Consider the following 274,684-nt stretch of genomic DNA (forward strand, 5'->3'; position numbering starts at 1 on the left):
TTCTTCCAAAGGCCACTCATCAATCAACAATCAACAAAATTTCTTAGAGCATCTTCAACATCATTCTATATTTTACTCAAAAATAGAAAAAATAGAATAAAAAATGGAGTGATGAACAAAAAATAAAATCATTACTCTATAAATGGAATAATCCTTTTAATTTTTGTTCATTATTCCATTTTCTACTCAATTTTCTCAATTTTGGAGTAAAATATGGAATGATGCCCTTATTACACTAACTGCCTTTGGCTCCTATTACAAAAGTAAAGGGTCATTACTCAAAATTTAGTTAAAAGAAGAAGAAAAACAACAAAGGAAGATGGACATGCATGATCCAACAATTATTATTGAGGACAAGCAAAGATGTGATTATACTATTATGATCAAGAAGAAAGAAAACTATCAATATAAAGTCTTTAAATTTCCAGGTTTCATGATTTAACTCCAAGCCAAGGCGAAAACATCCAGCCTTGTGATACACGACCATGGTTAGGGTAAATCAGCTAATGAGTTTTGGTAGTTTTATGAATTAGGTATTCAATTTTCCTTTACATTATGTTGTCTTCTTTTGTTGTATAGTTTATGATTGCTTTATTTTTGTTTTATTAATTAGATATTCATATTTTCATTTTACATTAGTGTTTTTTTTTGCATTAGTTTGATGTAAAGATTTTTATTGATTAATAAAAAACAAATTTTCAAGAATTAACTTTAAGTTTTAAGAGATTAAGATTAAAAGAAAACTTAGCCTATATATTTTCTCTCTTTCTAATGTGAACAAAGGTTCAAATCATCTTGGTATATTGAAAAGGTGCACAAATTCATGCTTCAGTAACGTTACAAAGGACATGTAGGACCAAAGAGGACAGTTTAGAGTGTAAAGGGTAAATACCAAGTGTAGTTTATGAGCTTAGACCAAAAGGCCATACAAAGAGAGACAAAAATACATGAAGGCAAAAGCGTTTTGAAAAAGAAAAGAAAAGGAATCGAGATGGTTACTTCGGGCACACCCAATCGCAAACCCTTTTAGCCTTTAATCCAACCGATCAACTTTGTTTCCCTATCAAAAGCATTCATCCTCTATCACAAAAGGAAAAACACTTGCAGAGACCAATCCTTTAAAAGAAAAGTATATGACAGTTAGACGCGGATGCTTTAAACAGGCCAGCTCGCAGATGATTCTAGTCATTTACGAATTTTTTTTTTATTAAGTGGAAACTTAGAAAGAGTTTGGGTTAGGTCTCATTTTTTTCTGAAATCCAGGGCCAATCATTTTAATATCTGATGGCATGGCGTAAAGCATCGAACAAGGAACACAACAAAACTAACTCTTTCGACTAAATCACTAACTCAGAGCACCGGTCAAAAATATACTAAATAATTTTAAAATTTGATAAAATCGACCCTTTTTTCGAATCGGTCGAATCGACTTGCTAAATATTTTGTAAATATAGCTGTCATATTTTGAACAAGTGTTATGTAGAAAACTGAAAACCCCCACAATAACATGGCAAGAACCTGAAATCTTGGTAAAACTACTAGTCTACTACAACTTGCAAAATTTTTGCTTGTCCCATGTTAAGCTGAAACTGGTTCCAAATCTCTAAATAATTTTGTGTGTTTGTGCATGAAATTTCCGAGTGGTTGCTTTCAAATCAAACTCTTGTCCAGGAATTACATGGGAATGCAGGAAAGTTTGTACTGAGAAAACCCTCCCTATCAAAGTAAAGCACATATTTCATAAAAGTGAAACCACAGAAGAACAAAAAGAATAGTTTATGACATAATTTTCCATTAGACGACCAAACTTTTAAAAATAAAGATGTAAAAAGATAATTAAAGGAGGAATGGAGAAAAGTTGTCCTAATTTTGACATGACACTCTTCTAAATTTAAGAGCAAAGAAACGTAATCTGTGACTTGAGGAATCGCCGCAGAAAATGCTGAAGCGAAAACCCCTACTATCGTTAGAGACCGTCGAGGCGACGACCGTTTCTCTTTCCATAGGGCACAAACTCTTGTCCAGGATTTTTTTTTCTCAAAAAAAAAACATAATCGGATTCCATCCGGGCCGGGCTGGAACTCTAGAGCTGGACCCTGCCTAACTTAAAATAATAATGGGTTTTCTAATCCAAGTATCAGTGGCCTATATCCATTTGAAATATAACAAATGGGCTATTTATATTTCTGACGTCGGTTTTTCTTGTATATATATATATATATATATTTTTTTTTTGAATATCAAATGTTTGCTATCTTATATGAACATATTGTAAAGTAAATGTGCCAGCTATTTCTATAAGATCTACTGAGATAGGCAGAATATCAAAAATATTAGATCTGACCAAATCCTTTGACAATACTAATTTTAATACACGAGTTTTCGAATCTCAAATGTGAATAGTATAAGACATTGATTTGTCGAAGCTGGTTCAGGATCATGAATATTGATTTACAATTTGGATATCGAGAATTATGTCTATTTCATATACTTTTTTTCCAGTATGGTATTGTGTATAAATATGTGTGATCAACTTGTTATATATATAACTTAAACGATGGTTTAACGTTTAAACATAGGGGATCCAATTGAGAGCTTCTTTCTTTTATTTTATTTTATTAATTTGTCACGATTTTGAGTTAATTAATAGTGCCAATATTTCTATGAACAATTTTAGCTACAGGTAAGAAAACAAAAGATATTAGAGATTTGGTGACTAATAAGCAGAATGACCGATTCTTCAATCAAAGATATGGTTTAGTTATTCATTTATGATAAAAGTATCATAATAAGGAATTAACGGATCGAATCATGGCTTCTTCTAAGGTGGGTGGTACACTTGTTCAACACCGTGTGAGTAAAGTCAAATTGCAATCTCTGGATCACAATTTTATTAGTATAGTGATTTAAAGAAAAATCTTTAAAAGTAGAATTAAGGTTGTGAAAATGTTGTGATATATGGTCTCTCGGACTTGCTTGTGGACATGGTGGACCGATATTTTTATCTAAACTTTGTTACATATAAAAACAGGTACATTTTGGAACCTCGTGGAACTGTATATGGCTTTTCGGATGTTAAAGTCCTCACTGAACCAAAAAGGTATATTTAGATGAAAACAATAAAGTTGAATTAAAAGTATAAGAATATAAGAAACTGTGGATTAGTATAAGATTATAAACACTCGGTATATTGGCATCAGAGAGACCATTCTCTATTAAAGATTTTTCTTTAAATCACTATACTAATAAAATTGTGATCCAGAGATTGCAATTTGACTTTACTCACACGGTGTTGAACAAGTGTACCACCCGTATAAGATTATAAACACTCGGTATATTGGCATCAGAGAGACCATTCTCTATTAAAATCCTGATTAAAATAGTTTTATAGTTCAAATTATGTTGGTTTACGTATCTAAAATGGTAAAATTAACATGTTGACCCCATTCCCATCAACACTACATTTGTTTCACAAAAAAAAAATCAATATGTTTAATTATTTATTTGCATTGTCAAATAATTTATAGTTAAATTAAAAAAAATAGGATATTAAAAAGTGAGATTCAGTATTTTAAAATTTGTTTGAAAATCTATTTAATTAATCTATTAATAAGGAAATAAATTTAGTTAGAATACTATACTATGTAATTTCATAATTATTCTCTTACTGAGATCTTAATAAAATTACATATAAATAATGGCATTTTAATAATATAACATATGTCTATAGGTTGATTTCAAATAATGGTTTTGCTTTAATAGTACAGATATCTAAGATTTTTGTCTAACATATTTTCTATTCATATATGTATTGCCAATTTCTATATAGTTTTCTAAAATCTATAATTCTTGTAAATAGAAAAAAATCGGTAATTCTTTTCATATACGAATTTAGAAATATCAATAAAGATATAAATATTCTTATAAACTAATAAAAAATCATTATACTCATAACTAAAATTTGATAACATTTTGTTAATGTTGATTTTTTTTGTTCTTTTACCAACTGTTGATTTATATGTTTAAATACTCACCAGAAATTGTGAAATACTTCTAGTGAAAAGTACACAGCCGATTCAAAATTTGATGGAATGTTGCAATTCAATCCAATAATGTTCGAGATATGCTAATGCTATTTTATAGACTTGGTTCAGGTTTATTTTGTAAGCTAATTGTTGTTGAGCTTCAAAGTTATAATCTCTAATATAAATTTATTTCTTTTTGTTAATTAATACATTTAATCTCTCAACAACAACAACAACAAAAACAAAAACTATTGAAAAAGAAAAAGAAAAAAAGCTGTCAAAATCTACGGGATCCAATAATAAAATAAACTAACATATTTAAATGTATATATAGCCAGCCTATTACCTGGATCCTTAGCCAAACAAATCTGTATACTTCTTCCTCATATATCTATATATTATAAAGTTGAGAAAGTGACAACCAAAAAAAGATCAGGACAGAAAAGGACAGAAAGATAGAGCTAAAATGGAAGAGACAAAATCAAGATTCAGGAGGATCTGTGTCTTCTGCGGAAGCAGTTCCGGCAACAAGACCACTTATCACGACGCTGCTCTCCAACTCGCCCACCAACTGGTAACTCTCAACTTCCACATGTATTTAAATCTTAAACTTTGTGCTTTTTTAGTTGACAAACTAATTTAGAATTGTATTACGATAACAGATTTCGGTTTCTACTATATTTCTTTGAATGCTAAGTCTATTTTCTACTTCTGCAATAGCCAAAAAAAGACAAAAAAAACTTCAGCGATATACGAGTTCTAATTATACAGGTCATACGTTATCTTGACTGTAAATAGTCGTGAGTAATATGTGTATAGGAAATATAATCATATCATTGTTATATGAGCATGTCAAGTTTGAAATATACTTCCTCATCTAGCAAAACTTCACCATTCTTAGCTTTTTGTTAAAAAATTATAAGTTACTTTGAATTAGTCAAGTCATCTAAAAAAGACTGTTCTAAAAGTTCCTAATAAATTGTACTTGCTTAGGCATTAATAAGCAATAACAAAGATGTTAACGTAAATGTGAAAGGTGAAGAGAAAGATCGATTTGGTGTATGGAGGAGGAAGCGTGGGGCTAATGGGTCTCATATCTCAGGCTGTTCATGATGGTGGTCGTCATGTCCTTGGGTATCTATATCTGTCTCTCTCTCTACAAGTTTGGATTATTTATACATATTAAAAACAAACATTAGTTATTTATACATCATTCTTTTTTATTTTGTCTTCCCCGTGTTCTTATCCTGCCTTTCAAATGGGTAACATTATCATAAATAGCGTTTCGACTGCTCCAAGATAAATTCTAATAATTTTCTTGGAACATACTATTTGAAACTGGTATCAATTTTTATACTATATATCTTTAGGCAAAATCTAAGGCCAAAGGGGGAAAAGGCATATCCGCATATGCCTTTAGTTATATAGTTCTAGTTTAACTTATTAACTATGAATTGAACTTTCAAAGAAGTTGGAACCTTAAAACCGAAAGTGAATTTAAAAAATGATAGGAATCTTTAATTATTGCGAAAAGGTGACTAAAGTGAATGATTTGATATTTGTAATAAATATTGACATTATGTGTTGCATGTTATGCAGAATCATTCCGAAGTCTTTAGCACCAAGAGAGGTAGTTACAAATCTACTTGTACATTTACCAAACACTGTAAAATGTTGTGTATTTTGTGTTGGCCAAATTTTGAGTTTTTAGTAAAATGTATGTAAATTATTATGATGAAATGTGTTGGTTTATAGATCACCGGTGAATCAATTGGAGAGGTTATAACAGTATCGACTATGCACCAAAGGAAGGCTGAAATGGGTCGTCAAGCGGATGCCTTCGTCGCACTTCCTGGTTGGCTTTTTTTTTCTTGTAAAAGTTATGTATATGCATAGTATCCACAATTATGGAAGGTTAATAAATGTGTGGCCTTATTTGACAACCAAAAAAATATAGGTGGATACGGGACATTTGAAGAGTTGTTGGAAGTCATCACCTGGTCCCAGCTTGGGATCCACACTAAACCGGTAATTAATAATAAAAAGATTTAGTTATGAAATTGTAAGTACATCATTCAGGCCGGTAAATCCGGTTATCCGACAAAACATAGTTAAAGATGTTTGTTATGTCATACAAAAACGAAGATGTTTGTTATGTGTTGATGGACAGAGTAGAGATTTTGCTAAATTATATATTTTTTAAAACTAATTTCTTAATTGGCTATATATGTGTCATGTGTGGAAAGAGAATCTAAGCATATGGGTTCAAGTCATATTGTCACATGGAATAATGTCTCAACTAAAGAGTACCCTAAAATCATATTGTACGTAATAATTATGAATGGATATAAATATTGATAAACAAGACATATTCATACACTAAGAAACCATTATACAATGTCAAAGAAGGCAAAAACTTTAAATATTATACATAGAGTATACACATAATGTGAAGTTACAAAAATGCAGGTGGGACTACTGAATGTGGATGGATTTTACGATTCCCTATTAACGTTTATAGATAAGGCAGTGGACGAAGGCTTTGTCTCCTCCACGGCCCGCCGTATCATCGTCTCCGCCCCGACCGCTTCTCAGTTGCTCCAACTTCTCGAGGTTTATTTTTTCTTCATTTTTTTTCTTTCATTAACTTCAGTTCTGTTCTTATATATTAAATGCGTGAATCTCAGAAGAGGATATGATTAAACTAGTTAAGTTTATTTTTGTGGTTGCAGGAGTATGTTCCAAAGCACGATGATTTTGTGTCCAAAATGGTGTGGGACGATATTACGGACGCTCCCACATCTGAAGGCGATTCGTGTTAGATTTGCATTACATTAGTCCGCTGTTTCTCGAATCTCAATTTTTTTTGTCCATTACTATTCAAAAGATTGATTCCTTTATGTAATCGTATGTCATATTTGAATTCTAATTATTCAAACTAAAAATTTATTATATTAAGAAATTTTGTTGAATAGAATAATATCTGCCTTTCCTATTTGTTTGGTTCTATTTTTTTTAAAAAACTAATAAAATCAAATTAAAACAATAGTGAAGTGAAACCTTCAATATTGCCATTAGGCATAGCAAACACCCTGTTTTACAATTAACGGGGTTAGACTAGTGACGCTTAAGAAATAATCCCAATACAGCGAACCACAGTTCGATTCCTGGTCACTCGAACTGTCTTAAATGATAGAATACGTAGCTGATTCGGGTTTCGTGGAATTAGCCGAATCTCTACGGTTTTCTTTAAAAAAACACCCTGTTTTACAGTTTTAGGCGATTTTTAAAATAATTATTTTTATTATAAATTCATTATAAAAACTGTAATTCCGCAGGTAAACTTGAAAATTAGTGGCTAATCAAGAAAATTCCGTTTAGAAACGGGCCAGTGGGCCTAGCATAGCCCAAAAAAAATTCATATTTTGTCTAATTTCAATTGAAATAAACCGGTTAAGGACTGAACTGAACCGGATCGATTCAGATATGGTCTCCAAAACAAAATCCCCATCTTCAAATCACAGTTTGTTCATCCCCGTCTTATCCTCTTTTCATCGTTTTGTTCTCAGACAAAGAGAGAAACAGAGAGAACTCATGTCGTGAGTGATGTCTCTTGAACAATGCAACAAGAAGCTCTCTCTTTCCTCTCCTCCACTCTCCCTCCCCGTAACCACCACCATCTCTTTCCTCCGTTCTCTCGCCTCCGCCTCCACAACTTCCCCTCTCTCTCCTTCAAACCAAACTCATCGCCGTCATCAATCTTCTTCCCTCCCAACCCTCCAGACTCCCTCTCCTCCGCACCTTCCGCCGCCGGAGCCCTAGAATCCGACATCCACGAGAAGCTCCTCTACCTCGACACCCTCGGCATCGACTTCCTCACCCTCCTCAACCGCCACCCTCCCCTCCTCTCCTCCCCCCTCTCCGCCGTCAAATCCGTCGTCGACTACATGACCACTCCGCCGATCAACTTCTCCCTCCCGGACCTCCGCCGCCTCGTCTCCATGTGCCCGGAGCTTCTCACCTCCCCTCTCACCTCCCACACGATCCCCGTCATCACCTTCCTCCTCCGCGAAGTCGGCGTCGACTCCACCTTCGACCTCCGGCAAGCCCTCCGCCGCCGTCCCCGTCTCCTCGCCTGCAGCGTCGACCTCCAGCTGAGGCCCACGCTCTACTTCCTCCGCGGGATCGGAATCCTCGAGCCGCGGAGACACACTTACCTCCTCTCCTGCAGCGTCGAGGGCAAGCTCCTCCCGAGGATCGAGTTCTTCGAGAGGCTCGGGTTCTCGCGGCGGAGCGCCGCCGCGATGTTCAAGAGGTTCCCGCAGCTGTTTAACTACAGCATCGGTGAGAACTACGAGCCGAAGCTGAACTACTTGATGGGGGAGATGGGGAGGGACGTGAGGGAGGTTCTCGAGTTTCCTCAGTATTTTTCGTTCAGCTTAGAGAACCGGATTAAACCGAGACACGTGGCGTGCGCGGGGAGAAGGGTGAGGCTGCCGTTGGCGGTTATGTTGAAGACGAAGGAAGATGGGTTTCGGGATGCGTTGGAGGTATGTTGTGATTCTTCTCCGCCATTGAAGACCTCTCGACTTTGTTGTGTACAGAAAGATTCTTGATTTTTAGAGTTTTTGCAAAGTGGTGAGAAGTCTCTTTGTTCTGTTTGGTTTATAATGGTCTGGAGAAACTCTTTTTAATTGATGGGTTTGTTTTTTAATTTTAGGTACAGTTTGTGTTGAATGATTCCGAAGAACTCAAAAGAATGAAGAAACCGTTAGTCTCTGCCTACATTTTGAGAGAGAAAGGAAGGTAGTTTCTTGATAGGAGAAGGAATGTTCATTTACAATGTGGATTGTATTGGTAGTTCAGTGGAATGAAATGAAATGTTCAGCCAAGTGGATGCAACCACTTAAGAGTTCTAGAATTGGAGGCAGGAAGGTATGATTATGTACTGATTAACCGGACAATTGAGTTAAATCTTGATGATCTAGAGCTTTTTAAGTCCTTGAATCTTTGCCATTGGTCTAAATCTGAATCTCTGTTTTACATGTTTTCACTCTTCGTTGGGCCATTTGGTTTCTCTGATGTATGTTTGAGAGGTATACTCCAAATGGGCTTAAACATGTGCTAGTGACAACAAACACGAAACCAAGCGGTACCTAACACACTCCTATAAGTGGAATTGTAATGATATCTCTTCTCAGTCCTTCACATTGAATTGGGAAAGATTAGATTATAATTATCTTTTCAAGTAACAAAATAATCAACCCTTCTGTACTACGCTTCTGTAGCCAGTTTCCACTGCCATCCACAACAACAACAACCACTAATCAACAATTAAAAAAATTTCAAAACCAGTGGGAGGTTGCGTTTAATAAAATATTAATATATGCTCTAACGGAAACAGCAGCACATGTATTATAGAACACAAATCAAATCTCTTGCAGAAATCTGGTTACCGACTACCTTTGAATAATTCTCAAGATTCAAAAAAACGAAGTTCTTAGATCAAAATCAAAATCAAATATCAGCTTCATTCACCCTTCAACCAATAAAAAATAATAATTAAATTCCCGTTACAAAAAGAAAAGAAGTGGGGTCAATCAGAAACAAATATAAAAGTAAAGGGGCACAAATAGAAACAAAATTAATCTCGCTGTAGGCAGAGGCTTCTTCCCTCCACATCTATCCCAACATAAACTTCCCTCGTTTTCTGCTCTCTCTCACTTTTTCCTTCTTCTCCCTCCTCTTCTCTCACTAAAACCCTTCTCTCTCCTCCCTTCTCTAACCGTCCCTCTTCTCCCCGCCGAGATCTTCCCATCGAACTCCGATCCATGTCCGGCGGCGCACGATCCTCTCCGGGACCATCTCAGCCGCCGCCGCCGCACCATCCGCCGTCATCTCCCTCTCCGTCGTCGTCTCTTCCCGTCGTGCCACCAATACGTCGGAACTTAGCGTTCGCCTCAACGAAACCGCCGTTCAGTCCCTCGGATTACCACCGATTCGCCCCTTCGCACCTCACTGACAACGATAAAAGCCTCGTGAACGTCTGCGAGCTCGTAGATCGGGAAGATGACGACGTCGTGGTTCATAGATCTCCCGTGAGTCCCCCCCTCGGGCTCGAGCGATTGCTCGATCTTCGATTTTACCAATCGCAATTAGAAATTAAGCTCTCTGAAAATGATTCTCAGTCTGATTGAGATGCTCATCAGCGTCAGATTATTTTCGATTTTCGTCAGAATCGTAGCTTCGCGATGGTACATTAGGCGCACAAACTAATTGAACGCGAATCTTGAATTTGTGAAATTGAAACTCAATTGATGCTCTCCTTGAGTCTCCTTACCTCCATCGTACCGTCATCTCTTGCTTTGAGTCTCATATACTTATCTCGCATAGTGTTGTTTATCATAGGCTAATTAGTATCAAAGTAATGTATAATTGTTCAAGTTGATTGTGAAAAAAACTTTTATGTTGAAGAGTATAGAGAATTGTATGAGTAGATGCTTTGAAAACCTTATGAATAACAACATCTCTTCTATAAATAGCTGAAAATATATCATTCCTCTATTTTAGAGGAACACATTGGAGTTAAATCCCTCTAAAAATAGAGGTGCGTTGGAGATGCTCACATTCGCATAGTTAGCATAGGCTAATTAGTATCAAAGTGATGTTTCATGACGCTTGGCATGTATAATTGTTCAAGTAGTTCCCATTGTTGTAAGAATCTTTCTGTTAAATAGTATAGAGAATCCGAATTGTATATTTAGATGCTTTGAAAACCTTTTGGATGATATCTCTCTTTGCCTTGTTTTGGGGATGGACAAGTTAATAACAAGTAGAATATCTTGCAGTCACGGAAGAGAAAGACCACAACGGATGTGGTTGCTGCTCCATCTAATAGTAATGGACTCACGAGTTCTGGTTTCAGTACCATATCCAACAGTCCATGTAAGACTCCTGTTTCAGCTAAAGGAGGCAGAGTCAACACCAAGTCAAAGGCCAAAGGAAACCAGTCAGTTCCTCAAACACCCATCTCCAATGCTGGTAAGAAGAAAAAAACTCTTATCCTTTTGGCTTGCTCTATATATATATGTTTTTTTTTTCATGCCTAGAGCAACAAGCAGGTCAAAGAGCTGATTTTTTTTCCTGATAAAGTTGTAGGTTCTCCAGCCACACTAACTCCTTCTGGAAGTTGTCGCTATGACAGTTCTTTAGGTAATTAACAACTCTTTATATATGTCTGTAATGTTTAATACACGTCGTGGTGTATCTGAAGATGCTGACACAAACCTGTTCAGGTCTCCTTACAAGGAAGTTCGTGAATCTAATCAAACAAGCGAAAGATGGAATGCTGGACCTAAACAAAGCTGCAGAAACATTGGAGGTTCAGAAACGACGTATATATGATATTACAAACGTATTGGAGGGGATTGATCTCATTGAAAAGCCTTTCAAGAATCAAATACTTTGGAAGTGAGGAGGATTTAATGATATTAATATATATGCTTATGCAGTTCAAACCATGTGTTTCTTCATATCTGCTTCTTTGGGATACTCCTTGAACCACTTAAATACATGTTAACTCACTTGTGGATCAATGAACTTGACCAGGGGACTTGATACTTCAGGGCCTGGCGATGTGGATGCTGACGTATCTGTCTTACAGGTGCTGTGAAACACCATGCACTTAATAAAGTTATCGTGCTTGTAAACCTGAAATAGCATGCACTTAGAATCTGGTTTTGTATGATTAATGATCTTGTTTTCTCCTTGCAGGCAGAAATTGAAAACTTTTCTCTTGAGGAGCAGGCGCTAGACAACCAAATCAGGTTTCATAGCATTCATACGAGAGTTTTGGGGGTATTGTGATTCATCTACTCAATCAATGCTGACGTTTAATAATTGTTTTGCAGAGAAACGGAGGAAAGACTAAGAGAACTGAGCGAAAATGAAAAGAACCAGAAGTATAAATCTCAGTCTATCTATCACCTTCTAGTCTAGTTTTTCCTTGCAGTGAGATGGTGCTATTCTAATGATGGACACTTAACCAATCTATTCCCAATGTTCAGATGGCTTTTTGTAACTGAAGAGGACATCAAGAGTTTGCCGGGTTTCCAGGTCTGTCATTTAGTCCTTAGGAATTTTATCAATCGATTGAATGTATGTTATATGTCGATCTTAAGACTTTCTTGTTCACTTATATCTCAACTCTCACGTTCATCCACCCGCAGAATCAGACTCTGATAGCCGTCAAAGCTCCTCATGGCACAACCTTGGAAGTCCCTGATCCAGATGAGGTTAGTCTCTGCCAGCAACTTAGGAAGACATATCGCTAGATGCAAAAACGTTAAATGATAATATGTTTCTTATCTACACGACAGGCGGTTGACATCCCTCAAAGGCGATACAGGATCATTCTTAGAAGTACAATGGGACCTATTGACGTATACCTTGTCAGGTATTTATTCCTTGTATCTTTTACTTATGTACATATGTGAAAGAAATGTTATTAACATGAACTGAATGATAGAAGAAATGTCATAACATGTTTTACTTTGACATCTTGTTCAGTGAATTTGAGAAGAAGTTTGAAGACACAAATGGAACAGCTACACCACCACCACCAGCATGCTTGCCTATTGCTTCTTGCTCGGGATCTTCAGAAAACCATGAGATAGAAGCCTTAATTGTTGATAATAAAGGAACTGCCAATGAGCATCAGGCGTCTCAAGATCATGCACATGCTCAACCCGGCGATACCTCTGATCTTAATCATTTACAGGAGCAAGTAGGAGGAATGCTCAAGATTACTCCCTCTGACGTCGAAGTAAGCCGTCTTGGGATATACTCGCAAAAACTATATGAAGCTTTACCTTCTGATGATGTGGTCTAATGTTTTGCAGAATGATGATACGGATTACTGGCTTCTCTCCAATGCAGATATTAGCATGACGGATATTTGGAAAACAGACTGTATCCTTTGATATATCAAAACTCGTATAGCTCTCTTCAATGTGTTATATGCTAATCCTTAACTCATGCTAAAGCTGGTATCGATTGGGATTATGAAATAGCTGATGTGAGTACTCCACCACCGGTAATGGGTGAAATAGCTCCAACCGGTATTGACTCAACCCCGAGATGATGAAACACGCATTACAACAACACTCTTAGCTCCCCAAAATCAAAGCCAAAGAGGGGATCAAATACAGAACCAGTGGCAGGTGCGTAGTGTGTGTACCATTAAATTATGATCTCATTTATATCTAGAGTTGGTGTAGCGTGTGACAATGTAGAGGATTACTTGTTAAGAGAAACTAATGTAAGTTCAAGAGAGAGATATAATACTTCATCGGATGCACTTGTTCACTAGTTGAGTATAATCTTTTTTGACCATTTAAATGCATCGTTAAAACCAGCTCCTTATGGCAACATTAAAGCGAAAGCAAACACAAATATCATCCATGTATTAAAACTTCTGCTTAAATTTACAAAAAACACAAGAGCACAAACAAAAAATTCAATCTGTTTTGTCTTCTCAAACATTTCAAAGCTTGAAATTTTCTCTCACTATATACCTTTTAGAAAAGGTTCTCCACGTTTATGTACGTTACTATGCTGCGGCCTGAGACCTGGAGTTAGAGCGGCGAAGCTTAGCTCGAGCATCGGTAATGGGTGATCCCGGAAGTGTATCGGGAATGTTGACTCCATCTTCTCCGTTGAATGTTCCGGCTGAGTCTCGGCCTGGTGTTGGTGGTGGTGTCGGTGGTGGCCACTTCCTCCCCCTGCTCGTTTGCTTCTCTAGCGATCGCAACGCAGATAGTGATTTGTTCAAAGGCCTTGGACCAGGAGGTGTGTTCGTATCACTTTCAGTCTCCACCGGTGACCGCGTTTTCACGCTCGGCTCCATCGGCTGCACCAAGTACACAAAAGGTGAAAGGGTCAAAGAGTATTAAGTAGCACAAACATGTGAATTAAGAAACTTTTTTTTTTAAATAAACAGAGATCATTCAGGTTTCAATTGTTGCAAAATGTTTTGTGTTTGCAGTCAAATGAAAATAAGAGTTAAAAATGTAAATGAAACAAAAAAAATTGAATACCAAAACTTGAATCTAGATATATATGCAAGTGTAACATTATAGGCAGAAATAAAAGAGATGTGTTAGTACCGGTTGGTTAGCTGCGGCTGCTGCAGAGAACCGAACCGATTGGGCAAGTACGTATTGAAAAGCCTGGATAAAAGTGGATTGGCCAGCCTGTGCATAGATACTAATTTGTTATCGTTAATGTTATACAATTAAATCATTTTAAGTAATACAAAGTGTATTGGAAGAAAAAAACGAACCTGGGCAAAGTTATGGAAGTAGAAGATGAAAAAATCCCAAGCCCTAGCTCGCAACTCCATAATCTTTCTATCGATTTCTGTCTCATGTTGGGCTATGACTGGCTTCAACAATGTCTCGTACACAAGTCTCGTTCCCTTCGTTTTAGGCCACCAGAGATATACGAAGAAGACCACTTTCATTTCTCCGTACAACGGTAACCTGCAAATAATAATTGCATGTGCCAATTATTTAATAAAATTTAGATATTAAAGAAAACAGATGAATTAGGGCTTGAATAAGATATTTCTTACCATGAGATAAATATATCGCCAACCCTCTCGAACGATGAAATTAGCGCCAACAATATCCTAATTATTCAAACAGAAATGATTAGTAAATTAACATTGTTTCTCTCTCTTTCAAGCAGATATTGATATTATCATATTAAATCATACATTAAGACGTGCATACCGTATATTGAGATCTCAATCATATATCCTAATAAAATTGTAGGCATTGCTTCCCAAATTGCATATATAATAATCGTTCGCAACCAGATACATTTTTTAAAAATTGTTTAGGTATTTGATTTCAAACAACATTAAGCTTATATTTGTTTTGGTCTTTAGATTTTTTAAAGGTTAACATAAAATCAATTATATGAATGTTAAAGGATGATATTTGTAAATACCAGTATTGACACCAGAATCTGAGTTCCTCGATATCAACTTTGTTCTTCTCCACCGTTTTGTAGCATTCAAAAGCTGGGTATGTGTACCCTAATATCAATCTGCAATCATCACCACTTTTATTATAAGATACATACATACATTAACCTATTTAAAACAACAAAGTATGATGAATGAAATGGATAGCAAAAAACAAGTATGGTAGGGCAGGACATACACAAGGAGCCTGATGATGAAATCTCCCAACATCTTCGACCAAATCAAGAATTATATCCTGCTTATACAACATCGCAAACATGACAGAACTGGTTCAGCGTTCTTATATAAACCAGATGGATGATTCATTTTAGGACATAATAGATAAATGCTTACGAACCTGTTGAAGAAGATCAAAGACGTTAGGAAGATCTCGTCCTCGTATGGATTCTTGAACGTCTGAAGAAGAATGAATGGACTTGTTTTTTTTTTCCCCGAGGAACCCAGAAGGATCAAAGCTGCAAATGAGATCAAACTATGTTTTTTATATATATGAGATGCTTATGAAACGCGTGAGTTCTATAATTGGAATAAATCGTGGTTTGATTGTCTCAAAATTCGTTTAGAACAAATCAAAGAGAGAAAAAAAGTAAACGGTTTGTAGTTTCTTGCCACATACGCTACTCGAATCTTGGGGGTACGAGGAACGGGTTTACCGTTTGACCGTTATCTCTGATATTTGTTTACAAGGTTATTCTCGTAATTTAGATTGCCGAACAATATTTTTTTCAACGAATTTTAGCAACAGAGCTGTCACGTTAAAAGTTAGAGCGGTTAATATCTTTATTACCCTTAATAAATTTATATATAATTAACTATATAATCAAATACGAATTTTTGTTTATAATATTAATAATTTTTTTCAAAAAGATATGTGTTGTTATCTTAACACAATTTTTTCAGTTATAAAATTTAAAATAAGATATAAAATTATTTATAATAATTAAGAGATTAAAATCATTGTTACCCTTAATGAATTTTATATATAATAAATTATATAATTAAAAACGAATTTTTATTCATAATATTAAATTTTTAAAATATAAAAATTCTTATATATTGTGTTGTTATTTTCAAATTTATTTTTTAATTATAAAATTAGAAAATAACAAATAAAAAATTTATAATTAAATATTAATCAACTCACTAGACAAAGAAAAAGGTGAAATCCTAATTTTTAAGGATATCTTTAATCACATTTTATATTTTACTCTCTAAAATAGACTGGAATTTGGAAATGCTCCAACTATCTTAAAAACTGGAAGGTGTAAGAGGAACTATGGCCTTTGGGCTTAAATCGGACTGACTAGCAAATAAATGAGGTCATCTAAATGCTATTTATCAAGCTCGTAAAAGGCCTGGAACAAGTCCACTGAAACAAGTATTACCGAGAAGGTATTTTAGATCTAACTTTAATTGATAACTTCGTTTGTACTTTATAGACATGGTTTCGGAAAAAAGTGAAATTAACCTATTTAGCTGAAAGTCTGTGCCAGATTATTTGCACCTCTTTGATTTTGTTACTCAAATAGGAAGGTTATTAGTTTCCAAATTAATCGTTTTAGGAAACATGTTAGTGATTTTTCTGTTTCAATATTTTGACATTTTTCATCAAAATTGAGAAACAAGTTGAAATATTATATGTAGGCAGTATATGTTATATATCTTCTATGGACAAAAAATTCATAAGATGAATTGATTAAAGATAGATGAGCAACAAGCTACTCTTAATCAGCTACGCCTAACCGCTCACACGGCTTATCATCACCTACTTAAAAAGTGCATGTTAGCCAACCATAATTGAACTTTAGTTTTTAGACACATAATAAATTATCAAATGTTTGATACGATAAGAGTAAAGTTAACGCAAATAATTAACCAATTAATCGAATCTTCTTTTTATAGAATCAATTATCAGTAGATGTCTAACTAATGCAGTCATGAGTTATGCTGTCATGCATATATAGACATATAATTTATGTTGCAAAGATAATTAACCAATTAATGCACTCATGACTCATGCTGTCATGCATATACATACATATAACTGTGTTTTAAAACGTTCAAACGAGTCCAAAAGAAATAGTATCCAATTGTTTATGAAGATTAAATAAAACATTAATGCCAACTGCAAAGAGTTTACTTCTCATTACCGATCACAGTCCCCACATGCATCCTTAAATACCAGTCCCAAGTAGACTCACTCTAAAATCTATTTTACCTTTGCGGTCCGAGTCAGAGAGTGACAAAAGATACAACGATGGCGAGCAAAAGCAAGAAGAAGAAGATGGTTCCTAAGACAGTCTCTGTAGTAGACATCGGATGCGGCAACTGTAAGTTCCCAACCTTGTCATCTTTTTTCAACCGTTTCTCCAAAAAGCCCCGCCGCTACTCTTCTAACTACGGCCACTACCACTCTTCCACCACCACCACCGCCTCCTCCTCCGCTATTCCCTCCACCACCCATTGGTTCTCCGACAACACCTCTTCCTCCTCCGCTACACCCTCCCACGCAGCCGTCGCCGTCGAGAAAGACTCCGACGACCCTTACCTTGACTTCCGTCAGTCTATGCTCCAGATGATTCTCGAGAACGAGATTTACTCCAAAGACGACCTCAGAGAGCTTCTCAACTGCTTTCTCTCACTCAACGAGCCTTACTACCACGGCATCATCATCCGCGCTTTCTCCGAAATATGGGAAGGTGTTTTCTCCGCCGCCGTCAAACGCCGTGGCGCCGTCCAAGAATCTCCGCTCGTCCGTCATCATGGGACGTCACGTGCGTCACGTGGTTACCATAATCTCTACCACCGATCGATGTAAAATGTGTAACTCGGGTTTTTAGTAATAACTCTTTTAAATAAGTATCATACTACGTGACTAATAATGTATTGACACGTTGACTATCCATTTCACCCACTACGACGTGTCAGTATATTATTGGGTTTGTGCTTTTTTAACTAATTTTCTTAGCTTTGGGATTTTCTTGTTTGTCTTTGAACCAAGTGTAACAACAACAATGTAAGAATGTTATGTGAAATGATGTTTCGTTATTTAAATTATAAAATATTTATTCGGATATCACAACTCTTTATGTTCAATTATTAGAGATATATACGTATATTATGCATATTTGAATTAGTCAAATTATCTGACAATTTTTTCGTTTTGGGATAAATACTTATCGTTGATTAAAAGAGGGTTTTTAGTAATTAAACTCCTCAACTAAAGATGAATCGTAAAAAAAACCCTCAACTAAAAATCCTGTGAAATAAACCCTCAACTTTAGTTCCGTTAACATATGTTACCCTCCGTTTAAAAAACCGTGACGGATGGTGACATATGTTAACGGTTTATAAGTTGAGGGTTTATAATGTTGAAAACTTAGTTGAGAGTTTTTTTTACGATTCAAAAATAGTTGAGGGGTTTTATCACTAAAAGTCATTAAAGGGTTTTTAAGTTATTTATTATTCATTTATACATTGTTTTATATTGATTTGTAAGCCTTTAAAACTAATGTATATTATTAATACATTAATCTATTATAAAATTAATTTATACATTTTAAATTAATAATTTTCAACACGATTTACAACTTATTATAACTTCAAAATATTAAATTATTTGATATTTGGCAATAGTGATATAAAAAAAATTGTGTGTTTATATCGTCATTTTCAAATATCAAATAATTGAAAGTTTCTAAGTTATATTAAATCTTAAGTAATGTTGAGGATAATTCATCCATGAAGTCAATCTTTCTATTTGGAGTATGACGTACTTTTTCTTATTTTCATGATTTTCGTCATCAGACTCATACTTTTCTATTTTTCTATATTGTTCTTGATTTATTGTATTACTTTATGTTTCAAATATATTATTGATCAAGAAAATAAAAATATAATGTAGTTATTCAGAAATCAATGATAATAAAAATAATCATGCATTATTTTGGAGGGGGGAGAAGTATGAACCGGATGACAGAAATCATGAAAAAAAGAAAAAGTGCGTCATACTCTAAATAGAAAGATTGACTTCATGGATGAATTATCTCGACACTACTTAAGACTTAATATAACTTAGAAACTTTCAATTATTTCATATTTGACAATGACGATATAAACACACAAATTTTTTTATATCACTATTTTCAAATATCAAATAATTTAATATTTCAAAGTTATAATAAGTTGTAAGTAGTGTTAAAAATTATTAATTTAAGATGTATAAATTAATATACAAATATATTAATGTATTAAAATTTATAAATTAGTTTTAAAGGCTTATAAATCTTAAAACAATGTATAAATGATAATAAATAATTTAATAATATTTAATGACTTTTAGTGATAAAACCCCTCAACTAAAGATGAATCGTGAAAAAAACCCTCAACTAAAAATCCAGTGAAATAAACCCTCAACTTATAAACCGTTAACATATGTCACCCTCCGTTACGGTTTTTTAAACGGAGGGTAACATATGTTAACGGAACTAAAGTTGAGGGTTTATTTCACAGGATTTTTAGTTGAGGGTTTTTTTTACGATTCATCTTTAGTTGAGGGGTTTAATTACTAAAAATCCATTAAAAGAAAGAGGATAAATACTTATCGTAGAATATAATTGCTTGCAACATAAAGAAAAGTTGTGTATATATGTTAATTAATTAATATGCGATTCATATATTTTGAAACTTGTATACTTAACATATAAGACTTTGGTAATGATATTTTAAAAAGGTTGATAAAAAGGAATCAACAATTTTTTTCTTGTCTCAGTTTTTAATAGTCTATCAAGTGAGATATAGTGAACATATTCTGTCAAAAAGTTGGAAAAAATATCACTGAAAATGCGAAGTAAAAAGATCTGTACGTAGGTGTCTTTGGTCGTTTCCAAATTCACATATACACATAATGCATTTTAATTATATGCTTCGATACTTATATGACAGCAAATTTCCTGGAATAACCGATATACAGTTAATTATCATGGAATGAGAATTTATAAATTATAATATCAATATCATATTTAAAAAAAAAAGAATAATAGTATCATGTTTCTATGTTGATTTTTTAGTTGTAGTCGGCCAAAATCAAATAGAAATACAGTAGATATTTCAAAGATCGTGTGCCACTCTTGACTCTCTCATCACGATGATGACGTGAAGCTTCCGAAAACAAGTCCACGCGAAATCTTTTTGTTTATTTATCACTGAAGTACGGATGTGCGGGAAACACAAGATTGAGATTGTAGTGATAAAATTACAAAAAAAATACACACAATTTATCGCGTAACACTGTCAAAGAATGATGGATGTACGCAATGGGAAACTACCCCTTCAAAAATAATATATGGTCTTGTATTAATGCATTGCTTCATTTTTCTCAAATAGGCCGTTATGCATTGTTGGAGTAGCCAATATTCTTTTGTCTATAGGGAACTAGAAAGGGAACCCATTGGAATGGTAGTTTACGGAGGGACAGAGTATTATTAAGGACTAGAATCCAACATGTTAAATATATGTCTTCAGCTATGTGCATGTCTTGGAATCAGAACTCATTTTCTCATATTTTTCTTTTATTATGTTATACAAAGAAAATACACTACCACTCACTACTAGTCCATTACTAACAACTTATTCCAAATTTATTCTTTATTTACACCATTTTTCAATGATTTCGTGTATTTCTAAAATGAGTAGTTGAATATTATTTATAATTTTATTAATTAATGATTTAGAATATAACACACACATTAATAAAAAAATAGTTTTAATAGTCAAAAATATTATCACTTATTTATCTAAATACAACTAAATAATAATAATAAATTTAAAATATAAATGGTCATAAAGAAAAAAAACTGATAAAAGTGATATTAAAATAAGATTATCATATAATTTGAAACAAAAGAAATATTTTTTTAAGACTTTAAATAATAGAAAATGGAAGGAGTGTCATTTTCACAGAAAATGAGAGAACCTGTGCTTCTGGCGGTAAAAGAAATGCGTGAGCATTGAGATTTGATATTCGTGATAATCAGAAAGAGAGAATAAATAGTGAGACAGACATTTTAATATACGATTTTTATCTTACTAGCATTACTTGTATTGTATATGTGTATTTCTTCTATTCGTGATGACTTTTTTCTTATTGATCGAATATACATACTTTGAATGAACGCTTATTACATTTTCCGATATGATCCGTCCTTTTAAACATTTGTAATTAAAGATCCTAGTCCCACTCAATTCTTCAGACATTACAAGAAATTACATTTTTTCTTTCTTGAGATTTAAGATTGGTCCCCAAGTTATTTAAGTCTTCACTGTCCCCACTACTTTCTAGTTCATCATCACCTACAACTAAAAAATGTTAAGAACTTTAACTGCTGAAAACTTCTAACAAACTCACAAACTCAGCGAAAAACTAGGCAGTTTTTTGGTAAAAAGACTAGGCAATGTTTATAGAATCAAAATCAAACACTGAAAGAGTAAACTCTGTGAGTCACGAATTAAATATTGTTTAATCAAGTAAGCAGAATATGTAAAAAAATTTACATACTAATGTTATAGTTAGAATATATCTTTTTCCATGTTAAAATTTTTGTCTTAAGCTTTTATTTAATATTATATTTCAGATCTATTTTAAATTACGTTATGTCAACACGTAAATCTCAAATATAAAGAAAAATAGAAAATTTCAAATCTTTTGTGAAAAAATAATATTGCATCTCGCTATGCAGATAACCGTGTTTGCTTTTCATCTATGAAAGCTCGTAGATGAGACACTTGGTTAGTGTTTCAAAAAAAAAAAGAGACACTTGGTTAGTAATATAATTTGTTGTGTACGTGTATTCAAATCTTTAGATAAATAAGTATTTGACTACTTGTAATGAAGCTCTTTTCAAATTTACAAATTTTGAAAATAAAAATAAAAATTCAATGATTTCATATCAAACTTAAGATATTCCTAAACTTAATGCGTACAAAAAGAGTCTTTTGAATCATTTATTTTTATATTCACTCTTTTTTTCATTCTTTCAAAAGCCACTCTGTTTGTTTAAATCACCTGATGGGTACCACTACAAAATCCATTAGAAGTTTTTTTCGGGTATCATTTATCAACATTTGTGTAGGCCAAAGACATGCATATCAAGAAAAGAAAAAGAAAAAAAAAACAGACATGCATATCTGAGTATATTGATGTTCTATATATGTGTATGGGTGTCTGTTTAAGCAAATTTTATTTCTTGACCTATATTTATATCATCGGTTTCTGTATAATTTGGTTATACTATGTTTACGGATCACAACTTAAACCGACTAGCTATGTTTATGGTTTTTCTCTGCATCGTGGATATATTGATTTGTGGAGTTGGACCCAACCATATATTATTTAAAATTAGAATTAGACAGGTGGTTGGATTCAGTTTAGAAACACAGGTTCTTTAGCCAAGTCCAACACCAAGATCCCATAAACTGAACTACTCCTTCATCTTTTATATTTTAATAATGCATATTTTATTAACTAATTGTAAATTTAAAAAAATTAATTACACTAATTAAATTTTTATTGGCTTAAAATTATGAAAAAATACACAAAAAACTATGTAAATTTAATGTGTTTTATTAAGATGTGTAAAAAATCTAGAATATACTTCTTCCGTTCCTAAAAGATCTATGTTTTAGAATTTTCACATTTTTAATAAAACATATTAAAACTTAGCTATAAATACATAGTTTTTTGTAATTTTATATTTCCTATATTTTTAAACCAATAAAATTTTAAGAAAAGCAATTAATGTTCTTGAACTTCATAATTTCTTATTACTAGTTGACAAAAATTACATTAGAAATATAAAATATGTATTTTTTTGAAACAATTTTTTTTCTAGAATATAGATTTTTTAAAAACGGAGGAGGTATAACTTTAAGGATGGAGTACGTAATTCCATCTGCACACTGCACTTGATCCAATATATATATATATATATATTATGTGTATAATGTTTATGAGTATTAATACACCCACATTCATATTAATGCTGAACAAAATAATCAATGTGTGCTGCTATAAATATATGACCCAACTACCAAAAGTAAATATTGAAGTGAATTTCAGATTAGACTAACACGCAACTAGTAATAATTATAACCTCAGAATTTTGTAAATATAAAAGTGAAAACAATGAAAGGCGGAATAATGCTATGAGATTTCTCGTGCTCCTCCATTAATGGCCTCTGATGCCAAATTGCTCAAAAATTCTGACATCTTAATCTAGAAATCTAACTATAAGGACTACATCTTTGTTCATACTTTTTCACAAATGGGTTTATGTGTTTAAAGATTAATGTTACTATAGAGAGTGTGAAAAAATAGACTCTCTATTTTTAAATATGAGAGGTATTAGGAGTTTTATTGTCTCAAAATAAATGATATTTCATATTCTAGTTTTTTCATTTATAAAAGTATTTGATTTGTTGTATCGTATGTTATAATTTATTTTATGATATGTTATAAAGCAAATTAGAATCTGTAATTTGTTTTTAATAATCTTAAAATTTTAACTAAAACAATATATATTTTTGAAAAGATTGGGTTATTTGATAATACAGATGATCAATAACACGCAATATTTGTATATACCACTAAATTATATATGTTTCTCGTACACTGAGATAATTAATATAGATGTTGTCGTGCGTCTTTCGATCATAGATATTTATAAAAAAATGAGGAGTAGTATTTCGTCGGTGAGAGAGTCTCATACTTGTTTATGGGCTTGGAAACATCGGCCGGTACTTAAGCCCACGGGTCCAGAAAGATATACGAGAATGCATTTCTTAATTACCATTTAAATTAAGTAGATCGTCTAATGGTCTGATCTTGTTGTAGTCAAATCTTTTCCATTGGCCATTGGTAAGCTCAAAATTACTGGTATTTGATCATTTGGAGCTCAGACAAAGTAACAGACACACTGCAGGCTTTTACTTGTCCAAAACTTAGAGAAACCCAATACGTATTTTCTCACAAATCCATTGACTGTTTATCCATTTCCCTAGAAATTTAACTTATGTTAATGAATCCCGATTTATTTTTTGAATGAAGATGCAAGCTTATTGGTTCAGTAAATCGTTGTACGTTAGTAATTAATTGTCTCAAAGGGTAGAAAAATCCGACAACATAATTCTTCTTTTGTTTAATATGAGTGTCATTTTAGATTTTAAATTCTATTTCATCATAAATGTTGTTTTGCATTTTGAATGCATATATTAATTAATAAAATAAAACAAAAATTATTTTAAATAAGAAATACAAAACTAACAAAAATTTTAATCAGTATGTAAAAAATTTAAGCGATACTTACTATGAAACGAAAAGAATAATAGTTTAGAAAGGTCTCTGACCATTTAACAAAGTTCATTTAAAAATTTAGTAATGATTACTTAATCATTTGGTATGATTTCTTCATTTTATAATTATTGCATGTACTTATTACCATCATGATTTAGAGTATTTTTAACTCACTGTTATTTTAATACTCCTTTCTATTTATTCTTCTAAAATTAAAATAACTATTTTATATTTAGGAAAACATAGTAATTTTTATTTTTACTCTATTTTTAGAGTAATATTATTATGGGGATTGAAACAACGCGATTTTTATCATAGAGATTCTATATTTTGTAAGCAAAAATAGTAAAGTATATTTGAGATAATCATAGTTGGAAATTGTTCGCATGTATATACATAATGAGAAAATCCATGGGATCATTTGGTTAAAGAGCATAACATTGATATAAATATCATGAAAATTAAGGTTTAATAGTTTGCCTCTGTTGAAACCAATTTGTTTTACAGTTATCCGATAACTTACGACAAAACAAAAAGGGCCATATAGAAAATATGTAGCCGAAAAGCCTGAAATTATGTTTTCGTAAGTTCGGCCTAACGAACTACTTGCATTAGCTGAGAGTTAAAAGCATCTCCAACCCATAACACTATTTTAGTGTCAAAACCATACTATTTTAGTGTAATTTCAGCACTAAAAAAAGTTTTTCTCCAACCATAACATCAAACTTCACACTAAAAACTATTTTATAATATTATATGTATTTATGTATTTATTTATCATTTATTTAATTGTCTTTTTATTAATAAATTAAGTAAATAGTATTTTAGTAAGATGAATAATGTTTTAGTGTGGTGAATAGTGTCACATCAAATTTGGTGTGAAATTATAGTGTTGCACTAAAATGATATTATTTTTAGCGTTGGGTTGAAAAAAGTTTTTGTTTCAAAATCACACTAAAATACTGTTTTAGAATTGAGTTAGAAATGGCCTAAAAAGAAAAGAAGTACTCCTTTTGTTTCTTAAAGATAAATGTTTTAGTGTTTTCACATATATTAAGAAAACACATTAAGCATACATTGTTTTTAAAAATTATCAAATGCTTTTTAACCAATAGTTTTTCAATAAATTAAATTAATTTTATTGAAATTTACAATTTTTGTATAAAAAACATATAAAATCTATTTCTTTATTTTTTTTCTAAAATTTCTATCTTAATGAAACAGTGAGTATAAAAAAAGAAGCCACAGCACCAAGGAGTGTTGTTTGGTGATATGTCTAACTTGAGATTTGGTCTTTCTAATTAATGCCAACTTTTTATATTTCGAGAGAGCAAAACACGGCCTGAAATTTAGGACCCCATCAATTTATTACGCTCATAGTTTTATTACTTCCAGTATTCCTTCTTAATTAAAATGTTACTCCTTGTGGTGCCTAACCTTCGAGAATCATCTAATTAAACACTGTAATAGTATAATGCATGTGAAAAAAAAATGAAATTTGGTCTCTATCAACAGTCTAACAGATGCTAAGAAATGGTAACAAAAAGCCAAGAAAAGTGAAAGGTATATTAAAATGGAAGGCTGATATGAGGATCATTAGAAATATGTTCAGAATGGCTACTGATACAAAAGTTCGAAGCTTCGTTGAGATTTTAATAATCGTTACTGCGAAAAAACTAATCTCGAAAGTAGAGAGTTGATATTATTTTATTTCCACATCAATCCAATCGAATATAAACCCCAATCAAATGATTTGTCTTTATCTTACCGTTTGTTTTCGTTAACCCGTAAGTTGAAACTAATTAGAATGTACAGATTGTAACTATGTACATTTGATCGCTCTTTAACTCCTAAAAATTTCTTCATCCAACATATAATTTTCATCTGTCACACATCTTCATTCAAACCACTACTGTGTATATGATCTTTCAAAGTGAGTGAGGATTGATGAGTAGTGCCGGTCCAGAGCATAAGATAATGAACGGACCATTTAGGGCATCATAATTTTAAGTGATAATTTTAGTTGTAAATAGAGCATTATAAAACTATTACATGAGTAAGACCATCTCTAATGTATTTTTCTATTTTTTTTCTTTAAAATAGAGGATTTCTATAATAGAGATATATTTGTTTCCAATGTATTTTTCTATTTCTTCCTCTAAAAAAGAATATTCTTAATATATTCTTTTCTAATTTTACAAATAGTACATTTTACTTGTAAAAGTTGAAAACCAATCCAATTTAGTTTAACATTCATAAAATTATGATATTATTTACACTGAATATTTTTATAGAAACTATTATGTAAACAAAAAAGATGTTTTGTCAGATTGTTCGAAAAAAAAAGAAAGATGATTGTATATTTATATAAACAGTATATTTTCACTAAAAAATATTTATTTTGGTTATAATTGTTAAAGTAAAAAGTTAAATGATCATTTTGTGAATAAAAAAGTATGTCTCTATTAAACCATCTCCAATTGTTTACTCTATTTTTTCCTCTTAAATAAAGTAACTCTATAATAGAGTTGGATGTTGCTCTAATGGTACTCTATTTTAGAGTGAAAAATAGAATGATGAACAAAAAATAAAAAAAAATTAATCTATATATAGAGTAAAAAATAGGTTTACACTATTATAGAGTAGAAAATAAAGTATTATTGGAACATTTTTACTCTAAACTTTATTTTAGAAGGAAAAATAAAGTGAAGTTGGAGATACCCTTATAGAGGAATGCTATTTCTTGCTCTAAATATAAAGGTGAAAATAGCAATATCTATTTTAGAGGAAGAAATAGAGTAGGGCTGGAATGATTTTATCTCTAAATGCTATTAAGAAATGAGTGTAAGGCATTAAGAAAAAAAATTGAAAATGTTGGACTGGTATTGTTGATGAATTACCGTTAAAATCTCAACGGCAGCCAATAACACCATGTCACCACATCCCTTGCATTTTCCTCACTTAGAATTATCACTGCTCTTCATGTGTTATGGTGTTATACACATTATTATGGGAGGTAAATGAAACAGAACAAGAAGTTAAGATTATATTAAAAAAAAAAAGTTAAGATCATATATAGAATAACTTGTCGAAATATTGAGTCAGCAAAGAAAGTTATGTACAAGATCTTCCTATTATGTATGGCATATGCATTTCCACCCGAAAAGCCTTGGATTGCGGTAACTAGTCAAAGTGCCTTCACATTTGCATCATGTGTCAATAGTAAGCAATATATAGAAGCTCCATTAGTGGTAACTGCAGATGTCAACTTTAGCAAGTTACAAAATTATCTCTTTAGTTTAGTTATAAGATCCAGTGACTTACATATCCACTAAAAGCCGTAGGGTCGAGCCTTAAATTTTCAAATTGTTTTTATGCAAAAGAAAGTTTAGCAACTTAAACCTTGATATTTTCACTTATGAAACTGTTTTTTCGTGGATAAACGTCTTTAATGTGAGTCCACAGATATCTACAAGAATCAAGATGTGGTAAAAGTTAGATTTATTTTTATTTTAAAAAGAGCTTTTAAAACGAAGATAGGATGCCCTTTTTTCCATAAATTGAACTTCTGCTCCAGCTCATTTATGGTGTGTTGAATCATTTCTCGCTTTAGTTCGAGTTTAGTTTTATTTGCTTAAATTATGTTTATGTTTGAATTTTTTTTTCTTATAGATGGTATGTAGACGGAGTTGAAAAAGTTGGAGCAGGGACAAACGGTTAAAACTAATAAGGCAGACACAAATATAAAGTACCGATGAATTGATAGTTATCTAAACCATTACAACCTTTTCAATTCTATTTATATAGTAATTGTGTTACAAAAAAAAGTTATATAGTAATTAAACTATAACTACCTATCCGACTAGTGTCTTCGATGGGTTCTTAAAAGTTTTAGACATGCGTGGAAGATTTAAAACTAAAAAGAACCAGAGATGCGCAGGGCCATTTTTATAACGACAGATGCAGGTATATCTTACAGCATCTAATATTTTGTATTATTCTCCATTTCTGGGTAACTTTGCAGTCACAATTATTTTTGGATTTACTATGAACCAAGTCTCCTATAAAACAAAAAAATGCCCTGCCATATAAATAAACGACTGTACAATTCAAAACCAATGGCTCAGATAAGATCTATCAAAACATGATGTCAGAGATTAATTAAAGTGTAGCATCCCAACTATTATTATCATCATTATTTGTTATCACTATTTACGTGTGTATAAAATTACATTAGGGAGACAATCTCGTAGGATTGTGTCACAAGTTCACAGTCCCACATGTCTCATCTTAAAGGCCAACCTGCCGTTGAAGCGAAGATCTCTTCGCTGTTTTCGGTTCTTGCTTATCCAACGTTCAAACAAAGTTTTTTTTTTTTTTGCTAAAACGTTCAAACAAAGTTTTAAATTTTTATTATTATATCAAACTTTGTCTGATCTCATCCAAAAATTGCCAAAATCTCAGAGGAGAAAAATACTGTCTTAAGAAATTGGTTAAATACAACAACTATAGTTATTAACTAACAAAAACTAATACTACAGTTATTCACTCTAGGCTATAGTTATGATTACTTTTGTTGTCTTTTTCCTTATTGAAAATAAAGGCTACTGTTATAAATATGTTTGTTATGCACATTGTGTCAAAAAGTTATATCAACTACCGCTCAAGTGACTTGATTTTGTTTGAATCAAATAAAATGGTCCGATCCAACTATCATCATCCTCACATTAACAAACAAAAATCCACATAAATGAAAAACTATAACGTAAGAGCACATATACGAATAAAAAATATTAAGGGTAGTCAATGTTACGATCCTACACAAATTTTAATTATACAAAAAATAGAAATAAAGAAGAAAAGCATTCTAAACAAAAATGTCTTTAGGTTTCTCATCCATCTCTAACAAAGAAGACAGCGGCAAGAATCGTACGGACGTCGAGGAAGTCTCATCGGAGGAAGAAGAAGAAGAACACGACGTGAAGAGTGACAAAGGAGACAACGGAGACTCGCCAAGACTCACACTGTTACAACAAGAAGTGCTTGCTTCTCCGGCGGTGGCGCGTTCTACTTCTTCTTTTGAAATGTTGATATTGATGGGTTCATTCGTGTGCAGTGTTAAGTTCGAGAGGAGATCGACAAAAGCGGCGAAAATGTATCGATGGCTGGTCTTGGCGTTGACTTTCAAGAACTGTAAGAGAAGCTTCTCGAGGCTTTTCCAATCGTGGTGAAGCGCGTGTGCCGCAACCATCTCCTCCATGGATCCCTTGAAATCAGAGTAAGGGTCGTCTGATTCCAAGGACAAGAGCATGAAACTTTCCTCTTCTTCTTCTTGTTCTTCTTGCTTAGTCGTAGCTTCTTCGAGTATAGAATTGGATTCTCCTTTACTTTCGAAGATGAGTCTCTCTGATGATCTTAGCCCTTTTATCACACTCTCTATCGACTCAGTACCCTCAGGTGGGTCGAGCTCATCCTCGTGTTGGTCATGGATAGGGTTGGTGAAAGTGATGGTTGCTCTGAAAGATATGGTTTTAGGTTTTTGATGACAAGAAGGCCATGGCCATGAGGTGGTATTTGTTGATGATGAAACTGAGTTTGAATTTGAAGAACAAGAAAACGAAGAGTTGTTCTTGTTTAGAAATGGGAGCTTCATTTTTTTCTCTTTTTATGTTCTTTGATAAAAGAAAAATAGGACAAGAAAAAAAATTATTTCTTCCTTTGTATGTTTGGAGACTGGTTTCAAAGTAAGAAACTGAGAGAGTAAATGGGGTGAGGGAGGGAAGATTTTAAGGGTTTGAAGAGGGGAAGAGGCTTGGTGGGGTCTATTTCTTTACTTTAACGTCTATAAATTTATTTAATTTTCTTTCTTTTATTTGGTTGTATTAAATTAATGTCTTCAAAATTCAATGTTGTTTGGTTGGGGTTCATTCAATATAATTCAGTACCTTTCCCCGGTTAAGTTGTTTTCGTATTTATTATAATGAATGATACTACTTTCTTGTTTTCGTCTTCCTTTTTCAGAGCTTTCACTCTTTTAGACTTATTAAAAATATTTTAACTTTCTTTTTGGATATTTTAAACTTTGCTTTTTGAAAGGTTGCTACATGGTTGATTCTAGCATTTCAATTGTATTATGTACAAATTATTGGGTCTAAATCTTGATGTTGTAAATTTTTGCCAAACAACGTTTACCGTGCTAAATTATCGATGAATATACAGGCGAATATGGAAATAATAGTATTTTAACTATTTTGAAAGTTAGCTAAGTGTCAATGATCGTGGTTTCGAAAAGATTATCGAAGCTTTCCGTACACGGTAGGAGGCTACGAATGTATTATGTATACTATATTGCACGGGGCATGGAAACGTAATTGTATATCTATGGAAAGACAACATATTAGGTCACATTAAATTTTGGTCCATAAACAATTCAAATTTATAATTTTCTTCATATTGATCAATTCAAAAAATTTATCTACTTCCATACTGAATTTGTATAGCATTTCCATATATTTCTTCTTCAAAAGTGGAGATAAGTAAAATATTTATCAACTAACACTAGATTTTCTATGACATGCGACTCGTTTGTGATATGCAAAAAAAAAACAAAATTTGATCGCTGATTGTATTTGCCGCATCAAAACGAATATGGTCTAAACTACATTGATTGTTAGAATAGATAGTCTTTTCAGTGGTTTAATCCTTCCATAATAAAAGTATATTTGAATTAGTTTTTTTCTCTCTCTGTAGAATGCAGTAGCCAGTAGTTAACGTAAATAAAATTCATGACTAAAAATTAGGTATAGTCACAATAGATCGTTCGTCAGTGAAGTTGTATTATATAGAAGGCCGGGCCATGTGAGATTGTGAGCGTCTCCTAAAGTCCATTTTGAGCGTACCATTCACTCACATGCCTCTCACGCGTCGCTAGAAAGGAGATTGCTACACGGGAGGATACTCAGGATAGATATCTCTATCATGATCATATATGTATTTTACACTACAAGAAAACAATGCCAACTCCGACAAAAGTTTCTGAGAAAGTGAATTATCAGAAGATTTGCTTGGTCTTTGTGAGAAATTGCCGAGAAAATATCAATTGTATCAGAAAGTTCTCGGTAAATTCCGATGAACAGAACTTGTCGGAATTTTGTCAGTTCATATCGTCGGAATTTTGTGGGTATAAAAGAAAAAAGTTTCCGAGAACTTTCATCCCTCGGAGAATTGTTGATATCCTCTCGGAAATCACCGACGACAAGGAAGCCTCAAAAATTTGTCGGAGAAATTGACGGTAAACCATCGTAATAGTTTCCGAGACGAGATCGACGACAACCAATCCCACTAATTTCTCGGTATGTGATAGTTTTGTTGGTTTTCGAGTTCATTCATTTCTTAAATCTCCCTTCTCCAGTAAGTTTCTGTATGGAAACTGTTGTATTTTAGCTCAGGACCTGTTTGTATCTCTTCTCGTTCTTACTCTCGAACTCTCTTTTTCTCTGTTTTTGTTTCTCTGTTTTGTTGTTCTGACTTGTGTCTTCTTCTTCTTCTTCCACTTACAACTTTGATTATCTTCGTCTTATTTCGTTGTTCTTATTCTGACTGATTCATCTTCTTCACTTGCAGGACTTACTCAAGGAATCAACTCTCAACAGAAATATAAATTTGTTTGGCAGATCTGACGAGTTTGGGGATGTTTGTTGATGGAGGAAACCGGCGGCTCTGTTGTAGGAATGGGTTGGCTTGCAAAATTGTCTCCTCCACCACGAACTATTCTCCTAGCAGCGTTGATTCCGGCGGCGGCTAGAGCTTCACGGCGGCAGATCTGGTGGACGACGACATTTTCTTCTTCGGTGGCTAAGGTCTTGTAGGTATCCGGTTTTGTTTTGGTTTTTTGAATTCCAATTTTTGTAAACCGATTCTAATCTCCAATAAGGGTGGTATATATGTATAATGTATTATATATAGTTTGTATACACATGTTCTTTTTTTGAACATATATATAGTTATATACACATGTATATGCTGCCACAGTCATGGTTAGGAAACTAAACCGGGACTTTGGTGTGGTTTAGTTGAGCTAGGCTTCGGCTCGGCTCCGATATATTTTTTTTTTAATAATTTTTTTTTGGATTTGTCGGCAAGTTCTCGGAGATCACCGTCAACATTTTGACAACCCTGTTTGTCGATGATAACATAGTCGGAAACGCCTCGTCTCTTTCCGACAACCATTTCCGAGATTAATCCGAGAGAAGAATTTCATCGCTAAGTTTCCGACAAACTGACGATGAACGTCATTTTCCGACGCTCAAACTCCGACCAATTATTTATTGTCGGAAACGTCTCGGAAATCATGAACTCCGACGAATTTCCAATAAATTTTGCTGTCGGCATAGAGACTTTTTCTTGTAGTGTTAAAGTTTAAACCATCTAAACAGACGATTAATATTATAGAAGTAGAAACTTCGAAATAGTTATAGAATTATAATTGAGATATTAGACAAATCATGTGGATTCTTAAAACGAGGATAATGATGCGTAGCTGTTTGTCTTATAAATTATAATTATAACATAGGCTTCTTGGATGCTTCTCCTGGCTTTCATTTAACAAATCACACTTTCTTTAGATAACCCTTATTTCCCGTGCTTTAACTATATTATTTCGTTCTATTAATAAAGTTTTGTCATTAATTTTTTTAATTAAAATCTGTAATTTATTTACCAACAAATTCCTTTTTATCTATAAATTCTGGATTCAACAGTTTGTGAAGTACTTAAAGAAACAGTAACTATAAAACAAAGCTTCGAAGGCCAGTGGCGAATGTACATTTATGCTTGGGATTGAGTTCTGAATACTGTTATCTAAAAAAGTGCGATTTGTTAAATGAAATCCAGGAGAAGCATCATAAAGGCTAAAATTTTTAGAGCCAAGAGATTGAGTGCCAACGAAAGAAACTGTCTCCCCATCTCTTTCTTCTTCACCAGGAGCTAATTAGCTAAATGTTGGGATTGCATTTGAATCGTATAGGCTAAAAGAAGTACAATGGCAAAGTTTTAGGTGAATCTTTTGTTACCTTTTTTTTTGCTAAATACTTAATTTATTAGTGTTGTAATTGATAGAAAAATGTTTTCCATCGTATTTATTAAACTACACTTCTATAATATATTTGGATTGAAATGTTTTATACGCCTTCGAAAAGGATGAGATGTGCTTCTACGAAAGCTACCCTCTTTTTTCAAGAAGGATAGAATGATCGGATTAGTTTTGTTATCCTGAATGTCTTAGAAGATTTCTGTTTTGTCTTTTGGTAGAAAAGTTATCTAGTAAATGAGCTAAATTTGTGGCTACACTTTCGTATTTTTATTTCTCTTGTTAAGTTCTTCTTAATAATTATGGAAGATCTAGTAATAGTTATCTAGTAAACTGCAGAAGGCATGGAGAAAGCTCAAACAGCCCTGCAACTTTAATTAAAAGCATCGACAAAACAGTAAGAAATCGTATCTCCAGTTTGCGCCTTGTGGGAGTTTGCAAGTACACTAAAGCCATGGAAACATGGTTTTCAGTAAGATAAACTATGTCTGTCCTCTGTTTCAGTTTTTAAAAACTCTCGAATAATGTTGCATCCTCTGTAAAAAAGTTTTTTCTTGAATGAATTTAACATCAATTCAAAAAAAATAATAATAATAATTATGGAAGATAATGTGGCGGAAGATCATAGTTTCAAATTCCTAAAAGTGAAACTGATAAATCATGATTTGCAATAATTTTATTGTCCTAAAAATTGACTCGAGATAAATCATTTTGTTAGGTCCATAAGGTTGAAGGCAATAGAAAGAGAGAAAAAATCAATGCTCGGATTTGATTTATATTTTATTTTGTGAACTCATAACTGTTCCGACATACTTTTACAAAGAGTAAACAATTAAACCAACGTTGAGTTAGTCTAGGGGTAAAGGGGTTACGGCCGTAACTACCACCATATGAGTTGAATTTACGATGGAGAATCTATGTACAATGTTTGGGTTTTCGAAAAAAAGGTGAAACCATCTTTTTTGTACCAAAAAAAAAGAGAGTAAACAATTAAAATGTTTGGAAGTAGAAAATATTCGTTATGAAAGTTTGAGGGTGGTGGTAGACGAGCAGAAGAAATGGACCATTTGGTGGCATGCACCAGCTGAGAGAATGTGGTCCACTTCCTACGAAATCTATCATCCTTCTCTCTTCATCGCTATATCAAAATCATGATTCCTTTCTGATTCTACTAACTTACAAACCTATATAGTAATATTATTCTCAGCTTAGCTCACCAATTTTGGATATATTTGAAAAAAAAACCGTTTTCTAATACACTCCATAAAAATTACTACCTCGTTCCATCCTGTAACTTAAATTTAAATATTTTCCTCTATAAGTTAATTAACTAGTTTATTTCCAAATAATTCGAATTATATATTATGCTTACAAAAACCAGTGTTTCTAGTTTTGGTCTAGAAAAAAAAAACACGAGCTCGAAACCCGATGACTTCTCCATTATAACATGTAGACATATCTTTGGGATTTGAACGAGGTTTTAACATAAAAAGTTACCCTGAAACAAATCCATGACTAGAACACACATGTTGTAACAATAATTGAGATATCCTAAGACATTGTCTATAATGTTATTGTTTTTGGGTCCATGAAATTGCAGCGACGTGACTAAAGTGGGGAGGAGGGGACAGTGTGTTGGTGTCACGAATAGGAAAGATATAATATTTGTAGCTCAGAAGTTGGAGAATGTCATGTTTTTGATCTTCTAATATACAAGAATGATTAAATATTAAGATTATCGCTTTCAAGGGACCATTATCTAACTAATCCTTATTTCCTTGGGACATTATTGTCTCTCTTTAGTGCCCCTAATGGACATAGTTCACTCGTGAGAGTGTTCCATCCATGAAAATACCAAAATATAGAATGTTTTTTTTTAGAGATCTAAGATTAATATATGAAAGCAATCCCAAATGCTTTTGCCAAAATCACGAAGACATCTCATAACAACAAGTGTGCCCAGTGCCAGATCTGGGATTTCAGGGTTATAAATATTTCTTAAAAAAATTTAACATTTTTTAAAAATAATTTTGGAGTCTATTTTCATGTAAAAGAATTTCAAAAAATTTGGTGGCTAAGACTAATGTTTCACACGACTTTATCCGACCATGAGTATGCTTTATATGTGTTGTGGATCTTGCACCGTATAATATCAACAAAACTTGATCAAATCACTCACAATATGCCCTCTATAGCCGGAACTTGTTCGATTTGGGATATAAAACATAATAATGAGGTAACAAGAAACCGACGTTTTGATCAAGCGTCTCCTAACAATCTACTGAATCACACAACCAATCTAAGAAAATTAAATACATATAATGGACCTTTGTCTTTGTGGACAAAAATATTTTGGATCCTTTTTGGATACGATATCTTTTTATCTATGATATACGAAAACTGGACATGAGCCTCCGACCTACACACCTCTGCTCACATGATCTCAAAGAACAACACGATCTCCTAAAAGAAAAAGATGAAGCAAAATCGTAAATTTCGGAATCTCTTAATGTTTATCTAGTCGTAGAAGTCATTATATATATTTTATATTCTCTATTTTTATTTAAGTTGTTATTGATTATTAATATTTTATTTAAAAAATTGATAAACACTAAGGAAACTATTTTTAACTTTTATTTGCGGTAGATCTCAACAAATTTATGAAAACATTGATTATTTGATATTGTTAAATTAAATAAGATTATTTTTTGTATCTATCTAGCTTGATTATATGTCCGAACACCAAATTAAAAAATCATTTAATTATCTTTCAAAAGACAAAGAAATTTAAGTAATTAAGCAGAAAATCAAATTAACTAAAATAACTAAGCTGCTATCTAATTGAGCCACTGTTCCAGAGAAACCCCCCTGGTTTTAAACTCCAGTCCATTTGTTATGTTATGATTATACCCTAAGCTTTTAGCCATAATGATTCACGCTGTTCATTTCATAAATCTAAGCTGGGCATGATTTTTAATACCAATCAATGGTTTCTTGGAATAATTAATAACAAAACTTTGTGAGATACAATCTTCTCTCAGACCGATGATATCTAAGTGACGTCCTGAGTTTTTCATTAAAAACGTAGCAATATTAAAAACCTTTGAGTTAGCACAATTTGGGTTAGGTTGGATAATCCTTACTAATAAAAGGGATCTTTTGAGGCTCCATAGAGCGTCCACATCAGCGAAAAAAAATTCTCCCGAAAGATGACACGTGGCATAAAATATAGTTTTACATTTTAATATTACTAATTTTTAAAAATTATAAATAATATGAAACATAGAGCATAAAAAATGGAAAAACTACATTGAACATATGTAAAATTACTATTTTTCATTTTAAAAAAAAGACGGCTTAATTCCATAATGTAATATTACCATTTTACATTTTTATTTTTTAAAAAAATAATATGTAAACATACAACATAAAAATGGAAAAACTACATTAAACATATGTAAGATTACCATTTTCACTAAAAAAAGACGGTTTATCTCCATAATGTAACATTACTATTTTGTAAAAAAAACATTATATATAATTTCGAAAATAATAAATAATATGTAAACATACAACATAAAAAATGGAAATACTACATTAAACATATGTAAGATTACCATTTTACATTTAAAAATAGCAATAAAATGTAAACATACAACATAAAAAAATGGAAAAACTACATCCTTACTAATAAAAGGGATCTTTTGAGGCTCCATAGAGCGTCCACATCAGCGAAAAAAAATTCTCCCGAAAGATGACACGTGGCATAAAATATAGTTTTACATTTTAATATTACTAATTTTTAAAAATTATAAATAATATGAAACATAGAGCATAAAAAATGGAAAAACTACATTGAACATATGTAAAATTACTATTTTTCATTTTAAAAAAAAGACGGCTTAATTCCATAATGTAATATTACCATTTTACATTTTTATTTTTTTAAAAAATAATATGTAAACATACAACATAAAAATGGAAAAACTACATTAAACATATGTAAGATTACCATTTTCACTAAAAAAAGACGGTTTATCTCCATAATGTAACATTACTATTTTGTAAAAAAAACATTATATATAATTTCGAAAATAATAAATAATATGTAAACATACAACATAAAAAATGGAAATACTACATTAAACATATGTAAGATTACCATTTTACATTTAAAAATAGCAATAAAATGTAAACATACAACATAAAAAAATGGAAAAACTACATTAAACATATGTAAGATTACCATTTTTCACTAAAAAAAAAACGGCTTATCTCCATAATGTAAAATTTCTATTTTATATTAAAAAAAAACATAAATATAACTATTTGACTATTTGTCCAAGTTCTTCTATTAAACATTGCCGTTTTACATTAAAAATGGAAAAATACATTGAGATTTAAACATCTATCTTAAAATATAAAATATAGATATTAACTAAATATAAAGTATAAGAAAGAGAAATACTCAATATATTGAAAAATAAATAATAATTAAATATTATAAATATACGAATTATATATACAATAATAAGTAAATGCACATTTTTTAAAAAATGGAAAGAGTACATTAAATATTAAACATCTATCTTAAAATGTAAAATATAGATATTAAGTAAATAGAAAGTATAAGAAAAAGAAATACACAACTTAAAAACAATGGAAAAAGTATATTACGATTTAAACATCTATCATAAAATGTAAAATATAGATATTATGCAAATAGAAGGTATAAGAAAAGGAAATACACAATTTAAAAAAATAGAAAAAGTACATTAGTATTTAAACATCTATCTTAAAATGTAAATATATCTTAAAATATAAAATTATTAGTAAATAGAAAGTATAAGAAATAGAAATACACAATATAAAAAAAAAGTAAATATATAATATAAGTAAATACCCAATTTAAAAAATGGAAAATTACATTAAGATTAAAAAATATATCTTAAAATTTAAAATATAGATATTAAGTAAATAGAAAGTATAACAAATGGAAATATACAATTTAAAAAAAAAATTAAAAACGTACATTAAGATTTAAACATCTATCTTAAAATGTAAAATAGAAATATTAAGTAAATAAAAAGTACAAGAAATGGAAATACATATACAGGAAAATAAATAATAAGTAAATAATGTAAATATATAATATATGAATTATATATATAATAATAAGTAAATACACAATTTTTTTTTAAAAATGGAAAAACTTCATTAAGCATTAAACATCTATCTAAAAATGTAAAATATATAATATAAGTAAATACACAATTTTAAAAAATGGAAAAAGTACATTAAGATTTAAATATCTATTTTAAAATATAAAATATAGATATTACGTAAATTAAAATATAAGAAATGGAAATAAACATTTAAAAAAATGGAAAAAGTACATTAAGATTTAAACATCTATCTTAAACTGTACATCTATCTTAAAATGGTAGTAAATTATATAAAAATGGAAATACCACATTTGACAAAAAAAATGTATAGTTTTACATCAAGAAAGTCCCTATAAAACTCATTATTCCATCAATATCAACCTCACTCTATCAAGAAAAACTTCAAAGCACTCGAGCAAAAAAATGGTTCCACCATCAACTTTTGCCGTCCCAAAAACCTTTAATGACCTTGAATGAGATTTTTTATGACAACAAATTTTTTGTTAGGTGGATTCATTGTTGGGAAACCCGCAATTTCCAAAAGCCAAACTTATTCATGGGAATTGAATTGCTTTTCATAGACTCAAAGGTATTCTTACAACTGTTAATATTCATACTAACTCTTTCATGATCAAGCCATTACAGTTAATAATCATTCAAGCGTTTATCCTGAAACACTTCTTTCCTCGCCGAATCAGGTATTGGTTCATGTTGGTTTAATATTGTTTTTGGTTTATTAACCGGTTTAGGATAGTCCTATTGTAAATATAATTTAAGTTGGTTTTGCATATATTATGCTTAAAATTAAATAATAGTAATATTATGCTTAAAATATAATTTTAGAGAGTTTTCAAATATAGTTTAGAGAACATTATAGGTGATGAATTTAATTTATTAAATTCGTTTATTACTTAAAACTAAGTTTTTTTAAAAACATACTGAGTTATAAATATCAATGATGGATTGGTGAGTATAACATGAAGACAAAAATATAAATATTTTATTTTCAAGATAAGAAATTCAGTTACTCAATATATAATATCTTAAATTATTTTTTTTAAAATATACATAATTTATATATATAGATTAATCTTCCAAACTTAAACTATTATATTATATATGAATAATTTTTTTAAATAAAAACAATTTCTGATTAAAAAAAATAAATAAAAAAACAAATGGTTAAACATCAATATCATCTAGGTTAAGTATACGAACAACACAAATTCAAACATCACAAAAAATATTTACATAAACATTATAATACAATAATTTAATCAAAAAATACAATAAAAAAATAATATTCAAAAGAATAGTTATATACTTAAATTTGAAAATCAAAGATATTTTTGCTAAAATTGTAATTACCTCGCCAAGAAGATCGACCATCTTTTTTACGGATTGATCGATTGTTAAGCATGTGGTCGATCCGAAAATACTCTGCAGTTTAATTAAATATCTAAAACATTTATTCCAACACTCAACAGATAGTTTTCCTAAATATGATAACTAGATAGCCAATAAAATTACAAAAAATATTTAAATAGTAAAAAATATGTTAATTTAACGTGTTAAAATTTAAAAATAAATTTTAATTATGACATACATCTTAACATTTATATAAATATATATCATAACCTAAATATAAATAATTTAACAACTTAAATTAGAAAAATATAAAAATCCCGGGCGTAGCCCGGGTTAATCCCTAGTCTATATATATAAAGAAATGTTCGCCTCTCTCCCGTGAAGCCACGTCATCAATTCGTGCGTTCTGGGAGTGACACGTGTCCCATTTTATATTTAGAGCCAAAATAAATGAATGCAGTTAAGGGTAATTGAACCCAGCACCTCTAGCACTGGTAATTTCTCTTAGAACCACTAGGCTAAAGTCACTTTTTATAAATATGTGACCGCGAAAATACTTATTATCGTGTCAGCTGCAAGCCCATGCTTCTTCTGCTTGTGGCCAGGGCCGACACTGAACTGACGTCAAGATGAAGATCGTGAAATTAAAAATTTTGCTCCAAACAGTTTTGCAATGTTTCCAACCTATATAACTTGATGCATATAATATATATCAAAATACATTTGTTGTACACGCTTTTATTAGTTTTGCTTTTAAAAGAAGGTATTTACGGTTATAAATGTTTTGTGCCAGTGAAGTAATGGTTGAAAAATCTCTATACATATGTCATTTTAAAATAACACCCAACTTCTATATATAATCAATACATATGTCCATGTTATATTCTAGACTAAATATTTTCTCTTTTAAAAATATAGAAAACAATTTTTTTAGTCTACGAGCAAATATTGTAGAGTAAGTATGCATTATACAAAATAATATATATTTAAAATCCATACACAAAAATATAAAAGTTGTTATAGGCCTCTTTCTGACACATGCACACTCCACTACAAATAAAAATTAAAAAAAAAAACAGTATTGTCATCAAACTTTATCACAAATCCACATTTGTACATCTATAATTATGAGTTGGATAATTAGTTAATTTGATACATTACCAAAGCAAGAATAATCGACAAACAACTATACCACCGCATACTAATAAGTAAGATATAACATATAACCAAATTCTTGAATCTTAAAACAAATTTCAACTCGAGCATTTAGTGAATATCAAATTAACTAATATCCCGCCCGTAGGGCGGGCCGACCCTAGTTTTCTAATATAAAAATTATGTCAAAAAAAAAATTCTCAAAAAAATTGCAGTCTGTAGTACCCACTAATGTAGTCACTCGTAATTACTAATTGCTCTGTAGTAACCGTCCATGTAAATGAATACTCCAGCATATTCCTTTCTGAATATAACCTACATATTTTAAACGATACATATTACCAGAGCAAGAATCAAACAAAATTCGTCCGTACCTTCCGTTAAATGAAGAGCACATGGGTGCATGGCTTGGGGATGGACCCATCTGCGTCATGTATGTATGCATTCCTTGCATTATATTACACGTTTCCTTATAAATTAATAATTGATAATCATATATTATTGATTCATCGGTTGCTAATGATTTTATCAAATTTCTTTCTATATATGATATGACATGAGGTGGCGCGATTTATGAACCGTGTGGTTAGGTAACCCATCGAAAGTAGTTACAAGATTTTAACTAAGGTACTTGTGGTTCTAATCACTCATTATTGTGTTACATAGAAAGATGAATTATAACGTAATCTCGATTCTCTTTTGGTGTGTACAATCGTGAGAATTCTATTTGCTCAGTGAGTGACTCAACCGGAACAAACAATGACATGCAAAAAAAAAAAACTAAAATATGATCACTACATAGAAGATTATCTCAATTTGTAGTTCTACAAAATCAGGATGATTATGTAAAATAGTTTTCAAAACACTAAATTGTGTGTTTATTATAAATACGATGATCACTCATTTATCGCTACAACTCTTTAAATACATTATAACTAATATAGCATTTAAAAAGGAATGAAAAAATTGGCAAGAATATTTAAAAACTTTTTTGTCAAAAAACTAGATAATAGCTAAGCAAAATGTAAACAAAACAAAAGACAATATGTCCATGAGACCATGACCTTGTGGTAAACACACATTTCAAATTCGATCCATTTAACACGCCTATATGTTGAAATTTGAGACAAAATGAAAGATTCTTCAGTTCTCAGCTGTATAAAGTAATGAAAATACAATATATTCTATAAAACAGAATATTATTTGGTTTTCTTTTATATAAGAAAATATGATATATACGTAGTAATTTAACATAACGTTAAATATATAAAAATATTACAAAATATATTGGTTTTCAAATCTTTCGATTCATCCCATTTAGTTTTGTAAATTTGAGATATTAACTTCAAAAGTATATTAATATGTGTTTTGTATATCTAATAGTTTAACATGGCATAAAATATATAATATTGTAAACTAAAGTTGTTTAGTCCGGTTTTTGAAATCTGTTCAGTTAGTTGGTTTTTTTTTTGTAAATAATGGGCTTTGAAGGACATAATATATTTAAAGAGAATAGTGGGCTTGATGCAATTCTACGCCCACGAAGAAGTTATAAGAAGCCGTTGTAGAAGCAAAGGATTCTCGAACCTTTTAAAGATCTTTGAATCTTTCTAATTATTCTGTTGTAACCTCTATTATACCAGCAACAAGAACTATCACACAGCTGGATGTTGCGAACTATAAATTCGCCGAGATGTACCCATGAAAGATAGAGGAACTTGTAAATCGAGCGTTGTGCGAATGTGTTTAATTTGACTACTATTTAGTTTCTTTTTTTACATAATATTCTTATAAGAAAATTGATTTAGGTGTACTAATTTTTCTGTCGATCACTGACACTTCAGTCAATTAATTTAAGATAAATACAATCTTCAAATTTTAAAACCATGGTGTATTTTGCTACATCAATGATATTTTAGACTAGTTTTACCGAATTTCAAGATATATATGGATATAGTTTACTGATATTTGCCTCGATATAATTGGGAGTTAATATATAAAATATGATTTTGGAATATCCAGAACTTTGTACAATTGTTAACTAATAGAAAGAATCTAATACATAGAGAAAGACAAAAAGAAGAGAGTGAAAGCTGAGAAAGGTTAAACGAAGAATCAATACGATTTTGCTATAAGTAATACAAAATGAAGCTTAATTTATTGGATCAACATCTAAAACACAAGGACCAGATGTGAAGTATTTGTTCTATCCTTGTTGGCTACTCGTCTGGTGCACATCTCCTGTGAAACTTACGTCCTGCAAAATAACATTAAATCTTATTATATAAAAAAAACGCTTAATTGTATACGATTCCCTGCAAAAGTATCAAATATAATTTCCATTTTCTTGACTTTTGTTGTCAACTTAAAGATATGTCTTTATTATCGGGGCAACCACCTCATGCAGGATGGGTCCAATCCAAATATTTTCGTTGTCAAAGAGTAGATATATGGTAACGGTACTAAAACAATAATAGATGCGGTAACAAGACATATATGTCTATATGTTCATCAACTTACACACGAAAATTCGACACGTCAATTATGCTTGCTTATGTATAAATAAATATTCGGTTTGGAAGAAAAATTTGACGGAATTGTCAATTTTTATTTTTCAATTGTCAAAATTTTTATTTTGAAGACAAAGTATATGACAGAAATGTAAAACGTGCATGCCTAACAATAACAAACACTAATAACTATTACACTAATAGCAATAATAGTCATGATAATTATAACAATAGTGGACGGCACTTTTGTAGGATAAGTTTCTTTTCTTCGACCAATGGCTTATTAACTTTTTGTAGGATAAGTTTAGAACGACTACTCGGCGTGATATGTTAACAGTAAGTAGAAACTGTGTATACAGTTTGTTCTTTTCTTACTTTCAGTATAAAAAAACAAAAATTGATCTATTAATTTGATAAGGCCAACATAAATTAAAGGACGAGAGATAGAGTACCGTCATGGTAATTATAAATGGAAAAATGTCAAACCAACTCGAATAACTTTTATCTCAATATGAAAACGCGTGGACAAGAAACATAAAACGTCGGTTTGAGTGATTTGGACATTTACTTTTGATCTATAACTAGTTAACTACTCTACTCAGACTTTTAACAAAACGAAAATGTATGGAGTTATTTGTTTATTGTAAAATAATAATTGAAACGTACCATGTAGTACGGAGGAGGAAAGTGTTCAGGGTAGATAGGAAACTGGTCGTGATTGGTTGGACATGTGGTAAAACCGTCAGGTGTGGATGGCTCGGACCAGTCTGAGTCTATCTGGCACTCCATGTTCACTCCAAAAAGTCTCAATGTCTTGGAGTTACCTCTCTGGTTCTCCACCGCTTGAGCCCCTGCCATCCAGTTAATTAACATATCAATTAACGTAGAAAAATATATTTAGGTTTTTTTTTTTAAAGATTTAGGAATCTATAATATGGATAACTACATAGATTTTTTTCCAATTTTGTACTCAGATGACAAGCGTTACCACAATGACACGTCATGTTGATTTATACTCATCATACTTATATTTGTAGCTTAGATGGTTGTCACACATGTATATATATTTTCCAAATAAATGTATACTCTAGACTATTGTAATGATGGGTGTTGGACTTTGTGTCTTAGACAGAGTTTCAGTGAATGGTTATATTTGGAACATGTAGCGAGCGAGTGCATGCTGGTTTTGGTCCAAGATACCGTTCGAATGTATATATAACTCATATATATGAAAAATGAAAAATGAAAAATGAAAATGAATAAAGAGTAGGTGCAAGGATACGCAACAAATGTCACGCAGCGTTGATAATACGAATCCGATTCTGTTCCTATGGGTTTCCATGATTTCTTTATTTTTACTCCTCTTCTAAATTTCTAGTTACTTTAAGGAGCGCCTACCCTCACGCGCCCATCACAAACTCATCAAGATAAAAAAGAGTAGTTCAAATGTTCACGTAACTTCATATATTACATGAAAAATATTTTCACAATAGATTTTTTTGTTACTTTTAATTTGAATAAATAAAATATTACATGATTCGTTAAATATTATTGATTTCGTTATATAGCCAACCAATATGTGGTTTGATAATGCATCTATACGTTGACTAAAAAGGACTTTCTTAAATCTTACTAATATCTAGTGGGTTAACTATTTAACTATATGGTTCACTAATATTATCACTGTAGTTGGTATTGATTTTTTGTGTGATAAAATATCCTATTTTCACAGATTGTGGGGATAGACTGGAATTCGATCCAAAAGTCTACGTTATTTGTTACCAAAAAAAAGTCTACGTTATTAAAGGAAAAAAAAATTCATATCTATAGAACTAATGAAAAAGGGTACCTGCATGAGGATAATATTGGAGCGAGGAATTAGATTGAAGATTGCGATAAGAGTCGGAGGAGGAGGAAGAGTCGCCGCGTCTTCTCCAGCCAATGAAGAATCTTCCACCGTCAGCACGGTGGCGATGAAAGAGAACAACGTCGCCGGCGTCAAGTTGCTTCTCTTTAACATATCTGCTCCATCCTTTGGTCAAGACGTAACTCTGGCTACTATTCCAATAAGAGTATCTGAATCTCCATGGCTTACCTTCCTCGTCCTCGAAGCAGAGGAGTAATCCCTTCTCCACGGCGTCTACCGCGGCGGCGGCGAGAGGGAAGTATCTCTCGGCGTGCTGTTTAGGGATGACTAGGCGGTTTAGTTTTCCGACGTCACTTGGGGTTAAGGGTTTCTCGAAAAGAGCTTCTTTTTCCTCCACGACTTCGTTTTGATGGTGGTGTTGCTGCTGTTGTTGCCACATGAGAGAATGGTAGTAGAACTCGCTTGAATATTGATTTATTGACATTTGAATGAGAGACAAAAAAATGGAGAATAGTGATGAGAGAGAGAGAGATAGTTGGCATATATTTGTTTGAGATACCAATGCTGCGGTTACATGTATCTTATCTGCCTCTATTTATATGTGTCTATATATATGTCTTTTGAACAAATATGTGTCTGAATATGTTTCAAAGAAAAAAAAATTACCTATAATTCTATTATAAATCATATATATGTAAATGTGTAAGATATGCGTGTGTGTGTTTCTGGTGTAATATATGCATTGATATACTCCATATGGTGTATATAACTGGACCTATTTATGACATCCGTTGAAAATTATTTTAGTATTCCTGATATAAATGTAAAAAGTTCACCGTAATATAAACATACAAACTATATGAAAGGGGGGGGGGGTTGTTTTTTTCTTTTGGCCTATAAATCTAATATATAGGGATTGTTATTTCCTTGTAGTCTAGGGTGGTGTATAGATTCACATTTTGGTTCTTATAATATATGTAGGTACATATCTATATTTGCTTGCGAGATTTTCTTTGTCGGGATGATGCACATGTTAACGCATTATCCTTCATTTTCTAGCTTACTACTAACTTAACTTATCAAGCACGTGCATTCCATTCACCACCCAACAAATCATCCAATTACTTCATTCTTAAATATGTTAGATTTTGACATACCGACAATGGTATTACGGGTAGCATAACTACATACAGTTTTTTTTTTTTTGAACAGAGCAGTTTTCTTATATTTTTGGTTTTACATAAATTTATTAAATACTATTTATTTGATTTTCGTTGTAATTTGAATTTTGTGACCCTACGAATTTCATAGAGTAGGAAGAAATGTATAAATCCACAAATAGTAAGGTAGAAAACCATGGGAAAAAAAAAGAAAGGCAGATACATGCATGGACCAAAGCCTTGAAAAGATCTTTTGTCTCTTAACCAAGAAGATTTCTATGTACAGCCTTTCCTTATTTAGTTTTTCCATCACGTGCATGACACATCTCATTAATGTCAACGTATAGTTCACAAGATTTCGAAATTGTTTCTCTGGCTATTTATTTTACGTGAAATGATAAAATATGTTCAGGATAATAATTACTTTAAATAAAAGAACAGATAGCTTTGTGTTTCCGAAGAGAAGAGTCGTGGGAGGGATAGAGATAAGATCTGTCTTCAACTGTCTGCTCCTTCTCTCTTCAGTCGTGTTTCAATCCTCTCCTCACATTCTCCCCTTCACAAACAAACATAAAATAAATAAGAATATATTTCTTTTCTTTTTTGTCAATCAAAAATAAGAATACATATCATAAATGTATAATGTTACGTAAACCCAAAACAAACTATTTAATTTGTAGGCTCTGAAAAAACTTCTCTGATTTGTTACTTGCCTTTTGTTTTATGCATTTCCGACTAGTATGTCCTCTTTGTTTCCCTTTTCTGACATATTTATCACAATCTGTCATTTGTGGATTTTCTCATGAAATTTATCGTTATTATTAATGCTAAATTTGAATTCGTACATTTTTAAAATGAACTAAAATCTTAAACGTTATTTTAATATAGATCTAGTTCCACATTATTTTAATTATAGATTGAACGTTTTCGTTCATTTGATCACACATTTGGGGTTTGATTGGAAACATCAGAGCGTAAATAAGAGTAAAATTAAAAAAATAAAGTGGAAAGAATTAATTATCTAATGCGTTACGCTGGTTTACTCTTCATTATTCTAGAGTAAAAATGTGGTGGAAAATCAGTAATAACTGACCAAATATTTTGTTTTCTAGTGTAACTGAGTGGAAACTCTTTTCTACCTTTTTCAACCTGATTGGATGTATTTAAGTGAGATTGAAAGTAAAAATATTTACTCCAATTTTTATTACTCTAACAATACCATCCAATCATACTCTTGGGATTATAGGTTAGATATACTCAATATTAGAGGCTTGAATAAGAAATAATATCCTCAGCTTATTTCTGTAACCTTAATTAACAGCATTAGCAGTGATATTTTGAAAACAAAAAACTACAACAATCGAGTGAGTTTTACAATAAATGTATGTTTTTCTGGAAAGTTATGGTCATCTAGCATGATATGGGTAGCTCAATCGTCGATTTCTAGCTGTCAAACAATTTTTTTTGTTATCATGGAAATTTCAAATGCTCTGTAGGACAGACTCCCCAAGCCTTGCATATGGGTAAACATTATTCAAGTTAAAGTGCGGTTTGGTAGCAAAAGCAAATTGAATCTAAATAAAGGAAATTTCAGCTAGAACTCTACCAAAAAATATTACTTCCACTTCGTAAAAAGTATCACTTCACACCGACTAAGAAAATGATTGAAATATATTTATAATTTTATTGATTATATTTTATTGATATATATTATTTAAAATAAATAAAATTATTTATAAAATTAGTGTAATTTATAATTAATATTAACTAAAAATAGTTATAATTTACAATAAAATTTTTAAAATAATATTTTTGTGTAACGAGAAAAAATGTTAAAACTGACATTTTTCAAAAGACAGAGGGGATAATATTATATTTTTATTTTCAACACTGGTGACGGGTTGAAATTCAACATCCTGTACTACAACTTATATTGGTGATATAAAGCCAGTTACAAAAAGAAAAAACATAGGTTGGTGAAAAAGATAATGCAAACCACAACGTCGATAAATTGTTGGATCAAGTGTAATGATTAATGTGTAACAAAATACGTCATATATATTGTCAGACAGTTTTAAATCTAAAAAGGAAAAGTTAATTTCAAAAAGTTATGTTCACCAAAAGGTATTTCTGTACTTCAAATAATAAATCGGTTAAGTGATAATGGGGTACCTCATCCTCGATCGCCGCGAAATTTCATCAATTTCCAAGTAGATTCATCTATCAGGTAAACTATTTTTCTTCACTTCGACATTAGTGTGTCTCCACTATTACACTTTACCTTACATGTAATCGGTTTATAAGAGAAAAAAAAAAGATACCTCTTGAAAAATAAAACCAAGAGGAACATTTTCCCCTTGTGTTCAAAAAAAAAAAAAGAGGAACATTTTCCCCTCAAAATTTGTTGGGGTCGGTTTATCATCTATTCTTATAATTTACTAGGATTTGGCCCGCCCTACGGACGGGTTAGCATATAAAAATATTACATAAATATATTATTAATTTTAGTGAATATTTCAAAATTACAGTTATAATACGAAACTTACAATTATACATGTAGCCAAATACTAAAAATTACCATTAAATACTATACGTTATTTTTTTGTGGTTTTATATCATCTTTTATTTCTTCTAAGTTGAATTATGAGTCATTATTGAAATAAGTTACATCGTGACCTGGTTACGGGTGGTGGGGGGAGGTGAGATGAAGCCGGTTATGCTTCAATGTTGTGTAAAACTGTCATATATATCATCACTGACAGTTTGGTGTATGAACTTTTTTTTTTGTTGTATGAACTTTATGGCCAATAATGTTAATAGATTAAGGAGTAATAACCGAACATGGTCGAATTAGAAATAATTTGTAAATCCAATAACACTAATATTGACTCGTTGGTGGGACTGAACTTGTGAAAGCTGATGATGTGTCATTCTGTAAAAGGAATGATCAACTTTATTTATATAGAAATTATAATAAAGTTGACAAAAAGATATTATAATAACTATGTTATATGTTAATTTCTGATTTATCATTTTTAGGAAATGGTTACTTGAAATCAAAATTATTTTACTATATATAAATATATATTATTGTTTATATAATTTATTTCTTTAATTGATTACAACGTGAAGTCTTCCAAAAAATCTACCTTTAATCATTTTTGTGCTCCTATAATCACATAGGTATTCCGAATTCTTTTATTCGGAAGCAAAAAAAAAAATTTACTTATAACATTTAACTCTTTTTGATTAAAACTTTACTTATACTTTATGAAAACTTAGCGAGCTTTATGTATGGATTTATTAAGATACTGTTAAATATAGATTGTTGATTTATTTTTTTTTTCTTTTGTTAGTTACCACGTAAATTCTTCAAACCAACCCACTTTTATCAACCTTTTGTTCCTAATCAATCATATAGTTATTTTGAATTCTTTTTTCCGCATAACCAAAAAAGATACTTTTAATAACATTTTACTCTTTTTATTAAAACTTAGCAAGCTTATGTTAGAAAAATAGTTTTTATCTTTTCTTTGTTTAGTGTTGTAATCAAGATTGGTATAATGATCATAATATTTTGATAGCTAAATTGTAAGACTACAGAATAACAAATTAGACGCTAGAGGATTGCTCGAAAAATAGGAGAGTTAAGCTGGCAAGAGAGTTGAAAGAGCCGATTAAACCACTGGTGAAGGAGAACTCATCCCCTTTGTGAATTATGCATTCCTCTCCAAAGAGCAGTATGAAGCCATGCACACATCCATCAAAGAGGTAATTACTCTTAACACCATTACCTACAAAACATGGGCATAACAGAACGATCTGTTAACTTGCATATGATGCATTGTACATTTGGGACTTTGAGAGAAAACAGAAAGAAAAACAAATCTGTAGGTTATTCTACATGCGGTTCAAGTCAATGCTGATAGCAAAGAGCTTCCTGTTGAACGGTTATTTCATTTTCGGTGGGGGAAAAAACCTGGGAATGCTAATGGTAAGCTTTTTCATCCACCTATATGCATAGTTTGATGAAGAGACAAACTTGGGGTCTTTGCAGGTGATAGAAAAAGCTGTGGAAGTTGATGCCAAAGAAATAAAGTACAATTATGTGAGTCATAAAATGATTAAGATGTTGGGTTTTACTACAGATTTAGAATGAATCATCTTGGAGAGTCCATTGATTACCAAAAAAATATAAGAGGACTCGAGCTTCACAGAGGAAGGGAAAACCAATACCAAATTTGAGCAAAGTATTACAGCTTTGAAAATCTAAAAAAGGTGGAAAAAATGTTACTACATAATCAAGGTAAAAAGGTATGTCAACTCCCATTGCTTGCTTCATATAAGAAAGAAAGATATGTTATGAAACCATTTTTGCAATATGTGTGGGGTAATATCTGCTTGTCTTCCAAGAACATTTACCTCCTACAAACTTTGGATTGTTGCTGGTCGCTATCATCACTCTAGGCTGACAAACACCAGTTTTCAGTCTATTATAAAAGAGTTCGTTAAGGCTGTCAAAAACACATAAGCAGACAATCATTTTCCTGCTTAGAAAGTAAGTAGTTTATTTATAAATTAACAGGAGTGGTGATCAAAATACATGAAACAAAATATTTCTGCTGTGGAAAAATATTACTTATCAACCAATGATGTCTGAAAGAGAAGAGGTGGCTGGCATGAGATGTCTGAGTATTCAACTACTGAGAACAGAAGCTGCAAAATAGAAAAATGTACCTGCAACTGGACATTTGTATTTGTCAACACTATCACTTGCTCGAGCTTACTGAACTTGAATGGGATGGGATTAGCAACAGCAAGAAATTTAAACTCGTAGAGTCTGATCGCAACAACTGAAACTGAAAGCTTGAAATGGTTTTTGCTTCTGATCACATCAAACCCACTAAGCCCATACATAGCTCTCTCCCTAAGAAGTTGTCTGAATGTGTTTAGGTGATGGAGAAGCTTGGATGAGAGATGCATGTAGGCAAAAAGAGATTATGTGAAAATGAGACCCATAAAAGACAGAAACAAAGTAACAACAATAACAAAACAAAATCAGTAGAATACTAACTTATCATCCAAAAGCGGCATGTCATGTCCTTAAATTCACAATCTTTCTTCACTTTCATATCTTCCCAAAACGGAGAAGCGTGAGACAACGGTTCGACTGCAATGCACGGGCTTCTATTCGGAAAGTGGTATCTTGGAAGTCGCCATTGTTCTTCAAGGTTCGTCTCTGTATATCGAGTGGAAAATAAAGGAATCTGTGAAAACCATGGCGTCGGAGATGCCTTTTTGCGAAGAAGATGAAGAGGACGGTAATGATTGCGTCTTACATATCTGTAAATTGCCCAAATCATAAAGTTACCAACTTTACAAATCCAGAGACAGATCTGATCAAATCAAATCAAATCAACAATCTCTTTGATTACAATACTTGAGGTACACATAGCAATGCTCAAATCATAAAGGCTAGAACTTTACAAAACCCCCAAAGATAAATCTGATCAAATCAACAATCTCTTGGCAAAGAACCCATTCCCGAAACACTTGAAAGCAAAGGACTTTACATTACCTTAGGCTTTAGATTGGAATCAACATCAAAATTTCAATCACCATGGTAAGGAAAAGAAGGGGAAGAGCTTCGAGCTAGGTTTGAGCAGTCGGATGAAGATTGGTGAGCTTTCAGGGAGATTGATGAGACAGTCTCCATTCCGGGGAACACCTCGTGGTTGAGATCGGAGTTATCGTCAGGAACTGAGGTTGAGGAGATGACAGAAGCGGAGGCTGGATCGAAGAGGGGTTCAGAAGAGAAGACGAAGCGGAAACAATAACTTTTAGGAAGAGGGGTCGTCGATGGAAAAAGAAAGGATGTGTCATCTGATGTGTCAATTACCTATGTTTTGATTGGAGGATTTTATTGTCTGACGTGGACGTCCTCTCTGATCAATATATCCTCCTTTTAGTATAGGTTAGATGTGCCTTCAAATTTGACTACATATTTAAAATCTACTAGTTAATTAACGTTTTCCTGAAGTTTTGGTTTTATGTTAGATGATTTTTAAAAGTATTTTATTTTTCCAATTGAACATAGCAATTATTGACAAATTTTAATTTTCAGATTCAAAGTTACCGAGGCAATATACAAATCTGTATGGTTTTTACACAAAAAGCCAAATTATCAATTACAAACCAATAAATTACAACAAAATAGACAGTATTTAATTTGTGTTCGAAAATCATATTGATGATAAATCATGTATCATAGCAATATAGCATGCCAATATTACACTGCAGAGACTGCAGTTGTTTCTTAGTAAATGTTATCATATAAAAATTGAATAGATAAATACAGTAGTAGTGTAAGAAAAAAAAAACAATAATTTGAACAACAGAAAAAGAACATGGATTCTTTTCAAAGAAAATCGTCAATAAATATGGATAGATAAATTGGAGAGACAAACAAATTCCAAGAAATTGTAAAAGTTGAGGAGAGATTTTTGGATCCAGAAAAAAAGAAGATATGAGATTAGTGGCAAGGGAAGTGAGTGAAACTAATAAGCTTGACAATGCACGAAGGTCATATATGCTCTAAGCTTATGGGATTTTGCTTTGATGTACCCATTTTGATTCCATTTTTCTTAAAGCCTTTTCTCAAAAAAAAAATTATTTACTTATTATTTTTTCTGTTTAAAAGAAAAATATTTTATAGTTTTTGCGTATATTATTAAACTATTTAAATTTGATTATAAATATATTATTTTATAATTAGCTATTTTCACAATTTTAACCAATCAAAATTTAATAAAGACAAATAATTTTTTGAATTTTTTTTTATCATTTTAGTTACCTAATAAAAATATATTAATATATATATATATATATATATATATATATATATATTTTTTTTTTTTTTTTCAAAAACATAGAACAATTTGAAAAAGATAAAATAGTACTTTATATGTAAATAATTGTATATGTTACTAAATATCTATGATGCTCTTTATATTAAAAGGTATATCTATAAGGTTCAGATACACACGACGTATACAACTTACAATGTCATGTTTTTTTAACATAATAATGTCATGTTAAGCCGTGACGTAAACCTATACTCTTATGTATATAATATAAACTTACACTGCATAACATAAAAATTATTAAATTGAATCGTGCTGCGAGTAAACCATGGTTTGGATCAAAATTGGATTTAAGATTTTTAGAATTCAAAAAAAAATATTTTTAGAGTTATAAATATTTATTAATGATTTTTATAAAAAAGACTTCCAAAAATTTTAGAGGCCAAACTAGTGTTTCACAAAACTGTGCCTAATCCAGTATGGTTCGAATGAGCCATTATAAATGGTTCTGGTTCGGTTACAAAATTCAAGTCTCTTGGGTTACGTACGACAATTCAAAGCCGTATACACAGTTTTACTATTGAAAAGCAGTTAAAAGAATAAATAAATAATCATGTGTAAGAAAATCTAGAATCTTTGACCTAATCTTTTGGCTAGGCAAGCTGTGATGCAGTATCAATCAGTGCTCGTTTCATGGCTTTCTAGCATCGCATTAAAATGCAAGAAAGACGCTTCGTTTCTTTTTGAACTGAAGAAAGACACTTCGTTGATAAAAAAAATATCTCTTTTATTGTATGAATAATTTATCATTTGGAGTCAAATAAAATATGAATTTGTTCGCTATGTAATATCATCTCCAATGATTTATTTTAAAATAGAGTAATTCTATAATAAAGTTCGAGTTTACTCTAATTATACTCTATTTTAATTTTATAGTAAAAAATAAAGTGATGACAAAAAAAAAATTACACTATATTTAGAGTAGACATATTTTCTACTTCATTATAAAGTAAGAAATATAGTACTATTAAAACATTTATATTCTAAATTTTATTTTAGAGTGAAAATTAGAGTAGAGTTGGAGATTTCATAACTGATTAACAATCTAAGAAATTTTATTTTAATGATAGATTTTTTTTAAAAAAAAATTGTTTCAGAAAAATGTATTTTTTGTGTTTTCTATGAAAAATTATAAATTTTTTTAAAAAATTAACTTTATTAAATTACTATTAGTTAAAAATTATTGAAAATTGAAAATTATAAAAAATAATACATTTTTTTTTGCTGTAAAAAAAATAACGGAGAGAGTAATCAGCTAGTAATTAGCAGTTCAGCTCGTAAGTATCAATACTATTAAAACAGAAGCAATTTTTATCTACTTACAAATAGTCTAGGTTGGACCATTATATTTAATTATATTTCCTATTATTTCTATTTATATCTAATTTAATTGTTAAATATACATCATACCTAAAATTAAGGAACTAACTAACTAATCTATTATTTTTAAAACTAATGAATTTAATTTATATTAATTTGAAATTCAAATAACTAATCAGTTATATTTTAGTTATTAATGTAATAAATAATTATATATATATATATATATATATATCTATTCATTCATATATATACAACTATATATTAATCCAAATGCAAAAAAAAACAAATTGTTCAAAACCCTCACCAAATACATAAAAATATAATTCTTATAGTTATCAATACTATTAAAACAGAAGCAATTTTTATCTATTTACATATAGTCTAGGTTGGATCATTATATTTAATTATATTTCCTATTATTTCTATTCATATCTAATTTAATTGTTAAATATACATCATACCTAAAATTAAGGAACTAACTAACTAATCTATTATTTTTTAAACTAATGAATTTAATTTATATTAATTCAAAATTCAAATAACTAATCAATTATATTTTAGTTATTAATGTAATAAATAATTATATATATATATATATATATATATCTATTCATTCATATATATACAACTATATATTAATCCAAATGCAAAAAAAAAACAAATTGTTCAAAACCCTCACCAGATACATAAAAATATAATTCTTATAGTTAGAGTATTAAAATATATATAAATATATATTATAAAATAAATATTAATAGTAATTATACGATGAAACATGTTACTATTGATAGTTTAATGAATATATTTTTTACGGGTTACTCAAACAGACATGTAATATATATATCAAATATATACCAATTGAACAAATATATTAACACAAATATATCATAAAACATTACAATTAATATAAATTGAAGCTAGAGAGTAAGAGTCAATATTTTAATTTCTTAAAAAGATAATTATATATATAAATTATAAAAATTAAGAACTAAATATAATAAAAATATATATCAAAATTAAAATAATAAATATTTACATTTCTAATGCGAATAATGAAATTAAATTTTAAATTTTAAATAAGCCATAGACAAAACATCAAAAAGTATCTAATAATATGTGAATAACAAAAGTAAACTAACTAAATAAACAATTATTTTTTATTTGCAAACTTAAATTATTAATTCGTAATAGACGTATACATATTATTGATGCTCAAATCTATTTTATTTTTAGTATGCATCCACTCAAATATTAATCCATTAACAAGATGGAATTTTAGTTGGACTAAAATTGTATTAAAATTGGAATATCAATTTCATAATATATTCACTATTCATCTGAACATTCATGAATATATATTACAATACTCTAAATATAATAATAAATCAAACCGGATTACATATTGGGTCATCTATCAGTTTAACCGATAACCAGATCTCGGGTTTTAACAGTTGTTACGGGTTTTATAGAATTTTTAAATAACAGTTTTTTTTTTGAAAACTAAAATGGATTACATACGAACCACCGAATTTGGCAATTTAACTGCGGGTCGGGTCGGATTTCAAAATATTGAATATAATTTTTCATTTGTAATATCTAAGTGTAGATACAATTAAAATACAAATTTATATCAAATAAATTTGGAATGTTTCGAAAATAATCCCGCGCTTTGAAAGCGCGGATCAAAATCTAGTAATTAAATTAAAAACGATGATGTATAACTAAATACATAAAAACAAATATTGGCATCGAAAGTAAAACATATACTGACAAAACAAATATTATCATAGAAGTACCTCGAAGTGTACCCACGTGCCACTACGTACACCTACGTCTAGTATGTTGGCACTGTGCATATACTGATGTACACAAATGTACATATACACGTACGATATTCGTAGACTTTTGATATGAAAATTAATGTAGTATTCAGTAGTAGACAGAGAATCCAAGTTTGATTTAGTAGGTGTCTGCCACACCTGGATTAATACTTAAAAAGTACATTGTAAAATAGATATGCAAGTTCATTGCACTTAGATGTAATTAAGAACAAGTTAGCTTATAAATACAGAGAATTATGGCAAGAATAATGCAAGAGTACTGACACAAGTGATGAGATGTCTTCAACAAATGTTGTAGGCTTGTAGTTAAGTGTCTAATTAACTTGGTAGTCTACAAGTAATGGGTATATAAAGTTAGTAAGAATCCGCTTCATATGGAAATGAATATTGTTTAATTTATTTTATCTTTACGAATAATATGGTTAGGGTGTATTATAACATGGACAATAGTCATGATTTTTTTGAGACCCAGCTTTGATACTCTATGATCTGCTCGATACATGGACCTTAGCTTGGGCCGCTTTGAAAATATATTCGAAAAAATGAAGGAATATATATCCTCTACTTCTTTTTGGAAATATATGTGCATAGACCGGAGAATGAATCTGCAAAAAGGAAAAAAAAATTGATAGGAGCCCAATTAAGACCGGTCAAGCATATAAAACTGGAAGAACTTGATCCAGATTCAAACTTACTAATTGTTCTGTTTTCTGTTACATAAAATGCTAGTTTAAGATTATTCAAAGTCTTATTAATTTCGTATTGTAATAAAAAAAATGTAAGGTTCTACATTTGAACACATAAGTTTTTAATGTTTACTGTTGTGAACAAAGCTACATTAATTTTTTAATTGAAGAATCTCAATGGAAATGTATTTGATCAAAAAAAAAAAGAATCTCAATGGAAATGTAATTCTGATTTCTAGCATATTGTGGTAAATGTGGAAATAATTAAAAGAATTGATTTGGTAGTAGTCAATTAAGTTGATGCGGAAAAGAGAAGAGGTCTAAATGAGCCTTCAACATTTGAAATGGGGGCTTTAACCTGTATATCATACAAAAGTTTTAGGGGGCGACTGGTTTTCCCGCTACCACCCGCAAACGCAGCTTTTGCTGTTGGTAGCGGTTATCGGCGGTTTGCAACAATCACTCGAATCGCTCTAAACCGCTTCAAACTGCTCTGAATCTCACAAATTCAAAAGCTGGCTCCAGCTAACGTTTGCGGTTGCGGGCGGTTGCGGGAGGGTAAAATTTTTTTCTTTTTTTTAAAAACAATATATATACAAAAGTAAAAATATTTAATAAAAATTTTAAAACTGAAATTATGAAAATATTAAAATATATCTATTATATTTTAATTAATATTATAAAATTTTATAATAAAAACAATTTCAATAAATTTTTAAAAATTAAAATTATAACTTTCTAAATATAAATTTTATATTTATTATAATTTTATGATTTTTGATATTTTTATAATTTTTTTTTTTTTGACCTCGATATTTTTATAATTATATTAAATATAAATATTGTTAATTTATTATTTGACTGTTACCGCATTTGGTAGTTAACCAGTCATAAGTCACCCGCAAACGCACCAATTTTTAACCGCAGTACCAGTCGTACAAATCTCTTAAAACCGCTAGAAACCGCAACCATCCGCATCCACAAACTCCCGCAACCGCAACCGCAACCGCTGCGTTTGAACCAGTCAGGCCCTTAGTGTTGAGCGTTCTCTATGCACGGGATTGATATACCACCAATTTCTCTAACAAAACACAGAGAAAAATTATATAGTGATTGTATTGTTTATCATTCCGAGTGAGCGGCCGTGGGGTTCTCGACGGAAGTAGTCAACCTATTACATAAACTTTCAATGGAAGTGTGCATGTATCTATTGCATAGGAATCTGAAAGTTACTTTTCATGAAATGTAAATTTATTGATCTCAAAAAAGAATATATATATATATATATATATATATATATATATATATATATATATATCGAGAGTTTAAAAGAAAATATTAACTAGACAAAATCTCAAGTCAAGCGTCATGCGTTTAAAACCAACAATGCAGTAGTACTAGTCCATGCAGTTTTGGTTTCATGAAATATCTAGTGGACATGATACAGTTCTTTATATTTTCGTCAATTATGTTTACTAGCTGGGGCACCGATCTTTGAATATTATATACTGTGCCTCCTCTTATTACGTTCTCTCCAAAATGAAATAAACCGTAACTTGAAAAGCTAATCTCAGCAAGATGTAGAATAATGTATCTCAAGAGCCAATGACTAGCATGGCCGTTGTTGGATTGTATGGGTCGTTTTGTATTTGGTATAAGACATGGTTTATATTTCACTATCAACAAAAATATCTTAATTTTCTTTTACAAAAAGTATATCTTAATTTGATTAATACAAAAGAGTTGGCGACACTGATGTAATGCATTCGCTATTATTGACTATATAAGAAATACAATTCAAAATGTAACCGTATATATGCATGCAGTGGATATAGTCTGTCAAAAGAAGAAATTAGGTTGAGAGTAGGAACCGTAAACAAATAAACAAATATATGATACACACATGATGTCGTCGGCTTATTTATATTATATCACACAGATGAATATCATTAAGATAATGTTTGTTAGTTATAAACTTAAAACTAAATAATAATATAGCCACATTAATGTATATGTATTGTTTTAATGTCATTTAGAAAATTAAGGTGGGTTTTCACAAACCATATCTAATTACGTACCATGTATTCTAAACTAAGAAAATTGAATTTTTATTTTTTTTTTGAATTATACAGAAGTATCTTGCCACGTGTAGGTCCTCTGTCCCTGGCGATGCCGAAATGTTAATTCCCCAGTGGCCGAGATTCGAACCCTGGTGGCAGTACTCACAGCTGTAAGCCCTTTACCACTAGAGCTAGAAGCTCCGGTTTAAAAAAAAATTGAATTTTTAACCATTTAACTAGTCATTAAATATTTTTAATATGTAAGGAAATGTCAAGAGGATGTATTTTAATCAATTCCATTGTTCATCATGCTGATGTAAAACACTGTTGGCCTTTCCTTTTCTCGTTCTGCCTTTTCTTGTGGTTATTACTTACTAGTCAATTATTTAATCAACAAAAATGTTCTATAAACCTAATCGATGGTGATATTATATTAAATTCAAGGGAACCCTTAATCGGATGTAATAGGGTTTCCCATCCCCTGTTGTTTCTAAGATATGTATCAAGTAATCACACTGAAATCATTGTTAATTCTCTCTCTCCCCCTTTTTTGTTTATAGATTATTTTTCTTTTTATTAATTTCTCTTTTATTTTTAACAAGTTATAAGTTATGACCAAAGTCGTACGGTTCTAAACAAATAATTACAAAAGAGAAAGATACATATATAGATACCAGAAAATCGAATCAGAAATCCAATAAACATATATATTAGGAGTCGAATACATTTAGCGGTGTCCACCACAGTTTCCACGTCCGCAGTTTCCTAGTCCACCATTTGTGGATTACCAATACATCTCCTTAAACTTTGTTGATGGTTTAACCGGGTTTCTTTGAACGATTCGTTTATCTGAAGGTGTTACAAGATTCATTGAATCCGTCTCTGTCTGAATTCTTTTATAGATTGTTAACTTTCTCTTATTCATATAATAACTAAGGGCATTGCCTCTGCATAAGCGCGGGATTGTTAATTATTGTTTCATCTCAATGTTTGCTAGGATCATTGTAGTTGTGAATTTTGTGTTTTGGCTTGATCATTGTTTTTCAAGTTTTTATTGTTATAGTATTAGAGTTGTGATGATGAACTGTATATGGATTGTTCTCCACTTATAAATGACTAAACTGTATTAGTAATATAATTGATATTGTTTGTGGTGTTGCTTGCTGTGTCACTGAGACTTATTGTTTGTTTGTCTTTTTAATTTGTTTCTTCAATTGTTGAGATTACATAAATTATACTAAGATTGTTGAGAGTACATTTTATTTCTGGATATTTTTCTCCAGTTTAGTTGTGTATTAAATAATATTTTTTATTATCCTTATTATGTTTGTTATATGTTTTTTTAAAAAAATTTTAAACTTGTTCTTTTACCGGATTTTTAAAACAAATACATGAAAACTTGTAGAAATAACTATAAAATGAGTGACAATTCTGAGTATTTGAGTCTTAGTTGGTTTCAAACGAATTTATGTATTTCTCATAAGAAGACAATATCATTGACATGTTGACATTGAGCATGTAAGCTATTTTCATAAAATAAGAGGAGTGAGCAGGTGGAAATGTTGTTGCCGCCTTTGTGTATGTCAGAATTGTCTCTTGTATCTCATGGTGTGGATGTGTTTGTTTCTCTTTTATATGATGGGTAATATGTAAACAAAAATCATTCTTATTTGTATTTATCAGAGTTCGTAACTTACTCTTCTTTTTTTGTTTAGGTAATTTCATTGATCTTGGTTGTTGTCTTCGTTGTTCGTAAGCATTTGCGAAAGTAAGTTTGTAACTTGTTAAATAGCTGTCCGTGTAGTTTGTATTTGTTTAGCTGACTTGATGTATGTGTTGTTGAGTTTTATTTGAGGTGATTGGTTTGGTATATTTGTTGTGAAGTTTATTTGTAAGATTAGACAAAAAGAAATGATCATTTATGATTCGTCTTTTTTGAAATTCTAGTTTTTGGTGTTTTGATTGTTTGGTTTGTTGTGGTTTCTTTTAAACTGTAAAATAAAGTTTTGTGTAAAATTAGCTTTTTAAGTATGGAAGATAAATAAACGACCACGAATCTTGAATAGAAATTATTTTTGATTATTGATGTTAGCACCATTTTAGATTATTTTAGACTTATACTTTTTATTTATGTATTTTAAAACGCTTATATTTATTTTTTACTAGGTCATAGAATGATTAACTTAAAGATTTAAGAAGTACAGGAAAGTTTTAAAATCCAGAAGCATAAAATTGCATCAAAAGAAAAGAAAAAATGAACTTTAATCCAGGAAGTACAAATTAGCGGGTTCACAATGGTTTACAACAACGGTCAAACATAGACGGCAGAGTCCCAATAACTTCAATCCAACAATGTCTACAGTTCGCTGGAAGATGTTCTGAAGTGATCGAGAAAAGATTAAGGTGTCCAGCAGTCATGTTCCAACGCCCGAGAGCGAACCGCCACAAGCAAATCTCTCCAACGGTTTCAAGTAGCGGCTTGGAGACTCCTGGCTACATCATTAAAATAAGATTGGATGATCTGCATGACTAGATCTTTTTACCATTTTTTTCCTGGAGCTGTTAATTTCACATTTAAGGTACCTTTTCAATGAATTTGTCAATTTTTGAAATACATATTCATTATAATATATATATATATATATATATATTGTTTTTTATTTCTTAAATACCCATGTTGAAAACCTTATAATGTGATTTTCTAAAGTTTTAGATATGTGTTTATCTATATGATTTCAAGAAACATCTTGCAAAAATCAAACAACTCTAATTATTATTAAATATAGTTTGACAAACAATACCAGTTCTTGAATAATGTATTTGACAAAGGGCATATCTTGAATAGAATATACATAATTTCCCTTTCCCAGTGGATCAAGTTGTCCGGCAATCGAATGTCTGTGTGGTGATGCTTTGGCAGTATTATTTGCATGGACATTTCTTATTTCATACTTTTGTCACAAAATTTATTTAAGTCTCTTAAATCGTGTACAATTTAATTTCTAAAACAATCATGATAAATGAAAAGAAAAAGTTGACTAAATATTCTCTTAAATTGATAAACCAATATAGCTATAACATGAAGTAAATTAATCACCAAAATGTTATCACACTGATCTACTTTATAATATACTTTATTATCATGATCGACACTGAGATTTTGGGAGCATGTGACTAGACCTATGTAAAAAAATTTTTTTTTACAAATTTGAGGATTTAAAACAAATTTAAAAAATTATTTGTATGTAATTTTTTTCAAAAACGGCCTATTACAAATGTTTCACCTAGCATGCCACATAATCGGCCTACTTATTATATATGGTTATCTAAGAAGTTCATCTATTTAGTTCTTAATTTTGAGCTTAATAATACACTAAATGACTACATGAGATGTCACAATGAGACAATCATATTAATTTAATTTTTATCTAACTTTTCTAGGTCAGTTATCTTATTATATAGAGTATTAAACAAATGATGTAAGAAAATATCAAGTTACCCCCGTTGCACCAATGGTGTTCTCGTTAATAAATTTTAAAACATTGGTCTTTTTGTCATATCAGAGCTTCGACGCTCTTATATAAATCCCTTTCCTTGATTAATCAAATACCATTAACTAACTAATCACTCAGCAACTAGTAAATAATCACTTAACAACGTGAGTAACCACCTTGAAATGGCGGGCTGCTCCTCCTCTTCCACCGTAACGAACTTAATCTCCACCGTCCATCACGACATCATAGAATCTCACATCCTGACGCGTCTCGACGGCCCAACCCTAGCCTCCGTCTCCTGCGCCTCCTCACACCTCCACGAGCTCGCTTCAAACGAGATCCTCTGGTCCAAACTCCGCCGCTCCACGTGGCCTTCCACCGCCACCTTCTCCGACGATGATTCCCGCCTTTTTTTCTCCGACGCCTACTCTGTCCTCGACACCGCCGGTTCAGTTTCCGATCCCGACCGTCCGTTCCAGGAGCTGATCTCCGCCGTGGATGTACACTACAGAGGGAAACTGATTTTGACCAGAGTCGTGAAGACGGAGACGACGACGGCGTGGTTCCGTAGCTCGCCTCTGAGGATCGATCTCGTGGACGCGAAGGACACGGTGCCGACGCCGATCAAGCGAGGACGGTGGGCGGAAGACACGTGTCGTGATCTAGAGCAGGAGCTGACTTTGAGCTGGATCGTGATCGATCCCGTCGGAAAACGAGCGGCGAATCTGTCTAGTCACCGGGCGGTGTCGGTGCGGCGAAACTGGCTGAGCGGTGGAGTGGAGGCGAAGTTTGCGACGGTTGTGGGGTCGGTGGAGTGTGTGATCACGGTGGTCACGTGCGGGGAGGAGGAGATGCACGTGAAGGAGGTGAGTCTGAGGGTGGAGAAGATGGAGGGAACGCATTTGAACGGGAAGGATAGTTTGGTCATTTTGAGGAGTGTAATGGAGGGTAAAAGAGGAAATGGGAGAAGGAGAGAAGTGGAGTTGAAGAGGAGACACGAGGAGTTTATGGAGAAGAGGAGAGAGATGAAAGAGAAGAAGATGAGGGTAGAATCCGTATTTGACATTTTAACGGTAGCTGTCGGAATTTTAGGTTTTGTATCGCTTGTTGGGTTTTATCTTTGGTCTCGATGACTTTGATATAATCAATCAAGATTCAAGAACATATATATAGATAGAATTATAATGAACTTGGGATTTTGATCCAAACCGAACCAAAAAAGATTTTATTAAGTGCTGTTATGAATTCGGTTCAACTCAGATTTAAACCAAAATTCTGAATCAAACTAACCAAATTTCAAATTAAAATAACCGAGTCTGACCGAAATAAATTATAATAACCCAAAATTTTAACCAAAGTAGAAACCAAATTTTTTTATTAGTTTTCGTGGAATTTTCGTTAACTAATTAATTGAATGTTAACTGAACCAGTTTTTTTTGTTTGGTTCAATTCGGCAAAATGTTATGTGAACCAAACCAACCGAAACATCCGAACCAAATCCACATGCCTCTAAAAACCTTCACAAATTTCTTTAAAACATAAACAATTCTAGTTACATTTTTTCATACCATATAGAATACTATTGTACTTACATTTTCATGATACAACAAAGCACAAGCCACAAACAAACACAAGAAAAACACCTATGCCCATAAGGATCTTGACAAGTTGAAAATTATGAGATCAATGTCGTTTTAGAGCAATGGCTGAGATGACAATGAGAAGGAGGAAGAAGACAATTCCAAGAGAAGCGGCTACAACTGCACTACTAGTAGCCTGGCAGAAGTCTCCAAACTGCTGACAAATGGGGAGCCAGTTAGTGTTTGGATTGCCGTTATGTGCAAGGTAGACAATTGCTGCTGTCGCAGCCGTCGCTGATGTAGTAAGCGTCACCACCACCTTCACCATAACATAAAAGAAAATATATTAATATGAAATTAAAAAATATTTTTTTTGGAGAATAGGTTTATCAGTAAAATTAACGGTGTCGGAGATAAGGAGGATAAGCCGGGACAAGGCGGCAAGTGGATGGACAATAGTTACGATGGAGAAAGGAAGTGACAATACGAGATAGCTGGCGACAATGGCTATGGCTATCACAAAGAACCTTCAAAAACGATTTACATTTCTATATCATTAAGTCATTAACTAATGGCTGGACAAGTTGAACAAAGTAACTATAAGCATTTATTGTATAAAAACATGATGTAAAATTAATAAGCATATGTTAAGAAAATGAAATTTTTGACTCATTGAAATGTGGCAAAGTCATCGTAACCGGCTTGGAACTGTAAGAACTGAGTAAAGAAGGGAAGAGTCTCCTCGGCTGTGTACATTACAGAAATACAGAGGAAGCCGTGATAGTGGTTACTATGGCCGCCAAACGGAGGAGGAAATCGAATATGGCCAAACCTCTCTTGTAGCCGCCTCCTGCGGTGGCTGCCACAAAGCGCTTCTTCTTCTTCTCGTCAACCACGACATGGCTTCTACTTTTGGTCACGGTACTTGACTCGCCAATGTCAATGGTGGTAGACTCTTTCGCCATTCTCTCTTGCGTTGGGGTTAAAGAAATACAAAAGTGTATGTATTTTGTTTGTGTTGAAATGCTTTGTACTTGTGGTGGGAAACCAAAGGGAGATGGACAAGTGTTTATATAATGTATTAAGCAGTAATTGATTAGGAACAATTAGTAGCTAACTAACGACTAGTGTTTTAGTTTGATACTAAGGTTAGTTGATTTGTTAAGAGTCCAAGAAGAGGAGTTGTTGTTTCTTACTATTTTCCCGCTTGATTGGCTTTGAGCCAACAATTGAAGTGTAGTGAAGTTGGCATACATATGTAGGCAAATGAGCTTTAATTATTTTCATTTTATTACATGCCAATAAAACAACCAACCCGAACTTTGTTAATTGAATGACTCCATTCCATTGTTTTGAAGCAAAGCATCCTCGTATGGTTATTAACTTATTCATGCATAAACAATCAGTCACTTGCAATATATCTTGGGGTTTAAAAAAGAATTACAGTTTTGAAGCGTCTTCCAGAAAAAATAGAGATCACATGTTCTTTAACTGTAGCTTCTCTATCTAAAACATAGATAACCCCGCTGACATTACCGATTATTAACTCTTTTGATTAGTCAACTACTGAACTTTCAGGCTTTCTATTAAATTGTATATGCTTCTCCTTTTGTTGAGACAAGCCACGATATATAGGTTGTTGAGAGGACGGAAGGACAAGACTTTCCATCAAAACTAGAAAAAAATGGATCGAAATAATTAAATATAAAATGACTTATTTATTTTGAAAACTTAAAACCAATATTTATTTGTTTTAATTTATTAAAAGAACAGAATCTTCGTTCTAACATACGATTACTTTATCTAGATGCAAATACACTAAATGTTAGTTTGTTTGATAAATTTGGCAAGTGATTTCGGATGATGGTTCGAATGCAAAATCATTTGTATAAACATCCTCACAAATTTTCATTGTTTTCAAGCTGAACCAAGACAAATCTTCTTAAAATATATATATGAACTTACATTTTTAACACCATAATGATACCATATACTTATAACTCTCATGTTACACAAAGCACACGCTACACACATATACATGAAGACACTAGATCCATTTTCCATCTTGACAAGTGGAAAATATTAAATCAATGCCTTTTTAAGGCAATGGCTGAGATGACTATGAGAAGGACGAAGAAGACAACAGAGATAGAAGCGGCTACAACTGCAGTACTCGCGGTTTGGCAGAAGTCACCAAATTGCTGACAAATAGGGAGCCAATTGGTGTTCGCGTTGCCGTTATGTGCAAGGTAGACAATTGATGCTGCCGCAGCAGCAGCTGATGTGGTAAGTGTTAAGACCACCTTGAAATATACATAAAATTAAACAGAATGAATTAAATTAAATTAATAAATAAATAAATTGGATATAAAAAGTGGATATTACGGTGTCAGAGATGAGGAGGATGAGCCGGGGTACAACCGCAAGTGGACGTACAATAGTTACGATGGAGAAGGGAAGTGCTAGGACGAGATAGCTGGCTACGATGGCTATTGATATCACAAAGAACCTTCAAAAAGATTTACATGTATATATTTCATTAAGTCATTAGTTTGAAAAGTTTAAAATGGATAACTACACAACTTTGCTATATATAATCGGAACATGACTACTCACAATAACATGAATTTTAATATTTGATTTCAGTTAAAACTATAAGAGTAAATTATTAAAAAGTATATATAACCATAGTTAAAAATATACTAGTATATACATGTATTGTGTAAAACGTAATGTAAATTAGTAAGCATATATATTAAGAAAATGTAAATGGACTTACTGAAATGTCGGGAAGTCATCGTAACCGGCTTGGAACTGTAAGAACTGAGTAAAGAAAGGCAGTGTCTCCTCGGCGGTGAACATGACGGAGGAAGCCCCGATGGTGATTCCTATGGCCGCCAAACGGAGGAGGAAATCAAATATGGCCAAACCTCTCTTATGGCCTCCTCCTGCAGCTGCTGCCACAAAGCCCTTCTTCTTCTCATGGCTTGTACTTTTGGTCACGGTGCTCGGCTCGCCAACCTCAATGGTGGTGGACTCTTTCGCCATTCTCTCTTGCAATTGGGATTCAAAGAAAGAAGAAGTGTGTTGTTTGTGTATTGAAGTGTTTTCTACTTGTGGTGGGAGACTAATGGAAGGTGGACAAGTATTTATATAGTCCTGGTTTTAAGTAATGACTGGTTAGAAATAATTAGCAGCTAATCAGTGATGAGCCTGTAAGTGTTTAATATTTACTTTAGTTGATTTGTTAGAGTCCGGGAATAAGAGGAGTTGTTGCTTCTTACTTTCCCCACTTTACTGGGTCTCAGCTAATAATTCAAAATAAAAGAAAGCTAAAAATATCATATTTAAAATTATGAAGTTGGCATACGTAGGTATGCAAAAAAAAACATAATTTAATTCTGAATGTTATAAAGTAGTAGATGAAGTTCTGAATGTTACATGTTGAACAATAAATTTTTGCTCATTTTGGTTTGCCACTAGTCAAAGACATGATGACGCTTCTCTTGTAATCCGTCAAGCCAAGCTCGTTTTCTCATAACATACAAGTCCTTTTTGTGTAAAAAATTATCCCATATGTATGCAATACAAGTATTACAGAGCACATGTGAAAGACTAGTCAAGTAAATAGAATTCGAGGATGGCTAAAGAGAAATGATCCGATTTGTGACCTTCTTTGATACTCCTTCCAAAATGAGCCAGGTATGGTAAAGAACAACAAAAACATCCAAACAAAATAAAATAAAATGTTTTCAAATCAATTAAAACCTAGCTACAAGCCTAGAAGGGAGAAGAAAACACAAACAAGCATAAGCGCTTACAGATACATCAGGTTCTCAACATCATCTAATCCAATAACGTCCCAAATTTTAGTAAGATAGCGGTGAAATGTTTCTTTGATTTCAATTTTTTTCAAATGGTTGTTTTGTAGATTGTAAAGTGGTGGTATGGAGGTGATCAAGAGGCTCGGTAGTATCCAAACCGATAACACCGACAGGTAAAGTTTCTCTCTCTCTCTCTCTCTCTCTCTCTCTCTCTCTCTCTCTCTCTCTCTCTAAAGCAACTGAGAATTGATCCATGGGAAAACCAGACGATTTGATGAAAAAACTTTTCTGTTGTAAACTCTCAGGCCAATCCATGAAGTGAAGATTCTGAGGACCAAAGTGATTGATTAGTAAACCATGATGAAGAACCATAACTCTGTACTGATCCTTGTTACTACTATTGGACTTGTTTTTGACTCGAATTAGTCCCAAAAAAAAAAGTTACAAGGTTGATTTGATTTAATCTCTCTGTTCAACTTTAAATTGTTACATATAATGGAATATTTACTTACAAAACGGCCCCTTGAAATCAACGAATTCAGACAGAACACGTCATCAAGTCTTTTTCCGACAACGTGTCATCATGTTTCAACTCATATCCTCTAAAACTCTTATCTCTCACATCCTCTCGTCACCACCAAAATGTCTTACGCGGCACCAGCGGCTCTCTTCTTCCCGTCTACTGCGAGCGTCCGATCTCCGGCTAAGTTCCTTCTCCGTCCCTCCAACCCTCTTCGGCTTCTCGTTCCTCCGACAAATGGCGCAGCGAGCACCAAGAACGCCGCACGCAGGCAAATGAAGAGGACATTTGTAGTAGCGAATGCTTTGCCTGTGGAGGAAGACGGTGTTTCACTGGGTACCATGAAGCTTCCCATAGATACCGATATTGCAAGATTCGAAACTCTTCTCTTTCAGGTAAACTGTTGAAATGTAAAACATGCAAAGCTGGAATAGCTCAGTTGGTTAGAGCGTGTGGCTGTTAACCACAAGGTCGGAGGTTCGACCCCTCCTTCTAGCGATTTTTGCTTATATTATTTTTTGTTGTTGTTGCAACAGTGGGCGAACAGTCTTTGCCAAGGAGCCAACATACCTCTTCCTGTTCCTCTCAAGGTGATTTTCTATGGATCAATATCTATATGACGACAAGTTTTGGCTACTGATGATATGAATCAAACTAAGAGCAGGTGGATAGAATAAGTGGAGGAGCGAGGTTAGGATTCATAGTGATGGAAGATGAAGGCAAAACCGATGTTCCGGTTTACATAGACTGTTTGGTATACCAAAGCACAGAGAGTGGTTCAGGTTCAGGACCAGTGTTCCGAGCGACGCGTAATGGGAGGAAGAAAGATAAGGCACCTCCGGGAGAAGAAAGAATCATGAGAAGTCTCTTAGGAGCACTTAAAAGAGCTGTGGAACTTGCTCGTGTCTCATAGAAACTAAACTCTTCAATTCAATATTGTCGAGATCATGTCTTCTTCTGTTTAATGCGTGGTTGCATCATTATCATCTCTGTAAGAATCAGTCAGTTTATACAACATTGATATAGTCTTAATTTTATCTAGGGGTGGACATTTTATCTGATCCGAACTAAATTGAAAAGGAAAAAAATGAAAGCAGAACCTAATGAATCTTAATTTTATTTTCTCAACTGAACCAAATATTTACAAAACTGAATCAAACCAAATTAAATCAATTTTTTGCGTCTTCAAATTCATGAAACGACAGCGTACAAATGCATGAAACGACGACGTTGTGGAAGAGGCATCAACAAATTGCTAATATATATTGGGCCGAGCTAATAAACTAATGCTAGCCCAATAGTGAAGATCCAGCCCAAAGCGTATCTCGAAACCCTAATATAAAATCGATTTTGGTTCCTCAGTCTTCTTCTTGTTCTTGTCAAACACTTTGTCGGCGGAAACTACAGGAACAAGAGGCTCTTCCGTATCCTTTACTTGCCCTAAACCATGGTAAACCTTTGTCAAAAGTTTTCTCATTTCTATGATCATCTCACATTTGATTATAGTTTACATATGAAAGTTTTCGTATTTACTGAGAATGAGATTGATCGAGCTCGATCTGAGGTTGGGTTTATCGTAGAAAGTGTAATGAAAGATAGTGTTATGTTGTATATAGTCGAGGAGAAAGACAAGAGAGCCCAAGGAGGAGACAGTGACTCTTGGACCAGCTGTTCGTGATGGAGAGCAAGTCTTCGGTGTTGTCCACATCTTCGCTTCTTTCAACGACACTTTCATCGTAAGTTTTTTTTTCTAGAACAAAAAAGAGATTTCATTATCATTCATACAAGAAGCTTACATTGTTGTGTCTCTACTTGTGCAGCACGTTACTGATTTGTCTGGACGTGAAACCCTTGTCCGTATCACCGGTATAGTATCTATCTATTGATCGGTCTGAATGTTTCTTTGTTAGCCTTTTTAGTCTCTGAGTTTAAATTTTTGTGCTTTGTTTTTTATTAAAGGTGGAATGAAGGTGAAAGCTGACAGGGATGAGTCGTCTCCATACGCAGCTATGCTTGCTGCGCAAGACGTTGCTCAGAGATGCAAGGAGCTTGGAATCACAGCTATGCACGTGAAGCTCCGTGCAACTGGTGGAAACAAGACCAAGACACCTGGTCCTGGTGCTCAGTCTGCTCTCAGAGCTCTTGCCCGTTCCGGCATGAAAATTGGCCGTATTGGTAAGCTTAAGACTTAATAAAGACTTTGGGTTTAACATGTTTTGAGCATTGGATAACACTGTGCTTGTTGTTTGTTTGTTGCAGAGGATGTTACTCCAATCCCAACTGACAGTACCCGCCGAAAGGGTGGTAGAAGAGGAAGGAGGCTCTGAGTTTTTGGCTTGTTTCTTTTTTGTCTGAACAATGTTTTCTTGAGTTTTAGCTTGTTTCATTTTGTCAGAACAATGCTTTTGAACCACATTTTTCTACAATGATTAATCTATGACTTTTGGAAATTACTTAATAAGTTACTTTATAAGACTGCCATATTTCCTCAAATTCGTAATTACACAAAAAAATTAAGTATCAGATAACCAAGAAAGAGGTGAACAAAAAAAAACCAAGAGAAACTTTGCAATTTCCGCATTGAACAAATGTACATTCAATCCACACGAACTACAATTTAATATTTTCTTATCACATAATTTAAGATTCAAAACCATAAAACTTCAGATTATGCAGATTTTAATTGTTTGTAACTACTGCAATTTGCGTTAATTTTTTTTGAAAAATATTTTGCTTATTAAGGATTTTGCTTTCTGTATTTTTTTTTTCATTTTTCATTAATGGTAGATGAATTGTAATACTTCAAAATTATAGTTTTGAATTTTCTCCATTATTATTTATTGAACTTCTATGTCCAGAAGTTAGTGAGCTTTGGAATTGAAGGCCCATCCTAACATTCAACGCAAAAGCCTAGCAAATAACTTTTTTTCTTTACACTATCAACTCTGTTTTGAGACTTGCGGCGAAGGAGAAGGAGGAGGTAATTGATTTTGTCTTTTTAAAATTTTTGTTTTGCATTTCTTATAAATAACCGAATAAGAGTTGATTTCTATACATGGTGTATAGAAATAACTCTTATAGAGGATTAAGAGGTTTTATATATCGTTTGTTAGCAAACACAAGGAACCCACATTTGATTTGTGCCACTCTATTTTTAGTGGACCATTGCGGCAAACCTCTTTCTTACAGAGCTTAGAGAGACCAAGAAGAGAGCAAGAAGATCCGGCTGAGTTGGTAACAAAGCTCATTTATCTATGGTCTATTTTTGTGTTTCCATTGAAAGTTCATGTATTGTAGTCTTCATTGTAGTATCGAATAAATACTAATATCATAAACGAAAATGGCATTTAGGTGTAACCAAGCTAATAGATGGTTATCTTTTTGTTTAAAACAACATTTCCCAACTTAGATCCAAGTATCCAACGACAGATTCTTGTTGTTTATTGAGTTATCAGTAGAAAGGTACAGTACATATATTAAGTGCGGACATGCACTAATCATACTTGATAAAACAGAAAATCACAAAGTTTTTCTTTCTAATGACATCAAATTATCTCGCAATTACTTACCATCACTATAAGAAAGAAAAGGATAAAGGAGAGAGTTAATTAAAGTCTACATTAGAGAGCTCCATTATTCATCATCTGCAAAGGCTTCTCCATGCTCCATGCATCAAGACTCTCTATGTTTACAGTCTGTGTTCCATTGTTAAACACATACAAATGTGCATTCCCTTTCACTGCTTTCACTGGATACACTCTTGACGTTATTACTGTTTTCCCTAAAGCTCCAAAGCTCTCTACTACCGAGTGATCAATCTGTAAATTAAAAATTCCATTTCATGTCATATCACATCAACAAGCAAAGAAATAATAATATCAAACATTTTTACTATATACGTACCAAACTCCTTAGAGAGATCCTTCCATCAGATAGATCAACATCCACAAAGCCAGCAAACGATGGTTTATACATCCTATCTTGTTTGAGTGGACCCCTGTCTTGCTTCAACGATGAACTATAACGAAATGTTTCAATAATGTTAGAATCATTAAATAAAAAGCATAATATATAGAGGATATCAAGCATATTCATAGAGGGTTATGGAACGTACGGTCTAGCATCGGAGCACATGAGAACCTTAGGCTTATCTGTAGAAGTGTCTTTGAAGACTCTAAAGAAGACAGGAGTGTACTCTTCCAAATCAGGAGTGGCCAATGTGATCAAACCGAAAGGTCCAACACCACCTGTCACATTCGAGCCTTTTATTTTACACAAATCTAACGGTTTGAATGTGTAGCTCGGGTCGAATTCCTCAGCTTTATCTAGACATTGTCCGACGTTGAATGTCACTTCCACATCGGCCTGAGCAGGAGTGATTCCTTTGACTTCTAAGCGTTGACCCGTCTTGATGTTTTTGTTGTTCATTCGTACGTAGTTACTTCTTAATGACTCTATTTCTTCAATAGGCCAAAACACTAGTTGCTTCTTGTTTGCATCAAGAAGCACCGTTCTCGGAATCACCTAAACAAAAAATTAAATCACTATTAAGAAAAAAAATGAATTTTTATAAAACTATTAATATAGTTAAGATATATAACCTGAAGACCAGCCCAACCCTTGGAGATATCATCTTCAACGGTGTCCGATTCATTGGCCCAACCCCACAAGATTCTTCTATTCTTTTTGTAGTCAAAGAATGTCTTGGAAGCATAGAAGTTACCATAATCGAATCTCAAACCGTCCCAACCATCGGGTGTATCACCGTTTGGTACGTACTTCTCCTTCTTAGGATCGTACTTCCCCACCGTGTAATACTCAAAACGGGTTATGTCCAAGCTAACTTTCAACACGTGTTTTGTGTTCGAACCGGTGTAATCCAAGTCCAAACCGTTTTGGAAATCGGTTGTGGAAACCGGGAAGAAATCAGGACACTCCCACATACCGGTTGATTCTTTGGAGTGAACCGGGTGCTTACCTTTGACCCAATGCTTAAAATCTCGGCTTCTGTAGATATAAGCAATCCCTCTGTGCTTTCTTTTTGAACCAACCACGGTTCTCCAATGCCCGTCTTTGGAGAACCATGCCGTGGTCGGGTCACGGAAAGCTGAACCGTTCATGGTATAGTCTGGCATTACGAGCGGGTTATCATCTGGTTTAATCCATTTTTTTAGGTATGGGTCTGAGGGGTCCTTTGGGATTGCGTAGTTTTGGATTTGAGTTTCGTTTTGGTTAACACCTGTATAGAGGATAATCGGTCCTTTTCCCGGTACGATTGTTATTGAACCGGACCATGTACCTTTAATGTCAAACCATTTGGAGGGATAGAGGGCATGTTCTAAAGCCTCCCAATTTACTAAGTCTTTGGAGACCGAATGTGCCCACACGATGTTGCCCCAAACCGCACCCTTGGTGTTATATTGGTAGAAGAGATGGTAAAAACCTTTGTAGTATACTGGACCTGTTTTCAGAAAACTCAAGTTAGATCATCTAAAAATATTATTGAGAACTACACAAATGTATTTTCTGATAAACTCACCATTTGGATCTGTTGTGATTGTCAAGAATGCCACATGAAAACACACAAAACAAAGGAAAACGAGGTTAGATTATGCTGAATTCATCAAAATTAGATTTGGATTTTTAAATAAGATATGTTAAGAGGATACGCGATACAAAAGAATCACATGAATGAAATTATATGGTACAACAACTTGTAGATGAAATTAAGAAAACGTGAATAAAGGAGGATAAAGTGTAATTTATTACTCGATCACGATCGTTCTCTCCTCACCATAATTATATTTTATAATTGGTTCCCGATTGAATTATTGAAAGTTTTAAGATATTAATAATCTGTTATCTATATACAATAGGGTTTTATATATGTTATTGGATAATGAAAATAAAATAGTTTTTTTATATCAGATTAAAATGATTTGAGGTTTCACAAATATAAAACTTCTACATTCCACACAGATCTTCCCCATTGGCAACAAGATATATTTCTTGAAAGAGATATGGATACACATTCACAAAGAAAGATAAAAGCACAGTTTTTATATACAAAATAAGCATAGCTGCGTTCTCACGTGATATATATGATGTGCTTAATTTTCCCTTTCTATTGTTGAATTATGTACTAATTCGAAAAAGTGTATATAGCCTATGCTTTAGTCTACATATTATAGTTGCTGTGTTTCTAGACAAAACTCTTTTTTCTAATTCGCAATCACTTTAGATGAATAATGCATATATAATATATTTTATCTCCCTGTATATTTATCAATACGTATAATTAATAATTAGGAAATATACTGATCTGATTTTCTCCCTAAGAATACTGTAAGTTTATCTGTTTCGTTCATTGAAATGCTGGTTTTATCGTTTTATCACGCATACTATAACAAGCAAACATTGGATTTGAAGAAATGAAGACCTAACAGAAACTTAAAATCTAAGTATCAAAGCGATCATTATAAACCCTAATTAAGGAACCAAATGTTTCTAGGTAAACTATATACGAACAAATAGAGAGATCAGTGTACCGTTAATCCAATGCTTTGGAGGTTGAAAGTGAAAAGCGGTTCTGTGAAGATGATTCACTGACTCGACTGATTGAGATTGCAAATTTTCGTAAACATGATGAAAAGCTTCAACCCCTTTGATGTTATTACTGCTTAAACTGAGTAGTACAAGCAATAATAACACAGAAACAATATTTGAGATACCCATTGATCCAGAAACTCAGGATCTGAATGGTGTTTGATATTTGTGTGTGTGTAGAACTGGTGTATACTAAGAATGAGAGAATTTGATAGGTGAAAAATATAGTTTGTTGTATTGTTTATATAGGCTAAAATGAGGAGGAAGATAACAGAAAATAGATAAGTTTTAGGATAATGTTAATCCAGTGGAGTTTTTTACTCTTAACTATAATTAGAAAGATATACACATCTGAATGATTTAAAATACCCGGAAGCTGATTTTTTATCTTTTTAATATTTTTATAGTTCTATTCAAACTGAAAGTTAATGTTTTTGGTCGGCAGTTTAACTCCTCTTTTCTAGGGCTCTCTCAAATGTAATTATCCATAGTTTTAGTGAATATATTCTAGTTTACTAGCACTGCTGGATTATGTTTCATAACTTATTTTGAATTTTCTTATAACTGTTTCATAATTTATGTGACGGTTCTTTCCTCAAGTATATAATTCTTCTTATCTTATAATATAATCATTTACACCAGATGAGTGAAATCATGGCTGCTCTTGTTTAGTTGGCCAAGTGAGCACATTTTATATTAAGTTCGCACTTCAAATTCCTGTATACAAAATTCCTATATATCCGGTATTAGCATAATATATAAATTGAATTTACTGTCATAATATAATATAATTTTTTGGTAACTTTGATCACTTCACTACAAGAAAAGTGTATCCTTCAATGAAATATTAGGAGAAACCTTTTTGTCAGAAACTACAGAATTTTGTTGGAATCTCATCAAACAGTTCTGATACAAAAGGTTTGTTCGTAGTTTATTGGAACGTATTGTCGTAAATTTCTTGGAAAATTATATACCGACAAAAAATCTAGTCTCGGTAAATAATCAGAAAAGTATACAAGAATTCGACGGAAATTTCACGCTACACATCAACAGTGGCCACATATAGAATATTAATGTATGTCCTAAGTTCATTATGTGACACTAAAGAGAACTAAAAAAAATGTTTTCTTGATTGGAAGAGGTTATGGGTTTAAGAATTCCAAATTTTTAACTATAGTAATTATAAGATTAGTTAAAGATGTTTTGAGATTATATTTGTTGATTACCAAGCTCTTGTTATTTCCAGTTAAAAAAAAAAGGTGAGACACTTATGTTAAATAGAAATATTTCAACATTCATTTGCATGTATCGAACAGATAGATAAAAATCAAGAACCGGTTTAAACAAGACCAGTCATAGACAAAACACGAGACATAATAAACCTAATGTCCAAGTTATATTTGAGCCTTCACTAGAAAAGGCCATGACATAATAAAGCCGAAAAGTGAAGCAAAGATTCTTCTCACAGTTTCAAGTTAACACTTTCAGCACTGAACTTGCCTTCCATACAAAACCAAATTTTCAGGTATGCTTCAAACTCATATATTTTTCTTTTTTTTATATAAACCAGAAATACCTCCACAACTTTTTTTGATAGTTGTATAATGCTTCCATTGCTATAATTGTGAAACATCGCCCACATAGACAGTGCTTGCATCTTTTGTGCAAGTGAACCTTGCCCAAGTATCCCTAAATCTCGAGTTGACTCTACTTGAAGCTAACGCCTACCACAATATCTTTAACCAATTGTTACCATATATTTGATTGAAGAAATAAGAATAAAAAATGTATATAACTCCACTTTTATTGATGTTCCACTTTCTAAAATGAATGACCAAATACCAAAAGCTTGATATATTGATACAAGATTTGCCATCACCAATATCATAAACATGTTATTTTAAGCTTTATATACAAACACATAGTTGATGAGTTGTAAAGCATTTGAAAACTAGCACGAACTAAAAGATGTTCATAATTACACTCTGAAATGGTAAAAGAGGGTTCAATGGGAATCTCTCATGCTCATGATCTCTAGAAATTCTCATGGTATTGTGAGAAATGAATCTTTTGAGTGGCACAATGACTCTGATATAACATATGCTACTTGATTTTCCACTTAAAATGTTCATCGTTGGGATTTGAAAGCATCTTCATGGTTGAGTCATATATAGAAAGTGGTCAAGTAGTATATGCATGCACAGCATAAACAACACGAGCTAAAAGGGTCTAAGACTTGCATTGCGTTATGTTTTTGAACAAACCAGCTCTGAGATCATAGATTGCTGTCAAATATTCCACTATTGAAATAAGAAAACATACATTATACAATGTTGAATATTTCAATGTAGGTGAAAGAAGCTGAATCCCACAAGGGATTAGTTTTAAGGACTTATAAAACTCACAAGATGTGTCAGAAGCATCTAACTCTTCATTGATTTGATCCCATACTTTCACATATGTGTACACAGAGGTGGTTCCCTAGTTGACTTGTGAGAGAGGCGACCGTGTTAGCTGTTGGGGTTTAGATTCCTTGGCCGCAAAGGATTCATAAGAGTTGTTTTCACGGAAAACTTCAACCAATGTCTCCACTGGCATTGCTCGTAGTGATTCAATGGTGTCTTTAGTTGGGACATCTGGCTCACTCTTAGACGGAGTTGTCCCTGTGGGCTCATACTCCTACAATTCACCAAAAGATAGCTTAGTGATAAGATTCTTCTTAAGAGTGAAGAGAGTAATGTTATTATCATTCTGTGAGGAAACAACTTACCATATATCTTTGTTGAAAAGTTTCTTGAGCTTTATCCTCAATGCATCTAGCTTGGCAACAATGATCATGTTGGAAACTCTCAAGTGATTTTTCATGCGTCTTGACGTTTTCCAAGATTTGTGATACAAACACTTTTTCACCCTCTGACATGCCTGAAAGACCACAAGGATGTCAATTTAGAATTGTCATAATAATGATCATCCCAAAAGAAAGAGAGAACTTACCATCAATTTGCTGGATGATCTCATCGCTGTTCTTGGCTACATCCTTCTCAGCAGCAGTCCTTGCAGACTCCACTTCACCGTCGTGCTGCTCGTTGTTATCACAAGCAGACTTAACAAGCGAAGAGACATCTGCGACTTGCTTGCTGTTCATCTCCTTTAGAGACTCATGAGTTAGCTTGCAGTGTTTGAAAGCTGATTCCGCATGACCAACACTAACGCATAGAAAGATGAAAAGGTTAAAAAAACAATACTGAAAGATTGTATAACTCAAAAGTAGTTTGCTAATGGTCTTACGATTGCTGAAGCAGTAACTCCATTTGACAATGTTTCGCAGCAGAGAAATCAGCACCCTCTCTGGCATCATTCTCAGCTTGCATGGAAAACGTCTCCCATTTTCTTTTTGCGTCTTTAGCCAGAGTGTTTACGGTAGAGACGTGTTCATCCAAGAAAGTTTTGTTGGACGAGACTGCATCTTTAAAGTTACTGAGTCTTGAATCCACCTGCCAGGTAAAAAAAGACAATACAGTCTTTATGCTTCATGAAATGGAAGACAATCAGAAACAAATGAAAGAATAAGCAACGAACCAACTCGTGTTGGCGACGAACGTGACATGAGACTAGGTTAGTTAGATCCGCTATAAGTTTCTCTGTATCAGATTTTGACTGAGCCTGCACACAACACATGCTAGTTATAGATAGACTCAAGCAAGACTTGAAGAGATGTAGTAGTATTATGACCTCGTAAGTCTTCTGAAAATCGATGATGCTATTTATTTGATTATCATTAGCCTCCGCTGCACGATTCTCAGCGTTTTTAGACTCCTGCATAAGCTTCTGGAAGAACGTACTTGTGTATTCAGACATCTCTTGTGTTTGCTCCATAGTTGTGTGGAACTTCTGCTTATTAGGAAAAAAACAATCCAGTTAAATAGCTTTTGTTAATCTCTAAGACAATGTTATATATCTCAGTGCACTGACCTGTCTCAGTTCCCTCGCAAAGAGAGCCATTTCTCGCTGGTGGGACGTAAGAGCATTCTGAAGTTCATCAAATAACGAGGACGTTGTCTCCTCTCCTGAAGCAAGAAACTGTAATCCACAAGAGAGTTACTATTGGAGCCCACCAAAAGAAAAGGAAAGAGATTGACAAAGGGGTTACCTCATCAATGGAAGATGCACTTGAAGTTGTTAACGCTGAAACTTCTTCAAGACAAGCATTTGAGTTTGCCTTGTGCAAGCGGACTACGTTCTGCACTGCCTCCAAGTGAGAACTGTATAAATCCCTTGACGCTCCAACCTTCTTTTTCATTTCAAGAATGGCCTAAACAAACAAATTTGCAAATAGTATCAACATTTAGTGCTGCCCTTAAAATATAATTTAGACAAGAAACAAAACAGGTGATACCTTGTTATGTGCCTCTAACCGAGATTGGGACAGTTTGTTAACACCATGAAGCTGAGCATTTTGCTGGGACAGACATGAAGCAACCATACTGAACAGATTGGATATTTGTTCAGAAAGTTCTGCTTGATAATTGTCTACCACTTTCCTGTTATCCGCACTGAGCTTATTCTCTCTTCCTGCACAGCACCAAATGACCTTGTATTAACAACTTTTATGACATTGCTAATGAAAAAGACAGCCAGAATTGTCAAAACACTTACCAATTTTTTGGTGTAATGACTCATTTTCTTTAGTAGCTTTCTCCAAGTTCGATTGTAAAACACAAGCTTGTTGAACCAGTACATTTTCTGGCAAAATGCATAAGCATGTTAGAGACAACTTTTCAAACATTTGATCAAGGTAATGAGTTAGAAATTACCAGATTTTTTCTGCTCTGAAATAATGAAATCTTTCTCCTTCATGGCGTATTGAGATTTCTTCAGTTCCTCGTCTGTGGAAGCAAGCATTTTGCTGGTTTGGCTCAAGCTTTTCTAGATAGCACATTGAAAGTCTCAGAGCATAGTTATAAAGCATTAAAGCCCATCAAAAGGAATTAATCAATACCTCGGTGCTATCAAGCCTGCTGGTCAAATCAGAGCACTCCCGCACTTGACCAGTGTACTTGTCTTGCAATTCCTCAAGTTTCTGGTCAGAAAAAAATATGTAAATAATAGACTTCGAATATGTTTTGATCTATTGAGTAAGAAGAAACCAACCTTTTGATAATTCTCTATCTGACCACCCATCTGTTCAATCTGTTCGGCCATTGCCTACAAAAGGAGAAAAAAAGGGATGCGTAAGGAGATGATGAGGTTACCATGTCCTATGCCAAATGAACATTGTGTTCCTTCAACCTAAGAGAAAATCTGAATTGTGCTCAGAAACTCAATACCTTTCTTTCACTCTCCTCTTGATAGTATCTCTCTTTTGGCATATAAACACCATTTTTCTCACGGGAAGCATAGACCTCTAAAAGAAACAAATAAAAAAGGTCAGAGCACAAGACTCTGTAACGAGTACATTTATCACCCCTGCAAATTCTATCCACGGATACACTGAGATTGCTCTTACCCGCCTTAAGTCGTTCTATTTCACCATAGAGGTCCTTTATCAAAGTAGACTTCATCATTTTCTGGTTAACCTGCCAAAAATAAATATACAAGAGTACGAACATGAGTTGTCGTTTTTGAATGGTTGGCCTAAATGGAAACAAGAAAAATAAAATAGAGGCTTGAAATCGATGAATGGATAAAAAAAGACAGTACCTCTGGTTTGTTCCTAATATGCTTTGCCCTGTGTGCATAATCTAGAGTACTCAAGGTTTCCTCGAGACAGTGAACAGCAGGTGAAACTGTTGCTATGATACATGTCTTCGTTCTCCCACCAAGTGAATCACGTAGTAACCGGGTGAGCTTACTATCCCTAAATTTCAGTGCAACACATAGTTATAGATATCAGCATAGCTTGGAACACTACTGCTACATAATCACTAACATAAAGAAGAAGAAAACACACAGAAAACGAGTTTAAACCTGTAAGGAATGTGTCCAAGATGTTCTACCAAAGCACTGATCACTCGCCCTAATGTAAGAAGACTTTTGTTTATTTCACCAGCTTCTCGAGCGCGTCCCTACACAGAGAAAAAAAAACTAGAAATTGAGAAGAAAGACGCTCCAACTCAGTTGAAGAGTGAGAGACTACTTACATCCCTAGCACCAGAACGTGATATATTTTCTGATCCTGCTAAATCAACCAAGTTCAGCTTCCCACACTTGATTAATTCTTCACCTTCCGGAGTAGCTTCTTTGATATGTATCGTTATCGAGAACAGAGAATGCGACCGACTGAAAATAAAGAACTGCCGTTACGTAAGAGAGACTATAACAACATCAAACTGCTAAAGAACACAAAACATCAAAAAACATTACCTAGATTGTTTATTCAAGAACGTTTCTGCAGTTCGCCGTTTAGAGGAACCTCTCTCGAGCAAAGTGAAGATTTCATTAGCACTCGTCACGATCTCCTCTTCCAATCCTCTAACGAGAACGCCACCTTTGCCGTCCTCCATCAGAGGCAACGGCTTCTTCTGTTTATCTTCAGAAGCAACTCTGGAGATATCTTCAGGAGCAAGCAGATCGGTGATCTCTTCGTTGTAGAGTTCCAGAAACGTGACTTTGACACTGTACTCAGCTTCCTGGCCTTCGAGCGTATCAAAGATTTGTTTGACAGCTCTAGGTATAACACCTGCTTCTGCTGGAAGACCTCCACTAGGCCCGCCCTGTGTAAACAGCTTACATCAGGAAAAAACCTTATAAAGCAAACACACTTGCAAGAAAACACAGACCTTAGACCTGCGACATTCTCCTTCCATTGTATATGTTTTCCCTGTACCAGTCTGTCCATAAGCAAATATTGTACAGTTAAAACCTTCAAGTACTTCGTTCACGATTGGAACAACGGCCTGGTCATACAATTCCTTCTGTTTGGCTGATGGTCCAAACACCTGTGTTCAACATAACAACACACCTTCAGCATGTAGATAATCACTAAATTCCGTCAATGATCACATGATTAATCACATTCTACTGAACAAATGATCATTACACCTATCTCTACACGGCAAAGTTCCAGCTTAAAATACACCACAATACACTTTCCTCCTGACACACAGTGTAAAATACAAGCAGACACTTTGATTGACTAACTCGTTGTGATGAGGGAAATGAAGTTACTAAGCAAATCCTAGATACACTCAAACAAACTCCACTGAGCTAAACACTTCTTTAGCTTTAACTAATCCCCCTTATTCTCACCATAATATGAAGGCAAACAGCATCAAGTATCTGACTTTAAGTTGTAAACAGCACCCTAAGCTAAGCCACTTTGTGTTACCTTATCAAAGGTGAAAACCCTATCAGTGTGCTTCCCAGCGATGTTCTGAGAAACAGCAACTTCCCTTTGCAGATCATTACAAGTAAGAACCTGAGGAGCGTTGCTCCTCAACTCATCATCACTAAACGGCCTGTCAACAAAAACAAAAAACAAGTGTGAATCCAAACCCAAAAAGCTTCAATTTTGAGCATAAATACAAAGTGGGATTAGACTCAAAATCGAACCCAGAACCCTAATTTGAGAAAAAGGTAACCTGCATCGGAGAAGAACTTGAACATTCACGCCTTTCTCCTTGTCGTGGCGGCTGGACATTTTGTAATCCAGAGAGTGTAATTTCGAAATCTGATGCTACTACACTCTGGAAAGATCGAAGCTTTCTGAGTTTCGAAGTTCTCTCTCTCTCTCTCTTCCTTTTATCGCCGGCGACGGGATCTTTTTAGAGAGAGAGCGGGGTGAAATGTGAGATTTGAATATTTTTGAAGAGACGCTTCTCTCTCTCTTTCGAAATTAAAATTAATATTTGTTTACTAATATGATTTTAGCCCATTTGACACACTTAGCCATTCGATAAAGAAGGCCATTACTTACCGATCAGCCCATTTAGGCCCAATGGTCAAGTTTCAACCTTCTTTTCGACAAAAAAAAAAATCATTAATTATACACCAATTATGAAAAACTTTACATGAGATATAGTAGTAGAGTTTTGTGATTTTGACAAAGTATGTGTGGCTATGGATTTTTATTTTAGTTGTTAACGTAGAATTTTTTTATTGCAATATAATGCATGTGACCTAAAGAAAACTCAAATCATATCATTTTAAAAACATTAAATTGGAAAAGAAAATATTTTAAAACACTCATGCCCAAAAAATTAACAGTTTAAACTATGAAAGTAATTTTATCAACATAATAATTTACTTGTTAAACATGGCAGATACTATTTACTTGCAGAAAAATGTGATGACATTATATTTTTTTGTTGGACTAACAATTATTTTTATTTAAAAATTGTTACTATTTTAATCATAAAATAAGCCAAAAACCAATTAAATTAAGAGAATTTGTACTCCCTACACACCAAATATCCCCTATTTGCACTCTATACTCTAAATCCCTCCAATTTTCTTCCCCCCATCATTACCATTTTCCCCCATTTGCATGGTATCTCACCCTTTTAAGTATATTGAGCTAATTTACTCTTAAATTAAATAATAATTATGAAATATAAATAAATATAAACTATTAAAATAAATTAAATACATTGGTGATGATGATGACGATTTAAAATGTGATGTAATACAAATTCTACGAGAGAAAATATCCACACCACGCAACTAAGGGGTTCGTCACTATAACCTGTATTCATGTATTACAATCACAAATTTCACAATCAGTCCTATAAATGATTATATCTGTTGACAAAAAAAAGTGTTATATCTGTTAAAATGATCATTTATATTGACAAAAACTGATTATTATTATTTTACCCAAAAAAAACTTGTTATTATTTGTTGACAAAAAATGATTGTATCTTTTCCTAGATAGGCAAGCAATACAAAATTTATTTATCAAAACGAAAAGAAAATGATCAAGAAGAATTAGTTAAAATTCAAAGAAGCTCCTCAACAAAATCTCCGAGATCGAAATTACCACTACAAGACTCGATGGCATTAACGACGTCTTGAAAAGCCGAGAGGCTACAAGGGACGACCAACATAACTTTCTGGTCGGAACAGTGAAACTCGTCACGTGACTTGTCGAGGAGCATCCTAAAAATAAGGTGATTCAAGTAGCTCATCGGCACCACCTGCCTCACGCGCTCTTCTCCTACATACACCGGAAACGTTCCCGTAGATGTCTTCGTCGGAGAAATGTCGTCCCCCTCACCGAGCAGAACATACTCGGAGCCGCGTTCTCTAGTTTTGATCCTCTTCACTTTCTTGGCTAAGTTCTTGAATGAAGCAATTCTTTTTCCCATCATTTTGTTTTACATAAGATGATATTTTCCCCTCTGGAAACTCGTAAGATATATGTATGAATTAAGATTGTGAAGATGAAGAAATTAGAATAACAAGATGGTTGGTGATTATATACCAAAGATTAGATGTATAACAATGTAATAAAATATAAACATTTACACCCAAAAAACAATATAATAAAATGAGAACTCTTGAGCTTTTGACTTCATTTTTTTTTTGTTTTCGAATTTATTTTTGGCTGAGCTGACTTGCTTATAATAGTGGGCTGCATATTTGGCGGAGAGAATTGTATATCTCATAGCAAATCTTGGTTACAGTGATATGTCTTTCGATTTTGTAAATGCATAACTATGGCACCACTTATTATTACTTTTATACTTCAGTACATTAGGCAAGGCCGTACCTGGAATATTAGGTCTTATTCAAAATTAGCATGAATCATATTTTTAATATTATAGTTTTATATATTTAAGGAAAATAGTTTTTATTTAAAAATCTAAAGATAACTAAACTAAAAATAAAATTACATGAAAGTGAGTAAACATCTTAATTTTTATTATTAATTTTATTTAATATATAGGGGTATTATATGTACTACACATATATATATATAACTGAAACTTTTAGAATTGTGGAACCCTGCAACCAAACAGAAACCCTGTTGAACCGTTTCATGAAAATGTAATCAGGACCGAGCTGAGCAATAGGTTGTCACGGAGGTTGTATTCGACTTTTCGTACATACGGTCGTGACATTTAATTTCATCTATAAAATGTCTTAATGTCATGTGCCTCTTTATTTTATTTTAATTTTATTCATCTGGTGTTATTATTATTAGATAGAATTGAAGATTACATCACTGAGAATACAAAAGTGGCTATTTTGATTCTTTGAACTGTTATCTAAATCGGCTAAATACCATAATCAAGCGTCCAAAAGAGGTAGACAAAACCCTAGAAGAAGGAAAACCAACTATCAGCTAAATACTCAGTTACGGATCATGGTTATCCTGCCTTTCCTCCCTCCTCATTAATGTTTTTGTGAATGTTTGTTCACGTTTGGTTATTCATCTTTGTTGCTTTTTAGTTCCTAATGTGTAACCTTCGTTGTTGATGCTAGTGAGCTTGTATCGCTTTCTCGTCAAGCTTTTTTGGTGGAATTTGTTTAAGAGGATATTCCGGTGATTATGTTCTTTAGCTCAGTCTCGTCTCCCATTTCTCTGGTTCACCCGTGGTTATATTTTGGTGGATCTGTTTCAGCCATTATTTAGATTATGGCTAAAGGTTCATGTCATTCGAACTATTTGTTTTAGCATGTGCCTCCTTTTTTTGTCATCTGTTGGATTAAGATTAATTATAAACGTTGCTTACACAAAGTCGCCAAAGGTTACTCCCATAGACTAACTTATACGAAGAAGGAAAAGATTAACTAAAAACCATAGAGAAAACAACATTCAATTCAAAAGAGATGAAGCAAATCAGCCCTGGAAGCAAGATTGATCGAGAAAGCGAAGCATGCCTCATATTATTGGAGTTGAAAGCTGATCTCTACGGAAAGTTCCACCACGGAACCACGACCAAGCAAGCACACTTAGCATGTGCCTCCTTATTTAACTAGATAACTGCTTGTATCACAAAAATAAACCAATAGTTATTAATGATTTTTATGATAACTTTATTATGATGTATAAGTCTCGTTTACTAGTTTATATCAGTTATTAAGTTGAACTGATTAAGTGATACCTTTTTTTAGTATAAGTTAAGTGATACTTAAGCTAACCATATAAGCTTAATGTAACATATTTTTACAGTTAAACTGGAGATTAATAACAAGCTTTCTTTTCATCGTCTTCAACCTCTTTTTTATATATATATTGTATATCAAGAGTTTCGATTTTATAGTTTGATTCGAGTGTTAATAGTCACATTGGCAGAGCTACGTTAGTGAAGAGAGGGCAGCTGCCCCCAACAAAATTTAATATTTATCAAAATTGTTAGTTAAATCACCGAAATTTCATTAGATCAGCTGATGTTTCCACGTTGAAATTTTTTTCTGTCCCCAAGAATAAATATTTCTGGCTCCGCCAATTAATAATAGTGGCCAAATATTTAACTTTCGAATAAGAAGTTGGTGATCATCCAATACCCTATCTGATATAAAGTTATAAACATAACTATACGACGAATATTAATTAATTTATTGAAAGAAACAAAAAGTATGGAATCAAATAAGCAATATATAGGTAACTGGATATAAACAATAATTTTACTATTTTACCAAAGAAAACTGTAATTTTTAGTGTCATGTTTAATTCTTACATGTGTTGTGCATCCAACCATGTAAATATAGAATTTGGTTGTAGCTAAGAAGGCATAAGTAATGTCGTACTGTGTTGTATAAGATTTATATTCCCTCGCGAATATTGTACGTAGAACAAAATTACAATTCCGAAAATAACTCTAGTTTAATAATTTATAAGAGAAAAATTGTCTTTTATGAACAAGATGGATTTTATCGAAACAACAAAAATATGAACAAAATTGGTAAAACAAACTATAAAGCTGTAGTGAAAACACAAAATTATTATTTTGAAACAAATAAAATTTTCAAAACTAATATCGATCCACCGAAGATAATAAGCTTGAAAACATCTCATGAATAAAAAGGAAATCATTCCAAAAAATGTTTATATCTGTTGACAAAAAAAGGATTGTATCTTTTCCTAGAAAGATTTAAACAACACAAAAAAAATTTACAATCAAAACAGAAAGAAATAATCAATAATAAGGTAGAAAATCGTTAAAATATCAAAGAAACTCCTCAACAAAATCGCCGAAATCGAAGTTTCCATTACAAGACTCGATGGCGTTGACGACATCTTGAAACGCTGAGAGGCTACAAGGGACGACCAACATAACCTTCTGGTCGGAACAGTGAAGCTCGTCACGTGACTTGTCAAGGAGCATCCTAAACAGAGGATGCTTCAAATAGCTCGTAGGCACCAGCTGCTTCACGCGCTCTTCTCCAACGTAGACAGCAAACGTCCCCGTAGACTTCTTCGTCGGAGAAGTGTCGCCCCCCTCACCGATCAGAACATACTCGGAGCTGCCTTCTCTCATTTTGAAGCTCTTCGCTTTCTTGGCTAAGTTCTTGAATGAAGCTATTCTTTTCCCCATCATTTTGTTTTACATACGATGATATTTTCCACCTCCGGAAACTCTCGTCTAAGATATGTAGAAGAATTAAGATTGTAAAGATGAAGACAATAGAAAAGAAGATGATTGGTGATTTTATACCAAAGATTAGATGCATATAAATAAATATAAAAACTGGCAAGTTTTTGACTTTTATACATTTTGATTTTGTTTTTCGATTTTTTTTTTCCAGTGTTGACTTGGAATAGCGTGGTGCATTCCTTGGCGGAGAGAGAATAGTGAATTTTAAATATTAAATAATTAAAAAGGAATATTACAAAAAAATTCGACCAAAAAAAAAATTAAATAATTATGATAATAAATATAATAAATCTCGTCCCAAATCATGGTTACAACTACATGATGTCTTTGGAGTCTATAAATGACTAGATATGGCACCAGTTATTATTCCTTTTAAACCTTTGTACATTACGCAATCGAGATAGGTTATCACGGAGGTTCTTATTCAACTATTCGTACATATGGTCCGTGACATTTAATTTAATCTATTAAACGTCATGTTTGATTCATGAATACATATATACATATAGATGGCCCTTTATTCAACGATATGATTGATTGTATCACTAAAATAAACCAATAATAACTATTAATGATTTTTTGATTACCCAAATAATTAAGCTTCAGATAAGGAGTTGGTGATCATCCAATGCCTTAAGTAACCGAAAAAATCATCAAATGCCTTATCTGATATTAACATAACAATAAGACGAATATTGATTAATTTAATGAAGCAAAACAAAAGGTATGGAATCGGATAAGCAATAAACTCTAGTATTTTTAATGTCATGTACATATGCATCTAACCATGTCAATATGTCATATAGTATTTGGTAGTAGGTGAAATGTCATAATTTAGTCAGTGTATAAGATTTACACTCCTATTTTAATGATTTATAATAATATGTAAGTCGGAATCATCTAATAACATACTGACATGTATGCATGAATTTGTTGATTAGCTTGAAAACATCTCATAAATAAATAGCAAATCATTCAAAATTTTGATTAAAGTGGTTAGTTTGAGTGGTTGTATCGAACGAAAATTATTTCGTGACTATCTAATCTATTAAAAACAGAATGTAGTTTTTTTTTGGTCTAGGTCAAAAGTATATTGTGTTTAAAAATAAGAATTATGATTTGTAGGCATCGAATATATATATAGAAAACAACGTGTTTAGAAATAAGAAATCATGGTTTTTGTGGATTGTAAATATTTAGCATTACGTTACTCAGTTGGATTAAGTTTATGTTAATTATTTGGATTTTGAATTTTTCAATGTAAAAAAAGGTTATTTGGAAAGCCTCTTATATATATAAAAAAAAGAGGTTATTTGTAATCTAATTTATATCAGTTCAATTTAGTTTTATTTGTTTTGTTAGAGATCGACTAATATTATAAAAAAAATTGTATACTTTAATAGATATTTATATACGTAATTTAAATATATATTTTTATTAAATTTAGTTTTTATTTGATGAATACAATTTGAATTTTCTCCTTAATTGAACATAAATTTTGATTCATATTATAAAATAATTAGTTGGAAAATTTTTGCGAAGTCATAAGTCATAACCAAGTACAACGGAGAAAAAAAATGATTATCAAGACGGCTTACACAGCGAGAGATGACGGCTTATAGTGTTTTTTTTTCTGTAAAAGACTTCTAGTGTTACCATTCGTATATTAATTATTAACCATTTTAATAATCGTTTTCCTAGATTTTTGTTTTGTTTCGTATATATTATTCATCCTTGTAAGTTGTAACTTGTAACCATCATGGTCAGCATGAAGAGAAAATAAAATTGGTTAAATTATTTTTTGGTCAAACGAACTGGTTAAAAAAAAAATTTATAACGTCTTTCGAACTGGTTAAATTTTATATCCAACTTTTACAACGTAATATTCCATCGTTATAAAACTTTTTGTTTTTAGTTTGTTAATGATTGGATCCAAACTGCCAACACCAACTTCCTAGGCTCCTAGCCTAGGTTGAGAGCATAAAGTGGGTACGTGAAAAAAGGAATTTTAGAGAGATCATTTAATTCGGCTATCTTATTATACACATCACATATATAAAGCATTTCTCTTAGAAGAGTACTGTCATATACTATAAACTGTTTTTGTATTGATATAGGCATAGCTTTATCGATGATGAAAATGTAAAGAAAACTAACACCATAATATCTACTTGTTTTTTTTCTCATCGTAACTCAAAATATTAAGCTTTCAAAGTTTCATTTGAATATCTACTTGCGTTTACAATTTCTGAAAAAATGGTTGATAGATATAGTAAAATTTTATATATTTTATGCTAAAATAAGCGCTAGTATTTACCGTGCAAACATAGAAAAGAAGAAACCGGAAAGACAAGGCTTTAACTGTGTACATATACAAAAATGCAGTTAGCCTCATACGATAACTATACCATTTCTCTTTTATTCGACTATGGGGGGTGGGGGGTGGGGATGTAGGAGGGACAACAAAGGTTGAAGGATCGTCTGAAGCAGGAAAGTGCTGAAAATTAAACAAGTGGAAGAATCACTGGACCATACTGGGCCAGGACCACCACACTTTTGACTTTGTCGAAGGTTTAGAGCTTCTCGAAACTCTTCTAATGGCCCCATTAAACTCAAGTGATGTACTTAAAGAAACCTATGGACTACGGTTTTTTCCTTTAAATGAATCGAGCTTTAGATTATATTCCAACACGTATTGGCTACTTGTATGACTTTGACTCCAATTTTCTCTGCTTCCAATATGTTTGGTTTACTTTATAAATCTTTTAGTCCCGCCTCTTTCTTTGAATATGCCTTAGCCTCTCAGCTAATTCTTATTTTTATGTTTTTGGTTTCATATATGACCAATTGGTCTTTGAGTAAAACTAGATCAGAAATTTCCTGATATAAATGAAGTTACAACAACTATTACCAGTCGGTCTTCAAATGTTAAATAACTAAATAACCACATATTCAATCGGATAATATATATATATAATGCACATTTTCCACTCGCTTAATATCAGCTGTTATTCGATTATCTAGACTATATAAATGGTGAAACAAATATAGAGTTTATTAGTATGGTAGAAGTGATGTATTCAACATTCTTTCATGAGTTCAAAAGATATTGAGACTATTATGGTAGAACATATGTGTATTCTCATTAATTGGCCTTTTCTTCGATATGCCAACATGGCAACATATAAAGAGTCGACGACATTCACAGTGTGGAATGTGTTCTATTACGGTGATGCATGCAAAATAACGTCATTTCATAAAACCGTCACACGTTTTCCCCTTTTTCTCTAATATTTTCATCGATTACGAATGAAATTATCTATAGTTGATTGGATTCCGAAAGCAAATGTGTACCACCACATCAATGCATATTTTACAGGCCCGGCCCAGCAATAAAATTAAAATAAATTAGTTGATTGAAAAGTCACGAACGCTACTGTTTCTAGGTAGCTAATTCTGTTCATACAAAAGGAAAACTAATCCTCAAAGTTTGACCAATATTTCGGAGAATATGGGAAGAAAAACTAATTAAAGCTAACACGAGGATGGGAAACTATAAAAATATTGAAAACAGTTAGTATTTTTCTTTATATAAAAGTTCCACAAAGCCAATCAGATTAGTCTGTATTTTTGGATTTGCTTTGCATAATTGTACTATAATTTATCTCTTTATCAAATGATGCGATATAAAAAGAATATTAACACGTTATTTCGTTGAGGGGTATTTCGTTATACTAACAATGATGTTGAAGGTGTTCAAAAAAAAAAAAAAAAAAAAAAAAAAAAAAAAACAATGATGTTGAAGATCAATAAAGTCAATAAAGTTAAAGAGATAAGCTGATCATCTAGGAATCTATCGCACTAAACGATACAATTTTCAACGTAAAATTATTATTTTGTCTTAAACTAGATTATAATTCAGAGGAAGAAATGTCAAAGTAAGTCGAAGTGTATACAGTAGGACCCCTGAAGCGTGATATGTTGCATCAACTCAATTTTATGTATTAGCATTATTCTAAGTTGCATGTATTTTATCGAAGCCGAAAATACAGGATTCTCTTGGACACATAAAACAAATAGATACGTTGTATCTAGAAGATATACAAGTCGGTGTCCACTGTTTTCAAATCGTAAGATTAGCTAGTATCTTATAAATATCTTCATCCAGCCGGGAAAGTTTTATTTACAGTGAAAAGGGTTCACATATGATCAACATAGTGTAGGTCAATTGGTTAGGTTAGGAGTAATATTTATTGCATCTGAAAGTAAGGAATTGGTATAGAAGCTTCCAAATGATTTGGCGCCGTCTCAATTAATCTTGATGGAGGAAAATCAAGAAGGATTATCATATCATGAGTCATGAGCTTACTGGATCCAACCCCTCGTAAAGGACGAATCTTTATCATGCTGGATTATGCATATATTACACACATCTTTAAGCCAAAACTAATCATCAGATTATCTCATTAATTAATGAGAATATACATATGAAGGAGAAAAAATCTTATTAAAAACGTACAGCCGTGAATTATATATCCATTTAAAAACTTAACACTGACACTAATTTGACGCTGCTGTTAGATCGGTGTTAAAGAAATTATTCAATCAAAAACATTTAGAATATGCTCCATCTGTTTTATATCAAGCATCATTCTAACATTTTGTTTCTGTTACGTAAAAATATCACTTTAGAATTTTAATACAAATTTTATTTACTTTCAGCTTAAATTAATTATAAAATGCATTTATCTTAGAAATGATTTTATTTATCTTAAATATTATTGTAAAACATATATACCTAATAGAAAATTAATTATATTTCATTCACATTTTTATGTTTGAAAAATATCAAAATAATACTTATTTAGAAACTGAGGAAGTATACAATTATTTTTTCAATTAATGAATCTCCAGGTGTAATGGAATCTCTTAACTAAGACCATCATTAACCGTGAACTTTAGTGGGTTTCTTAGGGGAAAAAGTGATTAAAATTAAATCAGAAAAAAAGAAAATAGATATTACCGATCCTTAATTTGGGTGTTTGGTGATCGATTATTAATGGGGTTTTATACCCACGTGTCAGCGTCCTAGATGAAGGTTTTTTTTTCTTTCTTTTCTTCTCTCACTTCCTCGCTCTGTCTTCTCTTGTTCTCCGTTGGAAGGGAAATGGCAAAACCCATCGAAACCACCACCGCTCCTCCACACAGATCACCACCGATCGATCCTACACCGATCAAAACCACCACCGATCCTCCAAACCGCCACCGATCTTCCACCGATCCTTCTTCCATGACTATCTCCAGAGGTGGAACCCTCCCCTTATGCTTTGATCGAATCTGTTTGTTATGGTTTGTATAATCTGTTGTGAGTGAGATTCAGAAAGTTTTAATTTTTGTGTCTTTTTGTGGATCTTTTGTGGTTGAGATTCAGTATATAACAAGTAAACAGATCGAATTTGTTTGCTCGTTGAAAGCTGGTACTTATTTAATCATCTCTGGTTGAAAGCTTTGATCTTTTTGTGGCTCTGTTTACTTATTTCTTCTCTTCTTCTTCATGATATAGTTTCTGAAATTTGATTTGATGCTTTAAACAGGTTCAAGCGGAACGTGGTGTCTAGGGCGGCTGAGCTGAAGCAAGTGAAAGGCTGTTTAGTTTCTCAAGAACAATTCTTTATTAACAAAAGCCTTTCTAGAAAAGTAAGCCCCTTTTGTTTATTCTCTGATTGTCTTTTCCTTTGGATTATGTCTTTGTTATATGATTTGTTCTCTTTGGTTTATTTGTTTTTTTCTTTGGATTATGTCTTTGTGGAGTCAACTATTATTTTTGTTTTTGGTTTCTTAGGGTAAAGGCTTCATCTTTGGTTTTAATGTTTCAATGTGGCATGTTAAGTTTGTATGTTTCAATGTTCATGTTTTATGTTCAAGGTCGTGTGATCGTTTGTTGTATGTTTCATGTTGTTGTTCTGTTTTGGTAATGAAATGCTGTTTTTGTTTCATGTTCTTCTTCTGTAACGACAAGCTGTTTCTGTTTCATGTTATTGTGTTGTGTTACCATTGTGAAGATATACCAAAGATTATTTTCATTGTTGTTCTTGTGTTGTGTTGGTTTTGGTTTCAGAGTGGAGAATTGGGAGCACTGGGCGTGATGATCACGGAGCATCTGTGTGTTGTGTTGTCTTGTGCTGTATTCTTGTGGTGAAGTCATAAATCATTACTTGTCACATGTTTTATATTCTTGTAGAAGTGGTCTTGTGATCTAGTTTTATTGTGTCACGGAAGTGGAACAACGCTTGATTCATTGCAATGTTGATTTTAACAAGTTATTTTTTTGCTTTTTTAAGAACCCTTAATTAAGAAACTACCATTGAAATACAAAATCTAATAGTTTCTTAACTAGAGTTTTTAAATACAATTAATTATATAAATAATCATTAAGAAACTCAAATGGGGTTATAGGGTTAATCATGCTCTTAACATCATAAATCTGTAAAAGAAGATATATACAGTATAATATTTTCTATTCTGTACATGCAAAAATATGTTATATTAGATTTAAATATTAACCGAAACACAATAATTGTCAGTGTATTCTTCTAGCTAAAATCTAAAGAACCATTCGTTCCATGGTGATATTAAAAAGATTTTATATCTAGTCATCTAAATTCAATTGATAACTGACAATTACTATAGTAAATCAGATTTATCTAAATTCAATTGATAACTGACAATTACTATAGTAAATCAGATTTACCATTAGTTTATAGCTACTCAATCATGTTAATGATTATTGTATTTGTATCTATCCGTCGGCGCTCCGTCCCCAGGTTTCTCGAGCTAATAACAAGACAAAAAAAAATAATCTGAACAAGAGCCTTCTGTGTTTCTTCATTTCATATTATAAAAAGAAACACCAACTCTCATCTCTTGTCTCTTCACCTCTTATCTCTCTCTCTCTAGCTAGTCTCCACAAGCTCTATGCCTCAAGTCGATCATGAAGCCTTCGCCGATGACCCGAAAACTCGACCTTACAACTCCGCCGCGAGTCCGGCTGATTTTCCGCCGGAATCTTATTTCTTGTCCAAAGATGCTCAGCTCGAGTGGCTCACCGACAACGCCTTCTTCGACCGTAGAGAATCGCATAGAGGAAACTCAGTGAATAATATCAACTCGAACCCTAGCTCTCAACGGTACTCCAAAGCGTCCATCATCGGTTTGCCGAAGCCGCAGAACACGTGCTTAAACGAGGCCAAGCAGCGGAGAAACGTCGGCAAAACCGATAAAAACAAGAACCGTACGGGGTTCTTGAAACGGGTCGGGTCACGAACGAAGACGGATCTTTCGCTTCTTCGCGAGCCTTCTTCTCCTAATGTCTCGTGCATGGGTAGAGTGAGATCCAAAAGAGAACGTAGCCGCCGTATGCAACGTCAAAAATCGGTTCGACCGGAGAAGCCAAACCGGGTCAAGAAACCCGGGTTTATGGCGAGTTTCAGAGCTATCTTTCGTATAGGAGGCGGCTGCAAACACGCGCCATCCCGTGGGACGCACACACCGCCGAGTAGGGCACGTGGTGACATCAGGAGCCGGCTTCCACCGGAAAATGTTGAACCGGGAGCTTCCGGTTTGGGTGGGATGACCCGGTTCGCTTCCGGAAGAAGAGGGGATTTGTTAGGTGGGGTTGTTGACGTGTCGTGACAAGTGTAATGTTAGTGATTGGTTGGTTTTGGTGGGACCTGTTTTAACTGTTGTTGTGTTTGAAATATCGTTGGCGCTGACGCGGCAAAGTGGTTTAACGTTCTTCAGGAACACACGGCAACGCGATGGCGGTGATTCTTATCCACCAACCACACCTTGTACTGTTTATGTAGATTTTTTCACATTATAATCATTGATATTTCTTTTTTTTTATTATTGTAAATTGTTATAGAAATACATTTGTATTTATTAATCAGTCAAAGCATACTTCTACCACCACTAGACTAATGGTAATTTCAGTTATATTATTAGAACGAAGGAAGTCAAATTAGCAATCAAGCAGTTCATGGAAAATATTCGAACATCTTGTGAAGTTTTCGACTCTTTCACAAAGATTAATTTGAAAAGAAAATCTGCAACTTAATCTTTGTGAAAGAGTCAAAACCTTCACAAGATGTTGAATATTTCACAAGTTGTAGAAAGATTAATTAAGTTGTAGATTTTCTTTTTCTCTCTTTTCAAAAAAAAAAGAAAAAAGATTTTATTTTCTAGTTCCAATCATTGATGTACATTATTTTCTTGAGAAATAATTCAAATATTTAGTTGATTAACTATTGTGATTGACCACTAGACTAATATTATCCCTATGTTTGAATGGTTTATTTTTTATTTTCCAATAATGATATTAATACCATTTTCCTTTCTCACACATATTAAATATAAATGTAATTATTTTATTCAAATATTTTTCTGTAAAAACAAAATTAGATTAATTAAAGTATAAAATCTGAATTTTTTAAATACAAGAAAAAAAAATCTAAAACGTCAAAATAAAAACCAGTAATTTTTGAGGAATGTTCTTTGTTTGTGATGCCAAAGCGACAAAGTCTTTGTAAGGTAAATTTCCACCAAAAGTGTCCAAGGCACTTCCAACTGTTACATCATCCATCATCGTCACGCCTCCCCCATAAGTTTACTGGAATTTTTTTTTTTTTTTGAGAATTTTTTTACTGGAATATGTTGGGTCATCTAATTCTATGTCTCCATTTTGAAGCATAGCAAATACATTCAAATTGAATTCTGGTTTTACAAACATCAAAAGCAAAGCATCATCAATTTGCCCAAGCGAGTAGAGTACAGTTGATTTTTGAAAACGGGTGTGTTGCTCACCGGTGAGTAGTTGACATGTTTCATCTTCAAGTAGAGCACTGTTTTGTTTTGTAGTAGTATTGTCTCTGTACATTTTTCCCATTTCAATCATATAAGTGTATTCTTTTTTTTTTGAAACACATTATCATTTAAGTATATTCTTTTTCTTGTTTTCGTTGTAAATTGTTAACGAAGTCCGGTTTAGCTTACCAAATGAGACTTCTGTTTCTTCTCGTCACTTGTATCTATATATAAGCTTAGACCCAATCAATCTATCAAAACACATCTGATGTTGACGAATATGAGATATGATTGAAACCAAGTTAGGTTATTTTTTGTTATAACATTTTTTTTAATCTTCTTTCAATATTTAGATTGATGCAAGCAGATTTGTTTATATGCTTCACAAAAAAGAGCCACAGAGAGATAATTAAACAAGACAATGAAAGTTGTGTTTCTACATCTCATTCCATATAGCTGATGTACATAGGGAATGGAGTAAAAGCAGAAACCACATATTCATAAGTAAAAATCGACGTAAAGATCCATAATGAGCTGAAAAGGTTGATAAGTGTAAAAACAACAGATATAAACTACATCGTTGCATTAAACCAATAACATCCACCATGAATATTTAAAATAAAAGCAATCCGACACTAAAGAAGCTGGTCAAGACTCAGGACTGCAAATAGCTCTCACCCCCAGCAAAATCCACATTCACCAAACCATGAATCTGCAAAGCGAAAGACAAAGATAAGCTGTTAAAGCATTTTGCTATGACATTAGCTTAGATTAAAAAGACCATATCTGAACCATAAAGAGCCTCTCCTTTGCTCTCCCTAGCAGCATTCATACACCAATCTCGAGATTTCCTCCATACTCGGTAGAAACCCACAAAACATGAGTTATGTTGTGGCTTTTGGGGAGTGGTACTCAAAATATTAACTCATATTTTGAAGGCTTTTACCGAGTATGTAATCAATCATATTTTGTATGGAAGAGAAGAAAGGAAACCTTTGAAAAAGAGAGAGAAGCTAAGTTTAAAACGAGATCATAGAATGGACAAACCAAGAGGAAAGATTTGTGATGGCTCTCTCACTGTTGATTGGGACATTTATTCTGTTGTTGTCAAAGAGATAAGATGATATGTGTGGTAGAGAAAGAAGGAAACAAGATACGAGGAGAGTGTGTGTTACATTGGTAATACTCAAACTCATCACAAGGTCCCACCTTAAGTGTGTTAGGTGATATACAACCACCACTGATAATACGGATTTGCAGCTCATCGTTAAGAGATTTTTTTTGTCTTTATTTTAAAGTCATAGAGACATCACATAACCAATCATCATAACATCACATCTCTAAAACAAAAAACCTATTCAAGTCACAGCACAGCAGCTAGGCGTTCTACACACCCACCCACACAAATCTTGATCATACATCAAAACATCTTGCTGTATCGCAAAGACACAATGTTGCTCTGCAACGTGCAGGATAGTGATCATATATCTCAGACTTATTAGACTCTGGGATAACGAGAGCTGCCTTTCTTCTTCAAGAACTCTGGAATCTCCACCGAACCACCTTCTCTAAAGGAGGAAGAAGGTCTTCTTGTAGCTCCAGTTGAGGCTGTATCTGCTTGTGCCATCTGAGCCGCCCTTCCTTCTCCTTCCTCTTGTCGCTTAAAACCCGTTGCTATGAGAGTTATGCTCACCTTATACCAAAAAACAATCAATTTCTACATCTCAAGAGACCATATAAGTTAGTTAAAGACAAATCAAAAAGGACATACTTGACCGGTGAGGGATGGATCCACAACAGCTCCGAATATAAGATTAGCAGTTGGATCAACAAGATCATATATAACCTCCGCAGCTGCATTCACCTACAAAGGACACACCATAGTCTATGAGATACATGTAGAGACCAAATGAGATAAAGAAACACATATGAGGGAGAGAAAGACCTCGAACAAAGTCAAGTCGGTTCCACCAGTGATGTTCCAAACGATCCCAGTGGCTCTCTCAATGCCAATATCTAGCAAAGGTGACTGGATTGCGTTCAGTGCAGCATCTCTTGCCCTACTCTTCCCTGCTTGATTACCATTTACATTAGCACACAAGACTATATAGTGGTTATGATAAAACTATGCAGACCAAAGCTTTACCTGTTGCAGTTCCTATCCCCATCAGTGAAGAACCTGCATTCGCCATTATAGCTCTCACATCAGCAAAATCCACATTCACCAAACCAGGAATCTGAAAAAAAACAACCAAAAACAAACTATTAAATCATTCTCCTTACTCACACATAAAACAATCACATTAAAAAAAGCTATTACCGTGATGATATCAGAGATCCCACGAACTCCCTGACGAAGTATATCATCAGCCAGATTAAAAGCCTCCGTCACAGGAGTAGACTGAGACACAGCCGTAAGCAGCTTATCATTAGGAATAACAATGAGAGTGTCAACATTGTCTCTCAGCGAAGCAAGCCCTTCTTGAGCCTGCACCGCTCTTCTTCTCCCCTCAAACGAGAACGGCGTCGTGGCGATACCAACAGTCAGTATCCCCATGGCCTTAGCGATTCCAGCTATCACAGGAGCTGCTCCAGTACCAGTCCCACCTCCCATTCCAGCTGTGACAAAGACCATGTCCGAACCATAAAGAGCCTCTTCAATAGCTTCTTTACTCTCCTTAGCAGCGTTCATACCAATCTCCGGGTTCCCACCAGCGCCTAAACCTCTAGTCAGCTCCTTACCAATCTGCAACCTGTTCTCAGACAGAACAGGAGACATCCTCATTGCCTGAATATCAGTGTTCACAATCCAGAACTCTACTCCCATCATCTCGCTCTCTATCATACGGTTCACAGCGTTTGATCCACCGCCTCCCACGCCAATAACTTTAATCCTCGCCTCATTATAGCCACTAGGAGCAGAGGGCTCGTCGAAGTCCTCGGTGAGAGGAACCATAGAGCTAGCTTCCTTCCTGGGGTTGGAGACTGTGTTGGCTCCTCCTCCTCCTCCTCCTCCTCCTCCTTCGCCTCTGAGCAATGAGATCTCAGGGTGGAGGTTTAAGAAAGGGTCTTGGCTATGGGAATGCCTTGGAGAAGATTCGGGTCTCTGAGCAGCAGCAACAAAGAATCCGTTTTTCTTAGTCTCAGTCATCTTTAAGGAGTGTGCTCTGCCTAAAGGTGAGACATTCTTTCTAAGGACAGTGAGGAGACGAGTGTCGGAAGGAGTAAAACACGGTGAAACATAACTAGCCATCTTGTTTCCTTCTTACCTAACAAGAGACCTGTTAATTGAAAGAGTAAAAACAGTGAAACTGAGGGTTCTCAATTAAGCTGCAGCAATCAAAGAAGAATGACTACTATACACTACTCATCATTTCTTCGAGTAAAAGTATATAAAGGATGAAACTTTAGCTCTGAAAATCGAAATTGAAAGCGGGGGAGTTAGGGATTAGGAGAAATTCGAGATGGGTATTGAGGAATTTGCAGCATTACATGAAGAAACAAGTTGAGATACAATAAAGTTTTGATTTTTGGCTCGAAACTCAAATTGAAAAGCGATTGGTAAGCGGGTAAACGAAATGAGAAGAGTAAGGGAGAGAGAGAGACCTGAGAGGAACAGAAGAGTGTGGAGAATCGAAGGAGGAGAAGGAGCTTGAGGAATAGAAAACCCCGAGGACGGAGGGTTTTGGTGTTTTCTGCCTAAATATCTCCTCCTTTCACCAAAAAAATAAACCTCAATAAAAATTGAAAATGCTTTTCTTTTCTTATAATATCACGTTCAGAGTAAATTATGATGGGTTACAAAAATAGTATATTTAAAATTTATGTGTTTAGTAATACAATAATGTTGTTCCTTTTCTACTACTTAGTATGAATATAATTTTTCTTATCAAATGTTTGATTGTTTTTTATATTTTATGTGTATTATATGGTTTAAAATATATATTGATGATTTAGGCTTTTACATCTCAATTTTCATGCCATAGTAAAGGATGTTGTCAATTGAATTTTGTTTTTTTTTTTAAATTAACAATTAGAAATCAAGAATGAAAGGCTTAGATATATGTATGAACATAGTTGTACTCCTTGACCACAAAAGGTCTCATAGAGCTGGGATTATATGTTATCATCATCGCCGGTCAATTGAATTTTGTCTTTACCATGCAACATTATAATATGAAAGATTGTTATAACTTTCTTTTATATATTATCCATACTAAAATTATAGATATTTCTTAGTGCATTCATAGTGACCAATCATAATTTAAACCAGTTTTCGACTTTGAAGAGAAAATTCTCAATTTTAAGAAGATAATATATGTTAACTCATTCTGTACCATACTATCATTGATTTTTGGACCAAGAGTAGTGCTGTAGTGGTGGTCATAGTTTCAATACTCACCGAAATAAGATACAAACTGAAACAGATACTTGGGAAGGATTGTAACTAAAACTAGTAACATAACACTTGCTATATTCTCCAAAGATTCATAACGTTGAAACAGAGAATCACTTCCTTGTCGACAAGAACATAAGTGGAGAAGATCAGAATATGTTCCTTCTACCAACACGAAGAACATCAACGTACAAGATTTACATATCTCATGTCTCATGACAAAACAAACCAACCTAACAACACCATATAAAATCATCAGCTTTTCCTCTCTGTCTCTCACTGTTTTTTTTTTGTTCAGAGCGGACAACTCGGATTCCTCACCAATGTCCGCAACCTCCCGCTTGCTTTAGGTAACTTCGGTTGTGCTCTAGTCTTCAAACTCTCAAAATACTGCAACCATATAAACCAACAACAACTGTAATCTCACCAAGACACAACATATTTGTTTCAAAAAAATGCAAAAAATCATAATAAATAGCTTGTTGTATCAAAAGCATTTTTACCTGTTGCTTCCTTTTCCTCTCCAACTCTCCCTGATGTAAACAAAAAAGAAAATCTAATTGTTACAATCCTAACCATGATATAAAATAGAATCTTTAACCAAAATTAAGATAATTAATACCAAAGCATGTTTTAGCTGAGCGTTCTCTTCTTTCAACTGGTTCAGTTCTGCTTCCAACTCCACTGTATATGCCTTCACCGAGAAAATAACAACAAATATTAGCTATTCACTAAAATGAACATTCATAGTCATTTAAAAAACTAACCTGCTTTCTAGCTCTAGACCTAGCAGCAGACTCACGGTTCTTGATCATCCTCCTCTGCCTCCTCTCAACCACCTTCTCTACCGGACCATCCACTACTCTTTTCCTTCCCCTTATCCCTCCCATATCAACTCCATACTGACCTCCTATGTTATCCACTTGTCCATGTCCTAACCCCTCTGACGACACCGGACTTAACGGTCCCACCATCGCCATTTGCTGTCCACTCGCTCCAAACCCACCACCACCACCGCCGTAGCAAACACCTGGTTGAACCGGTGGTGCCTGCCCTGGTCCTTGAAACACACCGTAGAGCTGCTGCTGGTGCGTAGCTGCGGGGATAACACTAGACGGGGTCGGGTTAAGAATAGGTTTAGGGTTAGTGGGATGTTCTCTAACCACACCAGCCTTCACCAAGAAGTCCTCAAGCGTCATCTCCCCAAACGTTGGTTGCCTAGCCGCACTCTCATGACCACCGCCTTTATGACCATTGTTTTGACCATTACTACTAGTACCACGTCCATTGCTGTCTCCACCACCTCTATGTATCTCAGACCAAACCTCATCAACAGTCTTCCTACAAAGCGGAGATGGAAGTGTCAACGAGCCTTGTCGTGGAAGGCTCGGCTGCTTCGCTATCCCTTGCCTTTTATTATCCCTTTGGTTACCTGAAGAACCACCACCACCAAAGACTCCACTCTCACCTCCACCATTGTTGAAACCATTATGATTCGGTGGAACGGGATGAGAAGCTGCAGCTTGATGGTTGTTGTTGTTATTCTCCTCAGCGTTCCAAATAGAGACGAGAAACTCGTCCATGTTCATGGACCCGAAGTTTTTGCCGTTCTCGCAGAGAGCGTGTTGGAACTCGTCGAGGGTTAATGAGTAGATGGATGATTGTCTTCCCAACGAAGTAAACGGATGATTCTCTCCTCCTCCAGCTCCAGCTCCTCCATTATGTCTTGTCGATGACTCTACTTCTCGTCCAGACATCATCTTTGTCTCTCTAACTACCATTTACCAATTACCAGCTGCATATAAACAACATTAAAGATTATACACTAACCATGTTATCTGGATTATAATATAAATAAATGAATATTCATACTATATAATCACCGTCCCAAATTTTTAACATAAAACCATCTTATTATGCTTATATTAAAGCTCAACGAGCGAGATAATGTAATGAAAAAGCTATCTCGTGAACTGGTAACGTAATGGTGTGATTTACAGATGCGTAACATTGAAGTGTTACATGAAAATAGTATCAGATGGTGTCCAAGTCGGTCCACGTGAAAAAAGGAAGAACGGTCGACATCGTGATAGCGACAAGCGATACTAAATTTAGAAGCAAACAAACTAATAATTACTCATTTCAATAAAGGTTCCACTTCCAAAAGAGGAAAGTTTCATACCCCACTCGTTTTCCACTTAAAGCGAACTTATCAACAACACACATATATTTCGTGTTACAAAAAAAAAAAAAAAAAAAAACAACACACATATATTTGTTTGCCTCTCTTTTTTTATGAAAACGTTGTTATCTTCTGTGAACCTTAATCCAGCTGTACAAATATAATAAGAGCTTAATCTAGTTAAAGGAAGAAAAAAAATATTATTAAACTTCATCTTTATATCACTCTATTACAGAGTATGAGTGCCACTCCTTATCCAAATCATACACAGAATTAAATTAATTTGATATTGCATAGAAACAGACTGTGTCAAATTACATCGGAGAAAATATTCAGAAGATGAAATGAAAATAATTAAACAACAAAATTAATATATTAGAACAAAGCAACAAGACAAGTCAAATATATAAAAACACTACTATTAAATCAAACATATTCACCTAAACTTAGCTACAAATAGAGAAATAGTTTCCTCTCCCAATCCAAAGACATATTCCTTAAGATCTTGAAAATAAAATAAAATAACAAACTAGTAGAGGGACGAGAACCTGAAAATTAAATGTCTTCCAGAACCTGTGCTGTGTTCCTTCTCCTTCACATAGATTCAAAACCGCCCGGAGAAATTGAACTGAAACGTTTTGGACTTTTTGTTTTGTTTTGTTTGGTGTGAGAGAGCAAGATAAAATGTTAGGGAGAAGCAGTAAAAGAGAGTTGGATGTATTTATGTTCACAGTGAAGGTCAACATCTTTTGTCCAAAGTTATCTCTGTAACCAATGAGATTACAAAGACATGCAAACTTAGAGAAGTCCAGGTCCAGGCCCATGATCAGAGGCTAAGAATCGGCTCGGCTGTGTCTGACACGTGTTGTACACGTGTTTTCTTTCTGGTTCTCGGAGTGTCTTCTTTTCGGCTGGACACGTACGACTCTCTGCTACAAACTGTTTTTTTTTAAAATATCAAAGCTCCCTGGATTCTTTTGCAAGCAGCACGTGAGAAACATAAAAAATATTTGGAAAATAAAAAAATCCGACCTGCCGGAATCGAACCAGCGACCTAAAGATTACAGCAACTACTACAGTCTTCCGCTCTACCAACTGAGCTAAGGTCGGACGATAATAATGCGAGCTCTTGATATAGCTTATTGTTATCTTATTAGTGTTAATGAACTATCCATTATGGGCCTTACTAAGAAAATAAGGCCCAACTTGTATGACTTTTTCATCCCTTCTGTTTCCCCCGCCAGTGGCTATAAAACCATAGCTCTTCAAATTAAGAGTTCAGATATATATACAAGTAGTGCTCATCAAGAAATCAGACTAAAAATGTAAGAAACTATTTATGATGGATGCAGAAAAGTTTTACATAGCTACCAAAACTCTTACCGATCATTCGAAATATTTTACTAGTAATCCAAAGATCTATGATGAAGTTCGAGATAAATCATATCAATCATGTCACAAGACCAAGTAACTAGCCATCTTTCTAAGAGAGAAGCAGCTATCCCAACAGAGAACACAAAAAACAGCTTGTAGAGAGCACATGGTAAGTGGTAAACACGATTCAGACAAACAGAAAATGTTTCTCATGTCTCTGAAATGAATCTTGGCAAGAAACAATGATGTGAATAAGTGATGTCTCCCGAGACCAAATCAATTAAAATTTTTTTCATATCTATCACTAAATGCATTTTCTAATTGTCAACAAGATTCTTGAATTTTTGTCTAACTTCATGAAAACAAGAAACTAGAAATTTTAATAGAGAATTCAAAATAGATGAGGAAGAAAGATCAAAAACTGAGGAGCGGGAGCTTGTGGAATCTGTTGACCCAGTAGCCGTTCTTGCGAAGAGGAGAGAAGCAAAGAGAAGTAGGTGGAAAGCGAGAGAAGAGACAGGTTAGGTCTAATTAATCCAGGTTACTTGTAACTTTTTGGAAAAGTTGGTCGTTTCTTGTTTGTTTGGTTAATCCACTGTAATAGAAATGATTAATCCACGTAATCCGTTGATTAACAAAGCACCATTAGAGAAAAATAGTTACCAATACCATCATGCAACCAAATAACTTTGTAAATATAAAATTAGACCGGAAAGAAAAACATATTAAAGCACTAATGTTGTGTTTCTAAATACACTATAAAACATATCATTTGCTCCAAACATGTTCTGAAATTTCGAATTTTTTTCGAACCATTGTTAATTTATGACGGTTGGTCGGTTGCTCACTAAAATACATCTAATATATATAGCAACCGCTGCATGGTAAACATATAATATCTCCAAAGAGCTAAAAATTCCCAACAAAGATAGTTGTAGGTTCGTTGAGGACCGTTCCACTAACCCATCTTCTCGTCTAATCACCTTTATAAATACACATCAACCACATACTCAAATTCAAACCACAGCGCTTTCTAAACCGGGCATTAATTGGACTCAGACATGACAGGTCACGCTGGTTTAAGTAACATGGAAACTGAGGAAGAGAAACAAGAAGCAGACGTACCTAAACAAGGCGGTGGAGAGGAAGACTGCGAGGAGGATGACTTGTTCGAGATAAACCTTGAGGCCGTGAGTGATGCGAAGTCGTCTCGGCGGTATGAATGTCAGAGATTTCCAGCAAGGACGGGGAGCGTTTTACTAGCGAACTGTCTGTTACCAGCTGCGGACATCTCCGGTGCCGTGCCGGCGACGTCAAGGGCTTGGAATGATTTGGTTTGGTTTAAAAAGCTCCTCTATGTTGAAAATCTAGGGACTGAGAGTAAGAAGCTTAATTATTTTTGAAAACAAGGAATTACGTTTTTTTTTGTAATATATTCTACTTGTATCTGTAGTGTAATGTATTTACTTGTAACCATCTTTGTATATCTGAGTTGAAAGTCTTGATCACAACAAATGAGCTGAGATATGTTTGCTTTATCCAAATCATCAAACATCTAGCTGATTTGCTAAACGTGGAAAATGAGTAGATCAAGAACATTGCCGCTAAACCTATCTTGTTACAAAGATATGAAAATTGGGAAAAATTTGTAGGCCAAGCAAGCAGAGGTTTATTCCCAAGTCAATTTCAGCGCCTAAGTTAGAGTGCCAAGATTAGATTATGCCTTTTATAAAACACGCTCTCCCTCTTGTTCTGGCATTAAAAGTAGGAGACTATACTGAAACACCTAATCCAGATGCTAAACCAACTCATCTTCATAATCCAGATGCTAAACCAACTCCTTGCCTGCTAACAGTGTCAAGCATTGCTAGTTGGATCTAAATGGACAATCAAAACTAAAACACATCTCATAACTTCCTACCAAAAGCATAGGGCCAAAAGAAACACTTAACAAAAAAATATGCATATAAGCATTTTGTTATTCATTCGTTCACGGCATGATGAACATTCGGATACTATCCATTCGGATAAAAAGTATCAACGAATCGGAACTAATCAAAAGTACAGTCCAAGATAAAAGAGAACATCTTTGATGAATTTTGTCAATAAAATTTACCTCTGAAAAATCAAAGTGAAAGATACAAACTTTGAATCAAATTCTCATTTAACATATCTCCAAAGTCACCCAAAAAAAAAACAAGCCTTTACAACCTCGCTATATCATAAACAGAGCAAATCAAAACAGAACGAGAAGAGAGAAGAGACAATAGATCAAGAAACAAGCGTACGAGATCAACCCACGATGCTCCTCCCCTCCACCATCAGCCAAAGACACAACCAAACAAGCACAAGCCCTCGTGGCCCACAACACAAACACCCCCGCACCCACAAACCTAACCACCCCAGCTCCCTGCGGCACGAACAACAACGACACAGCAGATAAAACCACCACGGGAAGCAAACAGTACACAACCAAACTCGTACACGTGTGCAGATTCAAGTTCCCACTCCTCCCCGCAAGCATGTTAAAAACCGCGTAGAGAAAGATCGAGGAAACAACCATCTTTGGTGAGTGCAGCAGCTTTCTTGGTTGGTGTGGTTGGGTTCGTCACACTTCTCTTTCCTTTAACAAAGCCTCTCGTAAACAACGATAGAAGTTCTATGTCGTGGAATGGGTTCGTCACAGTTTTCACACGGACAACGTTGGTGTTGGCTACTTGGCTATTGTTTGTGGAATTAAAACTCTGCAATCACATGTAGAGTTTTATGTTTTCCAGCTTCCACTGCTCATGTCTTATTCGTGTTTTAACAGATGTTTGTGGTCCATAAGTTGTATTTAACAGATATTGTTAAAAAAAGTAAAATTAATGGAGATTAGTTTAGGTATGTTTGAGTACACACCTTTTCTTGTGTCCTCTTACATCATCGCCAATACTATCCACTTATAAATTTATTATCAATAGTAGTTAAGCATATAATTTCGCTTATTACCTTGAAAATAATACTAGCTGAGATCGTAAATCTCTTAACTAACATAACTATGACAGGAAATAAAACTATACTATTATAGAGTAGTAGATTTTTTTTTTCAAAACATAAACAAAGGAAAATGTAGAATAATAAAAGGGATATAGAAGCTATAAAGATAGTGGTTGTTTAAGAGAAGTGCAGAAGGTACAATGTAGTCCCAGAATCAACCAAATCCTAAAAAACCAAACTCCACATGAAAAGGCAAGAAAGAAAATATATTTAGCATGTAAATGGAAACAAAAGTAAAATATCCCTGAGAAGATAGACAGAGAGACACATTGCTTATGTCCTTTTTGTAGTTAAGAAATTAGAAGAACCCACAATTTTATAAACAAGATAAAACAACAAGAAAACTACTTGATAATTAATAATAATACTTTTGTCAAAGTGATAATACTACTACAACTACTACAACTACTAACCACTTCTCCAAATTCTTAACTATTTTCTTACATTAGACCACTACATCAAGAAAAAAAGAAGATAAAAAGATGGGTTCTTTTAAATAAGCAGGGTTATGATGATGTTTCATTCTCCAAATCCAAATATTGTCCTAAGAGATTTGTTGCATCATGATTGCCCAGAAGCAGAGCTTGATGTAGATAGGCTGTTGTTGCTTCCTTGATTGGATCCATTAGGGTTCTTGGTTTTGGAGAGCTTCTGTTTGAGTTCCAAGAGAAGTTGTTGATTCTCCTGGTTCAGAATCTGAGCTTTCTTCCTCAACCTTTCGTTCTCCTTGATTATATAACAGTTTTGCACGTACAGCTTCGAGTTCAGCTTCTCCATTTCGATAAATCTTGCCCTGTTTTATTTTTTAAAGATAAAAAGAAATTATGTTAAAGTAAAAGAAGAAGAAGAAGAAGGTTTGAGTTATTAAAGCTCTATGTTATGATTATAGTTGAAGTTAAATCATTGCAGCACCACATGGGCTGTGCAGCCTCACACGTTTAATGTGGAATTACATTAAGCAAAAATCATGAACGCATTTATTTCGTTTTCAACCAAAAATGTCAATTTTTTCTTTTAGAAGAAAACAATGATCGAACAGAAGAACAATCATGCTCTTTGTGGTTGCGAGAATAGAAAAGAGAGACACCACAACCACGTAAACAAAAAAAAAGTAATGATGATGCAGTAAGTATAAAAAAAAGGTATAATGATGAAGTTCCAAAACCAAAATACAGAACACATTTAGACAAGGGAAAAAAGAAGAAGAAACTGACCAAAACAAAGCAGGTACGAGTAAAAACAGAGCCAATGATCTTTATTGTAAAATATAAAAAAAGGAGGAAAAGAGAGTTTCGAAAATGAAAAACAACAACTAGAGTTTACTCGGTTGCCTTTGTCTGAAAGAAATGGCTAAACTTTAAGTTTTCCCATTTTAAGTTTGTTATAAAAACAAGAAAAAACAAAAAAAATAGTTCGTACTTGGGTGGTCATGTAAATGATACTCACGTTGCTTGTACGTGAGGGGAGATGTGTTTCTAACGAGCAAGAGATTACCTTTAGGTTAGAGTGTTGGAACCGAACGAAGCAGTGAAAGTGGGTTTATATGTTTTGTAGGGAGAGAGAATACTTGTATGGAAGTTGTAGGGACAAAGAGAACAAAATGAAGATAGTGTCTCTTATATAGAGCCACAAAAGCTAGGGAGAGAAAGAGAAGTGGGACATGCCCCTCTCTCCTGACACAACAATCATGCTTTTTGTTGTGTTTTTGCTTAGATGGCGGCCGAATTCGCAGCTCTCAATATTTTGTTTTTGTTTTGTTTCTTTTTTACATACTTTATATAATAACCTTGTGAAGGAAAAAAGTAGAGAAATTTTTTGTGTTGCGTCATGTGAATGATGATCGAAAGAGGAGAGTAGAGAAATAAAGAAAATTGCACAGGATTCCCAACTAGTTTGAGGTGCTTTTGTTATCAACAATAAGCTTGACATTTTTAGTGAAACTCAAAATTAAAATCTATACTATACTAAAAGGCAAATATAAGCCATGGAGAGGGTGTCCACGTAGGATAGAAAAATCAACCAATCAGAGAGCCCGAAATTACCACGTCATCTCATTTATTTTTTCGTAAAAAATGAAAAACAATACAAAGGAAAGGATCGAACCCGGGTTATTATGACATTAATATAAGACAGTTACCACTAAGCCATTGAAACTTTCTTGAACACATATACAAGAATCACTAAGTATGTAATCACAAACTCTTATGTACAATTACAATAATATGAATTCAACTTTCAAGACTCCGATACTTTGTTTTGTAAAAATAATAAGTAAATGACTAAGCTAATATATTCTTTGAAAGTGTGAGAACATTGAAAAATATGAAAAAGCATAGATTTTTGTTTTCGTGACAAAGTTAAGAATTTTGTAAAAGTAAGTTTAACATATAAATTTTCGTGACAAATATGAAAAATATAGATTTTTGTACAATTTTGACAAAACAACTCAAAACATAGTTCTCTAATGTCTTAATAAAATATTATTTAAGGATGCAATAATTAAATATATCAATTCAATAAATTTTGTAATTTATAGACAAAACAATAACACAACAAATTTTGAAACATTTGTTTAACCTATCGATTTCTTTTCATGAGAATCCAACTGAATAAGATAAAAAAACAATTAGATTTACAAATATTTAATTACCATTTTATTCAATTTTGATTAATTTCAAATTGTAATAATGTATCTTTTTGAAGTTACAAAAAATAATGTTCTTTCTTTATTACACTAGCATTATATATAGATTCTATATACACAAATAAATATAATATGACAACATAAGATTGCTTTCTCCGATTTATATGAAAACTTTTTAAGTTATCCACCAAAGCAAATTAATTAAATCAATCAAATTGTTAGAATACAACAAATTAATATATAATTTTATTTTAAATTAAATTATTTAAAGGTGTATTTTCATTAAAAACAAAATAATAAATAAGTAAAAATGATTTGATGGTAATTTTTATGACATATATATATATCAATTCAGTGAAAGAAATAGAAGCTTAATATGGAAAAAATTTTAAATACAAAAAAACTCTAAAAATTAATAAAAAAAAACTAACAAAAATTAAACTATGATATCACTTGAAAGCTTCTTAGACAATATTAATAAAATATTTTAGCGATAATTAGACAAATTTGAATTTTTTTTGCCAGCCAAAATTTTATTATTAATTAGCATCAATTATTTCAAGATGTTTAAGAAATGATGGACAAAAAAAAATAGGATGGACATAAATGATATATGAACTATGAATAGTACTTTGTAAAGCTGATTTAGATAACACATCTGCATATCCATTTCCAGTCATTTTTGATGCTTAAATTCAATTACTTTAGAGTAGTTATTCCACAAAGAGATCGTATGAGATATTGTTTTGATATTCAGATTTGTTTCTTGACTTTTAAGAAGATTGATAACTGTAAAAATGTCTTCTTCGAATATGATATGTCTATAACTGAATCCCCAACATGAGACAAGGTTGTTTAAAAAGTAAATAATTTTATTTTTCTTATATTATATAATAAATATATATTATTTATTGATAATAAAAATATAATTATTCATCTATCACATATATCTATGCAAATATGTGAATCAAATACAACAATCAAACAACATAATGATTTTCACAAAGAAAATTAAAAAATATATTTATGTTATGTAGTCTTATTTTATATTCTTTAAATAATATAATACAATATTATACATTATTTTTTTAGAATTGAGAAATACATATAATATCTTATCCGCGCGTAGCGCGGTTAAAAACTTTAGTGTTAGTAAAACAACAAGAACGGTTCTTTCTACCCGCCTAAAGTGACATTTAATATGTAGACCGGCTTGGTTTTAATACTAATATAGGAGAATGGGTAAATTTGTAGTGAGTATAAAGTAAATAAAGAAGGGCTGAAACGAGTTATTGAATGACAATGATGATGAAGAGGAGCGCTATAGGCCCTCGTCGTCCCTCAAAGATTCGCAATGATGGTTGGGGATAGGTTCGAAGCATCATCACTCGTTATTCAATTTTCAGTTTGGACCATTTTCATTACTCTCTTTACTTCTTTCATTTCCCGGTTTGGTCAATATTGGTTTACTCTCTCAGTTATGAGTGTGTCACAACGTGAAATATCTATCATATAGTAGTTTACAAGGTGGATTTGTTTTTACGTTTACGGGCTCTTTCTTCATTTCATGGTACAATTTTTCTAAAAACATCTCCAACTCATTGCTATTTCTACTTCTAAATGATATTCTCTCCGTTTCACAATATATGATGTTATTCCTTAGTGTACAAAGATTCAAAAAATTACTTTTCTTTAAAAAATAGTTTTAAAATATAATTTAAAAATCATCCAACCAATTACAAAAATTACTATAATATGTCGAGACACAAAGATTTTGAAGGATGTATTGTTTCTGCGATTTTTGCAAGAACAATGAAAGAATAAGGATGTTTTTATGTTTGTTTAGGCTCTGATACCATGTCAAATAGTATGTTTAAAATAAAACTCTTGAATTGTATTGATGATCTAGGTGAGTTTATATACTCACCAAAGAGGGAAAAAGTCTAAAGCTAAACATGAATAGGAGAATCTAACATAATCTTTATCTAAACGTAAAATAGAAACCTTATCCTAAGATATAGAGGAGTTATCTCCAATACAAATATCAAAATATCATCTATTTTGAAACAACAAAAATCTTCTAAAATATCATCTATTATGAAACAGAGGGAGTATAATAGAGGAAAAAATGCTCCAACCCATCTTTATTTCTTCCTCTAAAATAGAGACTGCTATTTTCTATTATAGAGTCATACTTTTTTTATTTACAAAACAGTCTTTTAACTTTTAAACTTTTACAATTATAACCAAAATAACTATTTTTATAAAAATACAGTTTTTATAAACATTGAATCACACTTTTTATTTATATAATAATCTTGTAAAGAAACTTTACTTTAAACTAAGTTATACTTTTATGAAAATCTTGTAAAAATTAAAAGTACATTGGGTTAATTATCAACTTTCATAAATAAAAAGTGTTAGTTGTAAAATTTAAATAGAATCTTTTGAGAATATTCTTTTTAGAGGCAAAAATAGAAAAATACATTGGAGAGAAATACATCTTTATTTTAGAGTTGCTCTATTTTAAAGATAAAAATAGGAGGATACATTGGAGATGGTCTAATAGCATCTTCAACGCACCTCTATATTTATCTCTATTATAGCATTTAGAGGTAAAATCACTTCAACCATACTCTATTTATTCCTCTAAAATAGAAATTGCTATTTTTACCTTTATATTTAGAAGAAAAAATAACATTCCTCTATAATAGAGGTATACTTTTTTATTCACGAAATGATCCCTTAACTTTCTACTTTAACAATTATAACCAAAATAAATATTTTTAGTGAAAATGTATTGTTTATATAAATATATAATCATACTTTTATTTACATAATAGTTTGTATAAAAATATTCAATGTAAATAATATCATAATTTTATGAATGTTAAATTAAACTGGATTGGTTTTTTAACTTTCACAAATAAAAGATACTATTTGTAAAATTAGAAAAGAATATATTAAGAATATTCCTTTTTAGAAGAATACACTGGAGACAAATCCATCTCTATTATAGAGTTTTTCTATTTTGGAGAAAAAAATAGGAAAATACAATCTTGTGATTTTTGTTATTCTATTCATGGAATAAATTTGGAAATCATATTTGATTAATGCATGTTTTATGAACTGTATGTGTTGTCCTTTATTTTTCCTTTTGTGCTAAGCTTTCCAAATTGGCAATGGTTTTATAATTTCAAAACACAAGGTAAAACCTATACAAATAAATTGGTGGTAAAAATAATAATTAGTGGTTGCACTTCTTGCTTACATCAAATGCAGTGATCATTAATAAGTTGAGAGCAGAGCCAGTCCTGGGTCCAAGCGAAAGAAGCATGGATTTCGACTGCCAAATAATATCAATTTAACCGGCCACAATTTTCCAAAAACGTGTCATTAGCGTAGTAGTTTAATAGCCAAAGTTCATTTAATCCAAATCCGAGTTTGAACCCTCCTTCCTACAACATTTTATTTTTTGGCCATTTTTTTCTTTTGGGCTTCTAGCCTTATAAATTCTAGGCCCGGCTCTGGTTGAGAGGTGCGTGGGAGTCAACCATGTTTTGTTAGGGAATTTGAAATGACATAGGTAAACAGTGTATAAACTAGTACACTTGTATATTAGTTCTATAAATGTTATACGTATAGGCTGTATGTGCAGAACATCAAGAATAAGGTCTATAGTTTGTTAACTAAAAGGGAAATATCTTCGTTTCTAAAATCGTGTGAGTATGAAACTATTTTTCTTTTCGGTTTATTCCGATTCACGCGTTTTAATTTCGGTTCTGATTTTTTTTTCCGGCTGTTATTGTAGTTTCAGAAAGAAAATGAACACCCTTTGGAAAAAAATAGTATGAAACTATTTTTCACTTTTAATCATTGTAATTTGTCATCATTTCGTTCCTTTAGAACTTTTTTCCTTTTATGTTTTGGGTCTCCATAAGGTATAAAGTGCGTCCATATTGCACTGCATGGAAACAATATCATAACATCTTCTGATTTTAAAACATAAAACAAATGTTTAATAAAGATTTTGTGGGGTGGAGCACAAATGATATACATGGGTCTGAAGCATATTAATTAAGAGATAAATGTCACTCTATTGCAGCTGCGACATATCTTTTTTTTTTTCTTTTGTAAAGGCATTACATCTGAGACAAATTACAGAGATGAAAATATGATATAAATACTCAGCGGATGGAGCGCTACAACACAAATGGATAAGATATTGCGATACGGTTTAACTGCAATTTATATACTATTGCGGAAAAACTGCTGTTTGTCTAAAATAAACGGTTCAAAATAATATATGAATGGTGACAAAATGTAACTGCATGATACATATATTTTTTGAACTAACATTAATATAATTTATACTTATGAATGTATATATGTTATTTTATATTTAATAATTTAAGATAAATAAATATTTACTATTTTATTTGCTACAGTTATCTAACCACATTTTCTACCTTTCTTTTTGTTTTCAACTGCGGTCATGTAACAATGTTGTCCCAGCACTCCTTTTTTATTTCAATTTATATTTATTTTATTTACAGAAATGACAGCAACAAAGTATCTTGAATGGTGACATATATTGATCCCGCACATCATTTCTTTTGTCCCGCTCGTACCATTCGTAACCAAATGCTGTAGCTTGATATTTACTTTTCAGACACTGACCTCCCGCGTAACTATCTAGCCCAACTTCAATTGCTGAGAGGTAAAATAAATCCCAATAAGTTATGCATGTTTTTTTTTTTTGAAAAAATAAGTTATGCATGTTTTTGCATTGCATTGTGGACTTTATATAATATATATTCAACATTTTTAATTCAAAATATTTTTTTTGATAAGTTGAAAATTAGTAACCCTAGTCTATAATTTCCCCCGATCCGTCTTTACTGATATTGGCTAAGCATTAGTTACCTCAAATTTCTTAATGCTCAGCCAAATAAGCTACCTACGTTCGTAGTTACTCATAAAATTAGAATTTATTTAGTTCAAAATTTTTAATGCATTCCGCTTTCATCCTGCATTTTGGGGTTACTTCGTTTTGTTTTTGTCTACGCTATTTTCTGTTATTGATATTTAATATCACAAAGGCAAACAAAAAGTTATACAAATGAGTTTAAAATAGGAAAAGAAATAAAACAAAGAGGGAGCACCGTGTTAGCTTTGCTCTCTGGGTGTTACACTATCGTGCAAAACTGTATCTTTATGCACATGCGCTACTTTATATTAGTTTGTAATCCAATAGGCGTAACTAATTTAACTTTAGTTCCGTATTGTGTGGGTTCATAACCTTTCGTGAATTTGTCCCACGATGAATATTTTTTTCGATTTAAACTCGCTTAGCAAACGTCATATTAACTTTAAATGCATATGAACATTAACATCAAACAAGTCGCTCAATGCTGATGTAAGATAACCAAAAGCATATGTGATCAAGTAGTTTCTTTGAGTGCGCAAGAGAATCGTCATGGGCAGGAGCAGAAGAGTGCATTCAGAGGAAGGTCAACTGACCCCATAAAACATTAAAAAGTAGTTCAGTTTTTCATTAAAAATGTATCCCAACCCAAAAATATACTGACATATCTATCAAATTTCATTCAAGTTCAATTCAATAAATATATTATATACTAAAAGAAATAAAGTTCAATAATACTGAAAACTTCTTACAGTATCTCCAATATACACCTCTATAATTTTCTTTAAAATAGAAATCTCTATTATAAAAGTAAAAATGCTCCAATGTATGTTTCTATAATAAAATTCTTCTATTTTAGATGAAAATATAGAGGAAAGTTACTTTTTATCTCTATATTTAGAGGTAAAAATAACATATCTCTATATTTTCCCCTATAAATAGAGAAACTATATTATAGAGACATACATTGGAGCATCTTCACCTCTATAGTAAATATTTTCTATTTTAGGAAAAAATATAGAAATAGAAATAGAGGTGGGTTGGAGATGTTTTTAGACTCGAGAAGGGCTTCAATCTAGTTATTATTCATCGAAGCGAGTAGTACTCCCTTCGTTTTATAACAGATAATTTTTTGAAGATTTTTTTTGTTTCAAAATAGATGATGTTTTGATATTTTATTTTATTTTATAACTTTATTGAAAATTGTGTAACTAATTAGACGTTGTAGTCATTTCTGTAACTGGTTAAATAATTTTTAAATAATATTTTTAAAACTACCTTTTAAAGAAAGGTAATTTTTTTTTAATTTTTGTGTACTAAATCAAAACATTATGTATTGCGAAACGGATGGAGTAATAAATAGAAGCCTAGGAAAAAAGAGACAAAATGGGTCTTAGGGTAATCACGAAGTCGAAGTATGAGCAGCTGCCAGTCCCTTAATAAACCCTCTGTTTCTGTAGCATCCAATGATGACCAAACCCCCCTCTCTCTCTCTCTCTCTCTTTACTGCTTTTTTTTGAACATTTTTTTACTACTGTAATTATCCATTTTTCTTATAAAATTTACTTTTACACCGTATCTTAAAAACCGTTTACTAGAAATTAGTACTAATAAGGGGAAAAAGAAAAAGAAAACCTGACCTCATGATTTAAGGAAGTTATTGAGTCATGGACGACAAAGACAAAAGATAGCTTACTCTGGGCATCCGAAGTGGGAAGCTCTTTATAAGTTTCTCAACCAATAAAAAGAGAAAAATGAAGAGAGAGAGTATACATGTAGAGGAAAGAGACACAAAACGATTCTTTAAGAAGGTATTTTCTCAAAGATTTTGAGAGATTGCTCAATACTTGTCATATGTTTAGTGGTTTAGCTATTTTCTAGATATTTTATAATTCAGTTATTATTTTCTTTTTTCTCTAAGAAACTTTGGTAATTTCTCACCACTAAAGATGCTCTCAGCTCATTAAAAGGCCAACAAGAACAAAATTATTCGATTTGACTTTTAATATTACATCAGCGACATAATACAATCCAATTGTAATGTTTATTTAGTCCAGCTATATCAATTTTGCTCTAAATTGTTCGGTTAAATACTAGTACCAGTTTGCACACCTCTATTCATGTGACAAATCATGATCCATCAAGGGGCAACTTCATCATGATGATGATCAGCAAACCATTTTGCATGTAGATATAATTATGCTTATAACCATGTCATTGAATCCTCCCTTCCTTACTCTATACCCAATTTCACATATTTTTTCCACACTTTCATTTCCATCAATATACAAAAATATGAAAACCTTATAGAAAAATTCTCTAAAATAACACTTTTTAAGTTTTGTCACAAAAATAGCTCTCAATGAAGAAATGATCAAAATAAGTTTTATTAAATGATAAAAAGTAATTTTTACCCTAAGGTTAACTAATATAGAATTAGGGTTTAGAGTTAAGGGATGAATTTTGGGGATAAGGTTTCGAATTAAAAAAATATTAAAATTTTCAAAAAAAAAAATATTTTGATCATTTTTTTCTTGAGAACAATTTTTATGATAAATACTTAAAAATATATATTTGAGAGAATTACCCAACCTTATATGTATTATATGTCATGGCGATTGTAATTTCTAAAAAACTTTTAGATAGAACTATTTAGTTAATATTTCTTAATCAAGGGTTTTTTTATTTAGCTAATTATTGATATATAATCGTACATGTACCTTATAGATTCATCAACTTTAACTTTAATTGTTATAAACCTAAATTCTAAAGTATTTGGTTAAAAGCCGTATCTAAAAGTTTTTGAACATATAAATAGACCATAACCGATCAATAAAAGATAAAAATTTAATACCAATTTTAAATAGTAATTATTTCCATACATACTTTAAATGTTTAAAGATTTTAAAAAACATAAATTTTATTTTAGGTGTTTAAAAGTTATAGCAGTCGCAGATCATAGTACATATTTGGCGGGGAGAAGATAGTGTTAAGTTGTTAACTGTAAACTCTCTCACCCACCCGTGTGAAGCCGCAATATGATTGGACGAGAGAAATGACTGGCACGTGAACGAACGACTTCCATGATTATTCGTCAACTCGTTTGCTGCTATCATTAACTGTGATTATACTTACATGACAATGTGGAAGAAACATAGACAGTTTTCATTCATGATCTTTTATTTATTTCACCAAGGTTAGCATTTACACAGTTACAGATCTTTAGAGAAAAGGGTTTCATCTGCAATCCAATCAAAACCTCCCTCTAGAAAAAAGGTTTCAAAGATAAAGACCTCTTAAAGGCCTTGTTGGTCCATGAGGGTGTATATTCCTTGAGCCTCAATCAGAACCAACGCCAATAAAAAGAGGTTGTTGATATCTTATCAAGAATATTTGAGGACAGTTTACAATAAAGAGAGTGTTGCAAACTAAACATGTTTGCAAATGATGAAAAATGGTTTCAGGATAGCTCCCACGGAACCAAAACATAATCATATATACTAATCAGTTTTTAAAGTGAGTAGAGGATGAACCTGAATCATATAATTGCATATCACGAGAGACATGAACAGTCTGAAAAAGAAAGGCTACAGCATTCAAAAGACAATACACATAACTAACGAATTATCCGAAAGAAGATGATGCACATTCTTTCAATTAGCGTATAGTTAGGTGCTTTGGAGTTGCAGTAAGCTTGGAAGATATGAAGAGCAACACAGTGGCGGATAATATCTCTTATGAGGATAAAAATCATTCCAAAGATAGGGAGCTTCTCGGATTCTCACAGATTTGAAGTATCCATCTTGTCCGAAGACGTGAGCAGTTTGGTGGAGACATCCAAAACTGAGCCTTTCTAGAACGAAAACCACAGCAATTTTCTTCTCCTCGTCAACGAGAAAACTCCCAGCAGTAGGGTCAACCCAATAGCCAGTGACCGCTTTCAAAAACTTTGTCCACGACACAACCTCAGGACCAATCTTATCCGTAACGCTAATCTCGATCGTCTCACGAGCATTCCAATGTTGATACAACACAGCGAGCTGGTCCTCTTCTCTAACGCAAGAGAAAGACAGAAAATGTAATCCATGGTAAGAATGAAACGGAGGCAGAGGCAGAGGCAGAAGCGGTCCGAAGCTCTCTGCTGTGAAATCAAAACAGAGGACAGAACCTACAACACTCGCACGAAAGTAAGTGTTTCCCTTCAAAGCAACGCCGCGTGAATAAGACCCTATTTGCCGCTCGGGAGGGACACCATCAAGAACCTTCCAAGAACTCGAGGTGAAATCGTACCCTAAAACGTGTTCAGTTGTAATTGGATGAATCTCGTTGGAGATCCTCAGGATCTTGTCGTATCCGAGAGCAAACCTGTCTGAACTATGGAAACCACAGTGTCTGGGTTCGATCCACCTCGTTTGTCCTAAGTAAGGATTCCATACCAAGAGAGGCCTAGAGCTATCCTCAAGGACGCATAGCAACAAGCCATCACAGTGAAACACCTCAGAGATCTGGATTTGATCAAGTACGCTTACTTGTTCTATAGATGGGCTGCCGTCATCTTTGGGGAGATCCAAGTTCATCAAACTAATCCTACTCGAGTTCATCATCAAGAACTGCTTCTTCGCTGCTGCTTCTTTACCCAAAAAGATTCGATTTTTACATGAAGTATTCCACTTTTGGCAGCCGGGAGAATATCTCATCCTCTACCAAATTCTCTGGAAGATCCAAAATTGTCTTCATTAGGATTTCTTTCTCTGCCGGGTTTCTCTTTTCATGGTGACGAAGTCGACTTGCCCATCATTTTGTTTTAATGGGCCTCTCATGGCCCAAAGAGTGAGTATGTTTTACCTTTAGAAATGCAAAAAAAAAAAAAATTTCTTAGATGAAATTTCAAATTTATTCGCCCTTTATTAGGAACTAAAAGCATAATTATTGGTGGTCCTTGTTCTTAAGTCCTTAATACACATATATTTGTATGTATCTATTATATATGCGTATATAATTGTGGGTTAAGAACTTTACGGAAACCTAAACCGAAAGTTCCTTAATTAAGGAATTTTCGGTTTGGGTTTCCGTAAAGTTCTTACCCCGCAATTATATACGCATATATAATAGATACATACAAATATATGTATATTAAGGACCCAAGAACAATGACCACCAATAATCATGCTCTAACATTTACAAAAGAATTATACGACTACTTTGGCTACTTTTCTATGCTAGGATATGTGTAAGTGTAATCATATCTTCCAAGCTTACTGCAACTCAACCAACCAGGCTAATAGGAAAGCATGTGCATCATCTTCTTTCGGATAACTCGTTAATTTATGTGTTTTGTCTTTTGAATGTTTTTAGCCTCTCTTTTCAGACTGTTCATGTCTCTCGTGATATGTAATATATGATATAGGTTCATCCTCTACTCATGTCACTAGTGATATTATCTTTTGAATGTTTTTAGCCTCTCTTTTACTAGGTGTTTCACATGTATGTCATAATAATTTTACAGACTCCTATATATTATAAATTCAAAGATCATTATAACTAATTGTTTTTATATTTTTCATCATTTTTATTTTCTTTTTCATGTTTTAAAACATCACTGAAATTCATAAAACTCTGAAAAAGTAAAAATGTAAACTTTAATCTTTTTTAAAATAACATAATTATGTAAAAAAGACTGAATCTGGCTGATTTAATTTTCCCAAAATTTCTAGTCACACTTGGGTAGAGATAGGATGTTGAAGTCACGATCCAAGAAAACATTCACCAACTATGTTTGTATAAGATAGTCAAAACATCACTTCACAATAAGCTATTTCGTCTTCGTTGATGAAACATATATAATCAATGATCATGTCAAGTACGCTTAGGTTGTTATCGGCAACTAAACGAATCTACAAAACAAAACAAAGAATTTGTAAGAATACTGACGCATACAAATTTAGGATGAAGAAAAAATATGAAAGACAAACTTACAGAGCAGAATCTGGTTCAACTTTGTTGTAACCAAACTTTCATTCATTAACGATATTTACAATTTAGCAAAAAAAAAACTTACAGAGATTGACCACGAACCGTATCCCTCGTGCAGCTAGGTACTCTTGCCTAGCATCCAAAAAAATGTTGGTTCGTCAAATATGTAACTTCTGTCATCTTGAAGCAATGGCAAATCTTTATGAATCTGCATCTGAAAAATCTTCTAAACAAGTGTTGAGAACTAAGATCATATCTAGATCATGAATGAGTTCATCCATGGAATCATAATCTCTCATCTTTGATGCTTCAGGAGCATATCTGACAGTATAAGAACTCTTATACGCTCTAAGATTTTGTTTCTTCACAACCAACAATAGGTTGTGTTTTTTTTTTGTTACTACTGGCTTAAGGTAATAAGTATGAAGATAGATAGGTTTCGAGAACATACATTTAGAGTTTTTGCTTGAAGTCCGGTTAAGTAGCTACATATGTCTCCCATATCGAAGTGATTAAGATTTTTTGCCACTTTGAAGGATTTTGCCCGAGAGCAAAAAGAACGATTCATCTGTAACAGAGCAAAAAAAAACTTAAGAAAGGCTAATTACCTCTAACCAGCCTAGATTTGGCTTGAGGGGTCCAACCAAGATCTTGAGACAAATTGGAGGGTGTCTATTGGATAGTTATTTTTTCCAATTAAATGTTTGTCATTCATTATTTTTTATATATACTAAAAGATCCATGGGAAGAGGTTGAATTGTGGTTTCAGAGGAGCCATTTCTTTTCTCTTTCAAAAAAAAAATTCATGTTTTGGTATATATATATAATAGAAAAGTAATTTGAAAGTGACAAATATATTGATAATAAAGTTCAAACTTGTAAGGTTGGGAAACATTTTATAATGTAATTAGTGACTTTGTTATGTGTTCTCACATAGGTTTTTGGTTTAACATGGTTCGACTGTCAGTTCGGTCCGATTTTATAATGTAATCAGTTTTTAAGGTGAGTAGAGGATGAGACTGTATCATAGATTACATATCACGAGTGGTATGAACAGTCTGAAAAAAAGAGAGGCTAAAACATTCAAAAGCCAAAAAAAAAAGACAAAACAGAAAGAAGATGATGCAATGTACTTCACATTCTCTTTCCATTACACTTGTTGGTTGAGTTGTACTAAGCTTGGAAGATATGAAGAGCACAACAGTGGGGCACAATATATCTTATGAGGATAAAAATCATTCCAAAGATAGGGAGCTTCTCGGATTCTCACAGATTTGAAGTATCCTCCATCTTGTCCGAAGACGTGAGCAGTTTGGTACCAACATGCCTTGGCCCTTTCTAGAACGAAAACCACAGCAATTTTCTTCTCCCTGTCAACGAGAAATCTCCCAGACAAAGGCTCAACCCAATAGCCAAAGTCCACTTTCAAAAACTTTGTCCATGATACAACATCAGGACCAATCTTATCCGTAACACTAATCTCCATCGTCTTAGGTGACTCCCAGTGTTGATACAACACAGTGAGATCGTCTTGTCTAACACAAGAGAAAGACGTGAAATGTAATCCACAGTAAGAATGAAACGGCGGCAGAGGCAGAAGCGGTGCGAAGCTCTCTGTTGTGAAATCAAAACAGACGAAGAAACCTTCAACACTCGTGGTAAAATAAGTGTTTCCTTTCAAAGACACGCTGTGTCGATGAGACCGTATCTGCCAGTCTTGAGTGGCATCAAGAACCTTCCAAGAACTCGAGCTAAAATCGTAGAGTTCCAACCCTAAAACGTTTCTATCTGTAACTGGATGAATCTTGTCGAATATCCTCAGGATCTTGTGGTTAAGGTTGTTGTTGTCGTATCCGAGAGAAAAGCTGTCTCCACGTTGGAAACTGTGTCTGGGTTCGATCCACCTCGTTTGCCCTAAGTAAGGGTTCCATACCACAAGCCTAGAGTAATCCTTAAGGAAGCATAGCAACAAGTAGAGATGTTAAAATGGTACAACCCACCCCATTTAGACCCACCCCATTTAGAACCCACTCCATTTAGAACCCATATCCGTTTAGACCCATTTAAAAATAGGCCTATTAGGGATACCCATTTAGAACCCGCGAAATTTACATGTACCCATTTAAACCCATTTAGACCCATTTAAATTAGATTCTTTTATTTATTTTTTCGTTTTAATTATGTTTTTAAAACGATTTTGCAAAGATAATTTTTTTTTTAACCTTATGAACTCTAACTAAATTTAGTTAAACAAATAAATTATTTATCAATAACTTTTGATATGTATTTTTTAGAGCAAATTTGTTTGACTGAAAATTACTATCTACATAGCAATTAGCAAGTCTACTACTCTCTTAACATTGAGAGCTCAATCGAAAATTCAAAATTCTCATCTCACCAAAAGGAGAAGCAAAGTGTCGAGTCTGCTGCATTCAAAATTTAAACAGCTTACCTTCTTTAAGACAAGTGTGCAAGTTTCTTCTAGCAATATCACAGATTCACAGTGCTTTTCCACAAGCTATTCAAAAGTTTTTATATACAAAGAGAAGCAGCCTGAGATTTATATAAACTAAAATAAAGGCATAGGATTAATAACTCAACTAGTAGTTTCATGTTTTCAGAATCTTTTAAGAAGCATAAAAAACAGTCACAAGAAAATAACAATAACTAACAAGGCAAAGAAAACCAAACTGAATATCACAGCAACATTTTGTAAAAAGATAAGATGATGATTTCACTTTTTCCTGAAAGAGCAACCCTCAGTGAGCCTAGCTTTACCACCAGTTTGAGAGTGGCTGAACACAATTGTTCTGCAGATGAACACAAAAAGCAATGTAATATAAGCAAACACAATCAATATAAGCAAGATATTCTAACATCAGTCAATATAAACAAGAGATCCTAAGCAGTGTAAGTATGTAACCATTGTTCTCAGCCCCTTCACTGTCACATTCTCACACCAGCATTTTTTAAAGACAATGACAATGACAATAACCCATACACAAGTAACAAGTTTCTCTAAGATAAGAACCAATGATATTACCTCAAATGTTCAACGTACATTTGAATCTTCTGATCTTGAACCCTCGACTCCAGAAGTACTTGTAGTCTTCCTAGCATCTTCGTTGCACACATCATCAACATCTTCTATTGTACCTTCATACTCTGCAAATCCTCGCAACCAGTTACGAGTACAGAGTAAAGCCTGGACATTCTTGGGAAGCAAGCGACTTCGGTATGGAGTTAACACCCGAGCTCCAATACTGAAAGCTGATTCAGATGCTACTGTGGTGATAGGGATACTCAGTATATCACGTGCCATCATCGCCAAATCACCAAATCGAGCTTGGTTTTCCCTCCAATAGCTTAATACATCCAAATTGCGAAAAGACCTTCTATCTAACCTCTTCTCATCCAGATACACATCTAAATGTGTTCTTGTGTTTCCTACATTACTCCCAAGGCTTCTTTCCAATTCAAAGAGATCCTGTAATATATTACATTGTCTAAATCATCTTCAAAGTAAATGCAAAATTAAGAGTAAAGATGCTTGAAACTTACATTGTCAAAATCATCTTCAAGAGGTGATTCAGTAACTAGATCATGTGGAGTTGGTGTAGATGAAGTGCCAGAAGAACTGCCCCAAGTCCTAGCTTGATACTCTTTATAAAGTTTAGTCAAATTAGTCCTAAGCTCTTCAGTTTTTAAACTAGAAGTAGAAGGATCCACTCTCTCATAAGCTTTCTCAAGAACTTCCAACTTCAGCCTCGGATCTAAAATTGCCCCCATAGCCAAAATGACGCTGTAATCCTCCCAGTACTTGGCAAATTTAATTTGCATTTCCTTAGCCATCTGCTTCAAATCAAAATCATCACAGCTCGCAAAATGCTTCAGCAATAACTCAATCCTCCAAACTTCAGTGAAGTACACACTAGATGTTGGGTACTTTGACCCTGAAAAGAGAGTAGTGATTTGATTGAAAGGTTTCAGCAACTCACTTATTTTTTGCCCACGATCCCACTCTCTTTCAGAAGGTAGCCATCTGTAGTGCCTGTCAAAAGCCTCCAAGCTTTTAAATGCTTCCCTAAACTTCAACGCTCTAACGAGCATTTCATAAGTAGAGTTCCACCTGGTAGCAACGTCAAGTGATAAACCAGATCCACCAGGAATCCCCACTCGCTCTACACATGCCGCAAAGGCTTGAATTCTTGTCTGAGATGCTTTCACATACCTCACACTTTCCCTGATGTTGTGCAAAAGATCTTTCGCTAATTCCAAGCCTTCTTTCACGATCAAGTTCAGGATGTGCGCACAACATCTCACATGTAAATACTTGCCATCCAACAATAAGCCATAACCACTCATCATCTGAAGCTGTCCCTTGAGGATCCTCTGCATACTGTCGTTATTATTAGCATTGTCTAAGGTAATAGAGAATACCTTCTTCTCTAAACCCCATTCCATCATACACTCCAGAATCTTGTTAGCAATCTCTTCTCCTGTGTGTGGAGGCTTCAAATCGCAGAAAGCAAGAATCTTACTCTGCAAATTCCAGCCATCATCTATGAAGTGGGCAGTAAGACATATGTATCCCATGCTATTAGGACGAGATGTCCAAAGATCAGAAGTAAAGCAAACCCGAGCAGTATGTCTAGCAAACACTTTCTTCAGCTCTTCCTTTTCTACTTCATACCAATAACATGAATAAAACATAAAACATAAACAAAAGACCACCAAAAAAAAAAAATCATTCTTTCTGAAATGGTATGAAAATTCGGATTTTTTTAAAACCTGAACCTGATCCATTATTAAAAAAGGATGATGTTTATGTAAACTCAAATGGAAGGACCCACTCGTCTAAAACATAACAAGCAAAACTCTTGTTCAATCAGAAGATGTACTAATAGATGCCAAAATGTAATTAAGCATATCATCACTTCACTTTGATATATGTGCATAAATTAAGCTAAAGCTCTAGATGGTGAACATGATATAAAGTACTTTTACTATCACACCGACAGAATCATTCAATATCTTAAACAAGAAAATGGAGTTCCTTATACAGCTAACAGGAAAAACAATTAACAAAGAAGAGGAAAAAAAAAAGAGCAGCACCAAACACAGGGAAGATCAACAATGTGTATATATTATATTAAAACAAGTGAGTACCAATGGAAGATGATGTAAAGAAAGGGTTTATTCGAGAGAACAATGTGGACGGACACAAATGCAGAGAGTCCAGTAACGTGAAGAATCAGAATCTGAGCCAAAGCCACTTAACCTAAGGGCAAAGCACTTGCAAAAAGAGTAAGAAACAAAAATGGAAACACAAGTCCAATGTTATTTCCTTACGGGCAAACAGGAAGCATCTTCACCAAATTACAGAACCCAACTAACAACCTCCCCCCACTAAGCATTACTACAAGAATCTTAGGAACATGAAACAATGGTCCGAATCGGAACTGAAGCAACAAGAAAACCAAACAAAGTTGTCTTCTTTTCACAAAGCGATGATTACACATGGCACATTCACAAAGCCAAATGGGTTTGCTTAATTTAGAGAAATATGCGGTGGGTTTTCAGAAACGGAATCAAATTCAAAAACAAATCAATTTATATGAACAATAGGAATCAAAGGAAGGAGAACAGAGACGTTACCGATCTCGAGTTGGGAGTGGGTTTCAGAAACAGAACTTGATCGAAACTTGATCGGAGACGGTGGAGATTACGCGAAGTTTCAGAAATTGAGAAGCGGTGGAGATCGGAGGCGATTTGATCGACGAAAGAGAAGATGAAAATAGAAAAAAAAAACTGAAGGCCCTTAAGAAACCAAACGACAACGTTTAAAATACAAAAAATAACATTAATGGGTTAAACGGGTTCCCGTTTATTTTAGTGAAAACCCATTTAATAAATGGGTTTTAAGTGGGTTACCCATTTAAAACCCGACTAACTTAATGGGTCTAAATGGGCATTTATTTTTTGTAGAACCCATTAAAAGCCCGCGAACCTAAACCCATCTTAACATCCCTAGAAGACGCTATCCAATACCTTGTCGAGATGTATACAGCCCATCGCAGCTGCAGCTACAATCAGAGATGTTATCTCAAATATTCAACCAGCAGGGCATCAATATTCGTCATTTGGATGTTTGATTAAAAGACAAAAAAAATGCTCGTAGTTCTTGATGATGTGGACCATGTGATGCAACTCGATGCACTGGCTAAAGAAGCTCGGTGGTTTGGTCCTGGAAGCCGGATTATCATGACGACCCACAAGATAAAAGAGTTTTGCAAAGACACAAGATTAACCATATACATGAGGTGGGTTTCCCATCTGACCGTAAGGCTCTTAAAATCTTCTGCACGTATGCTTTTGGTCAAAAGTCACCGTGTTATGGTTTTGAGAGCCTTTCTAGGAAAGTTACACAACTTGCCGGTAACCTCCCTCTAGGACTAGTGGTTATGGGATCTTATTTTCGAGGAATGACGTCGAGGCAGGAGTGCAAGGTTATGGAGTAGCGTTAACGGAGAAATCGAATGCGTTTTGAAGTTCAGTTACGATGCTTTATGTGATGAAGATAAAGATTTATTTATCTATATAGCATGTTTCTTCAACGACGAATGGTTTGAAAGAGTGGAAGAATTTCTAGCGGAGAAATTCTCTAACGTGAGATATGGTCTTCGCGTTTTAGCTGATAAATCTCTCATATCTATCGACCGTGGATTAAAGGATACGAGAATTATCTCCATGGATCAAGGAAATGACTCGTCTACGTAAACTTGTGATCAGTGGATGCACAAAGCTAGTTTCACTCCCGCCTAGAAGCAGAAAACCGTGAGGCTTAGAGAGGCTAGATTCTTCTATTTCTTCTTTACAACATGTTGTCAACTTTGGTAATTGCTTCAAACTGAATCAAGAAGCAAGAGAACTGATCATAAGGACTTGTAGATTTGCGGTCTTGCCTGGTGAACAAATTCCCATGTACTTTCTTTGGCAGGCCACCGGGAGTTCCCTGTTGATGAAAGGGAATGGTGCGGATGGTCCTATACCGTTGATGGGTTGTGTATTGGTAGTTAATAAAGTTGGAGACGGCAAGGAGGAGATGGATGTATATTATTGCATCAAGGATGGTACCACCAGTGTAAGGCATAGATCAGGGATTCACTCGCAACGTTTTCCAGTTTTAAACAAGCATCTCTACACGTTTGAGATCGATGAAAAGGAGGTGAGTTGCGGGGATTCATGAGGGTTTGAGTTTGAAGTAAGAGATAAGAAATGGGAGGTTAGAGAATGCATGCGGTCTAAATTTGGTTGCCAACTTTGATTTTAAAATTTGAAAAACAAAATCTTTCAAAAACAACAATAAGTATACAAAAAAAGAAACAAGATAAAAAAAGTGTAGAGTGGTGGGTTGTGGGTGGTAACTAAAGTCTTTGTTTGAGCAGTGTATTAGTGAAGTTTTGGCCGTTCCAAAACATAACCAGCGTCTCTCTATGCACTGGAGCTAACTCTCTTCCCAGAGAGCATCTCTGAGACTTGCATCTACTGATTTTCACTATGCTTAGAAAACGGACTTCTTCTTTCTCCTGCCAATCCAAAAAAAGAAAACAAACCATGTGTATTCTTATGATGTTCTCTAGCAACTAAGTAAACTTCAACAATGTGTGTTCTCTGTTATTACTTACCTCTGGGACGTCAAAGTTGCCTTCCTTTGCATCACACATGTCCAGTGATACAAGCCGAAGCATTGGGAACTGCAGAGTATTGAGATGAATCAAGCAAAAAAGAATCCAAGGCAACAACTACATACTAACTCTCTTTACGTAGAAAGCCATGCATGGTGTGTCTGAAATATATATATACCTTCAAAGAAGCATCAAGAAGGAAGCTTTTCTCTATCCCAGAGCCCTGAATACACATCAATAGCTTTATATATACATTTTGAGAGCGGTGCAGCTATAAAGAGAACTCACATTGTGGCGAAGTAAAAGATCTTCCAGAGCAACGCAGCCATAGAGAGAAGCAACACCATTCTCTGTTATTCTCCCACATTCCTATCACCCAAACATGGTTAACAAGGATCCGGTTTGTGAATAAACTATACCTTAACATGGAGAAAATATTTGAAGATGATCTTATATAATCTTAAAGAGTACTAACAAACCTCAAGATGAAGAGATATCATTCCAGGCCATCCAGATGAGATGATTGGTTGAGAATCTGATATATAAAAAACATCAAAAAAGGTGAAAAAACAAAGAAGTGGGCCAAGTGGCATTTGATTATGAGGTTAGGTGATTGGTTTCCTCTGTACCTGAGTTTAAGTGTAAACATCCTACCAGCTTAAGCTCAGTCAAGTTCGGACAACTTTGCGTGAGAACAAACAAATCTTCATTAGTCATCCAACGAGTTACCCTCTCAAGCCTTAGTTTCCTCAGGTTCGGTATAGAGAACTTAAAACTCTGAAGTGTTATGTCACCGAAACAATACGACAAAGCTAGCTCCTCTAGGTTCTTCAATGATGTCACTATACTCGTCAAGGCAGAGTCAGATATTTCCTGAAAGTAAAGGACAATAGACTCTAGCAAAGGACAAGCCGAAGGTAGAAGGTTTAAACCATCTTCACCTAAGGAAGCACCCAAACCCACACTTATAGCTCGTAGGGATGAAACCGCAGGTCTCATAGACACAAGAGAGAAGTAAGTAAACCCCCAACCAATCTCAAGCTCCTCTAGTCCACTCCCCTTGCTTAAACAGTTAAACACAGTCTCTGATTGTATCAGATTCTTACATCCCCTGGCTTTAAGGCTTTTTAGATTAGAGTTTTTGCTAATGACACAAGTAAGAACCATACTAGATATCTGTAAGAAAGCTTCAAGCATTAATGCATCACTTGAATGATGTTAAGTAAGATAATATTTTGTTAATAAATGAAACTGACCGTGGTATTTGAAATATCAAGTGCTTCTAAGGAAGAGCCAGAGAGTTCACATAGCACAATGTCTGAAACTTTTGTATCCCTTAAGCAAAGACTCTTCAGTTTCTTTGTCCGTGTTATCAAGTTTATAAGCGATGTCTCGCTAATTCCTGAGAACATAGCACTAAGTTTATGTTATAAGCCATGAGATTTTACATTAAATAGAGACTGAAATGGAAAAAAAAGACACACACACCTTCGCATTTACTCATGTGCAGCATCTGAAGATTGGATGCTAATGAATTGGTCACAGAAGTATCAGCGCATAGTGCCAAGACTGAGTTCTCCGAGAAAGAGGTGTAGCAAACTATGAGAGAGTGTAAGCTTTTACACCTCTCTATAACATAAGCTATACATGCATCTGAGAGAAGTGCACACCCTTTTATGTTCAGGTAACATAATGAACCACATGATCTAGATATGCTTCTTAGATCCTTATCTGTTACAATGCGAAAAAACGAGGCATAAGCTACTTTTATATACATTTGAGCTGCTTTTGGTTAAAGACTAACCATATAAATCACTTCTACCCTCCAGAGATAGTCTCGTGATACTCGAGAGAGAACGATGAACTTGGCCAGAACCAAAGATATGACTTCCATATGTTAAGGAGATGATGGGAGGAGTCTGAGCTAAACCTGGACTTGTGTAAAACACAGATGCTTGACACGGTATTATAGGAACGATATCAACTGTCAAATCAACTTCAGTAAGGTTGCCAAAACTCTGGAGAAGTTCAAGCATAGTGGACACCTTGAGGTTTAAGAGGTAAGCAGCTCTCAGTTTTCTCAACGATGGGAATGACATAGAGATGCAATTGATGGTTGCTATATAATCAAGCCTCTGACACTTGGAGATATCAACCTCTTCCACAGATTCAAAAGATGAGATTGGTAGAGTTGTCTGAGATAATTGTTCTTGGTTTCTTGCGTCGTCCTCAGGGTTCTTTAAGAAGCTTTTTAAACTCTTTCTCCACATGGGGTTTGTAAAATATGTTTCAGGAAGTACTGAGAGTAGCAGAATGGCTTGGTTTAACTGCGTGCATCCTGAGAGATCCAGTTTCTGATTCAGGGAACAAAGACATCATTAGACATAACCATGGCCGGTCCTGAGACCTATATATAGACCCCAAATTTGTAAAAAAAAAGTTATATAAATTTTTATAAATTGTTTGTAGCCCCAAAATCTCAGGACCGGCTCTGCCGGAACAAAGCATTTGAAGACTCAGCTACTAGTACAAATGATTCAAAGACATCCAGTGTCTATATTATATGAACATATAAGGCAGAGACTTTGTTTAAGATAGATATACCTCTGTGTATTGAGTCAACCGAACTCTAAGATCAGTAGGAGGTCCATCTCTTAGACTATCAACCAAACATTTGGATGACATTTTGGTTAGTTTAGTAACCAGTTCAATGCTATGATCAGCAAACGTTGAGAAACCATGTGACTTTCTTCTTTCTGAAACAAAGGAACAAACTTAACTACATAACTTTCTGCTATATCTCCAAGTATCAATCACATACATTACCTGCAATAAACCACAGCGGCAAAAGACTAAACCGGACCTGCAATATAACACATCAGAAAACAAAAAAATCCTAAAGTCAGAACCACAGTTCCATGAAAGCTAAACATGAATGGAATGAGCAAAACCAGAAACTACAAAGATGAAGTGCTTAGAAAATTTATATTACATTATAGATACATGTTTTTGTATGGTCTAATTCATCTCTGCATAGCTAACAGAACTAAGCTTTACCTGTTCCATCAAGTTGACTATGTTATCCTTACTAGTCTCTGACAAGTCAAACAGTCTTTTGTTGGCATCAAGCCAAACAAGAAGTGCATCGGCAAGATGCATCTCACTGTCAGAGTTTGGTCAAAAAGGTGAGAATCTAACGTATGTTTTGCATTGGTATAATAATATAGACAACGTGCACAAGCCTACCTGTCTACAGTCAGGTGAGGATGTCTTATGCAGCACATCAACAACTCATATGGAACATTTCCAAAATACTCATCAGATTTTACCAGCATCTGCACAAGTCATAAGGATCAGATTATTAGCTGTCAGAGGCTACACTATATGAAGAATTTAGATCGTTCAAACAAAAAAGATGAACAAGCTAAACAAAAGCAAAAACTGTATTCTCTTTAACTTCACAACACCAATATGATTTATAAATACAGATAGAAAATTTTGTTTTCTACATAATTAAACATGTTTTTGTGATGAATTAGTCAGTAAATAACAACAGTAGATGCCAGCATTTTCTTATCATATATCATTGAGATGCTAAAGATGCATCTCAATTTTAGAGTTGTAGATACATACGAGATTCTTTGCAAGATATGCTCCACAGAGATCTGGCACAAAGTCTACATCTGTAAGTATCAAACTTAATATGTTAGAGATATAATAATAATGTCAATAATCATTAGCTCTGTACTTGGAAGGTCGCCAGAAACATTCCACATCAAATGAATCATGATTCAGAGAAACTAACTTAATATAACAAGTGTTAAACTCAAGATTCTAACCACGCTCGAGACCAAAACTCCACATCTGAATAAGGTCAGACAATTCTAGTAGTGGTGATGCAGGATCATTCGATGATGCCAACGATACAAGCCATCTCTTGCATTTAGATAGAAGCCTCTCCACGCCAAAATAGAGTGCAGCCTATATTGGCCATTCACAGTTAAGCTTAAACTCTACAAAACATGTAAAAAAAAAAAAGAGAAAGAAAGAAGAAGAGAGCAGAGGATTGATGATAGAAAGAGAGCTTACACCGAAAAGAGGTAAGAAACTAGTGGAAGTAACATCAAGGGCGCAATCATATATACACCTCATAAGATTCAAGAAAGTCTCTAAGTTCCATTCTATAGAGACATGATCATGACCTGATTCACTATTACAAAATCCAAGTTACACAACACGGGGTAAAAACAATAACATAACAAACAGATCAAAGAGAAGATTCTAACCTGAAGCTTCCGCTAAGAAGGCCATGGAAATAAGATGATTCTTGAACGAGCCTGGCATATAGAAACATAAACCAAGAATCACTACAACTTGTTACTACTACAAAACACGAGATGTTGTATATGAAGTGTATGAACACAAGACATGCCTAGTCCGATGAGCTTGAAGTTTAACTCTTCTGTAGCAGAGTATCTCTGACAAGTCCCAGGATGAAACATCCAAAGCTGAGATCGAAATCACTTGACATGGAGAAGAAGATGAGTCTTCTTCTTCTTCTGGAGGTTGATTATTATCAACGACAAGGATCACAAAGTCATCGTGTAAGCTTCTTAGCTGCGCCATTGATTCTTCAGAGAGAGAGAGAGAGATGAGAGAGAGATCGGCGGCCAGTTAAAACAAGAGTTCGTTTACTATGGAGTGAGATAATTTTTAACAGTCACTCTCAATTACAGACCGATCCACAAACCAAACCGGACTTAACTTAAATCTTTTAATTTTTAATAACCGGGATAAACCGGTCTCCGACACGAGTCATTTCCACCTGCAAATATGTTTTGGATACTGATTCTATTTCAAAAATGTCATTATAACATTTTTTTAACACAATTCAAATAAATTTGCAAAATAATTATATCCTTTTAATCAATAGTTTCTGAAATAAAAAGAAAATTATTTACAAATCAAAATATTTTATAATTAATACTACACTTAAAATTAGTATAAATTGCATTGAAATGTTAAAATAACATGCTTTATATAACAATTCTTTTTTGTAAAAATATCGCTTTTGTGAAACGAGAGTAACAATCACTGATTAACAAAAAAAACTAGTCACAACCTTTTCTACATTGGCTAACTAACAATTCAAAATTTTGGCTTGAGCATCAAAAAAATCATTAGTAGCAAGAACCACCATGTAGTACCAAAAAAAAAGAAAGCAAAACTTGATGTTTCTTGAATCAACAAGACTCCTCCCATGCGCTTGCAAGCTTTGCGGATAAACTCAGTTTCTTGCCACGCACTTTCATCTCCTCGTCAAGCAAATCCTTCAACTCGTCAGCTAACTCTTTTCTTCTTGGACCTCTAAGGTTTTTCAAATTTTGAAGCAGGGCCTTCTGTTGATATTTACCTATACTTTGAAAGAATGTCGTCTCCTCAAGTGCATCCTTCAGAGCACAATACTCATCCGCACTATCTTCCTCACTCTTCTCTTTATCAGCTAGTGCATCCTTCATAGCACAAAACTCATCCACACCATCTTCCTCATTATTGTCTTTATCAGTTAGTGCATCCTTCATGGCAACAAACTCTTCCTTTTTACATAACGGTTTGAGATGGTAATGAGGATGGAAGAAAGTCTCAGTACCTTTTCTTGGTCAAGGTCCATATTCTCATTAGTTGGTTCATGCTCCACAGCAGGCGCATCCTTATCCAAATCAAGAACCTGAACAGCATTAGACATAGTACTTAGAGATGGTAATAATGAGCTTGGTAGAAACAGAACGAACAACTCACTACCTTTCCTTGGTCCACATTCTTATCGACCCGTTCATCCTCCACACAAGGTAGATCCTTATTTTAAAACAAGAACTTAAGATCAGTTACACGTTACTAATAAACAATTCTGAAATGTTTTCAAATGGTAATGTGGAGCTTGATGGAACAATACTCACTACCTTTGCTGGGTCCATATTCTCATCAACCGGCTCATGCTCTACACAAGGCACATCCTTATTTAAAACAAGAACTTACCATCAGTCTTTGCTTATATAACATTCATTAACATTTAGAAATGGTAATGTGGAGCTAAGTGGAACAGAACAAACACTAACTACCTTTTCTTGTTCCATATTCTCATCAACCCGTTCATGCTCCACCAAAGGCGCATCCTTATTTAAAACAAGAACTTAAGATCAATTACGCATTACTAACATAAAATTCTATAACGTTTAGAAATGGTAATGTGGAGCTAAGTGGAACAGAACAAACACTACCTTTGCCTGCTCTATATTCTCATCAACACGTTCATGCTCCACGCAAGGCACATCCTTATTCAAAACAAGAACTTAAGATCAGTACTAATATGAAATTCTATAATGTCTTTTACAGAACAAATGGTACTCACTACCATACCTTAGCTTGGTCCATATTACTCTCACTAACTTTTTCATGCTCCACACAAGGTGCATCCTTATTCAAAACAAGAATTCAACATCAGTTCAACATTATTATTAATATAAAATTTTACAACAATGTTTAGAGATGGCAATAAAGAGACACTCACCACCTTCCCTTGGTCCACATTCTCATCAGAGTCACACACTGTTTCATTCGTTGAATCCCAAATGATCACTGACAGCTTGAAGATGATATCGTCTTCAGTATCAGTAAACGAAGGCCCTTCCTCATCGTCACACCTCGCCTTATTACCCAAAAACCTCTTATTCAAGTTCCTAATCTTATCAGTAAGCTGCTTCTTAGAGAACTCCGCTTCTATAAAATCCTTAACGTATCCGTAGAACGCATCCCAGTCAGATCTATGACTCAGCTTTGTCTCCTTTTCGTAATCTACAATACTCTGTTTTTTTCCAAGAAAACAGAGTGTGAGTGTTAAAAAAACAGAGTAAATGAAAACAGAGAGAGAGAGAGAGGGTTTCTCACAAACCCCGAGGATGATGAGCTCGTCGTCTTTAGTCCAATTCATCTTGTTGTTAGAGGAAGAAGACACTGGCGTTGTCTTGGGTTGTTTTCTCCTCCGGAGCATCGACTCCACGCCGGAGACGTCGTCTTCTTGCATCTTCCTGAGGGGAGACGAAGAGATGGGTTTGTCATTGGAGTCAGTGGAGTGTTCACGAGTTCGCTTTCCAAGAACCATTTGATTCCGGTGATGATCAAAGATCGGAACTTTGGGGTAACTAGAAAACCCTAATTTTTTATTCAATTGAGAAGAAGAAACGAGTCTCTGTATTAGACGTAAATGACTAAAATGCCCCTTTTCCTCACTCAGAAGTCAGAATGATATGACTCAGATTATTACAGTATATGGGGAATTAGTAAATTTTGACCCAAAAAAAATAGTAAATTTGACTGGAGGCATTTAGTGATATTTATGTTTAATCATAACGGAATTTTGGTAATTTTGTAATGCTGATTTCAGAAAGATTTCATATAGAGGCTAATTTGTTTTGGTCTTAAATATATAGGCTAATTGTATGTTCAATTTAGAACGATATGAGTCGACTCAAAACATATGGGCAAATAATAAATTTGACAGTATGCATTTGATGATATTTATGTTAATTACAACAGATTTGTGTTAGACTTTTTTTTTTGGTAAACAGACTTGTGTTTACTTTATATTTATTTCAGTTCATATCATTTTTTTAGATTAATTCAGAAATTAGAAATATATAACCCTTTTATAGAACAAGTCAGAACACTTTTTTTTTTTAAAGTCAGAACACTTTTAACATAGGTACTTAACTTTCATAAGATGGGCACATAATAACCATTATTGAAACTAAAGTTAAAACATCTAACTAATCACTCCAGAAAAATATGTTTTCTTGTCCTTGTTTACAAGATGTTGGTGCCAACTTTGGTAATTGCTTCAAACTGAAACGAGAAGCAAGAGAACTGATCATAAGGAGTTGTAGATTTGCGGTCTTGCCTGGTGAACAAATCCCCATGTACTTTCTTTGGCAGGCCACCGGAAGTTCCCTGTCGACGAAATGGAGCGGCGCGGATGATCCTATGCCATTGATGGGTTGTGTATTGGTAGTTAATAAGGTGGGTGACAGGAGGAAGGAGGAGTTGGATATTTATTATTGCGTCAAGGATGGTACCACCAGTGTAAGAAGGCATAGATCAGGAATACACTCGCAGCGTTTCCCAGTTTTAAACGAGCATCTCTACACGTTCGAGATCGAAGAAAATGTGAGTTGCGGGGATTCATCAGTGTTTGAGTTTGAAGTAAGAGATAAGAAACGGGAGGTTAGAGAATGCGGTCTAAATTTGGTTATCCAACTTTGATTTTTAAATTTGAAAAACAAAATCTTTCAACTTCAACAATATGTATAAACAAGAAACAAGATGAAGTGTTAACAGTGGTGTTAACTAAAGTATTAGTGAAGTTTTGGCCGTTCCAAAACATAACCAGCGTCTCTCTATGCACTAGAACTAACTCCCTTCCCAGTCCCAGAGCGCATCTTTGTGACTTTCATCAACTGATCTTCACTATGCTTAGAAAACGAACATCTTCTTTCTCCTGCCAGTCCAAAAATAAAACACATCCACGAGTCTTGCCATGTGAATATTGTTTTCAATCTAAAGCTACAAAGAGTGTATTCTTATGATGTTCTCTAGCAAGTAGCAACTGAGTAAACTTCAACAATGTGTGTTCTCTGTTATAACTTACCTCTGGGACATCAAAGTTACTCACTTATCATTCAAACTCTAATGATCAGAACTACCTGAAAGTAAAGCACAATAGACGCTAGCAAAGGACAAGCTGAAGGTAGAAGCGAAAAACCATCTCCACCTAAAGAAGCACCCAAACCCACACTTATAGCTCGTAGGGATGAGACTGAAGGTCTCAAAGACACAAGAGAGAAGTAAGTAAACCCCCAACCAATCTCAAGCCCTTGCAATCCACAAAAAAAATACAAATAAAGCTTAGTGGATAGCCATGGGCATTCGGGTATTCGGTTCGGTTTCGGATAGGAACCATTCGATCCCGGATATATCGGATAAATCATTTTTGTATCCAATAGGTACTTATGAAATTTCGGTTTAGTTTCGGTTCGGTTTTGGTTCAGTTTTGGTTTGGTTTCGGGTATCCGTTTAATATATGAACAAATATATATAAAATATATTAGTTAACATGATAATCTAAATAGTCTAATGGTTACTTTCATAAATAAATATTTACTGTATTTATATATAGAAATACCATATATATGTATAATATTAGAGAGTACATAAAATATAATGTGGTCGGGTGGTAACAAGTTGTATTCTTTTGGTCCAACATGGGTTTGATGATATTTTACCTTATATTAAAAAGCTGAATTTTTTTTTTTTAGATATTCGGGTACCCGTTCAATTTCGGTTCGGTTCAGTTATTCGGATATAGAAATATAGGAACCATTCGGGTATTTGAGGGCTTCGGTCCAGTTTTGGTTTGGTTCCAGTTCGGTTTTTTGGTTCTGATTTTTTTGTCCACGGCTAGATCGAATATTTCAACTTTTTAAATTGCTTCCAAATATGCATATCCTCTTTTAAAAAAAAAAAATCATAATAATTGCTTTGAGGCTTCTAATTTCTTTGTTTGGATACAACCATTTTTCCAATTTTAGAAGCATGTGTTATCCCAGCTCCAGGAAATGACTAAAACAATTTTAATTTTGATAATTACAAAAAAAACATGGAAATTTTAGGAGAATAGATAATTTAGAGATGCAAACAAAATTTATCCGTGCAACTGCTAAATTCGAGTTTATTTAATTTCGGCAGAATTTTATTCAGCTCCAACGTGGATATATCGGTTTCGTTATATCTGTTCTCGGGTTAAATTACTAACAACATGAATAATATATCTTTTAAAAAGATTTGAGGTTTCTGTTACCTTTGGTCCTTTGAAAACTTTCCCGCCATCTCATTGGTGCATATATATTTTACCCAAACCGATAAGGAAAAGGAACCGCAGTGACTCCCGTTACAAGCTTAAAACTAAAACATGCGTGTCGTTTTCTTTCTACTCTCCATACTAAAAACCTCGCTGACCGACGCGTTATTTAAAAAATGTGTGAGCGAACTGCGCAACGTTTTTATGGAAATGGTGACGAATCTATGCTACTATAAAATTAGCTTGCAACGGCCTGTTTCTTGTACGTTCATCAATTAGCTTCTCGCAAAAAGAATCGAAGATTCGCTCATCTCCTCCGAATAGATTCACGGTGAGTCCTTTAGCTTCAATCGCTTTGCGCTAGGTTTAAATCTCAGTCCCAATACTAACTCGCTTAATTGGGGAAACAATCGAACTCGTATCCTCCCCGTTCGGAGCAATCGCTTCGCGTTTATCGTTGCGTCGGCGATTTTGTTTCTGATCGCGTTCGGTTCTTGAGGTAAGGATCATCTTCTTCGTCTTCGTTGTTATCGGAGCAGATTTTGGTAGTGCGGGGTGATTCGGATCGCCTATTTAGGGTTTGTTTTTACTGAAAGGTCGTAGTTAAAGAACGAACTGGCAGATTTTGTGAATTTTTTGATTCAGATGGCTGATTTAGGGTTTGTTTTACTAGAAAGCTGTAGTTCAAGTTCTAATGCCTTGTAGATACCTTTTCTTGATTGTTCATGATGGTATCTTTGTTTCGTTCTTATGCCTTACTTTCTTGCGCCTGTTTGCGCTGAATACTATTATTTGGTTATGTTTCCATACAAATGTTTCACTGGCTATGTGAGAAGATGCTCCTCTTCCTCTGGTGTACCGTTGCTTGTTTGATATAAGTTTCTTTTTGCTTATGAATATCCACTGTTCTCTAGACTAGTCATCTATGTTTTATGTATGAATCCAGCTGTTTATTTTCCTAAATAGCAATCAAATGGGTTTCTCTACAGTTGTTCTGACAGAACCAAAAGCCCTTGTTGTTTGTTCCCATGCTTGAAGATCTATAACTTTGTTAACGGTTTCAGCTTTCTCGTTTTTCCGGTTAAGTGCTTGCTGTTCTCTTTTTACGGCTCTTTCTCCTCAATCAAACCCTCTAATGCTTTTAAAAAAAGCTTTTCCTCATTATCTCCCTTTGCTTGTTAGTTTCAACAGTTGAAGTCGGAATAGATATGCAACCAGAAGGGGGGAAATCTAAAATGTCACATCCCGGGAATACACCAAAAGCATTTACTGGGGAAGATGGAAGCCCGGAGAAGCATCGTTCAGATTCCCTCACCACAGGCAAGACTGGGCAGCTTGTTGAAGTGTATCACAAATGTGGATCCGTGTCAAGGGGCCAGCTCCAGCATGGTGCTGATGGTGAGGCTCCGTATTTTTCTGCTTAGAGATAACATTTAAATTTATAAATCTTCTTGGTACTTTCAGGAATAGTTCTAGAGATGCCATCTGCGCTAATGTTACTAGGTAATTCACGGGGGGGGGGGGGGGGGGGGATTCATCATTATTCCTGCACGTGAACTTGTGGAAGCTGTCGATAAGGTGTCTGTGTGTACTTGCTTTTATTAGCGATAGGGGAGTTTGAGAGGATTCCACCAACCAAGACGATCATTGTTCCTGCCGATGAAATCTCGAAAGTTGAATATGTCGAGAAGCACCGGTGGCGTAGGTAATACATACATCTACATATAATTCGAATATCTTCTAGGAATGAATCGATTATTTATGTGCATGCACTTTACGATTATGAATAGCTGTTCTTTTATACATTTGTGCTTGTAGGGGGGAGGAAGAGGATTGGTTACTGTCTGCATTGAGCAGCGCTTACAATCATATGAACTTGATTGCTCATGATGGTATCTTTGTTTCGTTCTTATGCCTTACTTTCTTGCGCCTGTTTGCGCTGAATACTTCCTCTAGTGTACTGTTGCTTGTTTGATATAAGTTTCTTTTTGCTTATGTCTACTGGGAAGATGGAAGCCCGGAGAAGCATCGTTCAGATTCCCTCACCACAGGCAAGACTGGGCAGCTTATTGAAGTTTATCACAAATGTGGATCCATGTCAAGGGGCCAGCTCCAGCATGGTGCTGATGGTGAGGCTCCGAATTTTTCTGCTTAGAGATAATATTTAAATTTATAAATCGTCTTGGTACTTTATAAATCTTCTTGGTACTTTCAGGAATAGTTCTAGAGATGCCATTTGCGTATCTGAAACGAGGTTATTCACGGGGGGACTGATCATTATTCCTGCACGTGAACTTGTGGAAGCTGTAGATAAGCTGTGTGTGCTTGCTTTCTTTTATTAGTGACAGGAGAGATTGAGAGGATTCCACCTATCAAGACAGTCTTTGTTCCTACCGATGAAGTTTTGGAAGTTGTATATGTCGAGAAGCACCGGTGGCTTATGTGCGTGAACTTTACACTATACATTCCTTTTAGAAATCTGTTCGATTGATATGCTTATCCAATCTGCTTGTAGGGGAGGGGGTGATTTACTGCCTGAATTTGTAGACGCTGTGTTTTCCACTAGAGGGCTGGATACCCAAAAGCTTTATGGTGCAAAGGTGATTTTGGGGACTTATTTGCAACTTTATTTTTGTTGTTCTTGCTATAACTCCAAAAATCTAATTTTCCATGCATGCAGATAATCCCGAGTGTTCAAGACTACGTGCCGCGTGACTTAGGGAATCTCGAGATAGAGCGGATGACCCGGGTATGGTTGAGTTATTGTTTTAAACTAGTTCGACAACCGAACAATTGTGTATATTCACTCATTTTTCTTATCTACAGGAGGCTCGGCAACCCACGAATGTAGCTAATGACGTCCCGCTAGACATTCCGACTCACAGATATGGCCCTGGTTCATTTGATATACACGGGCTTCCAAATCTATATCTTGGAACGGTAGTGGGACTATTAGGGGGAAAATCTACCGGAAAAACAACCTGTCTCAAGATTTTGGCTGGGCAGCTGAAGCCAAATCTTGGACGGTTTGAGGTAATTATATTGCTCTCAAGTGATATTTGCTTTGTGATAGTTGAATAATTCCTTTTGTTCTTGTGCAGGATCCTCCGGAGTGGGATGAAATTATTGACCACTTCGATACCGAACACATACGGACCTACCTGACCCGACTTCAGACAAACACACTTAATGTATGTCTTTTGAAACCTTATTTACCTTTGATATTTTTTTGCTCTTAGTAACAAGTCACATCATTTCATTTCTTGTAGGTGGCTCTGAAGTCACAAGACCTGACAGTCTATAGGAGTTCTTTAACAGTCAGAACCTCTCTTGAAGAATCCAAGGGGACTGGTTTTGATTCGATGGAGGAACTTATCGAGGATTTAGACATGACCTCCATGCTTGACACCTGTGTCACCGATTTGTCTGACGCAGAGTTGCAAAGATTTGCAATTGCATCCACAATTGTACAGATGGCAGATGTTTATCTCTTTGATGAACCAACGATCTTTCTAGATGCGAGGCAAAAGTACCAAGTTGCACGGGTGATTCTGTCGGTGGTCAAGCCTGATAGGTTTGTTTGTTTCTTATTTTCTTTTCATACTTGGTCAATATTCTTACAAATCTATTTGTTTTGTTTCAGATATGTTTGCATAACAGATAATGATACGAGTGTGCTCATATCTTATACACTGGCGAGGAAACAACCTCTGGTGATGTGCACTTAGAGCATTATCCTCTCACTCTTGAAGAGCTCAGTGAAGAGATCGTGACTCCACCAACTTATAGATACCCAGAAACAGTAGTTAAAGGTGGAACCTTCAGCCTTCACGTGATGGGAGGAGACCTACGAAGCTCTGAAATAACCGTAGTATTGGGAAATACGCACACAGGGAAGACGTTGTTTCTGGAGTGGCTGGTATGTGATATTTCCACTTTCATTGTATTCTTTTTCTTTTTCCATATTTTATTCACATACACTGACTGACAATTTCAATAATCAAATATTGCAGAACCGTATAAGTGTTGGACAAGATTTCTCTCACAAAGATCAGAAGATGATTAAATGTGAGAAGAGGCATGATACAGTGGCAACACACTTGTATAGGTTGATTCGATTTTCATTAGTGGACAGAGTATTCCAGGAATTGGTGCTGAAACCACTTGGCATCGCAAAGATTCTTGATAAAAGGATCAAGGAAGTGTCTCAATCCACTTTGCAAAAGATCGCCATTGCTACATGCTTGGGACAGGTAGCTCATCTAGTTTCGTAGTCCTTTTCCTTTTGATTAAATAATGTGTTGAACTGTTTTTCTCCCCTTTGTTCAGGAGGGTGCACGTGTCTTTCTGCTAGATGAACCAAGTATTCATCTAGACGCAAGGGAGAGGGTTATAGCCGCCCAGACCATAAAGCGGTTCATCGCTTACTCAAGGACAGCTGCTTTAGTAGTTGAACAGGACTTTATGATGGCCACTTATTTGGCGGACCGTGTTATCGTTGTTCAAGGAGAACCAGGAGTACAGAGTACCGTTAATTCTCCCGTCTTGATGGCCAATGGAGTTAACCAATATCTTTCGGTAACTTACTCTCTTTGTGATCATCATGAAAACCATTTGTGGACTCTGAAATAACGTGCTGCCCTTTGCTTTGCAGGACTTGAATATCACGTGTAGAACTGATCGTTTCACGTCTTTAGCTCGGATGAATAAGCCAAGATCCGTTGAAGACGAGGAGCAAAAAACCAGAGGACATTTTTTTGAAGATTTAGGAAGACCTGTGAAGAATCTGGGAAGGGTAGAAGACTTGGTATAGTGTGTGATAAGATGATGAACTACGAAGTTTTCTAGATACGAATCAAGAGTTTAAGTAGCAAGAACAAGTGACATCAAATGGTTTTGAATTGGCTCTCTCCGTCTTTTGTTGTTAATAATACCATTGCTCCCTTGTTTTAGGATGTGTGAAACTTTGATTTCTAAATCTTTTTGACTTTTCTTATCAGTCGAGTTGCTTTTGCCTTTTGTTGCTTATTATTATAATAGTAAAGGCTCTGTTTATACCACGAGGGTAGATAGGCAAACGCAGGAGGAGCTGCCACGTAATTTGCTTCTTTTTTTGAGTTTTTTCTACTTGCCTTCCAAGTAGCATTTTCTGTGACACATATAAAGTGTAGATCGTGGAGAGGGTAGGGTGTACATGAAAATTGACCTTTTATGCAGGGCCGGGTCTGAATGCAGGCAGATCAAGCATTTGCTTGAGGGCCCGTAACTATAAAATTTATTTTGGGACCAATTTTCCAAATGATTAGGTAGCTTAGATGGTGCAAGGAATTGAAGTTCAACTCCAAACGTTAAGGGTTCGAATGCTGACTTCTGCAGTTTTATTTTATTTTAGCTAATACTATATTAAACCAAAATATATGAAAAACTAACCTTACCTATCAAAACAGAAATAGAGAAACAACAAAATAAAAATAAAATGTAGTGATGAAAACTAATAAAAAGGAAATAGGATAATGATCAGCATTAACTCATACAAATTCCTAAAGAAAACAGTTATCAAAACCTAATCGGACTGTTTTCTAATGATTTGTTTAGCTCTCAGTTAACAAAGCAACAAAGTCTTTTGTTTCTGAGACATGGCTTTTCTGTTACATATTTTTAAACTGAAGTTCAACAGATTATATTGATTATTGACTATGTCACAAAAATGTTAATTAAATTATACAAGTTTTCAATTAAAATTATGTATTAAACTTTTCAATATTACTCAATACTTATATTTTAAAAAATTAGGGGGCCAAAAAAAAATCTCGTTTCTAGTCAAGAAAATCTCAGGCACGGCCCTGCTTTTATGCATGGACATCATAGCAAAGCACTAATGCTCGGTCCTTGTATCAAATCTTTGAGATCATAACTTTTGTGCTACGCGAGGAATTTATATGTAACTAGGTGGGCCGGCCCTAACCTAAAGCAGAGGAAGCAGGTGTTTTAGGCGCCACAATAGGTTAACACTAGAGGGCATCATAATTATCAAAAGTTTGAGATAGTCCAGTGGTTCTGCTTTGCAAAGCTCGGTACAGGGTACGTGGTTCGAAGGCCTTGGGGGCACCAAACATTTTTTTGCTTTAGGCACTACATAGTACTGGGCCAAATAAGGATAAAGAGGTTTAGCGTGGGAAGGGTTTGAATGGTAATCAAGAGAACGAAGAGGAACACTGCATTATTTAATGTTCTTTAAAAATGTTACTATTTGTGAGGAATATTTTTTCCTCTTCATTCCTTCTCATTCCTTTTTTTTGTAGAGAATTTTAATACAAATTTGTTCCTTGTTAATTTTGATAAGGAATCCTTGTTCCTCATCGTTCCCAAAATTCTATTCCTATTTATTCTTTTTTTAGTCATTCCTAATGTTCCTTGATGGTTACCAGTCACACCCGAAGATTGAGGGGAAAATGAAGAAAACGGAGAGGTATTTTAGGAAGTTATAAAATATGGCGACACATGACCTGATTGATGATTATTGCGAGCTTTTTAGCTTAAAAGCAACAAAGTGACATTGTCTAAAGATTATGCAAATTATATATGTGACTAAAAAAAACATATGTGACTAAAACTTGCTTCAAAGTCTCAATTTGTATCTACTTTTATCACATATACATAATACTTGTTTCAATTATTTTCTACAATTTATCAAACGCCGCATTCAAGAGTTTATCCAAAATGTTGTGGAACTATCCAACCCTGTTCATATTTCATCCATGAAAAGAGCTGCTGGTCCTACCAACATCTCTCCTGCTCAGTTTAGACAAGAATCACCAGAGCTAGAGCATGATTAATGTGGGTTTTGAATTGTGAATTCTTAGCATAATATAAGATACGGTCTCCTAGCATTTAACTAAAAAAAACTAAGAAAAGTCTCTTAAATAAGAAATATAAAAAATGTTTTTTAGTTTTTTTAGTTAAAAGCTAAGATATCGTATCTTATATTATGATAAGAACTCCACACTAAACACTAAGAAACTTGCATTAATCATGCTATGGACACTACTGTACTGATATCAAAAAGTGAAAATATTTAATAACTCAAAGTTTTACATGTTTCCTTTGTCCACCTCACCAACAAGAATGTCAGCACAAATGTCAAGACCAAGTATCTGTCAATTTAGCATTTACCAAAGATGAGCCCAAAATATTTTTTATTGTACTTTTTTAATTAGTTCTAAGAAGACGCAAGAAAAGATGTACCTTAAGTACATCATCAGTAACCAAACTAGTTTCTTGCCCTGATATGGCAATAAATTTCATGAACGCATCAATTTCAGGGTCTAGCTTTATACCAGCAAGATTACTCACATTACATGCCTAACTAAGAAGAAAATACAAAATTGTTAAACAAGATTTTACTTAATTTTCATACATATAAATTATAAAATGTCTTCTAAATTCTAAACAAGTTACTAACCAAGGATTTAGTTATTTTATATATATATATATATATATATATATATTCATATATGTACATGTATTTTTAAAAATTACAGGTTATGTTTATAAATTGTTCATTAATGTGATTTCAACGTTATATTATTTTATTTTTCAAACAACTTATATGAAATTTTATAATGATTATAAAATATATTTAGAACTCTATTGACCTAATGAAGTTAAAAATAGTAATTAAATTTTAACCTTATTAAATTAAAACAGAAAAATCGTTCTCCAGTTTAAAATAACATATGCAATTTGACATACCTAAAAATGAATATTTGAAATGATCCAAAATGAATATTTGAAATCAAATATCTAATTAAGATAAAAAAAATAGATAAGAATCTTTTGAATTTTTACGAATCACTTATCTAATTAATTGTTATTTAATTTGAAAGAATAGATGGAACTCAAAATACCGTACATGAAACAATGCCAATTACTATACAAAAAATCATTTATTAAGATGAGAATTAATAAAAATACGTATTATTAGAATATGAATTTAAAATGAATTAAAACATAAACAAATATGTATATACTTATATATGTCACATAATAATAATTCTTAATACAGTATAATTTATTTATTTATCATAAATATAAATTATAAAATTTACACACTAAAATTATAATTGTATATATTATTTTGTTAATGTTTATACTCGTGTCATCTAGTGAGTAGTCAATGGTTTCATTTTTGTAAACCACATCAATGGCAGGTTCGATCAAAAGAAAGTGTTGGAGCTTTCGAACAATCCTTATTTTTTTTGAACACTTGCATCAGGCATCTCTAAATCTTATATGATTAGTTGGGCCGGCCCATTAGGAGTAGGCAATAAGTCGACTTTTATCACCAGGATTAGGGAGATAAAATTGCGCTGACCAGGGAGGGAATGAAACCCTAATTGAAATTGAAGATTGGAATAATGAAGACAATTTTCGATCTTCCAGGGGAATTGTTAGAGGATGAGATATTCTCTAGGGTGGCGATGACATCTCTGAGGTCAGTGCGATCTACATGCAGAAAGTGGAACTCTTTATGTAAAAATCGTATCCTTTTTGGTAAAGCAGCAGCAGCAAAGAAGCAGTTCATGATGATGGACTCAAGGATTTGTTTGATGAACTTGGATCTCCCCAAAGATGACGGCGACCCATCTATAAAACAAGTAAGCTTACTTGATCAAATCGAGATATCTAAGGTGTTTCAGTGTAATGGCTTGTTGCTATGCGTCCTTAAGGATTGCTCTAGGCTCTTGGTATGGAATCCATACTTAGCGCAAACGAGGTGGATCGAACCCAGAATCAGTTTCCAAAGTTCAGACAGGTTTGCTGTCGGACACCACGACAACAACCTTAACCACAAGATCCTGAGGATCTCTGATGAGATTCATCCAGTTACAAGTAAACACGTTTTAGGGTTCGAACTCTACGATTTTAGCTCGGGTTCTTGGAAGGTTCTTGATGTCACACCCCACTGGGAGATATGGTCTCATCTACGCGGCGTGTCTTTGAAGGGAAACGCTTATTTTCCTGCTCAAAAGAAGATAATTGAGGCGGGGACAAAGATACGAAGGGTTGCAGGTTTCTTCCTCTGTTTTGATTTCACAACAGAGAGCTTCGGGCCGCTTCTGCCTCTACCGTTTCAGTCCCAACATGGAGGAGTTTTCACGTCTCTGTCTTGTGTTAGAGAAGACCAGCTCGCCGTATTGTATCAACACTGGGAGGCACAAGAGACGGTCGAGATTAGTGTTACGGATAAGATTGGTCCTAATGTTGTGTCTTGGACAAAGTTTTTGAAACTCGTCACTAGCTTTTGCCTTCACCCTTATTCCGGTAGCTTTTTCATTGACGAGGAGAAGAAAATTGCTGTGGTTTTTGTTCTAGAAAGGGCCAAGGCTTGTCGCTACCAAACTGCTCACGTCATCGGACAAGATGGATACTTCAAATCTGTGAGAATCAGAGAAGCTCCTGATCTCGGGAACACTTTTCATCATCATGAGAGATATTGTGCCCCACTGGTGTGCTCTTCATTTCGTCCTTGCTTAGTGCAACTGCAAATCAAGCAGCCAACCGTTCTAATGGAAAGAATGTGATTAATCATTAGTTACATGTATATTTTGTATCATCTTCTTCAGCACAATTACTCATTTGTGTTTTGCTTTTTATCATTGTCTTTTTTAATGTTTTATGACAGCTATCAATTATTCATGTGTGGTTTGCCCTCCCCCATCCAGCTTTAGCTGTTTGAAATTTTCTGAAATAGCTTCTTAGAGTACCCTCTCTTTTAGTTAGGCAATATGTTCACGTGTTCGTGATTTTATGGAAACAGCTTCTTAGAGATTTCATGATACATATAACTAAGCAACATATTCACGTTCTGAAGAAATATTGGAAGATGCTTTAAAAGGAACCAGCCTGTTACCACTCTCCTCTTTATAATACTCATATTTCCACTTGTTTGTTTAATCTGCTAAGATAATTCATTGATTATAAATCTCTTTAGCAAGTGACGTTAACTCCACCGGAAAAACATCTTAAAAAAACCTAGGATGCTTGGGATGAAACTAAAGTATATCTGGAATTTCTTGATATTTAACAAAAAAAAAAATCCCTTTAAAAAGAGCTTTCTGAGTCTTTCTTTAATAGCTTTGAAGCTGTAGTGCCGATGCAATCATCTGAGAGTTGGATCAAGTATATTTAGAGATATCAGCTATGTCTTTTACCTCTTCCGCATTCCAATCTCTAGGTTAGCTGCAACATGCCCTATCCTTATTTACTCTAGTAATGAACTGTATTTACGCACAAAGGATTTAGACATGGAGATTCGTGGATACCTATAGAATATACTTCAACCTTCCTATAAGTCAATACTTCTTAACATAAACTCATACATAGAATATCCAACAAAATAAAATAATCAAAAGCCAGAGAGCCTACTCTGAGCTTCTTAAAATAAAAAATACAATGTGTCAGTGAAGAGGAGTTGGCCAGAGAAAGAAGCGCACGAAAGGTCCACAAAGTGCATCTCAAGTACACTTTCCGCATACGGACAAACTAACCATTCTAATTGAAAGAATGTGATTTTCATTAGTTATTTACACGTACATTGCATCATGCCATCATCTTCTTTTCGACAATTGTTTATTTGTGTTTTGCTTTTTTTTTTTTTTTTTTCTCATTGGCTTTTGAATGGTTTAGCCTCTCTTTTCGAACTGTTCATGTCAATTGTGATATCAATTTTGGTTCCCGGAAGCTGTCCTGAAACATATCAGTTTATTTGCTCATTTATCTTTTTGAAGGGATTGATCATTATATCATTCTCTGCATTGGCTATGCCTTTTACATATTCTTAGTGAAACTCCCTATGGCCATGGAGACCAACTGTGTTCGTTGTTGTCCTTTTACACCTAAAATACTACTCTTTGAATCTTTGAAACCCTTTTCTCTAAAGGGCGGTTTTGATTGGATTGCAGATGGAAAGGGAACAATCCATGGGTGGGATATTCACCGGTCTCGGTGACGTGGACGGTACATGTAGACGGGGTTTTGGTATATATCAAAAGAATGCTGATGAATTAAAAGAGATGAATTTCAGTTAGACATCAGAAGCTAGAGATTCTTGGGTTAAAATCCAGACTTGAGGAGCTTTAGAGGAGAGGATACGAGATGGATGGAGTTGCGTTTCGAACGTTATTGTAACTTGAAAGCTCAAAGAAGTTATGCTGATGGAGCATGTTGAGCCTTGATTCTCCTAATGTTTCGCTTGAGCCGTTACAAGCTCTCTTGCATGGCTAAAATATGATTTATAGCATGATTGAGAGAGGCCTTTGAGACCGGTTTGCATAAAAATAAAAAAGACATCGCTACAACTAAATACATAGAGACATGATTAAGGCATCTCTAAAACGTAGTAAAAGTAATTTAATTTTTTGGGTCATCGTAAGCCCATTAGGAAAAAAAACGGTGGCCAAGCTGACTTAATCACCAAGGCAGAGCAGAGCCAGAGAAAGAAACCCTAATTGAAGATTGGAACAATGAAGGACAATTTTCGATCTTCCAGTGGATTTGGTAGAGGATGAGATACTCTCTAGGGTGCCGATGACATCTCTGAGATCAACCTGCAAAAAGTGGAACACTTTATGTAAAAATCGGATCTTTTTGGGTGAAGGAGCAAAGAATCAGTTCTTGATGATGGACTCGAGGAGCATTTGTTTGATAAACTTCAATCTCTGCAAAGATGACGGTGACCCATCTATAAAACAAGTAAGCGTACTTGATCAAATCAAGATATCTAAGGTGTTTCAGTGTGATGGCTTGTTGCTATGCCTCCCTATGGATAGCTTTAGATATCTTGAACTGAAACACCTTAGATATCTTGATATCTTGATATCTTGATAGATTCTAACTGAAATTCATCTCTTTTAATTCATCAGCATTCTTTTGATATATACCAAAACCCCGTCTTCTGATATTCTCCATGAAGACACAAAGCTGGAACTTATGAGAGTATTCTTCAAATAGAGCTCTGGGGATGGTGCTCTTACCAATTCCGGAAGGACCCAAAATCCCTATCATCCTCACTTCATTAGAGTCTAGGCATAATAATTGTTTCATCTTTGCCATATGAGCTCTCATACCAACATAACCGTCCATAACACTACTTGATGGCGCATTATTTAGCAGCTCTGCTGAAACATCAGTAGCGATTTTTTCGATCATGGCCGCTTCATTATCCCTTAGAAAGAATTTGAAACATTTTTTTAGATACTAATTTTTTATAGACTAATAATAATAAAAGAGGAAAAAGAAGAAGTTATTAACCAGTTGATTGAATGGTAACCAACAGTTGTAGCTACCTCCTCCAGAGCGTGTTTCTATCTCTCAGTTTCTTCTTTGCTTCTACCCTTACAAGTCTCTCTGAAAACTTTTCCAAAATCTCCGGTAAGCTTCTTTACGTGAGAAGGTTCAACGTCGTAGAAAATGAGCAACACTGTTTGATCTAACTCTTGTTTGCACTTCATAATCTCAACCAGTTCGTCAAGGCACCATTTGGAAGAAGCGTAGTTTCTCGAGAGCAAGACGATATTAGAACCTTTGATGGCGGTTACGATTTCAGGATGGAGGGACTCTCCTCTCTTGATCTCGTTATCGTTGAAGTGTGTGATTCCTTTTCTCTGAAACTCCTTTTGAATATGACTGAAAAGGTTCTTGCGGACATCTTCTCCGCGGAAGCTCGGGACTGAAAAGGTTCTTGCAGACTGAAAAGGTTTCGGGCTTTTGTCTACATTGTTTTCAGGTCTTCAAAATTTGTTTGTTACTGCTATGCCGCATCTTTGATGTGTGAATCCAGCTTTTTCTGACGGTTTCTATATCTTTGATGTGTGATATGCAAAGGAAGACAACTTTGATGTCCCTGAGGAAAGTAAAAAGATGTGTGATGCAAAGGAAGGCAACTTTGATGGCCCTGAGGAAAGTAATAACAGAGAACACCTTTCTGAAGTTTAGGGCCGGTTCCAGGCACAGCTATATATTAGCCCCTATATTTTAAAGAAGTATTATGTATGGGTTACATGGTATTTATTAATTAAAATTAACCTAAAAAAGTTTATGGCCTCTTAAATCTTAAATCAGGTCATCCGGTCCTGCTGAAGTTTACTCAGTGGTTATATAAAACATAATAAGAATACGTTCTTTATTGCTTTAGATTGAAAACAATATTCACATGGCAAAACTCATCCATGTTTTTTTTGAATTGGCAGGAGAAAGAAGAAGTTCGTTTCCTAAGCATAGTGAAAATCAGGAGATGCAAGTTTCATAGATGTTCTTTGGGAAGATAGTTAGCTCCAGTGCATAGGGACGCTGGTTATGTTTTGGAACGGCCAAAACTTCACTAATACACTGCTCTTTTTTTTAAACACAACTAATACACTGCTCAAACAAAGACTTTAGTTACCACCACTTTTACACTTTATCTTTTTTTTTATACTTATTGTTGAAGTTGAAAGATTTTTTGTTACGAGTTGAAAAATGTAAGTGCGGTTTATAAGTTGATTAGTCTTTCGTTGTAGTGTTTTTGTTTGTTTGAAAAACAGTCTTTTCGTTGTAGTGTTTAGAATCTCTTATCATACAGATGGTGCAAGATTAAAAGTTAAATGGTGATCAAGAAATCGCTAAAGAGTTAAGAGATTGGTGTCATTACAGTACAATGTTGATTTCTTGACAATTATTACACGATCAAGATAGTTGACTTTTATAGATTTTTTGTTTGAAAGTCAACGCACAGTTATTATTAAGCCAGAGTTGTTTTTTTTCACTAGCACTCCACGAACGTTGTCCATACCTGTGTTTATTATTGGGACCGTATATTATTAATGTACGTATGATATATGCACATATGTAACGTGCAATCAAAATTTTGATTTGTTTGACAGGTCAAATCTGATGAATATGCCCTGTTCTCAAGGTTATGTAACCGTCCATACAAAACTTTTATATAAACTAATGACGCTCCAGTCACTTATAAGGGAAATAAAGAATAATACTCCATAAACTTCGTCATAGGTGACGTGCGTTATACATGAGCATGTGTGCATGTCTTATTAAATTACAGACGATAAAGAAAAAGATAGGCTGGATAATTCCATAACTGAGAAAATGAGAGAAAAAAATATAATTAACAAGCTTTTATAATTAGGGGGTTCAAAACCTATGGATATGTATATTTTTAAGGAAAAGGCTGGTCTCGTAAGAGATAGCGATAATTTTTCAAATGATACAAAACCATATAATTGATTTAATACTTTTTTTTTAGAAATAAAACTCTTTCCACGTGAATCTGTATTCGTTTCCATAGTTTTACATTTTCTGTAATCAAAATAGTTAACCACTAGATCAATTTTATCGTTTATTTTTTTCTTAAATGGGAGATGGAAACTTGGACAGATTATAACTATAAACATGATTATATGTTACTACCCGACATTATGTCACTTGTTATGAGTTACAGTTTTCACATGTACGAATTAGAAACATATACCGAAATCTACTTTCTATTCTATTTGCAGCTGTCGTGCGAATATTATATGAATATAGTGGGGTTTTTCTTCTTCGTTGGTTTAGACTTTAAAGTCTAAACTAGTATTGTTGTCCACAAAAAAAAATGGGGGTATAAACTAGTATTAAATTATTAATTATTTTTTTCCAAAGTTGAGGCTGTGAATGTTCCAAAACTTATTCGATGTGTTTAAAACGTGTATAAAAAAGCGACCATTCTGGTCTAGTGGTAATGGACGGACCTTGGATGCAAATACATTTCGGAAACTAAGTCACATTGTTCTGCTCACCACGGCTGCGGATACCTCTGTACGAAAACTCAGAAGAGGGCCTGTCGTGAGCTGTACCTCTCACCCGAGATTATGTCTGTGTCTTTAATAGACCCGGATTTAATTCTTCTCTTTAACAAAAAAAAAAGTGTATAAAAATATATCTCCAACCCTATTTCATTTTTTTTATTCCAAACATCATTTCAGAGTAAAATATGTTTCAACTCCACTTTATTTTCAACTCCAAAATAGAGTAATATCTAGGATTACTCTATTTATGGAATAACCCTACCTATTACTCTATTTTAGAGTTAAAACTTTTTTTATTTATAGAATAGTCCTTTAAATTTTGAATGCTTTTATTTTATTTTTAAATAATATTTTAAAATAATACAAAATACATATAATATTTCATAAAAGATTATTAAATAATTTTACATAAAAGTTGCATAAACTAATAAAAATACCAAACTAAACATAAAAATATAACATAAAATAAGTAATTTAATAATCAGGTAAATCATTTCTGGAATTGCCATGATCGGTGAAATATTGCCCAAACAATAAAAATGTTTTATTTTTAAAAAAATTACCCAATTTAAAAAAATCATGGATAAATAAATTCATTATTCATTTTAAAATACATTAGTTGAACATTTGTGAGAAAAATATATTCTAATACTCATTATTGAGCCAAAATATTTTATCTTATATATTTTTATGATTTATTGTACTTTTAATAAGAAATGTTTAATTTAAATAAATTATATTTTGTGGAAGTTTTATAAACATAAGATATTTGGGGTTAATTGGTAAGTTTTTGTAAATATAAGGTCTTAGTAATAATTATGAACTAAATAAAATTAGAATTCTTTTAGAATATTCATTTCTTGTAAAAAATAGAGTAATATTTGGAGTAAAATCCTACTCAATTTTGGTATTATATTATTTTAGAGTAAATATGGAGTAATAAATTGGAGATTCTCTAAGAAAACAAAAACAATAAAACAGCGAGATATATAGAACTTGAAGTAAAAGATTGATCATCGTTTTGTTGAGCACATGCATGTATGTTCTGCTGCAGATTTCTTTAGTAAAACAAATAACGAAACATTTTGGGAACTCACTAAATCTTAAATGCTTTGAATTTGATTATTAACTACTGCTGTAATTAATGATTGTACGGCTATGATACCATTCATCGCTATTTCATTATTGTATCAACCCAAAAAAGATAAATTATTATTGTAGTAATAGATTGCATAGGGAATATCCAAATGAAGACTGTTGTCATGTGATGAAAATCCCTTACTTCGTGGGATGTGGTATCTCTTGCGTTGTTTCTTGGACGTACGATTTTCTCGTCCAACACATATGTGGTCACGTTCATTTTTATTCATTACATAACATTAATGGATCTGTCTACAGGACTACAGGTCATATATATAAGCCTTAAATTTTACTTTGTCAAAAACTAGCTACACTTCGGGTTGTCAATTACTACTAGATATGAGATTACTACTCTCTTGTTATCTAGATCACCCTATGTCATTTTTTTTAATATATATTCGATTTGAACTTTTGCCACAAATGATAATAGGGGAATTGGGGCCTATAGCCATGAAAAAAACGTTAATTAGAGGACTAGCGCTTTACCCTAACGGATCGATATACGCCGTGATATATACATAATATTACTGTAAGACCCTCTCTAATTTACCGGCTCACCTGCTATGATAAAAAATTATAAATCATTTTCTTTTAACCCCCAAATAAATCGTGTCTCTTCCCTTTCCACACAACCTCCATTCCCACTTTCTTCATCTACGGTTCTTCCCCCTCCATACGCTTCTCTCGCAAATCTCCTCCACCCGCTCGCCTCCATCTCCGTCGTTCTCGCTTCAGATCGTCTCCGTCTTCTATTTTGCTTCTCGGTGAATAGTGCAAGCCCATACCCATTCCAATTCCAATCATCGATTCTTCTCAGATCTCTTCAGTTACGTTACGTTCTCAGGTTTTAACCTTCGATTCTCTTCATCTCCTGTAATTTTATTTCATATTTGCGCTATACTGAGAACTAGGGTACTCTTTTAGTAAATCTACAGTCTCGTTGCCGTTGCGAAGTTCTCTAATTGATTTAGGGGTTGGGTGATTTGGGGTTGGGGTTTCCCCAGCTGTTCTTAGTCTTTGTTAAATTTGAATTTTGTTTTCCTAGCGAATAGCATCTGCGATAGATAGGTTTGTCTGTGTTGACATAGTATGATATCTTTCGTTCCTATTCTATTTGATATGGTATAGGTTAGCATGCGTGTGAACATAGTACGAGATCATTCATTACTATTCTAGTCGACATGGTCTAGTATAACTGTATGTAAACATATTTTATTTGAGATAGAATTGAGTGGTTGCTACTGCAGTATTTTGTATTCCATTTAATTTATTTGCATTAAGTATTCTGTCCTAACCGTGTTTACCTCCTACCTTCATCCTTCAGATCTGGCATGGACGATTTAAACCTTGCGAGTAGATTGTTTGAGATAGGCTTTGAACCCACTGGAAACAAAAGTTTTAACAACTATTTCAACCTATGTCATCGCCATGCCTATCCGCACACGTGTGCTTCTACATAACACATTTATTCTGTTAGAGCACCTATTATATGTTTCTATTATATTTTGATCATGTAAAATGAAAAATCATCTTATTTGTATTCATGCTATAAATTGAAACGTTTAATATCACTTTATTTTGCTTCTGAATTCATATAAATTTAATACTTGCGTATTTTGATATATGAGTTGGGGTTTATATTTTCGTGTAGGGTTTCGTGATGATTGGATAGGGTTTAGTTTCTGGAATATTGGGAAAGCATTACTTGTTTCTATTTTGTTTGGATATGGAATAGAACATTTCTGAACTTTCATATCATGTGTTCTAATTTTGGTGATATAGAATTGGCATATTACATAATATAATTTAATATAACATAATTTAATTTAATATTACATATCATTATGTATTTTTTAGATTTTGATATATGAGTTTAGGGTTTATATTTGGGTTAGGATTTAGTGATTAGATTTTAGGGTTTAGTTTTTATCTGATATAGAATAAAACTTAGATGATATGGAATATAACTCTCGATGCTTATGTATGTGATCAATAATGTTATACGTGGATGGCTTTTTCTTATTTCAAAAAATCACAAATACATACCTCCAGTATTATAAGACGTAGATTTAATTTCCCGAAGGTTTAGTTTGCCTATGTTTTGGGGTTTATATTTACTTAACTTGGGTTTAGTGTTTAATGTCAAGTGTTCTATTACCATCCCCATTAACTTTGTATTTCATGTTGCTCATGAGGACTGTAAATACATGTCTCCAGTATTATGGAAGGTGGATTGGGGTTTATGTTTCCCTAATTTGGGTTTAGTGTTTACTGTCAAGTATTCTATTACCATTCCATTAGCTTTGTATTTTATGTTGGTCAAACATGGATCGACTGTGTACATAGTACCATTTTAAATAGTACGGGTTAGATAGAATAGAAATATTCTCGTAATAGATTGTGCGACTGTGTACGTAACTCTATAAGACTTATAATCATTAACTTACTCATTTATACTTTAGCATATGGAATAGTTCGCCGCTAAATAAAATAGTATACTTCAAGTTTTTTTATTCGTAGTTGTTAAATGGAAATTAACTTTCTTTGTAGTCGTTAGAAATATAAGACGGTCTACTATCATTTTCTTTAGCTTAAACATTGATTGTGTCAATGGTTTCTATTTCTAAGTTGGGTTTAGTGATTTAGTTCATTAGTTTATATCTAAATTTTCAGTGTTGCTGCTCTTTCAATTGGAATTGGATTTACAGTGATACTATTCTACCCAAATTAGTATGGAACGCTTGTAAGCGGTATAGAATATACGTTTCATTATCTTCTATTTCGCCGTTTCATTTCACGCGCTTTCAAAATTCGCTCATTATTACTATGGGTCACAAAATCACCACGTCGTTTTCTTTATGTGAAGAAATCGGGTACTTGTTACTAACAAGGGTATAACCGGCTGGAATGATGGTAAAAAGACAGTCACTACATTCTGTCAAAATCATGTCTATTCTCTTGATTTTCTTTTTAAATATGGCTAGTAAGCCAATAAGCCCATGATAATAATCATTTCAAATACTTTTACCGAAAAAACAAAAAAAAACAAAACCAAGTTCATAATTATCGAATATCAAATACAGATTCCATTCAGAGTTTGATATCTTCAAAAGATATGCTATGTCTCGTAGTTCATTGTATATATATGAAATCATCGCATGATGATTTTCATTATTATTATTTTTTGCCGTGGATTTGTGATCGCATAGTTTCCTATTAGTTTAGTATCCATATATGTCCTCTTATTTGTCTATGTGACAATGAAGACAATGAAAATCATTTTTTTATGATCAATCTTTAATCAACTGAATAATACCATAGTCAGACTCTGAAGTCTGAATACATAATTCAAGAGAATTTAAGCAAAAACCTTCACTTATCTCTCGTAACAATATTTTTAAACCTAATTTGAATAGTGAACCGGACTAGAATCTTCTCTAGATTATTAGATCAACCGTAGATATGAACCATAATTTAATAAATTAATAAGTTGTAGTATATAATTATACATACATCTAACTTTTTAAAATATAAACAATAAACATAAAAGAAAAGAAAATCTTATTTTGAAGTATAATAAAAATTTACTTTTTTATTTGACTAATAAAATATCAATAAAATAATAATCAACTTTTTGTGATCAAACTAACTAGAAAATTACCATAGTCCAAATCCGAATACAGAATTAAAGAGAAATGTAAGCCAAAACCTTAACCATCGTGTAACTGTTTTTAACATATTAGTTTACTTAGAGTATTTTCAAAAGACACTCTATAACTTAACATATGAAATTCTTTTGCTTTTCAAAAATAAAATTTAAATATTTAAAGTTTCACTTCTCAAAACTTCAAATTTAAAGTTTCACATTTTATTTATATTTTGGTCTTTTCAATTGCACATCACATTTATAATTCTTAAATATTTTCTCGTACATCGTATTAATCCTAAAACAAATTATATCTCATTAAAATTTCAGTTTTTTATAATTTAAGTTTTACACGTAAAATTAAATAAAACTTTAAAATGTTTTAAAACTAGATTTAGACAACAACAATACAAAAGAAACTTAACAACAAATTGTTTTTTCAAAAATTACATGAAAGCATAATTATAACCTAATTTTTAATATTAAAACGCTAGTAGTCATGTAAATTTGATCCATAACCTCCAAAATCTCCAAAGTATTGTCCAAACAAATTTTGTGTAACCGAAGATGGTTGTTGTTTTGATGTCTATTTCATACAATTATTTTTTATCAGATCGAATGTATTCACTGAGTTTTAATATCATTGATATAAGTTAAGTCTTTTAGCAATATTTATTTTCTTCTTTTACTTTCTTGTTCAAATGTAATGTATTTACAAGTTTAAGATCACTTGATTTCGACAATTTTTAGTTTGTGCTCTACAAATTAAAAATAAAAAGAGTCATTTTTACTTCAAAATACACTAGTTGATCATATATGCATTACGAAAATAGTTTTATGGAAAATATGATTTTTTTAAGTTTAATATTAATTATGTTATTTATATTGAAAATTTGTATTTTAATATGACATTTTATTAGTTAATACTGTTGTGATATTTTATATACATGTGCTTAGTTATTGACAAATTTTTTATGAATTTAAATTATTTATGACAAATATAAAGACCATAAAATAAAATATAAATAATTTTGAAGTTAAGTTTAAAGTTTTGCTTTTAGAGATTAATGCTTTTAAATCAAATATATAATTTTGGTAATTCTATAATACAGTGTATTTTTGGAGATGCTCTAATGAGTATTAAAAATACAACTCTTATATATGAATTGTTGTCGTTCATAAAAAGAATTACGATTGGTTTTATCGATCAAATTTGATTCAGACATCCAGAAAATGGTGTAATCAGTCAAGTGTGGCGTTCCACAAATGCATTGCTACAAGTCAAAAGCTCAAGGTGTGATATTTTAAGCTTGACACCTCAATTCTATTCCTACTGAAGCAGAGAGAACGTATCTCAGGTCATGTATTTTGTCAGTTATCAACTTATCATGCTAGCAAAAATGCACTATCAGACAATAATTTATTAAGGGATTATTTGCCAAATAACCAAAAATAAAAAATTACATTGTGAAAAAGAGAACAGATAAAAATAGGAAGAGGAAGTAAGAAAAAGAGAGGAGTTTCAGTTAGTTAATGAATTTATGTTTTTTTGTATATAGCTCGCATATTAATTACAAATGGTGCTAACCAAAAAATATCAAACGTAATGTGAAAATGTTCCATCATTTCTGAGATTGAAAATTATTGTTTTCTTACTGTTTTGTGTCACTAATTTTTTTCCTTTTCTTATAGCATCTCCAAAAGATATTCTATAACTTTAAATATGAAGTTTTGTTATCTCCAAAAAAAGACTTCAAATTTTCAAAATTCAAATTTTGAGTAGTGAAACTTTAATTATTAACTTCAAATTTGTCTAAATTCATATTTTTATTTACATTTTGATCCCTACAATTACACATCAGATTTGTAATTCGTAAATATTTTCTTGTTTATATTACTGCTTAAAAAGTTATATCTCATAAATATTACAATTTTTTATAAATTTAAATTTTACACACAAAATTAAATAAAACTTTAAATAAGATTTAAAATATTTAAAACTAAATTTAGAGAACAACAATACAAAAGAAACTTAAAACCAATTTTTTTTTAAAAAGAATACATGAAGTTATAACTATTACACAAATTTAAATATTACAACAACACTAATAGTCATGTAAAATTTGATCTGGAACCTCCGAAATATTATCCAAACGAATTTTGTGTAAACGAAGATAGTTGTTATTTTGATATCTTTTCGTACGATTCGTTTTTATTCAGATGAATGTATTCACTGAGTATTAATATCACCGTCAAGTCTTTTAGCAATATTTATTTTCGTTTTTTACCTCTTGTTTAGATCTAATTTATTTACAAATTAAAAATAAAGAGAGCCATTTTTACTTCGAAATGCAATAGTTGATCATATATGCATTACTTGAATAATTTTAAGAAATAATTTGGTATTTTGCTTGAAGTTTAATATTAATTATATTATTTCTATTTTTATATTTTAAATAAAATTTTATTAATTTAATACAATTGTAATATTTTTATATATGTGCTTAATTATTTACAAAGGTTATATGAATTTAAATTACTATGACAAATATAAGAACTATAGTATAAAATACAAATAATATTGAAGTTAAATTTGAAGTTTTGATTTTGGAAAAAAACACATTTAAACTTTAAATATAGAGTTTTGGAAACTTCGTAATAAAATGTGTTTTTGGATGTGCTCTTACTATTTTGTTACATGATTACTGTATGCTGAACTGTATAATCGTGGTAGTTCAACAAAATAAATGTTGTTTAAAAATTCCCAATAATGATCAAATGGTGTACGCAAAGGCTTTGATTGTTTTTATTTGACTTTTGTTTATCTTTCAGCTTATTTTGATTTATGACATAAGCACGTACGTAAATCACCACGGATATTGCAAACACGTTCAGTCCGTATATATATTGACATATTGGACTCGGGCCATAAATTAAAAGATCAGTACAGAAAATTAAACAATTATCACCTAATTGTAAAGTTTTGTAATCAAAATATCCCCGTCACAAGTTTCAAAAAAAAAAACCCCCATCACGGATCACCATTGATGGAAAATGCAATGAAATGTGGACAAGGGAGTAGGAAAATCTAGAAAAATTGATGGAGGAAAAAAGGAAAGAGAGAAAATGAACTTTATTTATCAATATTAGAAAGAAAAATAGAAAGTTGGAGAAAAAAAGAAAGAAATAATGGGACTTTTATGGTTTTTAGCCAAAAAAAGAAAAAAAAAATGTGGACACATACATAATGAGATGTGATAGTCCGCAATGATGATGTTTATCACAAAGTCACAACCAGATTATGGTAGCGATCACATAATTAGCAGTGTCGTTTACTCTTTAATACTAGTATTCTTATAACCATATTATAAATAAAGATTATAACATTCATGATGAAAAATAATCTCGTACGATGCTTAAAATTACATCAAATGATTTCTCAAAACAATTCACAACAAACAATTTTATATCTACACCACAAAAGTCTACCCTTTACAGCTTTTATCTTTATTTCAACTCTTTTTTTTTTTGTAATTTGTTTTTGCAAATTCTTAACTATATAAATGTGGCAAGAGTGATTGGGGGAAGAGACAACATTTAGATTAGAGTTACACATGATTATTGTCACTTTATTTAAATCCATAAAAGTCCCATTATTTCTTTCTTTTTTTTTCTCCAACTTTCCATTTTTCTTTCTAATATTGATAAATAAAGTTCATTTTCTCTGATGTCAAAAAAAAAAAAGTTCATTTTCTCTCTTTCCTTTTTTCCTCCATCAATTTTTATAGATTTTCCTACTCCCTTTAATTCATTATAATTAATGTTTAAGATTAATGCACAAAAATTAAGAAAATGTTATTTTTATAAAACTTATTCTGGTTACATAAAAAATGTCATTAAATAAAATAATACTCCTTTCGTTTGATTTAATTGTTGGTGTAGATAAAAAATTCCGTTTCAAAATAATTGTCGTTTTAGAGTTTGAATGCAAAATTTACTAATAAGATTTTCCACTTTATTTTTTTATTAATTGAAATATGGTTAGGTGTATAAATAATTGTGTTTTTATTTTGAAAATATAGAAAATTATATGTTTTATTAATCTGTGTGCATAAAATTAGATCGACAATTAAAATAAAACAGAATGAGTATAACTAATAAAAATATAATATTATATAATTGATCACAAATGTCAAAACATATTAAATTTATATCTAAAATAATGAAAACATCACTTAATTTGCAAATAAAATTTTGTTCTTAAAACATCAAATAAATTGAAACCGAAGAAGTACTGTTCAACAAAGATAATAAATGCTAGAAATAATAAAGTCGCAATTAGTTTCACTTTCAATTAATATTTTAAAATATCTGAAAGTCTTATATAACAAATCATTATTGTATTATTTTATTACTAAATTTTCATCTATAAATTCAATCAATCTTCAAAAAGGAAATGTTAAATAGAGAAAGTCCACATAACTTCACAGTTCACCCGCCTCTTCTCTCTTCTCTATTCTCTCAAAGTTTCTCTCTCCGTTTTAATGCCGGACGGAACCGAATCGGCCTGAGATTTCGGATCTCAACTAAACATACTCTCCACCTCTTTACTCATAACTCAAACAAGACACAACTCATCAACAGTCTCGGCGATGTTAGGACGCGACGAAGATCTGCATGTCCGAACCATGAGCGGGAGAGGGAGTTTAGGCTCCACCAGTCACCGGAGTCTACCCGGAGCTTCCAAAAGCTTCAGAGACGTGTTCGCTCCTCCGGCGGCGGACGAGGTTTTCGGGAGCAGCAAACGTAGGGAGGACGATGACGTGGAGCTCCGGTGGGCGGCGATTGAGAGGCTGCCGACGTTCGATAGGCTGAGGAAAGGGATGCTGCCGCAAGAAGCAACGGTCAACGGGAAGGGTAAGCTCGAAGAGGTTGACTTAACGAATCTAGCGCCTAAGGAGAAGAAACATCTCATGGAGATGATCTTTAAGTTCGTTGAAGAAGATAACGAGAAGTTTCTCCGTCGATTGAGAGAAAGAACAGACAGGTTCTGAGAGTTATTACACAACTACAAAAACAACATTATTACAAATCTCAAGTCTTTTGTCTTTATGTCGCTGTCTGAAAAAAAAAATTAATTTTGATTTTTTTTTTGGTTGAATTAAAAACAGAGTGGGAATCGAAGTTCCTAAGATTGAAGTTAGATATGAGAACATATCAGTGGAAGGAGATGTGCGTAGTGCAAGCAGAGCGCTTCCGACTCTCTTCAACGTCACTTTGAATACACTCGAGGTTCTTAACGTTGACTTTTTTTGTTTTGTATCTAGGTTAACTGTATCATGTTCAATGTTGTCGAGAAAATAAGATCTAAAAAGTTTTTCAGGAAAAAAGAAGAAGATAAAACCTAACTTTGCGGCTTTTTGTATCTTTATTATAAATGTTTCCTTTTTAGGATGTAGTCTTGCCGGTCCCAAAATGTATATTTCAATAAAAATTTCAAACTCTATGAAACTAAATAATGATGACTTTCAAATAATCTATTCATTTGTGTTACCTACTTGCCTTTTTTTATTCCTTGTTGAGGATTTTAAAGCGTTTTATAATAACAATGATGAAGCTTTACTTAAAGATTTTTGATGTTCTTATGTAGAGCATTCTTGGAATGTGCCACCTCCTTCCATCTAAGAAGAGGAAGATTCAGATACTTAAAAATATCAGTGGCATTGTCAAACCATCAAGGTAATATTAAAGCAAAATTGTCTTTGCTATAATCTCTATCTGGAGTTTAAATGAGTTTCATTGTTTAAATGTACAGGATGACCTTACTACTTGGTCCACCAAGTTCAGGGAAAACAACTTTGTTACAAGTTTTGGCTGGAAAGCTAGATGACACCCTCCAGGTTTGTTCTCTACTCTCATATACATATGTGTGTGTGCTTCTTGTGGTTGAGTTAACATTAAAAGTGTTAAAATAGATGTCAGGGAAGATAACTTACTGTGGTCATGAGTTCCGAGAGTTTGTTCCTCAAAAGACATGTGCATACATCAGTCAACATGACCTTCACTTTGGAGAAATGACTGTAAGAGAGACGCTGGATTTTTCTGGACGCTGTCTAGGTGTTGGGACACGGTACCAGTTGCTGACTGAGCTCTCAAGGAGGGAGAGAGAAGCTGGTATAAAGCCAGACCCTGAGATTGATGCATTCATGAAATCTATTGCCATATCAGGGCAAGAAACTAGTTTGGTTACTGATTATGTACTTAAGGTACATCTTCTCTTGCTTTCTTTTTAGTACTAACAAAGTTTTTTTAAATAATATTTTGTGCTTATCTTTGGTAAATGCTAACTTGGCAGATACTTGGTCTTGACATTTGTGCTGACATACTTGTTGGTGATGTAATGAGACGAGGTGTTTCTGGTGGACAAAGGAAGCGTCTAACAACAGGTAAGTATTACATATGTTCACTTTTGATGTTATTACAATGTCCATAACGCTTATGACTCTTGTCTAAACTGAGCAGGAGAGATGTTGGTAGGACCAGCAACAGCACTTTTCATGGATGAAATATCAACAGGGTTGGATAGTTCCACAACGTTCCAAATCTGCAAGTTCATGAGGCAGTTAGTTCATATATCAGATGTTACAATGATCATTTCCCTTCTCCAACCAGCACCGGAGACATTCGAGCTTTTCGATGACATCATCCTTCTCTCAGAGGGCCACATCGTCTACCAGGGCCCAAGGGACAATGTTCTTGAGTTCTTTGAGTACATGGGGTTCCAGTGTCCTGAAAGAAAAGGTGTTGCAGACTTTTTACAAGAAGTCACTTCTAAGAAGGACCAAGAACAGTACTGGAACAGGAGAGAACAGCCTTACAGCTATGTCTCAGTAAATGATTTCTCAACCGGCTTCAAGTCTTTCCACACAGGACAACAACTCGCTTCAGAGATCAGGACTCCTTACGACAAATCCAAAACCCATCCTGCCGCGTTAGTGACACAAAAGTACGGTATATCAAACTGGGAGCTCTTCAAGGCGTGCTTTGACAGAGAATGGCTGCTCATGAAACGCAACTCCTTTATCTATGTCTTCAAGACCGTCCAGATCACAATCATGTCCTTGATTGCCATGACGGTCTATCTCAGGACAGAGATGCATGTAGGCACGGTGCAAGATGGTCAAAAGTTTTATGGAGCTCTCTTCTTCAGCTTGATCAATGTAATGTTTAACGGTATGGCTGAGCTAGCGTTCACAGTGATGAGGCTACCTGTTTTCTACAAGCAGAGAGACTTCTTGTTCTATCCTGCATGGGCCTTTGCCTTACCAGCTTGGCTTCTCAAGATTCCTTTGTCTCTTATTGAGTCAGGAATATGGATTGTTCTTACATATTACACTATTGGTTTTGCTCCTGCTGCTTCCAGGTACATTTGCTCATAAAATATCACTTTTACAGTCTACTTAACTAACTAAACTTGTGTGCCATTAGGTTTTTCCGACAGCTGCTGGCATACTTCTGTGTGAACCAGATGGCTCTCTCCTTGTTTAGATTCCTTGGAGCTGTAGGAAGAACAGAAGTTATCTCCAACTCGGTCGGAACCTTCACATTGCTCATTGTATTTACTCTTGGAGGTTTCATCATTGCTAAAGGTAAGAAAAATAAACTATTACTCTCTATGAGTTTGTTATATGAAAAACAATATTTAATATTCTTTTTTTTTTCTCACAGATGATATCCCACCATGGATGACTTGGGCCTATTATATATCTCCTATGATGTATGGTCAAACTGCTATTGTTATGAATGAGTTTCTTGATGAGAGATGGGGAGCTGTAAGTTTTCATTCACCAAGTCCTCATTTGCTTGGCTTTCTCTTTGCCTATTCTGATGTTTGTTTACATGTTACAGCCCAACACAGATACTCGAATCGACGCGAAAACAGTTGGAGAAGTCCTTCTGAAGAGCAGGGGCTTCTTTACTGAGCCATACTGGTTTTGGATCTGTATTGTGGCGCTTCTTGGTTTCTCTTTATTGTTCAATCTCTTTTACATCATAGCTTTGATGTATTTGAACCGTAAGTGCTCTTATATTCGAAATTTTCGGCTATTCCAAGAATCATTGACAAGATCTTGAATAATGTTTCTTTCCAGCTCTTGGTGACTCAAAAGCTACTGTTGTGGAAGAAGGTAAAGACAAACATAAAGGGAATAGCCGTGGACCAGATTCTATTGTGGAACTCAGTAACCGTTCAAGCAATGGACCAAAGAGAGGAATGGTTTTACCTTTCCAACCACTTTCACTTGCATTTCAAAACGTGAACTACTACGTGGACATGCCTGCTGTAAGTAAACTGCTCATACATATCTTTCTCTATGTTAGACTTCACTACAATCATTGTTTGCTTTGAACATTGCAGGAAATGAAGGCCCAAGGGGTTGAAGGAGATCGCCTTCAGCTACTAAGAGACGTTGGTGGAGCTTTCAGGCCAGGAGTATTGACTGCATTGGTCGGCGTGAGCGGTGCAGGTAAGACAACCTTAATGGATGTCTTGGCTGGAAGGAAAACAGGAGGATACGTAGAAGGGAGTATTAGCATATCTGGCTACCCAAAGAACCAATCAACATTTGCTAGAGTCTCTGGTTACTGTGAGCAGAATGATATCCATTCTCCACATGTTACAGTTTATGAATCCCTCATCTACTCAGCTTGGCTTCGCCTCTCAGTAGATATAGATGCCAAGACAAGAGAGGTAAGTATTATTACTAATCACAAAGTTTCATTGTTGTCTCATTATTTAAATGTAGTAACCTTGTTTTGTCTATTGATGTGATTGATAGATGTTTGTTGAAGAAGTGATGGAGTTGGTTGAGCTAAAACCTCTTAGAAACTCTATAGTTGGACTTCCTGGAGTTGATGGTCTTTCGACAGAACAGAGGAAGAGGCTTACTATTGCGGTTGAACTGGTTGCTAACCCTTCTATAATCTTCATGGACGAGCCTACGTCTGGTCTTGATGCAAGAGCTGCTGCTATTGTTATGCGTACCGTTAGGAACACTGTTGACACAGGAAGAACTGTTGTTTGCACCATTCACCAGCCTAGCATTGACATTTTTGAGTCCTTTGATGAGGTTTGGACTCATACTGTTGGTCACATTGATACTGTTGTGGAATGAAACTAATGGATGGCCTTTGGTTTAATGCAGCTTCTGTTGATGAAACGTGGAGGCCAAGTTATATATGCTGGAAGTTTAGGACATCACTCACAAAAACTAGTTGAATACTTTGAGGTGAATCATCTGTCTTTGTCCTTCCCACTAGACCTATTTTAAAATAAATCGGTTTAGAAAAATTGTTCCCTTCGCCTAGGCGGACGATTTTTAGAACATTGAAGTAAACTAAAAGCTTTGTTTTGCAGGCAGTTGAAGGGGTTCCAAAGATCAAGGATGGATACAATCCTGCGACATGGATGCTTGACGTTACTACTCCATCAATGGAGTCACAAATGAGCTTAGACTTTGCTCAACTATTCGCCAACTCCTCTCTTTATCGGTATGTTAAAGAAAAACGTTAGACCAGAGAGTTTTACTTACACTGTCCTAATCTGAACTTGGATGTCTACTTCAGGAGAAATCAAGAACTCATCAAACAGCTAAGTACTCCACCACCTGGATCAAATGATCTCTACTTCCCAACTAAGTACTCGCAACCGTTTTGGACTCAAACCAAAGCTTGCTTCTGGAAGCAGTACTGGTCTAACTGGAGATATCCTCAGTACAATGCCATCCGGTTTCTTATGACAATAGTCATTGGCGTCATGTTTGGTTTGATTTTCTGGCAAACAGGAACAAAAATGTAAGTTCCCTTTTATTAAACTATATTCATCTTATGAAAAACGTGACTGATTAATCTCAAAACCATTAACAGAGAGAAAGAGCAAGACCTTAATAACTTCTTTGGAGCTATGTACGCTGCAATACTGTTCCTTGGTGCCACCAACGCTGCAACAGTTCAACCAGCAATAGCCATCGAGAGAACTGTGTTCTACCGTGAGAAAGCAGCTGGAATGTACTCAGCCATCCCCTATGCAATCTCTCAGGTAAACCATTCTGTATACTCTTGTCTTATGTTATATATATCCATATGGTTAGACCACAATGAGAACTCAAAGGCTTAATAAAATGGTGTAGGTGGCGGTAGAGATCATGTACAACACGATACAAACGGCAGTGTACACGCTGATCCTTTACTCCATGATTGGATATGACTGGACAGTGGCCAAGTTCTTGTGGTTCTACTACTACATGTTAACAAGCTTCATCTACTTCACGCTATACGGTATGATGCTTGTAGCCTTGACACCAAACTATCAAATAGCTGGGATCTGCATGTCCTTCTTCCTCAGTCTCTGGAATCTCTTCTCCGGTTTCCTCATCCCAAGACCGGTAACATTCTTCACCTAAACTTACGTAACCAATAATCAAATTAAAAGAGTGTAACTAACTCTTTTAGCATGTGCAACTGGAGCTGTTGAACAAGACCAATTCTTAAAAAATTAAAATAAATATATAAATTAGTGACTAAAACTTTAAAATTTTAGTTATTTGTTTTTAGTTTGAGGTTATAATTTTTTTTAAAGTTAAACATATATAAATGGAAATATGAACTTATAAAATTATATATATATTTTTTTTATGAACATGGTCTAGTGTAACTAACGTATAAGTTATGGTGACGAATGCAGCAAATACCGATATGGTGGAGATGGTATTACTGGGCAACACCAGTGGCTTGGACGTTGTATGGAATCATAACATCTCAAGTAGGAGACCAAGATTCGATAGTGCAGATCGCTGGTGTGGGAAACATGAGCCTGAAGACGTTGATGAAAGATGGGTTTGGGTTCGAACATGACTTCTTACCGGTTGTAGCTGCTGTCCACATCGGATGGATACTGCTGTTTGTCTTTGTGTTCGCTTATGGTATCAAGTTCCTCAACTTTCAAAGAAGGTGATGAACGAGAAGAAGAAGAATATTTGTAGCATAGCGTGTTTTGGGATGTTGTTGAATTTCATGTAAATTTTCTTTTACTATATTGGTTTTTATTTGGTCGGTTAACAACAATTATAACAGTTTACGTTACCAAATTATACTTTTGATATGGAATATTATTTTATTTCTTTCAAAACTATGTACTATGCAATTGGTATATTCTCTAATTGATTCTCATGGGATGATATTTGTGTAAGTTCTATTTTTGGTTAAAAGATGGAGAAAATGAGAGATACGCAAATGAAGAAGACGCTTGGTCGGCCCCGCTAGAGATCTGCCAGGTTACACGTGGCACGCTGTGCTCCGTCCCTAACGAGTTACGTGTGATGTTGATTAATTTTCTTAACCTTTTATTTTTGTCGTATTTTATGTTTTAAATTAATTTTTCTTCCTTTTTTAGATTTTATTCGTTTCAGCTTTTCGCTCTCTCACTCTCTCACTCTCTCTCTCCTCTACCTCGCAATGGTTTACACGATGTCAGGCGTACGTTTCGCTCATCTTCCATCGATCAAGAGCTCGTCTCTCCCGACTTTCAATGACGATCGGAGAGGCAACGCCGTTTCTTTCTCTCTCAGGAAGGACACTCGCTCCTCAGGTACTTGCTCGATCCATCTCTTCTTTCATTCCTTTTAATCTCCGTTCTGCACGCGTCTCGAGATTGGGGATTGCAATTGCTTGAACGATGCTTTGTTTCGTGTGTTCTGTGATTTGGTTATATGAATTAGTTTGAGGAAGTTTAGTAGATGATGGATTGATACATTATACATGTTCGTCTCTGGAAAATTTTAGTGATATATTAGAATTAGAAACTTTGGTTTAATGGACGAGATTTCTCCAATTTAATAGTCTTCTATGATGTCAATAATAAGCTACATGTTTGTTCAGAATCTAGATGTTTGATCATTGTGGAAGTGTCTTGTTACTGTACTGAGTGTTCTGTGAGATGATACTTATCTTTTACCATATTAGAAAGCTTGAGCTGAGAGTAAACGAGTTTGTTATTCATCTGTAAAAATGCTCAAGCGTCTTTACAATCTGTACAAAGTAAAGTATATATACATATACGGTTTAGTATTGTGAAACTAAACCATTGGTTAGGCGGAAGGAAACCTTAACCAATCTAACCAGAACTTGGTTTATATAGTTCTAATAATTTTGGTTATGTTTTCAAAACCTGAATTTTGATTCTGATAGCATGTTCTGAGCATAGCGAGATGAAACATTCGTGTCCCTCGTGGTTAATATGTATAAATCATTTGGTCCCAAATCTTATATATTAAAACAGAAGTCACAACCTTGATTCATGTGTGATTTTTTTAAAAATGGACCTAATAGACCTATTCTTAGAAAATCATGTTACATTTAATTTATAATCTTATCATTTAAATTTTTGAATCTACAAAGTAAAGTCACGGGTTAGTTTCACCTTAAGTCTCCCCATTATTAACCGATCTTTCTTGATTGTGTGATGACTTTACTTTGCTAAATATAAATCAATGACTTGTGTCTTTAGATTCTGTTACTAAAAGAATATATTAGTTTCATAAATGACCATACGTTTTCAATTCACTATGACCACGTTCGACCATACTTCATATTCTACTGACAGAGGTTTAGTAACAGTATCATGCTCGACTCATATTTGAGTTATTGCTCTTTGAATATTTTGTTAAACTTGGGTTAATCTTATTTGAATGAATGTTCTCTTTGTATTATATGATTCCTTTGATGTACTAAAACACAGACATATTTGGAGAAGATGAAGTTTAGTGTATTAAAAAAATCAAAAATAAAATACGGGTGTATATATTTAACAGTGACACTATTGTTCAAAATTTAAAAATATATAATGGTATAATAATCCTATAATTTCGGGATTGTAACAATTTTTGTTAAACAATCATGATAATACCAAAGAAAATCTATTTCAATATTATGCAATATCATTCAAAAAGAGAATATTATGCTTATCCACAATATATTGGTCGTAGATTTTTTTTTAAAATGGATCTAATAGACCTATTTTTAGAAAATCATGTTACATTTAATCTCTAATCTTATCATTTAAATTATAGGCCTACCAAAACTTTTTATTGGGCTATCAATAATTGGATTTAAACAATAAATGATCCATTGGATTTATATATAGTATAAAATAAATAGATATAATTTAATGTTGTGATACTATACCTCTCTATATGTTAATGATTTAAATCTTTGTCGATGTTAACTTTTAAAATTATAAAAAAAAAATTTAAATAACAAAAATCATATTATCTAACAATGATTAATATTTAATATCTTAAACCAATGAAAACAAATTTTAAACTATATAGTTTATTTTAAAAATTAAACAAAAACTAAATGTTTAATTATTTTCTCAATAATATAAATCTATGAAGCGAAAAGTTTAATTTTTTTAAAAAAATTAATTATTTACTCGATAATATAAATCTATGAAGCGAAAAGTTTATTTTTTAAAAAAAAATCTAAATTTGTGAAATGTTACAATATTGTTTAATATGACAATAAAATAATAGTTTACTAATTTTTATATATATAGTTACGATTTTAATAATGAAATAATAATCCGAATATATATATATATATATAAGGAGATACAAATACATGTGAAAATTTGAAACCATATATTCAATAAAAAATATAGCGTAAACTTATTATGTTTTAAAAATTGATAGACACATATATATTATAATATATACCAATTTAGAATTGATAATAAAATATTTATATAAAAATAAATGAAAACAAAAACCCGCGCGGTTGCGCGGGTCGAGATCTAGTTAAGTTTAAAAAGTATATGTATTAGTTATGTAGCCCACTAGTTTGTAATTGTGTCTTTTTTATGGCATCAAATGTGCTAATTTCGTAGGGAAGATCTTTGGTCGGAAGCCATCTTCTGATTCTGAATCTTCTTCGTTAGCTACAACTCCATCTGAGAAACTCGGTGGCCATCAGAGTGATAGCTCTTCAGCTGTCACTGGTCATGTAGAACCTCTGGAAACTGTCTCCCAAGATACTACTCAGGTTTGTATTTACATGCTCATGATAGAATACATTTCTCCCCTCTACTGTTCTCAAATGCTTGTTATTAGGTACTTGACGATGTACATGCCCAGAGAATTGAAACAGAGGGACAAGATACATCTGGAAGTATGTCAGAGTCTTTCGTCCAAGAAGTTGGGCAGAGGAGGATTCCACCTCCTGGAGATGGGAAGAAAATATACGACATTGATCCTATGTTGAAGAGTCATAATGGTCATCTTGATTATCGGTAAACTGTTTATTATATACCTTAACTTGTTTGCAAAGAATAGAAGTCTCATCATTGATTGCCTCACCAACCTATTAAACAGTAGATTTTTTTTGTTTTTCTTATGGGTTATATCAAGATATTTATCCTTCTCCTGGCTTAAAAACTTGTGTATCTATTCTTCGTTATATTCTAATCACCCAAGCCTGCCGTTGCAGATATGGACAGTACATAAAACTGCGTGAACAGATCGACAAGAATGAAGGTGGACTAGAGGCGTTTTCTCGTGGTTACGAAATATTCGGCTTCACTCGAAGGTAAACATCATTTTAAATAGCTTTAACAACTCCTTTTATGGCATTTTCAGCACTCTAGTCATGGTAAAAGTTTAGTAAATGCTCTACAGATAGTTGGTATTGCAGTTGCTAATTATTATTCACTGCTTTGTTAGCGCCACTGGTATCACTTACCGGGAATGGGCACCAGGAGCTAAGGTTTTTTTCTCTCAGTTCTCTACCTAACAATAGAAATTTTTAGTGAATTTGTTTTTTGAATATTCAAATTACTGTTTTTTTTCTAACGAGTTGTTTGGCTGAATGTTTTCTTCCCAGGCAGCATCACTGATTGGAGATTTTAATAACTGGAATTCTAAAGTTGATGTCATGTCTCGGGTATGCTGTTGCACTCTATTATGATATTTATTGTTAAACCGTCCGTATAAGCTAGCAGTTAAATTTTACTAAAAAAATTAGTGAATCGTGTTGGCGGCATGCTTTGCTCTGTTATCATTCTGTTCCTTTCTGAAAGTTTGATCTAAGACAGTCTTTTCAATGAAATTTTGAGCAGAACGAGTTTGGTGTGTGGGAAATATTTCTGCCGAATAATGCTGATGGCTCGCCAGCAATTCCCCATGGCTCCCGCGTGAAGGTAACATGTAAATGGTTTCTCAAGTGTTCAGATGTATAACACTTTTGTCCATTACAGCTTACTTCTTCTGCACACTCTATAACAATTTTAGGAGGAAATCCATTTCCTCATTTATTTGCAGTTGTGAGAAAATATAGAAAGAAACATCTTATTTACAACAGACAACTAGACAGCTTATATTCCAAGTGATATTTTTAGAGTTGTGAATTTTCAGTGCATTTTCCAATGATCTTGTACGAATTTATATTGGCAGAGAATTAGTATTGTGCTACATGTACCATATTGGATCGAATACAAAGTTTTTAGCTTTGTAAATAATGTTTATTTTATTTCATGCATTGGTAGATTCGCATGGATACTCCAACTGGTATAAAAGACTCCATTCCAGCTTGGATCAAGTACTCTGTGCAGGCACCAGGCGAGATCCCGTACAATGGAGTATACTATGATCCTGCTGAGGAGGTACGAACGAGTATTCACTACTTTCTCATCTGTTTTGGTGTTTTTGTTGAGATGCTCTTAACTATGTGTATATGTGGTTTAATATTTGTCTCGCTTTTTCTGGTTTTATGATTTCGCTAAAGGCCTAAAGAGTACTCCATCCATTGTTTCAGGAGAAATATGTATTCAAACATCCTCGTCCAAGGAAGCCCACATCACTGCGTATATATGAATCACATGTTGGAATGAGTAGTACGGTCCGTTTCTTTCCTCTTTTCTTGGAATGGTAATCACTACAATAAGCATGAAAATATCACTGATAGAGGTAGGAGTGATGCAGACTGCATAAACTACACTTGACAGGACAATTCTTGTACATGCTTGACTTTGTCGCTGGTTGAGGACAGTGTAATTAGGCATTTGAAGAGAATTTGGGAACTGGTCTTTTTGTAAAAGAATCTTATTTCTGTTTGTAGGCTCAGTCCTTAGATAACGTATAGTATTAATACAAGAACGCAGAAGAAAACAAACTTAAGAGCTCCTTTTTTCGTTTCAGTTCCTTGAATGCTGAAGACTTTCACTTTTGACAATATGATAATGTGTAACATTATCTTTTATCTGCAGGAGCCAATGATAAATACATACGCCAACTTTAGAGATGATGTACTTCCCCGTATAAAAAAGCTAGGCTATAATGCTGTTCAGATAATGGCCATTCAAGAGCATTCCTACTACGCTAGCTTTGGGTACCTTCCTCTCTTAGATATAGCTCTTCTTTGTCCAACTTGATGAATTGGCATGTGACTCTACTACATTCAATGCAGGTATCATGTGACAAACTTTTTCGCTCCTAGCAGCCGCTTTGGAACACCTGATGACCTTAAATCTTTGATAGACAAGGCTCATGAGCTGGGTCTGGTTGTTCTGATGGATATTGTGCACAGGTATTGGCCTTCAAATACTTTTATTGTGGAAATGGACTGCTTTCATGGTTAATCATCACTGTATTGATCTAAACCAGCCATGCATCGAAAAACACACTGGATGGCCTGAACATGTTTGATGGCACTGATGGTCAGTATTTCCACTCTGGAGAGCGGGGTTATCACTGGATGTGGGATTCTCGTCTTTTCAATTACGGAAGCTGGGAGGTACGCACTGTCTCCCTAGAGTCGATATTGCAATATCAATAAGATGGTCCTTTAGTGTACCACCATGTTGGTGGATACTTCTGTATGGTTATTAACGTTTTCATCGTTGTCAATCTAGGTTCTTCGGTATCTTCTTTCCAACGCGAGATGGTGGCTGGAAGAATACAAGTTTGATGGGTTCAGATTTGATGGTGTAACTTCCATGATGTACACTCATCATGGACTACAGGTGAATATATGATAGTAACTATCCTATACGCATTCTTCAAGCTAACTGCTCTTGTTTATGGCAGGTTGAGTTCACTGGGAACTACAGTGAGTACTTTGGATATTCTACTGATGTTGACGCTGTGGTCTATCTAATGCTGGTGAACGATATGATTCATGGTCTATACCCTGAGGCTATTGTTGTCGGCGAAGATGTAAGTCATATACACTTTGGTTTTGTCATGATTTGTACCTCTCTTCCGTTTTCTCTTAATTGGCTTCGTTACAGGTTAGCGGGATGCCAGCGTTTTGCATCCCTGTGCAAGACGGTGGCGTTGGATTTGACTACCGTCTGCACATGGCAGTGGCTGATAAATGGATTGAGCTTCTCAAGTATGTCCTCATGAAGTCTTGGCACTGAAGGGGACTTTGTTGTATTATTTTGAACTTATTTCGTGGGGTGTAATGGTCTGTAGGAAGAGAGACGAGGACTGGCAGGTTGGTGATATAGTTTTCACGCTTACCAACAGAAGGTGGGGCGAGAAATGTGTGGTCTATGCGGAAAGTCATGATCAAGCCCTTGTTGGAGACAAAACTATTGCCTTCTGGCTAATGGACAAGGTACTCTCTATAGGAATTCTCAAATCTAGTTAACCACACAGGGTGGTCTAGTGGTAGGCGGACTTTGGAAAGCTAAGTGACCTCGGTTCAAAGCAACCCCAGGACACTTAACTTGTGTGACCTCATTTAAATATTCATAGAGAGGGTTTATCCGTTGGCTGCACTTCCTTTGAACGATTAGTCTGCGCAGATTCGACTCAAATCTTGTTTTTGTAGGACATGTATGACTTCATGGCGGTGGATGGACAAGCCACACCACGCGTAGACCGCGGCATAGCCTTACACAAAATGATCCGGCTCGTTACAATGGGACTAGGTGGAGAAGGATACCTCAATTTCATGGGAAATGAATTTGGACACCCGGAATGGATCGACTTCCCGAGGACTGACCAGCACCTTCCTGATGGCAGAGTCATCCCTGGGAACAACGCTAGTTATGATAAATGCCGACGTAGGTTTGATCTGGGAGATGCGGAGTATCTTAGATACCATGGACTGCAGGAGTTTGATAGGGCGATGCAGCATCTTGAGGAGAAGTATGGTTTCATGACTTCAGAGCATCTGTACATATCTCGTAAGGATGAAGGAGACAGAGTCGTTGTGTTTGAGAGAGGTAGCTTGGTGTTTGTTTTTAACTTCCACTGGACCAACAGTTACTCTGACTACCGTATTGGTTGCTCGGTTCCTGGGAAGTACAAGATCGTTTTGGACTCTGATGGTTCTTTATTCGGAGGGTTCGGTCGGCTAGATGACTCTGCTGAGTTCTTCACCAATGTAAGCACATTTAACTAATCAAAAACGGAAAACAAAAACTCATTTCTAGAAAGAAACTAATGTTTGTGTTATGCAGGATGGGAGGTATGATGATAGGCCTTGTTCCTTGATGGTGTATGCGCCGTGTAGAACCGCTGTAGTGTACGCTGCAGTAGATGGTGATGAAGATTCTATAAGCCTTGTACCCGAAGATGTTTAGGAGCAAGATGAGAATGTCCGAGTTTGCGTACTGTAAGCTTACAAAAATTTACACTTTATGCCACTCTCCTTTAGCAGTATCATAGTAACTTAAAAATGGAAATAAAAGTCGCTGCATGTCTGTCTACAATTACTCTATAGCTTTCATATGCTTCATCACAGACTCTACTTAGTGTTATGGACGGTTCCAGAAACATAAAAAATCTTTTTAGAGGCAAATTTTCAGAGAACTGTTACAGATACAGGGGGACAGCTGAAGTAAAGAAAGACTTGAACAAGAACCAAAAACAAAACAGTAAAAGAATCAGCAAAGTTGTGTTGGTTTTACATTGTTCTATGAAAGGCTTGCGTTGAAACACCGAGCTGATGGAGAACACTGGTTGGGGAAGTGGACGAGGAAGATCTCAGGGCTTCAGCCAACGGTCCTCCCATGTGGTTGTTGTTGTTGTGATGGGGACCTCCACCGCTCCACCAGCTGTTCATGTTTTGCTGGTCCCTCCCATTGCTCCTGGCTTCCTCTTCATTGCCAGTTGACAGCTTCAGAGAGACGTCTGAGGAGCTGTTTCCGGGCATGGAGATAGAAAGACAAGTAGCTGAGGTCATAGGGCTTGAATTATTATTGTCGGCTTCAGAACGAGGCCAGTCGTCAAAGAAGTGCCTCAAGGTGTGACCTCCGTCTGATGTGTTGTTACCGAATCCATTATGAGACTCGTACGGCCTCTTGTTGTTGTTGTTGGTGTCTTGCTTCATCTCTGAACAACTGTTAACAGAAACCACATCTCATGATTCGAGTCACAGTGGGTGAAATAGATCAAACCCATAACGAAAAACAAAGCACAAAGCAAAACATAGTCAACAGAGTTTACACATAACAGCATATAAAAATTAAGTAGTTCACAGATACAAAATTATTTATTAAGGAGTTACGAATCATGTGATGTGTGTGTGGACAGGGGAGGTGGGTGCAGAAGAATCTAAAAGCTTTAACTTTTATGTAAGATATGAGACATATATGGGTCAGCTTTCACTAAGGTCCTACCATTCTTTTGTTCTCTACCTAATGCCTCTCTCTTTTTTTTTTCTCTTTTTTCTCTGTTTGAAAAGTCTCACAGCTAGCTTCAAATAATAGATTCTATCAAATCCAATGTCATCATTATCTCTCAAGCCAACAAACAAACAAAAACCCTAAAATTGATAAGGATGTCTCTCAGTTTCCAACATTACCCCTCTCTCCACAACAACACACAGAACATACAAACCTAAGTTGTGTATCATCAGTTTCATAGTTATTAAGTTATTAACTTTAACATCAGAATCAATCTTAAATCTTTTGCAGATAAGATTTGGAGTGTCATTATCATTCAAAACAAACTGTCTCAAGTCTTTATTATGTGTTTAATGTTTTGACCAACAGGACCAACAGGCAACAACTCAAAACAGACAAGAAAAAAAAACAGTGTCTCTTTATTACCTTTGACTAAGGTTGAGAAGTTCAGATGAAGAGTTGGAAGCACCAGAGAAGAAGAAACAAGGAGATCCTCCTTGACCCACTTCCTCACCACCGCCAAAAGCAAACGAAGTTGTTGTTGGAGCTGGTGCTGCGGCTGCAGCAGCAGAAGCCATGGTAGTGGTGGTGGTGGCATTGACGGTTGGAGTTTCCACAGGCTTTCTTGAACGGTTGCGGCCACGGTGCATGTGGCGCTCGCAATACTTGTGGCCAGCGAAGACGTCCCTTGAGCATCTCCACTTCTTACCATCCGTTCTCCTGCATCTCCCTGGCTCAGGATCCATCGCCCCCCTCCCCAAGTACCCTGGTTTTTTCCACATCAAAGATCAGATCAAGAACACAGACAAGAGCAAGAACCCATCACATGCTTGTTCAAAATTTTACAAAATAAGATAATACTAAAATCAATAGTCTAAATCTTGGGAACACAACTCCAACAGCACAAAACACATGCATCCCATTAATAAGAATATATTTAACTTTCTCTTCAAACAAGGAGAAGTGATAAAAAAAGAAGAAGATGAGATGTGGACTCACAAGCAGGCTGGTAATGAGGGAGGTGTTGGTGAAGGAAGTAGGAAGGAGATAGATGGAGAAGACTTTTCTTGATGGGTAAAAGAAGCTCTTGAGGAACTGCAGCTCCAGCCAACATGTACCTGTAGATCAGTGCTTGTAGCTCAAGCTCTTGCCACTGTGCCCAGCTAAAGAAGCTCCCCATCTCTACCAAAAAAAAAAAGAATAAGACAAAACCCACATCAAAATCAACAACACTCATATCATTACCGACTATGCATCTCTCTAAGTTTTTGAAAGACTCACTGGGGAACCTGGCAGAAGAATCAGCAGACAAAGAGGAGAGTTTGGAAGGTGTAGGATCAGGGGTAAAGAGTGGAAGAGCAGTAGAAGCTGCAGTTTGGGGTTGAAACTGATCAAAAACATGCTTTGGTATCTTAGCTGCAGAAGGCTGTTCTTCTGGTTCTGTCTGCTGCTGCTGCACCTGCTGGCTTCTCCATTGTTTCAGTTGCAAATCCATGGGAGAGAGAGAAAAGAGAGAGTGTTGGCTGCTTTTTGAGATTATTGGTGTTTCAACCTTTTTGTATTGTGTTCCAGGGTGTGTGATTCAATAGCCTAAGGCAACAAATAGGAAAGTCTTGTTTGGGTTGTGACTAGCAAAAGAAGAAAAGAAACAACTTTTTTTTCCTCTCAGCTTTGTTCTTTGTAGTCAGTTTCTGTGTATCTGAGCTTCTTCTGCAGATAGAGAGAGAGAAGGGAGAAAGAGGTTTTTATTAGGGGAAAAAAGACAGTGAGACAAGACATATGGGGGGGGGGGGGGAGAAAAAACTATACAGTAAACAAGAATATAACTTTATTAATTGGGTTCACAAATCTTCATTAATCTCATATTATTATATAGTTTATATATTAATTATATATTAAAAAGAAGTCAGAAAACACAGAAAGAACCACACTGCAATATGAAGATGGAGAGCTAATAACCTGCAGTTTTTCTGTCTTGATGCCTTGGAAATACCACTTGCATAATTATCTTAATTTAATAATTAATATTCTCTCCTTTTTAATTAGTTTATCGAACAAAATAATAGTGTCATTAATGAGATATCTGATTATATGTAAGTGATTTTGTTCAGAGATTATTTAAATGAGTGAGCGTTACGTCAGATATAATTTGCAACTGCATTGGCGACGACAAACCGAATTACTTTAAATTTGAGTTAGTAAATTTGGTTAAATTCTTATTTAATCATACGGAACTGAATGTACTTTCCGCTATCTGTATTTTGACCTTTAAATTGTGGAGTCTCTAAATTGGGGAAAATCGCATTTTAAACCATGAAGGTGTAAGAAGGTAGCACTTTAAACCTCAGTGCTCAAAAACTCACACTTCAAACCCTCAAACCAATTATATTAACACATTAAACCTTGAAACTAACTGACTTCTTTACCAAGCAAAAATGTGACCGGTACTGTTCATCCGTGGGTAAAAAGGTATGACGTGTCAGTTGTTTTTTTTTAATTAATAAATAAAAAAATATTTCAAATCACAAAAAAATAAAAAATAAATGAAAAAGGTATAAAACTTATAAAAATAAATAAATAAAATTTGAAATTTATAAATAAATTAAAATAAATTTTAAAATAAAATTAAAATGAATAAAAATCTAAATTTATCAATATAATTAAATAATTTAATACTTAAGAATAAAATTTAAAATAAATTAAAAAAATTAAAATAAAATTTAAAAACTAAAAAATAATAAAATAAACTTAAATATAATTCAAAATTTTTTAAAAAAAATCAAAATAAGTAAATAAATCCCAAAATTTAATATACGCAACTAAAAATTTTCAAAATATTTTTTACATGTGAAAATTTTCCGATCCCTTTTCCGATATATTAATAGTAACTATTTCTGAAATATGACCCTTGATGTTGATGGATTTTGGCATAAACCATTAAACATGATATATCGGAAATCACCACCAATGTGTTATCTTCTTACATTGTCATGGTTTTCACTAGCATTTGTTGAATTTATTTACTTATTTTGATTTTTTATAATTATTTTAAATTTATTTTTAAATTTTAATTTAATTTATTTTTATTTTTGGATTTATTTAAGAGTTTTTTTAAAAATTTGTTAGTTAATTAAAAAATTTATTAATTTATTTTTGATTTTTTAAATAAATCCAAAAATAAATTTACTTTTAATTTATTAATAAATTTAAATTTTATTCATTTATTTTTAAAGTTTTATTTTTTTGAGTTTTTTTTGCATTTATCTCTGATTTTTAAATTAATTTTTTTTTTTTTTCAAATATTTTTTTATTTATTAATTAAAAAAAAACAACTGACACGTCATACCTTTTTACCCACGGATGAACAGTACCGGTCACATTTTTGCTTGGTAAAGAAGTCAGTTAGTTTCAAGGTTTAATGTGTTAATATAATTGGTTTGAGGGTTTGAAGTGTGATTTTTTGAGCACTGAGGTTTAAAGTGCTACCTTCTTACACCTTCATGGTTTAAAATGCGATTTTCCCCTCTAAATTGTGTACCCTCTCGTCCATTTTTCCTATCCACAGATCTAGACTCTAGTTTGTAAAAGAAAAAAGGAAAAAAAATCTCACCGACTGAAAAATTGAACTTTTTCCGTAGAAAAAAAAATTATTGGTACTATTGTATGTCATTAAACGTAAGATGTTATTTGGAGATCATGCAAATACTTGGTGAAAGATTACACCAAAAATTCCGCTTCTTTAGACTATCTTTACATGATGGTAAGTATTAATCATCTCATTACTTAATTCCTCTTGTTTCTTGTTTTGCTCTAATTATAAATTAGTCATATCTATACAAACACAAATTTGAAAGGAAATCGTATGATTTTAAAAATTGCTCTAATTATAAATTAGTCATATCTCTTTGGCTAATCTCAAACTCCAAATCTTTGAAATGATGGTCGAACAAGAGTATTAAGATTTTACCAAAAAGAACAAGAGTCTTAAGATCGAACCGATGATAAATTTATTATTGAGAAACTTTATATGCTATATCCAACTCTTTTTTTATGCTGATCCAAGCAAAGCATGTCTCCATTGTAAAGCCATGTCCTTGTATGGACTTTCAAAATTCCAACCAAATCATTTGTTATATTTTTATCTTTTTTTTTGTAACCTATCTATTTTGTTCAAACTCGATGACAACTCTATTCAACGAGAATGCTTCACAATGCGCTATGTGAATTATGTACGTTACTCTTCATGCAGCCCAAAATAAATAACGCTACTCTCTATGCAAACCAAAACCAACATTGTAGGTTAAAAGTTTGGCAAAGTTTTGGTTCATTTTGTTGTTGGGTTTGTCAACGGTTTGATTTTGTTTTCTATATCCAATTCAGTTTTTTTGGGAGTTGGTTTAGGTTTTACAATTGGTTCGACTCAATAATATCTAGAAAAGAAAATAAGACGCAGGTGGCTGTGTCAGAAAACTCAGAAGTGAGAAAAAAGCATAAAAGTGAGTAGCAAACAAGTGGGTGGTGAGGGTTTCTCTCTATTGCTGTGACTCATCTTTGATTTGACTACTCATAGTACTTTTTTTTCATTTTTACCCCCTTGTTTCTCTATTTTTTACCTGTTTAACCTCGCAAATCTTTTAACATCACTTCCCTCCCACCCAAAAATATATAATTATATCCACTAATTCATATTCCTAACGTCGTTCATTGTGGTTTATTTTTCAATTATTTTCTATCGTTCATTGGGGTTTAGTTTATAATTTCCCATCTTACGATCTTCTCATTATGGTGCAAACAAAGATCTTTCAACTTAAAAAGAAAAATACGTTCATGTAACATCGTCTATATAAGTTAGCGAGGTAATAACATGACCAATCAATATTTTTCTCTGAAGAAAACAGATAAAAAAGAATAAAGAGTAAGTTACGTCGGCAAGAGAATAGACGTTTGTTTATGTCAATGCTTTGGTTTAAATCTATTGATTATGGTATTATATTAAATCAAAATTGGCAAAACGAATTGTTGTTATATCTGAAAACGAAATCGTAATATATAAAAATTTGAGGAAGAAGGACACAGAATAAGAAGGAAGAGGCAAAGGAGGGCGAGAGTTCACATGTTCAAGAGAAGACAAATACGTTTTCCTGACACAATCTGTCAGAACCTATTTCTTCTTTAATTTAATTTTTATAATAAATATGTTTTGTTTTGTTGTATAAGAACGAAACGTATATTATTAGTATGTTTCTATTATAAACAGAAGGGTCCGAGTCAGTCCACGTTGGTCCTACTTTTTTCTCTTTGGACATAAGTTTTTTTAATTATTTTTTTTGTAGTAAAAGGCAAGTCACGCCGGCACGCGAGGCCTCACGTGATCCCACGTGCTTTATTATTCTATCTCTCTCTTTATTTCTTTGCTTTTTTTCTTCGAGTTTGGTAAAGTAAAGAATTTCAATTTCATCAAAACTAATAACCGAGATTCATCTTTTGAAGTTACAATTTTGCTGTTGTTTTTTTTCTCTTTCTCAAGTGTTTTAAAATATGATATTAGAGAAAAACGAATCTAGACGCCTGGAAACATTTCTAGCGATCCACTAATACTTTTGATGCCATCATATATAGTAGAATCACGTGATTGCAAAGAAATAGGCGTAACATTTATGTTTACTAACACTACCTAAGCAGATACCTAGATTTGTAAATGTAAATCCTAATATCGACTATCGGTTAATATAAATTAATCACACACACAAAAGAAAGGCTATTACCAAACTTGGACCAGAACCTGTTTTTTAATAATTTGAAAGAAGAAAAAGAAACAAAAAGTAAAGAATAGATCTTTCTGGTGAGAGCATACACACACATGACACAAGGTATCTAAGGGCATGACCGCACGTGTCAACATGCAAAGTTCTAACATGTGCTCTTTTAATAGTTTGATATTTATTTATGTTTTTAAGAAACTAAAAAGAATCCAATGCAAAGACTACTTTACCTTCATCTTTGTAAATGGTTTTGTGTAGTATTAAAAAAAAAAACAAATTGTTTCCCAAAGAGATCGACCATCTAGTAGGTCTACTTGAGAGTTATATAAATCAAAATTATCATGTGCATTTATTCCAAAAAGAACATTAATTTTGTTTTCTTTTGTTTTACAAAAAGGTTTAACGTATTAGACCCGTAATTCCTCAAGATCAAGGATCAAAAACATGTTAACTAATTCACTATATATCAGCGAACGTCAAACTTAAGATTTTGAAACGCACTGTTTGGAAAATACACTAATAGATGTACATAAACTACGTTAAAAGAATATTTACTTCGATTGGAAACTTTACGAATATTGGTTAGAGACTGAAAATTACATTGCATTAGCATCCGAGCTTTTTGTCAAACTGCGGCATGTCATGCGTCGTATTCAATTTATGCCTCGAATACAATTACAGAACAATTGACTCAAGAAGGTTAATGTTCTGTGTAGCAACCAATTTGAGCCAAAAACATATGATATGATAGCATAAACCATATGGTAAAAACTTATTTGGGCGTAAACCATATGATCTGGACCGGCTTATTTCATTCTTTTAAACAGTTATAAAAGCTTATTTGGGTTTTAAGAGTATAGGATTGCTAATGAGTGGTCATTTTCAGCCCATTCATAGAGCATATGGTTTATAAGTGAACATGCATTATATAGCCCAGTCCACAATATAATTTTACTATTGAAGCTGTCGTAATCCACAATAAGACCGTTGTTTAATGCTTAAGGCATCTCCAATGCAACACTAAAATTTATTCTATATTTCACTCTAAAATAGAGTAACTCTATTATAGAGTTGAATTTGCTCCAATAGTTCACTCTATAATAGAGTTACTCTATAATAGAGTGGAATATAGAGTAATCTTGTTTTTTTACTCCAAATATAGAGTGAAAAAATAAGATTACTCTATATTTCACTCTATTATAGAGTAACTCTATTATAGAGTGAACCATTGGAGCAAATCCAACTATATAATAGAGTTACTCTATTTTAGAGTGAAATATACAGTAAATTTTAGTGTAGCATTGTAGATGGTCTTAGGATACACATTTTGAGCTATCATTATAAACGTCCAATTATAATTCAAATGTTTGGAAGTTTCTGTTTGGCTCCTTCCACGGCCGAATTCTTCTACGTTGTATTATCAACCTAGTCTTTTACGTTTTAAGAATATTTTGTCCACATATTCACGAATAGTTTATAGATTTGTTTCATTTGAATATGATCCCTCCATCAAAGGGGTCGGGTTTCTTTCTCACCAAGTGGGCGATTGTTTTTTGTTTTTGTTTTTACTCATCTATTGTTCGTAAGAACAATTATTAAGTAACAAATTATCATAACGTAAAAAAAATGTCAGTATAAATTGTCGCATCCTTCTAGTAGGTCAGTATAACTTGTTTTAGTGAGTAGAGGGTGATGATGTTCCATTGTCGTCGAAATAGAATTTTTATATGTGGTGATGCAATTAGTGAATGTATAAATGATGTCACTGTATTTGAGGGAACATCCTTCTTTTTTTATTTTGGCAGTGGCATAAGATTCGTTATAAGAAGTGAAGTATAGATGACTCTAACAGCAAGTTCATATTGTATATTTTTTGCCAACGTTCATAACTTCATATTGTATGTACTGTCAGATTGTCATGATATTCCTATGTTTGAATATTTGTAGCTGTTTGTATTATATGTATATTTAACTGGAAAAAAGACAACCATAATCAATAAAGTTTACACATTAGTTAGTTAGGACTGGGTGGCACTTGGTATACGTAGTTCGGTCCTTTTGGCTTTCTCTAAATTTATAAATTAATTAGTGATCTGTACGTAGTATTTGCACATACATGATACATGCCGTCTGTTTTAATCAAATATAGTGTTCTTATTTTTTACATTTACACGTTTCTACTTTTGTTTTCTAGCCTTCTTCTGTCCAAACTATGAAAATTCAGTTTTTCTTCTTTTTTTTTTTACACTGAAAATATTATATAACATTGACGGATTCGAAAGTGAGATACATGGATGATACACTGAGCCAGCAGAACACAGGTTCCCTGGAAACTATGGCCGGCGAAAACAAGGTTTTCCCAGAAATTAAAGCCCTAAACAAAGGAAAATACAACAGACTTTACAAGGATCAAAAGAAACCCAAGGATGCACGAAACATTAACGCATACAGCAAAGGGCAAACCCAAAACTTGCATGCAGAACCACTTAAACTTCATGTGAACTCTGACCAAGGATTATCAAAAACTAGTTGATAATCAGATCCTCCAATAGTGAATAAGCACAATCCATTTAATGCATGTAGACCACAGCTTCAATTTCAGAAAGACTGAACTGAAACAGACTTTCAATGGCGAAGGAAGCAGTAAAGCGACCGAAGAAACACCTAGAAAGAAGCTAACCGATGGACGAGAACTCGACCAGGTCTCTTGGAAAATAACATGGAGCGATCTGATCCACGCCAGACCAAACTAATCCAAAGATAATAGATTAGAAAGGGATCGAACCTGAAGTGAATCCAGAGCAAATCACAGAGGAAACAGAGACATGCAAGCAGGAAGTGAACCGATTCAACATCATCTGGTGGACAAGACAAAAAGATTTAGAGCCAATCGCAGACAAGAGACAAAGTGGGTAAACCACATGGATGATCGGAAAGATCCGATAACTCTTGCTGCAAAAGGACTAAATCCCGACCAGAGCAAACATCATGCATCCTTGAATCTTCGATCACACCACCGAAGAAAAACAAGAAGAAACGAAAGGATCGACCGACTCCGGTGCTAGAGAAGCCACCGGAGTCGATCACCGGAGATCACAGAGGAAGCTCGAGATAGAGAGAATATTGAGAGAGAGAATATTTAGAGAGAGAATCTTACTAAATTCAGTTTTTCTTCTTAAACGTTCTTTTAGAAGAAAAAGCTAAATAAAAGTTCATTCGGCTTAATTTTACATCGTCTTTTTATAACCAAAAGATATGCGACACGATGCCATGCCATGCCATACCATGAGAGGAGAACATGTTACAAATCTTATTTAATCAAGTTCTACAACATCATTTTTGTTTCCCATATGGATTTTTCATATACCTTTCGTCTTAACTGAAAGTCTGAAACAAATATTAATATTAATCTTAATCGTAAATCTTATATACTAAAGAGAAATCACGAGAGTTTTTTTTTTATAAAATTAACTAGGGTCGGCCCGCCCTACGGGCAGGATATTAGTTAATTTGATATTCACTAAATATTCGAGTTGAAATTTGTTTTAAGATTCAAGAATTTGGTTATCTGTTATGTGTTGCTTATTAGTATGCAGTGGTATAGTTGTCTTTCGATTATTCTTGCTTTGGTATTGTATCAAATTAACTAATTGTCCAACTCATAATTATAGATGTACAAATGTGGATTTGTGATAAAGTTTGATGACAATACTGTTTTTTTTTAATTCTTATTCATAGTGGAGTGTGCATGTGTCAGAAAGAGGCCTATATCAGCTTTTATGTTTTTTGGGCATGAATTTTAAATATATATTATTTTGTATAATGCATACTTGCTCTACAACATTTGCTTGACTAAAAAACTGTTTTGTATATTTTTAAAAGAGAAAATATTTAGTCTAGAATATAACACGGACATATGTATTAACTATATATAGAAGTTGAGTGTTATTTTAAAATAATATATGTATAGAGGTTTTTCAACCATTACTTCACTGGCACAAAACATTTACAACTGCAAATACCTTCTTTTAAAAGCAAAACTAATAAAAGCGTGTACATCAAATGTATTTTGATATATATTATATGCATCAAGTTATAAAGATTGGAAACATTGCAAAAATGTTTGGAGCAAAGTTTTTAACTTCACGATCTTCATCTTGACGTCAGTTCAGCGCCGGCCCTGGCCACAAGCAGAAAAAGCATGAGCTTCCAGCCAACACGATAATAAGTATTTTCGCGACCACATATTTATAAAAAGTGACTTTAACCTAATGGTTCTAAGAGAAATTACTTGTGTTGGAGGTGATGAGTTCAATTACCCATGCCAGCCTTTTGTTTTATTTTGGCCCCAAATATAAAATGGGACACGTGTCGTTCCTATAACGCATGACTTGATGACGTGGCATCACAGGAGAGAGCCGAACATATTTTTATATATATAGATTCTGGCCTATCCAATCATCCATCCTATTTAATAATGATTTGTTTTCTTTTCTAGTATATACTAAATAAGTAAATATAGAAGGCAAATAGTCTCATTAAATAATGATTCATTTTTTCCACAACAAAATAATGATTCACTCTAACAACTAACAATTAACAAGCAATCACACCCCCATAGCTGGCTCGGCCATTATAAATTTATAATACGTCCTGAAAGACTTGGATGTACCAAAGCGAAATCATCAAAACAAATAGTATCACTCACAAAGAGAAGGTGAAGATGACTCAGTCTCAAACCAACGGCGGAGACGGAGCAGGAGCCATCGCAATGGCAGAGCCTCCTTTGAACAACGAAATAATAATGTTTTAATAGGAGCCTGAGCACGAGCAGCTGTTTGTCAAAGGAAGACGAGGAGATGACTCGTACTGCGCTTTCAGCGTTTAGAGATAAAGAGAGTGAGATCGAGAAGAGGAAGCTGGAGGTTCGTGAACGTGTCCAGGCTCAGCTGGGTCGTGTCGAAGAAGAAACTCGCCGCCTTGCCACAATCCGCGAGGTTTCTTTATTTTTTCTTAAATATAAAATTTGACGTTATGAACCAACTTGTGTCGTCATGTTGTGTGATGAATGATGAGGGTGTGTTTTGTACAGGAGCTTGAATCTCTTGCTGATCCCATGAGGAAGGAAGTTTTGATTGTCCGCAAGAAGATTGATAGCGTTTACAAAGAGCTCAAACCATTAAGTTACTCTGTTCAAAAGAAGGTGAATACCAATTATTCGTTTAAGATAAGTTCAGTTTCACTTCAGCTTAACAACAAACTATAAACCCTAAAGCCCCATGAAATTTTTGTTTTGTTTTGTAATGGGATGAAACAGCAAAGGGAATACAAAGAAGCAGTTGATGCATTCAACGAGAAAAACTTGGAGAAAATTCAGCTGATCACAAAACTCATGGAGGTTAGTTTCTTGCTTTTATCTAAGTTATTTGTTTGTCTATTTTTGCTTTAATGGTCTTTTTAAAATAGTTGGCTGGAGAAAGCGAGAATCTGAGGTTGAAGAAGCTTGAAGACCTGAGCAAGAGCATTTAGAATATCACAACACACATGCATGACAAAGATCAATCAAGAACTTACTTGGGTCTTGGTTCATTGTGTGAATTATGATGTATCTTCTTTCTTCTTTTGTAAAAATTTGAAATTTGTGGGTGTGTTTTTATTTATAAATTATTGCATACTTGTATGTTAAAAAGTTGTCATTCTTACACAAATCTTCACAGCACCTTTCATGAATATTACGTATGTTTTATATAACGTCGTCTTCCCCATGCAAACAAACAAATTTATCTTATTTAAGTTTCAATGTAGCTTAGAATGAATTTAATATTAGTGTCCAGCTAACTATACAACTTATTTCCTATTAAACGTTATCGATAAATACATACACATAGTCACGTAGGTACAAATTATTTGTTCATCTCAATATCAAATGGAACCAAACCAAGCGAGAAAGTTTTCATTGCCTTCACACATAGGTAGATAAGAGCAAGTGTTTTCGCATAAATGATGTGAAAATTACTTAACCAAGATGGGATGCAGCAATCTAAACTAGCATAGTACCAGGACCGTCTAACAGCACGTGCAAGTGTAGCGGTCGAACAAGGTCCAAAATATAAAAATAAAAAGTTTAAGAATTTTCTTAAAATATATAGATAAATTATAGTAAAAAACAATTTTAAATTTTTAGATATAATACTAAATTTATAATTTATAATTAAAAAATCAGATAAAATTAATAAATTTGAAAATAACTTGATAAAATATACGATTAATAATTTTTTGAACAGGGTTTAAAATTAATTTGAGACGGCCCTGGATAGTATATAGGATTTCGAGATACTGTCATCAGAATGTTCTCACTTAACAGGTATAAATACAAATGTGTCATCCATTTGATGGGCTTGTTATAAGAGTTTTCTATACGACACTGACGCAACAAAAGTTTCTTGTCCATGGCGTTTAAATCATAAACCAAACAAATATTTATCTCCTTGAACCCAATATAACCTTTGTTAGGGCCCAACAAATGCTTTTAGCTATCATTGTAAAGACCCATTAACACTCAATTAGTGGACATATTCTTAAGCCGAATCATGTCCACACTTCCATCCTTGGTGGCCTATTTTCCATTTTTCGTTGACTTATTTTTCTCTTTTTTTCTTTCTTTAACCAAAGATGTCCGCGGACCGAAACCCAAAAATGTCATGGAAGCCTATCCACCGATGACAGGCAAGCCCGGTTATTCTACGCAGAAGTTAGAGATCCACCTAACCACATGAAGAGCTAGCAATTTCGCACCGAAAGAAAATCGATTTATGTCTCAACCAACATGACAACTCTTTGTTCAGTAAAAACCACTAGACTATTATGATGTGATTTTACTCTTTTTTCTCTTTTTATAATTACGTAATTTGAGATCGATTGTTTAGTTATGCATTATATTTACTTACAATTTTCTCAATTCGAAAATAGCATGCTCCATCAATATTTTGTTTGGAATATTTCGATAAGCTAACGTGTAGTGTTACTACGTGTAGAATGAAAATATATTTATAATTGACAGGCAATGGATTGAAGTCTTTGGACGCAATTATGTTCAAGTCAATGGCAGGACACGAGACCAAAAATTCTCAATGATTTGGATACCAATTATTAGCTATAAAAACAAATATCAATGCCTTGTAGGACAAAAATGGAGCAAAGGTTGGAGAAAATATTCTTTTTTTGGATGGAGCAAAGGTTGGACACTGCTGCATTCTCTGTATCTGTGAATGGTGAGCTGGAGGGATTTTTTGGTAGTGAGCGAGGACTGAGACAAGGGTGTGCTCTCTCCCCCTATTTCTTTGTCATAGTGATCAATGTGCTTTCACGTATGCTGAACAAGGCTGCTCAATCAGGAAGTATCGGGTTCCACCCTTCTTGTAGTGAGGTCAACTTAACGCATTTAAGCTTTGCGGATGATTTAATGATCTTCACTGATGGTGAGGCTTCATCACTAAAGGGGGTTTTTGAGGTTCTCTCTGAGTTTGGAAACATCTCCGGCCTGGTGATAAACCCTGCAAAATCATCTATTTTCATGGCTGGCCGAATCAGTCAACAGTTCAAAGATGAAGTTCAGAGTCTTGGCATCCCTACGGAGTCGCTTCCAGTGAGATACCTAGGACTCCCTCTCACCACAAAAACAATGACTCGAGCTGACTACGAGCCTCTGATCGATCAAATCCGTACGCGTCTCCTATCCTGGTCCAGCCGCTCTCTTTCCTATGCTGGCCGGCTTCAACTTGTGAAAACAGTCATTGGTAGTATCATGAATTTCTGGTGCTCAGTATTTCGTCTCCCGCAGCGTTGCTTGGATACAATAGAAGGGTTGTGTGGTGCGTTTCTTTGGTCAGGCTCACCGAATACGCATACGAAGACAAAAGTTGCTTGGGTGGACGTTTGTAAGCCTAAAGAAGAGGGTGGTTTAGGCATTCGACGCTTGCGGGATACGTCACGGGTATTTGCTTTAAGCTTGATATGGAGACTCCTCACAGATTCGGGATCATTATGGGTAGCATGGACGAAAGTTTACTTACTGCGATCGCATAGTTTCTGGGACGTAAGCGGCAAGTATGCAGGCTCCTGGATCTGGCGCAAGCTGCTGAAGCTCCGCGACGAGGCAGCTATGTTCATTCGGTCTGAGATTGGAAATGGAAATTCCACCCTGTTTTGGTTTGATAATTGGTCCACTGTGGGACGTTTAATTGATATTACTGGTGACTCAGGTACAAGAGTTCTTGGTATCCCTCGTTATGCAACGGTCTCAAGTGCGGCGTCTGCTGGACAATGAAACTTTCGTCGATGTCGTGGCTGTCACCTACGGGCGATGATAGCTACCATCACGTCAGTTTCGGCCCCGGTGGATTCTGCAGGCGATGATCGTTACGTATGGCGCCATGGGGTAGATGATTATAAACCATGTTTCTCTAGTTTGCAAACATGACAGCAGATTAGGGTCACGCACCCTACTGTTCCTTGGAGCAAGATTGTATGGTTTCCACAGGCCATCCCTAGGTTCTCTTTTATTACTTGGCTAGCACTCAAGGATAGATTATCTACGGGAGCTAGGAGTAGAGCGTGGGGTTGCTACCAGGCGTGTCTTTTGTGTGGGGAACCGGACGAGACCAGAGATCATCTGTTCTTCGCGTGTCCCTACTCTTTTACTGTTTGGATTGATCTGGTCGGTTACCTTTTGGGGTCTAGGGTGAACCCTGACTGGTCTATCACCATAGCATCCCTTCTTTCAACTCCACGTAAGGAGATAGATACTTGTCTCCTGAAACTTGTTTTCCAGACTACCATCTATAGCCTATGGAGGGAGAGAAACAGCAGAAGGCATCAAGGGCAACCCCAGAGTGCAAATCATCTAGTTCGTGTAATTGATAAGACCATCAAGAACAGGATATCATCACTACGACACCGACGGCCATCTTTCTATACTGATATGATGCAGCGCTGATTCCTTCGAACCACCTAGTCTAAGGACCCAGTTATTTCCAGTTTCTTTTATTGATGGTGTTCATGATTGAAAGCATAAACCTTAGTGGCCTGTAATTTTTTTCTTTGTTGATAATCAATTTAAAATTTCAGCAAAAAAAAAAAAAATATTCTTTTTTTGTTAATATTGCGGAAGTTCAGAAGCAGCCTATATAGGGGATGTATTTAGAATAACATGCATTAATGGTATATTGTGCATCTCAATACTAATTTTTGTTTTTAATTGAAACTATGTTTTTTTGGTTTTCTTCAGCCTTAGATTAATAAACATGTAGTTTTTGTTTTGATGAGATGGAAAGTAGTTGAAGTTATTTTATAAAAAGCTTAAGAGGATTTGATGAGTCGTGCTTGCTTTGTATGTACAGCTATGACGTTTATTGTTTAATCCAAATAAAAGTGATTCGACTAGAATTCGATTTAAAGATATTTTGGTTTCTGGTGGTATCAAGAGAATATTTTACATTTGATTATACTATAAACTACAGGTATGCTAAAAAAAAATACACTAAAAGTTCCACAGATGATTGGTCGGACATGGTTGTCACTTGACATATATGATTAGGTCATTTCGTTGGCTTTGCTTATTTTAATAAACAAGTGCAAATACCAAAATTGTATTCCCTCCAAAATACCATCAACAATTTAGTATAATTCTTATTTTATGCATTGGCACATTCCTGCTTTTGCTTTACAGGCATGAATGAGGCAACCCTCTTGTTTCCTACAGATGGTATTTCAATTCCATTTAATTAAAAATGTTTAACAAGAGAATAACTCGATTCCTTAAAAAACGGTCGTAAGACGACTAATAACATGATTAAGTATAAGATTAGGTTAATAATGCAATTAAACGCTGTGCTTAATCATTTAAAACCAAACACACAGAAACACACCTTTACACAAAGACCACTTACAATCCAGACACGCCTCCCTCCGCCATTAAAACACAACACAAGCCTTCTTCTTCGAGTCAGCGACAATAGGGTTACCCGAAGAGCCCCACCGTAACTCCACCGAGGATTCGAGCTCCTGCTTTGGGTTAAGGAAGAAGCACACCAAGGAGAAACCGAAGATGACTCAGACCAACGCCGGAGCTTCAACCGGAGCCGCCGCCGCCGCAACGACGGAGCTTCCTCCTCCTCAACCTCAGCCGCAGACGCAGAGAAGCGAGATGGTGTTGCACACGGGAAGCTTGAGTTTCAGCAGCCACATGTCGAGAGAAGACGAGGAGATGACTCGCTCTGCTCTCTCTGCGTTTAGAGCTAAAGAGGATGAGATCGAGAAGAGGAGGGCGGAGGTTCGTGAACGGATCCAGGCTCAGTTGGGTCGGGTCGAGGAAGAAACCCGACGACTCTCAACCCTTCGCGAGGTTAGTTTCTACTCTCTCGCTAGAGAAAGTTTTCTCCTTTTACGTTTCTTTAGAGATTTGGATACTCTGTTTCCTCTGTTCTGTTGTGCTCTGTTTTCAAGATCTAGGATTGGTCAAAGTTTTGACTTTTTGGACATGAACAGTTTGGTTTTGATGGGGTTAATGTAAAGATGGTTACTTTATGTTGTGGGTCTTATAATGCAGGAGATTGAGTCTATGGCAGATCCTATGAGGAAGGAAGTCTCTGTGGTTCGTAAGAAGATTGATAGTGTTAACAAAGAACTCAAACCTTTAGGTTCCACCGTTCAAAAGAAGGTACACAAACACAAAACACACCAAAGTGATTTGATCTTTAAAGCCAGAAACTTTAACTATGCATTTGTGGATGAAACAGGAAAGGGAATACAAGGAAGCACTTGATACATTCAACGAGAAGAACAGGGAGAAAGTGCAGCTGATCACCAAACTCATGGAGGTTAGTTCTGAGCTCTCTCTCTCTCATGTTTAGATTCCTAATTTTGCAGATTTTTTTTTAATTTTATCGCATGTTATACATAAATGGTGTTTGGTTTTCTTCCTTGGGGAGATGGAACAGTTGGTAGGAGAAAGCGAGAAGTTGAGGATGAAGAAGCTGGAGGAGCTGAGCAAGAGCATTGAAGAAACCGTGTGAATGTGGTTCATGATACTAATTGGGTTTAGGATCGGCTTGGTTTCTTTGTGTGATGTACCTAGTTTTTACATTTTTTTTTGCATTTTGTAACGTGTGTGATTGTGGGTTATTTTTATTTTGTTAGGCTTGAAAAATCTCTGGGGGTTGGTTTGTAAAATTTGTGGGTTGTCTTATTTTTTGATTAACCAAGTTAGGGAGTGTGAAATGGGAGATTATTTAGGATACTGAAACTCGTCACAGTGAAATTATGTTTCTTTGTGTTCTTGCTTCTCAGTAATTTGTTTTTTTGAATTTGTCGAATTGTTTTAACTATTTTTGCAAAAGACAAGTGTATCTCGCGTGCGCTTTTGAATCTAAAGCTGTCGGAACGGCCTCATAGTTGTTTAGGTGAGAACTCCTGGATTACTATTGTCACTAAGCTAAAAATGTATTATTCTCAATCAAAAGGATTAGAAACTATCATGTTTCATTTCAGTTGAGTATAAACCCCACGCTTGAAAATAAAGACATAGTCTATTTACAATTTGCATCTCTCAGCCACCATCTAAGGTTATAAACTTATAATTTATATAACCATGGAAATTTTGAGACGAGATCATTTCATAAATATATAGTGGTTCTTAACATTTATGTTGAGTTGCCACCACATTAAGAAAAAGTATGATTTTGTTTTATATCACATTGTTATTACAGGCACCTTAGTTCTTAGGATTCTGAACGAATATCATGACCTTATGCTTTGGCCGCCTCTAATTTATTGGCAATTTGGCTGCTACGTTGATGGCAAGATTCTCTCTTCTAGACGAACTTTTCACTGAATATTTTTTCATTTAAACTTCAAAACATTTCGACTTACTTGAGAACAAATTAAGTATAAAGGTACCATGAGATGGTAAGAAACCCAAATCATTTTGAAACTTTTCTTGGTAAGACAGATAGCTCACAAATGATCTTATACAGCATTAAGTCTCGAAGATATCATGATTTGAAATGTGGACCAAAATTAAACGTCGAGGATGAATGGATTCTATATGTTTATCAATGTTTTATGCATGGACTATCCAATAAATTAGAGTCAATAGACCGTCTATATAGTTTGGGCTACAATTGGTCTAGTCAATAATAATTTCCAAAAGAGGTTAACTAGGCCATGATCATTTCTTACAGATCTATAGTTTTTTGCTATAAGTTGAACTAGATTTTGACCCGCGCAGGCGCGCGGGTGTATATTTTGAAAAATATGTTGATATTTGTTTTTCATGTAATTATTAGGATTTGGAAAAATGAATTCGAGAAACATAACCGATACCGATCCAAAAATATAGTACCAAACCCGAACATAAATTGATTAAATATTCTAATTATTCAAAATTTTGTTATTTAGAGAACCGAATCTGATCCGAACCGAAGTATTTGAGTATCTGAATTTATCTAAAAATAGATTTATATACTTATATATATTAATTATTTTAAGATTTAACGTATATAAAACATCAAAATGATACTTTTAAATTGGTTTAAATACTTGAAAATATATATAGATAGTCAAAAGTAAATATCTGAAATAGTTAAAGTATACTCAAATCACCAAAAATACTTAAAATAATTATTGATTCCGTATCCAAAATTTTAAATCAAGCCAATTGATATGTTAAGCTTAAGTATTATGACATATGTTATTCAAATTTATACGTAATATATTATTTTATTTATACATTTTGAGAAATTTAAAATATATAATGATTTAAGACTTTAAAAATAATTTAAATTAGTTATCCAAACCCAAACCAAACCCGCAAAGATCCAAATCGAACTCAAACCAAAATTTAGAAATATTCTAATAAGGCTGAAATCTTTGACCCCGAAAACCCGAAATACAAACCGATCAGAACCAAACCCGTATGGGTACCCAAAAGCCCATCCCTAGTCATTATTATATATCGTATTTTATCATCATATAATTAATCGTATTTTATATGTACCATCATATAAGTAATCATATAATTAATAGTATTTTATACATACCATCATATAAATAATTACATAGATTATACTTTTAAAACTTAATATGAAATATAAAAACCATAATTTGAGTTGGTATTTCAAATTGGGCTTTGTATTATATTTTTATTATATATATTGACAATATTTTTTTATAATGGTTATTGAAAAATAGTTTAGTAAAAATCCATTTTTGAATATATATATATATATATATATATATTTTTGAATCAATTTTTGATATAAATCAAATTTGAATTATTATTTTGATTTGAAATATGTATATAAAGTTTAAATTTTGTTTTATGGTTAGTTTAGAAAAAAAAATTTAGGCAATTAGATTGACCCATTTTGGTATATTTTAAAAGTGGCCTAGATAACTTTCAATTTTTTAAAAAAACATAAGCCCATTATTTTTTTTCTTAATATTACTATCCTTGTTTTCAAACAAAAATAATTTTTTTTTAAAAGACTGCAATCCATGTTTCCAAACACTCCAAATTTTTTAATAGTCCTATTCAAGTCTCCAAACACTCCAATTTTATACTTGAGTTTTAATAAGATAGATGTAGACTATTTACTTATTTAGTATCCGTAGATACGAGTTAATCCCAAATTTGTATCCAAAAGCTATTGTATTACAATTTTTCCGTTATATTGTTTGTTAATAAAGTATTTTTCTTAAAAAGTACTTTCATAATAATATTGCCTAATGCTTTCTCTCTTATTACTAATGAAATTTTGATTATTATTATTCTAAATACTACATTAAGAATAAATATAACCTTTTTTCTTTCAAAACTAAATAAATCAAATATTTATTAAATAACATTTAATATCAATTGAATGGACATGGTAGTTTAAGGAAGGAGCATGGAGATAAGGATGCATGCTAAGAAAGAAATCTGCAACCGTCCCAATCTAATGGCAAAACAAAATTTGAGGAACAATGGATAAGGTTCATTTAATTTGAATGATTGATAGTGTTACATTCATTTAAAATTCATAAAACATGTTGTCACTCAATATTGAAGGCTATTTATATACTACATTATAAACTAGCGTTGTAGAAAACATTGAGTACTACATATTCCATTTTTTCCCATTTTCCGGCTGTTTTAAAAAGCTTTAACTTGAGTATTTGGAGTTCTCTCTTGTGTTAATTTATATACTAGTGAGTTACAACATTACTATAGCCACCAATTAGATTTTCTTTAAAAAGATAACACTAAGAAAAGTATAGAAGGAGATTAAGTACAATCAAACTTAAGTGATGAGAGAATAATCAAAAACATAGTAGGTTTGCAGATCAAGTACATGCACACCGTAGTTATTTTTAAAAACGACTGTCGCGTATGTATGAAAGGGTCCTCCTAATTTCTACGACTTACGTGGAGCGGGAAATCATTTCTATTTTATTTTGGGGCAAATCTTCAAAATTGCTCATTTTTAAGATTATCATTAAAATAGTCTTTAAAGAAAAAATTCATAAAATAACATATATTAAATGACTAAATTACTTCAAACTGCAAACTGCAAACTTTACACCGTGTCACCTTTTAAATATTAAAATTCTAAATCCTAATCACTAATCCTAATTCCTAAACGCAAATATTATATAAAAGTATTTTTAACTTTTTAAATAAAAGCTATTAACGAAAAACAATTTGTGTGGCATTTATTAAACACAATATTATTTAGATGCTACTAGAGAGTTTTTTTCTTTTCTTTTGGTAATCAACCTTTTCTACGTTCTCATGCCGTTTGCCATTAAAAATTATTTATAACAATGTTTTTAGGTAAGTATAAGGATTTTGGACTTTGGGTTTTAATTCTCCCTGGACCAGAACCAGTCTCTGTTGATACTGATAACACGTTGTAAACATTTTTTTCACCGAGTTTCGAATTAGTATTACAACAAAAAAAACATAATTGAGTTTTAGATACTAATAAAAAGAGCTATAAACATAATATAGGCATAATTGAGTTTTAGATACTAACAAAAAAAGCTAAAGGGCTTCATTTAACAACGTACGCTATAAAGTATAAACATAATTGAGTTTTAGATACTAACAAAAAAAGCTAAAGGGCTTCATTTAACAAAATGATTTACGTAGGGGTTCGTTTAACAAAATGTAATGTTAATGACTTAATGTACGTAAACTTGCAGTGATAACTACACATTACATTTGAAAGTCTTTTCTCAGAAAAAAAACTACGCACTACATACGTAGTACATAATGTTCAAAAATAAAATAAAATACGTACTACATATGTTTTCAAATTTCAATTATTATGTACATATTTTCTTACAATATTTAAATAAGTACATACATAAATAAAACCCGTCGGTATATTCATAAATTGACATCTCATGGTACGTCTGGGGAAAATATTATCTTTTTATCAAAAAAAAAAACTGGTCGAATACACAGTTTTGTCATAACAATAAAACTAGTTATTAAAAGACAAAACCTATACGGTGTCATTTTTTACGGTCCACGCGTTCAGCAAAATCTTTTGTCTGCTGCATGCTCCGGTAGCTTTGGCTTATTAACAAGCAATTAACCAGAATAATCAGCTGTTAGCTAATACAGTATAGCTTTATTTCTTGTTCGGTTTTATATATTTCAAGTGGATTAGGTTACTACTAAACCTTACGATATAGAGATGGGGGCACCCCAGAGCAAACAGTGTCCCTACAAGCTGCTCCTTATATGTTTAACAGTACAGTAATATATGGCCAAATTGCAATTACTTATTTTTATACAAGTGGTGGTAATTAGTGGACTTCGCTTTTTATGAAAACCATTCACAGTGAGGCAGAAACGATATATTAAATACACACACAGCTTTGCCAATAATTGAAAATAGGTATGAGTGGATAAACAGTAAAACCAATTATATAACATATGATTCCACGACTTCTCTTCAAATCCATTTTAAAATTTCAAGCCAAAACTGAACAATAAATAAACTGTAGCTGGTGTCACCTGAAATTATAGGTCGGACCATAGTGAAAAATATCACCGGTCCATATACTATATAAATATGTTAACCTAAAGTCCACAGATGTTGAGAATTTAATTAAGGGGAGTACCCCAGCTGTAAAGCCTACAACTTTTCTTATCTCATTTATGGTGCGAACCTTTTTTGGTCCTGCCCAATGCATGTTTTTATAGTATAATTTCAATTTTCAAGGAGAAAATAATTCGATTTATACGCATATCACCTTGTGTGTATATAATTCACGTGTTGACTATATACGAGATACGACTTAGAGGAGGCGTATACAAATGAACCCGTGTGCACGAATGACAATCAGTCGTTGGATTAGTAGTTGCCAACAAGTTGCCTTAGTTAATAAATTAGTATTTTGCTTTTGTTTTGGGTTTGTTATGATCAAAGATAATGTAATAATGTTTTTAATAATAATCATACATATATTACGACAAAAATAGACCTGTTCATTACTCAGAAATTATTTGAAGACGAAATAGAATAATGTCCTTTATTATATTTATATTCAATAGGTGTGATACAAATTATTTTTATTGATTTATATACTATGTATATGATTTATTTTCTTGATTTCAACATCGTTAGATTCTATTTTCCGAATAAGTATAAGTTAAAATTCCGACGACTGTTATTTGAAATGTCTTGAAATAAATAATTAAAGATAGATTTCGTGTTAAGCCCGGTAACGTTATATAAATGTAGAACATGGGGTGTTTGTCCTCTTTAATTATCTATCTATCACTGAATAAGATACATTCGGATTAGGGATTACGTCAAGTGCCAATCATATTGTTATCACTAAAACCATATCTTAATTGCTTTCAAATCCAGTTAACGTCAGTCCATTTATAAAAAAAGATGGAAACCCTAGTATTTAATAATTCAATATGGACTTCAATATGCATGATACGAAAATTAAACACTAACTTGTAAAATTTTGTTTGAACTTTGTATACTCCCGTAAACCAAATCTCGTCACTCCAAGCTAAAGTTAGATAGCTCAGTAGCATAGAAAATGTTATAGTGGTACTATCTCTTGCATTGTAGCAAAATGGTGCTCCTAAAAGAATGATAAACTGGAAAAATGTAATATTATTACGATATAGAAAATATAGAAATTAATTGGTCCCTTAGAAATTGTTAGAAGACTATAAGTTCCACTCAAAATCTTATTCTCTTGTCTTAACACACGTTGAGTAGCATTGTGGATTATACTTACATGAGTTACATCTATACTACTGTATTATATATTCTACTTTCTTACCAATATAGAAGATACCAGTCATAGATTCGGACACAACATAAGCACAACACATGTAAAAAAAAGAACAAACCATAATCTGAATTCTCGTCTTCCTAGTTCCTACAACAGGTAGACCGAACGTACATAAATCATGACCATAATTTGTTTCTTTCATGACGAGAAATTGATTGTGCTTACATTACTCGAGTGCATGAAAACATTACATACAATCCAGTTGATTGAACTTACTGATATGTCGAAATTCTCTGGCTGATAGATAAGTTATGAACAATATCAGGATCCTTTTTTTTTTGAACAGCCAATATCAGGATCCTACAACTAATATACTCTTTGAATTTTACACGTAATCTCGATTTTTCAGGAATCTTTTAAGGCCCACTCTGAAAATAATATGCCAACTAAACTTTCTTTAATAAACAAAATGAGCTTTGCACGAAGACGCATGTCGACTATAATTCAATGTGGATTTTTTTTCTTCCAGAAAAGTTAGACCATACGCCAATTTAAATGTTGTGCTAGTAAATTTTTACATTTCTTTCGTCAAATTTTTTTTTTTACATTTCTTATAATATATTATTCAATTCATATCTAAATAAGTAAATTTTGCCTTTTTCATACTTGATTCTAACAGTGGTACATAAACTACTTTTTTTATGGTAATCTAGATACCATATGTAACGGATTACATTGTTTTAGTCGACAACGTTTATTCAATGACACTATATATTTCTGTCAACATAAATTAATTTTGGTTTTAACCTATTGTTCTTAATCTCAATTTGATTTGTTTGTTTAACCGATGTCTTTTTGTTTAAAAATTTAAATACTTTTTTTATTAAAACAATAGTTTTACTGCCATAATGAAATAGTATATGCAAAAATATTAGAATCAGATATATAAAAAATGATTCGGGTATAAATTAAATAATACATTGAATTTAAATATTTACTAGCACATTCTTTGAACTAGTGGATGGTCTATCTTTTTATTACTGAGGTATGAAAAATCTCAAAATTAGAAAGATAGAATATAAAGACGAAAACTGTATTTCTTACTTTTATTTCTCAAGAAGCTAGGAAATAGCCAAATCCAAGCATTGACTCTTTATCCAATGTCTTACCCTTTGTCTATAACTGTCCCTCATCTTTCACTCTCTACACCAAATCTCTCTTTCTCATCTCTCTTTCTTTCTTATAAGAAAGAGCAAAAAAGCTTACTTCGTTTTAATATTTCTATGATTCTGAATTCCACACGAACAGAGAAAAAGAAAGTGAACGAATAAAAGTTTAAAGTAATCTTTGTCTCCATGGCTGCTGAGAAGAAGAAGAAGAAACATTTACACGAGCTTCTTCAAGATGACCAAGAGCCTTTTCATCTCAACCATTACATCTCCGACCTTAGGTCTCAGATGGGCTGCTCTGAGTTGCGTGTCAAGAAACGAAAGTCCGAAAACGCCGCCGTTCTGCCTCATGGTTTCTTCTCATGCGAGAGTTCTTGTTTCTTCGCGACTCATGCTAATAAGTCTCCTCTCTTTGAGCTACGCTCTCCAGCGAATAAGAAGGTTCGCGACGGTCTTCATATTCCGGCGAGAACCGCCGCAATTCTACTGGAAGCGGCGGCGAGGATTCAGAAGCAGCAGAATAATAAGAGCAAGAACAGAGCTCGGAACAGAGGAAACGCGTTTGGTTTGTTAGGGTCTGTTTTAAAGCGGTTGACTAATCTTAATGGGAAACCGCCTTTGGACAACGCTGATAGAAACGCGGTTTTGTCGGAACCGACGTGTAGGAGTAGCAGCAGTCGAGAGCGTTTGGTTGAGATTGGCGATAAGTATTTTTGTGAGAGCCCTATTCATTTCGTTCTCCATACAACTCCTTCTACTTCCGGCCACCGGACCTCCCACTTCACGTCGACGGCTACTTCTCCGGCGCGACGCAGTACAGAGGTTTGTCCTAATCTCATAATTAATTATGGGTTTACACCTAAAGGCTGAAAATTAATAATAGTCTAAAATTTATACCATATTAGCAAAATACTCTTAAATTAAAACAATAAACTCCAAACTATACTCTAAATGCTAAATTATACTGTAAATCCAAAATAAAACCATAATATTTAAAATGTAATGGTAAATTACAATAAAATTTTATTTAGCAACATTTTATTTTAAATTTTTAGATTTTTTTTTTCAAATATTCCTTAATAACCTATACCAGTCATAAATTACCACACAGTAAAATAAAATGTAAAAAACATTCTATGGAAAAACCGGAAAAAAACATCTTCTGATTAACGCAGAAACACATGACTGGTTGATATGACTGAATCATGTAAGTTTTTCAGGAGTACGGTAAATATGTTTTGTGTTTTACTTCAGAGTGATAGATACCCCCCAATCATCGAATGAACACATGTCAAAGAGCCTCGGTGTAGTTGGGTTGCTTAAGTCATTTAATTTTCCACACTGACGAATATTGCATCTCATTAGTCACTAAGTAGTTCAACTTCAAAGTTTTCTAACCAATTAATTCTCTGGCAAGTCACCTAAAACACATTTTCAACCTTTTAATCCAGTAGGTTTAGACTTAAATAAACCAAACCTTCTGTGTTAGGCTGCCTTAAAAAGTCAGCATCAGCAACTATCAAGATTTTGTCAAAAGGTTGCAATCTTTTTAGTCAAGTATTAAATTGTATGTTCACAAAATTCAAATGTAAAACTTACCCTACTTGTGGTTATAGTACAAAGAAAATGATAGGAAAAGGTACAAAAATTTAATTGAGTAGAATAGTATAAAATACAAACTTCATGGATATAATTTTGAATTAGCTAAAATAGCTAAACAAAGTAAGCATCCACAACTATCAAGGTTTTGTACAAAAAGTTGCATTCTTTTTAGGGAAGTATTAAATTGCAAGTTCACAGATTCAAATGTAATTTTTACCCTACTTGTGGTTATAGTATAAAGAATTTGACAGTAAAAATATTCAAAAATAATTGAAGAATAATGAATGCAATTGTAGGGCTTAAAATACAATCTTCATGGATAGAAATTTTAACAGCTAAAATTAGTTATGATCCAAAGCCAGAAATAGTAAGAGACAAAAAAACGGTGAAACGAAAAGTGTATTAAATGAGTTGTAACAGGACGAAGATAGCGATGAGACAGAGAGCTTGGAGAAAGTGAGAGGACAAGAAGAAGAAGAGGAACAATGTAGCCCTGTTTCTGTACTTGACCCTCTTGAGGAAGAAGAGGACGACAAGGACCACCACCAACAAGAGCCTGGCCATCTCAATCTCCCCTCGTGCAGCTTTGAAGTTGTACAGCGTGAGTAACCAATCAATTACGTATTGGTCCCAAAATCGTTTTAAAAGGTTATTAAAATGGGTGTGTTTTGGACTAAACAGGTGCGAAAAGGCGGCTACTCAAGAAGCTTCGTAGATTCGAGAAGTTAGCAGGGCTGGAGCCCGCAGACCTTGAAGGGAAGATGTCAGAAGAAGAAGAAGTGTGTGAAGAGAGCGAGGAAGACGATAACATAAGGGTATATGATTGGGATGAAGAATATGAGGACGTGAATGAAGCTATGGCTCGAGAGAGCGGATGCATGCAAGAGGAGAGGCAGGAGAAGTGGATGATGTTGAATGCATGGAGAGTAGGGATGGGTGCGGATGTATACGTGGACGCGGTGGTGCAGAAAGATATGAGAGGAGAGGCCGGACAGTGGACAAAACACGGTGGAGAAGTGGAGGAGACCGTCGCTGATCTCGAGCTCTCCATCTTCTTGTTCTTGATTGATGAATTTTCCCACGAACTTGTTTCTTCTCAATCATGAACATATATATAATGAAATTTATTAGAGGCAGGAAGGTTAGTATATTTCTAGATATCTTTGACTTGATAAACCGAATTAACCTATATATCTTGAATCCTAAATTTGATTCATTTCTTGTCCCTTCGAACGATTATAAATGTCAAAACGTTAATTTTTCTTACTGGAAATATACTCCACAGATGAACATCAACGATAAGATGAAAAATGTTAAATTTAATGAGGTTTATATTAATTCTCCATAGATGGCTTTATTTGGGGGTAATAATATAACATTTAATTCAAAAAAAAAAAAGAAGTAATAACATTGCATGTATCACACCGATGTGTCCCTGAACTATAATTTGTAATCTAATGCTTTTACTCATATTGACACCATATTAGTATCTGGATTCAAAATCTCTGTTTGGTTTGGTCTATGTGAGTTGTTGAGTATTGTTCCAAACCAACCGGATCATAGCTATCCAACTTTTAAACCTAATTAAAGGTACTCATATTGAAGGATTAAAAAATCCACGTCTGAGTTGCGTGTTCTTCAAGAACGAATTAGATTTCAGTTTGATATATGAATATATATATATATTAGATATATGTTTCACAGTTTCAGTAAGTCATGTGTAGGATCGCAACATGGTACACCATACTTTTTTTTTTGAACGCATAATGGTACATCATACAAATATCTTTCTAGTTAACGATGTTTCCTGCACTAAAATTACCATATATTTCAAAGTTGTTTTGATAATAATGTGGCAAACTAAGATCGGCACCTATGTGACACTGACACCAACCGGTACTTCATAATATTAATTTTATATCTTCTATAATTTTTTATTGAATATGATGTTTATGGGAAATCTTATTTTCTCGAGCGTGTACATAATCTCTAAAAGTAAAACAAAAAATACCACTACTAGTTTTTTCAAAGAAACTTCGGAGCGGCGAAAGATCATATGGATGGACCAAGTCATATACTCATATGTCATGGCTTCTAATTAAACCTTCATTGGAAAATAAAAATAAAAATTGAAATAATTATGGACTAGACTCCATAACGTGAGCTGTGAGGATCAGGTGGACCAGCAAGAGAAAAATACAAATCACAAAGACTCTTTAAGTTCCAAAACTACATCCTCATCAATCCCACACCATAAAAATGGAGCAACCGGCAAATGCCTCCGTACACGACGGAGGAGAAAGCCTCCTCAAGATTCGCATTGAGAGTATGCATAAGAAGCTGAAGGAGCCACCAAGGTTGCTCAGCTCAGCCGCGGGAAAATCAACTTGCTCCATCTTCCGAGTACCTCAAACCATGATTGATTCCAACGGTAGATGCTATGAGCCGCGAGTTGTGTCGGTGGGACCGTACCACCGAGGCAAAACTCAGCTCAAAATGATGGAAGAACACAAATGGCGTTACTTAAATGCTCTTGTCACTCGAACCCACGACACAAAATCCTTAACTCTAGAGGATTATATGAAAACCGTGAAGAGTGTTGAGGAACTTGCAAGAGAGTGTTACTCCGAGTCAATCCACATGGACTCTGATGAGTTCAACGAGATGATGGTTCTTGACGGTTGTTTCATTCTTGAGCTGTTTCGTAAAGTCAGCCACGTTGTTCCTTTTCAACAGGATGATCCACTCGTGAACATGGCTTGGGTTCTTCCTTTCTTCACCAGAGATTTTCTCCGTCTTGAGAATCAAATCCCTTTCTTCGTTCTTGAAGCTTTGTATGACCTCACAAGAAGCGATAACGAAAGAGAGAGCAACGTTTCTTTACAGTCTCTAGCGTTTGAGTTCTTTACCAACACTATGGATAGACCAAAACAAGATCTCGCCAGGTTCAAAGACCTAAAAGCCAAACACCTCCTTGACCTTGTCCGGTCAAGCTTAATCCCGGATAGTAAGCCTCAAGCGAAACCGGTAACGTTAATTCTACAAGTGACTTAAATTTCAAGTGACTTAAACCGGATAGTAGAAAACCACATTCGTTGGGTGTTATATCTTTATGATTAGGAAATAAAAAATTTCTAAATAAAAAAAAAATATTAGTTTTTAAAACTGTGTAAATATAAGTCTAAAAAATTGTAGATGATACATTCACATAATCAATATACAAATACTTTTTAAGTATATTTGCCTCAGTTTCAATAGTTTTTTTCTCTAATTTTTTTTTGATTCGTGTTTATTCACAACAACAACAGACAACTAAACCAGAGAAGAAGACACCATCCAACATCATCCACAGTATATCGAAGCTCCAGCAAGCCGGGATCAAGATCAGGGAGCTGAAAGACGAAGAGAGCTTCCTCGTTGTGAGATTCAGACATGGAGCGATAGAGATGCCGCGCATCATAGTCGACGATTTCATGGGCAGTTTCTTTCCGAACTGCGTGGCTTATGAGCAGTGCCACGCGGCGTGTTCAAAGCATTTCACTACGTACGCGACATTACTAGACTGTCTGATGAACATTAACAAAGACGTTGGGTATCTATGTGAACAAAAAATCATAGAGAACTACTTTGGCACAGAATCAGCGGTCGCTGGGTTCGTGAACAGTCTAGGCAGAGACGTGGCGTTCGACCTAGAAAACTGTTATCTCAAAGAGTTGTTTATAGAAGTGAATGAGTATTACGATAGTAGTTGGCACGTTACAATTGCTGATCTCAAGAACACTTATTTTAGGTCTCCTTGGTCTTTTATCTCTGCTCTTGCTGCTCTTATTCTTTTGATCTTATCTATTGTTCAGACGATTTTCACTGTTTATCCAAGATAGATTTAATTTCATATATTGAAAATGAACAAATCTGTTTGTGTATGGTTGAGTGGCATATATACAATATATGAGAATTTTAGTAGTATTTTATTGGTGAAATGAGTGTATCTAATTACAATAGTTTTCATGGAACAGCGAATTAAATTATTGTTTTATTGAGAAACAGACGAGATTGCATCTAGATTTTTGTTGATATAAATGACAACTATTCAAGATGTTTGATAGCATGACGGTAGGAAAGGGTCAATTCAATTGAAAATTTATACGATCCTCTTTGCTCCGTGGATCAACTGAACTAATTCCACATGATAGCTCAGGCTTCATGATCAAAGTGAGTAGAAAAACCCATAGTTTTGGTAATAACCGACGATGAACATATCACCTATTTTTATTTTTATTGTATTTGAAAACATTCTGGTATGATTGTAGTTGACCTGGTCCATGTATGGCTCTTAGCCACATGAAATATCGATTTTCGGAAAATATCATTTATCGTGATCATGTGTTACTGATAAATATATATCTACTGTGAAAATGAATATACCATGGATAGTTAGAAGTACAAGTGAGTTCAAACCTAATTTTAACTAAACTTCTAATAGTTTTACTATCTTTGATATTTGTTTCTATGCTAATAATTAAATTTAATTTTCCTTGTTAAGATTTGTTTTCAAAATTTATAAGAATTTCGTGTTTGTAAAACAAAAAAAATCATTTATGTAAAATATTTACCTTTTAATACATAGATTTTATCTATAATATTTTATATACATTATGAATATAGACTATAACTATCAGTAAAAAAATGTAAAATAAATATAGTTTTTATACTCACTTTAATATCTAGAAGTCTATGGACGACTGGAGTCTGGATGTATGCTATTTTATATTAATATTTATATAATCATTTTAAGTGGTGTTTAAAAGAAGAACGTGCGAAGAGGGGAACTCAAAATTTATAATCCGAGTACTGAAGGACTTTACAATTTTCAACGTCTGTAGTATCTATGTTTGATATTTCTTTTTGGCCAAGTCGCTCGAAGAAGACTCGGTCGTCGTTTTATTATTCCTTTCCTTTTGTTTTCTAAAGCTTGCCTTAAGCCCTAAGCCCCCAGCTGCATATATATAACCACATAAACCAACAATCCAACATACATTTTACACATTGATTACCAAACAAACACACAAATTTTAATATTTCCCTTCTTTTGCTTTCAAGATCGTTATTTTGTGAATCATTCTCGATTTACACAAACGCAGTAATGAGTGAGAAAACATTGGTCTCTAAATCTAGAAGACTAGACAACATATTAGATCGTAAAGAGGATCAAGGGATGATTCAACATATTAAATCTAAGCTTCACAGTGGCGTTAATATTCACACGACACGCGCTCGAGGGGGCAGTCTACTTGAGGAGGCCATTGAAAAGCTTGAGAGGTTCAAAGTACGTACGGTTAACATCTTGGTGGGAGGAGAAGCTGATGAAGAGAAGAAATAAAAGAAATGAAGACCCTTAAAAAAGAAAATTGAATTCATTCATTAATTTCTAATGAATAAGACCTTTACCTGTGAATAGCTCTTCATTTCTCTTGTCGAGCTCTTAAAGTGTATGCAAATTTTCTTTTATCTTCAAGCCTATATATGGGCCTGTAAGGGTTCACGAATCTTGGGGCTACGTGGTTGTTATAGTTTCAAAAAGCACATATTGATGATTTGTATGCATCAATTTTTTTTCTCAACAAAAAAGAGATACATCATACGGAATTACAAACCAAGAACAGTCAGAGAATTTAGAAAGTAGAAGCTTTGATAAAAAAGGAATCCAAAGTACAATGATTTTGAATATTGATTCATTAGTAAAAAACATTTCAGATAACAGACTAAACTAAAAAATGAAAAATAAAAAAAATGAAAATCAATACATGCCTAATAAGAACCACCATCCGTGAAGCAGTGAATGAATCATGTGAAAAGATGGTTAGCTGATTTCCCTTCCATGTGTGAAGAAATTATTGATGTCTATGCTAGATAGAGTTTCTCTATCCAGACCTAGAAGTTTAGCCCTTGGGATTAATTGAATCTCCTTCACTTAACGAGTTGCCGGTTTGGAGATGGATTATCGAGTCTTGGATTTTAAAAAAAAATGTTAATTTATTCAAATCCAAAAATCATTTTGTAAAAAGAGTGAGAATTTGCTACCAAGAGTTTTCAGAGAATATAAATTGCTTGGATTGAAATACTATAGATGATCTTGTGGTCTTCATCGTGAGTCAAACCAAACTTGGAGAGCACTTTCGTAGGTACATTCCCGGCTTGTTCCTTTTGCTGAGGCAATCCTTCTCTCACTTGGTTGTCAATGACTCAATGGTGTTGACGCGAGGAGTCTTGAATTTATTTATTTCCATAAGTAATAAATCACTGCTAGGAGGATTAGCTTGCATAGTCAAGTCAATTGAGTTTTTTTACATGGAATGGGAGAGCGAACCCAACCCACAATATTCTAAAATTCCAAAGGAGGAGATATAATGAAATGTGTTACAAAAGGATTCCAAACCAATGTAGGAACACATATTTTGGATTGCTGAACCAAACTGATTTCAACCAAGGAACCTGAAAAGGATAAGGATGAAGTAATTGCCAAGTGTTTGTGTTTACGGTTGAGAACAAGCCTGGAGGATTTTCAAGTGAATTTCTCCAAAAAAACTATATCCTATCATCAATTTCTTCCACACAAATCAAAGTGTTCTAATTGTGTCAAGTGTTAAGTTATATAAGCTATTTGTCTGGAAACATAGCGTATGTTGTTTTGACTCTTTTATCTACAAATTCGGATGGATTGTGTAGTTAACTTTAGCTTCTCTAAACTTTGAGAAAAGGATTATACTAGTATGCAAAAATAAATGAAATTCTAATATTTTAAAAATATTATCGATTACTTTTTGAAATCAAATTTTCTTCGTTTGCATTCCGCGTTTATAAATTCCAACTTATAGGTTTGTCAACTAATAAATTCTTTTAAAAAACTACAAAAATGTTTTATCAATGTTGAATGGACCATATAACTGATCAGAATAAAGCTAAGTATATCTCTGTCTCAAATAGACTTTTATACAATATAAGTCATAGAATAAAAAATCAGCAAGGTTATGATTAGATTAAGATTAATAATCAGCTTGTGTGTCGTTATCCTCACCAAACCTATTTAGCACCTTTTTCAGTCTTCTAACTAGCTATGCATCCTCAGGTAATTAAACCAAAAAAAGAATTGTTGCAAATATTTTCTGTACCCGGTTGCTAGAGTTATATATACACATGAACATGAAAAAAGTGCATATTGTGAGTTACTTTTTCAGAATAAGTCACTTTATGTAAAAATTATTAATAAATTTTCCATTAAACTTTCTAAGCAGAAACTAAAACTACATCGAAATTGAAATTACCTCTTATACGAGATATAAGGTTTAGTCAGAAAGGCTTTGATGGTTCGAGATTCATCTCAGGGAAAAGTGTGTGTGTGTGTGGGGGGGGGGGGGGGGGTGGGGTTTCCACTTGACTATAAGGAGAGAGTCGTCCCGATCATCCTATTGGCTTTAAGAAAGAGGATGGGTTTTGTAGTCAACGCAACTTCGTCATTTTCATGACAATAGCTGGTCAATATATGTTACAACAAGAATTATTCCATGGCACTGAAGAGTGAAGGCTGTTTTTTTTTTTTTTTTTTTTTCATAAACAAAAAATCTAGAAATTGTATAGGTCACGGTTCAAAACTGTTTCATGCTGCTGTGAAATTAGCTATAGAGTAAAAGGGATATATATAATGATATAATCTAATAACAAACACTAGTTACATCACCTATTATTACCAACCCCTATGAAAACTTTGTCCATCGGTAAAATAAAGCAACTGAGTATCAGTCAAGTCATTGACTGTGATTACATTTGCAAGTACATCAAACTAGATTGTAGACAATAGTTTAAAGGAAAAAGAAAAACTTTAATACAGTACGACCTTTTCTTACGGTCTTAACGGGGCCTAACCATGCATGCAATGCATCACTAGACACCATCTCTTTATTTCATACATATATATATATAATTATATAATATATAAAAACACACAAAATCACATAGTTATTTATCGTAATGATTAGTTTATTTTGTTATCAAGGAAAATTCCACAAGTAATCGTCTCCTCCGGTGTAACCATCAGCGTCGGAAGCAGCATCAAAGATAGATTGACGAGGAGGGCTGAGAAGCATTCCTTCAGCCATATTCATGAGCACATTAGGCATGTCGAATATCAAATCCTCGTCCATGTATCCATTTGTATTCACGTTACTCCGTTCCACACTGCTCGAAGCGTTGGTGTTATTGGTCCTTACAATCGCATCCCTAGCAGCACCAAAAGCAGCGGCCGCGGAAGCGGCTGCGGCTTGGATGTCTCCTGGAGACATGGAAGCTGGGACAGGGAGAGATGAAGCTGAGTTTGGAAAGTTGAGCTCCGTTTGAGTTCCTTTGAGAGCTAGAGCTGCCACATCATAGGCTATTGCCGCCATCTCCGGGGTGGAGAATGTTCCTAACCAGATACGGTTAGGCTTTCTCGGCTCACGGATCTCAGACACCCATTTGTCTGAGTTCCTACGTTGCCTCACTCCCTTGTACAAAGGGTGGCGGCCACCATTTTCTTTGGAGGTTCCTGGCATATTGACAATGAGAACTAGGGTTTTGAAGATTGAAGAGTGGTGTGTTTGATGAATGATAGGAAGGGGTTGATGCCATTTTATGGAGGTGGGGGGCAGTTAAGTTAGTTGAAGAGTGAAGTAGTGAGGAGTGAAGAAAAGAGAGTGAAGAAAGTGCAAACCAGTTAGGGATGAAGAGACTAGGGTTTGGGAGGGATTGATAACAGCTCGGAGGTGATGAAGTCAAAGCTGTAAAGACATATTTTAATTGCTTCACTGGTTGTAAAATCGCGTTATTTGGGTGGCGGCCAAATAAGTCGCCGATGTATATATGTTTCTATCTAAAGTGGTCGCTTTCTTCATCTCAGTTTCATGAATATATATGTTTTGTCATGATCTTGACATCACTTAATTAGATATTGGGCTACTTGTACTTTTGCTTAAAATAAACTGAGGTAAATTAATAACGCTTCAATGTGTTAGCTTGGTTATAAAAAAATTTGCATAATAGTTTTATGTAATTTACATGGGTTAATTCTACTGAACAAAATCATGTAGTTAACACTTCAACTTGTTTTATCGAACTTTTGGGGGGTGAAACAAAGAGTAAATCATGTTTCCAGGCACATTGTTGTGTAAGAGTAATTTTTGTTTAGTTTGTGTGATTTACTTGAGGTTAAACTATATCTTTATAGCCATCAACGTATCCACATATTTTGCTATATCTACTCCGTGCTGTAGTATAGTTACGACTTCAGTTAAAATCATAATCAGACTTTAATGTATACATGTATTGCTTACTTTGGTGGTTAATGGTTCTTTCATCATGGAAATGAATATAGGGTTGACTTGATGAGTGATATTTATATAATAATCACAATATCTAAAAGTGTTTAAGAAATGCTAAGAACGACTTAGTGTGTGCCTGTGTGATCGCTGTTTAGGTCAATTTCTTTGAGGCTTTGTCACTCCACTAAACATTACAATATTGTAATAGATTTTCTAGATTTTTCTTATTGAAGCATGTCAAATCGATAAGGGTAAGAAATCCACATCACGTGTCGGTATAGCGTGGAATGTTTGTCCGCATCAACCATATATATTATTAAACTGTTCTCTATCATGTACTGAACGTTGGTGTGTGCGGGTTGACACTTGATCTACAAGGCTGCTGCCAAATATCTATGTGACATTTTTTACATCTGAGTTGAGAGGTTGAACACCAATGATTTCGATGATATTTTACAAAAGGAAAATCAAACATGTATAGTGTTGTAGTAATTAAAGTAATTTAACAACTATGTCTTATTTAAAAAGTCGCCCGAGTAAATTTTCCTGACAATTTGGATACATATGTCAACCAAGCTACCTAACTCGAAATAGTCCAATCTGATTCATACATACTAGTATAACACGCTCAATTTGTCTGTAGATAAAAGTGAGTTGAGATGTATGAACATCGGTCGGTCAGATAATCTAAAAAAATAAAGTTTTAATTTAGATTAGATTTGGAGAAAATTATATCTGTAATGAACTGTCTTGTAATAATTTCCATGCATATGATATATTCACTACTCTTAAAAGCTAGAGTGTGTTTATCAAAACAGTCGGTAAATCCTTTCTACATAATAAAAAATAATGGCAATATAAAAGGATTCCAACCTATAAGTTTGCAAGTAGCTCAAAAACTATTCAACTGATACAAACAGAGGTGATAAACATACATTAAGATGATGACGCAACTTTTCATATACAATCGTGTTTTGTCCTGAAGTTACAACATAGTTCTGAAGACTTAATCTAGCAGATCTTGCTAAACTATCATCTTTTACATTTGCATTTCTAAATACCTTCAAACAATTTTAGTATATTTTTTTTTTAGCAAAAAAAAAAAAATTTAGTCACCAGTTCCTTTGATGAGTTTCAATACATCACAACTTATTCTTTTCCTGTCCATCTTGTATTTTCTCTAAATTTTGATATAATGCATTGTAGTTTAAGAGATCAATAAAACAAGTACAATGATGAGAATGGGTTTGAATTATAATCAAAAGGAAATATTATTACTTATTTCTTTGTTGTTCAAAAGATCTATTTATTAGTATGTTGATGCCAAAGCATGGCAGGTAGCCTGTAGTAGCAAACCTTGACATGTCAGCTACTTGTAATTACATTATGGGCTCCAAAGTTATAAGCCCATCAAGTTTTTATGCTTAGTTTCACAAGCTTGAAATTTTATGAAATGTCTATAGCTTTTTTTGCGATAAACAAATACAATTCTTAGAAGAAAGAAACTGAAGAAATGCTTTCAAATACAAGATATTCTTTTTATAAAAGGTCTCACTAGAAACAAGACACCTCTGAGCAAGGTTTATCAAGCGCATTTCATTTTACCACTCTTGCAAACAAACACACAAACAAATAAAACTGAAAAGAGTGACAGAAATAAAAGAAAACACTAACACAAACGGACCCTTACTCTTTAGTACTTGTAGGCCTTAACCTGAAGGCTCATTGTAAGTACCAAGTGTAGCCTCAGAGTTAGCCTTGCACCTAACCAACAACGCATCTTGCGCCCTCTGCACATTCTCCTCCTTCCCTCCCCAAGTCTTAAGCGCGCTCTGCTGCAACGCCCTTCCAAAGCAAAACGACAGAGACCAAGGCTTCTTTGTCTTCAGCTGGTTCATCGCATTCAGGTTTCTTGTCGCCTCTTCCTCGCTCTGCCCTCCCGACAAGAACAGTATGGCTGGAACAGCTGCTGGCACGGTCCTCTGAAGGGCACGGACAGTGTACTCCGCGACGACCTCTGGTGCAACTTTAGCGCTCTCCGATCCTGGAGTCACCATGTTTGGTTTCAGAAGCGTTCCTTCAAGCATCACATGGTGATCACTCAGGGCTTTGTAGCAAGCTGCAAGGAAACGCTCTGTCACCTCTGCACACTTGTGGATATCATGAGACCCATCAACAGAAACATCAGGCTCCACAATGGGTACAAGACCGTTCTCTTGACAAATCGCCGCGTATCTAGCCAGTCCATAAGCGTTCTCGTGAATGGCTAACTCTGATGGCTCGTTCGGGCCAACCTTAAGGAGTGCATGCCACTTAGCAAAACGAGCACCCGCCTCGTAGTACTTCTTGCAACGTTCGCCAAGACCATCAAGACCCTGTGTGATGGTCTCACTGTTGGTTCCAGCTAGCTCAACGGCACGGCCCTTGTCAACCTTAATACCAGGCAAGACTCCACGTTCCTTCAAAATGTCCACAAAAGGCGTCCCTGTATCACTAATAATATTTGGACCCATAATATTTTTATATATATATAATATTATATATATATATATATTTTTAATCAATAATTTTTTTAAATTTTTATAAAAACTCTTGATTAAAGAACCATAGTTTTATAATATAGAAAAAATATCTAAAATAATTACATATAAAATAGAACCTAAAGTAATTGTAAAATAAACGTATTAACCTATAAAAAATATTTTATGTCTTTGAAGTATAATAATCTTTTAACTAAAAACATTTTTTTTACTTTAACTTCATTATTCGTTATAATGTTTTATTTATGTCTAAATCATAATAATGTGAAACTCACCTAATACCTTGTTATTATATTTGTAACGTAATTTTCAATTTTTATTTGTTTTATACATACATACCACTTTATATCTAATTATATAAATGATAAGCTTTCTCTCAAAACAAAAATATAAATGTTCTTTAAAAAAATAAGGAGGTCTATGCAAATGTTTCACATTAATCTGTCCAGGCGTGAAGTACCATTAGAGCTTTTCTGGTAGAGAGTTTCTTCAACGAGGATGACACCACTGATGCAAGGAAGAGCACCAGGAGTGGTGAAGAGAAGCTCGCGGAGAGCACGTCTGCTAGAATCAACGTTCTCGACGTTGACGCTAGAGAAACGCTTTCCAATGGTATCGGTTGATTCATCAGCAGCGAGGATACCCTTTCCAGGTGTACCAATGTAGGCAGCGTTGGCGATAAGCTCATCTGCGAGTTTCAAAATAAATAAATAAACAATATAAGATAAAAAAGCTCAATCAAAACAAGATTCGAAACTCATATCGGACAAGTAACTAGAGCCGTTGACTTTTATGAACCCAACCTAGCAGAGTTTTAGTTTATGTCCAAAGCTTATATGATGTATGTAAGGGAGTCTTCTAACAATATAATAACAATATTTTTGATATAGTATAAATGTATAATTAAGAAATTAAATTTAAAATTGTAAAAAATGTAACAACCAGTGGAATAAAAACAAATATCCAAAAATTCTCATAAATTTTCTTTTAGAATTTGTTTTTGAGAGTCTCATCTCAATTTCTCTTAATATATTTTATTTCATTTTTATTATTTCACTTTAAAAATCATAAGCCTAGAATATTTAATTAAATCCAAATCACAAGTTGAACTTACAGAATTAGAAAAATTCCAGATTGGAAAATGGATGAATTATACATATCTTTTTAATTAATTTAAAACTAAAAAGATATACATATTAATCATTTGTTGTTTTATAATGTAAGATAATATTAAAAATTATGCTTCAAAATGTAAGAGTTTTGATATTTTTTTAAATAACTTTTAACTATTTTTTAAAATAGCTAATAGTTCAATTAGACATGTAGGTTATATTAGTACTGATTTTTCATGTGGAACCATGGAAGAAATTCAATCACGATTAGTTGGTATCTTTATTTATGCATTAATGACTATGGTTGCATTCACCATAGTTTTAGCATTACATCAAACCAGTGTCAAATATAAGCGGATTTGGGAGTTTTACCCCAAACCCAAAGGAATCCTATTTCGGCTATTACGTTATCCAACACTATGTTCATACGCAGGAATATCCCTGTTAGACGGTTTACTTCTTAGGCTTTTTTTTGTCATCACTTCTTATGTCTAACCAAAACATCATACAATATGATACAAATGTTATAGTATATGATTTGTCTCGTTATACTATAGGTCAGCTTTGTCCACTGATAGTCTTTTAATTTGGAAGCTAAACGTCTATACATTAATCATATAATTTCGGAAACTGAAACTGATATTTTATCTCTCTATGCTAAACAAGAGTGAACGAACGAAAGCATAAACTGTTTTAAGGCAAGCGAAGGATGGAAACTTAAACGCATCGTCCGCATTGATAAATGCATTGCAAAGAGAAAGAAAGAGAGAGGAGATTGCTTACCGGCGTATTTGGTGGTGAAGGAAGCCATGGTTTGTTGAAGCAAATTGGTTGAAGAGGAAAGTGAGTGATAGTGTAGTATTTTATAGAATGCAATCATGCGAGGGATAGGGGAAGGTTCGAGAAAAGGTGGACACTCCCATTAAAGCTTGCTAGTTAATTAATCAACAACAATATTTATAATCTCTTTTTTCACACGTTATTATTTCAAAAGTTTCTTATTAAAAGAAAAAACACCTGAACGTCACGAAGTTTAAAATCACATCTTGGACTTGCATTTCTCTCAATGTTGATAATATTTGAGACAATGGCATCATTCATGAGTCATCAAAGACGTCACGAAAACTAATCGAGTCTATTTTTTTCTTCTAAAGAAACATTTGGATGGATACTCCTATTAAAGCATACTAGTTAATTAATCAACAACAATAATAAAAATCTTTTTTTCCACATTATTATAGTTATGTACAAAAATATGGCTCATTAATGTTTCAATACCAAGATATATATTTTGAGTTTTGAAGAAAATGAATTATGTAGATTGATAATGAAAATATTTATACAAAATTCTCAACATGATGTAAGTAGAACCATCTATTCACAAGATGGTTCCAAGTGGTGTAGCTAGACATGATATATATTGTGGTTAGTAATGTTGAAAAAAATTCACTGTAATGTTAGCTCTGTTTGTTTTCGCTTTGCTTGTGCATGACATTCTTTAGTGGTGAAAAGGGTAGGTTAACCACCATGCACAATAATTTCAGTCAGAGTCAACTTCTTTACCTTTTCGCACTAAACTTATACAGTTGGCTATTGTAGACATTTTAGATGGAAAATATTCATTTTTACAGGTTTCAGAAAGTAACTCAAGGTTAGGCTCAGGGCTGGTGTCATTATTATACAAAAAGTTCTATATGTAATATGATGATGTAAAGCATAGCAGGTGGTGGTCTGTAGTAGCAAACCTTGACATGTCAGCATAACTTGTAATTGTACTTTGGGCTCCAAAGACGTAAACCCATCAAGTTCGTTGAATCTTTCATAGTTACTTTTTCAAGATTGGTGAATTTAATAACAAGGTCTAGCATATGCAGGCCTGAGCATACAATATATAGAAGAAAGAAACCATAGAAATGCTTTCAATCCAAAACATTCACTTCATAAAAGGTTTCAAGAGAAACAAGACACCTCAGAAAAAAAGGTTTATCAAAGGATCTTTCATTTTACCACTCTTTTAAACAAAACACAAATACACAGAACACTGAAAAGGTAACACAAACACAAACGATGATATGAAAAACTACAGATCCTTAGACTCATCCTTTAGTACTTGTAGTCCTTGACGTGAAGGCTCTCCGCTGCACCTTCACCAAGCTGAGCATCACCTTTGTAAACACCAAGCGTAGCCTCAGAGTTAGCCTTGCACCTAACCAAGAACGCCTCTTGCGCCTTCTTCACATTCTCCTCTTTCCCTCCCCAAGTCTTCAACGTGCTCTGCTGCAACGCCCTCCCAAACGAAAACGACAGCGACCAAGGCTTCTTAGTCTTCAGCTGGTTCATCGCGTTCAGGTTCCTCGTCGCCTCTTCCTCGCTCTGCCCTCCCGACAAGAACACCACAGCCGGAACAGCCGCAGGCACCGTCCTCTGCAGCGCACGGACAGTATACTCCGCCACCACCTCCGGCGCAACTTTACCACTCTCTGACCCTGGAGTCACCATGTTCGGTTTCAGAAGCGTTCCTTCGAGCATCACATGGTGATCGCTCAGGGCCTTGTAGCAAGCTGCTAAGACACGCTCCGTCACCTCCGCGCACTTCTGAATATCGTGAGAACCGTCAACGAGAATCTCAGGCTCCACGATGGGGACAAGACCGTTCTCCTGACAGATGGCAGCGTATCTAGCGAGCCCGTAAGCGTTCTCGCGGATGGCTAGCTCTGATGGCTCGGTGGGGCCGATCTTGAGAACCGCACGCCATTTGGCGAAACGAGCACCGGCCTCGTAGTACTTCTTGCAACGCTCGCCGAGACCGTCGAGACCTTGTGTGGTGGTCTCGCCGTTGGTTCCGGGTAGAGAAACGGTGCCCTTGTCGACTTTGATGCCGGGCAAGACTCCTCCTTCCTTCAGAATATCCACAAAAGGGGTCCCTGTGGAATCAAAACAAAAACTCAATAAGCAACTTTTAGTATAGACAGCGCAAAAAAAAAAAAAACTTTTGGTATTTTAAAATCTTATTAATCAATCAAATGAGTAAACTCTAGAGTAAAACCCTATTTATATGAAGACCAATAATCTAAAAAAAAACTACTCTGATGTTTTGACCATTGTGCAAGGGTTAAGAAATTTATTTTTTTCCAAAAAATAACTTTACAAATATAATTTAAAATTCATTCAACCAATTAAAAAATAATTGTAAAATCTAATTGATTATCATAAATTAAAAATAATATAAATATATCAAAACTTCATCAGGGCTGTTCGTTTGGCTGCCGCAGGTACCGGCAGCAGCGGCAGCGTCAACATTCTGCGTCAACTCTTATTCGTTTCGTTGACGCAAGAAGCTGCGTCTGACGCCGCGTCTGATCGCCGTATCCTGCGGCTGACGTCGATAAAATCTGCGGTCGCGAAATAATATGCAGCTGCGTCAGCGGCGGCGTCAGCGTCTGCGAAACGAACAACAACTGTTTTTATTGACGCTGCCGCTAACGCTGCTGCTGACGCCGAAACCTGCGGTAACCAAACGAACATGGCTATCTATTTTGAAACAACAAACCTCTTCTAAACCATCAAACTATTATGAAAACTATTATGAAAAGGAGAGAGTATTATTAAAAGAGAAAAAGACTAGGATAACACTAAACTAAGTTTTTATTCCCAAAGTAGCACTCAAGACTCAAATTCACAAAAATAGGTTTCATTAAAAAGGTAAATATACACTTATACCCCTTGGGTTAATTAATCCAAACCTTAGGGTTTAGAGTTAAGGGGTGGGGTTTTGGAATTAGGGTTTAAAATTTTATAAAAAATAAATGCTAAAATAAAAAATAAAATTTTTAAAAAACAGTTTCAAAAAGTATTTTTAAATTATAAAAAGAAAATTTGAAAAAAAAATAAAAAAAAAATTTCGAAAAAAAAAATTTTAAAAACAAATTTTAAAATTTTCGAATCTGAAAACATATAATCTGAAACTATAAAAAAAAAAAATTTCATTTTTTTATTTTTATTTTTATTTATTTTTATTTATTTTTGTTTGTTTATTTAATTTTAAACCAAGAGTATTAGGGATATTTTACCTTTTAATGAATGTCATTTTTGTGACTTTCTCCTTCTATTGCTATTTTTGAGACATAAACTTCAAAAGGTGCTATTATTGACAATTGCCCTTATTAAAACTCCACCTAATTAAGATAACTACTAAATATTAAGCAAGATAATTAAAATATAAATAACAAGACTGGGATGAAGTACCGTTAAAATGAGTAAACTCTTTAAAAATCTTATTAATCAATCAAATGAGTAAACTCTAGAAGAAGCCTATTTATATGAAAACCAAATAATCTAAAAAAACTATTAAAATTCCACATAATTAAGATAACTACTAAAATAAACAAGATAATTAAAATATAAATAACAAGACTGGGATTAAAGTACCTTTGGAGCTTTTTTGGTAGAGAGTTTCTTCAAAGAGGATGACACCGCTGAGGCAAGGAAGTGCGCCTGGAGTGGTGAAGAGAAGCTCACGGAGAGCGCGTCTGTTGGACTCGACGTTCTCTACGTTGATGCTAGAGAGACGTTTTCCGATTGTGCCGGTTGATTCGTCTGCTGCGAGGATGCCCTTTCCGGGTGTGCCGATGTAGGCAGCGTTAGCGATCAGCTCATCTGCGAGTGAAAAACAATACAAAACAATATAAGTTAGTGAACCGAACCGAACAGAGTTTTAGTTTATGTCCAAAGCTTCACAGTGATGTAAGGTACAGAGTAAACCTCGGATCGTTAAACCCTAAGTCCTAAAACTCAACTCATAACCTGATGCAGTACTGATCTATCGACTTGAGGTGCGTAAAAAGATAGTTTATCAAAATCCTCGCAAGTATCAAAGTATACAAAAAAAACAAAAGATTGAACATAACAGAGTTGTAGCTTATGTTCAAAGCTACTGAGTGAGTGATGTAATAAACCTCAACACTAAGTCCTAAAACCCACATCACAAAAGACGAAGAGATCGAAACTTTAACGCAAAAGAATCGTGCACACAGTTGATAAAAGGGATCACGGAGAGATAGGAAGAGGTGAAGTTGCTTACCGGCGTATTTGCTGGTGAAAGAAGCCATGGTCTGTTGAAGAAAGTTGGATACAGAGTGAGAGAGGTATTGGGAAGAGGAAAGTGTGTGTTTATAGAGATGATGAAGTGGTGGGAAGGTTCGAGAAATGAGGTGACGATCTTTTTTTGGCCTCTTCTTCAAGAAAAACTTTTTCAGCCGTTGGATTGTCGCGATGCCGGTTTTTTTTAATTACCGCGGGTAGTTTAACGGTTTTGAGGCGATGTGCTTTTAGGAACAAGGATAACTTCTACGACATTCTTCTTCTGAAGACGTGACCAGATGCCCAATGGGCCTACTATGCATCCCCGAAAAGAATTAAACTATATCGTTTCTGATGTTTTTTTTTAATATTTTAATATTTCTTTTAGTTCACATCGAATGTTTTACCCTTACATACATATGATATTTTTTAAGGAAACATATGTGCTCCGGATGTGGTGTTTGTTTTTTTAGCTACAAACATCTGAGATGAAATGATAAAACAATCTTTAAACAGAAGCTACTCATTGCTAAGGTACACAGATATGGTCATTTGTTGCGATGGATGTTCATGATACTTAACTCGACAAATCTGTTTTCATAAGAAAACCCAAGTTGCTTGCATATTCTTTAGTGACACAAAACATGTGAAGTGCAGTACTGGGAAAAGCCTTTTTGCTCTTTTGTATTTTGTATAAAATGAAAAAAAAAGGGGAGACAAAAGCATACATAAGATTTTGCTTTTAAATACTGCACATCTTTTTTTTTACTCGACTCAAAATTTTGACACTTTTCTACAACACGAGAGCATCATGAGGAATGGATAACAACAAACCTGTTTCCCCTGTGATGCCACCCGCTTCCTCCAGCATAGGTTTCTTGGCCCTTCGTATGGAGTCTACTCAATCATTTCCTAGCAGAATGGAACCAAACAAGAAAGGAACACGTAAAGATGGATTCATGCTGGATTGAACAATCGAAGAGAGCCCTAGAGATTCACTATAGTACTAAGTTATACCTGTTTTATTGCATTCCCAATTCCCAAGCTCGGCAAAGAACTCTTGGTCAGACAACCTGCATGGACGATTGGTCCATTGGCTTCACTATTGGATGGAGGAATGGTAAGGTAAGAAGCTCCCTTGAATAGCCATTGACCCGTTCCTTGACTGAAACAGTCCTCAAACATCTCTCCACATAATATACACGCGCACTGGTTCTCATCAGCAGCTACGGCTGGACCATCCTCACTTTCAGGTTCACTCAGAATTTCATCATATTCAGGTTCTAGCTCTCCCGCTTTCGCTGCTACCCAATCATCAGCCTTTGGAAACCAAACCCTACATTTACTGTTTGTGCCACTTAACTCAAGCTTCTTCTTATCGTGCAGCTCCATGTGCCTGTCAAGTTCTTCCTTTTCTTTAAGGCGAACGCCACAGGAGGTGCAGAGATGTGGAAAGTCATCAAAGAGACTACTAATCACAGAGGGGTGAAGTTTACGGATCTTATCTGCCCTAAACTTCAATCCTATGAGGTTTTCGGGTTCTGAAACTGCCGTTTCGGCTGGTGCTACCTTCGGAGCAGTAGAAGGACCCTTCTCCACCACAACCAATGACTGTGCATCAGACGGAACCACAGATATAGAAGTGGAGCTATTGGTAGAATGATCAGGACTATGGTCTTGTGATATGAAAGGAGCAGCCGCACATTGTACAAGAGATGGCAGCTCCATCTTGGAAGCAGATATCAAGCCCTTTGAAACTAAGGAGCTCAAGAGGGACGAAATAGGATCTGGGGCTTTACTACTCTCTTTTGATGTCTGTGCTGATGTGACACCGGTAAGAGACACTGGGTCCGAACCAAGCGGTGCAGAGGATCGTTCCAATTTTAAACGAGCTGATATTTTTTTAGCAGCCACTGAATTTGGCGAAGCCTTAGGCTTAGAGGCTGCTGACACGGTTAGTGCCCTTGGGTTAACCTGGGAACTCTCCTCCTTCATTGCACCATTAGTTAAATTATTAGAAAGGATTCCACTCTTCATGACTGCTTCCAGCAAATCACTCATGTTGCGTTGTCCTGTAGCTTCTGAAGCAATAGTAAGTCCTGCTGACTTAGAGTCGAACTTTTCCCCCTGAAATGAATCAGGTAGGTCAATCGCATTTGATTTTTTTAACTGAGGCCGCACAAAGTCATCCCTGAGGACACTTTGAGATTTCGCTGGAAACCGTGAAGCCCTAGGATCACGTTGAGTGAGGGAATGAGTTCTTCTAGAATCTTGCTTGGTCACATTCTGTTTAAAAGTTGAATCACGTAAAGGCGAGTGTCTATCTGACACCTTAGATTGAGGCTGAATACCCTTTCTAGCTGCATTAGAGGTTGAACTCAAGCGGCCATAAACACTTCCATCTTTTTGCTCGCTGGAATATGAGTTTGTCGAAGTCGGATCAAACCTTGGGTCGAGAGCTGATAATCTTGGTCGTTTTAAGAGGTGATTGTCAGATTCCTACAAGATGGGAAAAGATTTAAAAAGTCAAGAAACTAAATAGAAAACTTCATAATTAAAAGTAATGCAAATGACTATCATAGCTAACCAATCTCTCTGATTCCTCTGGTGTGTGAAGCTCATTCTTTGGGTTGACAGTGGCCACATCTGTTTCAGATAACCTTGAGTGCATGTCCCACATAAACTCTTCTTCCTCAGAGTTTTTCCAACTATCATACGGCACACCTGTGTTTCTACTAGGACCACTTGATTCCAAATTTTCTAGTCTCGCAGTCGCGTAGTTGGAAAGTCTGCTTTTAGTATGTAACACATCCCTTTGGTCAGAAATCAGATCAGGACCCCTGCTCACGGTTTCGTACCACTGTTTCTCACACCCGTCGTCAGTAACCCTTGCATTAACTTTCTTAATCACTGGTCTAGAATTATGCGGTAGTTCAGAAGTATAATCATATTCCCCTGATATTGACTCCATATCTCTCTCGTAGAGGGGTTCACTGAGTGAGTCTCTTTGAGGTCGTCGAATGGTCTGAGTTCAACACACAATCAGTAGACAGAACATAGGTTAAAAACTGTAACCATGCCAAGGAAAACTCATTCTTACATTTACTTTAGCTGGACCTGCCCACGAGCCTCCAGATGCTATGCTTGAAACTCTTTCCAGTCTATCTGAATCCCTTGCCAAATTGGATGCGATCTCGGGGACATCAGTAACCATTCCTTTTGCCTGCACAAAAAAATCAAAAGAAGAATACTCAGGAAACTTTTACAGAAGTTACATATCAGTATATAAACTCGTGTTTACTTCAGGTTTGTCCTCACTGATAATTTTCAGTTGCAGAAAGTTTACGTTGCTTACCCTTCCTGACTGTTGAAGGCGTTGCCTTTCTAGATACTTTGGATTCACATGGATGCTATTTGGTGGGCGCTGAGATTGCAGGTCAGCTCGGCCTGTGCTACTAACAGCAGCTGAGCCATCACTTTTAGCATTAAAACCAAGTTCTTTCTCAATTTGCTGAAGTGTGTTCGGATGAAAGACTCCTTTCCAAGTTCCAAAGAGATGCCGCATATTAGAACGCATAGGAGGGTCAACTTGTCTGTAAGCCTTAACAAATACCTGCACAGAATTAAAAAGAGGAAAATCAAAGATGACGCAGCCAGAAAAAAAGAAAAGAAATTATATAACCATGACTATCAATTTAAAACACCAACCTCAGGAAGCTTGGCAGCAAAGTACTTAATGTAATCCCTTCCAATGTTCTTCACAATGCTGTCCAATAGGTACAATGTTGGCAGCTTCTGATCACTTGGTACCTGCATAATACTCTTCAAATCAGATACCCAGGAAGAAAAGGCCAATTTGATCTCATAGAGAGTAACCAACAAGGAGACCCTAAAGGATAAGAAATACTACTAAAATTTGGATCAAAAAATATGATGACATTCAAACTACTACTAAAATATATTCTGACAAACAAGGAAACTAAAGATGGACACAGAAAGACATTAAAGAACATCAGCGAAAACTACATGGCCAAAAATGGCATCGTTACACTATTAGAAGTCTCAGCTTCTAAGCTAAAGTGACAAAAAAAAGGAGAGAGTAATCCTTGTCTTCCCACGACTTGACTGAACAGGCTCCCTCCAATGCTTCTCTGCTATCCAAATACGAATAAACACTGTCTTCTCTTTCTTGAGAGTATTCGGTAATCAGAAGGCACTAACAGAAAATACAACCTCACAAAAAAAACAGAGCTTATAGAGAAGAGCTCTTCCTCAAATAATAAAGTGAGATACAATTGAGCAACCCCAACGTTGTCAAAGAGACTACACACTCCTATAAGATAAGAAAAACTCAGTAAAATGACATGAGGAGCTCATATATGCATTCTCAAAAAGAAGTGATTAACAACATAGTTTCGGGAGTATAGGTACTTTACAGAATAGGATCCAATAGGTGACAAACTAAAAACTTTGATTCACAAGTATTAAAAAAAAGCACATATCATCCAGAGAGACACAAGGGTCGCTTTAAAAATTGGATTTTTTTCTCATTAAACCTCGTATACAGATCACAATCTCAATCACCACATTCACCTTATTTACCTTATATATAATACAATTCCTCAAAAAAAAAGAGATTCAAGAAAAAAAATGGATCAAAGAGTAAAACAAACTATAACAGTGATCATGATTCACCTCGAGGATGTTGTTGCAAACGGTGGCAACAACGGCCTTAGCAGCATGAACATTCTCTCCAGCAATTATCGTGAGGTTCGTTATGATCGGCTTCGAGTTGATCGTGAGCTCAGATAAAGCCGACTTATACTGGTTCACAAGCTCGTAATGTGGATGAACCGGTTGCGGCTGATAAGCCTCCCCGTTCGGATCACTCTCCAATTCTCTTCCCCCAGCAGCTCGAAATCTCGAAGACGACGCCGTACCGATCGTTCTCTGCGACGTTAACTGCCGCGCGTTCGAATTCACATCGCTGAGCCTGGGCTTCTTCATCGGCCCTGGATCTCTCGATCTATCGAAAGGTCTACGCGAATTCTCCATCTTAAGGGCTATATCAACACACGAATCGAGAAAAAACAAACTAATCGGCAAAAATCGATTGCGATCACAAGGATCAGAGGGAGGCGGAGCATTACAGCAATCAGTAGCTTCAAATACAAATCAATAGAAAAAAAACTAAATTGCGATCTATAGAGCTGAGATAGGAACGGTTTGGATTCGGCACAAATGGCAGAGATTGGGACGAACTCCGATCAATTAGGGTTGAGAATTGGGGATTTTAAGGAGACGAGATCGGAGCTGGTTTCAGGAATGTTAGGCCCAGTTAGTGGCCCATTAGTGATCTGTCCGGTTGAGTTAGTGGCCCATTAGTGATCTGTCCGGTTGAACCATCTGGTTTAAACCCAAGGTGATGAAAGAAATTCTTACATTGAACCAAATCTTGATCAGCTGAAACCAGAAACCGATAGCAAACAGTGAAAAAACTACTGGTTGGACTGTAGCTTTAAGTTATTTGTTGTACAGTTTGAGTTGTAAATGTATTTATTGTAGTTGTGTGTGTCGTACTTGTAAAAGGGAAAAAAGTATTTATATTTTAGTTCATATTTTTATACCGTCTAAAAAAATAAATTTGGTAAGTAAAATTTCTACATCTGATTTTCTTTTATTGTATGCAGCTTTAAGAGATTAATATGAAATGTGATTAGTAGTTTTAAAATTATAGACAAAATATTTAAAATGTGAATCACTCTTAGATCCCAACATATCACCTACAAAAAAATTGAAATTGGTTAGTATGTAATATCTACCATTTGAATTGTACTACCAAAATTGAATTTATCGTAACATGAAGCTAGTCATGCTAAAAATCTAATTATAAGAGAGAAAACACTAAAAGTAGGAAATTTTATTTCGCAATTATCAGAATTTTTAACGAGTAAAAATTCAAATTAGATAATCTCAAATATAAAACATTAGAATTTTAGTTTATTTAGTTTGACAATTATTTATTTTTTAAAAAAGCAAATGCAATCATAGACAGATAAATAGAAGATCGAATTCTAGAAAATACGTTTAAAGTTATTAATTGAGATACTCATGCTTTCTTTTTCATGTTTACAAATTTTTTTGTTTTGTTTTAGATACTTATCTAAAACTCCAATGTTGGAGGTGTTATTATAGTTGTCTCTTGCGACTCTATTTAATATAAACAAAAGTGCACTAAAAGTCCGCCAAACTATATAAGAAAAAAAAAATTATTTTCTACTAGTATCGTGGACAATAGGAAAGATGATTTGGAAAAAATAATAATGTAATCATTAGTTTTCTTGCTATTAATCTTTGCAAAAAAATTTTTTTTAATGTGAGTCAAGTTTTGTTTCATTTGTAAATAACTAAATCTACCATATATAGGCAAAAGAACAACAATATGGATCAATCTTTTTTTTAATATGATTATAGTATATAGTGTTAGCACATTAACTATTTGAAATAATCAAATAGACATAAGTTAAATTGTTTTCATTTAATTATATATATTTACAGCATTTATTTTATTAGGAATAGATTATTAAAATTTGCATGTAACTATTACTTTTAAAATTTTGAAATGAAAAATAATTTAAACTATATAATTTTTATATGGATTTTTGTATATTCATTATTACATTAGTTAAATTTTAGTATGGATTTTTGTATTTATATTATTAAACATAAGTTTATATGTACATATGATTTTGATTTTACTATATGATTTTAGTATGGTTTTTTGTATTTCAGAAGTGCTTTTAAAAAAATACATAAACATACATCTTTTAAAACACTGAAAGAATATCAATTTAAGCTACTATTTAAGAAATTACATATATAATGCCATGGGTTGCTAAAAAAACATATATAATGTCATGATGATATAAGTAACGGAAAGAACATTTTAATTGCTATTATACTAAATCGAATTCACTAAATAATAAGTTCTTGATTTTAGTTCTTATATCCAAACCATATTTATGATAAAATGAAATTAATATATGGTCTATTTTCACAATTGTATCCTTTCCTTTCACCTCATAATGTTATCCTCATGACAAAAAAAAAAAGTCAACCAAAATTAATTTTCTACTATTTTCACCAATTAGTACACCCAAACTGTATTGACATAGCTAGATTAACAATAATAACAGAATTTTGGTCTTCATCTTCTTCTTTCTTTCAGGGTGAGTTGTTAAGAAAAATAGAAAATAGCTAAAAAGGAAAAGAAAAAGGGAAACAGATAACAAATAATCTTATTTCTGGAATTCAAAGCCTCTATGGATTCTCTCAAGATCAAACATATAAATTTCGTAATCTGTTAATATGGTTTTTGCTCATAGAAGATGAAACTTGACACCCACGTTTGATTTGAAAAAGAACACCAACCCTACCAAATATCCATTACACCCACATCAATCTCCAGCTTTTCATCATCATCTGGTGTTTATTATTGGATTCTCATCGTTAATCCATTGGTCATCTGGTGTTTATTATTGGATTCTCATCGTTAATCCATTGGTCTGAATGGCATGTAAGGACACATACATTCCTTTGTTATTTTGTCATTGAAAATCTAATCCAAATTGTTAAAAAAATGTTTGTTTATGTTTAATCATATATTCTTGCAATGAAATTATTGTCTTGTTGTGTAGATTGAAGGGTGATTAAGAGAACCACCTTACATACTCCTAAACATGACTTCATCTGGTAAAAGAAGCACAAGGCGAGGATCATCATCAGCTTCCAAGAAACCGGTTCTCCAACCCCAGGATAGTGGAAGCAGTAGCCTAAATGAGAACCCCTCACCCAAACCCGGTTCACCTCTCCCTGAACCGGTTTCTTCAAACACCGAAAGAACCGTCAAGACGCTACGGTTATCCAAAGCCATCACCATCCCCGAGGGAACAACTGTCTTTGACGCTTGTCGAAGAATGGCTCGCAAAAAAGTTGATGCAGTTCTTCTAACAGACTCAAGCGCTCTTCTTTCAGGCATTGTCACCGACAAGGACATAGCAACAAGAGTGATCGCAGAAGGGTTGAGACCAGAACACACTCTTGTCTCCAAAGTCATGACAAGAAACCCTATCTTCGTCACTTCAGAATCTCTCGCCATCGAGGCTCTTGAGAAGATGGTTCAAGGGAAGTTCAGACACTTACCGGTCGTAGAGAACGGTGAAGTCATCGCTCTTTTAGACATAACAAAATGCCTCTACGACGCTATCTCTCGTATGGAGAAAGCAGCTGAGCAAGGAAGTGTTTTAGCTGCTGCTGCTGTGGAAGACATTGAACGTCAATGGGGAAGTGACAACACCTCAGCTCCATATCCTTTCGTTGAAACGTTAAGAGACCGTATGTTCAAGCCTGCCTTGTCCACAATCATTACAGAACACTCAAAAGTTGCACTCGCGTCTCCCTCAGATCCCGTCTTCGTAGCGTCCAAAAAGATGCGTGATCTACGTGTTAACTCAGTGATCATAACCGTTGGAAACAAGATCCAAGGCATTCTAACGTCAAAGGACATATTGATGAGAGTCGTGGCTAAGAATATCTCCCCTGAGTTAACTCTTGTGGAGAAAGTAATGACACCAAACCCTGAAACTGCATGCATGGAGACAACAATAGTCGACGCGTTGCATGTCATGCATGAAGGCAAATTTCTACACCTTCCGGTTTTAGACAAGGACGGGTACGTAGTAGCGTGTGTTGACGTATTGCAAATAACTCACGCGGCTATGTCCACCGTTGAGAGTAGTCCAGGAGCTGTTAGCGACATGGCCAACACCATGATGCAAAAGTTTTGGGACTCGGCTCTAAGTTTAGACCCGCACCCACCTGAGGATTACGAAACGCACAGCGATTTGTCGTCTACGATGTTGTTGAACTCGGAGGGAGGAGGAGGAGTAGACTCCGGGAAGCTGCAATCTTGTGGGAGTGTGAGTTTGTTTGCTTTTAAGTTCGAAGATCGTAAAGGGAGAGTGCATAGGTTTGAGTCGACGGGGGAGAGTTTTGAGGAGGTGATGAGTGGTGTGGTGCAAAGATGTGATGATGGCGATCTAGGGGTTCAGATAATGTACGAGGATGATGAAGGTGACAAGGTTTTGATTAGTAGGGACAGTGATGTTGTTGCTGCGGTTGCTTTTGCTAGGTCTTTGGGACAAAAGGTTTTGAGATTGCATGTGGATTTTGCGGAGATGGTGAGTGTTGAGAGAAGTGGAGATTTGTCTGAGGGGAGTTGTGGTGATGGCTGCGGTTGGGTTTGGTGGCAGGCTGGAGTTGTGGCTGGGGCTGTTGTCTTGACGAGCTTAGGTTTTCTTGTTTACCTGAAGCGTTCCAAGAAATGATATGTATTTTAAATGATTTAAATCGAAAATGTGGTTTTTGTCTTTTTCGATTAACATTTGTAAAACTAGTTCCTGTAATGATATTATTATTGTTGCGAAAAAACGATGATGTCTACTAATCTATTTTTTTCAACTTCTTCAGTGTGAAAAATGAAAAATGCAGGCTGTGGAATTCGAACCCACGCGCACTTATGTGCAGAAGAACTTAAGTCTTCCCCCTTAACCACTCGGGCAAACCTGCTTATTGAAAAACAAGGTGTATATTCATACATCACTTGCTAGTTGTTTACAACGTTTATAACCGAGAAGAACGATTCTGGTTGATCCAATTAATTTGGTATGAGTGCCTATTACGCTCTAGTGATCATACGAGTGTGGAAAACTTATGGAAACGTTCAACAAACGCAAACAGACTTTTTTCATATAGTGTGCGGTTATAAGTTTCAAAGAAACACATTTTTACCAGACATTAAGCAGTCACAGCGTAGAACACTTTTGCTGATAAAATCAGCCTCTACGCCATCCACACATGAAATTAAAAGAAGCCGAAATTAGATTATAAAAGAAGAGCTGCTGTCCTCTTTAAAGGCAGAGCTATCTCAGGTTTTTTTCTTACAAAAATAAGCAACTTAATCCCAACAAGAGTGGTTTGGAAAATAAACCAACAAAGGGAGAAAAAAAAAGCAAACGTAATGTTTTATTTAAAGCAAAATGACCAAGCACAACTCAGATCTTCTTTTTCTCGTAACAAAGGAGAGCACTTCGCTTCTACGAGCAGCACTTGTCTAGTACGGCTCCACAGGCTTGCGGAAGTTAGCTCCAGCGTAAACTGCCTCTGATCCCAACTCCTCTTCAATACGCAAAAGCTGTTCATGTCACACCAAGTGGAAGAAACAGTTAGACAGCAAAAAACTACTGAGCTCTTGATTCTTGTTAAACACACAATGATCATTTTGGTTTGGGATGTTTTACCTGGTTGTACTTGGCTAGACGCTCGGACCTGCATGGAGCTCCAGTCTTGATTTGTCCCTGGAGATAGAGAGTACCAAATGAGAATCAGACAACATGGAAGTAATTGGTTGCTTGGTAACGTTTTAAATGGTTGACAACTTACAGTAGACAAGCCAACAGATAGGTCAGCAATGAAGGTGTCCTCGGTTTCACCACTTCTGTGGCTGGCCATCACTCCCCACCCTGCTCTCTTCGACATCTTAACTGCCTCAATACTCTCGGTTACTGACCCGATTTGGTTAACCTGTTCACCAAAGATTTAGTCAGTAAATGTCGAAAGATTATAATCTGAATTAACACTATAATCTTGGGTTGGAGAATACCTTCAAGAGAAGAGCATTGCAAGACTTCTCGGCGATTGCCTTTGCAACCCTCTGGAGTGAGAGAGACAGAAATATAAGCACTTTGAGAAAGAGAATGCAAGGAAAATAGACATAAAACTGGTAAGACCATCGGGTTATGTCACAAACCTTGGGGTTGGTGACCAACAAGTCATCACCAACAATCTGAACACTGTCTCCACACTCGGTGGTCATCTTGGCATAGTGTTCCCAGTCATCTTGGTCAAATGGGTCCTCAATGGACACGATTGGGTACTCAGCAACGAAGGACTTGTATAGGTCCTTGAGTGCATCTCCAGAAATCTTCTGAGAACCATTGTTGTTCTGCAGAGAAACAAACAGAGGAAGATCTTATAAGTTAGGAATGATTGCGTTTTATCCTAAGGAGGATGAAAATAATAAGGAAATAAAATTTAACCTCTTCTTTGAAGTTCAAGTCATAGGTCTTGTCTGATGAGTAGAACTCGGAAGCGGCAACATCCATTCCAATGACGACCTTGCCAGTGTATCCAGCCTTCTCAATAGCAGTCTTGAGCAATTCAAGACCTTCCTTGTTCTCCTGAATGTTTGGTGCAAAGCCACCTTCATCACCAACGTTGGTAGCATCCTGGCCATACTTCTTCTTGATCACAGACTGGAAAACATACGGAAAAAAATTAGTTAGTCCACAGGAATTAACTGGAGTTACAGGAGCTGTATTAGGGAGCACAAATTTTGCACATCATTTATGAGGGCATCTCAAAAACCACAGTGATTTGAGGTTTACCTTCAAGTTGTGGTAAACTTCCACACCCATTTTCATTGCTTCTTTGAAAGATGAAGCTCCAATAGGGAGAATCATAAACTCCTGCAAACACAATAGCCAGTCACAATCAGAAATTTTCAAAACTTGAAGAAGCTTGAAATTTAACATGTCAACGAAAAGGAACCACAGTGAACATGCCTGCATAGCGAGCTTGTTTCCTGCATGTGATCCACCATTGATGACGTTGAAAGCAGGAACTGGCAGAACAATCTTAGGGTTACCAGCAAGGTTGGCAATGTGCTGCACTCAAATACCACGAAAAAGGAGAAGCTTAGAACATCTAGTACCAGAAAAACTAAGTAACAACAACAAGTCTTATTGTTAGTCTACCTTGTAGAGAGGAATGCCACTGACAACGGCTCCAGCTTTGCAAACAGCAAGAGACACAGCAAGGATGGCATTGGCTCCAAGCTGAACACAAAACCAAGATGGTCACACACGTCTTTCATAATTGAGTGAAAACATAGAACAAGTATTTCCCTTGAATTACCTTTTGCTTGCACCAACCCCACTCGTTCTGAGTTCCATCAAGTTCATGGACCATGAAGTTGTCAATAGCAGTTTGCTGAGTTGGATCCTGCAAGAAACAACCAATAAAACACATGAACGTCAGAAAACAACCGCTTAAGAAACAAATTTGAAGCACTAAACAAAGAGAGACTCACCTTTCCAATCAAGGCTGGGCCGATGATGTTGTTCACATTGCCAACAGCCTATTGAAATCAACAAAGAGCAAATTAACAAAAAAAAAAAGCATACAACACTTCTTTCACTAAAATCAAAACCACAACGCACCTTTGAAACACCCTTTCCGAGATAATCAGATCCACCATCCCTAAGCTCAAGAGCCTCGTAGATACCAGTGGAAGCTCCACTCGGAACAGCAGCTGTAACCTTGACACCATTTGATGTGTGTACATCCACCTAAACAAATCATCAGATCAATCATTAGCTTCGTTACTATAAATCAAAATCCATCACTAACTAACAAAGTAACGTGAGATCCAAATATAAACAATAATCAAGGTCATGATCGACGATGATACTGCATCATCTCTCACGATCCACTTAAAGCAATAAACACAAATCTATACCTCAAATCGCGATCAAAACACAATCTCTAGTTCAAATCGCGATCGAAACGCAATTATATAGTTCTAATCGCGATCTAAACACAAATCTATAGCTCAAATCGCGATCTAAACGAAAATCTATAGTTCTAATCGCGATCAGAACACAAATCTATAGTTCTAATCGCGATCGATACTCAAATCTACAGTTCAAATCGCGATCGAGACTCAAATCTATGGTTCTAATCGCGATCAAAGCACAGTCTCAGTCACCTAAGCTCAAATACTCATCATACAAACAGATCCACGAGAGTTAAGCGAGAAGAAGCAAACCTCGACGGTGGGGTTGCCACGGCTGTCGAAGATCTGCCTAGCCTTAACGACGGTGATAGTGGCCATGGTTTCGAGTAGATCTAGAAGAAGATTGGCGATGAGCTCGAGGGTTTTAGCGAACGGTTAAGAGTAGTTGGTGAAAGGGGTGAGGTCTGGTTAGGTATATAAAGAGGAAATGGGTATGTGAGAGCCGTTGGATTGTTTTAATATCAACCGTTGGATGATAAAGTACGCTCGTCGGATGCGAAAGAAGACAAAACGATGTGCTGCACTCCTTTTGCAGACGAGAAGAGGTTTTTTATTTTATTTTCGTTTTTTGCAGTTGCCATATGGTGTAGCCTGGTTAAGTGAATTATTATTACGTGTCTTGTTCTTACTGGTTGAATTCTATTTTTTAATAATAGGATAGTGGACTCATAAATATAATATAAAATAACTTAATAACTTAATACAAAAAGAGGATTTATTTCCGTTTTTGTCAACGGAGGTTTTTATTTTCCTTTGATCCTTGTCCAAGTAATAATCATTACGATTAAGTTTAGTTTAGATTTTCGAACAAGTAAATAAATATTTGGTTCTGGAGTTTATTCCATTTTCAGTTCCGTATATACTATTTCCATTTGTATTGATATTAAAGAAAATAGAATTAGTGTTGTCTATTTTCAAAAATAGGAAGTTTCATAGTATTATTTTAACATATTAAAATTGTAAATATAATGTGTCAAAATCAAAGTTGAATGTAGTCAAGAGAATTATAATTAGTATATGTTATTTTTACATTAAATGAGTTCAACTTTAGTTATTAACTAAATCATGAAAAAAATGTAAGAGAATTTTGGCATGGTAAAAATACAACCATCAGATGAATTGTCATTTTTACATTAAATGAGTTCAACTTTAATTGATAACCAAAAAAAAATTGTAAGAGAATTTTGCATGGTAAAAAATACAACCATCAGATGAATTTTGTATGGTGAATTTTTTTATCATTAAGCGGGTTATGATAGTAAAATTAAAAACATTATAAGTGAAAGCATATTGGTTATAAATTATCTATTTAATATTTTAATAAAATAAAATAATAAATCAATATAAGAAAAGTAAACTAAAATCAATATTTAAAAAAGATGAGATGAAAATATCAATTAAGACCCACTCTATATTTTACTTCAAAACGGAGGAAATATAGAACATGGATGAAGATGCCCTGAGTTCAGGTTCTATCGCGCACCATCCCTCGGTTCAGTTAGTGAGACGGGGTTCAGTTAGTGAGACGGGGTCTCTCATTGCTGGTTGTTGGGCTTGTCATGCGGATGTGAAAGCCAATTCGTTTGGTACTATATACGGTGTAACCGTGCAAGTGATTAGATGACATGTGGGATCCTCTGATTAGTAGTTCTAAGTCAATTTATGTCATGTATACTGTAGTAACCAAAGAACTGCATGAAGAGAAACGCCAAATAAATGAGCTTTGACCTCGTGAAGCTAAATCGCCACCAACTTAAAAAAGGCTTAACCCTATTGAGTCCTAATAATAGTATAAATCTACAACATTAGTCTTGACGTTCTTTACTAACAAGAAAAATGGCAGAAGAAAAATCCAAGAAGAGTATTGTTCGGGCGGATGACAGTGACGACGATGAGTACGCAAGTGAGAAAGATTCAGAGCAGACAGAATTGAGTTCGATTCTAGACAAACTTAGCTTAGGACCAGATAAAAAGAAGAAGAAACTCTTGATCAAAGTCCAAATGGTCTACTTCTATACCGAGTCCATATGCAAAATTTGCGTAGAAAGCCAGAGAACCGATCTCCAGATTCAACTTGTGGGCCAAATCTTGGTAACATAACATTTCAATTCTATTTGGTTACAAATATACGATGTTTTATATTTTTATTTTCGGTTTTTTCAGTGCATAAGAGGCCATTTGCTGGAGAGTTCATGAAGTTTTGCCTTGAGAGATTCGAAGTTGGGATTTGGTCATCTGCTAACGAGTTAGTCATTTCATTTCTCAACTTTATAAGTATATACTTTGATTTAATTTTTCATGATTTTGATTGTAGGAGTAATGTCGATATAATCCTTAACATTGTTCTTGAAGATCTGAAAAATAAGCTATTGTTTGTGTGGGTAAGACTCTTTTATCTTTATATATGGATATATTTCTTTTCATATATGCATATAATATCTTACACTCTTTGTTAACTATATATAGGATCAAAAACAGAGTACTAATATTGGACTCAAGACATTAGAGAACAGTGATAAGCCAATGTTCTTCAAGGATCTTTCTAAAGTGTTCCAAAAGTTCAAAGAGTTCTCTGCTTCAAACACTTTTCTCATTGATAATGAGCCCTACAAAGCTCTTATTAATCCTGTAAAATAATCCAAATCTCTTTATAAATTTATATATCATTTAGGTGCTGCTTCCAACTTTGATATATCTTGATGTGCATGCAGGACAATACAGGAGTGTTTCCATTGCCTTATGATCCTACAGACAAAAATGATGATTTTCTTGGTATGCAACCAATTTTTAGCATTTGATGTTTATCACTTATCTTTTTTTTTGTGACTTTATTGTTTATGTAATTTTATGCACGCTAGATCCAGAAGGAGAGTTCTGCTCTTATTTGGATGATCTGGCAAATGCATCAGACGTGCAAGCTTATATTAAAGAGAACTCTTTCGGACAACCCAAGATTGATTCTTCTCATCCTGATTGGTCCTTCTACTGCAAGGTCTCAAAGATTGTCTCCTTTCTAGCATGATAATATGTTTCTTGAAGTTTATTATTTTCCGTAACGCTGTTCTTTAGCTTAATATTGATCACACACAAGATAAGTTTCTAATAATAAATATGAACCTTCGTCGTTTACCATCATTTGTTATATCCTATCAATAACTATGATTATGAACCTGTGGGATAGTTTTGCAATCAAAATTTGGCCATTACGTAGACTGTATTCTTTCACACTGTTTTGGATTAGTCTAAAGCAAGAGTAAGGAGGCAAGTCAAGCTTTTAGCCATTTGTACGTAGTGAAGCCAACCACAAGATTCGTGTTTCAGAAATATTAATCAATGGGCATGCAATAAAAAATGACATCAGTAGGGAAATGTTTTGATCAAACAACATGCATTACTTAAAAATAGTTTACACTCCACCGAGGGAATTAGTAACAACTAACAAGCAAAGAGAGGGCTGATTTTGCCACAGCATCAACTTCTCCATTAAAGTTTCAAGTAACAAAAGAAAAGGAAATGACATCAAAAATAGACATATAGTGATAGTTATCAAACATGATACCGAAAAATTCACGCTGAAAACTTCCATTCTTCAATAGCTTGATAAGAGATAGGGAATTGGTAAGAACCGCCAGGGGTCAGATGTTTGAGTAGGCAACATAACTACCGCAAGACAGGACAACAATAGCTTCAACCATAAGTGCTGATATACATGATTGCGAGACTCATGCAGGTTAGAAAGGGACAAGGGATTATCACCCGAGAAAATACCTTCAATACCAGAACCACCAGAATTGACGTCTCATGCTGCGTCTACCTTACATCAGTATGGAATAAACAGTGATTAACAAGAGCTAAACTTCATGCTTGAGAGTTAAGTAATTAACATTTACCATACCGTAATTTAACTATATTTACAAGAGCAAAACTTCATCACAAATGTACTAAATTTAGTCAATAATATAATATTACAAGATCCATTACAAGATAATCGGAGAATAAGCAAAAGCGCCCGTGGCCTAATGGATAAGGCGTTTGACTTCTAATCAAACGATTGTGGGTTCGAGTCCCACCGGGCGTGCATCTATTTTTATTTTCATCTCCTTCCTTCCCTATGTTAAATTTTACATTTTAACCTTTAAAGGTGCCAAGAAGTTGAAAATTTAGTACAAGAAGAGATATTCATTGATCAGTACACAGTTATCCCCATTCAAGTGAACATTTACTTGAGTTCCTTTTTAGTTTTTTTACAGCTTATACAACTGAAAGCGATGATAAGAGAAAATGATTCGAGCAAGAAGAACCAAACATGGTGAAAAAACTTGCGGGTAGACAACCTCAATTTAACTCCAACTCAAATATATTTCAAGACGTACAGAATTGGAGGTATTAACCAAAGTCAGATCAAGTGTTTTTTTTTTGGTATTGATTTAAATTGTTTACAAGAAATATGGTCTCGGTTCAAATGCATTGCCAAATACAGAGACACAAATGTCAACAGACTCTTGGACATTTGACTAATGTACTCAGAGTTATCTCTGATGGATCTGATTCCCGCCCTGGGAAGATCTTCTGCCCACTGAATCGGCATGGCTCAGTCCAACATGTCATAACATTGTCAAGGGCTGAGAGACATAACTCAACATGTCTCTCTGGTCACAGTCAAGATAGGACGCACACTAAGCTGTGTCATTCCGAACTTAAGGGAAACCATGATTAAATGATGAAGATAGAGCTTTGAGTCCGTCGTAATGTTAGACTCCAGTTGATGAGTATCAGAGTATGGCAACTAATCCTCTAAAAGTCAACAAACACCCGCTCCCATAACCAATGACACATTAAAAGCTAGTCTTAAATAAGTTGCATAAATATAAGATTTCTCTTTTCCAAAACAAGAACACAAAAACAACAAAGAGGGAAACATCAGAAAACGTCAGCTGCTAGTCTGCTACAAACAGATCCATCATCCTAGCTTAAAGCTTTCCCTTGTCTTTCCGAGCCTCATCCAGGGAAGTCGCCACCTTACCAGGTTTTATATCTTCGACTTTGACTTCAACCACCGTCCTCCCCGTGCCTCCATGCTCACGTGCCGCACGTGTCTCCTCCACAATGTCCGATGGCATTGTCAGTTTGCTCTTTATGGCGTCCGTCACATTCCCTAGTGCACCAAATATTGTCCCCTTCGCTTCATTACCCCTTTATACACATATCATCAATAACGTCAAAAAATGTGCTCCAATAAATCAAGCTTCAATGAACGTTACTTAATATTTTTACCTAACCGCAGCAGAATCTTTTGTCTCGTGGGCTCTTTCAGCTGCCGAATCAGTACTCTCCCTTGTCTTTTGAGCTGCCTCACGTGCTTTCTCTCCAGCTTGGTCTTTGAGTTCTTTACCTTCGATTCTCATCTCCTCCATCTTACGTCTCGTTTCTTCTCCAGCTTCCTCCATTTTTTCCTATATTAACAAAAGAAAAATGCACACATATATACATCAAACATTCCATATCATGTACGGTCAGCATTAATATGAAATAACACAATGTTTCCAAACCTTGGCACTATCTTTGGTCTCAATAGCTTTTTGTTTGGTTTCCTCCGTCTTTCCAGACAAGAAACCCATAGCTCTCTTAGCCGTATCAATAGCACTATCCTTCAACTCTCCAAGCTTACTCACTCCAGCTTCTTTCCCTTCAGCCGCCTTCTCCACCGTGTAGTCCTTATACTCTCCCGCCTTCTCCGCCGTCTTATCTTTTGCTTCAATAGCCTTTTCCGCCGTGTAATCCTTAGCCTCTTTGGCCTTGTCCACCGTGTAATCCTTATACTCACCCACCTTCTGAGCAGTCTTGTCCTTCGCCTCTTTGGCTTTATCCGCTGTATAGTTCGCCGTCTCCTTTGCCTTCTCTGCCGTCTTATCTTTCGCTTCCACCGCCTTATCCACCGTATAGTCTTTGTATTCTCCCATCTTCTCCGCCGTCTTATCTTTGGCTTCCTTCGCCTTGTCAGCCGTGTAATCCGCCGTCTCTTTCGCTTTCTCAAGGGTTGCATCTTTGGCTCCAGCCGCTTTCTCTGAAGCCATCTTAGCTCCCTCACTGGTCGCCACGGCCGCATCGTGGCTTTTTCCGACAACAGCATCTCTCGCGTGCTCGTACGTTCCTTGCACAGCCCTGAACACCGACCCTATCACCCCTGGCCTCTCCTGCTCTGGCGGATGTTCGACTGTTCTCTCCGTTACCTTATACAATGCCACGTCATCGTCACGGTGTTTGTTTATGTCATGCAAGTCTTCAGCTGCTAGCCTTGCTGCGACCTCGGCTCTCTCCGTCTTTCGTTGTTTCTCCGACGCCATTGCTTCGCTTCTCTACTTGTGAAAGGTTTCAAGTGATTTGTGGATTTTTTGAATATTTTTGACTTGTGTTATTAGTCGATGTGTTTTTGTTGCTTATTATAGTGAATGCTCCTTTTATGCGGAAACTCCACGTGGTAGATAGGCAGACGCAAGAGCTGCCACGTTATTAGCTTCTTTAAACTTCTTTTCTTCTTGCCTTCCAAGTAGCCTTTCGTGTGACACGTATAGACCGTTTATCCTCTTGGGATGTACCATGACACGTGGACCTTTCATGCATGGATCTTCATTGTTCATGGTCATGACTTAAGACATAAGCAAGCATTGATGGTCGGTCGTTGTATCAAACACCTCTGAGCTGCGCGAGGAATTTATATCTAACTGAGTATTGATATATAGCCTATATGTTAAACATAAAATAAAAACGTTCAAGAGTTTACAGAGAATAAAGGCCACACTTAACCTTTTCACAAGGAGAGCTATCTACAACTAAAACGGCACACCGTAATACAACAGAGAAGAGTGGTGACAGAATTAGCAACACTAATTAATCTAAAATAAAATCACCAAAAAACGTGAAACGCTATAAAATTTATAAGTCGAGGCGAAGAAAGTACAAAGATGTTGAGTCAGTAAGAGCATGCGCAACGGTGTGTCTTAGTGAATCCTTAGCGCTAGATTATAGGTTAATTACATTTAAAATAAATGAAAAAAGGGAAATAAGCGAAGGATCAGTCCGTGTAGAAGGAACTTAAGGACTTAATCTTTAGGGCAGCTGGCACGTTTTGATTGGGTGGGGTTGTGTTTGTGTTTCGTGGTCACGGAAAAAAAAATTCATTCGACAGAAACGTAGAAAAAAAACGTAAAATTCATTGTTGTATTTTTATGTTTAATTAATGTATTTTATGTTTAATTATGGAATTTTATGTTTAATTATGGAATTTTATGTTTATTTATTATATTTAATCATCCAATATATATAAATTATATTTCACAACAAAAATTTATTTTTTTTTCTTAAGGATCCCAACTTCGGGCTCACCATTGTACACCTATTTTTCACAAGAGTCCTTAACAATTAAAAAAAAAAACAAAACAAAACAAAAAAGATTAATCTAATTCTAAGGACTCCACAATGGGTATCACCATTGTGGGTGCTCTAAGACGCTTGCGAACAGTTTCATCATATCATGATGATATAGGTTTTGCATTTGATATTTTTCTAGTTGAACTAACCACATTTAATAAAACAATGTATTTTCTTGAGATGCTTAAGCATGGTTGCCCTGAAGAATACCGAGTGAAGGAATCTAACCTTTTAAGTCTATGAAGAAGAGAAGTAGAATTTAGTGATCTTTCTCTTTGATTCTCAGGCTCATTGAGCTTCGCCTGAGCCGTTGCAAGATCGGTTGTACGGATTATACTGCACTGTTAAAATTATGATTTAGCATGACAGTTAAGAGGCATTGGAGACAGTGCTACGTAAAAAAGACACCATTTGAACACATTCAGACTACTGAAAATATGATTAAAACGTATTCAATCCTATTTAATTTATTGGGTCATCATCACAGGCCCATTAGGAAAAAAACGGTGGCCAAGCTGACTTTATCACCAAGGCAGACAGAGCAGGAGCAGAGAAAGAAACCCTAATTGAAGTTTGGAATTATGAAGACAATTTTCGATCTTCCAGAGGACTTGGTAGAGGATGAGATACTCTCGAAGGTTCCGTTGACGTCTCTGAGATCAGTGAGATCTACCTGCAAAAAATGGAACAATGTATGTTAGAATCGGATCTTTTTGGGTGAAGGAGCAAAGAAGCAGTTCTTGATGATGGACTTGAGGAGGATTAGTTTGATGAACTTCGATCTCCCCAAAGATGACGGCGACCCATCTATAAAACAAGTAAGCGTACTTGATCAAATCAAGATCTCTAAGGTGTTTCAGTGTGATGGCTTGTTGCTATGCCTCCCTATGGATAGCTTTAGGCCTCTCTTCGTATGGAATCCTTATTTAGGGCAAACGAGGTGGATCGAACCCAGACTCAGTAGTTTCTATAGGTCAGACAGGTTTGCTCTCGGTTACGACAACAACCTTAACCACAAGATCCTGAGATTCATCCAGTTACAAGCAAACACGTTTCAGGGTTCGAGCTCTACGATTTCAACTCGAGTTCTTGGAAGGTTCTTGATGATGTCACTCCCGAGTGGATGATAAGGCCTCATCGAGACAGCGTCTCTTTGAAGGGAAACGCTTATTTTCTTACGAATCTTAGAGGTTTCTTCATCTGTTTTGATTTCACAACAGAGAGCTTCGGACCGCTTCTGCCTCTACCGCTTCGGCCTGGACATGGAGGAGTTTCCGTGTCTCTGTCTTGTGTTAGAGAAGACCAGCTCGCTGTGCTGTATCAACACTCAGATAAGACAATCGAGATTAGTGTTACGGACAAAATTGGTCATGATGTTGTGTCGTGGACAAAGTTTTTGAAACTGCTCACTGGCTTTCGGGTTAACCCTAATTACGGTAGCTTTTTCATTGACGAGGAGAAGAAAATTGCTGTGGTTTTTGTTCTAGAAAGGGCCAAGGCTTGTCGCTACCAAACTGCTCATGTCATTGGACAAAATGGATACTTCAAATCTGTGAGAATCCGAGAAGCTCCCTATCTCCAAAACGGTTCTTCTCCTCGTAAGAAATATCATCCGCCACCGTTGTGCTCTTCATATCTTCTAAGCTTTACTGCAACTCAACCAACCAGGCTAATGGAAACGAATGTGATCATCTTTTTTCGGATAATCTAATTTGTGTTTCGTCTTTTGACCATTTTTCATCATTTTGCGAACGTGTTTATTTTGCAAGACTCTTTATTGTAAACAGTCCTGAAATATTCTTGATAAGATATCAACAAACTCTTTTTATTGGCGTTTCTGATGGAGGCTCAAGGAATATGCATTGGCCACACACTCATTGACCAAGGCCTTCAAGAGGTCTTTATCTTTGAAACCCTTTTTTTCTAAAGGGCGGTTCTGATTGAATTGCAGATGAAACCCCTTTTCTCTATAGATCTGTAACTGTGTAAATGCTAACCTTGGTGAAATAAATAAAAGATCATGAATGAAAACTGTCTATGTTTCTTCCACATTGTCTTCTTTGTTTCTTTTCCACATTATCATAATAATCATATTTCCACTTGTTTGTTTATGCTTTTTGAGCTAGAGCGTTTGGAATGATACAACCAGGTTCCCCATGTTTGTTTAATCTGTGCTAAGATAATTCATTGATTGGAAATATTTATAGCAAGTGTCGTTAACTCAACCGGAAAAACATCTTAAGAAAAAACCCAGACGTCATAGGATGTCGAGTTACATTTGGAAGAAAAAGTCTATCCTGAATTTCTTGATATTTAACAAAAAATTCCTTTAAAAGGAGCTTTCTGAGTCTTTCTTTAATAGCTTTGAAGCTGTAGTGCCGATGCAATCATCTGAGAATTGGATCAAGTATTTAGATATCAGCTATGTCTTTTAGCTATTCTGCATTTCAGTCTCTAGGTTAGATGCAACATGTTTCTCACAAAATAGACCCCATTCCCTATCCTTATTTACTCTAGTAATGAACTGTATTTACGCACATAAGATTTAGACATGGAGAGACCCCTATAGAATATACTTCAACCTTCCACAAGTCAATACTTCTTAACATAAACTCATACAGAGAATATCCAACAAAATAAAATAATCAAAAGCCAGAGAGGCTACTCTGAGCTTCTTACAGAAAAAAAAACTTAATAAAAAATTACAATGTCTCAGTGAAGAGGAGGAGTTGACCATATAAAGAAGAGCACGAAGGGTCCACAAAGTACATCTCACGTACACTATTTCCGCATACGGACATGGCCAGATCTTAAAAACACTACTCCATGAATCAGGAGACCTTGTCTGCTTTCAACGGTCAACTCTTTGACTTTTCGAAACAGCATGCCGGTTTAGCTACGATTAGGAAACATAAACACCGCGTAATTTTTTGCTTTTGTTTTTTATTTAAACACCGCGTAGTTTTACATGACTAAGTCTCGTTTAAGTTTAATTACCAGGATACCACATTCGAACAATATCAAGTATTCTTGGAGTCGTGTACATGAGCTAATTCAGTTTTCATACTCAAGTCTTTTAATTATATCATTAATAGCAAATATATAAGCATATATCGTGATCGTAGTCGTACCAATAATCATCTGGGACAAAATAATAGTCAGAACTTACAGAAGAACAGAAAAAAACTTACCGTATAAACACATCTTTGTTCATGTATTGGGTTGTTACGTAGTCCATGTCAAACTCAATGAATATTAACCATTGCATGCTGTTACTGTGATTTTTGGATTTTATGATCAAAGTTAACATTTGTCATCTAACAATCCTAAATATATTGGTTTCAAACTTTTAGTTCTAATTTAGAAAGATATATGTCAGACATAATTACAAACAATTTCAAGGTATCATTTTTGTTGGAATGGTAGTGATGATGACACGATTACCGACCCTGTCTTTCGCTAGTTTAGATACATTATAACTAGTAGTACAACAACAATCGATCAAGTGGAATGAAATCCATTAAGTTAATTGCAACTTTTCAGTGTGTAGTTTAAGGAACTTTCAGTATATTTACGTTCAATTGCCAAATTGGACAGCTAAATATCATTTATCTAAGGTGGCACCAGCATAAATAGTTGAAAGCAAAGTTTCAAACATGAAATTTGTTAGTTTCGTATCCTGTCACTTATAATATTGTTCGAGTAACGTTACGGATGCAACGGTTCGTCAGCTATATGTCATTAACTCCTGTACGTTTTATATTATTTGACTTTTAACGATAATTTTAAAATATACGATTTAAACTTTTGTTGTTAGACAGGGCTTGGAAAGGTCCATGAATTATTTTATTCTAAACTGAAGGATGCTAAGTCACAATGTGCATTAATTTAATTCAACTAACACGTGTCGGTGTCTCATAATCTTCTCACGATGGTTGAGATAGCTACCACTTTTGTAAATTTTTTATAATTACTGAAGTCAAAATTCACGTAATATTTTTGTTTTTCTTAATCTAGAGGAATTAGCTAGGACCAAATTCTATTGTCTCTCTAAATCCGTGACTAACTGATACTATTACTTAATGATATGGTGTAAAGAATCGAATTAGAGACACAATTAATCCAATTCCTTATGCTAAATGACTAGACCAATTTATCGTTGATAAATATCACATAATATTATAAAATATTTATATATATATTATTGAATGCTTAATTGATAAAGAAATAATGGAGTCAATCTATAACTATAAAACTGTATTGACTTTTTTTTTGTAATTTTCAATTATTTTAAACATTTATCTTAATTAGTTACTCGCTAGATAGATGTCCATTCTTAAATATGGTACTTTTCTTTTGCCAATACATTTTAGTATGAGAAATATTTGTTTGCGCAAAATTTGATCTCAAAATAGAGAAAAATACTAATAATAATAACTAAGCATTTTAAAAAAAAAAAACAAAAAATCTTATTTTTGTCTTCAAAAGCTGATTGTTAACTCCTTTTTTTCGTAATCTGATTTTATTCTGTGTGAAAAGCTGAAACCTTTTTTTTTTGTCAACGTGAAGAGCTGAAATTTAACGCGAAGGAATGGTAATGATACAAAGAATATAAAGAAATAAAGAGCCTGACGTGTCATACAAAGCCAATGCAACGAATGGAGAGGAAAAGACGAAATGCATGCATATACTTTATTTTTCAATTCTATTAATATATTGAATTTTGTATTTGACTTCGAGGCCCGGTCGTCCTTCAGCTCCTTGCTTTTTCGCAAGTTTTACCGTCTTCTAAACTTTAATAATTTGAAATGTAATAAATTAAACTTCCTAATTTCTCTAGACTCTACATTTATTTTATGTAGTTGCCTTTCGATCAAATTCGTATGATTTGTTACTCTGCATATATATATATCAGCACTGTTGGTTTTATTTATCTTAAGCTTCTTGCATTATTTTTTAAACAACACTATCTAGAAAAATCTAGGTCTAAATCTGATTAAAAAGCACCATTCAAAACATACGTAACTACAGTACAAAACAGACGATATCCTCTATATATTAAAAAAAAAAGCATTACAACATATTTTTGTAACCACATGTCATCTCCACAATCATTCTTAGAATCTTTAAAAAAATATGTTGGTTCATATAAATATATAATAAGTTTTTAATTAAACTAACCATAAATTAATTATAAATATTCTTCATTGTTTCTTTAAATAAAAATCACGGAATTACCTAATAATCTGTAATCCGTTTCCGACTATATAAAGCTCATACTTGTAGGGAGACTCAAGGATAGTAAGCACAAAACAATTATTAGTTAGGTCGGTTGATGTTTATGAATATGTGTTTTTCATCCCCGGTAATGATGTATTTAGACAACTTCAAATCTATAGATCAGTTGAATTCAACAAATTAAATACAAGCAATTACTATTTGGCATTAGTAGCATGTCGCCACCTACAAATAAAAGACGTTCACTAATTTTACATTGTTTGAGTACAGTTGCTTAGCTAAACAGATAAAATTTAAATCTCTTAGCTTTAGATGGAAAAGTTTAATTAAATTTAATAACTTTTATAAATGATCTAAACCTTGTGGAAAATTAAATCACTTCCATTGATTTTTTTCTTTTGAACAACAACTACTTCCAATCATCTTATATACATAATTTAATACATTTTTCTTGTCTTTAAGAAAGTTCAAAAAAATTTAAGTCTTTAACGGAAAAAAATTATCCTTACAATTTCCACGTGGGAAGAAATGTCTAAAATTGCATCTCCATTTATAAAGACTTCAAACAAATCAGAAAAGGTTTAATATTCTTTTAGATTTTTTTGATTTTGATTTTTAATGAAATCAGCTAACGATTAGAGAATCTTGTTTCACACGTGAATAATAAAAATTTTATGTTTAATTTGAGAATTTTGTTTCACACTCCTTTTTCCTATTATTAGTTATGTGAATCTCATACTAGATATTGCGGAACTTTTATTTTATATGACAGAAAGTAAATAAACATCAAGGGGCACTCTTTGGCTTTATCTTACGTCCAATAGTCTAGTTAGCTACGTGCTCATACACAGATGTGACATGGATTTCGTAAAACCAACCAATTTGAACAAGATGTCGTCGTTTGACTTATATAGAAATATCCGTTGTAATGACACATATTATCTGTTGATAGATAAATAGGAAATATATATAATTAATCTTCGAACTAGGGAAAAATTAATCTTCGAACAATCTGCCAAAAAGATCATATGATTTTTTCTTTTCATTTTAAATCGATATCAGGGCTTGCATGCTGACTTATGTATTAATCTTAACTACGTACTAAATCATCAACCACTGGAATGCATGGATGAAACTAAATCTTAATATATTTGGGAAGATTCGTCGAATCATACTTTTTAATATTATAATTTCCTTATAAAACATTTTTTCTTGACAAGAACATTAAGTAAGCATTTTTACGTACTCAACTATGAGTAACGAGTAAGTTGAATACAGAATATGAATCGTTATTTTTTATCTTTAGTCTGTAAATCGTAACTTTAAGAGTCACTGTTTTCCAGTCTCCCGAAACCACCTGTAACTGTTCCGATTTGCCATTTGAGGTTAATTACATATATTATAGTTAGAAAAACTATAAGTATATAAGTTTTTTTTTCTGACTGAAATTCTATCTATGGGTAAGTTTTCCACAGCTCTAAAACTAGGATATGGACTAACATATGATATCATATACTTTCAATACGTAGTTATTACTTACAATAACATGTGTATTCCAGTACTATTTTTTTTGGAAAAACCTAAAAATAGCACAAAACGAGTTTTATAAATAGTTAATTCTATAAATACAATTGTTTTATTATGCGGACACCTACATGGAATCTCATAGATAAGTTTTTAGATGTATAAAATGTGTATATATAATAATTTTATAAAAATATAATAGTAACAATAAAATAAAGAAAACACAATATATTTTACAAAGCGTGAAGCTGGATAAATATATATATGGAATTATTTTACAACTGAACAACATTTAAATTAAAGATTTGGAAACATAGAAACATGGTGTTTCAAAAAAAAAATGTTTCAAAAAAAAGTGTTTCAAAAAAAAGGAAACAGAGAAATATTATTTAAATAAACTTTAATACACGTATATATTATTTAGCTATATTAATTTTGTATTTTATGGCCGTCTTGCACGCGTAATCCCTTGGACGCTAGTAATTGCCCAACGTTGTTTAGACATTTAAATTCTTTTATACCGCCCAAACCATCTCATAAGTTATGTCGTGTTTTGGAAAGCTGACTTTTACGTTATAAAAATTTTAAGCAAAAAAATAATTTAAGGTTCAAAAAGAAATTTACGTTTAAGAAAGATTCCTACAAATTAAATTTAGTAAATATTGCTAGGTCTTGTTCCTAGTGATATGTTTATAAGTAACTTCTTGCGAAATCAATTTAGATACATTTCTTTTTGACAAATCAATTTAGATACATGCCTACTATGTATACAATGTTCGAATGATTTAATATAAATCATAATCAGCTGATATAAAAACCATATTTTCTATTATTATTTTTGGACAACAAATCATATCATATGTTCTATATATCTATTCAAAGAACATGTGCATTATGACAATGCCTTAGGTGTAACCGAGGGATCGTATTTGCTGGTTGGTCCAGACTTGCTATACATCTGACGAACACACAAAAAGATAAATCGAATAAGAAGTAATATCTTTTTAAAAAATAATAAGATAATAATCAAAACACCTATGAAGATAACTGCATTAATTTTAAGCAAAATTTTATATTTGCAAAATTGCAAAAGTCAACATATATAAAGTCCTTTTGAGTTAACGCAATCCCTACCCAACGGGACCCAAGCAACGAAGTTTCGCGCCATATGAGATCTTATAGACTTTTACCGTAAAATGCTATGAAGTTTTGCAATATTTATATTAGGTTTGAATTTCAGAATTCTCAAACCTCTTCTATTTTCTTAACAAAGACAGATGGATTTATCAAAAAAAAAAAAAAAAAAAAAAACAAAGACAGATGGATAGTTATGAAAAGAAAAACAGAGGCTACTATTTATCAAGTAATTGTGTAGTCAAAATTATCGGTCAAAACTAAATAGTTTTAAAGCTTATATTTCGTGTATGTTTTTGAAATGTTAAAGTATGTGTATTTGTATAGAATACAATATGAGATTGGTATAGTACTATGAAACATCTCTATAATTATACCTTTTATTCTATAATTATGCCTGCTATGAAACTGAATATGTACCCTTTTTAGTAGTACTCTTTATATGAATACCAAATTATGTGCGTTAATTTTGAATTTGGGTCATTTTAAATAGTACTTTTATATTTATTTTCCCACCCCAATTAAAACGAGGATAAGTATTTTAAATTTTATTTTTTAGAAGATTATCTTAATCATCACTACATACTCAATTATCAAACTATCGTTTGGCATTTAGTAATTATGATAAATTGTTATGATTTTTAAAAAATAATTTCATATTGAGTTTTAATAACTAGACTAAATAAGGATAGTTACATGTATTATTATATTACCATTATCCCAAGAATAGCTGTTGCGCATTTGTGACAAAGCTAATATAAGATCTCGCTACGTCCATCTTTTTGAGCAAACATTATATATAATATTTTTTCTCTTAAATAAAATATATCAAATTCTATCTTTTTGTATGAAAGTTCAGGAGGCAACTCCAAAATACACAAACTAGGTAGACTTTTGTAATAATATTAATATTTGTTCTAGATCATTTTCAAATGTATTTCATATTCTTGTGAGCTAGACCCTACCATCTCGTGGTCTTATCGTCCAGAAACTATAGAATAAAGATACTAATAATATGTCAACGGTTTTTGGTAAGGAGACGAGTTAGGAAGAAGAAGTCAGTCTCCAAGAATTTGACTCAGAACAATACCAAAGTTGGTTTAATTCGTCAAAATATCAATTGTAGACTATTCATTTCAACGTCTCATCAAACACTCGTATATATAAATATACCTAAACCCACCAACATGAAAAAACCACCACAACTTACCAAATCCTGAAACATCGATTCCTCACATTTAATATCTGCCTATTGTCAGAGAGAACATCAAGATTCATCAGGTAAATTACATACATCTCGTGAGTTTTCGTTCTTTTATAAGTTCGTTGTATATATTAATTGATAACATGGCAATGTCTCATTTGCAGTGCATACGGAGAAGAATGTCGCCGACGATGATAGCTCCGGTGGTAGTGGAAGAGAACAATAGATACCAGAAAGGCGTGAAACATCTTTGTGACAACGGTCTGACCAAAGTGCCAACCAAATATATATGGCCCGAACCTGACCGACCCATCTTCACAAAATCCGACAAGCTCACCAAACCAAAACAAAACTTAAAGCTTCCCATCATAGATTTCGCCGAGCTCCTAGGGCCTAACCGGTCTCATGTCCTACGAACCATAGCCGAGGCCTGCGAAACCTACGGATTCTTCCAGGTTAGTTTTCATAACCCTAACGTACATGAACTGGTATATACTACTCACTTGCTAAGCAAGTAAGCTATTGTAATGGGTATGCAGGTGGTGAATCATGGAATGGAGGGAGACGTGAGCCGGAACATGATAGAAGTGTGTAAGAAATTCTTTGAGCTTCCGTACGAGGAGAGATCAAAGTACATGACGTCAGACATGTCGGCTCCAGTACGGTATGGTACCAGTTTCAACCAGAACAAAGACAATGTCTTTTGTTGGAGAGACTTCTTGAAGCTTTATGCACATCCTCTCCCTGATTATCTTCCTTATTGGCCTTCTTCTCCATCCGATTTCAGGTTTGATTTTCCACATTTAATTACGCTATTTAACTGAAAGTTAATTAATCATTCTTAACATTCATACCAAAAAGGTTAATTAATCATATGCTGTTTTTCTCTGAAAACCTATACTCCCTCCGTTCGTCTATGACGTTTTAATTATTATTTTTGTGTCAAATTACTTTACGCTTTCCTAAAATCTATGCATAATATAATGACAAAACTTTATTTACCCTTATATTTTTACCCTTATACATTCTGATAAATTTGACCGAATAATGTTGAGAATAATGTTGATAAGAGCACAAAAACAATAACCACAAAGGACAAAATAGACTTTAACATTTGTTGTCTTAATTTGTGTGAGAGTTCTATAATGTATAAACGAACCGAAGGAGTATATAATAACTTGAATTCAGTCAAGAAACTCCACAAAAAACACATATATTTTGCACATGTGTGTTTCAGGTGCTAAACTCAAAACAGGTTTTGTTCAACATTACGTATATGAATATTTTAAACATATCTGAAGAATTGGTAAATTAGTCAAAGTGAAAAAACTGTATTGGTATAGACACGGTGTTAGAATCTTTGAAAGCGCATATACATCCAAATTTTTATATTTGGGTCACAAAGTGCCACCTAAATAACTAACTACAGCCAGGTGATTGTGTTATTTGAATTATTTTAGTAATAGATATGTAAGTGGCGGCTTGTAAAAATCTATAAAGATGGGTAGAAAAAACTACTAAATAACAAAGAAAAGGTCTATATAATACGACTTACTTATCCTAGTTACACCGCCACCATATAAGAGCAGTCACGGGTTACATATCACGTGTAATATTAGTAAACATATTTAATAGTATTGTACAAAATTAATTACATGAGCTTGTGACTAATTTATAAATAAAATTTAAAATTGGAAAACAGGAGTTTGGCGGCTACCTACGCGACAGAGACGAGAGAGATGTTCGAGATGATGGTGAAAGCCATCATGGAGAGCCTTGAGATAGACGGTGACGACAACGAGGCAGCGAAGGAGTTGAAAGAAGGTAGTCAGATGGTGGTCGTGAACTGTTATCCACCGTGCCCAGAGCCGGAGCTGACGCTGGGGATGCCACCTCACTCCGATTACGGCTTCTTGACACTTCTTCTTCAAGACGACGTTGAAGGGCTTCAGATTCTGTACCGTGACGAATGGGTCACTATTGATCCCATCCCTGGCTCTTTTGTCATCAACGTTGGCGATCATCTCGAGGTATGACTTGTCATATTCTTACAAAGCTTGTCTCTATTTTCTTTACCAAATTATGAAAAATTACATTTATTTAACATTAAATATATTTTTCATCTTTTGATATTTTGTTCCATATTCTAACAAATCATTCTCAGCTTGACAGAATAATTTAAATTATACAATTTTTGTTGTTATTCATGTAGATATTTAGCAATGGGAGGTACAAAAGCGTGTTACATAGGGTATTGGTGAATTCCACAAAGCCTAGGATATCCGTGGCATCGCTGCATAGCTTCCCTTTGACTTCGGTCGTGAAGCCATCACCGAAACTCATCGACGAACATAATCAACCGCAGTACATGGACACCGACTTTGCCACATTTCTTCAGTATATATCTACTCGTGAACCCAAGTGGAAGAATTTTCTTGAATCACGCAAGATTCACCATCTATAAAATGACGATAAAGATTATCATTTTTCTTCTTCTAATGTTAATAACATTAAGGTGGATTAGATAATGTTATAGATTTATGTTATGCATGGTTAAAAGAAAAAACGACGAACAAAAATACGCGTAGCTTCCAACTTTATTAAGCTTTCTCATTTTAATAGTATTAGTATATGTTTTTTTTTATTGATGAAATTGTATTGTATATGTTCCAAATAGCTGAGGGTGAACATTTAAATTAAACCCAACCATACCGAATCTAAGTGTCTTTGTAGTCTGAATTCACTAAAATTAAACTCAATTACTTGTTTTTTTAACACAACCTTTCATTAGATAATAGATTAGGTTCCATTGTTCATAGAAACCATTACAGCAGATGTTCATTCCACAGAGCTTGCTTTGCCAAAGCATCAGCATCTCTGTTATTGCCATGATGAATCTACACAAAAGAGATAAAATCAAAAGCTGAAGTCAAACAAATTATATCAGCTACAATCCCATAGATTTCTGCTATTGGTGATTCCGAAGAGAGGGCTTTCACCAGTTTAAGCGAGTCGGTTTCAAAGCCTGCTTGACGGAGTCCCTTTTCAATGCAAGTTTGTATAGCTTCTCGGAACCAATGGGGAGCTAACGGTGATGACAGTGAGCCATGAAAGAGACTCTGTTTTCGCCTGAGTCTAGTATCCATCCTAGTCCAGCTAAATGGAGATCCGCTCGCCAAGCTGCATCAGTTTGGATTAACATTTAGTTGGCCTAAAACTTAAATCTCTCCTTTCTCTTCAGTGCATAAATAATAATACGAAATGGACCTCAAATTCATGTTCACGAGGATGTAATTAGTTGGAGATGAGGGGTCGGTTAACTAAATGGCGCTGCAGCTGCATCAATTAATGCTTACGTTCATTAAAAGGAAATAAAACAAACTAATAACTGGTAAAGATGGCGCTGCAGCTGCATCAATTCTAAAACTTGTAGAGTACGGTAGTTTAATGGAGCCACTCATCACCATCGATATACGATATGCTGGTGAAATGAGAATCTGTCAACTGTTTACTGTATGGAACTCTTCCTTTTTGGTTTGCTCCATCTCCAAAGCATCTATGCTCTCCGAAATAGACCTTCCTGAAACACGAAACCATTTAGAACATCAGTTGAAATGTTTTGAATGTCTGATCTGACAATAATTTTGTATTTCACTTACTTGTCGTTGTTTGGATCTCTCATGTCGTTCCATCCCTCTGCAGAGATTATATTGGACATATATGTGTTGGAGAAGACAACTGACGCGTATGGTCTCCATGCTCGCCCTAACCACACCTTACCGGTTCCATATATCTTGCAGTTTACAAAAGAAAATCCTGTGTTCTCAGCTTCTGATGTTCTATCCTGAGCTGTGATGCAGCCACTAATCCCTGAGGTGCTCTCCTTTGCTATGGACCTAATCGTACAGTCCTGCTTACAATTTGAACATTGTTATATACCATATTTTGAAATTCTCAACCGCTTGTTTTGACTATTTACCTGGTAAAGCGATCTTCCCATGCCAAAGATGAAGTCAATGGAACCTTGTATGAAACAATGCTTGAAGAAATGTCGTCCAGCATTATCCAGGAGTGTGTCCTGAGCACTGTAGAATCCACACCCGTAGAAAGCAGCTTGGTCTCCTTCAATCCGCAGAGCTACTGCCTGTGCGCCTTCCGCTCCAGGCTCGGGTGCTGGTGCTGTGTTCTTCATCAGATGAAATGAAACAATAATTATGTATGAGAAAAAAACTGCATTGAATAGGGAATGATTGTTGATATTGGTGGTGTACTTACCCTGAAGCTGACGTTTTGAGCTGTGAATCTAGCTGCGGAGACAGCAAAAGAATAGCTGTTGACAGTGCCTCCTGAGGATTTTCCGGTGTCATTCCATTCAATAAAAGTCCTCTGATATCCTGTCCCATGGAGTATGACATTTATTTTCTTCTCATCGACTGTTACCTTTTCCCTGTTTGCTTACATAGAACCATACATTACTACTACAAGAGAGAGCAGCAAGTTCTATAGACAAGCAAATCTAATGTATGGTTTAAAGATTCATTCTAATTTATAAAGTAAAGCATTCTCTACATTCAATAACCAAGAATATGCATGGGACTTGTGGACACAGAACAATAAAATCCTCAGGGATGCATATAACGGATTGTTTCATTAAACACTCTGTTTGTGTGACAAGAGTGTGGATGAGATAAGCGATCCAAGATCAACATCAGATTTGGACTATATATAGTTTGGAGTTTCAATCTGGTTATTAAGGTTACAATTTTGGTTAAGGGTTTTAAGGTGATTCAACTAACAAGCAAATCTAGGCTGATAAGGTTTTAATGAACAAGAACCAATCATTGCTTAACTAAGACGACGTATAGATACTCTTACAGTTTTGATTATTTATTTGGGTTACCTATTAATAAATGATCATCTATGGTATAGTCTTACAATATTGTTATCACTTTTGTTTGCTTATATTTTACTTACATTTTTCTTATTTTTTTTCACTAATTTCTAATTTATGCTTATTTTGTTCAACTAATTTTCTTTTCAAATTTCCTTCAAAATTTAGAGCAGTGTAACTATGATGTATCGATATGTAACCAACATGCTTCCAGTTTGCTATTGATCTAATTGTATAGTTATGCTCAGTGCCGTACCTAGTCTATATGGGGACTAAAGCAATTCTAAAAATTGGAGCCTTAATGAAATTTAAAATGTTTTCTGATTGTGAAGTTAATTGTGAAGTTAAAAAAACTTAGTAAACAAAAAAGATGAAAATAGTTGATGAAAAATTATTAAGATTGTTTACATACATTCAAAGAATGATGCCCCAAAAATTTCACACCTATGCTAATAAGAAAATTATAACTGTAATTGCAAAATTATAAAATTATTCAACATTATAATACCAAATAAATTAGAAGAGTATATGATAAATATGTGAAACATATACAGAAAACAATAAATATGTGAATATTTTTTTGTCAAGAAAATAAGTGAATATTTAAAATTTAAAATTATATATAAAATTTAGACTGGAAAGGATAATACAAATTAAATTTTCAGAAAACTATTACAAAAAAGCCCTTTTCTAAAACGCGGCCGCCGTGACCGGATTTGCGGCGGTTAAACGCTCGGCGGTCCCTGGCCGTGGCGATTGATCCCAACTCGGCGAACTAGGCGGCTGGTACAAAAAAATCTTCGTTTTTTGTCATTCTGATACTCGAAATCGTTTAATAGATAGCTAATGTGTTGTTTTTAAGTGTAAATCGTGATTAAACAGCAACAATAGTTAAGATTAGAAGAAGAAAATCAATGGCGGCGAGGAAGAAAAATTGCAGAACCCAGAAAATCCTAATGATTTAATGAGGAAGACGACAAGATATTTACAAAAATGCCACTCATTTATTTTTTGGTAAAAAAAGCAAAAAATAAGGAGAAGGGGATGTTTGAACTCGGGTCTGAGGGACATTAGAGTAGAACCGTTACCACTATGCCACCGCAACTTTCTCGGATATGAATACATAAACTACATATTATATATATACGTATTTAAAAATATAAAATAGACTTAAAACTAGGCCCCGCGTAATCCCCGCTTAATCTCCGATTTTTACGTTAGGCGCTAGGCCCAACCCGAACGCACGTATAGCGCCTACCGAGTTTCCGAACAGGGCAAAAAAGTAGACATGTTTAAGTATTTTTAAATCAATTGATTGGAAAAGAAGGGGCCCCAAAATTAAGAAGAATTTCAATTTTACCATAAATTTGATATCTCTATCCAAATTTAATCTAAAAGGATAATCATTTATAAATACCTTAAGTTTGTGATGAAAAACGGCTAATCTAATCCTCTTATATCATTTATAAATATTTAAAAATAATTTATAAAACATATATAAAAACTCAACTTCATCCGCTAAATACTAAACCCTAAACAATGATCACTAAATCCTAAACTCAATTTCTTGAGGCATTTGCCTCTTTTAAAACACATGGACACGGCTCTGGTCATGCTTGCATTTTTAAGTTGTTATATTTTGAATCCTCATATATTTTTCTTTATTAACATGGTAAACTCATCTTCCATTGCTATGGATGAAAGTTAAGTGTACTCATCCAATGAATAAAACTTGCTACTTATAGTTTGATCCACTCAAATACATCTCCCTTTTTTTTATAAGAAGATTTCTTTTAGCAATTCATACTAACTCTCATTTGGAGAGTGAGAGTCTGTCTAACAGTAAAAACTGAAGCATTGTGCTAGTGTGTAAGGTTTGGTAATCACCTCTACTGTTTGAGATATCTTTCTGGTAAACCATAGATGGCTAGGATGATAGAGAGAAAATAAACGAAGATCAAGATCAGTTCACTTGACATCATGAATTATGTTGTTTCTCTTAGCTTATTATTCAGAGAAAAATAGAGGTTAGAAGTTTGTAGCTAGCTGTAAGGAAGAGTGACGTCGGAAACTTGTAAATCTAATTTATTCATAGAAAATTGAAAATAATAAGTGCGGTGGTTAAATTGTGCATTTGGTCACTGATCACTTTTTGAGAGGCAAAAATTGATTTATTAAGTTAAAAGTCTATTATCTGATCAATAAAACTTGCTACTTTGTTTTACAATACTAATGGTGTAGTATTTGAATAAACGTGGACCACGATAAGCAGAAACAGAAAGAAACAATGTTAATGTAAACCAAATTGTAACATTGTTTTCTTAAAATATTTCTTTCCAATAAGAACAAAAGGTAAAATCTGAATCTAAAAAGTAAACAGAAAGAGTTTCGTTTCTAATCTACAAAATATACAGACGTCTCTATTGTTTGTAACTCACTCATCCACTCTTCCATCCATCTTTAACGACTCCTTAGGTTGTTTCAAATCAAAATTGTGTTCCGCCTCGGTTTTCTTGTCAGTGATCAGGTGCGAATGAACCGGTTTCTGCAGCATGGATGCTCCTTTGAACCTCACCATTTGGTAGCTCACTTTTACATACTTGCTGAGCTGTAACAATAAAGTTTTCATTGTTATGAGCTTCTTTCTATTAGAACATTTACTACACAATTTACCAACAAGTCAAATCCCAACGTTTTACCTGTTCAGGTGCGAGTTTTCTGAAGCCAAATTTGTTCATCCACAAGGGCTCTGCCTCTTCAGCTGCTGGAACCATGATGCTTTCAACATTCAGGAATGAGAGTAGCTTCTCAACGCAGGAAAATAGCAATTGAAAGTAGCCCTGTTTTGTTTTTAAAAAACCCATGAAACTCGGTTAAGCAAGGAAAGGAACCTCATAGGGTCAATCAGGAAACATAATTTATCTTCTAGATATGGTTTGTAAATGGGACAATAAGACATTTACCTTCTCTCGGCTGCACATGCGTGTTGCAACTAATGGAAGTTCTGCAACCTCTCGGCCAAATACTCGTAGTAGTCCAGCAGAAACAACAGTTGCACTACATAAATTAGCAGCGGAAAATAAGCCAAATCAATGGTTGACCGCAAAAACAAAACATATATAGAATCGAGGAAAAGATCTTTACTTCACAGTCAAAACAGCACAGCAGATTCCTCCGTAGTCTTGTCCTTGCATACTCTTCCTAAACGAAAAATGCACTTGTGATTGTTAATGAAAGTGTTATAGGAATAAAAAATCAGGCTACTTGAAGCATGCATGATGGAAGAGTCCTTTACCCGTAAACCATTCTTGGAATAAGATTGCGCCCTGAAACTGGATCAACTATAGGATCAAAGCAATCCTGCAGAAAAGGCATTCACATGATACAAGTTCTTAGGAATTATACTAAAGGAACATTAGTCATATGATCATTCCAGAAGAAGGTACTTCATATTAATGGTTGTACCCTACTTTAGTTTCAACTTGTAGGTATAGAAATAGAGATATTCGTACATACTAACCAAATGATAATGAAACTATATAAACATTATTTGAGTTTTTAACGAACTATACTAAAGGATAACGTAGACCTATGCAACCTTCCTTGTCCTATCGTGTAGTATGTACTGCACATTGCTAATTACCCTGCCCCATTATTTTCTGGCCAATCCTCAACGAAAAGAGAAGTAGCCATGAGCTATGCAATTCATCCTTTGTGTAACAGTACCAATTATAAGATCTGCAAAGCCGCTTACATGAAAAATAGCCAATGCTTGAGACAGTAACATCCGGCTTTCAGGAGAAGTAACTTTGCCGCTGATCAGTCTCCATCTGATGTCTAGATGACTGACGGAATCAACATCAGTTATTCCTTGCTTCATGCGTATTATTTCCAAAGAAGAACCTGAAAGTGTCTCCGCCCCACCAAGCAGTAACTTCTGCAAAGTGGAGTTTATCCTCGTACAGTCCATAGAGCAAAACCAATTTCCTTTAGGTAATTCCTGTCAGAAAATCATATCATCCCGTGTTAGCTGAAATTATCAAAAAGATCTAATATGGGCACAAACGCAGAAGACTATACGCTGGGTATAGAGTTATATGCCGTCACCTTTAAATCCACAATGTTATGACTACTCAGACATCCAATGTGGTACTCCTTTTCACACTGTTGCAATGTAAATATAAGCAAAAGTAGTAATTATTAGTGTGATATGCAAATAATCTAATTTAAGATCTTGCTACGATTGAGAAATTACCTGATCACATATTATGATCGTTCGTGGCCCGAATCCGGATCTGCAAAAATCAGAACCACTGCGGACAAAAATATGTTAAGACGATTAATGTACTGGGTTCGTGCACATATTAATAAAATACTCTCAAACAGGTAATGCCCTTCTAACTCGAAGGACATAGTAGTTAAATAATTGTTAGCATACCGCACATTCAGAATAAGAAATTAGACTCGGCCAGAATATTTACCTGCATAGTACACACCCATTTGTTTCAGCTTCCATGTTCTTGACAACTCGAATGCATCGTCCAGCTAACTGATCAGCATGATCAACTCCTTCTAGTTGACTAGGTGCAGAAGAATTAACATTGTACTCTCCAATAGTCTCGGTCTTGGAATTTTTCTCGCAGTATTTGCAATGCCAGTTACCACGAGGAATACTTGGAAGGGAAACACATTCTACATAGACCAGACAGATAAAATGAGAAAAAATTTATCGAAATTTCAACAGAGTGATCCAAAACATAAGAATACAACGGACTCTACTGTTTGAGAGACATGATCTGAAATTCAGAAAAGTGGCTAAAATGGAAGTGATCCTGCTTGTAGATATATCCATACCCTTTTCTAGATCAGTATTATAATCATTCAATTAACTCATCCTTCATGCAATATGTTACGAACACGTGTAGATATTGAACTATAGGAAAAGTTATTCAAGAGGTAAAAAAGAAAGTGAAATGCATGCTGTAAAACTGTTTAAGTACATCTTTACCTATGTGGAAGGCTCTTGGGCAGCTATCGCAGCGCAGAAGATTTCCACCATCGGCACAAATGACACACAAGTCGTCATTTTCATTAGCAGAATATTTCCGGCCTTGTGAGAAAGTCATTGCCCATTCGTGAAGAGACACACCATTAGATGTATATATGTAAAAATAACTGCAACAAGTAGAGACTAATCAGACATCGAAGGAATGCAAAATTCCAATATAAAAGAGACGGTAGAAAATTCGTACGGTTTTCTGCGAGATGTCCAGCCTGCATGAGCTTCGAACACGGATGGGCTCACCTGCACGAAAAATGTAATATTAAGAACGAACTGATAATGCATGAATCATGATGTAGAGTGTATAATATCAAGTACCTCACACTTGCAGCAGTAACAGTAAATTCCGGCACCCATTTTGTGGCCTCCGAGCAATTTCTGCCCACAGTGATATTATGTGTTAAAAGAGGAGGTCAGGTTCAGAGATATATAATAACCACACGTAGGATAAGGTAGCTAACCTGTCCGCGGGCGTAGTATCCTAGTTCAGTTCCATCTGGTAATCCCTCTCTCTCAAACACTAATTTATGCAATCCCTGATCCCTGCATGCAAAGAGATATATGTAAAACATAATAGTTCGAAACCAGCCAGCAAAACCAAAAGTAAGGATGCTACAAATAAGAGATACTAACCTTCTCGTTGTTCTACAACTCCTCTTTTTTGAAGAAACAGAAAGGGGCACGCTTTTTAAAGCCTTGGGGGTCACAGAATGTTGGGCTAACCTTCAAAAATACAAGGAACTAGACACGTCAAAATACGACTCTTTATCATCAGCGTTAGTTTGGCTAATATCATCATGAAGTAAAGATACCAACATATTAAACTCAGATCTGCACTTATTATGTGAAGATATATTTGTAGAAGCACTGAGAGCCTTCCCAACCAAAGCTTGACGTAATGCCCTGAGACGTAAGGTGGTAATTCAAATTTTGATGATCAGATTCAAGAAAAGAGGACATGAATTACATATACCATGCTTAAGCGACAACAAAATTGCAAAAAGGGTCCTATCAATACAATGGTTGATGAAGATGCAATACATACAAACATAAAAAACCAGCAATAGGGTACCAACTTTCTTGTGATCTCCTGAGTGCTATTTCCCAGTGGGGATATCGATAGAGGCGACTTTAATGTGGATTCTGATCGCCTGAAAAAGCAAACAAGACAGTAGAGAATGAGTATTTACACTCATGCATGATACCCAAAGAAAAAATAAAATTCGCTACACATAAGATGGAAATATAAATAGTCGAAGAGACACCTTATGACTAAGAGAACATAGAATAAAGGTTACCAACTTTCTTGTTATCTTCCATCTGCTCTTAGCCAGAGATGTTATGCACGCAGGAGCACTAGTTGGGGTCCATGTCGCAGTAGGGCTACTCTGGGAATTTTCTATCTCTGAGCATGACAAACACAGTAACCCTCTATGGCCAAGAGAGGATAAAGGGCACACGCCTACAAACCACAGGCATTAAGTTCAATTTTGACCGAAAAAATCTAAGAAATCGATACGTTTTAGAACACGCTAGGGAGAAAATACTATAACAGCCCACCTTTGCATCTTTTACAGGTGAAGCATTTTTCTTTAGACGCACTATCAACAGCATCAAGAACTTTTGCTCGAAGAGAATGTAGAGGAGCGTTCCTACAAATCTTCAGAACATCTAGTAGGCTCTTACCATTCTCAAAGCAAATATACTGTGATGCTCGTTTGTATTGCTTATTAGCATGAATCTCAAATTGGGAAGTTGTAATAACCTACAAAAAGAAAGTGGTCATGTATACCACAATATGTCTGATAGAATTACTAGAGATAATCAAAGTCAACCTGCATTACGAGTTGCAGAGTAACATATTCTTACATTAGCCCAATCACAGGAGGAACACGAACACAAAATTCCACCATCCGTAATGATGCCACGGAGACCAAAGCCTTGAGACTAAAACATTATTAAAAAAAATTACTTAGATTAAGCTAGAATGAAATGGTCACAAAAGCATACAAAAACAAAACAGAATATCCCAACCTGAGCAGTACCCGTGTAAACCACCGACACACCATCAAGTATACCAGTCTCAAAAAGTTCCCTCACTGTATCTGGCCTTTTGCGGACTACTACATTGGAAATGCCAGCCAGACTCATAGAAAGATTCTGTTCATCCAACCCCTCACTATCCAATTCTGATCCTGCCAGAACCTCTGCATCCTTAGAGACTACATTGTTTACCTTCTTCAGTCTCAAAAGCGATTTATACATCTTCTTTGTACGCTTCAAAGATCCATGCCTATTCGCCTTTGACGCCAAATAGCGTTTTCCCATGGTTCTGTCTTTAGCTACCTCAAAATCCAAGCTCCCTTCGGGAAGAATCTCTACTGGAATCGCTTCATGTAACAATTCTTCAAACTGTATATCATCAATCACAACATCGACTAATGAGCAACCACTACCACTCTCAGTATCCACTTCTTTGAACTTATCATCCGCCATAATCTCAGCTAAGCTGCCAGTAACTACGCGCTCTTCCTCAACAGTTCTCTCCACAGAGCTCTCAACAACTGTATTATTAACGCAAGAACTCTCAGCGATGTTAGATTCAGCTAAGCTGCCAGTAACTAAGCGCTCTTCCACAGCAGTTCTCTCCACAAAGCTCTCAACAACTGTATTCTTAACGCAAGAACTCTCAGCTATTGGATCATTGATTGCAACTTCATCTGTTGGCTTCAACTCGTCTTCTTCGTTAACCTTATTGAGTTTAGTCCTCCTCGTTCTAGTGTAAACGATAAAACCATTGACCAGAGTCGTTTTGATTCGCTTACAGCTAATCCCACTCCTCTCGTCGCCGTCTAAGGCCATCCGCTTAACCGAACTGATCTCGCCGCCACCGCCGGGGGCAAACTCTTCCTTCATAGCAAACGAATCTGCTCTAATCGGACTCTAACACAGAGAAGAAATGGAGAAGCAAGATGAGATTAGTAGAGAAGAAAACAGAAACGGTTTAACCTAATCGGAGTAACGAAGCGAACCTTGGGAGAGTTTTAGAACCACCGGTTTGGTTACGAATCGGCGGAGGTATAGCATCCGATCGAGAATCGAGATCGATGAGTGGATTTAGGGTTCAGGGGAGGCTGATCTGGAGGAGGAAGATGCACGCAAACTCTCTTTGCAGCCATTGAGGAAGAAGATAGCAAGTTACAGACAGTGGCAGCTTTTGTAATTATTGATTTTTACAAGGGCCGATTGTTAAGAAACTAAAGCTGGGCCCAAAGGCCCAGATTGACTTACAACGCAAATAATAGCGTTTTAGTTTCTCAAAATAATTGCGTTTATATGTTTTGCCGTTTGTTACAAATTTGGCAGAAAGCGGTTGAGTAACTTAAATTTGTTTTCTGGATTTGTCCTTCAATGTTCTTTCACTCTATTTTCAAATGTTAGTAATGATAATAATGTGACATGTTCTGCTATTGTTTGATTTATATTATTCCATGTCATGTTATATTATGTTTATGTATGGTTTTAATTAATTAAGATCTAACTGTGTATCTGTTTTTCTTCTTTCATAATCTTTTGACTATTAATTCATTATCTTTTATTTTGCTAATGTACGTAGAATTTTTTTTTGTTTGTTTTCTGTTATTAGCTTTTGGTCGATGATAGTATGGTTTAGGTTTCTAAAAAAAATAGTGTTAAAATGATAATTGGTGGAATCAACTTATTAATCATATATTTTTTTCACTAGAACATGGTTTTGAGTGATTTGTGTTATACAAATCTTTACATGCCATCATATTCTTATCTTGAGTTTTAAGCAAGGCCACAAAGTTAAAACTAAAACAAAATCACCCTTTCTGCAAAAATCTCATCATGAATTAATTATTTGTAACATAGGAAGTAAAATACAGTATAAACCATTAAGATACTATAGAATTCAGCATCAACTCATAAAACATTAGGATAGTAATTATCACGTTACTAACACACAGGTGGAGAGATAATAAAAAAGACAACAAAACAAATAATATAAACCAGAAGAAGCGAAACAGTGAACCAAACACAAGTTGAACAGAACTCTCAAAAGTTAGAAGAAGATACACACATCATCTTCCTTCTTCTTCTTCTTCAATCAGATAGAGGAAATGCCAAAGGATCAGATCGAGTTGCCCAATCTACATATATAGAGAAGAACCCGCTTGCTGGTTCAAACTTCCTGAGGCTCTTCGAGAAGAGCCAACACCACCGTCATGTTTCGGTGTTGTGGAGAGAGGGTTTCATATGATGCTTTTATGCTTTCTTTATAGACTCGCACAAATACATACATCTATAATGTCCCTTCTACGCTAGCAAAGTTACATCCATGTGATAAAGTGTGATAATATTAAATATTTTGAAAAAAAAAAATGATGGGTTGAGAAATTGGGAATCTTCCAAGGATATGCCATATTTTCATTGGCTACCCTTTTCACTTCAGCTCCAATCACACTCCATAAAATATATACTTTACTTTCTCGTTTACTTTAAGAAAATGGATCCGATTTCATGAGTTATCTTGTCTGATGAATACATTGATAGTACCTAAGAAATTAAACAAACAAAAGCAATACGTGTGAAAGTTCATAAATCCTGTAATGGATCATACGTATGCGATGACTTGACGTGTTGTATATTTATATTCTGTGCGTGCAAAATGCCTACAAAACATCAAACAACTAAAATCTCACCCATGCAACTTTATTTTTGTTATTCTGGTTCATATTTTAAACCTAAGATATACACATAGTTTATAGTTACGTAAACCATTAAACATCACACGAATCACCAATTCGCCATATTGATTATATACTTCGGTGACGATCAGTTGTTATGTATTTTTGTTGTTGATTCACGTGTATGCTACTATGTGAGATTAACAGTTAACTGATATCTTTTAACGAGCAACCTTGCTATACGTTATACCGTGTAACCACAGTTTTGTACTTGAATTTATGGTTGTTACAGTATTTTAGAAAATATTCAAAATATTTGAATCGTGAAAAGGCGAAGCAACATTTTGTTTGAGACTTTTGAGTCATAGGAAAGTAGTGCTATACACTAACACTGCTACTGATTAACTTTTTGTTTATTGATTTTATAAAAATAAAAGTATATATTGTGAAACTATATAGGACGAGAATTAAGAATCTTCTATTGGATATGCCATATTTCCCTTGGCTACGTTTTTTTTTTTATTGTAGCTCCAACTCCACATCCATTCATATTTTTCAGATTTGATTTTATACTTCCCAGATGAATTTGAATCACTGATCATATATGATTTTCACTTGTCAATTGCAACTTGAACTTCAGGAAAACAAGGCATTGGTGTTTCTTCGATTCGAAGCTTAAACTCATTTTTTTATTAAATTATATCTATGTTAATATTACATGGATTTGCACAGGTTAATAACAACACTACATTTTCTCTGTGATGGTGTCGTGGGTTGTTGTCGGGAAGATCAATTTCAGGGACAGTGACACTTATATGAGAGTGTTATTTCCAGTTCAAGATCTGATCATTCATCTCACTTCCGAGTTAATGGGCTTTGATATATTATTGGGCTTTGATATATTATTGGGCGTTCTAGTAACACAAATTCTCAAAGCCCATATCATATTAGTAACTAGAGAAACTAAAAATCTTCATACTTTGTAGCATACGTCAAAATCAACTTTGTCATAAGGAGGAAAAGGGTTGTTGATAAGTCTTCAACAAGAAAATAAAACACAGTGATTATATATATGTAAAGCTCTGAGGAGTCGCTAGAAGCAATACCGAAGCTGTAATCTTCAGAACCACTTGTCTAGCTTTCAACTCTCTGTTTAACAAAACAAAATATTATAAACTTGCTTTTCCCACTATTTAAATGTTTGAATATGAAAAAAAAAACTATTTAGTGTATATAATTTGATATAAATTCGATTATTCAACCATACATAAATGATAATTTTTTTGTGAAGTTTAATAGCTGATAAAATATTACATGATCAATGATATAATAGAGAGTAACAACAATACATCACTTCTTGGATTGTGCTACTTGCACCATGTCTTCAAGGAAGCATGTGATGTTGGAGTGAGAAGAGCCTTCTTCTTCAACAGCCTTGTGAGCTAATTCTCCAAGCTCTTTAACTCTCTTTCTTCTCTCTTTTCCCTCCTCACTCTCACCCATTAAATCTTCCACTGCCTTCTTCACTCCTTCTCTATCCACCAACACTCCTATCTTCTCCTCTTCACCAAATCTCATGACCTCTTCAACCCCAACACTTACACCCGCTTTTAAAACCTCCACGACCAGTTTCTGGTTGCAGAACTGGTCTCCAAACAATGGCCAAGTGATCAATGGAACACCTGAGGTGATTCCTTCAAGAGTCGAGTTCCATCCACAATGTGTCAAGAATCCTCCAACGGCAGGGTGTGAAAGGATAAGGATTTGAGGTGACCATCCTTTGATTAGGAGCCCTCTTTCTTTGTTTCTTTCTTCGAAACCGCTCTCCAAGAACCACTCAGCTAGCTCATTATACTTCTCCCAACCTCTTATCACCCAGATGAAAGGTCTTTGAGATTCTTCAAGGCCTAGCCCTAGCTCTTTGAGCTGAGCAAAAGGAACGTTGCATATACTTCCAAGACAAACATATAACACTGACCTTTTTTCTTTAGAATCAAGCCATTTAAGACACTCATCTTGATCAATGGCAGCTTGCTTCCCCCTTTGGGCCTTGTCTACTCCTACCTTGTTGCACAAGGAAACAGGTCCAATGGACCATACTTTACCAGCCCTAGCCTCCTTGTAGTCCTTCACATAAGCAGACTCCAACTCTTGAAATGTGTTGATGATTACACCATATGATGTGTCATCAGCTTCTACCTGTTCAGCCAAGATTTGTTTCCACTCTCCACTATCATTTGCTATAGTAACTTGAGGTTTTGTAAATTCAACTCTATCAGGAAAATTAGGAACCAAGAAACGCTCTTTGTCTGACTTTAAGGCCTCCAGGATCTCTAGGTTTCTGTGTAGAATATGCATACACAGAAGACAAAAGCTAGATACGCCATGAAAAACGATCTTTGGGATATTGAGCTTCTTGGCGATTTTGCTTGTGTAAGGCAAACAAAAGTCAGATATTAGACATGTTGGTTTAGGTTTCATCTCTTCCATGAGCTTCATGACCGGCTCTTCGACCATGTTCACTGCTTTAAAGAAAGGTACGATCAGCTCCATTGAGTCAAGAGAATCTACGTTTTCGTGTTCTTCAAGCAGACCAACTTCTTGAAATGTAATCTTCACATGCTCCAGCCTAATGGGCAAGCCGGACTGGATGGCTCGGCTTAGAATGTTCTTGAACCTCGCTTCGTTCTGAGGCGTCGTGACAATTGTTATGGTCACACCACGCTGAGCCAAAAGCCTTGCAATATCAACCATGGGGATCATGTGGCCTTGAGCCATGAAAGGGAAGAGAACAAAGTGAAGAGGTGGATGAAGTTGTTGGGATGTTTCAGAAGCCATGAGGAACTCTCTCTAACCTTTACTTTCTGTTTTTGCTTTGATTTGATTTGGATGGTGTGAGTGTGTATATTTGTTTTTGCATAGATATATGTATATATATTGACTCGATAGAAGTAGATAAACTTGGACGACAAGAAAATAATAAAAAAACGACGTGTTCTTGAATCTTGACCAAGAAAGAGAGAGAGAACAATAAGTCAATAACGCATTTGCTTATTCGCTAAAAAAACACAATACAGTCCACATGTTAGTACAGATACATTTCGTGGCGGGCACTCGTGTTCCTCTATATTCATATAAGCCAAAAATAAACGACATATTTTTGAGAACTACGTCGAAAAAGGCATAAAAGTTAACAGCCGCAGAAATGATATCGTAGTAAAACTGGGTGAGTTTGGGTAATTTTAAGTAAATTTAGGTTTTGACTGCCTGTTCTATATTAAGCATTTCTTCGTGAATATTACCGTATATCTCAAATCATTACGTATACAAATGTGACAAAAAGGTTAAGATATGGGCCTGGTCAGATGCACATTATTGACAAAAAGAAAATGTAGCACCCGATGTTGATATCTTCACATGTCCATGTCCCATTCTCCATTTTATATCTTATCTTTTTTCCTCTCAATTATTCATAGAGCATTTTGATTAGAGAATTCATTAGACCGAAAGTCATAAAATATCTCAAAGTTAAGATACGTTTAAAATAGCTATTTCATGGGGAAAATAGACTAAATACTAGACAAAGAAAAAACCCTAATTTCCGTATTCACCCACAATATCTACGTTATTGTTACTACATAGTTCGTAGGTATACAGACAGGAAGCAAATGGCTTATTGTTTACAAAACATATAGAGACTAGTACGTTCCGTGGCGGCCACTCAAATGTGTTCTTTAGTACTCAAGCCCCAAAGTGAAATATCTTTGAGAACTACGTTGAAAATAAAGAGAAAAGTGCTCACAGACGCATAAATTACAAAATTAATAAACACACAAAAATCAAACTCGGACGGACTCTCTATTCCTCTCTTTGGACAACTACATTCTACATATTAGAATGACATCTTTAAAAATAAAAAAGCTATAAATATATTTTAACCGTCTTTGGTAACAAAGCTTCATGTTGCGCCATGGGGAAATGGTTCCTGATGACATTTACAACGAAGACAAAAAAACTGCTGATGATAAGTCTTATCTATAAAGGGGCTGCTAGAAGAACTATCAAAGTTCAACTCTTGAGGAGTGAGGACCACCATAACAGGTCTCTGCACTCTACTAAACTTTAAAAAAAAGTTAGAAAAAATATTTAAAATATTAACATGATGTAAAAGGCAAACAATTTTAGAAGATTTCACATATTAACTGAATTTTGATTAATTAATAATTAACATATTACATGAATAGATAATCCAATCAAAAGCAACAATACAATTAATTCTTGATTTGTGATTGTTGCATTATGTCTTGTAAGAGTAAAGTGATGTTGGAATGAGAAGAGCCTCCTTCATCAACAGCCTTGTGAGCTAGCTTTCCAAGCTCTTTGACTCTTGCTCTTCTCTCTATAGCTTCATCACTATCACCCATCAATTCTTCCACTGCCTTCTTCACCCCTTCTTTATCCACCAACACTCCTATCTTTTCCTCTTCTCCCCAGCTCATTGAATCTTCAACACCAGCTCGCACACCAACTTTTAACACCTGAACCGCCAATTTCTCATTGCAGAACTGGTCTCCAAACAATGGCCAAGTGAGCAATGGAACCCCGGAAGTGATTCCTTCAAGAGTTGAGTTCCATCCACAGTGTGTCAAGAATCCTCCCACAGCAGGATGTGAAAGAATAAGCATTTGTGGTGACCATCCTCTTATGAGAAGACCTCTTTCTTTGATTCTTTCTTTAAACCCACTCTCTGAAAGCCACTCAAGTAACTCATCATACTTCTCCCAACCTCTTATGACCCATATGAAAGGTCTTTGGGACTCCTCTAGGCCAAGCCCTAGCTCTTTGAGCTGAGATAGAGGAAGATTACATATACTTCCAAGGCAAATGTATAGCACAGACCCTTCTTCTTTAGAATCAAGCCATTTAGCACACTCCTCTTGATCAATAGCCGCCTTATTTCCCCTCTCAGCTTGGTCTACTCCTTCCTTGTTGCACAAGGAAACCGGTCCGATGCTCCATACCTTACCTTCCTTAACCTTCTTGTAGTCTCTAACATAAGCTGGCTCAAGCTCTTCAAAGGTATTGACAATCACACCATAAGAAGTGTTATCACCGTCATCGATTCCATCTAAAATCTCTTTCCAAACTCCAGCACCTTGTGTGATCATTGGAATCTGAGATTTTGTGAACTCAGCTTTGTCAGGAAAATTTGGAACGGTGAAGTACTCCTTATCAGACTCTATAGTATCCAAAAACTCGTAGTGTTGGCGCATGATGTGCATACAAAGAAGGTTGAAGCAACACATGCCATGAAAGATGATCTTTGGTATACCAAAGTTCTTGGCGATTCTGTTTGTGAAAGGCAAACACATGTCGGCTATGATGCAGCTTGGCCTTGGTTCAATCTCTTTGAAGAGATTCTCCACCGGTTCCTCGAGCATGATAATGGATTTGAAGAAAGGCATTGATGCTCCCAATGAATCTAGCAAGTCTATATTCTCATGTACCTCTGATGAACTCGATTCTTGAGATGGAAACTTCACCTCCACAAGATGGATGGGCAGGCCGGACTGGATGGCCCGGTTAAGAACGCTCTTGAACCGGTTAGCGTTGTGAGGGGTAGTGACAATGGTTATAGTCACACCTCGCTGAGCCAAGAGCCTTGCAATATCGACCATGGGGATCATGTGGCCTTGAGACATGAAAGGGAAGAGAACAAAGTGAAGAGGAGGAGAACATTGTTGGGTTGTTTCGGAAGCCATGAGAGACTCTCCAAGTTATTTTATGCCTTGGTTTGGTTGTGTTGATGTATATTTGTGTGTTCTTACATATATACAAGGTGATATAAGAGAGAACATATGTATATTGGCGTTATTATAACAAAACGCAATATGGTCCACAGAGATTAGTACAGAACATTTCCTGGCGGGGACATGTGTTCTTTTGTATTCATGTAACTTTTTTTTTTTGAGCAAACTACGATTCATTCAATTAAGAAAACAGAGTCAGCCTCCTACTAGGGAGGTAGAGTTTACAGAAGCCAGGGCTGCCTTAGCCACATTATCAGCAGCAACATTACATAAGCGAGGAATGAAATGAAAGGAGATATCCTCAAAAGATAAGCTAAAATGATAGATGTCAAACAAGATGCCAAACAGTTCCGGGCGTGATTCCTTAGCTCTAATCATGTTGATAAGAACCTGGGAATCCGAAAGAACTATCAGCGATCGGACGTTAGACGAGGAGGCGGTCATCACCGCCAAACGAACAGCAAGAGCTTCTCCCATGAGAGCTGATGAAACAAAAGAACGAGAAACCTTAAGGGGCTGGATCCTAGTGTCTTCCAGTTCCGAAAACAGAACCCCTATGCCACAGTTACCAGTACGCAGATCCCAAGCTGCATCCACATGGCACAGAACTTGGCCAGGAGATGGTTGGGGAATGATCGGAGGAGAACCTTGTCGCTTGGTAGCGTGGTTATGTTCTTCAGCGAGTAGTTGAGCAGCAGCCCATTCCTTCGCATCAGTAACGCTTTTGTTCACAACTTCCCACTCCGTGAAGGTTTTGTTTTCAAAGCACAACTTATTTCGAGCTTTCCAAAGGTTCCATAAGAGCCAGGGCCAGACAGGGGTATCACACCCCACCGGAGGCAGATTGGTGTACTTCTTACCATTTGCAAATAAGCTCGCCATGGAGCTATTTGAACCATCCGGAATTTCATAAACTGGTAGTAGGCTCCATGATTGAGAAGCAAAGGGGCAGAGAAGGAAGACGTGGAGATCATCTTCAACTCCTCCACATTTCGCGCAAGGAAACGGAGCCATACCTCTGGTCGCTAGATTGGAACTAACAGGGATTGCCTTTCTTTTGACTTTCCATAGAAAATCCTTGATCTTGGGTGAAGTATTCAGGTTCCATATGTTCTTTAGCCAATCAAAGGTTTGCTCATTTGTGTGAGGAGGGATCAAGCCAACACGTTCCACTCCATATCCCGTTTTCACAGTGTACTCTCCTGATTTCTCAGCTAGCCAGGCAAGGGAGTCGCGAGCAGGGGCAGAGCTTGTGATAATCCTATTAATAATGCCTTCATACTGAGGAAGATAGTTCTGGATCTTTTGGATGTCCCAGGCGTTAGTGAGAGGGCATAGAAGCTCACTAACCGTCATCGATACTGCATTCTCAGTTGGTGGACCTATAGGGGCTGTAGGAAAGGAGGAGGAGAGCCAAGGATCCCCCCAAACCTTAATGTTTTCTCCATTCCCAACCACCCAACCGAGTCCTTTCCTTAGAACCTCCCGACCTGCCAAGATACTTCTCCATCCGTGGGAAGCTGATGATGGGCTTTCACACTCCATGAAAGAGGAAGCTTTAGCATATTTTCCGAGCAGCACTTGTGCCAGCAACGAGTCTGGAAACTGTATAAGGCGCCAGCCAATTTTAGCGAGCATGGCATCATTAAAAGTCTCAATGTCTTTGAAACCTAAGCCACCAGCATATTTGGGCAGTGTGAGAGTAGACCATGCGACCCAACACATCTTTTTCTTTTCCGGGTTTGCATCCCACCAAAATCGAGTAAGGAGGGATTGTATTTGTTTGCATAGAGAGATAGGCAACTTGAAACATGACATCGTATAGCACGGTATTGCAGCAAGGACAGATTTGAGGAGAACTTGTTTACCGGCGCCTGATAAGAACCGAGATGTCCAGCTATGCGCCTTCTGTCTGATGCGATCAAGAATTGCCGCAAATATGTCTCTCTTCTTGCGGCCAAAGTTTTCGGGGAGGCCCAAATATTTGCCAATCCCTCCCTCTGCCGGGATAGACAGCTCAGTCTTCACTCGAGCTTTAACCTCACCAGGTGTCTTAGCCGAGAAAGTGATAGACGACTTCAGCAGGTTGATCCGTTGTCCAGATACATTTTCATAACTCTCTAAGATCGTCTTCAGAGTAGTGACACAGGCGGGTGTTGATTTGCAAAAAAACATCGTATCGTCCGCGAACAATAGATGATTAATCGGAGGACAGTTCCGTGCTACCTTCACCCCCGCCATAGTACCGTTTAGTTGCGCCTTAGTACACATCGCTGAGAGGACTTCTGTACACATGATGAACAAGTATGGTGAGAGCGGATCACCTTGCCGTATTCCACGCGATGGAGTAACATGACCGGAAGGTGAACCATTGATCAGAAAAGAGTACGACACTGATTCAACACACGCCAAGATCCAAGAGACCCATATCGGGTCAAAACCAAGCTGGGCCAGGACTGCTCTAATAAAACCCCACTCTATGCGATCATAAGCCTTGCTCATATCGGTTTTCACCGCCATGGAGCAATACTTTTTCGCCTCTGAAGTTCGGAGATAATGTAAGGTTTCATGCGTAATGAGGACGTTGTCCGAGATAGCTCGTCCCGCTACAAAAGCCGA

The 274,684-nt window shown here is 34.4% G+C and overlaps 45 protein-coding genes, 1 long non-coding RNA gene, 6 other non-coding genes and 5 pseudogenes across 79 annotated transcripts in view; 25 read left to right on the forward strand and 32 right to left on the reverse strand.

Annotated features, from left to right (window-relative positions):
* The window catches only part of LOC103865505 (protein SMAX1-LIKE 3), a 5,316-nt gene extending 3,324 nt beyond the window's left edge, over positions 1-1,992 (reverse strand). The window contains exon 1 of the mRNA XM_009143301.3: positions 1-1,992. This exon is cut by the window's left edge and continues 2,025 nt beyond it. The gene's annotated coding sequence lies outside the window, so the exon portion shown is untranslated.
* A 29-nt stretch (positions 1,993-2,021) lies between these two features.
* Positions 2,022-7,037, forward strand: LOC103865506 (cytokinin riboside 5'-monophosphate phosphoribohydrolase LOG2). Its single transcript, XM_009143302.3, has 7 exons — positions 2,022-4,599; positions 5,062-5,159; positions 5,625-5,655; positions 5,781-5,880; positions 5,983-6,053; positions 6,495-6,638; positions 6,758-7,037. Exons 1-7 carry the CDS (start codon positions 4,492-4,494, stop codon positions 6,845-6,847), a joined length of 642 nt encoding a protein of 213 aa, XP_009141550.1. The 5' UTR covers positions 2,022-4,491; the 3' UTR covers positions 6,848-7,037.
* A 489-nt stretch (positions 7,038-7,526) lies between these two features.
* LOC103865507 (transcription termination factor MTEF1, chloroplastic) lies at positions 7,527-9,126 on the forward strand. 2 transcript variants are annotated; one of them, XM_009143303.3, is made up of 2 exons: positions 7,527-8,575; positions 8,746-9,126. In XM_009143303.3, exons 1-2 carry the CDS (start codon positions 7,646-7,648, stop codon positions 8,833-8,835), a joined length of 1,020 nt encoding a protein of 339 aa, XP_009141551.1. In that variant the 5' UTR covers positions 7,527-7,645; the 3' UTR covers positions 8,836-9,126. The 2 variants fall into 2 exon arrangements, with proteins under 2 accessions (XP_009141551.1, XP_009141553.1); XM_009143305.3 differs by having other exon boundaries at positions 7,529-8,663.
* Positions 9,127-9,459: 333 nt separating this feature from the next.
* On the forward strand, positions 9,460-13,418 carry LOC103865508 (transcription factor E2FA). Its single transcript, XM_009143306.3, has 13 exons — positions 9,460-10,123; positions 10,874-11,066; positions 11,178-11,237; positions 11,321-11,495; positions 11,634-11,688; positions 11,799-11,851; positions 11,936-11,986; positions 12,092-12,140; positions 12,254-12,319; positions 12,404-12,480; positions 12,594-12,849; positions 12,926-12,995; positions 13,070-13,418. The coding sequence occupies exons 1-13, from the start codon at positions 9,857-9,859 to the stop codon at positions 13,165-13,167; spliced, it is 1,470 nt and encodes a 489-aa protein (XP_009141554.1). The 5' UTR covers positions 9,460-9,856; the 3' UTR covers positions 13,168-13,418.
* Positions 13,415-15,552, reverse strand: LOC103865509 (HVA22-like protein j). Its single transcript, XM_009143307.3, has 7 exons — positions 15,413-15,552; positions 15,254-15,310; positions 15,039-15,137; positions 14,659-14,715; positions 14,368-14,566; positions 14,192-14,278; positions 13,415-13,935 (listed from the first exon to the last, which is right to left on the reverse strand). Exons 2-7 carry the CDS (start codon positions 15,283-15,285, stop codon positions 13,636-13,638), a joined length of 774 nt encoding a protein of 257 aa, XP_009141555.1. The 5' UTR covers positions 15,286-15,310; positions 15,413-15,552; the 3' UTR covers positions 13,415-13,635.
* Positions 15,553-15,818: 266 nt separating this feature from the next.
* On the forward strand, positions 15,819-18,151 carry LOC103865510 (transcription repressor OFP6). Its single transcript, XM_009143308.3, has one exon. It carries the CDS (start codon positions 17,333-17,335, stop codon positions 17,891-17,893), a length of 561 nt encoding a protein of 186 aa, XP_009141556.1. The 5' UTR covers positions 15,819-17,332; the 3' UTR covers positions 17,894-18,151.
* A 10,930-nt stretch (positions 18,152-29,081) lies between these two features.
* On the reverse strand, positions 29,082-31,775 carry LOC103865511 (transcription repressor OFP15). The gene has a single exon (XM_009143309.3). The coding sequence runs from the start codon at positions 30,075-30,077 to the stop codon at positions 29,292-29,294; it is 786 nt and encodes a 261-aa protein (XP_009141557.1). The 5' UTR covers positions 30,078-31,775; the 3' UTR covers positions 29,082-29,291.
* Positions 31,776-31,786: 11 nt separating this feature from the next.
* Positions 31,787-34,097, forward strand: LOC108871673. Its single transcript, XR_004457576.1, has 2 exons — positions 31,787-31,877; positions 32,048-34,097. It is a non-coding gene; the product is annotated as an uncharacterized LOC108871673 (long non-coding RNA).
* A 9,082-nt stretch (positions 34,098-43,179) lies between these two features.
* LOC103865512 (B3 domain-containing protein At2g36080) lies at positions 43,180-55,121 on the reverse strand. 2 transcript variants are annotated; one of them, XM_033290450.1, is made up of 4 exons: positions 52,316-55,121; positions 45,560-52,080; positions 44,377-44,561; positions 43,180-43,457 (listed from the first exon to the last, which is right to left on the reverse strand). In XM_033290450.1, the coding sequence occupies exons 2-4, from the start codon at positions 46,059-46,061 to the stop codon at positions 43,407-43,409; spliced, it is 738 nt and encodes a 245-aa protein (XP_033146341.1). In that variant the 5' UTR covers positions 46,062-52,080; positions 52,316-55,121; the 3' UTR covers positions 43,180-43,406. The 2 variants fall into 2 exon arrangements, with proteins under 2 accessions (XP_033146341.1, XP_009141558.1); XM_009143310.3 differs by having other exon boundaries at positions 45,560-55,121.
* A 3,240-nt stretch (positions 55,122-58,361) lies between these two features.
* Positions 58,362-64,309, forward strand: LOC103865515 (probable F-box protein At2g36090). Its single transcript, XM_033289237.1, has one exon. The coding sequence runs from the start codon at positions 63,247-63,249 to the stop codon at positions 64,195-64,197; it is 951 nt and encodes a 316-aa protein (XP_033145128.1). The 5' UTR covers positions 58,362-63,246; the 3' UTR covers positions 64,198-64,309.
* Positions 64,310-64,608: 299 nt separating this feature from the next.
* Positions 64,609-66,284, reverse strand: LOC103865516 (annotated as a pseudogene).
* Positions 66,285-66,505: 221 nt separating this feature from the next.
* On the reverse strand, positions 66,506-68,631 carry LOC103865517 (casparian strip membrane protein 1). The gene is made up of 3 exons (XM_009143313.3): positions 67,424-68,631; positions 67,030-67,153; positions 66,506-66,947 (listed from the first exon to the last, which is right to left on the reverse strand). Exons 1-3 carry the CDS (start codon positions 67,690-67,692, stop codon positions 66,732-66,734), a joined length of 609 nt encoding a protein of 202 aa, XP_009141561.1. The 5' UTR covers positions 67,693-68,631; the 3' UTR covers positions 66,506-66,731.
* A 431-nt stretch (positions 68,632-69,062) lies between these two features.
* LOC103865518 lies at positions 69,063-70,046 on the forward strand. Its single transcript, XM_009143315.3, has 3 exons — positions 69,063-69,383; positions 69,525-69,578; positions 69,653-70,046. Exons 1-3 carry the CDS (start codon positions 69,111-69,113, stop codon positions 69,899-69,901), a joined length of 576 nt encoding a protein of 191 aa, XP_009141563.1. The 5' UTR covers positions 69,063-69,110; the 3' UTR covers positions 69,902-70,046.
* On the forward strand, positions 69,413-69,486 carry TRNAN-GUU. Its single transcript has one exon. It is a non-coding gene; the product is annotated as a tRNA-Asn (tRNA).
* Positions 70,047-70,215: 169 nt separating the features above from the next.
* LOC103865520 (40S ribosomal protein S14-2) lies at positions 70,216-71,446 on the forward strand. Of its 2 annotated transcripts, XM_033289238.1 has the most exons (6): positions 70,216-70,438; positions 70,605-70,724; positions 70,809-70,854; positions 70,948-71,163; positions 71,248-71,326; positions 71,360-71,425. In XM_033289238.1, exons 1-5 carry the CDS (start codon positions 70,436-70,438, stop codon positions 71,313-71,315), a joined length of 453 nt encoding a protein of 150 aa, XP_033145129.1. In that variant the 5' UTR covers positions 70,216-70,435; the 3' UTR covers positions 71,316-71,326; positions 71,360-71,425. The 2 variants fall into 2 exon arrangements, with proteins under 2 accessions (XP_033145129.1, XP_009141564.1); XM_009143316.3 differs by having other exon boundaries at positions 71,248-71,446.
* A 958-nt stretch (positions 71,447-72,404) lies between these two features.
* LOC103865521 (beta-fructofuranosidase, insoluble isoenzyme CWINV4) lies at positions 72,405-75,816 on the reverse strand. The gene is made up of 6 exons (XM_009143317.3): positions 75,537-75,816; positions 74,528-74,536; positions 73,590-74,449; positions 73,103-73,512; positions 72,892-73,006; positions 72,405-72,806 (listed from the first exon to the last, which is right to left on the reverse strand). Exons 1-6 carry the CDS (start codon positions 75,721-75,723, stop codon positions 72,609-72,611), a joined length of 1,779 nt encoding a protein of 592 aa, XP_009141565.1. The 5' UTR covers positions 75,724-75,816; the 3' UTR covers positions 72,405-72,608.
* A 1,964-nt stretch (positions 75,817-77,780) lies between these two features.
* LOC103865522 (kinesin-like protein KIN-5C) lies at positions 77,781-83,418 on the reverse strand. The gene is made up of 22 exons (XM_009143318.3): positions 83,175-83,418; positions 82,922-83,051; positions 82,374-82,532; positions 81,958-82,307; positions 81,735-81,873; positions 81,562-81,659; positions 81,295-81,451; positions 81,101-81,170; positions 80,922-80,998; positions 80,746-80,799; positions 80,594-80,674; positions 80,409-80,520; positions 80,251-80,337; positions 79,991-80,166; positions 79,745-79,906; positions 79,567-79,674; positions 79,327-79,485; positions 79,174-79,257; positions 78,883-79,088; positions 78,589-78,800; positions 78,365-78,516; positions 77,781-78,273 (listed from the first exon to the last, which is right to left on the reverse strand). Exons 1-22 carry the CDS (start codon positions 83,231-83,233, stop codon positions 78,076-78,078), a joined length of 3,030 nt encoding a protein of 1,009 aa, XP_009141566.1. The 5' UTR covers positions 83,234-83,418; the 3' UTR covers positions 77,781-78,075.
* A 7-nt stretch (positions 83,419-83,425) lies between these two features.
* On the reverse strand, positions 83,426-86,818 carry LOC103865523 (auxin-responsive protein SAUR15-like). Its single transcript, XM_033289239.1, has one exon. It carries the CDS (start codon positions 84,900-84,902, stop codon positions 84,531-84,533), a length of 372 nt encoding a protein of 123 aa, XP_033145130.1. The 5' UTR covers positions 84,903-86,818; the 3' UTR covers positions 83,426-84,530.
* A 737-nt stretch (positions 86,819-87,555) lies between these two features.
* LOC103865524 (auxin-responsive protein SAUR22-like) lies at positions 87,556-88,335 on the reverse strand. Its single transcript, XM_009143320.3, has one exon. The coding sequence runs from the start codon at positions 88,077-88,079 to the stop codon at positions 87,708-87,710; it is 372 nt and encodes a 123-aa protein (XP_009141568.1). The 5' UTR covers positions 88,080-88,335; the 3' UTR covers positions 87,556-87,707.
* Positions 88,336-94,915: 6,580 nt separating this feature from the next.
* Positions 94,916-97,601, forward strand: LOC103865526. Its single transcript, XM_009143321.3, has one exon. The coding sequence runs from the start codon at positions 95,112-95,114 to the stop codon at positions 95,826-95,828; it is 717 nt and encodes a 238-aa protein (XP_009141569.1). The 5' UTR covers positions 94,916-95,111; the 3' UTR covers positions 95,829-97,601.
* A 251-nt stretch (positions 97,602-97,852) lies between these two features.
* Positions 97,853-97,960, reverse strand: MIR5711 (microRNA MIR5711). The gene has a single exon (NR_120818.1). It is a non-coding gene; the product is annotated as a microRNA MIR5711 (primary transcript).
* A 299-nt stretch (positions 97,961-98,259) lies between these two features.
* On the reverse strand, positions 98,260-100,761 carry LOC103865528 (cell division protein FtsZ homolog 2-1, chloroplastic). The gene is made up of 6 exons (XM_009143322.3): positions 100,605-100,761; positions 99,319-100,279; positions 99,145-99,235; positions 98,944-99,068; positions 98,770-98,862; positions 98,260-98,691 (listed from the first exon to the last, which is right to left on the reverse strand). Exons 2-6 carry the CDS (start codon positions 100,249-100,251, stop codon positions 98,497-98,499), a joined length of 1,437 nt encoding a protein of 478 aa, XP_009141570.2. The 5' UTR covers positions 100,252-100,279; positions 100,605-100,761; the 3' UTR covers positions 98,260-98,496.
* Positions 100,762-101,046: 285 nt separating this feature from the next.
* LOC117133810 lies at positions 101,047-101,139 on the reverse strand. The gene has a single exon (XR_004457854.1). It is a non-coding gene; the product is annotated as a small nucleolar RNA snoR69Y (small nucleolar RNA).
* Positions 101,140-101,446: 307 nt separating this feature from the next.
* On the reverse strand, positions 101,447-104,305 carry LOC103865529 (protein ABSCISIC ACID-INSENSITIVE 5). 3 transcript variants are annotated; one of them, XM_033289236.1, is made up of 5 exons: positions 103,285-104,074; positions 102,162-103,189; positions 102,017-102,088; positions 101,898-101,927; positions 101,447-101,784 (listed from the first exon to the last, which is right to left on the reverse strand). In XM_033289236.1, exons 2-5 carry the CDS (start codon positions 103,173-103,175, stop codon positions 101,689-101,691), a joined length of 1,212 nt encoding a protein of 403 aa, XP_033145127.1. In that variant the 5' UTR covers positions 103,176-103,189; positions 103,285-104,074; the 3' UTR covers positions 101,447-101,688. The 3 variants fall into 3 exon arrangements, with proteins under 3 accessions (XP_033145127.1, XP_033145126.1, XP_009141571.1); XM_033289235.1 differs by having other exon boundaries at positions 103,267-104,074; XM_009143323.3 differs by lacking the exon at positions 103,285-104,074 and adding an exon at positions 104,125-104,305 and having other exon boundaries at positions 101,449-101,784.
* Positions 104,306-104,602: 297 nt separating this feature from the next.
* On the reverse strand, positions 104,603-104,686 carry TRNAY-GUA. Its single transcript is given in 2 exon segments — positions 104,603-104,638; positions 104,650-104,686. It is a non-coding gene; the product is annotated as a tRNA-Tyr (tRNA).
* A 78-nt stretch (positions 104,687-104,764) lies between these two features.
* Positions 104,765-107,381, forward strand: LOC103865530. Its single transcript, XM_033289240.1, has one exon. The coding sequence runs from the start codon at positions 106,012-106,014 to the stop codon at positions 106,351-106,353; it is 342 nt and encodes a 113-aa protein (XP_033145131.1). The 5' UTR covers positions 104,765-106,011; the 3' UTR covers positions 106,354-107,381.
* A 363-nt stretch (positions 107,382-107,744) lies between these two features.
* On the reverse strand, positions 107,745-110,022 carry LOC103865531 (protein LITTLE ZIPPER 4). Of its 2 annotated transcripts, none has more exons than XM_009143326.3 (2): positions 109,484-110,022; positions 107,745-108,782 (listed from the first exon to the last, which is right to left on the reverse strand). In XM_009143326.3, the coding sequence occupies exon 2, from the start codon at positions 108,764-108,766 to the stop codon at positions 108,551-108,553; it is 216 nt and encodes a 71-aa protein (XP_009141574.1). In that variant the 5' UTR covers positions 108,767-108,782; positions 109,484-110,022; the 3' UTR covers positions 107,745-108,550. The 2 variants fall into 2 exon arrangements, with proteins under 2 accessions (XP_009141574.1, XP_009141575.1); XM_009143327.3 differs by having other exon boundaries at positions 109,409-109,488.
* Positions 110,023-115,019: 4,997 nt separating this feature from the next.
* LOC103865532 (F-box/kelch-repeat protein At3g13680) lies at positions 115,020-120,483 on the reverse strand. The gene is given in 2 exon segments (XM_033290226.1): positions 115,020-120,240; positions 120,242-120,483. Coding segments are annotated over 2 exon segments (1,068 nt in total). The 5' UTR covers positions 120,298-120,483; the 3' UTR covers positions 115,020-119,228.
* A 1,624-nt stretch (positions 120,484-122,107) lies between these two features.
* Positions 122,108-123,514, reverse strand: LOC117133381 (F-box/kelch-repeat protein At3g13680-like; the record flags this gene model as incomplete). Its single annotated transcript, XM_033289411.1, has 1 exon — positions 122,108-123,514. A coding segment is annotated over one exon (831 nt), but the record flags the coding sequence as incomplete, so codon positions are not given.
* A 5,316-nt stretch (positions 123,515-128,830) lies between these two features.
* LOC103865533 (BTB/POZ domain-containing protein FBL11) lies at positions 128,831-134,101 on the reverse strand. Of its 4 annotated transcripts, none has more exons than XM_009143330.3 (18): positions 133,654-134,101; positions 133,508-133,558; positions 133,311-133,431; positions 133,061-133,202; positions 132,855-132,904; positions 132,468-132,556; positions 132,279-132,384; positions 132,048-132,084; positions 131,826-131,977; positions 131,026-131,575; positions 130,710-130,952; positions 130,478-130,623; positions 129,851-130,094; positions 129,701-129,756; positions 129,510-129,590; positions 129,400-129,444; positions 129,222-129,290; positions 128,832-129,122 (listed from the first exon to the last, which is right to left on the reverse strand). In XM_009143330.3, exons 1-18 carry the CDS (start codon positions 133,845-133,847, stop codon positions 128,961-128,963), a joined length of 2,538 nt encoding a protein of 845 aa, XP_009141578.1. In that variant the 5' UTR covers positions 133,848-134,101; the 3' UTR covers positions 128,832-128,960. The 4 variants fall into 4 exon arrangements, with proteins under 4 accessions (XP_033146106.1, XP_033146105.1, XP_009141578.1 ...); XM_009143329.3 differs by having other exon boundaries at positions 129,851-130,397; XM_033290215.1 differs by lacking the exons at positions 132,855-132,904; positions 133,311-133,431; positions 133,508-133,558; positions 133,654-134,101 and having other exon boundaries at positions 128,831-129,122; positions 129,851-130,397.
* A 139-nt stretch (positions 134,102-134,240) lies between these two features.
* On the reverse strand, positions 134,241-137,608 carry LOC103865534 (GLABROUS1 enhancer-binding protein-like 3). Of its 7 annotated transcripts, none has more exons than XM_018658221.2 (9): positions 136,171-137,608; positions 135,790-136,083; positions 135,639-135,695; positions 135,521-135,553; positions 135,341-135,367; positions 135,179-135,235; positions 135,024-135,077; positions 134,872-134,949; positions 134,241-134,797 (listed from the first exon to the last, which is right to left on the reverse strand). In XM_018658221.2, the coding sequence occupies exons 1-9, from the start codon at positions 136,378-136,380 to the stop codon at positions 134,465-134,467; spliced, it is 1,143 nt and encodes a 380-aa protein (XP_018513737.2). In that variant the 5' UTR covers positions 136,381-137,608; the 3' UTR covers positions 134,241-134,464. The 7 variants fall into 7 exon arrangements, with proteins under 7 accessions (XP_018513737.2, XP_009141579.2, XP_033146112.1 ...); XM_009143331.3 differs by having other exon boundaries at positions 135,341-135,394; positions 135,500-135,553; XM_033290221.1 differs by having other exon boundaries at positions 135,182-135,235; positions 136,171-137,607.
* A 1,776-nt stretch (positions 137,609-139,384) lies between these two features.
* Positions 139,385-143,384, forward strand: LOC117133618 (ABC transporter E family member 2-like). Of its 5 annotated transcripts, none has more exons than XM_033290217.1 (16): positions 139,388-139,630; positions 140,121-140,211; positions 140,314-140,529; positions 140,596-140,634; positions 140,737-140,836; positions 140,950-141,023; positions 141,141-141,260; positions 141,347-141,385; positions 141,474-141,573; positions 141,647-141,731; positions 141,812-141,880; positions 141,958-142,164; positions 142,233-142,322; positions 142,401-142,705; positions 142,775-143,050; positions 143,145-143,384. In XM_033290217.1, exons 3-15 carry the CDS (start codon positions 140,340-140,342, stop codon positions 142,857-142,859), a joined length of 1,503 nt encoding a protein of 500 aa, XP_033146108.1. In that variant the 5' UTR covers positions 139,388-139,630; positions 140,121-140,211; positions 140,314-140,339; the 3' UTR covers positions 142,860-143,050; positions 143,145-143,384. The 5 variants fall into 5 exon arrangements, with proteins under 5 accessions (XP_033146107.1, XP_033146108.1, XP_033146109.1 ...); XM_033290218.1 differs by having other exon boundaries at positions 140,323-140,529; XM_033290216.1 differs by lacking the exon at positions 140,121-140,211 and having other exon boundaries at positions 139,385-139,630.
* On the forward strand, positions 143,146-144,186 carry LOC117133619 (ABC transporter E family member 1-like). The gene is made up of 3 exons (XM_033290227.1): positions 143,146-143,384; positions 143,461-143,709; positions 143,786-144,186. The coding sequence occupies exons 1-3, from the start codon at positions 143,190-143,192 to the stop codon at positions 143,942-143,944; spliced, it is 603 nt and encodes a 200-aa protein (XP_033146118.1). The 5' UTR covers positions 143,146-143,189; the 3' UTR covers positions 143,945-144,186.
* A 3,209-nt stretch (positions 144,187-147,395) lies between these two features.
* LOC103865537 (F-box/kelch-repeat protein At3g13680) lies at positions 147,396-148,874 on the forward strand. 2 transcript variants are annotated; one of them, XM_009143338.2, is made up of 2 exons: positions 147,493-147,625; positions 147,694-148,874. In XM_009143338.2, exon 2 carries the CDS (start codon positions 147,714-147,716, stop codon positions 148,713-148,715), a length of 1,002 nt encoding a protein of 333 aa, XP_009141586.2. In that variant the 5' UTR covers positions 147,493-147,625; positions 147,694-147,713; the 3' UTR covers positions 148,716-148,874. The 2 variants fall into 2 exon arrangements, with proteins under 2 accessions (XP_009141585.2, XP_009141586.2); XM_009143337.3 differs by having other exon boundaries at positions 147,396-148,874.
* A 14,538-nt stretch (positions 148,875-163,412) lies between these two features.
* On the forward strand, positions 163,413-169,994 carry LOC103865539 (ABC transporter G family member 39). Its single transcript, XM_009143339.3, has 19 exons — positions 163,413-163,807; positions 163,932-164,052; positions 164,411-164,499; positions 164,576-164,660; positions 164,736-165,026; positions 165,116-165,206; positions 165,283-166,183; positions 166,249-166,409; positions 166,489-166,592; positions 166,669-166,834; positions 166,911-167,101; positions 167,177-167,509; positions 167,598-167,888; positions 167,964-168,047; positions 168,176-168,309; positions 168,385-168,612; positions 168,685-168,856; positions 168,948-169,202; positions 169,502-169,994. The coding sequence occupies exons 1-19, from the start codon at positions 163,413-163,415 to the stop codon at positions 169,769-169,771; spliced, it is 4,362 nt and encodes a 1,453-aa protein (XP_009141587.1). The 3' UTR covers positions 169,772-169,994.
* Positions 169,995-170,172: 178 nt separating this feature from the next.
* LOC103865540 (1,4-alpha-glucan-branching enzyme 2-1, chloroplastic/amyloplastic) lies at positions 170,173-177,621 on the forward strand. Of its 5 annotated transcripts, XM_018658558.2 has the most exons (19): positions 170,173-170,404; positions 172,703-172,857; positions 172,926-173,104; positions 173,302-173,400; positions 173,535-173,577; positions 173,695-173,754; positions 173,930-174,010; positions 174,356-174,472; positions 174,625-174,708; positions 175,076-175,197; positions 175,276-175,395; positions 175,473-175,602; positions 175,721-175,831; positions 175,896-176,024; positions 176,099-176,202; positions 176,286-176,430; positions 176,647-177,204; positions 177,281-177,444; positions 177,494-177,621. In XM_018658558.2, exons 1-18 carry the CDS (start codon positions 170,272-170,274, stop codon positions 177,401-177,403), a joined length of 2,493 nt encoding a protein of 830 aa, XP_018514074.1. In that variant the 5' UTR covers positions 170,173-170,271; the 3' UTR covers positions 177,404-177,444; positions 177,494-177,621. The 5 variants fall into 5 exon arrangements, with proteins under 5 accessions (XP_018514074.1, XP_033146119.1, XP_009141588.1 ...); XM_033290228.1 differs by having other exon boundaries at positions 172,703-172,859; positions 172,952-173,104; positions 177,281-177,621; XM_009143340.3 differs by having other exon boundaries at positions 177,281-177,621.
* LOC103865541 (growth-regulating factor 3) lies at positions 177,594-181,019 on the reverse strand. The gene is made up of 4 exons (XM_033290232.1): positions 179,729-181,019; positions 179,447-179,629; positions 178,874-179,213; positions 177,594-178,162 (listed from the first exon to the last, which is right to left on the reverse strand). Exons 1-4 carry the CDS (start codon positions 179,940-179,942, stop codon positions 177,727-177,729), a joined length of 1,173 nt encoding a protein of 390 aa, XP_033146123.1. The 5' UTR covers positions 179,943-181,019; the 3' UTR covers positions 177,594-177,726.
* A 7,271-nt stretch (positions 181,020-188,290) lies between these two features.
* Positions 188,291-189,930, forward strand: LOC103865542 (annotated as a pseudogene).
* A 3,982-nt stretch (positions 189,931-193,912) lies between these two features.
* LOC103865544 lies at positions 193,913-195,572 on the forward strand. 2 transcript variants are annotated; one of them, XM_009143342.3, is made up of 4 exons: positions 193,913-194,611; positions 194,816-194,926; positions 195,006-195,086; positions 195,198-195,572. In XM_009143342.3, the coding sequence occupies exons 1-4, from the start codon at positions 194,315-194,317 to the stop codon at positions 195,279-195,281; spliced, it is 573 nt and encodes a 190-aa protein (XP_009141590.1). In that variant the 5' UTR covers positions 193,913-194,314; the 3' UTR covers positions 195,282-195,572. The 2 variants fall into 2 exon arrangements, with proteins under 2 accessions (XP_009141590.1, XP_009141591.1); XM_009143343.3 differs by having other exon boundaries at positions 194,018-194,611; positions 195,207-195,572.
* A 3,752-nt stretch (positions 195,573-199,324) lies between these two features.
* Positions 199,325-205,556, forward strand: LOC103865545. The gene is made up of 3 exons (XM_009143344.3): positions 199,325-203,510; positions 204,711-204,891; positions 204,972-205,556. Exons 1-3 carry the CDS (start codon positions 202,875-202,877, stop codon positions 205,394-205,396), a joined length of 1,242 nt encoding a protein of 413 aa, XP_009141592.1. The 5' UTR covers positions 199,325-202,874; the 3' UTR covers positions 205,397-205,556.
* An 826-nt stretch (positions 205,557-206,382) lies between these two features.
* On the forward strand, positions 206,383-208,261 carry LOC103865546 (UPF0481 protein At3g47200). The gene is made up of 2 exons (XM_009143345.3): positions 206,383-207,317; positions 207,599-208,261. The coding sequence occupies exons 1-2, from the start codon at positions 206,550-206,552 to the stop codon at positions 208,169-208,171; spliced, it is 1,341 nt and encodes a 446-aa protein (XP_009141593.1). The 5' UTR covers positions 206,383-206,549; the 3' UTR covers positions 208,172-208,261.
* A 931-nt stretch (positions 208,262-209,192) lies between these two features.
* On the reverse strand, positions 209,193-215,312 carry LOC103865547 (ethylene-responsive transcription factor ERF024). The gene has a single exon (XM_033290234.1). The coding sequence runs from the start codon at positions 212,873-212,875 to the stop codon at positions 212,336-212,338; it is 540 nt and encodes a 179-aa protein (XP_033146125.1). The 5' UTR covers positions 212,876-215,312; the 3' UTR covers positions 209,193-212,335.
* Positions 215,313-215,322: 10 nt separating this feature from the next.
* Positions 215,323-218,972, reverse strand: LOC103865548 (fructose-bisphosphate aldolase 6, cytosolic). Its single transcript, XM_009143348.3, has 3 exons — positions 218,076-218,972; positions 216,641-216,868; positions 215,323-216,125 (listed from the first exon to the last, which is right to left on the reverse strand). Exons 1-3 carry the CDS (start codon positions 218,170-218,172, stop codon positions 215,350-215,352), a joined length of 1,101 nt encoding a protein of 366 aa, XP_009141596.2. The 5' UTR covers positions 218,173-218,972; the 3' UTR covers positions 215,323-215,349.
* Positions 218,973-219,195: 223 nt separating this feature from the next.
* LOC103865549 lies at positions 219,196-222,558 on the reverse strand (annotated as a pseudogene).
* Positions 222,559-222,942: 384 nt separating this feature from the next.
* On the reverse strand, positions 222,943-227,659 carry LOC103865551 (polyadenylation and cleavage factor homolog 4). The gene is made up of 7 exons (XM_009143352.3): positions 227,067-227,659; positions 226,080-226,181; positions 225,727-225,984; positions 225,472-225,594; positions 224,959-225,396; positions 223,389-224,870; positions 222,943-223,283 (listed from the first exon to the last, which is right to left on the reverse strand). The coding sequence occupies exons 1-7, from the start codon at positions 227,424-227,426 to the stop codon at positions 223,269-223,271; spliced, it is 2,778 nt and encodes a 925-aa protein (XP_009141600.2). The 5' UTR covers positions 227,427-227,659; the 3' UTR covers positions 222,943-223,268.
* A 281-nt stretch (positions 227,660-227,940) lies between these two features.
* On the forward strand, positions 227,941-232,440 carry LOC103865983 (CBS domain-containing protein CBSCBSPB2). Its single transcript, XM_009143858.2, has 2 exons — positions 227,941-229,947; positions 230,069-232,440. Exon 2 carries the CDS (start codon positions 230,111-230,113, stop codon positions 231,755-231,757), a length of 1,647 nt encoding a protein of 548 aa, XP_009142106.1. The 5' UTR covers positions 227,941-229,947; positions 230,069-230,110; the 3' UTR covers positions 231,758-232,440.
* Positions 231,916-231,998, reverse strand: TRNAL-UAA. Its single transcript has one exon. It is a non-coding gene; the product is annotated as a tRNA-Leu (tRNA).
* On the reverse strand, positions 232,293-235,523 carry LOC103865552 (bifunctional enolase 2/transcriptional activator). Its single transcript, XM_033290230.1, has 13 exons — positions 235,318-235,523; positions 234,710-234,838; positions 234,580-234,627; positions 234,405-234,491; positions 234,245-234,325; positions 234,053-234,154; positions 233,876-233,956; positions 233,528-233,743; positions 233,239-233,433; positions 233,092-233,142; positions 232,872-233,012; positions 232,730-232,786; positions 232,293-232,623 (listed from the first exon to the last, which is right to left on the reverse strand). Exons 1-13 carry the CDS (start codon positions 235,381-235,383, stop codon positions 232,543-232,545), a joined length of 1,335 nt encoding a protein of 444 aa, XP_033146121.1. The 5' UTR covers positions 235,384-235,523; the 3' UTR covers positions 232,293-232,542.
* A 240-nt stretch (positions 235,524-235,763) lies between these two features.
* Positions 235,764-238,633, forward strand: LOC103865984 (annotated as a pseudogene).
* A 437-nt stretch (positions 238,634-239,070) lies between these two features.
* TRNAR-UCU lies at positions 239,071-239,143 on the forward strand. The gene has a single exon. It is a non-coding gene; the product is annotated as a tRNA-Arg (tRNA).
* Positions 239,144-239,886: 743 nt separating this feature from the next.
* Positions 239,887-241,491, reverse strand: LOC103865553 (late embryogenesis abundant protein ECP63). 2 transcript variants are annotated; one of them, XM_033290231.1, is made up of 4 exons: positions 240,795-241,491; positions 240,615-240,761; positions 240,340-240,518; positions 239,887-240,258 (listed from the first exon to the last, which is right to left on the reverse strand). In XM_033290231.1, the coding sequence occupies exons 1-4, from the start codon at positions 241,407-241,409 to the stop codon at positions 240,036-240,038; spliced, it is 1,164 nt and encodes a 387-aa protein (XP_033146122.1). In that variant the 5' UTR covers positions 241,410-241,491; the 3' UTR covers positions 239,887-240,035. The 2 variants fall into 2 exon arrangements, with proteins under 2 accessions (XP_033146122.1, XP_009141603.1); XM_009143355.2 differs by having other exon boundaries at positions 240,615-241,491.
* A 724-nt stretch (positions 241,492-242,215) lies between these two features.
* On the forward strand, positions 242,216-249,674 carry LOC117133684 (annotated as a pseudogene).
* Positions 249,675-250,509: 835 nt separating this feature from the next.
* On the forward strand, positions 250,510-254,176 carry LOC103865555 (flavanone 3-dioxygenase 2). Of its 2 annotated transcripts, none has more exons than XM_033290474.1 (4): positions 250,510-252,048; positions 252,133-252,380; positions 253,296-253,623; positions 253,806-254,176. In XM_033290474.1, the coding sequence occupies exons 1-4, from the start codon at positions 251,737-251,739 to the stop codon at positions 254,055-254,057; spliced, it is 1,140 nt and encodes a 379-aa protein (XP_033146365.1). In that variant the 5' UTR covers positions 250,510-251,736; the 3' UTR covers positions 254,058-254,176. The 2 variants fall into 2 exon arrangements, with proteins under 2 accessions (XP_033146365.1, XP_033146366.1); XM_033290475.1 differs by having other exon boundaries at positions 250,510-251,670; positions 251,758-252,380.
* A 7-nt stretch (positions 254,177-254,183) lies between these two features.
* Positions 254,184-256,244, reverse strand: LOC103865985 (probable pectinesterase 15). The gene is made up of 5 exons (XM_033289412.1): positions 256,163-256,244; positions 255,869-256,047; positions 255,573-255,779; positions 255,253-255,503; positions 254,184-255,173 (listed from the first exon to the last, which is right to left on the reverse strand). Exons 1-5 carry the CDS (start codon positions 256,242-256,244, stop codon positions 255,038-255,040), a joined length of 855 nt encoding a protein of 284 aa, XP_033145303.1. The 3' UTR covers positions 254,184-255,037.
* A 2,507-nt stretch (positions 256,245-258,751) lies between these two features.
* On the reverse strand, positions 258,752-264,786 carry LOC103865556. Its single transcript, XM_009143357.3, has 21 exons — positions 264,579-264,786; positions 263,581-264,489; positions 263,416-263,493; positions 263,107-263,311; positions 262,849-263,008; positions 262,623-262,697; positions 262,363-262,449; positions 262,180-262,269; positions 262,008-262,089; positions 261,865-261,924; positions 261,737-261,789; positions 261,493-261,659; positions 260,966-261,176; positions 260,740-260,797; positions 260,592-260,648; positions 260,239-260,484; positions 259,780-259,844; positions 259,629-259,685; positions 259,448-259,541; positions 259,184-259,324; positions 258,752-259,092 (listed from the first exon to the last, which is right to left on the reverse strand). Exons 2-21 carry the CDS (start codon positions 264,460-264,462, stop codon positions 258,919-258,921), a joined length of 3,042 nt encoding a protein of 1,013 aa, XP_009141605.1. The 5' UTR covers positions 264,463-264,489; positions 264,579-264,786; the 3' UTR covers positions 258,752-258,918.
* A 618-nt stretch (positions 264,787-265,404) lies between these two features.
* LOC103865557 (UDP-glycosyltransferase 73C2) lies at positions 265,405-270,148 on the reverse strand. The gene has a single exon (XM_009143359.3). The coding sequence runs from the start codon at positions 269,091-269,093 to the stop codon at positions 267,606-267,608; it is 1,488 nt and encodes a 495-aa protein (XP_009141607.1). The 5' UTR covers positions 269,094-270,148; the 3' UTR covers positions 265,405-267,605.
* A 244-nt stretch (positions 270,149-270,392) lies between these two features.
* On the reverse strand, positions 270,393-272,157 carry LOC103865558 (UDP-glycosyltransferase 73C1). The gene has a single exon (XM_009143360.3). It carries the CDS (start codon positions 272,015-272,017, stop codon positions 270,527-270,529), a length of 1,491 nt encoding a protein of 496 aa, XP_009141608.1. The 5' UTR covers positions 272,018-272,157; the 3' UTR covers positions 270,393-270,526.
* Between the last annotated feature and the right edge of the window lie 2,527 nt (positions 272,158-274,684).

This window comes from Brassica rapa, chromosome A04 (genome assembly GCF_000309985.2).
Source record: "Brassica rapa cultivar Chiifu-401-42 chromosome A04, CAAS_Brap_v3.01, whole genome shotgun sequence".
NCBI classification, from domain to species: domain Eukaryota; kingdom Viridiplantae; phylum Streptophyta; class Magnoliopsida; order Brassicales; family Brassicaceae; genus Brassica; species Brassica rapa.

Bases quoted from the DNA above. Each gene is read 5' to 3' on its own strand.
- LOC103865506 (XM_009143302.3), top strand. From the start codon at position 4,492: ATGGAAGAGACAAAATCAAGATTCAGGAGGATCTGTGTCTTCTGCGGA. The intron at 5,656-5,780 runs GTAGTTACAAAT...GTTGGTTTATAG, and splicing joins AGTCTTTAGCACCAAGAGAG to ATCACCGGTGAATCAATTGG. The intron at 5,881-5,982 runs GTTGGCTTTTTT...AAAAAAATATAG, and splicing joins TGCCTTCGTCGCACTTCCTG to GTGGATACGGGACATTTGAA.
- LOC103865507 (XM_009143303.3), top strand. From the start codon at position 7,646: ATGCAACAAGAAGCTCTCTCTTTCCTCTCCTCCACTCTCCCTCCCCGT. The intron at 8,576-8,745 runs GTATGTTGTGAT...TTTTAATTTTAG, and splicing joins GGTTTCGGGATGCGTTGGAG to GTACAGTTTGTGTTGAATGA.
- LOC103865508 (XM_009143306.3), top strand. From the start codon at position 9,857: ATGTCCGGCGGCGCACGATCCTCTCCGGGACCATCTCAGCCGCCGCCG. The intron at 11,987-12,091 runs GTATAAATCTCA...CCCAATGTTCAG, and splicing joins GAAAATGAAAAGAACCAGAA to ATGGCTTTTTGTAACTGAAG. The intron at 12,320-12,403 runs GTTAGTCTCTGC...TCTACACGACAG, and splicing joins AAGTCCCTGATCCAGATGAG to GCGGTTGACATCCCTCAAAG.
- LOC103865509 (XM_009143307.3), bottom strand. From the start codon at position 15,285: ATGTTGGGAGATTTCATCATCAGGCTCCTTGT. The intron at 15,138-15,253 runs GTATGTCCTGCC...TGATGATTGCAG, and splicing joins TTCATCATCAGGCTCCTTGT to ATTGATATTAGGGTACACAT. The intron at 13,936-14,191 runs GTACTAACACAT...TACTTGGTGCAG, and splicing joins CAGCCGCAGCTAACCAACCG to CCGATGGAGCCGAGCGTGAA.
- LOC103865510 (XM_009143308.3), top strand. From the start codon at position 17,333: ATGGCGAGCAAAAGCAAGAAGAAGAAGATGGTTCCTAAGACAGTCTCT.
- LOC103865511 (XM_009143309.3), bottom strand. From the start codon at position 30,077: ATGAAGCTCCCATTTCTAAACAAGAACAACTCTTCGTTTTCTTGTTCT.
- LOC103865512 (XM_033290450.1), bottom strand. From the start codon at position 46,061: ATGTCAATAAATCAATATTCAAGCGAGTTCTACTACCATTCTCTCATG. The intron at 44,562-45,559 runs GTACCCTTTTTC...ACTGGATGGCAG, and splicing joins CCAATATTATCCTCATGCAG to GGGCTCAAGCGGTGGAGAAC. The intron at 43,458-44,376 runs GTACGTTTCAAT...GTTATTTTGCAG, and splicing joins TTCCTCCTCCGTACTACATG to GACGTAAGTTTCACAGGAGA.
- LOC103865515 (XM_033289237.1), top strand. From the start codon at position 63,247: ATGGCGGGCTGCTCCTCCTCTTCCACCGTAACGAACTTAATCTCCACC.
- LOC103865517 (XM_009143313.3), bottom strand. From the start codon at position 67,692: ATGGCGAAAGAGTCCACCACCATTGAGGTTGGCGAGCCGAGCACCGTG. The intron at 67,154-67,423 runs GTAAGTCCATTT...ATCTTTTTGAAG, and splicing joins GATGACTTCCCGACATTTCA to GTTCTTTGTGATATCAATAG. The intron at 66,948-67,029 runs GTAATATCCACT...GTATATTTCAAG, and splicing joins TCCTCCTCATCTCTGACACC to GTGGTCTTAACACTTACCAC.
- LOC103865518 (XM_009143315.3), top strand. From the start codon at position 69,111: ATGTCTTACGCGGCACCAGCGGCTCTCTTCTTCCCGTCTACTGCGAGC. The intron at 69,384-69,524 runs GTAAACTGTTGA...TTGTTGCAACAG, and splicing joins TCGAAACTCTTCTCTTTCAG to TGGGCGAACAGTCTTTGCCA. The intron at 69,579-69,652 runs GTGATTTTCTAT...AACTAAGAGCAG, and splicing joins CTCTTCCTGTTCCTCTCAAG to GTGGATAGAATAAGTGGAGG.
- LOC103865520 (XM_009143316.3), top strand. The intron at 70,725-70,808 runs GTAAGTTTTTTT...CTACTTGTGCAG, and splicing joins CTTTCAACGACACTTTCATC to CACGTTACTGATTTGTCTGG. The intron at 70,855-70,947 runs GTATAGTATCTA...TTTTTATTAAAG, and splicing joins AACCCTTGTCCGTATCACCG to GTGGAATGAAGGTGAAAGCT.
- LOC103865521 (XM_009143317.3), bottom strand. From the start codon at position 75,723: ATGGGTATCTCAAATATTGTTTCTGTGTTATTATTGCTTGTACTACTC. The intron at 73,007-73,102 runs GTACGTTCCATA...ATTTCGTTATAG, and splicing joins ATGTGCTCCGATGCTAGACC to TTCATCGTTGAAGCAAGACA. The intron at 72,807-72,891 runs GTACGTATATAG...TTTAATTTACAG, and splicing joins GGATCTCTCTAAGGAGTTTG to ATTGATCACTCGGTAGTAGA.
- LOC103865522 (XM_009143318.3), bottom strand. From the start codon at position 83,233: ATGTCCAGCCGCCACGACAAGGAGAAAGGCGTGAATGTTCAAGTTCTT. The intron at 82,308-82,373 runs GTCTGTGTTTTC...CTGTTTACACAG, and splicing joins GAGAATGTCGCAGGTCTAAG to GGCGGGCCTAGTGGAGGTCT. The intron at 78,274-78,364 runs GTAAGTTGTTTC...GGTGAATTGTAG, and splicing joins CTTTTCAACAAAGATATATG to GAGTATGAGCCCACAGGGAC.
- LOC103865523 (XM_033289239.1), bottom strand. From the start codon at position 84,902: ATGATGGGAAAAAGAATTGCTTCATTCAAGAACTTAGCCAAGAAAGTG.
- LOC103865524 (XM_009143320.3), bottom strand. From the start codon at position 88,079: ATGATGGGGAAAAGAATAGCTTCATTCAAGAACTTAGCCAAGAAAGCG.
- LOC103865526 (XM_009143321.3), top strand. From the start codon at position 95,112: ATGCCTCAAGTCGATCATGAAGCCTTCGCCGATGACCCGAAAACTCGA.
- LOC103865528 (XM_009143322.3), bottom strand. From the start codon at position 100,251: ATGGCTAGTTATGTTTCACCGTGTTTTACTCCTTCCGACACTCGTCTC. The intron at 99,236-99,318 runs GTAATAGCTTTT...GTTTTTTTTCAG, and splicing joins GGATCTCTGATATCATCACG to ATTCCTGGTTTGGTGAATGT. The intron at 98,863-98,943 runs GTCTTTCTCTCC...TGTCCTTTGTAG, and splicing joins CCGACTTGACTTTGTTCGAG to GTGAATGCAGCTGCGGAGGT.
- LOC103865529 (XM_033289236.1), bottom strand. From the start codon at position 103,175: ATGGTAGTTAGAGAGACAAAGATGATGTCTGGACGAGAAGTAGAGTCA. The intron at 102,089-102,161 runs GTTAGTTTTTTA...TTCTCGGTGAAG, and splicing joins GGTCTAGAGCTAGAAAGCAG to GCATATACAGTGGAGTTGGA. The intron at 101,785-101,897 runs GTAAAAATGCTT...ATATGGTTGCAG, and splicing joins AGAGGAAAAGGAAGCAACAG to TATTTTGAGAGTTTGAAGAC.
- LOC103865530 (XM_033289240.1), top strand. From the start codon at position 106,012: ATGACAGGTCACGCTGGTTTAAGTAACATGGAAACTGAGGAAGAGAAA.
- LOC103865531 (XM_009143326.3), bottom strand. From the start codon at position 108,766: ATGGAGAAGCTGAACTCGAAGCTGTACGTGCAAAACTGTTATATAATC.
- LOC103865533 (XM_009143329.3), bottom strand. From the start codon at position 133,847: ATGGCGCAGCTAAGAAGCTTACACGATGACTTTGTGATCCTTGTCGTT. The intron at 132,557-132,854 runs GTATGTATCTAC...TGACTTGTGCAG, and splicing joins CATATCTTGCAAAGAATCTC to ATGCTGGTAAAATCTGATGA. The intron at 129,445-129,509 runs GTGAGTTCTCTT...ATGTGTATTCAG, and splicing joins ATCTTTTACTTCGCCACAAT to GGCTCTGGGATAGAGAAAAG.
- LOC103865534 (XM_009143331.3), bottom strand. From the start codon at position 136,380: ATGGTTCTTGGAAAGCGAACTCGTGAACACTCCACTGACTCCAATGAC. The intron at 135,395-135,499 runs GTAGTGTTTGTT...GTTTTAAATAAG, and splicing joins AGAATATAGAGCAGGCAAAG to GATGCGCCTTTGGTGGAGCA. The intron at 134,798-134,871 runs GTACTGAGACTT...GTTGCCATGAAG, and splicing joins TGGACCTTGACCAAGAAAAG to GATGCACTAACTGATAAAGA.
- LOC117133618 (XM_033290216.1), top strand. From the start codon at position 140,340: ATGCAACCAGAAGGGGGGAAATCTAAAATGTCACATCCCGGGAATACA. The intron at 140,635-140,736 runs GTAATTCACGGG...TGCTTTTATTAG, and splicing joins ATCTGCGCTAATGTTACTAG to CGATAGGGGAGTTTGAGAGG. The intron at 141,732-141,811 runs GTGATTTTGGGG...CCATGCATGCAG, and splicing joins AAAAGCTTTATGGTGCAAAG to ATAATCCCGAGTGTTCAAGA.
- LOC117133619 (XM_033290227.1), top strand. From the start codon at position 143,190: ATGATTAAATGTGAGAAGAGGCATGATACAGTGGCAACACACTTGTAT. The intron at 143,385-143,460 runs GTAGCTCATCTA...CCCTTTGTTCAG, and splicing joins TTGCTACATGCTTGGGACAG to GAGGGTGCACGTGTCTTTCT. The intron at 143,710-143,785 runs GTAACTTACTCT...TTTGCTTTGCAG, and splicing joins GAGTTAACCAATATCTTTCG to GACTTGAATATCACGTGTAG.
- LOC103865537 (XM_009143337.3), top strand. From the start codon at position 147,549: ATGAAGACAATTTTCGATCTTCCAGGGGAATTGTTAGAGGATGAGATA.
- LOC103865539 (XM_009143339.3), top strand. From the start codon at position 163,413: ATGTTAGGACGCGACGAAGATCTGCATGTCCGAACCATGAGCGGGAGA. The intron at 166,835-166,910 runs GTAAGTGCTCTT...GTTTCTTTCCAG, and splicing joins AGCTTTGATGTATTTGAACC to CTCTTGGTGACTCAAAAGCT. The intron at 167,510-167,597 runs GTAAGTATTATT...TGTGATTGATAG, and splicing joins TAGATGCCAAGACAAGAGAG to ATGTTTGTTGAAGAAGTGAT.
- LOC103865540 (XM_009143340.3), top strand. From the start codon at position 170,272: ATGGTTTACACGATGTCAGGCGTACGTTTCGCTCATCTTCCATCGATC. The intron at 176,203-176,285 runs GTATGTCCTCAT...AATGGTCTGTAG, and splicing joins AAATGGATTGAGCTTCTCAA to GAAGAGAGACGAGGACTGGC. The intron at 176,431-176,646 runs GTACTCTCTATA...TTGTTTTTGTAG, and splicing joins CCTTCTGGCTAATGGACAAG to GACATGTATGACTTCATGGC.
- LOC103865541 (XM_033290232.1), bottom strand. From the start codon at position 179,942: ATGGATTTGCAACTGAAACAATGGAGAAGCCAGCAGGTGCAGCAGCAG. The intron at 179,214-179,446 runs GTGAGTCCACAT...GGAAAAAACCAG, and splicing joins CCCTCATTACCAGCCTGCTT to GGTACTTGGGGAGGGGGGCG. The intron at 178,163-178,873 runs GTAATAAAGAGA...TTCTGTTAACAG, and splicing joins CTTCTCAACCTTAGTCAAAG to TTGTTCAGAGATGAAGCAAG.
- LOC103865544 (XM_009143342.3), top strand. From the start codon at position 194,315: ATGACTCAGACCAACGCCGGAGCTTCAACCGGAGCCGCCGCCGCCGCA. The intron at 194,927-195,005 runs GTACACAAACAC...TGGATGAAACAG, and splicing joins GTTCCACCGTTCAAAAGAAG to GAAAGGGAATACAAGGAAGC. The intron at 195,087-195,197 runs GTTAGTTCTGAG...TTCCTTGGGGAG, and splicing joins TGATCACCAAACTCATGGAG to ATGGAACAGTTGGTAGGAGA.
- LOC103865545 (XM_009143344.3), top strand. From the start codon at position 202,875: ATGGCTGCTGAGAAGAAGAAGAAGAAACATTTACACGAGCTTCTTCAA. The intron at 203,511-204,710 runs GTTTGTCCTAAT...GAGTTGTAACAG, and splicing joins CGGCGCGACGCAGTACAGAG to GACGAAGATAGCGATGAGAC. The intron at 204,892-204,971 runs GTGAGTAACCAA...TGGACTAAACAG, and splicing joins CAGCTTTGAAGTTGTACAGC to GTGCGAAAAGGCGGCTACTC.
- LOC103865546 (XM_009143345.3), top strand. From the start codon at position 206,550: ATGGAGCAACCGGCAAATGCCTCCGTACACGACGGAGGAGAAAGCCTC. The intron at 207,318-207,598 runs GTAACGTTAATT...CAACAACAACAG, and splicing joins GTAAGCCTCAAGCGAAACCG to ACAACTAAACCAGAGAAGAA.
- LOC103865547 (XM_033290234.1), bottom strand. From the start codon at position 212,875: ATGCCAGGAACCTCCAAAGAAAATGGTGGCCGCCACCCTTTGTACAAG.
- LOC103865548 (XM_009143348.3), bottom strand. From the start codon at position 218,172: ATGATTGCATTCTATAAAATACTACACTATCACTCACTTTCCTCTTCA. The intron at 216,869-218,075 runs GTAAGCAATCTC...TGAAACTCGCAG, and splicing joins CTTCACCACCAAATACGCCG to ATGAGCTTATCGCCAACGCT. The intron at 216,126-216,640 runs GTACTTCACGCC...TTAGTGATACAG, and splicing joins CTACCAGAAAAGCTCTAATG to GGACGCCTTTTGTGGACATT.
- LOC103865551 (XM_009143352.3), bottom strand. From the start codon at position 227,426: ATGGAGAATTCGCGTAGACCTTTCGATAGATCGAGAGATCCAGGGCCG. The intron at 226,182-227,066 runs GTGAATCATGAT...AGTATTATGCAG, and splicing joins TTTGCAACAACATCCTCGAG to GTACCAAGTGATCAGAAGCT. The intron at 225,397-225,471 runs GTAAGAATGAGT...TGTTGAACTCAG, and splicing joins CAGGTCCAGCTAAAGTAAAT to ACCATTCGACGACCTCAAAG.
- LOC103865983 (XM_009143858.2), top strand. From the start codon at position 230,111: ATGACTTCATCTGGTAAAAGAAGCACAAGGCGAGGATCATCATCAGCT.
- LOC103865552 (XM_033290230.1), bottom strand. From the start codon at position 235,383: ATGGCCACTATCACCGTCGTTAAGGCTAGGCAGATCTTCGACAGCCGT. The intron at 234,839-235,317 runs GTTTGCTTCTTC...TGATTTGTTTAG, and splicing joins GTGGCAACCCCACCGTCGAG to GTGGATGTACACACATCAAA. The intron at 234,628-234,709 runs GTGCGTTGTGGT...TGATTTCAATAG, and splicing joins TCGGAAAGGGTGTTTCAAAG to GCTGTTGGCAATGTGAACAA.
- LOC103865553 (XM_009143355.2), bottom strand. From the start codon at position 241,409: ATGGCGTCGGAGAAACAACGAAAGACGGAGAGAGCCGAGGTCGCAGCA. The intron at 240,519-240,614 runs GTTTGGAAACAT...TTGTTAATATAG, and splicing joins AGACCAAAGATAGTGCCAAG to GAAAAAATGGAGGAAGCTGG. The intron at 240,259-240,339 runs GTAAAAATATTA...ATGTGTATAAAG, and splicing joins AAAGATTCTGCTGCGGTTAG to GGGTAATGAAGCGAAGGGGA.
- LOC103865555 (XM_033290474.1), top strand. From the start codon at position 251,737: ATGGCAATGTCTCATTTGCAGTGCATACGGAGAAGAATGTCGCCGACG. The intron at 252,381-253,295 runs GTTTGATTTTCC...ATTGGAAAACAG, and splicing joins TCTTCTCCATCCGATTTCAG to GAGTTTGGCGGCTACCTACG. The intron at 253,624-253,805 runs GTATGACTTGTC...TTATTCATGTAG, and splicing joins ACGTTGGCGATCATCTCGAG to ATATTTAGCAATGGGAGGTA.
- LOC103865985 (XM_033289412.1), bottom strand. From the start codon at position 256,244: ATGAAACAATCCGTTATATGCATCCCTGAGGATTTTATTGTTCTGTGT. The intron at 256,048-256,162 runs GTAGAGAATGCT...GTTCTATGTAAG, and splicing joins CATATTCTTGGTTATTGAAT to CAAACAGGGAAAAGGTAACA. The intron at 255,174-255,252 runs GTAAGTGAAATA...TTCGTGTTTCAG, and splicing joins AGAGATCCAAACAACGACAA to GAAGGTCTATTTCGGAGAGC.
- LOC103865556 (XM_009143357.3), bottom strand. From the start codon at position 264,462: ATGAAGGAAGAGTTTGCCCCCGGCGGTGGCGGCGAGATCAGTTCGGTT. The intron at 263,312-263,415 runs GTAAGAATATGT...TTCTTTTTGTAG, and splicing joins CCTCCTGTGATTGGGCTAAT to GTTATTACAACTTCCCAATT. The intron at 259,093-259,183 runs GTAAAACGTTGG...TTATTGTTACAG, and splicing joins GAAAACTCGCACCTGAACAG to CTCAGCAAGTATGTAAAAGT.
- LOC103865557 (XM_009143359.3), bottom strand. From the start codon at position 269,093: ATGGCTTCTGAAACATCCCAACAACTTCATCCACCTCTTCACTTTGTT.
- LOC103865558 (XM_009143360.3), bottom strand. From the start codon at position 272,017: ATGGCTTCCGAAACAACCCAACAATGTTCTCCTCCTCTTCACTTTGTT.